Source organism: Pseudorca crassidens, chromosome 5, assembly GCF_039906515.1.
Source record: "Pseudorca crassidens isolate mPseCra1 chromosome 5, mPseCra1.hap1, whole genome shotgun sequence".
NCBI lineage: Eukaryota > Metazoa > Chordata > Mammalia > Artiodactyla > Delphinidae > Pseudorca > Pseudorca crassidens.
In genome coordinates, this window is record NC_090300.1 from 147,310,036 (window position 1) to 147,556,195 (window position 246,160).

At 53.3% G+C, this 246,160-nt stretch overlaps 5 protein-coding genes and 1 long non-coding RNA gene across 16 annotated transcripts; 3 read left to right on the forward strand and 3 right to left on the reverse strand.

Annotated features, from left to right (window-relative positions):
* Nucleotides 1-11,381: 11,381 nt before the first annotated feature.
* On the reverse strand, nt 11,382-16,206 carry LOC137225516 (uncharacterized). The gene is made up of 3 exons (XR_010943885.1): nt 16,192-16,206; nt 11,782-15,150; nt 11,382-11,396 (listed from the first exon to the last, which is right to left on the reverse strand). It is a non-coding gene; the product is annotated as an uncharacterized lncRNA (long non-coding RNA).
* Nucleotides 16,207-17,270: 1,064 nt separating this feature from the next.
* On the forward strand, nt 17,271-108,819 carry TRAPPC10 (trafficking protein particle complex subunit 10). 3 transcript variants are annotated; one of them, XM_067739619.1, is made up of 24 exons: nt 17,271-17,483; nt 45,692-45,773; nt 49,405-49,540; nt 58,303-58,499; nt 62,671-62,866; nt 65,039-65,150; nt 67,597-67,844; nt 75,622-75,636; nt 75,724-75,870; nt 76,475-76,589; nt 77,557-77,633; nt 78,412-78,503; nt 80,808-80,948; nt 81,242-81,354; nt 84,283-84,797; nt 85,614-85,755; nt 87,855-88,013; nt 88,827-89,056; nt 96,312-96,412; nt 97,512-97,638; nt 98,694-98,864; nt 102,418-102,595; nt 105,033-105,227; nt 105,542-108,819. In XM_067739619.1, the coding sequence occupies exons 1-24, from the start codon at nt 17,417-17,419 to the stop codon at nt 105,778-105,780; spliced, it is 3,795 nt and encodes a 1,264-aa protein (XP_067595720.1). In that variant the 5' UTR covers nt 17,271-17,416; the 3' UTR covers nt 105,781-108,819. The 3 variants fall into 3 exon arrangements, with proteins under 3 accessions (XP_067595720.1, XP_067595722.1, XP_067595721.1); XM_067739621.1 differs by having other exon boundaries at nt 88,950-89,056; XM_067739620.1 differs by lacking the exon at nt 75,622-75,636.
* A 585-nt stretch (nt 108,820-109,404) lies between these two features.
* Nucleotides 109,405-124,837, forward strand: PWP2 (PWP2 small subunit processome component). Of its 2 annotated transcripts, XR_010943886.1 has the most exons (22): nt 109,405-109,506; nt 111,039-111,151; nt 112,264-112,358; nt 112,629-112,728; nt 113,536-113,679; nt 114,558-114,693; nt 114,870-115,075; nt 115,385-115,528; nt 116,122-116,192; nt 116,523-116,659; nt 117,010-117,158; nt 117,318-117,465; nt 117,712-117,862; nt 118,497-118,677; nt 119,684-119,831; nt 120,411-120,519; nt 121,061-121,126; nt 121,592-121,810; nt 121,963-122,113; nt 122,263-122,337; nt 122,499-122,902; nt 124,036-124,837. XR_010943886.1 is itself a non-coding variant. In XM_067739627.1 (21 exons), the coding sequence occupies exons 1-21, from the start codon at nt 109,489-109,491 to the stop codon at nt 122,674-122,676; spliced, it is 2,739 nt and encodes a 912-aa protein (XP_067595728.1). In that variant the 5' UTR covers nt 109,405-109,488; the 3' UTR covers nt 122,677-123,629. The 2 variants fall into 2 exon arrangements, 1 of the variants encoding a protein (XP_067595728.1); XM_067739627.1 differs by lacking the exon at nt 124,036-124,837 and having other exon boundaries at nt 122,499-123,629.
* A 1,768-nt stretch (nt 124,838-126,605) lies between these two features.
* On the forward strand, nt 126,606-136,420 carry GATD3 (glutamine amidotransferase class 1 domain containing 3). Of its 2 annotated transcripts, XM_067739628.1 has the most exons (7): nt 126,608-126,814; nt 127,006-127,058; nt 128,439-128,552; nt 129,462-129,581; nt 131,912-132,004; nt 134,584-134,739; nt 135,900-136,420. In XM_067739628.1, exons 1-7 carry the CDS (start codon nt 126,656-126,658, stop codon nt 136,027-136,029), a joined length of 825 nt encoding a protein of 274 aa, XP_067595729.1. In that variant the 5' UTR covers nt 126,608-126,655; the 3' UTR covers nt 136,030-136,420. The 2 variants fall into 2 exon arrangements, with proteins under 2 accessions (XP_067595730.1, XP_067595729.1); XM_067739629.1 differs by lacking the exon at nt 131,912-132,004 and having other exon boundaries at nt 126,606-126,814.
* A 60,432-nt stretch (nt 136,421-196,852) lies between these two features.
* ICOSLG (inducible T cell costimulator ligand) lies at nt 196,853-207,230 on the reverse strand. Of its 7 annotated transcripts, XM_067739631.1 has the most exons (7): nt 206,987-207,123; nt 205,560-205,600; nt 204,293-204,658; nt 203,318-203,599; nt 200,786-200,956; nt 199,803-199,838; nt 196,853-198,906 (listed from the first exon to the last, which is right to left on the reverse strand). In XM_067739631.1, the coding sequence occupies exons 1-7, from the start codon at nt 206,998-207,000 to the stop codon at nt 198,896-198,898; spliced, it is 921 nt and encodes a 306-aa protein (XP_067595732.1). In that variant the 5' UTR covers nt 207,001-207,123; the 3' UTR covers nt 196,853-198,895. The 7 variants fall into 7 exon arrangements, 5 of the variants coding, with proteins under 5 accessions (XP_067595732.1, XP_067595733.1, XP_067595731.1 ...); XM_067739632.1 differs by lacking the exon at nt 199,803-199,838; XM_067739630.1 differs by having other exon boundaries at nt 196,853-199,838.
* A 5,722-nt stretch (nt 207,231-212,952) lies between these two features.
* DNMT3L (DNA methyltransferase 3 like) lies at nt 212,953-227,479 on the reverse strand. The gene is given in 13 exon segments (XM_067737189.1): nt 212,953-213,059; nt 213,062-213,117; nt 214,993-215,078; nt 218,095-218,234; nt 218,673-218,748; nt 221,016-221,104; nt 222,208-222,295; nt 224,528-224,699; nt 225,489-225,601; nt 225,677-225,756; nt 226,451-226,495; nt 226,826-226,912; nt 227,371-227,479. Coding segments are annotated over 13 exon segments (1,248 nt in total).
* Between the last annotated feature and the right edge of the window lie 18,681 nt (nt 227,480-246,160).

Genomic DNA, 246,160 nt, shown 5'->3' on the forward strand with positions numbered 1-246,160 from the left:
CCCAAGGGGCAAGGTGTGGCTGAGAGGGAGGTGTCAGGGTGACAGAGGTGACACGAGGGGCGGGACCACGGTCTGTGTAACTTCTTCGTGCTCAGGCTTGATACCAAACATCCCATTTCCATCTTGGGACAGACGCTGCTGCCCCTGCCTGTCCTATGACCCAGTTGTTTGAGAGCACCTAGCTTGGGAAGGACAGTTCCGGTCACACCTGACATCCCATGCTGAGGCCATCAGGATGTACCAGGACCCAAGACCCGCTTTGCAAACAGCGTTTAGTTCCCTGATGCAGAAGGCATGGCATCACTGCAGAATCCTAGGGTCCTGGGCTGCGACCTTCCTGTGGGGCTGTTCCCGCTGCCACCAGGGAGCTGAGTTTGGTGGAAGCATCCTCGACCACCATACTGGCCGTGGAGGGCGGCCACCTGAGCTTCTCCACGACGGCAGTGCCCCACGCTACTGCATCTCCTCTGCCTTAGTGGAGTGGGGGGGACCTCTGACCTTCCTCAGAACACTAGTCAGATGGCGGGTTCTCCAACCACACGTGTGAATCTGCTAGAACTCTTCACCTCTTGAGCCTCCAGGCCCCTCCTCCACGCCCTGCCCAGGCAGTGCTGGCATCTCCATGTGCTACAGGGCGTCACCGTGGCCATGTCCCTGGGCAGCCCGTCCACAGCATGTCAAGAGCACCCCAGACACCCCACCCAGCACGCTGGTGATCCCGAGCTCTGGGACAGAGTGCCCAGCTCCGCAGCCTCTTCCCTCCCCGGCCTTACGCTCTGCACCCCTGCCCCTACTGTCCAGTCCCCAAGGACCACTCCCACGCGGGAGCCAGACGGTGCACCGAAGCGAGCAGAGCCCGCGTTCCCCTGCTCAGGCCGGGCTCAGGCTGGGTTCAGGCTGGGCTCAGGCTACGCTCAGGCTGGGCTCCGGCTGGGCTCCGGCTGGGCTCAGGCTGGGCTCGGGCCGGGCTCGGGCTGGGCTAGGCTCAGGCTAGGCTCAGGCCGGGCTCCGGCCGGGCTCCGGCTGGGCTCAGGCTGGGCTCGGGCTGGGCTCCAGCTGGGCTCCGGCTGGGCTCAGGCCTGGCCCTCGTGGCTGTTCTGGAATCAAGGACTGGTGGCAGCTGGGGGACGCCTGACTCAGGGAAGGCCTCTGCGGGCCTCCAGGGAAGGGTGGGTGCTCTCTCTCATACGGGAGAGGGAGGCTGCTTTGCCGGCCCAGAGCTCGGGGCAGCTTGGAGTTCACGACTTGCGGGCAGGTCTGGTGCGCTTTTCCCTCCTAAGTCTCGGGGTCCCATTCCCACCCCACGCCTTGTCGTCAGCACAGGAGACCCGTCGGAGTCGCGTGGCTAGATCGCCTTGAGGCGGTGCCTCTCTCGTGATTCAGGGACCAACCGTCCCAGTGTTCCTGAGACTGTCCTTGTTCTAGCCCTGAAAGTCCCACATCCTCGGAAACAAACGCCTCGGTCATGGGCAGTTAGTCACCTGGGCCCGATTTTCAGGACAGGCCAATTACAAGTGGGGTGACTGACTGTCCAGGGACAGAACCCGAGAACCCTGCTGAGGGCCCGGGCCAGTGCGCTGCCTGAAACCAGAACTGGCCGGAACCATCATCATTTAAATCAGGGAAGCACCTCATCACTAACACTATGTTCAAACAAGGGGAACCTGAGGACCCCAAGAGTAATTAAGAATTAACAAACGTACAGGGAGTGAGACTGGTTAGTTCAGGAACCGAGGTTAGATGCACCTGGGGAACTCGACTGTGTCCCAGGCCCAGCGTTCCTGTCACTCGTAACCTGATTTGCCAGCAAAGGTTGAGAAGTCATGTGGGGACGTGGACAGAGCGAGGATAAACACAGTGGCCTGTTTCTGGAGGGGTGAAACCACATCCTGCAGCCATGCAGGGCCCTCCTGGCGCGCAGCTGGCGCGTCCGCGGCCACACAACCCGCTTAGGGGGTGGCCCAGGCTAATGGCCACTTAAAAACGCATGACCTCGGCTCCGGCCAGGTGCTGGGTGGTGTTGGGAGGATCGATCCCTGAGGTCTCTCCCGAGGGCCCTGGAATCAGCATGTACTCCGCCTCCTGCCACCTTCCCTTCGCTGCCCGCCCCCCCGGGGCAAATGCTGCCGCCCTGAGCTTTGTCACCGGCTTCTCTCATCTTAGGGGTGTCTGCCGAGCGAGCGGGTTTGAGGGTCTGCACGGGTGCACGGCACCAGGACGGACCCCGGGCTGCCAGGGCGGAGGCTGCCGTTCGGCCCATTTCCCACCCAAGTGCACCAAGCGCGTCAAACATCCCGTTTCCCATCCCGCCCCCAGCGGCTCCCGGCGAGTCCCAGCCTCAGGTTAGGCTGCAGGACCTGGCTCTGGCAATCCTGCAAGGCGCCAGGGTATGGGCCACCGTGTGGATTGGGGTTGCAGCTCCCAGGCCGGGGACGGAGGCTCCTCTCAGGTAGGAGCTGTCTCTGTGCACCTCTGCGTTCAGGGCGGCCCCTCTGGTCTGAGTCCAGCCTTCTCCTGCAGGACTTTGCCGTGACCAGCACAGCCCAGAGCACCCTGCCGTCACCTCGGGGCCCCAGCCAGCCATGCCCTGCACCCAAGCCCGGCAGGTGGTGCCTTGTCTGAGTACTTAGTCATCACAGAGCAGAGCCCACTCTCATGGCGTTAGCTGCCAGTGATGGGAACCCTAACAGCGGCCTAAACAAGGAGGGAGTCATTTGCCCACAGTGAGAACAGAGCCAGGTCCGTGCTGACCTGCTCTGCAGCTTGACAAGGTCAGGGCCAGCGCGTCGTCTGTGCAGCCAGCGCAGGCTGGAGGGTAGCTGGACACGTGCACACTTGGCCTGGCAGCGTCCACGGCAGAGGCCGTGACAGGCTGTGGGGTGTCAGCCGACCATCTCCCCAACGTGCACGGCCTCCCAGCACCTGTGTTCTCAGGAGGGCTGCCTGGAGGGAGTCTGAAGAGCCCAAAGGCCCCTAGGCTGAACCTCCGCTGGTGGAAGTGAGTCCTGAGCAAACTGGCTGGCGAGGAATTTGGGAAGTGAGGGGCCCGTGGGCCCAGGACCCTCCAGTGAGTGACAGCAGGAAGTGACAGCTGCCTGAGAAGGGCCGGCTGCAGCAGTTGCCGTGGTTACCATACATCCTCTGCCAGGGACACAGGGGCCACGCCGCTGAGGAAGGGGCCTGCCTGCTTTTCTCCCGCCGTGGAGCACAGGCTCCGGATGCGCAGGCCCAGCGGCCACGGCTCACGGGCCCAGCCGCTCCGCGGAACACGGGATCCTCCTGGAGCGGGGCACGAACCCGTGTCCCCAGCATCGGCAGGCAGACTCTCAACCACCGCGCCACCAGGGAAGCCGTGGGCCTGCCTGCTTTTAAAGACAGTCCTTAAGACATCGCTTTATTATAAAGAACCCCAAACCCACCCAGTTTTATTGAGTGGGATGTCTGTCTGCGTGTAAAGTTCAGATGAGAAAAATCCCTCCATTTCCAGGAGGGTTCTTAAATGAGAGGAAAGGTTAAATACAGTCAATCCAGTTTTTCTGAGTACTTAATGCACTCGCCCAATAACCCAGCACGCATGGAGAGGTCCCAGTCTCCCAGGGCCTGTCTACTCGTGTCTCCTTCCCCTACTCCCCATGGACAGGCAGGCCCGGCGGCCACACCCCTCCTCTGAGCAGCTGGCGGTCTGAACCGATGGTGCTGAAGGCCCTGTCATTTTGATGGACACTGCGAGTCCACACCCACGGAAGTGGCTGCATTGCATGGGAGGCCACCAGCATTGCACGGGAGGCCAGTTTCCCACCCTGTCACCCATTCAGTGTGTTTTCAGACTGGATTTTTGCCAGTTTGATGGGTGTGAGATAACAGAAAATTTATATTGGGCTCTGTCCTGGGTTCATGGAACAGAGCTCCTGAAACCCTTGTAAATTCCCAAGTGACAAGAGCAACAGGAGCATCTTTTGTCCCAGTGAGGTGACTCTGGTTGGCTCCTGGGTCGGGGCAGGTCATCAGAAAGACCAGTCCAGGATGAGAACCTTGGAGTTTTCAGCCCTGCCTCCCATCCTCTTAAGGAAGGAGGGGGCTGGAAATGGAGTTAATAATCGGTCACGCTGATGGAAGGAAGGCTCCTAAAATCCCACTAGTGTGGGTTTGGAGAGCTTCCAGTTTGGTGGACACATCCACATAATTGGAGAGTAATGCACCCCAACTCCCCAGGGACAGAAGCCCCTGTACTCAGGGCCCTCCCAGACCTCGCCCTGTGTATCCCTTCATCTGCGTTTTCATCTGTGTCCTTTATCATATCCTTTAATAAACTGGTAAATGAAAAGAAGTGTTTCCCTGAGTTCTGTGAGCCACTCTAGCAAATTATTTGGAACCAGGAGGGGGTCACGGAAACTTTCAATTGGTGGCCAAGTTGGGCAAAAGCTATGGGTAACCTGAGGACCTACTTCTTACAAACTGGTGTGGGAGTGGTTCACGTCTTCACCTCTTTTTATTGGGTTTTTCTTTTTCTTCTTGGTTTGTAGGAGCTCTTTATATATTGTATATTAGGAAGATTAGCCCTTTATGATATATGTTACCATTTTTTTTCCAGCTTGTCTTTTATCTTTTGACTTTGCTTATGATATCTTTTCCCAGGCATGTGTTTTTATTTTTACCCAAATTCATCAACCTTTTATTTTTTGGTCTCTGGATTTTGACACATATTAGAAAGGCCTTCTTCACTCCAGGGTCATAAAGAAATTTGTTGTGTTTTCTTCTAATGATTTCGTGGTTTCACTTTCTATGTGTACATTTTTAAAAATTCATTCATTCATTTTTGGCTGCATTGGATCTTTGTTGCTGCGCGCGGGCTTTCTCTAGTTGCGGCGAGCAGGGGCTCCTCTTTGTTGTGGTGCGTGGGCTTCTCATTGCAGTGGCTTCTCTTGCTGCGGAGCACGGGCTCTAGGCAGGCAGGCAGGCTGCAGTAGTTGTGGCACACGGGCTCAGTAGTTGTGGCTCACGGGCTCTAGAGCACAGGCTCAGTAGTTGTGGCACTCAGGCTTAGTTGCTCCACGGCATGTGGGATCTTCCCGGACCAGGGATCAAACGGAATCCCTGGCGGATTCTTAACCATTGCACCACCAGGGAAGTCCCTTCTACGTGTAAATTTTTGATCTCCCTGAGGCGAGGATTTAATCTGATCTTTTTCTACTTGGGTACTTAGTTGTCCCAACATAGTTTATTAAATGTCTGTCTATTTGATGACTCTTTTTCAAATATCTGATAAGCCTCCCAGAAGCTCTATAATTGGTATTGATTCTATTTGATAAATAGATCCAAAATGATACAATGGAGATAAGAGCTATTTTGTCAGTGGCTGGGATTCAATTAGCTACATGTATGTGAATCCCTTAGCACACAGTAACTGCTAATAGATGGTATTTTTAAAAATCACTGCACTCAATGAGAATCCGTCTGAGACACAGAATCACAGAATCAGCCCGGGTGGTGTGGCGGCCACAGGGCAGCAGGCAGATAAATGAACAGGAAAGCCTTCTTGCTCGTGTTGTTGCACTAATTCGGCCCCATTGCTGCAAATAGTTATAAAAAGAACAGAAGTACAATCTGTATTTCTTTATTCAGTGCCTCTCAGTCTCTCCTCACACTTCCAAACGATTTTCATTTAAGTCCATTTTTTTACCTTTTGATTTGAAATTCCAACTTTATCACATACTAAATCCCCATACGTATTTGGGTCTATTTCTGATTTTCTAAATTTGTTCCACTGTTCTGTGGGTAGCACGTAGTCCCTTGGGCTCGTTTTAATTATTAAGGCTTCGTGGAACGCTTTACAAGGGTGCTTTAGGGTTTGCTCGTTACTCTTCTTTACGGGGTTTTCCTGCTCTCCTCTTTTGTTTAGTTTTCATATCATTTTTTTGAAATCAGCTTTTCTAGAAGCAGAGAAACAAGCTTGTTGGTACTTTTCATGATAAGGCTTGCATTAAATTTAGAAGTCAATTTAGGGAGAATTGGCGTACCCACGATGTTGAGTTGTCCCAGCCAAGAGCATGCAAATCAACTTTGGGGTCTTTGAAGGTCTTTCTCATACGTATTTCGCACATTCCTTGTTACAGGTATTCACAGATACTTTATCTTTTTTGTTGTTGCTATTGTGAGGTTCTCTCTCCCATATCTTCTACACGGTACACACACACACACAATCTGCCGATCACTATAGACATATATGAAGTCTACTGTATATTAACACAATATTGATTAATTTTAATATATTATTAATTTTAATATATTTTAATTTATTTGGGGGGGCTTTTTTTTAAACTTGCTCCAGTTTATTTTATTTTACTCTTTCGTCTGCATTGGGTCTTCGTTGCTGTGTGTGGGCTCTAGGTGCTCGGGCTTCAGTAGTTGTGGCACGTGGGCTCAGTAGTTGTGGCTCGCAGGCTGTAGAGTGCAGGTTCAGTAGTTGTGGCGCACAGGCTTAGCCATTCTGCGGCATGTGGGATCTTCCCAGACTCAGGCTCGAACTCATGTCCCCTGCATCGGCAGGTGGACTCTTAACCACTGCACCACCAGGGAAGTCCTTATTTTAATTTTAAAAGAGATCTGCTAAACTCTCTTATTATTTGTGCTCATTTAAAATGGATTCTTTATTGAATCTGATTTCCAACATAGTGATCGTCTTTATGCCTCTAATTTCTTTCTCTTGCCTGATGGCGCTGATGATGGGTATCTAGTTCAGTGTTACACAGGGGTAATGGTATTGGGGAGTCCTGTCTTGTTTCTGACTTTAATGGGGGTAAGTCCAGAGTCTCCTCATTACGTACAGGGGTGAGTTTGGGGATGGTATTTTATGAGTATAATGTTATACTGTCGCTAAGTTAAGGAAGAATCCGTCAATTCCTATCTTATGAAGCATTTCTTTTTAACTTCAAGAATGACTGATGAATTTGGGAAATGCTTTTTCTGAATGAATAGAGATAATCATAAGGGTTTTATCCTTAAATCTATTAACATTATGGGTTATATGAATAGATTTTCTAATATTAACTTGTTTTTTCACTTTTGCTTCGAACTCTACTTGGTAATAGATTATTCTTTAAGAGTTGATGGATCGGACTTCCCTGGTGGCAGAGTGGTTACGAGTCTGCCTGCCAATGCAGGGGACACGGGTTCGAACCCTGGTCGGGGAGGATCCCACGTGCCGCGGAGCCACTAAGCCTGTGCACCACAACTACTGAGCCTGCGCTCTAGAGCCCGCGAACCACAACTACTGGGCCCGTGCGCCACAACTACTGAAGCCTGCGCACCTAGAGCCTGTGCTCCGCAACAAGAGAAGCCACCACAATGAGAAGCCCATGGACTGCAACGAAGAGTAGCCTCCGCTCGCCACAACTAGAGAAAGCCCGTGAACAGCAACGAAGACCCATCGCAGCCAAAAATAAATTAATTTAAAAAAAGAGAGTTGATGGATCCTATTTGCTAATATTTTATTTAAGGGTTTAGCATTGATATTTGTAAGTTACACTGAGTTCTCTTTGTGTGCAGTCTTCATCAGGTTTTGGCATCAATAGTACACTTCTTCAGTTAAAAAAAATCTGTAAGTTTTCCTCTTTGTCTATGCTATGGAGTAGTTTTAAAGATGGGTAGACTTTCCCTGGGAAACTGTCTGATTGGGTGGGATTCGGGGGGGTCTTAAACTACTTTTTCTATTTCTTATTTGGAAATTATCTGTTTGGTCTTCCTATGTTTATGAGTCAATTTTTTCCTAGAAAATTAAATTTCATCATGGTTTAAATTTTATTTTAAACAAATAGTTGCTTAAATTAATTAGTACAAATTAGTCATTTAAAGACATTTTTTTGTCTCTGTGGTTTTTTCTCACCTTGTCATTTTTTATTTTGTGTATTTGTACTTTCTCTCCCCTTTTCCTTCACCCAATTAGCTAGTCACTTACTTATTTTTTCCAAAGTGCCAGATTATTTCTTTCTACAGCTTTCTATTTTCTCACTTCTTTTGTCTTTATTAACTCCTTCCTTTTTTTTTTTAAACATCTTTATTGGAGTATAATTGCTTTACAATGGTGTTAGTTTCTGCTGTATAACAAAGTGAATCAGCTATATGTATACATATATCCCCATACTCCCTCCCTCTTGCGTCTCCCTCCCACCCTCCTTATCCCACCCCTCTAGGTGGTCACAAAGCACCGAGCTGATCTCCCCGTGCGATGCAGCTGCTTCCCACTAGCTATCTATTTTACATTTGGTAGTGTATATATGTCAATGCTACTCATCCCAGCTTACCCTTCCCCCTCCCCGTGTCCTCAAGTCCATTCTCTACGTCTGCGTCTTTATTCCTGTCCTGCCCCTGGGTTCATCAGGACCATTTTTTTTAGATTCCATATATATGTGTTAGCATACGGTATTTGTCTCTTTCTGACTTACTTCACTCTGTATGACAGACTCTGGGTCCATCCACCTCACTACAAATAACTCAATTTCGTTTCTTTTATGGCTGAGTAATATTCCATTGTATATATGTGCCACATCTTCTTTACCCCATTCATCTGTTGATGGACACTTAGGTTGCTTCCATCTCCAGGCTATTGTAAATAGAGCTGCAGTGAACATTGTGGTCCATGTCTCTTTTTGAATTACGGTTTTCTCAGGGTATATGCCCAGTAGTGGGATTGCTGGGTCGTATGGTAGTTCTATTTTTAGTGTTTTAAGGAACCTCCATACTGTTCTCCATAGTGGCTGCACCAATTCACATTCCCACCAGCAGTGCAAGAGGGTTCCCTTTTCTCCACACCCTCTCCAGCATTTATTGTTTGCAGATTTTTTTGATGATGGCCATTCTGGCCCATGTGAGGTGATACCTCATTGTGGTTTTGATTTGCATTTCTCTAATGATTAGTGATGTTGAGCATCCTTTCATCTGTTTGTTGGCACTCTGTATACCTTCTTTGGTAACTCCTTCCTTCTCTCCTATCAGTTATTTTTGTTTTTCATTTACTAATCTTTTAATTCAGTGATGAATTCATTTGTTTTCATTCTTCCTCTTTTAAAAATTGATATATTTGAATTTAAGGCGATGTGTTTTCCATGAAGCACTGCTCACAGGTCCTAATATGTAGTGCTTTCATTATCTTTGATTTTTAGGAATTGTGCAGTTGACTTTATATTTGCCCTTTGACCCAAATTGTTTAGGAAAAAATTTGTAGATTTCCAAGTAGGATGCCTTTTCTGTTTCCTTATTTTGTTATCAATTTCTGGTGTTATTGCATTATGATCAGAAAATCTTGTATTTTCCTACAGTTTGGAAAGTTACTGAGGTTTTATCTGTGGGTAAGTGTACGGTCGGCATTTGTGAATGTTCCAGGGCCAAGTGGAGAGGTGGTGCCTGTCCCTGTAGCTATGCTGGAAATGCCTCCCTCACGTCCGCCTTACTGATCATCTTGTTGGGCTGTGAATATGGTTGCTTTTGCACTGGTTCTGCCATGGACTAAGAGGCAGAGTCAACGCCCCTCTTACCAACAGAGCCAGCCTTTCTCTGTGTCTCCCGACATGAGGATGTATCTTCTGGCGGGTATTTTTTGGCCATGCCGCGGCATGTGGGATCTTAGTTCCCTGACCAGGGATGGAACCCGTGCCCCCTGGAGTGGAAGCGTGGAGTCTTAACCACTGGACCTCCAGGGAAGTCCCTGAGGCTGTATCTTAAACAACCGTCTACTCCTTTCCTCCATGCAGTAGCCTTGAAGAAAGAACATGCCCTGTCTGAGGTTTCTGGGAGGACAGCATATCTTCCTTCGCCCTCGCCATCTTATCTGGCTGCCTGGGTCTGTAGAAATCTCTGCAAAGGAAGGGCAGGGGCAAGGAGGAGCCAGGGGTCAGAGGTGGCCGCTGGGCCTGGGGAAGCAGCCCTGGGGCCCAGACGGCAGCAAGGACCCCAGAGACAACAGCGAGCCCCTCATTCAGAAAACCTACCCGAGGCCTCTGTGCCAGCTGCGGCAAGAGCAGGGCAGACAGACACTGGCAAGCTCACCACCGACACTGTGTGGGCCCAGCTCTGTCGCCTTCTGTCACCTTTGTTCTGGAGCTCCTGGCCTGTCCGGTCAGGGACAGCTGGCAGAGACATGAGGGCGGCCAGGCCATGCCAACTGCCAGGCCTCCTTCAGGGCCATGGTCCTCAAATATTGCTTCCACATTCATTAAAGGATTCAAGGGGAAAAAGCGTTTTCTATTTATTAAGTACTCTTGATGTTCAAAACAAAGCATTTGGGGGCTCCCCTGGCGGTCCCGTGGTTGGGACTCCGCGCTTCCTCTGCTGCGGGCATGGGTTCAATTCCCCTGGTCGGGGAATTGAGATCCCCCAAGCTGCAAGGCCAAAAAAAATTTTTTTTGAAATAAAAAAACAAAGCATTCATTACGCGTGATTTTTCTGAGCCAGCCAAGTTCCTGGTCAGCACACTAAACATGTAACATTTAGGTAATCAACGAATCACTGCTTTTCAGTGACCAGGCCACGGATGCGTCTATCTCAGACTTTAGGGCAGCACGCCTCCTTCATGACACGGATCAGGCTGCGTCTTAGGTCAGGTCGGGCGTGAGCCAGACTTGGTGCAGGTGGGTTTTCTTTGTCGGTGGCCCCAGAAAGAGGAGGAAGAGCGTGGGGGAGGGGGGCAAGGACCAGGTGCGCGACAGTGACTGTCATTGAGCTCACTATCTCCGTGGGCTCGACTCGCCACCGGGCCCGCTTGGGAGCCGTGCACCCCACACTGTGAGGTTTGCACATTGATCCCCCAACTCATTGAGGGAGGGCCTGATGGTGTCGGTTTCCCACCACTTCCTGCTCAGGCTGTACTGGAGGCCCCAGCAGGTCCTGGAGGCGGCACCCTACCCATGCCAGGGCCACCCAGCTGCAGGTGAATCAGAGCGAGCTGCGGGCATGGGGCCTGGGGCACTCTACGTGGCTGCTGGAGTCTGAGTCACCACGCAGGCCACTGTGAGCGGAGGATTATGGGGGAAGAGACACACCCGGAGAGCTGGGTTAGCTGACCCCGCCCTTCCTGCTTACCCATGGAGCTTGGTGTCGTTGGAGGCTGGCATTCTGGGCGGCTCAGCCTTCCCGCCCACCACTCTCTGCTGCCCCCGGCCCCTGGTATTAGGTGTGCCAGTAGCTGGCACGAGAGCTGACTTCTGCCACCGGGGAAGAGGGCGGCCCCCTGGTGGAGCAGGTGAAGGGAGGCCGTGTGGGGACCTCCTGCAGGGCGGTCATTCCTGCCCCTGCCTTCTGTCCGCATCCGGCAGGGACCCAGGTGAGGGACCCAGGGAGGTTCGGGCACGGAAAGGCCTCTTGGGGGATAACCTCAGCTTGAAAGGAGAGGGCGAGAATCCAGCCTGTCAGAAAGCCAAGAAAGAAGCAACTGAGCTAAAAATAGGCGCATTGAACAGAATGTCTGGAAATGCCATCCACAGTGCCAGGTTTGATTTCATTGTTGCTAATTATTTAAGTCACATTATGCAGAATAAAACCTGGGAAGAGGATACTGTGTCTAGACAAACAAATGTGGAAAGTGACGCACAAAGCCAGTAACAGTGAACAGTGACCTGAGCCCATTATTGAGACTACGAGGAGGGCAGGTGGGCTGGGGCTTCCGCCCGGTTTGTCCCCCAGCTCTGCCCTTTAACCCGCTGTGCCTCGGGGTCCTCCCGGATAAAATGGGATGAGGTGAGGCGCCACCTCCCGGCGCTGTGGCTTCCGGGAGCTCCCGAGCGCACTCACCGTGTTCCTGGAGAGGCCGAGCACCAGGGGCTGTTCTCTGAGCTGCCACGGGGTGAGCACTTCCTCTGTCTGTTCCTCTACTTCCCCATCTGTGAAATGGAGATAGGAATACCTGTCTCAAGGGTTCTGCGGGAATTAATTGCGTAGCACACATGTTTTGGAGGGGAAAATTCTATCACGATCCCTGCTTTCAGCTGAGAAAATTGAGGCTCAGGAAAAGGGAAGAAAACCAAGTATCCTGCTCAGAATCAGCTACCTAGCCAGCGGCGCAGTGCGGCTCTGTTCTTTTTTGTATACAGTCGGGCTCCTTACAGACAAGTGGAAATGCAGATAAGGTAGAAAAAGGGCGAAGTCACCGCCAGGGCAAGACAGTTGGATGCATTTCCATCCAATCTCTTTTGAAATAGTTTTTCTTTCTTTTTTTTTTTTTTTTTTTTACTTTTATGTAGTGGTGATCATATCACACCTTCATGTTTGTTAAAGACTTTTTTTTTTTTAGTTTTTTAAAAGCCAATGTTTATTCCTTTTAAAAGGCTCCAGAGACTTTAAAAAGGTCCAAAGGCCTTAAAGATATCCAGGTTTCAGATGATAACAGGCAGGCACTGACTGTCGGTTTCTCTGTTGCTAAAGCCTCAGTTTCAACCTGTTTATTTCTATCCCTCCAAGATTCTTCCAGCTGGGGAGTGGCGGATTCCTCCCGACTTTCAGCATACTTCATCAAAGGTACCACGCCAATAAGGAGGGGAAAAACAGTGCTAGTAGCAATCATCATCATGGCGAGGAAGAAAGTTTTATGATCCAGGAATCCACTTTAACAACCAACATTAGGGCTTCCCTGGTGGTGCAGTGGTTGAGAGTCCGCCTGCCGATGCAGGGGACACGGGTTCATGCCCCAGTCCGGGAGGATCCCACATGCTGCGGAGCGGGGGGGGGCCCGTGAGCCATGGCCGCTGAGCCTGCGGGAGAGGCCACAACAGTGAGAGGCCCACGTACCGCAAAAAACAAAAACAATCAACATTATACGATTTTCCAGACTATCATAAACACCTTCTAAACACTATTTTGATGGTGACATAATTGTTCATCAAATAAACACAACATAATTTATATAACATAGTCATTATTATTTATTTTCACTGTTTTCAATTTTTGGCTACTGCCAACAACGCTGCCACGTGTGTTGTTATCCATAAAGCTTTGGGAGAGACTGTTTCCTTAAAGAGATCTAGAAATGGAATTGTTGGGTCAGAGGATGAAAGGGTGCTACTGCTGTTTAAAAAGGTGGCATCTCAGAGAATCCACCGAGGCAGAGAAGCCACTGTCCAGGTGTGCTGGGCTGCTTGCTTTCCCACACCCTCACCTTCCTCAGCCTCCCCCCACCCCCAACCAAGTTTTTATTAATTTAGTAGAAAAAAATTTATATGGCATTTCCTCTATGACTCATGAGGGAGATTAGTTCTCCACATAATCATTACTACTCCTATTTCCCTTTTGTGGACTATTTGCTCCCCTGAGGCTACCATTTAGGGAAGGCTTGCTTAAATGTAATGAAACACCTGCCCCAGAGGCTCAGGACCACTCTGCCTTGCCCTGCCGAGCGCTGCCCGAGGCGATGTTCCTGAACATCTGGTGAGCGAAGGAGGTGCAGTTAGAGGAGCTGGCATGCTGTGGAACGGTAAAAGCAATACACAGTGTACCTGGTGGATTCTTTGGAAACTCGTGTGTTACATCTTGAAAGTCAGTTGAGTTTATCAAACTTCTATTTTGAGACCGTGTAGATTCATACGCAGTTGTATGTAGAGCTCCCATGCACCCTTTATGTAATAGGGAAAAACAAATCTGACTTCATACTGGATCTTTCTTTTACTTTAATCTTTATGTTCTATTGCTTTTGCCACAAGTTAATCAGTAAAAGGATGTTGCCTATAACTTAAGGTAAACATAATGGCCCATCTCTGGGAACCCTGCCTCCCATGCATGAGCTTAAGCTAAAATACCTTTTCTTCAGTTCACCAGAAACACCCTGACCAGGCCCACCTGTAAATGGCTGCAGGAAAGCAGAAATTGACACATCCCCTCCGGGGGTCTGGCTGGAACCAGGAAATATTTGCAACAACTTAGGGCCTTTATAACTTTACCTCCTCACCTCCCCCTCTTTGCTCTATAAAAGAAACTAGCATCCAAACCTGGGCAAGACGGTTCTTTGGGACACTAGTCCACCCTCTCCTCTGTCTGCTGGCTTTCCCAATAAAGTCGCTATTCCTGCCCCAACACCTCATCCCTCAATTTATTGGCCTGTGTGCGGCAAGCAGTACAAGCTTGGACCTGGTAACATTTACCCAGGTTCCCCCAGTGGCAGTGTCTGGTAAAACTCTAGCTCAATATCACATCCGGATGCCGACACTGGTGCCGTCCAGACTCACAACATTCCATGCACACAGGTCCCTCCTGCTGCCCTTTTACAGACACATCCACTCCCTCGTTATCCCCACACGCCCCTTACCCCTTGGCAACCAATAAACTCTTCTCCACATCTATAATTTTGTCATTTCAAGACTGTTCTATAAATGGAATCATATAATACATAACCTTTGGGGGTTAGAGTTTTTTCTTTTTTCTTCTTTTAAAAAAAATATTGGCTGCGTTGGGTCTTCATTGCTGCACGTGGGCTTTCTCTAGTTGCGGTGAGCGGGGGCTCCTCTTCGTTGCGGTGCACGGGTTTCTCATTGCAGTGGCTTCTCTTGTTGCAGAGCACGGGCTCTAGGTGCGCGGGCTTCGTAGCTGCAGCACGCAGGCTCAGTAGTTGCGGCATGCGGGTAAGTAGTTGTGGCTCGCGGGCTTAGTTGCTCCGCAGCATGTGGGATCTTCCCAGACCAGGAATCGAACCCATGTCCCCTGCATTGGCAGGCGGATTCTTAACCACTGTGCCACTAGGGAAGTCCTAGAGTTTTTTCATTCAGCATAATTCTGTCAAGATCCATCCAGGTGGTTGTGTGTATCAGTAGTTCAGTCTTTTTCGTTGCCGCGTGGTCTTTCACAGTACCGATTGACCACACATCGTTTAACCAGTCACCCGTCAAAGGACACCTGGGTGGTTTCCAGTTTCAGCTACCAGTAATAAACCTGCTGTGAACATGTGCTGGCCCACCTTCGGTTTTAGCACAGCCCTCTGTGGAGAGGGCCTGAGCAGTGGGGCAGAGCAAGCCCAGGGCGGTGTTCCCTTAGACAAAGCATCTGCAATATTCCAATACATAATTGAACAGGCTCTCTGCAGCCTGAAGACAATGTAATGGGCTACCAGGAAAGAGCATTTGGGCTCAAGTTCCAGCAACCTTTAAAAAAACAAATGCTGTCTCAGCAGAAAAGGATCTGAAAGAAAGAAGAATGGACATTGATTAATAGAAATAGCATCATTTTCACCAATATTGAAAGGAATTGCTAAGCCAGTATGTATGCTGAATTCAAGCATTTTCTAAATTCCCATGTGAAAAAAATAAATCTCTGATAGGTCTGCTTGGGGGAAAAATAGCCCAGGAGCCCCCTTACTGCCCTTGAGCCAGAGTGTTGCCTGGGATAGAGCGCAAGATCTTCGATCTCCCCTTCCCTCCATCCAGAAAGAAAATTCTTCCAAACAAGAGTTGGCCAGTGGGGCCAGGCCACAGCATTGCCGTGAAGGAAGAATTGTTAGTGTCTGTCTTCTCAGAGTCTCTCTGGACTTAGTTCTCTGTTAGAATAGACTAAAGACGTGGAGACCTGGCCTTGGAGTCTACATTTGGTACCTTCTGTTTCGTATTTTATTTTTGCTATTTGAGAAGATGTAAAGCGATATGTCGTCGTCACTTTAATTTGCATTTCCCAGATACCTGACGGATGCTGAGCATCTTTTCATGTGATAACTGGCCATTCGTGGTTGTCCTCTCTCTCTTTTACCTTTCATTATTTTTGTACGTTGGCCTCACCGCGTGGCACGCGGGATCTAGTTCCCTCAGCAGGGATTGAACCTCTGCCCCCTGCATTGGGAGCGTGAAGTCTTAACCACTGGACAGCCAGGGAAGTCCCTCTTTGTAGGTATTCTACTGAGGTTTTCCTGAGTCTCTCGATCTGCAAGTCCAGAATTCAATGCTTTCCTCAAACTTGTGGATTTCTGCCCTCTGCTCACTGTCTTCCTGGTAAGCCCTGTGGCACCTCATCCAGTGAGTGCTGAGCACAGCTGAGGCCGAGCCTTCCACTGAGCCCCACGCAGACTTCTGGCTCTCATCCGTACCTCCTGCTCTGCTGCCCTGCCTCACAGGCTCCAGCTGTCCTAGACCCTGACCTCTGCCTGCTCACCCAGCCTCCAAGCACAGCGCTGCCCTGTGCACACGCATTTAGCAGCTGTGTTCACACTCAAACTGTTTCACATACATTTACCTTATTTCATTTGCAAAAGTTTCCCCAAACCTACTTTCCTTGCGTAAGAAATGTACATGCAGTTAAAGTAAGGTTTTATTTTGTGGCATTCCCAGAAGGTGCCTACTCCGTGGAAGGCCCTGTGTGGCTGGGTATTGGGGGTGGGGACACGAGTAAAAGGCAGCCCCTAGTTCAAGAATTTTACAGCGTCACGGAGACAGGAAACTAGTGTTGTGGCAATGCAGAGAAAGGTGGTTGCTTCCAACCGCGGGGCAGAGTTTGTGGGAGTCGGCCTCCCAGGTGCGCCTTGAGGAGGACAGTGGTGCTGGAGAGTCTAGGCTGTATTGAGAAGGTATATAATCTTGTTCTACTTCATGGCAGCAATATTACTTCATAAAACCAATGTAACGACAAACACAAGACCAAGAGTGTTGCAAGGGGTAACTGCCATTCGCTCAGTGGTGGGAATTAACCCGGTGTCCTAATGATTCCCCCGAGGCATCAGGCCTCTGGTAGAAATAACAATGCTAGGCTACGGGCGGCAACCCACACAGGTGAGAAATGGACACGCTCGTGTCCACCTGTTGATATCGGTGACTCCCGGGGTCCATGTGTCGGTGTCAGCGACCCCCAGGTGGTCCCCCTGTCCGGATGTCTGAGACCCCCGGGTGGTCCCCGTGTCCGCACGCGGCTGTCAGCGACCCCCGGGTGGTTCCACGGGCTCCGGGTCAGCGACCCCCGGGGCCGTCCTCGACGTCGGGCACTCCTGCGGGCGATGCTTGTGGGCGTCCCGGCTGCCCTCCCCACGCCAGCCCTGTCCGTCCGAGGGCGCCGGCCTGGGGGGCGGTTCCCGGCCGTCCAGTCCCTACGGTAAGGGACCCACAGCGACCCACGTCCGGCCCGCGCGGATTTCGGCCCCGAGACGCGGAGGATACCTCCGCCGACACTCGCGCAGCCGGGATCGCCTTTCCGTCGGAGGACCGAGTCCGCTCGGCGGAAAGGCCTCCCCTTTAAGGCGCGCGCCCCGGAAGCGGTACCACCGCGCGCCGGCACCGGAAGCGGGTGCGGCCGGCGGGCGGCGACGGCGGGCGGCCGGCGACTGCGGGCGGCCGGCTAGGGAGCTACCTCGAGCGGCCGGGCGGGCGTCGCTGTCGCGGTTGCGGCGCCGCTTAGGCTCGGGCTGGCCCGGCGCGGCCTCGGGCTGCCCATGGGGCGCAGGAGGCCGGGCCGGTGACGCCGGACGCCCATGGACGCCCCTGAGGAGCCGGTGCCGCCGGTGATCTACACCATGGAGAACAAGCCCATCGTCACCTGTGAGTGCCCGGCGGCGCGGGAGGGGGCGGCAGCCGCGGCGTGCAGCCCAGCCCAGGTCGCCGGCCCCTCGGCCCCCGCGGGCCGGCCCCCGCGCTCCCGGCCGGGCCGCTTCCTGGAATGGAGGTGTGGCCGGGGCGGCGTCTGCGGCGGGGCCCTGACCCCGCGGGCGACCTCCGACCTCCCCGGGGCCGACCTCGTATCTCTCTCTCCAGGAGGCGATCTCTGACCTCCTCAGGGACGCTCTTCTGGTTGTCCGGCTGCAGTTGGACAGCGCCTGGGGCGCGCCCCGAGGGGGCGCCGCTGTGCGCCCCGTCCGGCTGCAGGCTCGGCAGCTTGCCCCGCTCGGGCCGGTCCTTCCCGGCGGGGACGGTCTCCTCCAGGCGCACTGTTTCCTCCGGTCCCGCAGAGGGTCTCCCGGCTCTGCGAGCGTGGACGAAGTTTGCGTGCGGTTGTCGTGTTTGTTAGGAGACGGGGGTTTGTACTCAGTAACGTGTTAAGTAGTGGAAGACTCAGGAGCCCCGTCGGCCGTGCCCAGCTGCACTTGCCTGGGCACAGCGGCTCTGCCGGGCCGGGACCGCGAACCAGGGCTCTTCCCCGCAGGCCGCTCAGGCACTTCCGAGACGCTGGCACAGAGCAGAAACCCATTTCACAGATGAGGCTGCGAAGGTTCGATGAGCTCACCCACGCTCTGGACCACTGGACTGGTGCCTCTTCATTTTGAGTGTCGGGTTTTTTTTTTTGGCGCCACATTTACTCATCCACAAAGGAATTGTTTTTCTGTTACAGAAAAATTTCCTCTAACTTTTACAACCATAACTTCGGAATTAAATACTTTCAAAAACACTGAGCTTACGGAAAGTGTTGAAACGTTGGCTGACATTTTGATGACTTGCAGACAGGTGTTTCAGACTATTAGGATTTTTGACCTCTGACAGTGTTCTTACCTTCAGTTAATTTTTTCAGATGGTGTTCCACACTTTGAAAGGAAGCACTCTTTCTACAGCAACATCCAGGCAGGCACTTAGCCCTTAGTAGATGGTTCTGTAGGTCTTGAGCTTTCTCTTGTTTCTTTCTCTCTCTTTCTTTTACTCTCCTTGTATGCTTTCTCTTGTCAGATCCCTGAGAAATTGTATATTTAAAGTTGAAGTCTGTTGCTTTATCTTTAGCTGATACACTTTCTCAGGGAAAGGGACAGTGTCACATCTAAATTTGGACACTTGCATAGTTCGAAGCTGTTTTCTCTTTTCACCAGGACAGCTGCAGGTCTTGCTCAAGACTGCACTTTAGTCGAGGGAACAGGTGTGTGTAGAGCTGATCTGGAGGCCCTGCGGTTAATTCCCAGGTGCCTTCTGTACCCTCAGGGAAGAGGAGCCAGGCTGGAGTGGTCTTCCTGTTAGGTTTCAGTGTCTTCCAGACGCTGGAGACTCCTCCCTATGTGCCCTGCACACTGTGAGTGCTGGATCAGTGTTGCCTGTAGAAACATTAACAAGTCTAATTATATCTCATACATACCCCTTAGCTTACATCTCATAGCAGTGTTTCTATGGGCGTTATGTAAATACATATCTGAAGAGAAAGTTCAGCCTTGGGTTGGGTTCAACCTTGACTAAACAGGTAAATCGTTAGCCTAGTAGTGTTTGAGATGTGGGTCTAGTGTTTAGTTTCATACGCGCATGCATGACAGACAGCTAAAGGATAGTTTCCTTTCCTACAGATTTATTGTAAAAGCTATGTTGGTGGAGGTTTTTCCGGTGTTTAAAACTGTTGTCTGTACTGATGGTATCTCTGTTTTAAAAGGCACAACCATTCATTCATTGGAGTCTCAGAAAAGAAAGTGGCTTCAGTAAACTTTCAGAGAAAGTTACCTTAAAAATTTAAAAAGATCCCTTTAAAAGTTAAAGACTTTTTAAGTTTTAGGAAGGCTGACTTCATTTTGGTGTGTCTGGGACTGAAGCTGCGGTAAAGCGCTTGCTGTCCTGGTTTCATGTTATACTTTCTTTATTTTGTTCCATTCTTTCAGCTGCACATGTGTTGAAGGGAGCCGCTAGTGTAAGCAATGTAGACAAAGGTAGTAGGAAAATTGCTTTAAAAAAATCCATCTGGAGGCTCTGCTGTTGTGTACATAGCTCCTTTAGTATGCAGCATTTTAGTTTTCAAAAGTCTGTTTAATACTTTTCCAGCCATTGCACCCTGAGGAGGTCTGTGTTTGTTCATTGTAAAATGAGAGCAGAGTTTGTGCTTGTTTTCAATTTTTTTCATAGGATTTAGAACGTTTTACTTTGAGTGAAAGTGAATTGTGCATCAGGCTTTCTGAGAAGAATGTAGAATGTTACCAGTTCAGGTAAATTTAGGAACTGTTCATTTGTGGCCATGAGAAGAGTGGAAGGTCCCCAGAGGTTAGGGGTAAACAGAATACATCATTCCTTGAAAACCTTGCTAAATTATTTTAATAATATTCTGAAGATACCTAAGAGTTTTAATGGCCTTTAGTCCGTAATTAAAATTTCCCGAAGCTGCTGCCTGACTGCCTCTGGTGCAGAGTGACTACCTCTGTGGAGGATCTGCTTAGACTCCAGGCCTGGTGAAGCTTCTGAATACTGGAGGATGTGTCTGAAATGCACAGGGGTGTCCACCGTGCAGTCTGCGGTGCTAGTGGTGTGATGACATTGGGCGATGAATCACCTGGTCATAGCAATGTGAATACCTGTAGTATAACTGACTAATCATGAAAGATACACAGTGAAACAAACAAATCCGGCAGATCCATTTGATCTAAATTTAAGTTAGAGCTTAGATTTTTTTTTTTCAACCACTGGATCAGTTCTCTGCTTTGGAATAAAGACCGAGGTTTCTGACCCAAGGGTATGTTAGGAAAGAGATGTTCCTTTCCCAGCTATCTCATTAGCAGACAAAGCTATTATAATTCCACTGATTTGTGGCTTTTCTTTATTGGCTGTTGGCATCCTACCTAAGATAGCACATAACTATCTACGTGGAATTGTGTAGTATCTGAAAAACAACAGTGTTCATTCGAATGATCTGTTCTCACCCAGTCACATCGGATGGTGCTGCTTTAATTTTTCTCAATCTCTATATTTAGGGTTCCGGATCTGACATCATGAATTTTCAAAGGGGGGGAAAGGCAACAAAACTGAGCAGATCCGTAATGCTTTTTACCTGGTTGGGTTTTGGTTTTTTCCCCCCTGTAGGTTAAAGTTTTTAAATTTGTACATTGCAATTTTCTATCAAGCGTGAAAGTATGGTGCTTGTGATTTAACCACTTTCAATTTCATTGCCAGAAAAGTAACTTAAAATGCCCTCTTTTTAAACTGATACACATAAATGCGGGTCTTGGTCCATATTGAATCCTTAAGCCAGTAGGGAATCAGCTATTGAGAAGCGGCAGAAGCATTTCTCCTTAGGAAACCGCAGTTCCATGGGGTGTATTTGGAGGGCAGGGACTAAGGCATTAGTATCTGTACTGCCTTTGATTTAGAAATCACTTCAGACTTCCCTCGTGGTCCAGTGGTTAAGAATCCGTCTGCCAGTTCAGGGGACACAGGTTCGATCTCTGGTCTGGGAAGATCCCACGTGGTGCAGAGCAACTAAGTCCGTGCGCCACAACTACTGAGCCTGTGCTCTAGAGTCCAGGAGCCACAACTACTGAGCCCATGCACTTAGAGCCCATGCTCCACAACAAGAGAAGCCACCACAGTGAGAAGCCCGTGCACCGCAACGAAGAGTAGCCCCCGTTCACTGCAACTAGAGAAAGCCCGCGTGCAGCAATGAAGACCCAACACAGCCAAAAATAAAAATAAATAAATAAATATTTAAAAAAAGAAGAAGAAGAAGAAGAAATCGCTTCTACCTGTGCGTGGTTAGAAACAGGCAGGACTTACTGTGTGACTACTTCCTCGTCTGTGAAATAGGGACAGGGATGGTACCAGTCCCAGAGGGCTGACGTGGGGATTGAATGAGTATGTGTAAAGCACTTGGAAGAGTGATGGCTGTGCAGAAAGAATGTCAGCTACTCAGGAGAGACTTCTCAGTTTTCTCTGTTCACGGTGGTCTTAGTGTCTTCAGTAATTTTTTCATGGCACCTCTAGGCTGAAAAGAATATTTAATAATTCCATTTATTAAGTAGTTAGGTTCAAATAATTTTATTAAGTATTATGTCCTAACAGTAGTTATTTGAAAAAAAATACACATAAATTGGAGGAAAATTTTTGTTTCATTCTCAGGTATAACCACAATAACGTATTAGGGGCGGCCACACCTGTTGGGCGCTGCGCAGCTTCTCTAGCCTGGGAATCCGGTTGGACGCCGCTGCTTTGTTTATTTGACTGTGGAGGGGGTGATTCTTGGCCTTTTATTACAGCAGTTACCCTGTTTTGTGATGATAATGATGGCATTGAAAGAACTGTAGCACGAGGTAGTATTGAAACTGATGAACTCAGCTGGGGCCTGGGACATCTTCAGTATTGCTGTTTCCCCTCAAAAATTTGGAACACCCCTTGGGCCCTCTCTGGGTTCGCTGCGGTACCCTGGGCACCTGGGCACACATTTGGGAACCCACGTTACTAGTATGTTAGCCCAGCTCTAGGGTGGTTCAATTGAACCAGTAATTCAGAAGTGAAAAGCTTCCCTTTCCACTTGAACGTCAGCTCGTGTGCCTGATTTACAAGATGTGTTTCTGAAGAGTTTCTAGTAAAGTTTGGTTTATGCAATGAGACTCAGGGGTCTGATTTTTTTTTTTTTTATTTAAGCACTGATGAATCTCTGAAGTAATCAAGCATGGCAGACATAACACATGAGCCGGTCTTTCCCTAGAAAGGAACTGACAGCATGGTGGTTGGTCCACACAACAGGAGGTAGGAAAGGCCACCTTGGTTACCTTTTATTGAAAAGGCCAGTGACTTACGGAAGAATTTTTTGTCTAAAAAAACTTTTTTGCCAGTACGGAGTGGAGTCTCTTTTGCACAACTTGGTGCGTGGTCTCCCAGGGGCTCCCTGTTGATCTCGGGGCCCTCTGCTCTGGCCTGGGGGCTTCGGATCTAGATGACAGACCACGGGAGGGGGACTGCGCAGCCTCAGATTCTCCTGATCACCCCTCTCTCTCACAGTCTCCCTGCTGGCGTTTGCCCACAGTCTTCTGGGCTTTCTCTCCTCCCTTTATATCACCTTTCCTTCTGTCCTTTCCTCCCTTCTGCCCCTGCCTTCAGTCAAATCGTTCCTTTGGAACTGCCCTTAACATGAATTTTAAATGTATTCACAGTATTTTGCACTTAGAGAATATTTGGTTTTTAAATTTAAAATTGATGACCTTGTAGTCATTCCCAACTTCTTTTTTTCTGTCACAACCAACATTCAGTCTACCAGCAAATAGCATTCTGTCTTTGAATTGATCTAGAATTCAGCCCCTTTTCCCCACCTTCACTGCTGCTCCCCCAAACCCCAGCCCCCTTCATCTCTCCCTGGGACCCCAGCAGCCTCCCAGCTGGCCACGCCATTTCCAGCCTGGCCCTTGAAGCTCGTTCTCTCTGGGGTTGAAGGCAGTCTCTCTAAGAAAGAAGTACAGCATGTAATTCCTCTGCTCAGGACCCTCCAGGGGCCACCCACCTTCTCAGCGTAATATTCCCAGACCTTCCCATGGGCTCTGAGACCCTCTGCAGCCTACCGCCCCCTGGCCCCAACACTGGCCTCCTGGCTGTGCCTTTAACCACTTGGTCCCTACAGCCCCTGTTCCCGTGGTGCCCTCATTGCTTTCCTGACCTGCTGGGTGCTTCCCTCCTGCTCCCTGGGCTGCTCATGTGCCACTTCCCAGGCCTGCTTAGGGTTTGGCATCGCGTCGACTTTATTCAGTCTTATTGGCTCAGCACCTGCATGATAGAACATTTGTTTTTTCATGGTTGATTGTTTCTCTTCACCCCTAACCCAGGCTGCCCTCACACTGGAATGTGAGGTTCAGAATTGCGGGAACTTTATCTGTCATGATCACTGCTGTGTTTCTGGCACCTGGACAGTGCTGAGCACGTAGTTAGTGCTCAGTACATATTTGTTGAAGAAATCAAATCAATAAATGAGTAAACACTACTGTAAAGGGAAGACTGTGTTATATGTCATTGAATGCTTCCATAAGGTAGGCGCTTTTGATGGTGTAAAGTTATTTTCTTTCATCAAGATCATTTTGTTAGAATTTGAATCCTGATTACTCAGACTTGTTTTTAGGTAAACTGCTATGCACTTAGTTGTTTTTTTTTTTTCTTTTTGATACTGGGACATTCTCTGTTTGGAGTTTTTGAATTGAGGAAATACATGTTAATCCAGTAAAAGCAAAGCTCAGTGGTATGGTAGGGACCATAATCTTTGACGTGGTCCTTCGGAGTTGTGTTCAGATATGTTTTCTTTACTATAAGTCAATAGAAATTTAGCTATGACCAAAACAAAGCATTCTCAGGTCGATGACTCAGCTTCTGCTGTGGAACATTTAGGATTGAGGGACTGTCAACCTGACATTTGGATGAAGCCTTGAAAGAAGATATAGCTGTAACTCTTTGAAGAGAAACTTTAACCTTAAATGTGTATAAATAAAAGCAGGAATACATTTTCATTATAGAGAATGGAATCTAGAAGTGTAATTGCTGGGCCAGAGGGGGGGCAGTTTACATTTTGAAACCTGCCCCTGAATCACCCTGTGAAAAAGCTGTCCTCTGAGATACACTCTGCCCCACTGGATGGGAGTCATCTTTTTAATCTTTGCCAGTCTGATGGATGACTTTTTCTGCACAGCTTTATTAAGAGCTCTAATCTACATACTATAAAATTAATATCCATTGTACATGTATAGTCCTCTGACTGTTAGTAAATATTCAGAGTGGTGCAGCTATCACCGTAATTCAGTTCTAGAACATTTCCATCACCCCAGGAACTTGTTAGCAGTCAATCTCTGCTCCTATCCCCAGGCCTAGGCAGCCACTAATTTGCTTTCTGTCCCTATAAATTTGCGTTTTATAGACATTTCAAAGAAGTGAATCACGTAATATGCTGTCTTCTGTCCGGCTTCTCTCACTCTGCAGTTTCTGAGGTTCATCCGTGTTGCACCAACTATAATTTGCTCCTTTTTTATTGCTGACTAGTATTCCACCGTGTGGATGGACCACGTCTGGTTTATCCATTCGCCAGTTGATGGACATTTGGATCGTTTCCAGCTTTCTGTCATGAGTAATGCTGCTCTGTACATTTGCATGAGTTGTAAGGTTTCACTGTATTTTCTTGATATATGTCCTTTATCAGATAGATGATTTGCAAATGTTTGGTCCTGATCTTTGGTTGTCTTTCAGTTAATGTATCTTGAAGTACAAACATTTTAAATTTCGATGAAATCCAGTTACCAGTTTTTTTTTTTTCCTATGGATTGTACTTTCAATATCATACCTAAGAACTCTTTGCCCAGCCCAAGGCCATCAGAGTTGTTTTGGTGTTATATACCTGACAATTAGTGAGGTTCTTTTTATGTGTTTACTCGTGCTTGGACCTCTTCTGAATTGCCTGTTCATCTGGGTTCACTTTGACATATGAGAAGTGTGGCCAAAAACATACCTAAAAGATGAATTGGTATAGCACTAGGAAAGATGTACATTCTATTTTTGTATTTTATACCATATGTATTAGTTTTCTAGGGCTGCTGTAACAAATTACCAGAAACTGGATGGCTTGAAACAACAGAAATTTATTCTCTCACCGTTCTGGAGACCAGAAGTTGAAAATCAGAGTATCAGCAAGGCTGTACTCCCTCCCAAGGCTTTTGGGGGGTGGGCGGGGTGGGAATCCTTTCTTGCCTCTTTCCAGCTCCCAGAAATCCTTGGCATTCCTTGGCTTGTAGCCACATCACTCCAGTCTCTTCCTTGTCTTCACACGGCTTTCTCTCTCCCTGGGTTTTCCCTTCTGTCTCTTGTCTGACCTGACAAGTGACCTCTTGTCATTGGACTTAGGTCCCATCCATATATGATTTGGAATGATCTTATTTGAGAGCCTGAGCTTAATCACATCTGTAAAGACGCCTTTTCCAAATAAGGTTCATTCTCAGGTTCTGGGGTGTCAAGACGTGGACAGATCTTTTGGGCGCCCTGTTCAGCTCCTTCATTACAGTGTCTGCACTGGCATTCAGGTGCACGTCGGCCGGCATCCATCGTGTGTCTTTGGTTTTATATCACTTCTTCTGTCCTTGGAGGCTTGTCCTCATTGTGCTCCTGACCAAGGAGCAGTTCCCTGGTATCTGGAATTTTGGGCTTGAGATGTTGATACAAGGTGGGATGATCTCTTAGGAAAAGATGAACGTTTTCTGCAATCTCTCTTTCCCTCTTTTTTCCCCTAGGGAAATAAATGCTTTTGTATTCCTGCACAAGTGTTACGTGATGTTTCATTCCTCAATATTATTTTAGGCCTTTGTTTGCAAAATTTTTAAAAAAGTGAGCAGAGAAATTATGAAGAAACTGACAGTAGCCTTAGAGGTTGGTTTCACCACGGAGTGGGATATGTTTGGAAGTTTTCTTATTTTTAACAGATCTGTTTAGTGTTTGGAAGGTGCTGCATAAGTTTCAGAGCTGAAATTTTAGGTAGAGCCTTGGAACTAACAATAACACCTGTGGTAACAATTTTTACTACATCCGTAGCTCACCGTTTGTAGGCACTCCTAGTCTGGCTGGGTCAGCCCAAAAGTTTCTAGGCATTGAGGTGCACAGTGGGAAGGGCCGTCGGGTCTTTTTGAGGTTGAAGACCCGAGGGCCAATTTCGCTGTGCCTGACCAGGACCCCTCAGTGTCTGGGAGCGTGGCGAGGACCTGCAGCAAGGAGGCGCCTCCTCCGCCCCCACCACCTTACCTAGTGGTCGGGGCGTCAGACGCTGCCCACCCACACGGAAGGGGGGATTGTCCCTGAAATCACCCCTGAGAGAAAGCCTTTGCCAGAGAGTTAAGTAAGATAAAAATATCTCTTCCTTCAGTTCAGCAGTCGAAGAACTGAGTAGGGCAGCCGTACTGGAAAATTTTAGCGTAATCTTACTCATTCTAAAATTAAATTTATACTCTGAGAACTTGACAGCCAGCACCGTCATTGCATCTGCTATAGGATATCCTGTCCTTTGGGGGCCCTGAATTGTCTAGTGTAGAACATGAGGGAGTTGGGCTAGATTTGCTGTCAGCGAAGGTGTACTCAGCATCTCTTCTGTGCCAGGCGCTGTTGCAGGTGCTTGGGTTACACCTGTGAGCAAAGACCCCAGCCCTCTTAGAGCTTACATTCCAGCAAGAGGAGATAGACAGTGTACATACATAGTATATTATGTAATGTAATAGGTGATACGTGCTAGGCCAAAAAGGAGAAAGAGAAAAGGGTAAGAGAAATGGCAGAAGTGTTAACATTTCAAACTTTTTATTACAAAAACTTGCAAATATGTAAAAAGAAATAGAATTGTGTGAAGAAACCTTACAAACCTATCGCTCAACTTCAACAATTGAATGAATGTCAATCTTGCTTCTTTATACCCCCCATTCCTTCCAATCCTATGTTATTTTGAAGCAAATCTTAGGCATCACACATTTATCGGTAAATGTATGTGTTACGGACTGAATATTTGTGCCCGCCCAAATTCATATAGTGATGCCCAAGCCCCTAATGTGGTGGTATTTCTGGGAGGTCATCAGGGTTGGCTTGGGTCATGAGGGTGGGTACCTTATGGTGGGGTCACTGACCTCATAAGAAGAGGAGAGATTGGGGGGCACTTGCGCGCTGCAAGTCAGGAAGGAGAGCCCTCCCTGGGAACACAGTCAGGCACCTTGCACTCCAGCCTCCAGACACGGAGGAAAACAATTGTGTTGTTTAAGCCACTCCATCTGGGTGTTTTGTCATGGCAGCCTGAGCTAAGACAGTATGAGCTCTAAAAGACAAGGACTTCTAAAAAACATAACTGCAAAACTTCTGTGGCATCTACATGAAACAATTCCTTAGCATCAAATATTCAGCGTTTACATCTCCAGCATGTCTGAAGTGTCCTTTTAAAAATTCTTTGAGTTATTTAGTATCCAAATAAGGTTTTGAGATAAATGTCTTGTCTCTCCTGCAATCTTGATTTCCCCCCATCCCTCTTTTGTTCCTTGCAGCTTCTTGAAGAGCCCAGGGGCTGTGTCTTGTGGTCCCCTGCCTGGACTGTGCCAGCTGTGTCCTGTGGTGTCCTTGAACCATCCTCTGTCCTCTGTTTCCTGTAGGGTGTCAGAGCCCGAGTCTGGGTCAGAATGCAGTTTGGATTTTTCTGGCAAGACTTGCACAGGTGGTGGTGTGTTCTTCTGTCAGCAGGCGCAGTAATGTCTGGTGGTCTCTCTTTTTGTGATGTTAGCAGATATTTATTCTCACATCATTAATTCCCTAAGGGTTGCAAAACTGTGCTATTTATTCTAATTTTACCATTTCTTCATTTATTATCTGAAAAGAGTGTGTATTTGTACACACACACGCACACGCACACACGTTTGTTTATGTTATTCGGTTACCCAGTGGTATAGTTTGTATAGGAAAGGCAGACCAAATGCTTGATTCTTCTTTACATAACTTCTCAAAATGAGTTAGTTCACTAGTATTCTTCATTGGTGATCAATTAGCTTTTACTTATTTTTATTTTATTTTTGTAGTATCATTATGAACTTAAGGATTTAAACACACTTGGTTGGTTTCAGTCCATCGCACTTGTTATCCTTACTGATGGGCAGGCTCCCTCTTTGCCAGTGGGCTTGTGAGTGTAGGAATCTTTGTTAGTTTCCTTGCTCTCTGGTATGAGGCAATGTTCCAGACTCATTTTGTGCATTTCCTGTCCTGGACCTGGAGTAGCCATTCTCCAGGGAGCCCTGATTCCTTCTTGTGGGAGATGGTATTCGGAGACCCCAGTCTGTGTGCTTGGGCTTCTGGTTGCTGCTGGGCTTTTTCAGGGGGCAGAGCTAGGAATTTAAAGGCGGAAGCACATCCTGAGTTCACTTTGATCTTTTCAATTCAAATTCAGCACTGCAGGGTTTTATTTAACCGCTCTTTCCTCTATATTTGCTTTCTTCCTGCTCTTTTATATTTTCTTTCTTCCAGTTTTCAGGGATGCTTGGGGATGATAGTGTTAGAGCGAAGTCCTCAGACTGGATCAGAATCCAGTGGAGCGCTCGCTGGAACCTGAGACAAGACCCCACCGCAGAGTTTCTGACTGAGCAGGTATGGGGTGGGGCCTGGGAACCAGCACTTGGAACAAACACCCAGACGATGCTGGCGCTGCAGCTCCAGGGAACTGCTTACTCCACCTTCCACAGCCTCTGAATAACACTTTAACTCTGCCGTCAACGATGTGACTCGTGAAGATAGACCTAAAACTTTTTTAGTAGTTCTTTGTGGCATTTGGATATGTTACCCCACTAGGAATGAATAGTCAAATTTCTACTAACTGCACATATATTTAATAACCTCATTTGTTTTATTTTTTCCTGATATTTTTAGGGAAAGCTTTTTAAAAATTTAATTTGTTTTATAATTATATAAAATACTTACATGCTTCCAAAGGCAAATCTACCAATACGATACATTTAAAACAATCTAGCGTATACCCCTGTCCTCTCTACCGTATCCCTGCCCTTACCTAAATAGTCTCCTTCTATAGGAGACATTCATACATATTTGTATTTCCCTTTCTTAGGTAAGAGATTACAAACTACACACACATTTTTCCCGCTTCGCTTTTTTTCCCTCAGCGTTTCCTGGTGGACATAGCATGTGGAGATCTTTCCCATTGCTTTTTTTTTTTTTTTTTTTTCCGGTACGCGGGCCTCTCACTGATGTGGCCTCTCCCGTTGCAGAGCACAGGCTCAGTGGCCACGGCTCAAGGGCCCAGCCGCTCCGGGGCATGTGGGATCTTCCCGGACCGGGGCACGAACCCGTGTCCCCTGCATCGGCAGGCGGACTCTCAACCACTGAGCCACCAGGGAAGCCCTCCCATTGCTTTTTATAGTCCCCTAGAACTCTGTCATGTCCATGTGCCGTGGTTTATTCCACCGGTCTCCCATCAGTGGAATTTGAATGGTTTCATCTCTTGCTGTTTGACATAGTCTTGCATTGAATAGCCTCGCGTGTGTGTCTGTCTTCTCATTTTCCCTGTGTACCTGTCGGGGTAGAGCGCTGCAAGGATTGCTGGGACTGTGGTAAACACTTAGTCTTGCTAGATGTTTTCAAACCCCTTTCATAATGGCGCGCCTTTTGAAAACTGCAGTTAGACCACATTGAGAAAGAGAGTGGTCTTTGCACAGACCTCAGGGAGATGAAGGGGAAATGCAGGCAGAGAGCGGTTTGGGAACCCTCCTATCCAAAGCCTCAGGTCAGGGGCGTGCCTGGAGCGAGCAAAAGACCTCTTCCTGAACTTGCAAATGCTGTGATTCAAACTGCTACAGTCTTACTGTATTTCCTTCATTTTAACAATGTGTAAACCTTCAAAGGCTGATTCTTCAGTCGTCTCGTATTTTGATGCATTCATCCGATCTTTCTTTTTCTGTTGGAACTCTTCAGTTTTAAGTCTAGTGTGGTGTCCGAGTGCTAGAGAAGCTGACTGCTGTCCCCCTGCTTAGAAGTGTGTACTCAGACCTCCTTAACACTTGGCATGTGTGTTAACTTGTCTTTCAGACTTCGGGACTTTCTATCTTGTGAGTGGTCTCTATGTATTGGTTGTAGTTCCTTTTCTGCAAACTCCCACAGTATGAAACTTGATTAACACTCACACATTGTACTTTGTCCCTTCGGTCACACCTGCGGGGTGGTGACTGTTGCGTAGACTGGGTTCCAGGAGTGAGGGACACAGGGTGGGGCAGGGGAGCAGGTGTGTCTGTCACAGTCAGGCTCGGGGGAAAGCTGGATGGAGCAGCCTAACATGAAAGCTAGTGATGACACGGCAGGGTGTGCTGAGTTGTGATTTAAAATCACCGTTATTTTGGAAGGCCTGACGCAGGGGATCTGTGACAACTGACGACCAAGCGTAGGCGATTCCCATCATGTCGACTGGAGGAATTACTTTTCTTTAAACTTGGCCTCTGCGACTCGGAGCTGTGGGAGGGTTCATTTGCTTTTCTTCTCAGTATCCACCTTGCAGTAAAGGGAGCGCAGTGTTTATGTGTAGAAATGGGCCATCAGTTGCCTGGTCATTTTCGGGCACAGGCCAAACCTTAATTTCTATTAATCCTTGCAGAATCTGGATACCATCTGGGTCTTTTTTGTTCTTTCTTGTTAGCCTTCACTCCGTGCCCCCACCCCCAAATGTGAAAGCCTTTCACGTACAGATACTCTAGGAAGACCCCTGGGGAGGGCTTCCGTATTCCAGGAGTACACATTTGATAATAGTTTTCCCCATGAAAGAGCTACCAATTTGAGGCATTAATTCACTTTTATTACCACATTGACACTACACATAAATTATGGCAAGTACGTTTTACATATTATTGAATAGGCTGCAATGACTTCCCAGTTTGTGACTTTGGACTTTTTTTTTGTCCATTTGAAGGTCTGTTGTACTAGAAGCTGTTGAGGAGAAATTAAGGAACGTACGGTCTGAGAGTGAGCGCACGTGTGCTTAGGGTTAAAGACAGTGCCCTCCTTAACACTTCTTGTTTTCAAATAGGAGTCAGCTGGCTAACAGTGAAGTGTAGCTTTATTTTGTTAACAGCGTACTTAAAGAATGGCTGTTTTTTTTTTTTTTTTTTTTTCTTTTGCGGTATGCGGACCTCTCACTGCTGTGGCCTCTCCCGTTGCAGAGCACAGGCTCCGGACGCGCAGGCTCAGCGGCCATGGCTCACGGGCCCAGCCGCTCCGCGGCATGTGGGATCTTCCCGGACCGGGGCACGAACCCGCGTCCCCTGCATCCGCAGGCGGACTCTCAACCACTGCGCCACCAGGGAAGCCCCTGATCCTTTCATACGTTTGTGTTAGGACCGTCACAGTTTGTATGTTTAAGTATTGGTAACAGTCGAATGCCAGTGACAGAAAGGTGCACTCTTGTTGGTGGAAGGTCTTCTGGAACCTGTGTTTTCAGCCAAGCTGTGTCAACACAGCCACTTCAGATTCCTTGGGAAACAGTAAAATGAGGAAACAGAGAAGCACCTCATAGCGGCAGCCAGGAATGCTGAGTTCAGAGCGGGCTGCCCGGTGCGGCTTGGCCCAGCTCTGGTGCTTGGGAGCCGCTTGACTCAGCTGGGTGGGCCGGTGCTGGGGGCCTGGGCCTCCACGTGTGGGGTGGCCCTCGGTCCCGGGGTTGCTGTGAGGGCTCAGGGCACCTGTGCAGAGTGCTGTCCGAGAATGCACGGTAAACAGATGGGCCCTCTTTTAACTTTTGTTAGCTAGTTCTCTCTCTATAGTTTAGCACATCCTCCCGGATCATCAGATCAGATTACATAGGTTTTTTTGGGGGGGGGGCGGGGGGCAGCAGCGCAAATCAAATGCTTTTATTTTTCCCTTTTAAGTCTGTCATGGACCTTCCATAGTTGTGTCAGTTTTTTGCGGCTGCTGTAACAAATTACGTAGATTTTGTGCCTTAAAGTAACATAGAGATATTCTCTCAGAGCTCTGGAGACCAGAAGGCTGACGTGGGTCTCCTTAGGTTAAAATCAAACTGTGGGCAGGGCTGATCCTTCCCGAGGCTCCAGGGGAGAATCCGTTTCCTGCCTTTTCTGGCTTCTAGAGGTGCCCACGTCCTTGGCTGTCTGGGCCCTTCCGCCTTCAAAGCCAGTGACACCAGTTCAGTCTTTCTCGTGATGCCATCTCTTTGGTTGTGGCTCTTCCGCCTCCCTCTTCCCTTGTGAGTACAATGGGCCTGTCCAGTAATCCAGGATCATCTCTTTAAGGTCAGCTGACTAGCAGCCTTAATCCACCTGCAGCCTTAATTCTCCTTCGCCATGTAATGTAACATGTTCCCAGGCCCCAGGGAGTAGGCCAGTTACATAGATTTCCAACTGCCCGTAACATGTGTCTGGGAGAGAAGCATTGGAAGTAATGATTCTATAAGTATGGAAACCCTGTGTCTTTCCCAAATGAGAGGTGGCTTTTTTCAGTTTCCCCTGAGGCATAATTGGTAGCTCTGGAGCATTCAAACCACATTTGGTAACTTACGCTACTTTTTCTGCAGACTGTTTAGTGCCAAATTCAATCTTATGTCATAACCAAGTGCTAAAATCTTTTAAAAATTATTACATAAACATTATAGGAACATTAGCAACAACGAATGTATGACTTTTTGAACGTAGATACATTTTTCTTCTAGATTAAGAGATTATGTGCCTTTATTTTAGTCTAGTTTAGACATCGCACATTCCTGAGATGCAGACTGTGAGCCCCTCTGTAATCTCCTCCCGCTAATGGAACCACTTTGCACGGTTTGGTTTGGATGTAGATTTTCAGGAGGATGAAGCATTCACTGCTTGTTTATCTGCGGGAGGCATTTTCACACAGAGCAGGACTGTGGACTCAGTTCTCTGCTCTTTAAGTATCAACGTAAGACTGATTCTGTTCTGTTTGCAATTGACTGTTAAGAATTGAAAATCTGAATTTTAGAAATGCTTTGACACTAAGTAACTTTGTGGATTTGCAGTTCTAGTGGACCCTAAAATAAAAGTTTTGTGCATAAAATGATTGAAAGTTTTCATTGCTCTTTAGGATGGTGAAGGGTGCAACAGATGATGTGTGACTGACAGTTTGTGACTGGCCCTGGCCACGGCCGGCCGAGGTGGGTCTGACGCATCCTCACGGGTCTGTCTGGGCCTGTTACTCAGCTTTGCTTAGACTCGCATCTTAGTGATAGCATCTTGGGTCTGAAAGACTGTCTAGCCTACACGTTTCTATTTTTAGTTATAATCGACTTCTTTGAAAATTAGAGTTGTTTCAAAAATAACCAGCTTTTTACTGTTTTGGTGTTGGTCATCTGGCATCCAAATGAGGGAATTCCCTGGCGGTCCAGTGGTGAGGACTCGGCGCTTTCACTGCTGTGGCCCGGGTTCAATCCCTGGTCGGGGAGCTAAGACCCCACAAGCCGCACAGCGTGGCCAAAAATAAACAAATAAATAAAATCTGAATGATATATCTTTATCTGTAGTTATTTATGTTTCTTTGGACACGTGTTAGTGTCTTTTTACGCTGGTAAAAGTTTACTACTTTATAATTGTCCTTCTGTTTTAAAAATTTTAAGAAAATATTAAGCTGAGTTTGTTGAAATATGATCCATTTATGCTTAAGTCACTGAAATCTTTCTGAATTCTTCCCCCCGCCCCGTGTTTAATTAGTTCTTATCTGCTTTTAAGAAAGAAAGTTTAAAATTACATGATTAATACATGAATATATGCTTCTAAAAATCTCAGAGCATGCAGTCATAATTCAGGAAATAGCGAAGGTCTGCATCAGTCATCTGACTGCATGGAACAGCAAATCTAATCACAACTGGCGTAAGTAAGAAAACAGGTTCAGATAATCAGAAACCCGGGGCTCTGCCCCCCTTTCTTGGGGAGCGTCTGAGCTGGGCTCTCCTCAGCCTTTGGGCTTAGGCCCAGCCTGGGGTCGGGTGCCAGCAAGCCTGGGCACCATCCAGACGGAGTGCCTGCGTCCCTCTGCAGAGCAAGGCCACTGTCCCCTGATGTTTCCCTTTACGTTTGAGTGGCCCCTCTGCCTGTCATCAGCCATTGCTCCTGCCTGGGTGCTGCCACGCGCCGGTGCTGATGGTCCGCAGACGCCCCTGGAGCCGCCTGTGGGTGCCCTGACTTGCCCCATCCTCATATCCACGTGTCCCCAAGTGAGTGACGAGACGCACACACACACACAGGGAGAGAGATTTATATTGGGTTGGCTGAAAGGTTCGTTCCGTTTTTTCCCATAAGATGGCTCTGGTAGCGCCTAGTTGTCTTTAACTTCATTTGAAACAATTTGGTAAGATTGTATTGACAGCTGTCATATCGGCATGCATTTAAAAAAAAAACTTACCAAAATTGGTGAATTTTTGTGTAGCCATTTTAATATCGAAGGTGGAAGAAAAAGAGCACTTTCGGCATATTATGCTAGATTATTTCAAGAAAGGTAAAAACGCAACTGAAAACACAAAAAAAGATTTGTGCAGCGTATGGAGAAGGTGCCGTGACTGATCGAAATGCCAAAAGTGGTTTGCGAGGTTTCGCGCTGGAGATTTCTCACTGGACGCTGCTCCACGGTCGGGTAGACCAGTTGAAGTTGATAGTGACCAAATCGAAACAATAATTGAGAAACAATCAACGTTATACCGTGCAGGAGATAGCCGACATACTCAAAATATCCAAATCAAGCATTGAAAATCATTTGCACCAGCTTGGTTATGTGAATCGCTTTGGTGTTTGGGTTCCACATAGGCGAAAAAATCCTCGACCATATTTCTGCATGCGATTCTCTACCGAAACATAACGAAAACGTTCCGTTTTTAAAACAAGTTGTGATGGGCTATGAAAAGTAGACACAGTACAATAATGTGGAACGGAAGAGATCATGGGACAAGCGAAATGAACCACCACCAACCACACCAAAGGCCGGTCTTCATTCAAAGAAGGTGATGTTGTGTATATGGTGGGGTTGGAAAGGAGTCCTCTATTAAGAGCTCCTTCCGGAAAACCAAACAATTAAGTCCAACAAGTACTGCTCCCAGTTAGACCAGCTGAAAGCAGCACCCGACGAAAAGCGTCCAGAATTAGTCAACAGAAAATCACATAATCTTCCATCAGGATAACACAAAACCACATGTTTCTTTGATGACCAGGCAAAAACGGTTACAGCTTGGCTGGGAAGTTCTGATTCATCTGTCATATTCACCAGACATTGCACCTTCAGATTTCCATTTATTTCAGTCTTTACAAAATTCTCTTAATGGAAAAAATTTCCATTCCCTGGAAGACTGTAAAAGGCACCTGGAACAGTTCTTTGCTCAAAAAGATAAAAAGTTTTGGGGCTTCCCTGGTGGCGCAGTGGTTGAGAGTCCGCCTGCGGATGCAGGGGACGCGGGTTCGTGCCCCGGTCCGGGAAGACCCCACATGCCGCGGAGCGGCTGGGCCCATGAGCCATGGCCGCTGAGCCTGTGCGCCCAGAGCCTGTGCTCCGCAACGGGAGAGGCCACAACAGTGAGAGGCCCGCGTACCACAAAAAAAAAAAAAAAAAAAAAGATCTTTGGAAAGATGGAATTATGAAGTTGCCTGAAAAATCGCAGAGGTAATGGGACAAAACAGTGAATACATTGTTCAGTAAGTTCTTGGTGAAAATGAAAAATGTCTTTTATTTTTACTTAAAAACTGAAGGAACTTTTTGGCCAGCCCAATATTAATGGGATTGTGCTTTGAATTACCTTTACAAATTATTTTGATGTCTCCCCTCTCTCACCAAAAAAAAAAGAAAGAAATCTTAGTTGTTGAAATAAATAGTCTGAGTTGACTCTTTTAATAGGCCTCTTGAGTAAGAAAAATAAACACAGCAATTTTCTGAACAGGGTTCTCTGAACACATCAATCTTAAGCCTCAATTTTGCTTCTAGTAGCTGTTTTTTAACAACTGAATCCTTATTGGGTTTTCTCATGCCCCTGTTGCCCATGGGATCAAAACAAAGTGGCTCTTACAATTCAGACCTCAGAACTCGAATGGCTTTTCTGCTAAGTGGTTGGGCTATTTTGGGGAGCTACAAAGTATACACTGTTAATTTAATTACCTATCACATAAGCCTAGATTTAATTCTTTCGGGGTTTTACACCTAAGCTCTTTCCTGTCCCTCTCTTTTAGAGCTCTGGCTCTCTATAGCTCATTTTCAAAGACATCTCTATTTTTCATAATACTCAATATAAAGACTTAGGAGTATTATCATTAATAATAGCTATATATTCTGAGAAAATCATGGAGGCTTTTCTTCATGTTCAATCAATGTAGAATTTCAATGGGTGAGAAGAATTTGACCTTCAAATGTAAATCAGGGCTGCTGTATCAGTTGGCTAGGGCTGCCATAACAAAGTACCACAGACTAGGTGGCTTAAACAACAGAAACTTGTTTTCTCACAGTTCTGGTGGCTGGAAGTCCAGATCAAAGTGTCGACAGGGTTGGCTTCTGAGGCCTCCCTCCTTGGCTTGGAGGTGGCCAGCCTTCTTCTTGCTGTGTCCTCATGCGGTCTTTTCCCACCCCAGAGTCTGTGTATCCACATTTTCTCTTATAAGGATTTCAATCAGATTGGATCAGGGCCCATTCTAAACCCCTCATTCTAACGTAATCATCTTTTCAAGACCTTATCTGCAAATACAGGCACATTCAGAGGTACTGGGGGTTAGGATTTCAACATATGTATTTTACAGGGACATGGTTTAGCTCCTAATAGGCGCTGAGATCGAATGGTCACTTGTTAAGTCCCCAGTTATTGTCAGATGACGTCTTTGCCCTTGACAGATGTGCTAATTGACCTATAATCTTTTAAAATTAAATTTAGGACACAGATTAAAGATTTATTTTATGATAGAATATGAGAAAAATTTTTACTTTATAGTCTCCACTTAGGCAAGTTTTATAAGTTTTATATCGTATAACAGGATTTCCTGTGGGGAACACTTGGGAGGGGGTGTGTAAGAGGCACTTCATTTGTTTACTCTGTACATAGGTTTTTCTTTTCTTTTCTTTTCTTTTTGCCCTTAACATCTTTATCCGAGTATAATTGCTTTACAACCTTGTGTTAGTTTCTGCTGTATAACAAAGTGAATCAGCTATATGTATACGTATACCCCCATATCCCCTCCCTCTTGCATCTCCCTCCCACCCTCCCTGTCCCACCCCTCTAGGTGATCACAGAGCACCGAGCTGAGCTGCTTCCCACTAGCTATCTGTTTTACATTTGGTAGTGTATATATGTCAATGCTACTGTCTCACTTTGTCCCAGCTTACCCTTCCCCCTCCCCATATCCTCAAGTCCATTCTCTACGTCTGCGTCTTTATTCCTGTCCTGCCCCTAGGTTCATCAGGACCATTTTTTTTTTTTTTTAGATTCCATATATATGTGTTAGCATATGGTATTTGTTTTTCTCTTTCTGCCTTACTTCACTCTGTATGACAGACTCTAGGTCCATCCACCTCACTACAAATAACTCATTTTCATTCTTTTCTATGGCTAATATTCCATTGTATATATGTGCCACATCTTCTTTATCCATTTATCTGTTGATGGACACTTAGGTTGCTTCCACGTCTTGGCTATTGTAAATTAGAGCTGCAATGAACATTGTGGTGCGTGACTTTTTGAATTATGGTTTTCTCAGGGTATATGCCCAGTAGTGGGATTGCTGGGTCGTATGGTAGTTCTATTTTTAGTTTTTTTAAGGAACCTCCATACTGTTCTCCATAGTGGCTGTATCAATTTACATTCCCACCAACAGTGCAAGAGGGTTCCCTTTTCTCCACACCCTCTCCAGCATTTATTGTTTGTAGATTTTTTGATGATGGCCATTCTGACCGGTGTGAGGTGATACCTCATTGTAGTTTTGATTTGCATTTCTCTAATGATCAGTGATGTTGAGCATCCTTTCATGTGTTTGTTGGCAATCTGTATATCTTCTTTGGAGAAATGTCTATTTAGGTCTTCTGCCCATTTTTGAATTGGGTTGTTTGATTTTTGGATGTTGAGCTGCATGAGCTGCTTGTATATTTTGGAGATTAATCCTTTGTCAGTTGCTTCGTTTGCAAATATTTTCTCCCATTCGGAGGGTTGTCTTTTCGTCTCGTTTATGGTTTCCTTTGCTGTGCAAAAGCTTTTAAGTTTCATTAGGTCCCATTTGTTTAGTTTTGTTTTGATTTCTATTTCTCTAGGAGGTGGGTCAAAAGGATCTTGCTGTGATTTATGTCATAGAGTGTTCTGCCTATGTTTTCTTCTAAGAGTTTGATAGTGTCTGGGCTTACATTTAGGTCTTTAATCCATTTTGAGTTTATTTTTGTGTATGGTGTTTGGAAGTGTTCTAATTTCATTCTTTTACATGTAGCTGTCTGTTTTCCCAGCACCACTTTATTGAAGAGGCTGTCTTTTCTCCATTGTATGTTCTTGCCTCCTTTGTCATAAATTAGGTGTCCATATGTGTGTGGGTTTATCTCTGGGCTGTCTGTCCTTTTCCGTTGATCTATATTTCTGTTTTTGTGCCAGTACCATACTGTCTTGATTACTGTAGCTTTGTAGTATAGTCTGAAGTCCGGGAGCCTGATTCCTCCAACTCCGTTTTTCTTTCTCGAGATTGCTTTGGCTATTCGGGGTCTTTTGTGTTTCCATACAAGTTGTGAAATTTTTTTGTTCTAGTTCTGTGAAAAATGCCATTGGTAGTTTGATAGGGATTGCATTGAATCTGTAGATTGCTTTGGGTAGTAGAGCCATTTTCACAATGTTGATTCTTCCAATTCAAGAACATGGTATACCTCTTCATCTGTTTGTATCATCTTTAATTTCTTTCATCAGTGTCTTATCGTTTCCTGCATACAGGTATTTTGTCTCCTTAGGTAGGTTTATTCCTAGGCATTTTATTCTTTTTTGTTGCGGTGGTAAATGGGAGTGTTTCCTTAATTTCTCTTTCAGATTTTTCATCATTAGTGTATAGGAATGCAAGAGATTTCTGTGCGTTAATGTCGTATCCTGCTACTTTACCAAATTCATTGATTAGTTGTAGTAGTTTTCTGGTAGCATCTTTAGGATTCTCTGTGTGTAGTATCACATCATCGGCAAACAGTGACAGCTTTACTTTTTCTTTTCCAATTTGGATTCCCTTTATTTCTTTTTCTTCTCTGATTGCTGTGGCTAAAACTTCCAAAACTATGTTGAATAATAGTGGTGAGACTGGACAACCGTGTCTTGTTCCTGATATTAGAGGAAATGGTTTCAGTTTTTCACCATTGAGAACGATATTGGCTGTGGGTTTGTCATATATGGCCTTTATTATGTTGAGGTAAGTTCCCTCTATGCCTACTTTCTGGAGAGTTTTTATCATAAATGGGTGTTGAATTTTGTCAGAAGCTTTTTCTGTATCTATTGAGATTTTCATATGATTTTTTATCCTTCAATTTGTTAATATGGTGTATCACATGGATTGGTTTGTGTATATTGAAGAATCCTTGCATTCCTGGGATAAACCCCACTTGATCATGGTGTATGATCCTTTTACTGTGCTGTTGGATTCTGTTTGCTAGTATCTTGTTGAGGATTTTTGCATCTGTGTTCATCAGAGATACCTTTTTTTGTGACATCTTTGTCTGCTTTTGGTATCAGAGTGATTGTGGCCTCATAGAATGAGTTTGGGAGTGTTCCTCCCTGTGCTGTATTTTGGAAGAGCTTGAGAAGGATAGGTGTTAGCTCTTTTGTAAATGTTTGATAGAATTCGCCTGTGAAGCCATCTGGTCCTGGGCTTTTGTTTCTTGGAAGATTTTTAATCACAGATTCAATTTCAGTGCTTGTGATTGGTCTGTTTATATTTTCTATTTCTTCCTGGTTCAGTCTAGGAAGGTTGTGCTTTTCTAAGAATTTGTCCATTTCTCCCAGGTTATCCATTTTATTGGCATATAGTTGTTTGTAGTAATCTCTCATGATCCTTTGTATTTCTGCAGTGTCAATTGTTACTTCTTTTTCATTTCTAATTCTGTTGATTTGAGTCTTCTCCCTTTGTTTTCTTGATGCGTCTGGCTAATGGTTTATCAATTTTGTTTATCTTCTCAAAGAACCAGCTTTTAGTTTTATTGATCTTTGCTATTGTTTCCTTTATTTCTTTTTCATTTATTTCTGATCTAATCTTTATGATTTCTTTCCTTCTTTCCTTCTTTCTTTTCTTTCCTTCTTCCCTCCTTGGGGTTTTCTTTTGTTCTCTGTCTAATTGCTTTAGATATAAGGTTAGATTGCTTATTTGAGATTTTTCTTGTTTCTTGAGGTAGGATTGTATTGCTATAAACTTCCCTCTTAGAACTGCTTTGGCTGCATCCCATAGGTTTTGGGTCATTGTGTTTTTTTACTGTCATTTGTTTCTACGTATTTTTTGATTTCTTCAGTGATCTCTTGGTTATTTAGTAACGTATTGTTTAGCCTCCATGTGTTTGTATTTTTTACATTTTTTTCCCTGTAATTGGTATCTAGTCTCATAGCGTTGTGGTCGGAAAAGATACTTGATACGATTTCAATTTTCTTAAATTTACCAGGGCTTGATTTGTACCCAAGATATGATCTATCCTGGAGAATGTTCCATGAGCACTTGAGAAGAAAGTGTATTCTGTTGTTTTTGGATGAAATGTCCTATAAATATCAATTAAGTCCATCTTGTTTAATGTGTCGTTTAAAGTTTGTGTTTCCTTATTTATTTTCATTTTGCATGATCTGTCCATTGGTGAAAGTGGGGTGTTAAAGTCCCCTACTATTATTGTGTTACTGTCGACTTCCCCTTTTATGGCTGTTAGCGTTTGCCTTATGTATTGAGGTGCTCTTGTGTTGGGTGCATAAATATTTAAAATTGTTATATCTTCTTCTTGGATTGATCCCTTGATCATTATGTAGTGTCCTTCTTTGTCTCTTGTAATAGTCTTTATTTTAAAGTCTATTTTATCTGATATGAATATTGCTACTCCAGCTTTCTTTTGGTTTCCATTTGCATGGAATATGTTTTTCCATCTCCTCACTTTCAGTCTGTTTGTGTCCCTGGGTCTGAAGTGGGTCTCTTGTAGACAGCATATATATTCAGGTCTTGTTTTTGTATTCATTCAGCCAGTCTATGTCTTTTTGTTGGAGCATTTAATCCATTTACATTTAAGGTAATTATCAATATGTATGTTTCTGTTACCATTTTCTTAGTTGTTTTGGGTTTGTTTTTGTGGGTCTTTTCCTTCTCTTGTGTTTCCTGCCTAGAGAAGTTCCTTTAGCATTTGTTGTAAAGCTGGTTTGGTGGTGCTGAATTCCCTTATCTTTTGCTTGTCTCTAAAGGTTTTAATTTCTACATCGAATCTGAATGAGATCGTTGCTGGGTAGAGTAATCTTGGTTGTAGGTTTTTCCCTTTTATCACTTTAGTTAAGTATGTCCTGCCACTCCCTTCTGGCTTGCAGAGTTTCTGCTGAAAGATCAGCTGTTAACCTTATAGGGATTCCCTTGTATGTTATTTGTTGCTTTTCCCTTGCTGCTTTTAGTATTTTTTCTTTGTATTTAATTTTTGATAGTTTGATTGGTATGTGTCTTGGTGTGTTTCTCTTTGGGTTTATCCTGTATGGGACTCTCTGTGCTTCCTGGACTTGATTGACTATTTCCTTTCCCACGTTAGGGAAGTTTTCAACTATAATCTCTTCAAATATTTTCTCAGACCCTTTATTTTTCTCTTTTTCTTCTGGGACCCCTATGATTCGAATGCTGGTGCATTTAATGTTGTCCCGAGGTCTCTGAGACTGTCCTCAATTCTTTTCATTCTTTTTTCTTTATTCTGCTCCCTGGCAGTTATTTCCACCATTTTGCCTTCCAGCTCACTTATCTGTTCTTCTGCCTCAGTTATTCTGCTATTGATTCCTTCTAGAGTATTTTTAATTTCAGTAATTGTGTTGTTCATTACTGTTTGTTTGCTCTAGTTCTTCTAGGTCCTTGTTAAATGTGTCTTGTATTTTCTCCATTCTATTTCCAAAATTTTGGATTATCTTTACTATCATTATTTTGAATTCATTTTTTAGGTAGCTTGCCTGTTTCATCTTCATTTACTTGGTCTTGTAGGTTTTTACCTTGCTCCTTCATCTGTAACTTTTTTTTTTGTCGTTTTTTTTTTTTTTTGATGGGTGGTGCTGTATTCCTGTCTTACTGGTTGTTTGGACTGAGATGTCAAGCACTGGAATTTGTAGGCAGTTGGATAGATCTGGGTCTTAGTGCTGAGATGAGGACCTCCGGGAGTCCTCACTCCAATTAATATCCCAGGGGTCTGAGTTTCTCTGTTAGTCCAGTGGTTTGGACTTGGAGCTCCCACCACAGGAGCTCGGGCCTGACCTCTGGCCTGGGAACCAAGATCTCACAAGCTTTGTGGCACGGTAAGAAAAAAAAAAGGAAGAAAGAAAAAAAGGTGCAGTACAATATCAAAGAATAAAAAAATAAAATTGGAAATATACAAGATATATTAGGAAAAATAAAACTATAATTGAAACAACTGCAACAAAGTAAAATAAAACCACAACAGAAAAAAGAAAAAAAAAAAGAAAAGGGGGGACGAACGAGACAAAAGGATAGATCACTAACAAAGTATAAAGAATAAAATAAAATTAGAAAAATAAAAGATTTATTAGGAAAAATAAAAGAATCAACAACAATGAATCAACAAGGTGAAACAGAACCCCCATCTAAAAGAGGAAAAATCAACAATAAGAAAAAGAAGCCTTGGCTCTGAGGGCGGAGTTCAGGTAGGGGTGGAATTTAGGCAGGGGCGGGGTTTAGGGTGGGGCGGGACCTAGGCGGGTTGGGGGGTGACGTTTGAGCATGGGGTGGGGCCTCTGCTTAGGGCGGAAGGGGAGAGGCAGCATGTGGAAAGGAGGGCCTCTGGAGTGTGGAGCTCCGGAGTCTGGAGGTAGGGCCCTGAGTGGGGTTGTGTGGGTGGGGCTTGGTCCCAGCACCTTGGAGGGAGTCTCAGAGGGGGTCTCCGAGTGTAGGGGCGGGGCTTGGGCTCTGCACAGCAGGAGGGGGGCTGGGAGGGCAGAGGATTAGGCCCGGGAGCCCAACAGGCTCCCTGGTGCCTAAGTGGACAGGGAAAGTGCTGGCCCCGTTCCCTTCCGTTCCTTCACACCCCTCCCCGCCATCTCCCCCGGGATCTCCCCTGTTGCTGCTGGACCCCTAACCGTGCATGGGTGGGTCCCGCCGGGTGTAGGAACTCCTCCTCTCCCCCAGCTGCCCCTCAGGGGTGCTGGTCCTGGAGGTCTGGCCTTTACTTTTGCTCCCCCTTCCCTCCCTCCCATTCCCTCGGGACCCTCGCAGCTGAAGGAGGCCTCGGTGGGCACAGGATCAGGCCCGGGTCTCATCAGGCTCCTGGGCAGGGGAAACCTGGCTACTCTCCCTTTTGATTCTCTGCCCTCCCAGTGGTCCCCAATTTCCCCCTTCAGGTGTGGGATCCCTTCCCCTTCCCCAGCCGCCCCTCAGGGGCGCCAGTCCCCTCCTGCCTCCACTTCTCCTCCCTCTTCACTCCCCCCCATGCCCCATGTCCTACCCAGTTGTTTGGGGTTCGTCCTGTCCCCTTAGGTGTCTGTGGTCCCCCACTGGTGCCTGGTAGGTGCCCTAGTTGTTCAGAGACACGAATTCCACGTCCTCCTAGTACACCATCTTGACTCCGCCCCCTGTACCTTTGTGTGAGACTTTACTGCAAGGACCGTATATATATATATATATATATATATATATATATATATATATATATATATATATATATATATAAAAAACTAAGTGGAAAAGGAGAAAGCTTCTATGTGTTTGCCCTAATTACTGTTTAGCAAAGTGTAGTGATTTTTATATGTTAATCTTAGAACCTTTAAAAGAGACAGCAGGAGTTGGCACTCAAAGATAAGGAATCTGAAGCTAACTGAAGGTTTTCTTATTTTGATTTCTAAGACAACTACCAAATAAATGAACATGATGAAAAATGATGAGTTAAAACATAAAAAGTTGTTTATATGTCAACAATAAATTATTAATAGTAACCCTTATTAAGGATTTACTTTGTGTCAGGCCTTGTTCAGAGTTATTTGTGTTGACTCACTCAGTCTCACCACAGCCCTGTTGGGAGCTATTCTTATTTTCCCATTTCACAGATGGTCCCCGAGGCACAGAAAGGCTCGGTGGTCTCCCCATGCGTACTCGCCTGGTAGCTGGTGGAGCTTAGGTGGGAACCAGGCCATCAGCCTTTCAGCATCTGTGTCCAGTCACTGTGCCCCACGGCCTCTCTGATAAGCAGCTCAGCTGCCCAGAAACAGCGTTCCCAGAAACACCGTTCCTCTCAGCAGTCACTTGACAGTGTTACGTCGTTTGGGGAAGGTTTTGTTTTGTTTTGTTTTTTGCGGTATGCGGGCCTCTCACTGCTGTGGCCTCTCCTGTTGCGGAGCACAGGCCCCGGACACGCAGGCCCAGCGGCCGTGGCCCACGGGCCCAGCTGCTACGCGGCATGCGGGACCCTCCCAGACCAGGGCACGAACCCGTGTCCCCTGCATCGGCAGGCAGACTCTCAACCACTGCGCCACCAGGGAAGCCCCTGTTTTGGTTTTTTGGGGGGGCTCATGATAGCAAAATAAGCAAATGTGTTAATGGCCTACATCAATCCCCAATGATTTCTTTAAGATCAATAGAAAAGCAAATGGAAAATGGTTTTGCTTAAAGTTAGAGGATCCTCTGAGTATAAGAATTTGAGTCATCTACTGAAAGGTTCTTTTTAAGCCTAAGTGCGATATGGTTATGCTATCATTTGATGAGAGCTAAGTGGATTTTTCAGTTCCGTCAAAGCTAGGATGAAAGAGCTGAATTAACAGCTTAGCATGTGAATTCAGACACTCCTGGGTTCCTCACTGGTCTCCGCAGCCAGCCAGCTTGTGCTCCCCCTTCTTGGCCGTGAGGTCGGGTCTGCCTCCAGGACTTCCCGTGTGGACTCGACGAGAGCAGGCGTGTCCGGTGTCCTGGGTGGCACGGGCACAGAGAGCGTACTGTACGGCTCGGCTCCTAGTGGCATTTGGATGCGTATCGAGCTTATTTTGGTGAAGAAACTCATGTTCATTTGTCCGGGTTTCCTATTCTGCCTGGAGTTTCATGGCTGTTTTGTCCAAGTTGAAGAGAGCAGCAGCGGTATGAGCTGACGCAGGGGTGAGGCTGGCTGGAGCTGGGCCCGCTCCGCCTCCTTAGCTGTCAGACCCTGGCAGGTAACTCCACTTTCCTGACCCTCCCCCTCCTCCTCGTGGGGAGAATCATACCCACCTCAGAGAGGCCGGGCGAGGGTTAATTAGGTCACATGTCGAGTGCTGGCTTTTCTTGAGACCACTTATTTAAAGATATGAAAAAATCTTGTTTTGTGATGTCATTCTGCTAAATTATTAAGTTACGTAAAAATACCAATTAATAAATTTTAGAGTCCATTTTTCCTATATTTACCTTAAAATGCCATTTTTATTCCTGTTGTAGGTGCTGGAGATCAGAATTTATTTACCTCTATTTATCCGACGCTCTCCCAGCAGCTTCCAAGAGAACCGATGGAATGGAGAAGGTATGGTGCCTCTGGTTTTCGCTGCATCTCCCTCCTCGTTTTGTAGGCATTTGTGTGAGCAAGTGAAGTAGTAAGAGTTAAAGGCTAAGTTCTCAGGAAACTGAGTGGAGCCACGTAATTGTGGACCTTCTTCTCTAAGGAATGTGTTGATTTTCTTGACAAGACATAGGATGGTAGAAATGGGACACTTCTTCTGAGCTGAAGGCCCACTTTTGTAGGAATGGCTTCTGATTCCTCATGGCATTTTGGAAAGGAGACGCACACTCCGATTCCACATTAGAGCATGTGCCTCTGTCTGCTGTCTTATGAGACCTTCTCTCTGTCCTGAGCTCCTGGCTCTTCTCTTAAGGGTGAGAAAGTGCACAGAAAGATGTTACTTAAAAATTATGAAGGAGGGGCTTCCTTGGTGGCACAGTGGTTAAGAATCTGCCTGCCAATGTAGGGGACACGGGCTCGAGCCCTGGCCCGGGAAGATCCCACATGCCAAGGAGCAACTAAGCCCGTGCGCCACAACTACTGAGCCTGCGCTCTAGAGCTCGCGTGCCACAACTACTGAGCCTGCGTGCCACAACTATTGAAGTCCACACGCCTAGTGCCCATGCTCTGCAACAAGAGAAGCCACTGCAGTGAGAAGCCCGCACACTGCAATGAAGAGTAGTCCCTGCTCGCCGCAGCTAGAGAAAGCCCGCGCACAGCAATGAAGACCCAATACAGCCAAAAATAAAAATTAAAAATAAATAAATTTATTAAAAAAATTAGGAGGGAAACCAGATCAATCCTCCCGTTTGCCCTGTTGTTTGTAATTGTTCCTCTAATGACTTGTCCTGAGGAAATAATTGACTTTGAATTATCTTACTGGAAGACTAATTTCTGGTAAGATTAGATATTATTTGTAGAAAATGTTTGGATTGTGACTTGTTAATACTGGTAATCTGATTTTAACCAAGGTGTATGAAGAATTTCCTGTTGTTACTCATGTTCATGTAATTCTGATTCTTGCTATGTTATTTCCTTTCTGATCACCAATTTGTAATCTACTAACTTGAAGAGTTAACATTCTAGATGACTTACCTGGGCTCTCTATTGAATCTAGTCTAATTTTTGTGCCCGATTATAGTGTTACAAGGAATGTATTTAATTACCTACATGTAATATGAAGAGTGTACAGAATGTGGGAGAATTCTCTTACAGAAAAATTATTCAACGTCTCAAGAGGCCCAGTGCTGTGAATGAGAAAATAGTCCAGCAAACGGAAGAGTTTAATACCTGAAGAAATGGAGTAATCTGTAAAGGGTTTCCAATAGTATACGTTATTTAAACATTCAGAAAGATAGAAGAAACAGGAAAGGGGGTTATGAGGAAAAAAATGAAATAGAGACACTGCATAGATTTAACACGTATTTTCATCTCTTCACCTTCTTGAAAACTAAATGAGAAAAGAGAATGAGAAATGTTCAAGGACAGAGGAGGGCAGAAGTGGCAGCAGCAGAGATGTGGACGCCTCTCTGGGAGAAGGAGGATGGACAGAGGAATAGGAGGGAAAGCTGAGCCCTTGTGTCTGCAGAGGTGGCTCCCTGAGAAGCAGGCGAGTCCCTGACAGGTGATAGGGCCCCGGGGCCGAGGACCTTGGTAGGCGAGGGGTAGAAAGGGCCTGGGCAGGGTTCCCTCTGCCGTGGGATGTGTGTGTGTGTGTGTGTGTGTGTGTGTGTGTGTGTGTGTGTGTGTGTGTGTGTAAAGCTCTTTAGTACTACTTGACATGTTAAAGTGTATATATATTTACTTTGATAAAATTTTAAATTAATTGATTAGATCTTGGGGGGAAAAGATTGAAGCAGAAACTTTACTTGATGCAGTGAACTGCTGTGTAGCTGAAAAGCAAAGTAGTGAGTTGGGAGATTGCGCTTGGAAACTCGAGTTGAATGCTGAGAGCTGGAGTTGGAGGCGTGAAAGGAAAGCTGAGCCGTGAAGGCCAAGTCCAGAAGTTTCAATGTCCCTGTAGAAGATGTTTCAGAAGGAGAGTATAGAGAGGGCGGAGGACAGGCGATACTTGGAGAACTGGCGTCAAAATTCTCCCAGCAGTGAGTTCGGGGATTGCAGGGGCCGCTGAATGTCAAGCAGAATGAAAACAAAACAAAGCAAACAAAAAGCCACACCAAGCAACCGGGAGAAAAGAAAAACCGCATTTGCAGTCTCTAACAGCATTTAAAGTGTAGCATAAAATACAGCATTTAAGCAGGGCCTTGAGGGCAAGTACCTCTGAATCTAGAGTTCTGTATTGTTCATACTCATACAAGCGGGAAGACTGCCTCAGCCTCCCCCGGGCCTTGGGAGAGACAGGATACCAGCTGGGCCCAGGATGGCCGGGGGCCCTGAACTGCCACTCTGGCCGCGTGGCGCCACACGTGTTCTCTCCAGGGTGCTGTTCACGTCGTATATTTGCTGCTTGCCACCGGATGGAGATCGTTGGGAAACATTTTCAGACATGTATGATCAGAAACTGTGCTACTCTCTGTGAAATAATTAAGGAATGTATCTCAAGAAAAAGGAAAATGAACCATGAATTCACAGGATAAAGGAAGCAGCGGCCAGCAAGCAAGTCATAAGTGCTGTGCTACACTGTGGTGTCAGTGCTTCTACGAATCAAACGATCTAAAATGTCAGATTGTGGAGGGAAGCAGAGAGCAGACAGTGCACTAGCTTTGTCTTGTTCAAGGAGAGGCAGACATTTACTGCAGTCTTTGAGAGGGAAATGTAAGTTTATGCATGTTAAAAATTAAAACGTAACCAACAGCAGAAAAGAAATAGATGGTTAAGCTTTCAAACTAACAGAGAAAAAGGAAACTTGATTAATCTCTCAAAGGATAGAAAAAAATAGCCTGAAATAGAAAATCCACAAGTTCAAGCATAATCACATTAAATTTGGTTGGTTTCAGCTTATTAATCACCGACACTCCTTAGATTGGATAAAAAGTACAAAATCCAGCTATAGATATTTAAAAGAGATACAACTACTAGAGGTGAAGAATAGAGGTATGGAAAAAAGATGTATGTAGCATAATTTATTTCTACAAGTACAATAAAAACAGCACCCATGCCCTCTGATAGCCGTAGATTAGATGAGTGCAGCTTGTGGGATTGCTCTGTGTGTCCTTTGTTCTTGGGTTGAGAAAACATGGAGGAGGGTGGTTACCACTATTTTATTTATGCTACGTGAATGAAACCTGTTCTTTTTCACCAGACAGTTCTCTTTTTTGGATAATACGGGTTGTCACAAAAGTATTAGAGCAGTTTAAAGCTTTGACAGCTTCACACAGCACTTTTGACAATTGGGAGACTCTTTTCTTCTTTTATAGTGCCTGTAGGTTAACATCCATTTTTCCCAGAAGTCGGTGTTGCAAGCAAAGTAAAGCCGACAGTTTTATGGGGAGCCTTGACATGTCCATGTGGGCTGTGTTTAAACTAAGTTACAGCGTCTTTTCGGATAGCATATGTAATCGCTACAGTTCAGGCTTAGTGCCCTATCTGTACTTCTGAACTCATAGATGTGATTAAATTGTTGTTGTCGTTTTCTCCTTTTCTTTCTGCTAAACATTCTCATTTTTCTCAGTGACTTGTTAAAAATTGTTTATAGGTCCTATGGCCGAGCTCCAAAGATGATTCACCTGGAATCTAACTTTGTTCAATTCAAAGAGGAGCTGCTGCCCAAAGAAGGAAACAAGGCTCTGCTCACATTCCCCTTTCTTCATATTTACTGGACGGAATGCTGTGTAAGTATTCATTTAAAGGGAAAAGTTACAAGAACGTGTCTTGGAATGGGGTTAAGATTCAGAGGTCTGGGTTTTGCTAAGACAGCTATACTTTTTGAAATTTACTTTTTAATTTTAATTTTTTGGTAGTCTTCTCTTTTCTCCATCCTTCAGCCAAGCATGTGGCTTTGCCGTGGCCTGTTTTCTGCTCTGGCCCAGCGCGGGGCACTCGTGGTGATCACCAAATATAGTCTTACTTGTGTTTCCAGTTCTTGTGAGCCATCTCACTGTAGCCTAGTGGGCACTAGGTCTTTTTAATATTTACTTTCAGCTTTGTTTTCATAACACCCTGTACTCAGCTTTGTTTTCATAACACCCTGTACTCACCATCACGACAGTTACTGTACTTACAAATCCTTGTTTGTCTCTGGTTCTGGTTTGCGGGCTCTCTGGGGGCAGGGGACTGTGTCTCCTAACTCACGATCCGTGTCTGGTGCAGGAGGCGCTCTGGGACGCCCATCGAGTGAGGGACGCTGCAGCTGCGGGCACTGTGGCCTTCACTCGTACTTGGCAGTTCTGTGTTTGTGAACCCATTCTTGATGGAATTATTGTTTCATGAACGAATAGAAAATTCTGTGGGTCATTTCTTCCTGTCTGTTTGACTCTAATAAAACAAGCATTTAGCAATATACAAAATATGTAAATCGTTACATGCTGTGACATTTTAACTTGAAACTGAGGATGCAGAAGTAGTTTTTCTAGTTTTAATGAGAACGGACTCAAAGCTCACGCCTGTTCTCCCCTTCACCCCGTGCACCTTTTGCCTTTGCTGACTTTGCTTTGTAGCCTTTCCCAGTGGAGTCACGTGGGATGTGCTTCCTCCCGAGAACAAGTGTGATAGCACATGTGAGATGCTGTCCACCAGGGGAGCTCGTTGGAGACTTAGCGCCCAGGGTTTTTACTGGACCAGGCACATAGGCAGCCTCCGCCTGACACACAGCAAAACTCCAGGGGTGGCTAGACTCCTGGGGGAATGCAGATGTTCCGCATAAGCCATGTTGTTTGCACAGTTTATGCCCAGGGAGGCACCCCTATCACACAGTCACGGGAACCCCTCCAAAATCCAGACCAGATTTAGCCCCCAGTGATGATTCTTCCTGCACCAGTCATTACCAAGGCTTGCACATACCACTTCCCCCCAATTTATCAGTCAGCGCTCTACTCTAGGGAAGAGCCTGTGTGGGCTTCTGTTTTATTTAGTGCTTTATAGTCAATTATCCTTACTTATTTTGGTGTTCAAGTTGTCCCGGATTTGGCCAGCGAGAGTCACTTCAAGCTGGCTCCTATGCCTTTTGAGCACTTCCTAGCTTTCTGGTACAGCAAGGTGTTCTGGGTTCTTGTCCCTTTGCTACCCTTGTGCTGGAATCAGCCATTTTTTCACAGAGCCCTGGTTCCCCTGGCACTGTGGGAGGGTCCCCGCTTCTATGCCTTTTGACTACACAGGGCTAGGGAAGCACGTGTCTTAGAAATCATGAGTTGATACTGATGCCTCTGATTTTAGCCTCTAACCCCACAGGGCTCTTTCTCGCCTTACCCTGTTCCGTGTTTATATCTACCCTGGCTCTGACGCATCAACACATTCCCTCACCTGCTCAGTCCTGCAATATGCATAGCATAGTTTCAGAATTGCTACACCTGTACTACAGCCAGAAACAAACCTGCTATGAAGAGTGCAGACTTTGTTTGCCGTTCGTGCTTTCCCTAGACTGACAGTCCACATTCGTACCTGGTCGGGCTGGTCCTCTCCCAGGGGTCATTCTCTTCAGTGTTTGCCTAGTTGTTCTGGCATGTTTATTTTTCCACATGGATTTTAGTATCAAATTACTTTTCTAAGTATTTTACTTTTTAGTTGCTATTGTCAACGGGGTTTTCTCTCCCATTATATCTTCTAGTTGGTTATTTTTTTTGTATATGAAGACGTTGATTTTTTTCATGTTAACCTTACTGGATTCTTTTATTGTTTGAGTTAGTTTTATCATTGGTTCTCTAGGCCCCAAAGTCTAGGGTTTTCCAGATACCCTATCCTGTCACCTGCAGAGTCTTGTTTCTTCCTTTTCAATTCTTATGCCTCAAATTGCTTTTCCTGTTGTAAGACATTGTCTAGTAGCAGTGGAGACAGTGGGTATCTTTTCCTTGTTCCTGACTTCAGTGGGAATGCCTGTGGTGTCTCCCCACAGTAGGGCGCTGGCTATGGGAATAAGGTAAATTTGAGTGAGTGTGTGAAGGAACTTCCATCCGTTCCTATTTTCTCGAGGGTTTTTATTAGGAATACACTGTTGAATCCTGTTAAAGCCTTTCTCATACCTGGTGGAGATAATCATGATTTTTCCCACTTATATCTACTAATTTGTTGAATTACATTAATGGGTTTCTAATTATTGAACCATACTTGCATTCCTGGTATATTCCACTTGGTCAGAGTATTATTTTCTTAATGTGGTATTGGCGTCTGTTCACATTATTTAGGATTTTTTGCATGTATCAATATATTCACAAGTGATTGGTCTATAACTTTTTTTTCTGCTGTGTTTATCAGGTTTAGGTATCAATGTTGTACTTGATTCATAAAAATAACTTGGAAGTTTTTGTTTTCTCTATCTGAAACAATTTACGTAGCACTAGTACTATCTGGTCTCTAGGGTTTGCTAGAGTTCTCCTGAGAAACCATCTGGACCTGGTACTTTCTTGTGGAATAGTTCCTTGATCACTTTCTGTGTCCCTTCCATGGAAATTGATCTGTTTCAGCCATTTGTCAATTTTGATAAACTATATTTTTCTTAGAAATTATACATTTCAGTTTAAAAATTTTTTTTCATTGAGGTGTATGAAGTGGTCTTTTTTCAACTTTTAAAATATGCTCTGGGGCTTCCCTGGTGGCACAGTGGTTGGGAGTCCGCCTGCCGATGCAGGGCACACGGGTTCGTGCCCCGGTCCGGGAAGATCCCACATGCCGCGGAGCGGCTGGGCCTGTGAGCCATGGCCGCTGAGCCTGTGCGTCCGGAGCCTGTGCTCCGCAGCGGGAGAGGCCACAACAGTGAGAGGCCCGCGTACCGCAAAAAAAAAAAAAAAAAAAAAATGCTCTGTGTCAATAGTTATTTCCCCATCATTATTTCTTATTTTGTATATTTGTGTTTTCTTCCTTTCTTCCTTGATTAAATTAGTTGTTTCTCCCCCCCCCCCAGAGAAACAGGAGTTTTATTTATTAATCTGATATACTATTAGCATGTTTTCTATCTCATTAATTTCTGCTTCCATTTTTATTATTTCCTTCCTTTTGTTTTCTTATAGTTTACTTTGTTCTTTTCCTAGTTTTTTTAAGTTGGGAATGCATTTATTTTCATTCTAAACTTTTTTAGTGATATAGGTCTTTAAAGATGTAAATTTAAATATATTCCCGTGTTCTGTTACTATTTTTCAGAAATTCTCTATTTTCTGTTTGTATCGCCCCTTACGCTCAATAGTTTAACAGAAAGTTTTTTAATCTCCAGAAGGAAGTTTAAAAATTTTTTCACGTTAACATTTCTAATTTTATTGCATTGTGATTAGAGTGGTGTTTTCAATATTTTCTGCTATTAGGAAAATTTTTTTTCTTTGTGACCTAATAAAGTCTTTCTGGATGTTCCATGTGTGCTTGAGAATGTATTTTCTTTGTTTTTAGATTGTAATATTAAATATGTACCCATAAGAGCTTGTACTGATTATGTTGTTGAGGTCATTTATATTTTGTTTTGTCCACTTGATCTATCTTTAACTGACAGTGTGTATGTTAAAGTCTTCTATTATTAGAATGTTTCTATTTCTCTTGCATCTTCTGTAGTTCTGTTTTATATAGGTAGTTGATGTATTATTTAGTGCATGAATATTAATAACTATTATAATCTTTATGGAGTGAAATATGTCATCAAAAACATGGTTTCTGAGTAGTGTTTCATGTTTAGGAAGGCCTTGTCTATCTGAAGATAGTAACTGATTTTCTCCTATGTTTTCTTTTAATATTTTTATAATTGTGTTTTATATTTGGATCTGTATAGCTTCAAGTTATTTTTGTATATGATAGGAGCAGTGTGGGTTCAGTGTCTAATTTGTTGTCTAAATGGGGAGCAACTTGACCTAATATCATTTCATAATAGTCTACCTTTTCCCCACTTACTGAAAATGTCAACTTTAATTAATTAATTTTTATTTATTTATTTATATTTTTTGGCTGCATTGGGTCTTCGTTGCTGCACGCAGGCTTTCTCTACTTGTGGCGAGCAGGGGCTGCTCTTCATTGGGTTGCACTGGCTTCTCATTGTGGTGGCTTCTCTTGTGTGGAGCACGGGCTCTAGGCACGCTGGCTCAGTAGTTGTGGCACACGGGCTTAATTGCTCCGCTGATGTGAGATCTTCCCAGACCAGGGATCAAACCCATGTCCCCTGCATTGGCAGGCAGATTCTTTTTTTTTTTTTTTGGCAGTACGCGGGCCTCTCACTGCCGCGGCCTCCCCTGTTGCGGAGCACAGGCTCCAGACTCTCAGGCTCAGCGGCCATGGCTCACGGGCCCAGCCGCTCCGCGGCATGTGGGATCTTCCTGGACCGGGGCACGAACCCGTGTCCCTGCATCGGCAGGTGGACTCTCAACCACTGCGCCACCAGGGAAGCCCCTGGCAGGCAGATTCTTAACCACTGCACCACCAGGGAAGTCCCATCACCTTTATTTTAAAGCAGTATCCTTTATGCACAATATTCTGGACACATCAGTTCTATTGATCATTGTCTGTTCTATGCCTGGACCAGACTTTTAATTACATTTAATTACATTTTTATAATATGTATTGATATCTGTCCTTTTAAAATAAATCTCTTGGCTAGCATGCATTTTCTCTTTCATATGAATTTTAGAATCCGATGGTTAGGTGTACAGATTTTATTTTCCAAAAATGTCTGTACCAGTATCTCCCATCCCACGTGTTCTTCTCTGCACGGCAGTGACACTCCTGCCATGAGAGCCTGGGTCTGTGTTTCCTCCAATTGAATCTGGGTGGGTCTGACTGGCAGAAGAGAAGCTATGACTCTTGAGACTGTCCTAAAAGGGAATATATCTTTTGCTGCGTCCTCTTGGGATGCTTGCTGTCAGATCCCAGCCACCATTCTCAGAGGAAGTCAGTGCCCCTGTGGGAAGGCCATTTGGAGGTGTGCACTCCCAGCCCCAGCAGATGCTGTCAACAAGCTAGTGTCCATCAGCAGACATGTCATTGCCTTCTCTCTCCTAGCCTTCCAGTGCCACAGCTGACACCACGTGGGGCAGACGAGCTGTCCACCAAATCTCCAGGGTGCAGGTCTGTGAGCAAATCTCTGGGCCACTGCGTATTGTAGTGGTTCGTTACAAAGCCATAGGTAACTGGAACAGTGACTGAAAAGAAAAACACAAGAGACTGAGGTGTTTTGATTGGGATTGTCTTGGAAAAGTTACACGTTCATCTGAGAAGAATTTTAATGATCATGAATCTTCTCCTCCGGGAACCTGGTTTGTTTCTCCATTCTTTATGGCTTTTTTATGTTTTCGTAACGTGTCATAATGTTTTTCATAAAAGTCTTGCATTTTTTTGCTAGGTGTAGTTTTTGTGGGCATTATGGATGATGGTGTTTTGTTTTCCTTAAACTTGTTTTCTAATAGGGAGCCTGTGGGGTTTTTTTGTTTTGTTTTAGTTTTTTTGTTTTGTTTTGTTTTTGTTTGTTTTGGTTTTGGTTTTGGTTTTGGTTTTTTGTGGTACGCGGGCCTCTCACTGCTGTGGCCTCTCCCGTTGCGGAGCACAGGCTCCGGACGCACAGGCTCAGTGGCCGTGGCTCACAGGCCCAGCCGCTCTGCGGCATGTGGGATCCTCCCGGACCGGGGCACGAACCTGTGTGCCCTGCATCGGCAGGCGGACTCTCAACCACTGCGCCACCAGGTAAGCCCTTTTGTTTTGTTTTATTGATAGTTTTTTAAAATTTTAATTTTAATTACTTAATTAATTAATCTTTTTGGCCGGGTTGGGTATTTGTTTCTGTGCGCAAACTTTCTCTACTTGCGGGAGCAGGGGCTACACTTCGTTGCGGTGCGTGGGCTTCAGTAGTTGTGGCACACAGGCTCAGTAGTTGTGGCACATGGGCTTAGTTGCTCCGTGGCATGTGGGATCTTCCCGGACCAGGGCTCAAACGTGTGTCCCGTGCATTGGCAGGCAGATTCTTAACCACTGCGCCACCTGGGAAGTTCCTATTGATAGTTTTGATTACCATCTGTTAAGAAAATTTTTTGGAGCAAGTTGACAATGTTTAGGAGTTTAGATTTAAAAGTAAAACTCTTTGTTATGTTATTCCACTAGTTGCTTTATGGTTTATAGCAGCGGTCCCCAACCTTTTTGGCACCAGGGACCGGTTTTGTTGAAGACAGTTTTTCCAAGGACCGGGGGTGGGGTGGGGGGATAGTTCAGGTGGTGATGCGAGTGATGGGGAGCGGCAGACAAAGCTTCGCCCGTCGCTCACCTCCTGCTGTGTGGCCCGGTTCTTAATAGGCGCGGACCGGTACCAGTCCTTGGCCCGGGGGGTTGGGCAACTCTGGTTTATAGTATACACTGTAAGTTACACCTCTTTCCTTCAAATCATATTATACTACTTGGGACATAGTTCCTTCCCTTTCCATACTTGTAACTCCCTTCTCCGGCTTGGAGAAGCCAGGCACTCATTATCCTCCATATGTTTGCTTATTGGAATCATCGCTGCCTGTGAACCTTCTCCTGTCACTGCTGTCCTGCTGCCCTGTGGCGTGGGTGCCCCCCGCTCTGGGGCTGATGCTCTGCTGGATCACCCCCTCCCCACCTCACGTGACCCATGACCTGCCTCGGAGGCCCTGCCTGCCCTGCTTGTCCTGGGACACCCCAAGCCAGCCCCCAGTCCTTCGTCATCTGCGCTGTGATGCCCTCCTCACCTGGCTTGACTCTGGTGCCGAGGCGGCTGCTCCCCACTAGGACCCCCTCGTCCCCCTTCCTTCCCTGTGATGGCATCTTCCTCTCTTGGCTGTGGTTTCCTGAGAGACCCCTTAACCTCAGTGGCTCAGCTTGGGTTCCTCTTCTGCAAAGTCAGTGAGTCTTTTTAGGAATGTTTGCTGTTTGCTCACTGTCGTGAGTGATGGACTGGGTTCTGTCCTCCCGATTCCACCAGAACTTTGGGGGACTCTGTCCAGCCGGCCGCTCAGCGAGGCCTCTTCCCGAGAGTCCCCGCAAGCTGCCCCAGAATGTCCCCAGGAGAGGGGCTGGTGTCCCCTGGGGTGCGGCCACCTCTCCTCAGTGTGGATTCTGGTGAAGGGTGCCCTGAACTGGCCCCGGGACGGCCTTGGAGCTTGTCGGGACTCCTCACCGCCCCTTGTCCGCCCTGCGATTTGTGTCTGCGCCTTGATTTTAAAGCTGCCGGGCTCTGTGGCTGCAGCCCCCTGGCCTTTTGGTTTCACCTTCCAGGCGTCATGCATCTGGGTTTCGACAGACACCAGCATTGTAAAATCAAGGCTTCCAGTCCTAAGCACTGCCACTGCATGGAAAGCACGCAGTGTATGTGTATGTTATTGTTGGATATTAATTCACAGAAATGAGATTTTTGCAGGATGGTTTTCCTTTTAATTTTTAACCCAGAGATCTTTTTCAGAGTGTACTTATTTCAAATTTAAACTGAGGACATAGCAGTTTAAAAAATTTTTAAGTACTGCCTTTTGGAACTTTTCACTTATTAATTAAACGAAAGGAGGGACTTGATACAGAATTTGAGATTTAACTCATTCATGGATCAATCACGAGTGTTACTCGAGAGAGACTAAAAAATCCAGAGAAAATATAAGCAGGATAGTAAGGAATCTTTCTGTTAAAAGAGGGGAAAGCATGTATTTAGACAGTAGCTGCTAAGTATAGTTTCCAGAGGTTTTTAAGTGCCTGATATTGAAATGAGTTAAGCATCTTGGTTTTTTCACTCTGAATCTGCTTAGTGGATTTATGGAGCGTAACGTCAGTTGTAAATAGAGTTACAAAGCAAGGAACACTTCTGTTTCCCTGCTTCTCCCTGGGAGAGAACCGAGGCTCGCCTCGTTGGCGTTCGCGCAGGCGGGGTGCGCTCTTTAGCAGGCTGGTGTGTGGTGCTCTGAGTCAGGAGCAGCTTTGAGTGTTAGGCCCAGGCCGGCTCCCCTATCGCTCCATGTGAATGAGAACAACTTTCGAAAGCCCTAGAGTGTCCTCTTTACTCGGGTTCGCCTCTGAAGCTGCCTTGCCCCTGACGTGGCCTGCACGTGGCACTGAGGTTAGAGTGGTTCTGAGGGCTCCACAGCCACTCGCCTCTCCCATCAAGGCGGGGCTGTGACCGTGTTGGGACCCTGTTGTGCTTGGGCCCATGGCCTCTGGCCCTGCAGACCTGGGTTTTAAAGTCCCAGCTTAGTTAGCAGACTGTGTTGCTGTGGGCAGCTTGCTCGGCCCTTGCCTCTCCACCTCTTCCTCTGTAACGCTGGAAGACCTCCCCTCGGCGTCCCTGGTCTTGGGGACAGCGCACACCTGGGGTGTGGTGTGAGCCTGCCCAGAGTGCCAGCAGCCGGGACCAGCGCCGGGCTTTCCGTGCAGCGTCCCCATCCCGGAGCAGGAAAGCGCGCTGTCTTCTGTTATTGGACACATTTGCCATATACACTAAAGGATATTAATTAACCTGCTTTCACAGTGAATTCTTTATTTTCAGGATACTGAAGTGTATAAAGCTACAGTAAAAGACGACCTCACCAAGTGGCAGAATGTTCTCAAAGCTCATAGCTCTGTGGACTGGTTAATAGTGGTAGTTGAAAACGACGCCAAGAAAAGAAACAAAACCAACATCCTGCCCCGGACCTCTATTGTGGACAAAATAAGAAACGATTTCTGTAATAAACAGAGTGACAGGTAAGTGTATGCTTCATTTTACCTCTTTGGGCTGATGTCTGGATGATACAGTTTACTGGCTTCCGGGTGGTGGTAAATATTTGCTGTGTGAGCACCTGTCCGATGCCTGACGCTTGAGCATGTGATGGGTGCTGAGGAGAAGACTAGGTCCCTCTCCTCGTGGAGTTCCTGGCCGGCTGGCAAGAAGCTCTGAACAGTCATCTGCAACGCGTTACCTGGCCGGGGGGCCCCGAGGCCTGGTGACCGTGGGAGAGACCACGGTGGGCCCCCTTGGAAGGCCGGTGATGGGTGTTAGCACAGGAAGGGCTCTGGGAGGTCTGCAGCCTGTGTACAGCAGCGCTCCTTGGGCGTTTCTTGGTGCTGGGACCCTGTGTTTTGTTTACCTTAACACCTAGTGAGAGTCCCTTAAGACAGAAGTAGTTATAAACTGCTGGCTTAGTCTCCCTCGGAAACTCTGAAAGGGAACCTGAGACTTTGGTGGCTACTTCAGCGCCTGGGCTCACTTTCCCCTCTTGCTCAGCCGTGTCTGCGCCCTGCTCTCTCCTGCTGGTAGCTCACTTCCTGTCTCTTCAGGAAGCGAAGAGTCCGCGCCTAGCTGTGCCGGCCAGTGCATCTCAGCACCTGGCCAGTTTAGTCTGTATCTGGCAGTTTAGCACTTGAGATGCTGGGGATGCGGTGGTGAGCCTCGCCCCTGCTCTGATACTGCGTGGTCTAGCGGCAGAGGCGGGCATTACTTCCCACCCAAGTCATCACACTTGTGGTCACCGCAGTGGCAAATGCTCAGACAGAAGGTTCCAGAGTGCGGCAAGAGCTGGGAGTAGGGGAGCTGGCCTGCTCTGGGGGCTAAGAAATGACGGACGTGCGGGGAGTTAAGGGAAGAGATCCTGGGTGTGTGCGGCCAGCAGTCCCAACCAGACCCTGCCACGTGGCTGCCACTTGACCGCATCCTGTGTCAGGTCCACCTGATGAGCTGACAGTTCTTCGGGGAGGGAGCCACGTGTGGACTTCCTTTCTGTGTTCCACACAATGCTGGGTACACAGTACTGTTCAGACTTGCTGTATTTAAAGTTTGAGTTCGATGGTTGAGCTTACACTTTATCTTAGGGAAATCTCACTCAATCTGGACTTCTGGGGATTTTTTTCTGTGGTTTGTTATTCATACATTAGTTATCTCAAAGGAATCAGTTTAACATTCTGCTAGGTGCTCCATTACTGAGTGTCCTTTTCCTCTCTGTGGTTAGGTGTACTAACATTTTTGTTCTGAAAGAAGAGTGGACGGCAGTAAGGCCTGTAGGGAAGAGAGCAGCTTTACCATCTGAGGGGAAGTGGGCCGCAGGGAATGCTGAGACGGGGGGAGCCCAAAGTCAAACCCGAATGGCCTCTGAGTGGTGTTTTTTTGTTTTGTTTTGTTTTGTTTTTTAATTAATTAACTTATTTATTTTTTGGCTGCATTGGGTCTTCGTAGCTGCACGCGGGCTTTCTCTAGTTGTGGCGAGCAGGGGCTACGCTTTGTTGCGGTGTGCGGGCTTCTCATTGCGGTGGCTTCTCTTGTTGCGGAGCACGGGCTTCTAGGTGTGTGGGCTCAGTAGTTGTGGCGCAGGGGCTTAGTTGCTCCGCGGCATGTGGGATCTTCCCAGACCATGGCTCGAACCCATGTCCCCCGCATTGGCAGGAAGATTCTTAACCACTGCACCACCAGGGAAGTCCTTGAGTGGTTTTTAATATAACAAAAGAAATCATATTTGTTTGGGATTTTGTTAAGTAAATAAATTGGTACTAATGGGGTGTGTTAGTCTAAGCTTACGAAAAGTTCAAATTGTGTAGTAATTTTTTTGAAGTGCTTATTGATTGTTTTTGTCTACGTTATAATTTTATCTAATTTCCAAAAGTATGTTTCTGCTAGGCCCATTTAAAACTAACTTGCTTTTAATGATTATTCTTTATACGAAAAATTTAACTTACTAAAATTTTTAACATTTCATCTTCAATATTTAGAGATGCCTTCTAACGTTTTGATTTTCATGAATTTGCAAAGCCACCTTTGACAAGTCTGTACTTAAAAGTATAGATTTCACTTAATACAGAATGTTTTCTTTGAACAGTAAATGTATTTCTACACTATTATTGTTAGTTAGTGTATAGTAGTCCATAGTATTAATGCACTATAAGTTATTTATACAGTCCTCCGCTGGACTTATAAGTTATTGCTTACTTACTATTATAAAATTATAAACATCATTCTAGCTCAGATGTTATCTACATCCTTAATTATTTCCTTAGGATAACTCTCTAAAAGGAAAATTGCTTGGTGAAAGTTCTTGTGCATTTTCAGGCTTTTGCTAAGTGTTGCTGAAGCAGAGGGTCGTGTGTTAATTGTCTGTGCCAGCAGCGTCCCCGTGACTGGTGGAGACCCCGGCCTGGAGCTCCTTGCCATGCAGCCGCGTGCCATGTGGACGCTGCTCTACTCCAGCTCAGACTCCACCACGCCTGACCTGAGGAGCTGTTTGGGGTTCTCCCTTTCTCAGTTAACTGCGCTCGATGTGAATTTCTGAAGCATAGTTTGTTGTATTAATTAATAAGAGAAGAAGAAGATGTAGTAGAAACAGTAAATGTTGAAGGGCATAATAAGGGATAGAGAGTGTAATGAATATATTGTCTGATTGATGGGCACCAGGTCACTGAAGGAAAACATCGTTTTGGTGATTGGTGTTTGTGTCAGTTTCCTTTTTCATCTGCCCCTTGTAGGTATAGAGAACTCTGTGTCTGGTCAGGAATAAACAGGGATTATAATCCTTGAGAACGCCTTAAGGAGAAACTACTGAGCTGATAGACCCTCGCAGCTCATATAGTGAATAAGTACATGTGAGTCCTTTGAGGGAGGGGGCTTAGGAGTGAGCTGACTGGACCCCTTTATCTTTCAGGGGAAGAAACAGAATCTAGTGGGGATGGAATGACTGGATTAAAGCCGGCCACCGACTTAAAAATTTTCTTCTTGGTACTGATTACTCACCTGGTGGACCACCTAGACTATGGCTGTTTCGCCCTTTGTCCACTGACTTATAATCCGTAGCCTTAGTCCTCCCTCCAAGAGGCATGATGGAGCTCAGAGAAAATGAAACTTAGAGTCTGTGCATTTGCTACTTGCTGGTAGTTCAGGTAAAATATTTACAGAGGAGGAATGTTGAAACTCATAGCATCAATATTTAAAAGTTATTTCTGAGTTCAGATTTATTCATCTTTCTGAATTATTGTTATCAAGGATAAAGAAAGTTACCTTTTCCAATCTCTCGGATGAATGTGCTGCCTTTTCCAAATCCATTGGAAACACTTGTAATTTTATGCCTTTGATATTTTTACACCATGCATACAAAGTCTTTTTGTAGTGAAATTGTACTATACCCACAAGTTAAGCAATATCTTTCTAAGCCTTTATTTATCAAGTATTTATTAACGCTGCTCTCGAGGCGCTCACAGTCTGGTGGGAGAAACAGACCAGCAAAGAGAGGAGGCGTTTCCAGGGCGCACTGACTGCTGTGGTCGTGGAATCGCAGTGGGTCCAAGCGCAGAGCAGCAGGGGCGAGGCTGGGGGAGAGGTTCAGTGAGGGTGTGTCAGCTGAGCAAGGCTGTGCGGGGAAGGTGCTGGGTAAAAAGACGGGAGAGCATGAGAAGCTGAGTGGGCTTGAGCTGGAGATAGTAGGAACCAAAGCTGGACAGCTGGGTTGGTCCGTGTTGTCATGGGCCTCGTGTGCCATGTGAAAACATCTAAATTTTAGTCTGTCAGTTGCAAGGAACCAAAAGGTTTTTGGAGGGGGCAGGGCAAATGGGGTTTGGGAACTGAGTGAGATACGATCAGCTTATTTTCCAGAGAGCCCTGGGGACAGGATCTAAGACTCAAGACTCATCGTAAATCCCTCTCCCCCTTTCCAGTCCATTCTACAGCAGCACTCTTGGGAACAGCATTGACTGCTCATGTGGCATTAGATCAGTTCACGATGAAGCCTTTTCCCGATCTGATTTCTCACCACCTGCCTAATGTTTTCTACCCATTAAAGAAGGAAGGAAGGAAGGGGAGGGAGGATGCCAACCTGCGCCCCAGGAAAGTGGTAGCCGGGGGGGGGCAGCGGTTCTGTGCTTGCGGTGGTTTCTCCACAGTCCGTTCATCTCTCCACAGGTGTGTCGTGCTCTCCGACCCCTTGAAGGACTCCTCCCGAACTCAGGAATCCTGGAATGCTTTCCTGACCAAACTCAGGACATTGCTTCTTATGTCTTTTACCAAAAACCTAGGCAAGTTTGAGGATGACATGAGAACCTTGAGGGAGAAGAGGACTGAGCCAGGCTGGAGCTTCTGTGACTATTTCATGGTGCAGGTACTTGGCTGATTATATAGAACTAGGCTGTTTCCTTCTTCTCTCGTTCCCTTTCATTCTTTATGAATAAGGCAGCTCTCTTGGTAATTCATATTGACATAGTTTTTAAAACCAAAAGACAGTACGGTAGGTAACAAATGATGCTTCATCCTCTTGGCTTCTTAAGCAGAGGATCAGAGAGGTCTGCTGAGTAATCATTCTGTCAGCTGCGCTGCTGCTTCAGAGCTTGGCGCCTAGCCTTTTATGAAATGGCCTTGTTCCCAGAGTCCTTCTGGTTTTGTTAGCGTCTCGGGCCTCCTGGGGTGTCTCCCGTGGACATGGCTTAGGCAGAGGAGTCCCAGCAGTCGTGATGATCCTGATGATAAAGGCGTCCACTCCGTGCCTGGCGCTGTGATTAAATTATGACTTCCCAAGAACGTTTCCTCTGTAGTTTTGTTTTATAACCTTGGGTTCCAATAAAAGATTGTCTTAAGCTGGTTTCTTTACTCTAGTTTACAAAAGTATGGTCTGTAATCAACTCTTTCTCTCTTTTTAAAAAAAAATTATTTATTTTTTATTATTATTATTTTTGGCTGCATTGGGTGTTTGTTGCTGTGGGTGGGCTTTCTCTAGTTGTGTCGAGCAGGGGCTGTTCTTAGTTGCGGTGCACGGGCTTCTCATTGTGGTGGCTTCTCTTGTTGTGGAGCATGGGCCCTAGGTGCGCGGGCTTCAGTAGTTGTGGCTCGTGGGCTCAGTAGTTGTGGCTCGCGCGCTCTAGAGCACAGGCTCAGTAGTTGTGGCTCACAGGCTTAGTTGCTCCACGTCATGTGGGATCTTCCCAGACCAGGGATCGAACCCATGTCCCCTGCATTGGCAGGTGGATTCTTAAACACTGTGCCACCAGGGAAGCCCCAACTCTTTCTCTTTTAAGAAGAAAAGCCTTAAGAGAACACAGTGATGTGTAATAGAGTAGCTTGGGGGAGGGGACCTTCCCAACACTGCGGAGTGATAAGAACGTTGCTCTTGGGTTCCTTGTTCTCGTTCACCATGTTTTGACTGAAAAAGTGTAATTTTCATATTTAAACATCACTTGTATATTAATCACTGAAGAAATAATGCATTTTGAATAAATAAAAGACCAATTCTCATTAGAAATTTTGAAGTTTATCTCTTATTCTGATGCTTCTGTCTTAGTGGTATTTGGATGATTTTGGTCACTTAAGGGAATTTGAATGTGTTCATAATTCCCTGTATGATTGACCAATGACAGATCTTTCAGATTTCCCTGTCTCTTTACCCTTCAAGCTTATTAAACTTATTTTTTAAGAGTAACAAACCAGGAAAGAGGGAGTCTAAATGAACCCAGTGGTGCTGGTTTAGAATCAGTGTGAACCCATGGTTGGATGGCTGCTGGCTAGATAGATTCACAAATACAGAGGTATGTGTAGGTGAGGGTTAATACATACACATATATTTCCTTGCTGTCTCCTCTGATGGGGCCTAGAAAAAAATGACACCTCAGTAGCAATGAACACACTCAGTGCCAAGATCTTGGTTTCTAAACTGCATTCTCCAATAAAAGGTGCCAGGGCTCCTGTGGGAGTGGTTGATTCCAGGGCTGGTGTAGGGAAAATACAGTATCGTGTAGAACCAGAAAGTTAAGAGGTGCACAAGGAAGGTGGAGGTCTGTCAGCAGAAGGTATGCACCACCTCCAGGAGCCCCCTCAGTGGCCAAAGTGGGAGCAGTTTGTGCAGCAGAATAAGTACTAACAGACTTGGGTTTCAACCTGTGGGGTAAAATTCATGTCCATGAGTCTATATCGATATAAATAAATAGGTAATTGGAGGGAAGATTCTGCTCCTCCGTACAGCAGAATTCTGCTGAAAACGTGTGTGTCTGGGGGCAAGGGAAGTACCGAGGACGAGAGGCTGAACAGTCAGGCCCAGTCTGCGGGTGGGTCACGCAGAGACTCCGGGGATCATGTTGGTCGTTCCCTGCTTCTTTCTGGTCTTCTCTTTGTGTGTGCATAAATGTTGACATGTGTGGTCATTAAATTGATCTTTTCTTGGTATAGCACAAGCGTTATTCATTATGCTGCATGCTTTTCTCTGTTGTAATCTTTCATAGCTACTTGTTTCAAAACACTGATTTATATTTTTGCTTTTGTTTTTTAACTTTTTTTGGGTAAATAGGAGGAACTTGCCTTTGTTTTTGAGATGCTACAGCAGTTTGAAGATGCCCTGGTGCAGTACGATGAACTGGACGCTCTGTTTTCCCAGTATGTTGTCAACTTTGGTGCTGGGGGTGAGTAATGAAGTTTTAGAAACAAATTCTTTTCTCAACATAGCTTTCCCCACTTTTGAATAGTATGGAAGCTGCTGTTTATTTACCTAATGATTAAATCATCTTTTGTTGTTGTTTTTTAAAAAACATTGTATACAGTATATTCCCATGGTTCCTATAGGAAATGAAATGAGAATTAAGAATTAGTCACTTACACTTGTAGAAGAATCTTGAGGAATGAAAGTGTCTAAGAAGTTGTTTTTTAGATATGAAGTGTCATTTCTACAACCTACAGCTGGCTAGTGATGCTTCTGATTCTGTGCCTCCTTGCTAGCATAAGAGTGGGAATCTTTTTCTTCTGTTGAGAGGTTGTCTTTGTAATATGTGAGAGTTCATTACAGTGAGTCCTACATGACACCATTGTAAAGGGTGTTCATCTTCCTTTTAAACTTTTAAATGATGTCTTAAAGTCTTCTAAAAATACAAAACTAGCACAGTGACCCATATACCAAGAAAAAGTTTATAATTGTGCTCACTGTTCTTTGCTTGATATTTATTTTGAAGGAAATGGCATCATATTATCATGACCTTTGTCTGTAGCTTGTTGTTCTTCCTAACAGTCCATCACAGGCATCTCTTCAAGCTAACAGATCAGGTTCTAAGTTGTTTCTGATAAGAGCTGCAGAGTGCTTCATGGTGTGGATTCGTTAGACTTTATTCAGCCCACTGGTGTTGGACATTTGGGTTGTTTCCGCTCTTGCTACCACAAGCAGTGCTGTGATAGACATCTTTGTTGGGGCTTCTTTTGAGAACCCTTGTCACAGTGTCTGAAGAAAGGCATGATTCCAAGGAGCGACCGTAGTGTCTGCTAGGAGACCTGTAGGAAGTGAGGTGCTGGGACAGTCAGCGTGGGCTGTGGGCACCGCCCTTGTTCTGGGAGTGATGAAATGTCACCCACTGAGTCCCACTCCAAAACAGTTTTTATGCAGTTCAGGTTTGGATCTCCTTACTTTGCTGAGACACAAACATAAGCATATAACCAAAGCAAAGTATTCACCAATTAAGTTTTAAAAATTTAGAAGAGGTAAAATTCCATTTCTTATATCTTACATATCCATATTATACATATATATCTCAGATAGCTCACATGTTTCTTACATCATGTGTTACATAATTTCTTTGTTCTCTCAGTTTTAAAATAAACCTGGGGCAATTTAAAACCAAAAGTAAGCCTGGACCAACTTTAGCAGCTAAATAATATTGTTCATTTTTGTTCATTCATACAACAGATACTTCCTGAGAGCCCACTCTGCGCCAGGCCCTGTTCTAAATACAGTAGGGAACAAAACAAAATTCCTTCTTTTATGGAGTTTACATGAAGGGGAAACAGAAACAGAAAAGCGGAAGTGTGACTTGAAGTCAGGTAGTGAGACTAGTAAGTGTGGCCTGCAGAAGAGCACAGGGGTGCAGGGGTAGGGTGACGTAGGTGCTGTTTAGTGTCAGACAGATGGCCTGGGAGGCTCTCCGAGGAGAGGCCTGACTGAAATGTGGGGGGAGCCAGGAGAGTGCTGGGGATGGGGGCCCCGGCAGAGGGACCTGCTGGGGAGGGGACACCTCGCTTAGTGGGCCCTGAATCAGCTGAGTCTAAGTTCAGATCAGTAAAGGATGCTCTGCTGTGTTTGGCACTTCAGCCATATGGTAACGTAAGTGTGCCAGTGTGAGTCACTTCCTGAAGAGAACGTAGAATTAGGTGGCTGTGACACCTCTCTTTTGGAGGGAGATGGGTAGATTAAAAGAATTTTCATAAAGATTGAGTGACTTGTTATTGTAGATTCTTATATTTATTTTAAGATCACATTTGAGTCTTAGGGCTGTAAGTTAAAATCGAGGAGTCTTATTGGAAATTTTTGACAGTTAAAGAATTTTTCTCCTCTGCTTCCTGCCACTACGTCTTCCTTGTGCCTGCCGTCCCTTCCTGTAGGAGCATGACTCAGGTATTGACATGGTTGAGTTGAGACAGGCGTGAGGCTTAGATAAGTCAGGAAAAGTGCGGAAATGAAGGAAGATGAGCCGCACAGCACACTCAGCATGCTCCCGCCCGGGCCTCGCCCCTCCTCCTGGGGCCGGCTGACCGCAGAGCCTGAGGTGTCCCTGACCCTCAGCCTGGCCGCCTCTGATTGCATCCTGACCTGCTCAGGACCTTCTGGGCCTGGTACGGCCTTGTGCCCCGTGGCCGACATCCTGTCCCCCAGTGCCCATCACTCGGTGCCAGGTACCCAGTGGGTGTCCTTGCGGTCACCACCCTGTCCCGCATCCCTAGACAGGGTCCCCGCAGACAGAGGGGTGGGCCGGCGCTTCGGGCCTATCCAGTAGCTGAGCCGCCTGTCGGTCCACTAGGGCTCACGGTCCCGCGCAGTGAGGTGGAGGAATCTGCAGTCAGCGCCTTTCACGATGTGTGTTTGTTTAGATGGTGCCAACTGGCTGACTTTTTTCTGCCAGCCGGTGAAGAGCTGGAATGGATTGATCCTCCGAAAGCCCATAGATATGGAGAAGCGCGGATTGATACAGAGGCAAGAAGCCACCCTGTTAGATCTGCGCAGTTACCTGTTCTCTCGCCAGTGCACCCTGCTCCTCTTCCTGCAGAGGCCGTGGGAGGTGGCTCAGCGCGCCCTAGAGCTGCTGCACAGCTGTGTGCAGGAGCTGAAGCTCTTGGAAGTGAGTGGTCTCTTTTCCCCATTTACCCGCTTCCTGACTGTTGGCGTAGAAAACGCGGAACCTTCCATCCCAGGCATTGAACTGTATGTGCTTAGGAAAGAGTTTTCTTTTTGTGAATGTCCTTAATTTTTACTATATTATTCGCATACTTACTCTTTACACTGATTAATTAATTGCTCGAAAATGTAATTTCTGCTCTCAACACGGTGGAGCTCACTCACGTTGGCCCAAAGCGAGCCTCTTAGATCACTTTCTTTTTAAGGTAACTTTGGCTTATTCTGTGGGAGCTGGTCTTCACCGATAAAGATTAATACGTGTACCTGGTGGACACACAGAATTAGGTTTTGTAGGTAGACGTTTGTTTTATTTCAGAACTGTCTTTTCAGATAAATGATTTTGCACATGAACATGCCGGTAACAATGTGAGTGACACACAGCAAGCTGTGCCGTGTTAATTAGTAGCACGAAGCTTAATGGAGGTACGTTATGAACACGTGTGTGCGTGTGTGTATGAAAGAGACAGTCAGCGGCGCTTTAAGTTGTTTATTCACAGTGAAATATTGTCTTTATGGACTAATATCCCCCAGGGCTCCTGAACTCTTTTCTTGCCTTAGCATCATAAACATTTTAGTGAGGTAAGGGAACGTTAACGGCTGTCCAGCCTGAGGGTTCTCACCTTTTTTGTTTCAGTGACCTCTTTACACGGAAAAATGCACATATGCACATACAAAATGTTACATATAATTTCAGAGGATTCATAGACACCCCCATTCCCTGGTAAAGAACTAAGTGGATGGTCTAATTCCATTTTATAAATGAGGAAAGTGGGTCTGGAAGTGGTTAGATGACTTATAAGTAACATAGCTAGGCACAGAATCAAATCCTCCAAGCCAGGCTACTGTCCTTTCTGTCGTGCTCCACACCAGGGCTCGCAGGGGCACAGTTACGGAAGACCCAGGGTAACCGGCGCTAGGGATGGTTTTCATATTATAGTAATTTCTGTTTTGTGTTCCCTAGAAAACTAAATAACAGGCTCAACACTTAGTGTGAAATGGCCTTAAGGGATCTACACATTTTTTTTTAAAACCCAAATGAAGAGAAACTGTTTTAGTTAATTTTTAAAGAAGAGATGCCTAGCCTAGCTGAGTCACAAACTTGAGAATTTAAGACTTTTTATCGAATTATTTTTTTTCCTTGGACATATAATCAAGTGTATGAGGAAAAATAACATTTTCAACCTTGAGATGATATTCTTGTGGCTGCCTGTCACTGAGTAGATTTCGATAATCTGCTTTGGCTACTCCTGTGTAGCTGTACAGACTGGGGTGGGCGGGGGCTTTGCTTCATCAGTGGGGCAGGGCCGCCTGTGTTCATGGGTGCCTAGAGAGTTTACTGACTTAGAGATTTTGTTTTGTTACTGGATTGGGGAAAAACATGGGATGTGTATTAGAGTCCAAGCAGTTCAGCCGTGGCGCTTTCAAATTGGGGTCACCCCAGGAGGGACTTTTAGGACGTGCACAGATGGGGGGCAGGTGTGGGAAACCACAGACAGTGGTCGGAGCCAGCCTCTTCAGTGCTGGGCCCAGCCAGTCACAAACTCTTTTTCAAATTCTTTTTCTTGCCTTAGACGGTTGACTAGTCAGTCAACTGCCAGGCTGCAGAGAGATGAGGGAGCACCGGGGGGCCTCTGGCTCTGCAGCAAGGAGCAGGGTGCCGCCCACACTTCTTTCTCTTCCCCTCCAGGCCTTAAGGAAGCTGGAAGGCAGGGCGCCCGGGGATGGGGTACACTCAGTTCCCAGGCAGGCGGCCGAGACAGCCAGTGTGGAGCGGATGCTACTAGCATCTTTGCCTGCCGCGTGTGGGGACAGTGTCCTACTCACTTGCCGTGCAATGGGTCCCCTGGCTTGGCCTGTGTCCCGAGTTCTGTAGAAGTCGCTGGAATGGGTCAGTTTTCACCCTCTTGGCTGGAAAGAGAACCGAGTGAGTGGTGGCGGGCGGTGTGAGCGGGGCGGGGGCAGCGGCCGGGACGCCTGTCGTCCAGGACGGCTGCTGCCGTCCCGGGTGCTCCCTGCAGATCCCGTCCCGGCTGGCGCTCTTCCCTTTCCTCGCTCCCTGCGTGAAGGCGCTTCCCCTCCCTTGGTGCTTGTCTGCTTCTGCTGCAGGGCGAGCAGGGTGCTGAAGTTGGGGAGGGAGCCACACTGTGGTCCCCGAGGACACGACTTCCCGTTCCCTGTCCCCCTTGTGCTGTGTGACCGTGCCCCGCTTGGTGTCCCCTGGTGTCAGGGCAGCAGACGGGGCAGCCGGGCCCGTTGAGGTGCCTCCTCAGCCACCGTCGCTGGTCCCGGCGGGCGCCTGGCATGCCCTGGGCGTGGCGCTCCTGTGGGGCCGCCTGTCCTGTCTGCTGTGCTTCAGAGGTGCCTTCCGCTCTCGCCCCAAGCTTGGCTCCCGTCCCGAGTCAGGCACCCTTTGTGAGGGGCAAGCTGCAGGGCGACAGTGCAGCTCGGAGGCCAGCAGCTTGGGCCCCAAGCAGCCCGCTTGCACGGGATGCCCCCCGCCTTCCCGCTCGGCCCTGCGGATGGGCGCCCAGCAGTGGCTGCCTGTGGGTTGGGGACCCACGAGGTGACGCGAGTTCAGGGCGGTCAGCCTGTTGTCATCCTTCAGGCAAGTGAGGACACTCCTTACTGGCGGCATCTTGGCTCTTTCTTTCAAAAGATGACACTGCAGAGGGCACGCAGAGCTTCACACACAGAATTCTTCTCTCAACTTTCTCAGCTGAGATTCTTTGTCTAGGTAGTGTGGGGGCGGGGGGTTGCTACATCTTAAGCTTTGCAGTTGGCAGTTAACCCGAAAAGTTTATTCTTAGAGTTTCTTCAAATTTTTACGGAAACAATGAAAATTCAAGACTCAGAATTGTTTACTTTTCCTGTACATTTGATTGTACCCTCAAAACTAGACTCGTTTCCTATGTCTGGCTAGCTTTCTGGTGATTATTGTTCACAGTCACGTCCACGGCCAGAGGCCGGCGTGGAGCCTTGGGTTCTGCTGCACAGGGCCGGGCAGAGCCGCGCGGCACATAGGCCAGGGCGTCAGGCAACGCACAGGCTGAGCCGGTACATGGTTCTTCTAGGGTTAGGCTACGGTTGTTCATCCTTTTAAAGCCAAAAGCCTAAGTATTGCAGCCGTCTTGCGTGTTTCTCATTGTAACATTTCTTCTGCAGAAAATGCTGTGTGTGTTTGCTCTTGCGGCTTGTAAAGCGTGCCCTGGTGGCTTCCTGGCTGGCTTATCGGTTGATTTAAAGTATCTTCTCTGAGTAGGAGGCACTGTGGTGGCCAGATGCCAGCTCTGGGGTGGGGCCTGGAGTCACACCCCAGGGGTGCCACCTAAGGCCTGGGACCAGCTCCCCGATTGCAAATGTGTGAGCATGGAAATTGTACCTACCCCGTACAGCTGCTGGGGTCAAGGAGTAACACCTGGAAAGTTATGTCAGTTCTGCGTGAGCTCCAGTGACTCCATTACAGAGTATTTCTTTTGTCTGCAACATTTAAAAGATTTCCCCCCGCTTTACCAAAAGTTGAGTATATTCTCTGTATAAATTTGGAAAATACAGACAGATATACAGAAGAAAATGTCATTGCTTATTCTAAAGCAGGAGGTTCCCTTTTTGGTCTGTGACGTTTCTGTCTGGAGAAGAGCTGCTGTTTATTTAATTGGTCCTGTTTCGGACATTTGGATTGTTCAGTAGTGTCTGCAGTTGCAGGAGTGTGTATCCTTGTATGGCATCTTTATGCAGTGCATTCATACAAGTAGAACGGCCAGTTCAAGGATGCATGTGTCTTTAACGCTTCTAGTGTACATCGCCAAATTGCCTTCCAGAAAGATCTTCCCATTTTTAGTCACACTAGCAGTGCTGTTTTCCTGCATCTATGGTAAGAAAGAAAGTAATTTGTGTGTATATTTTAATCTTTACCAGATTGGTAAACGAGAACAATATAAGGAAGATACTTTCTAGAAGGCCGTTTTATTTTTTTTACAATGACTGCCCAGAGGATTTCTGTTTTGATGTGTTCGCCTCAGTACTGACTTATTTTTTATGAGCTTAGGTTCTCATTATGTTCACAGACAGGGCAGGCCAAGGGGGATCGGGACTCTTCAGGACCTAGAGACACAGGCCAGTGCCGGGCATGAGAGGCCACTGGCCCAGCTGGCATTGCTGTTCCAAGGTTCAGGCCCCGCAGAGGACAAAAGGAGAGGTGTAGCCGAGGGGTGGGCCTCGGGGTCGTCGAGTACTTGCTGTGTACCAGACACTCTGCCGGGCTCCTCCCCACATGGATAGGTGGGGTCCTCGTGGGACCTGGAGCCCTGAGAACCTGAACCGGGAGAGCAGCGGGAGCCAACAGGAGGAGGTAGCGGCCCAAGGTGTCAGCACCGGTGAGAGCCAGTGGTTCGCAGGAACGGGGAAAGCATTTGAGGAGGAACTGCCCAGTTCCATTCAAGAAACAGTTGCTAACCTGCTGGGCACTGTGGTAAACACAGTGGTGGGGGGAGGGCCCGCAAATGCGGAAGAAATGGGTCCCACCCACCCTCAAGAAACCCACAGCGGGGCGCGTGGGGCCAGCAGGTGAGCAGGCCGTCAGAGCCCGGGGCTGCCAGGCAGTGAGAGCGGAATGTTCGGAGGTGGCGGGGTGTCAAGCAGGGAGGGGCAGCTTGCGTGAGCGTGTCGGCAGCGCCTAACGTGTGCCAGGGAAGGTCTGCAGAGGTGGTCTCGTGTGCGCTAGGTTTTAAAAGATACATGCGTCCAGCAGTTATCCGCTGGGCACCTGTTTTGTGCCAAGCAAGCATTTATTCTAGGCACCGTGTTTTTAGCAGAGAGCGAGACAGACCAACCCCTGCCCTATGGAGGGCTGAGTCGGGATCCACCAGGTGGACGTGGCTTGGGTGGCAGGTGCAGAGAGAGTAGAGTGCGTTTCAGGCGGAGAAAATTCACTGTTACTTAAAGAACTCTGAAGGAGCTTAGTCTTGCTAGAACTTAACGGGTGAGCCAGGGCTTGGAGGGGAGGCTCCAGAGGTGCTGGAGGCCAGGTTTCGAAAGTGCGCGTCATCTGGAGGGTTGGATTTTATTCTGTAGCTATCGGGAAGCCGTTGCTGCGTTTGAAGCCGGGGCGCGTGCAAGGCGTTAGGACCTGGAGGTGGAGGCGGAGAGAAGCGAAGGGCTAGGAGGAGGCGCGGAGAAGAGTCCGAGGGGAAGCCGAGGCCTGAGCCCAGGCGCTGGGGTAGAGCCTGGGTATATGAGGTGAAACTCAGTGAATACACGGTTCCGGGTCAGCCGAGTCTCACGCCAGCCACGAGTGAGTATTATTCTATGAAAGATAAAACAACAAAGCTTCTGCAAGATAATATGGGAGAGCACCTTTACATGCTTCAGGTTACCAGGTGTTTCTGAAACAGGACAGAAAGGCACTGGCCAGAAAGGAAGTGCATGGAAATCAGAGCTTCTCTTCATCAGTCAGCACCGCAGAGGGGGTGACGGGGCCGCAAGCTGTGCGGTCAGGAAGGGCTCTCGCCCAGGATATGGGAAGAGCTCCTGCAGATCAGCTTAAAAGACTGACGCATAGAAAATAGGCAAATGAAGCTATCCAGATGGCCAGTAGGCATATGAAAGGTGCCCCATCGCATTAATTATAGGGAAATGCAAACTTCCACCACAGTGAAGCCCCCCCAGTGGCTGAAGTGGAAAGACCTGACAAGTGTTAGTGACGGGGGAGAAGCTGGAACTCCCTCCTTGACGAGGAGACTGGGAGTTGGCGCCACGACTTTGGAAAACGGTTCGGCGGTGTCTGCTGGAGCCAGACCTGTGCGTGCCCTGTGAGCCGGCAGTCTCCCCCCAGGTCTGCACGGAGGGTGTTCACAGGTGTCCAGGAGACAGTGCCGGGATGCTCGTGGTGGCATCGTTCGTGACTGCTAGAACCGGAAATAACCCAAATGTCCATCACGTACGAGGGAAACGGTGACTGCCGTCTGTTCAGACAGCAGACTGGCGTCTGGCAGTGGGAACAAATGAACCCGGAGTCTCATGAACGTAAAGTTTAGCTGGAGCAGTCAGACACCGAAGAATACCCACCTGTTGATTTCGTGTACAGGTGCAAGAGGAAGCACAGATGTTGTGTCGGGAAGCGTGTGGTGGCCGCGGCCCTCCAACGGGGCGGCCCCTCCGTGTTCACGTTAGGACGCTGGGTTTTTCGGTATTTGGGTTATATTTAAAAAGGTAGTTTTAGCAAAAGAGAATGAAAAGAATGCCTTTAATTGTATGCTTGGAAAATGGTAAAGCGGCTCTTGCCGTGACCAGTAACACTGATAGCAGAAGAAGAGAGGGGCTCGGAGAAAACTAAACGGTGCATGATAAGGAATCAGTTTTGAAATGTCTGTTGTTCACGAAGGAAATTGTCCAGAGGGACCCGGAGCCCATGGAAAGGCGCCCGCGCCCTTCCTGTTAGGGTGTGCGAGCTGTGAGACGCCCAGCGCGCCGCACGGTTCCGGCCGGGGCTTGGCCCTCACGCGGGGGCGGGGCTTGCTCTTTGCCAGGTGCAGGCAGCGTGGGTGCTGGGGTGGGCGGCCTTCCCAGGGACACGGGCTGCTGCTGTCTGTAGATGTGTGGCTCCTGGGTGAGAACCCTGTGGGCTGTTGGCACCCCTCGTGTGTTTGTTGGAGTGCGTGCGCCCACCTCGGCTGCGCGCCCTGCGGAGCTCGCCCAGTTTGATCGCGGGGAGGCACGTGCTCTGTCCAGGGTCCCCGAGCTGCATCCTACCACCAGCTGTCTGTGCCTCCCTTTGAGGGTGCTCCACTCTGGGCAAGAGAGTCAGTTGTACCACTTGATGAAAGTTGCTTCTGGTCATGTAATTTTTTTTCTATACTGATTTTTTTCAAAGGATCTAAGCAGTTTGTCTCATTTTTCAAAGACAGGGCAATTTAGCATTTATAGGAACATTTAATAGCACTCCCTGTTCTCTCCAGTTGGTGCCACGTCCTTTTGTTTGTGCTCAGGGTGTGTGGAAGGAGCCCTTCTTACATAAGTCAGTCTCATCAGCTTATGCGGCTCTTCCCTTGTCACCTGATGTAGCAGCACCTCTTACTTTCCCACTTTGAATAGGACTAATGAGCATGTCTCACCAAAGCTAGGACACCAGTTGTAAGATACCTCATGATATTAGTGCCACCAAGAAGACAGTCTACTCTGCCGAGTGTGAGTGTTAAGATGCCCTTGACTGTGAGGCATCCCTATGTCAAAAACACTGAAACGTAGAAAAGAAGTCCATTTTAGAATCAGTCACATACAGTAGATGCTTTTGAATTTCTGATAACATTTTATTGTATCTCTAAGCAACAGGTGCTCTTTTTTACAAACATAATTATACTTAAAAAATTAATAGCAATTCCTAAATATCATCTAATATTTACTTAATATTTAGATTTCTAGCGTTGAACATGATCTTCTGAAATGTGATCAAGTGGTCATCTGAGGTCTTAGCTTCCCACCTTCACCTTATATGCTCTTTAAACTGAGAGGTGACCAGTGTTCAAACGTAGACTAAGTGATGACAGTCGCCTTTTTGTAGGCTTCTTTTGTTAATAAGCTGTTAAAGTACATGATTGCAAGTTACATCCCTGCCAGGTCACTCAGTATCATCAGAAATATGACACCAAATAGTGTATTTGGACACAGATCGCTCCTTTCCTCCCGTAGGTGGCCTGCTCTACAGGTCCCGTTTCTCTTTCCTGTAGTTTTGCAGAGACTGGGTAGCTGCTTGGAGGGGCAAAGGAGGGCAAGCGGGCGCAAGTGCTTCCCCCAGCGCTCTCCTCACACGCCCGCGCCTGTGCCCCCAGGTCTCCGTGCCGCCCGGTGCCCTGGATTGCTGGGTGTTCCTGAGCTGCTTGGAGGTGCTGCAGAGGATAGAAGGGTGTTGCGACCGGGCACAGATAGACTCAAACATCGCCCACACCGTGGGTCTGTGGAGCTACGCCACAGAGAAGGTAACTGCCCCAGCGCCCATGTGAGCCTCGGCCAGGGCTCTGCCTGCGGGGCTGGGGGACGGAGTTAGCTGTTTGGAGAAGTGCTGCTCACCTGGTCCCTGCACAGGCAGCTCTGGCTACTTCAGGGTGCGTCTAGGAGCAGCGTGGATGCAGTCGTTCCCTGCCAGTATCGCTGTATCTGGCAGACATCAGGCGCTCGCTGCGCTCGTGCTAAAGGCAGGCTTCTGCTCCAGGAATGGGTGGGGGGACAAGGCAGGGTGAGCGTGCAGCCGTGTGCAGAAGTGCAGAAAATGACAGTAGTCCCGAGCGCGCAGCAGGAAGGCCTGCCGGGGGAGGGGTTGAGGTGGGGCAAGCTTGGGAGAGCGTGGGCGAACAGCACAGGCTGGGGGTGACCAACGTCAGCCGCTCTGAGGATTATTACGTAGAAGGTTTGAGTTTGAAATGATCCCAGTAAGATATATTTTCATATCCAGATGAGAATCATTTGGATAGGAAAGCTAAATTTCTTCTAGTATTTAGATGGTTTTAACTTCATATTTAAATTTGTAAATTCTCTGCTGACTCTTACGGCAAATTAATTGAAATTTGGGGTTTATCTCAACAGCTAAAGTCCTTGGGCTATCTGTGTGGACTTGTGTCAGAACAGGGACCTAACTCAGAAGACCTCAACAGGACGGTTGATCTTTTGGCGGGCTTGGGAGCTGAACGGCCTGAAACAGGTACTTTTTGAGATGTCCCCGTACACGTGGTGGAAAGCAATGAGAATGTCGGCTGTAACTGGCACATATAATTTGGGTTCCGTGATATAGTTACTCACCATTTGGGAAATTACACTCATTATTAGCTGACCAGATTAATACATAGGATATTTTAGCTTTTAATAGCATAAAAAAATGTCAGAAATAGTTTAAGAAATTGTGGGACTTGCCTGGTGGTCTGGTGGCTAGGACTTCGCGCTTCCACTGCAGGGGGCGTGGGTTCCATCCGTGGTCAGGGAACTGAGATCCCGCATGCCGGTGCGGTGTGGCCAAAGAAAAAAAAAAGAAAGAAATTGTAGCGATTCTTAAAAATGTGTCTGAGTTTCTTGTAGGCGTAAATGAGCTGATCATGCCTTTTTACAGACCACAGTGAAGTTTAAATGCACCAGGCTTCCTCTGAATTACAGATGATTATTTTTCTAATGATATGGCCAGACAAATCCTTTTATTGAGTAAATTACCCCCTAGGTAATAAAGCACTTTGAAAGGAACGTTACTAATTCTTTTGGGTAGGAACACCGTGATGAGTATGATTTAGCAAAACTGTTGCTGAAGTAGAGCATACCTAACGGCCTGAGAGGCCTCTTGCTGGATTGAATCAGTTTGTCAGGGAAAATGCGCTATGTGTGTATTACACTGTTTCCACCTGAGACCACATCAAATCATTTTGGAAGTAATTTAATTCATTGTAGGATTTGTAACACGTACTTAAAAAATTCTAGTCTCAATTAAAGATAAAAGTATTACTTGAAGGGTTTAGACTATTTCATGAGTATATTAATTAGACAAGAATGTAAGTAATAACGTAGTTCCAGTTGGAATGGGTTGTCTGTGATTTCCATAAACATCAGACATTCCAGGCGCAATGTAAGCTCGTATGACTGGACATAATGAAGATGAATAAGGGCTCTTATTTCTTCTGTTTAAGCCAACACTGCTCAGAGTCCGTATAAGAAACTCAAAGAAGCGTTATCATCAGTAGAAGCTTTTGAAAAACACTACTTAGTAAGTATTACAAATCTTCCCTGCCTGCCCATGGCAGAAAGCCCCCCTCTACTAGACTTTGCTACTTGGTGACCTTTTGAGTTGGGAATGAGCTGGTATTTGGAACCTCCTTCTTGTTGGCCTTTGAAGTTTCTTTGGTACCCTAGGGAGTTGTGCATGAAAGCTGGAATAGTTGGTTTATTAGTATCCATGGCGCCATAAATAGGCATAAAAGCATCTTTGGATATTTATAATTTTGTTCACAATGGTATTGCTCATTCAGTAGAACAGAAATTGTAAGAAAGGATAGTGAATGGTTTTCTGTGTACAGAGGAACAATTTGAACCTGAACAGAGCTATTGTACTTCATTTTAAAGGACTTAAATTTGGACAGTCTTAGAAAGCAGTGCAGTAGACCGTCGGTGGACCGTCTGCCTTCCCGAGTCTTGGTTAATTCAACAGCATTTGACAGTAGTCTATAATACTGTCTCTGTCATCCAGAATGTGAGAAAAATATTAAAAATGTTACCCACAGATGGAAAATACTTTGAAAAAAATTATTCTGTGCCTGCTGAGTTCACGTTTCTTTTATTATTATGATTTATAGTTTATGTACAAGTTAATGACTTTGTATAAATCACTATTACATAAAAATCAAATAACACAAAAAGAGATACAAAGTAAAAAATTATGTTATATTAATAAGGAAGTCTTTTGCTTCAGCCTTGGGTAAATAAATGTAGGATTTGTCTAGCGTTAAATTTAAAGTAGAATTATTTGGTTCTTTGCTTTTCCGCAGGACTTGTCCCATGCCACCATTGAAATGTATACGAGTATTGGGAGAATTCGATCTGCTAAGTTCGTTGGAAAGGATCTGGCGGAGTTTTACATGTAATTGATTTTGAACTTTTCTTTGAATTTCAGACATCTCACGTGTAGTAAGAGGTTTGTTATGTAGGAGCTAATGTGAAGTGTACCTAACCTTGTAGAACAAAAAATGTGAACTGTTAACCAGTCATCACTTCTTAAGAAAATTTCTTTGAAAACCAGAGTGAGTTCAGCTTATTACCCTTAATAATTGTTACTGATCTTTTTCTTTCATTTAATTAATTTAATGAACTTATATGTAAATATTATATACATATAGATAATATATGTACCGTTATATGTGATACATAGTTTGTGTTCTATAGCATTTTCTCCAGTTGCTGTTAAATGCCTCCTCAGAGGATTGAAAGCCTCGAGGTCAGTGACGTGAAGCACGTGCTGTGTCAGGTCCATGAGGGAGGGCTGAGCCTTGAGTGCTTGTGAGCTGGGGTGTGCAGACACTGAGCATTTCTAGTCTGGCTCCAGCTTTGGAGTGGATTCCAGAGAAAAGACTAAAAGTGTGGCATGTTTCTCACGTGTTTGATAAAGAACCCCTGCTGGCAGTGTAACTGCTAGTTCAAGGCACTGGGAAGAGATACAGATTATGAGGGAAAAGACGTTTACATTTTCTCAAAAGAAATGTGTGTTTGAAATGGTATCTTGAAATCTGTAGTCAGTCATTTCATTAGATGAAACAAGGAAGAATAATTTACTTTAACTGATTGCAGGGCTCCGAAGGGATTTGTAGATCATCTAAGTGAACTTCCTAGTGTTTCAGGTGTGATTGGAGCAGGGAGTCAGTTGCACAGCTGAGTAATGCTGGGGCTGGAGGTCGGCTCTCCTTAGTCTCCAGCTAGTGTATCTGATGACTAAATCAGTAGCCATGTCCTCAGGTGCTGTGAGCTGAGGCTTGGAGCTGCAGTGGGGTGATGCTGGTCTGCTAACTGGAGACTTGGGTCCTGGTTCTAGCTTGACCATGGACTAGCCAGGTGACCCTCGGCCTGGGTCTACGGCGACTGGATGACAAATGCCCTCCCTTCCAGCTCTACAGTGTAAGAATCTTTGGCTGGAGATGGTAACTGAAGAAGTATATAGAGGGTTCTGACCCCTTTAAAAAATGGGGGAGGACTTCCCTGGTGGCGCAGTGGTTAAGAATCCGTCTGCCAATGCAGGGGACACGGGTTCGAGCCCTGGTCTGGGAAGATCCCACATGCCGCGGAGCAACTAAGCCCGTGCGCCACAACTACTGAGCCTGCGCTCTAGAGCCCGTGAGCCACAACTACTGAAGCCTGTGCACCTAGAGCCCGTGCTCCACAACAAGAGAAGCCATCTCAATGAGAAGCCCGTGCACCGCAACGAAGAACAGCTCCTGCTCGCCGCAACTAGAGAAAGCCCACATGCAGCAACGAAGACCCAACGCAGCCAAAAATAAATAAATTTATTTTTTTAATTAAATAAACAAAATAAAATAATGGGGGAGAGGACCATAAAAGTCTATAGAAACCGACACATGTAACTGATAGGTTTAAAATTTATTTGAGAATTTGGAAACTCTCATTGCTTCAGAAGTAAGCCTGGGATGTTGTCCCAGCATGCTTAGAGGGCGACTGCTTGTTTGGTGTTGGCCTTCGTCCCGTGAAGTCAGTAGCCCCAAACCTCTGGGAAAGGCCGGGGCATCCACGTTGTCACTGAAGCTTTGGCAAGCTCTCATTAATTGGGTTTTAAACTTTGTTATATTCTGAACGTCTTGAGGGTTTAAATTTGGGTGATAGGTGTTGATATTTAAGTTCCTCGTAGTTCTCTGTAAATCTTTGAAACCTGCTCAGCGCTTTTGCCTGAGTTTCCAACTTGAGTCAGGCTCCCCTGTCGGCTGGCCTGTGTAGGCCACTCTGTGTTGGCCTGTCCTCAGCAGTTGGTGTGGCCCCGAGCCCAGGTTTCGAAGCTTCCTCCATAACTGGTTGTGTGCCTGTGGACAAAGCCGTCCGCTTTCTTCACGCTTGGTGTTCTGAGGCCAGCTTGAAATCGTGAATGGTGCCCTCACGTTCTTATCTGGAGATTCAGCTCTGAAGGCTCTCTGGCCGTGTAGGACGCTGGGCAAACAGCGTGTGTGGGGTTCTCAGCCTGAGCGCAGTTCTCAGGTCCAGTTAGGTGTTCCTCATTTCTTGTTCTTTCTTATATGGAGGGGTGGCCAGAGAAGGACTGTCTGCAGGTGGCGCCAGCTTCATGGTGTGGGGCTGTCAAGGGTGGAGAGCAGGCCGTGGAAGGTCATGTCTGAGTTTGTTGATTATCACGCCCCATAATGAAAGCTTCTGTTTGTTTATCTGCAAGGAGGAAGAAGTCTCCCCAGAAGGCAGAAATCTATCTTCAGGGAGCCTTGAAGAATTACCTGGCTGAGGGCTGGGCACTGCCTATCACACACACAAGGAAGCAGCTAGCTGAATGTCAGAAACACCTTGGGCAAATTGAAAAGTATCCTTTACGTTGAATATGTTCATGAAGTAGGAGGATTGCTTTCTCTCTGTATGGCCCACCATTGAGGGTTTAAGGAGCACCTGATAACTAGGAGAGAAAAGCCTGCCTCAACACGCGTACTGTGTTGGATAGACGCTGGTGCCTAGTCAGCGTATCTGACCTCTGCTTGAGTTCCTAACACCCTAGAAAAAGGGGAACACCCGTCGGGATGCACCCTCTGGGGACTGGAGGGGCTGTGTGCGCAGTGCCCCAGCGCGTGGTCCTCTCAGGCCCCTTGACCCTGCACCCAGCTACCTTCAGACCAGCAGCCTCCTGGCCAGCGACCGGCACCTGACTGGGAACGAGCGGGAGTACTTCTGCAGAGAGATTCTCAGCTTCGCCAGCCAGCAGGCAGACAGCCCAGGTAAGGCTTGTTTTCAAACATTGCTATGAAAAATTTCAGATGTCGTAGAAAAGCAAACACGATAATACAGCGTGTGTACTCTATACTGACCACCTAGATTCAGCAGTTGTTAACATTTTGCTGTGTAGCAAATGTGTGTCTATATCTTTCTTTTTTCTTTTTGCTGAACTTCAGAGCAGCTCCAGACCCTGGAACAGTGTAGCATCTTCTGAAAACAAAGGTGATCCCCTAACCACCCTGCCCACAGACGGACAAGGTTCTAAGTCGGGCTACCAAGTTAGCCCCTTTTCAGATCTACCCCATTGTCTTGAAAAGTGTTTTTACAACTTATTTTATATTCAAAATAATTGGACCCTACTTGTCCAGTCAGGGGTCACACACTGCATTTGATTGTTGTATCTCAGTTCTCCTTTAACTTAGAACAGTCTTTCCATCTTGTTTTCTTCCTCTTTTCCAGACACTGACCTTTTAAAATACAACAGCTTTATTGAGATAGGGTTCACAGCGTGCAGTATACGACTCTGTGGCTTTTGGTGTCGTCACAGACATGTGTACCTGTCCCACAGTCAGTGTTAGAGCATTTTTATCACCCGAAAGAAACCCCACACTTATTTCCTCCCAACCTCCTCCTACCACCCCCCATCCCCCCAAGTCCCCGGGAACCACTGATCCACTTTCTATCCCGAGTCCCCGGGAACCACTGATCCACTTCCTGTCCCAAGTCCCCGGGAACCACTGATCCACTTCCTATCCCGAGTCCCCGGGAACCACTGATCCACTTCCTATCCCGAGTCACCGGGAACCACTGATCCACTTCCTATCCCGAGTCCCCGGGAACCACTGATCCACTTTCTATCCCGAGTCCCCGGGAACCACTGATCCTCTTCCTGTCCCGAGTCCCCGGGAACCACTGATCCACTTTCTACCCCGAGTCCCCGGGAACCACTGATCCACTTTCTACCCCGAGTCCCCGGGAACCACTAATCCACTTCCTATCCCGAGTCCCCGGGAACCACTGATCCTCTTCCTGTCCCGAGTCCCCGGGAACCACTGATCCACTTCCTACCCCGAGTCCCCGGGAACCACTGACCCACTTCCTGTCTCTGAAGATGTGTGCTCTGGGTGTTTCACGTAAATGGAATCATACAACATGTGTTTGTTGTGACCGGCTTATTTCACTCAGCACAGTGTTTTCAGAACTCAACTGTGTTGTAGCGTGTCAGCATTTCATTCCTTTTTGTGACTGAATAATATTCCGTGGTATGGATGGACCACACTGTGTTCATCCCTTCAGCGGTTGTTTGACAACAGGGTTGTAAGGCACTGACTTTTTAAAGACATCGAGCCGCTTGTCTCATAGACTGTCTCACCGTCTGAAGTTTCTTGAGTATTTCCTTATGGGAATGTCCAACAGCAAGGTAGATCTCAAAGCCTTAGGTTCAGGCTAAATGTTTTGGCAAATATACTTTAAGAATTGCCGCGTAGTAAGATTAACTTTATTGTAATATTTAGCTTCTCGTGTTCAGTTTATCAAGAAGAGTATTTATTTAAAATAGTCACTGTCTTAGTCAGCTCGAGCAGCCATAACAAAATGCCGCAGACTGGACGCTTCAACAGCGGGTGTTTATTTTCTCACAGTTCTGGAGGCTGACATCTGAGGTCAGGATGCCAGCAGGGTGGGTTTCTGATGAGGCCCCTCTTCCTGGCTTGTCCCTTCAAGGCAAGGGGTGGGGGTGGCGTGGAAGGGAGGTGGAGAGAGAGACTCAGAGAGAGGGAGGGAGCAGGAAGGGAGGTGCGGGGAGAGATGGGGGAGAAATGGAGAGACTCAGAGAGAGGGAGGGAGGAAGTGGGGGGAAGGGAGGTGGGGGGAGAGGCTGAGAGGGCTGTCTGGTGCATCCTCCTACAAGGGCATGCATCCCTCATGACCTCATCAAACCCTAACTCTCTCCCAGAGGGCCCGCTGGGGGATAGAGCTTCCACTTAAGAATTTTGGCGGGACCGCATTCAGTCCATAGCGGTTGCTAACTGCTTGAAAGCCAGTGTTTCCAGAGGTTTTGGCTTCGGGTTGCTGTGGTCGTTGCCTGCTGGGGTGCGCGTCACACACATCAGGCCATCTGCATGGGTTTCTCAGGGGCAGCGTGGTACTGATTTGTGTTTTAGAGCCTTTAATGTGCCCAGACTGGTCATTGTAGAGCTGTGTGCCGAATCTGCTGTGTGTGGCACACACGTGAGACTGTGCGGTTACGCTTTTCCTGCCAGCTTTCCATGGCGTCTCCGTGAAGAAAATACTCCATGATTGTCCCTGTTTTCTTATGATTTTATGGCATCAGTCTCGGCACCGTCTCCCTTACTGGTCAGTCCAGTGGCCTTGTGGATGTTCTAGACACACCAGTGCTTGTGGAAAGGAAGTTGGAGGATGCAGTGGGTTCTCCCCTGACGGTGCCTCTGGGGCTGGGGACCTGCTGCCCTCCTGGCTTCTCACTTCACTGGCTGGCCTCACAGGGTGGCACACACCTGGGTTCATTTCCAGATGTACAGGGGGGTTTGGGCATCTTTACTGGAGAATCTTTCTGTGCGTGGGAAGGTGGTGGAATCCCCTGAAACAGCTCTAGGAATTGGACTTTACAAATCTTGTTTTGAAATTGAGGAGTTAGTTGACCTGTATTTCTCTTGGGTTTGCCAAAACAGGAGTTAGAAACCTTAATTTCTTCAGGTCTTATGATTTCCAGGAGTTACCTAGGCATGTGTTTCCGTTCTCTTTTTGACAAAATAACTCTGGTGTGTGAAGGTGGCACAAGGTTGGGAGGGTCTGAGCCATCTCTTTGGCACGTATTGCTTCCCGCGGGCCCGATGGTGCCCAGCCCTGCAGTCTCTATAGCACCTGGAAGTGTGACTTAGGAAGTAAAACATGGCACTGTGTGTTTACAGGTCACAAAATAGTGCTCCCTATGCATCCTTTCGCACAACTGAGAGACCTCCATTTTACCCCTTCCAATGCTGTGGTCCACGTGGGTGGTGTCTTGTCCGTGGAGATAACCGTGTGCAGTCAGATGCCCGTGCCTGTCCACGCGGAGCAGATTGCCATCAACGTCCACTTCAGCATCGAGAAAAACAACTACCGGAAGACTGCCGAGTGGCTCACCAAGCACAAGACGGCCAACGGGATTGTCAGCTTCCCGGCAGAGACCTCGCCTTTCCCCACATCCCAGAACAGCCTGCCCGCGCTGGAGCTCTGCGAGATGTTTGAGAGAAGTCCTTCCGACAATTCCTTGCACACGACAGGGATTATCTGCAAAAATGTCCACGTGCTCCTAAGGAAGCAGGAGAGTGGCGCGTCCCTGGAAGCGCCCTCAGGTGCCGCCCTGGAGTCTGGGGCCCACGTGCTGAAGTGCACCGCCGTGACCCTGGAGCCGGGGCCCAACGCAATCACGTTCAGGACGCAGGTGTGTGTTGGGCGGGGAGTTTTCTTCAAGGGGGGCCGGAGCGGGTGGCACGTGCAGGAACCCTCTGAAGAAGCTGGGAATCCAGTAGACGTCTCTGTCCTGTTAACCTGGCTTTGATTTTTATCCTTAAAGAAAAACAGACTGATGTTTTGAAAAAACCTTTTGTACTTATATAATTGTAAGGCAGGTGATAAATTTTGAATGAAGTTCTTGACATGGGTAATTATTTGTGTTCTCACTGGATTTAGTTAGACTTTTCCCTTTGTATTAGAAAACACCCTCATTTGCTAAAATGAGGAAGTTTCAGAGAAGGTGGCGCTTTCATGTTCAACTCTCTTCTCCTTTTGTGGCTGCACGGATGGATGTCAAAACAGTTGTTTCTGGCCCGTTCTGATACAGATCTTCCTCCAGTGCAGCGGCTTCTGTTAGTTCCACTGACCCAAGAGGCCAGTGGAAAGTGCAGCTATTTGCCATGTGTGTTTTTAGTCTAGTCTTAGAGCAGGTTTTAAATTTCATGCTCCCTGCCTCCATTAAATACCTTTTGCAGAAGAGAAAGCCACAGATAAAGCTTATTAAATTGGGAATGCATTATTAAGCATAAAGTCAAACTTAAGCATCAGTTACTCAGAAAGTCCTCAATTGAGAGATGCTGAGGGATCTTTTGAACAGCCCGCGTGTAGACGTGTTAGCACAGAGCAGCAGGATAAAGAGGGTGAGAAAAGCGGTCACTTCAGAGATTATGGCTCAGCTTCCCCTTGAGGAACTCGTCCCTGCAGGAACGGGGACGGCTGTGCAAATGCTCGGTTTTGCCCCCAGGCCAAGGAGCCGGGAACCTACACGCTGCGGCAGCTGTGCGCCTCGGTGGGCCCGGTGCGGTTCGTCCTTCCTCACATCTACCCGCTGGTGCAGTATGACGTGTATTCGCAGGAGCCGCAGCTGCACGTGGAGCCGCTGGCCGGTGAGTGGGCCGCGGGGGCTCTGCGGGGGTTCTGCGCTGCACTTGGCTCCTTTAAGGGAGCACGTGGAAGGAGGGCTCTCTGCAGCGTCACGCTTGCGGCCCTCTGTAGCTGTGTCCCTCTGTAAGAGACAGTTTGGGGAGCATCCTGGCGATTTTGCCTGGGAACTGACTCTGGCTCTTTTGTTCATCTGAATATTTGCTTTTCTGTAATTGCTACTTTCATGTTTACTAAGCATTAGCTGAGAAAGAGGGGCTAAATCTCAGCTGATGTCTACTGCAGAGAATTTCCTGCTTAGAGTTCCATTTCAGAGGCCGGATGCCACATTAGTTAGGGTCTGTGCTCGGATCAAAAGGCTTTTCTTTTGAAAGCGTTGATTAACCTTGACCCCCAGGCTTGGCATTTGGGAAATTCAGTGCTGCTGTCCTTTCTGTTAAGTCCTACAATTAGGAGGAGTTGGTGTAAACAGATTATTGAAGACCACGTGGCACTTCAGTAAAACACTAAGGAGCGAGTGGCGCCGTGGTTTAGGCTAGAAACAATGGATTTATTCGCTTGCTGCTTCCATTTGAGGAAAAAACATCAAGAAAGCGCTTTCTCTATCTAATCTCTCTAAACTACCTATTTCTATGCTTTTAAGCGTCTCCCCTGGCTACCTGGAAAGGCCCTCAGGTGCGGAACACAGCAGTATCTCAGTGGTTCTTCCCTCAGAGAACCTTTTTTTTTTTTAACATCTTTATTGGGGTATAATTGCTTTACAATGGTGTGTTATTTTCTGCTTTATAACAAAGTGAATCAGTTATACATTTACATATGTTCCCATATCTCTGTCTCCCTCCCTCCCACCCTCCCTATCCCACCCCTCCAGGTGGTCACAAAGCACCGAGCCAATATCCCTGTGCTATGCGGCTGCTTCCCACTAGCTATCTACCTTACGTTTGGTAGTGTATATATGTCCGTGCCTCTCTCTCGCTTTGTCACAGCTTACCCTTCCCCCTCCCCATATCCTCAAGTCCATTCTCTAGTAGGTCTATGTCTTTATTCCCGTCTTACCCCTAGGTTCTTCATGACATTTTTTCCCCTTAAATTCCATATATATGTGTCAGCATACGGTATTTGTCTTTCTCTTTCTGACTTACTTCACTCTGTATGACAGACTCTAGGTCTATCCACCTCATTACAAATAACTCAATTTCGTTTCTTTTTATGGCTGAGTAATATTCCATTGTATACATGTGCCACATCTTCTTTATCCATTCATCCGATGATGGGCACTTAGATTATTTCCATCTCCTGGCTATTGTAAGTAGAGCTGCAATGAACATTGTGGTACATGACTCTTTTTGAATTACGGTTTTCTCAGGGTATATGCCCAGTAGTGGGATTGCTGGGTTATATGGTAGTTCTATTTGTAGTTTTTTACCTTTTGTGAGAAAAGCTGAGCCCTGCAGCTGGGAGAGCCTGGGAGGTGCTGGCTCACGCCCCCGCCCTGCCCCAGCCCGCACTCCCTTTCTCACCTCCCGCCTCTCCTCCCTCTCTCTCTCTTCTCTGTTATTCCTCCACCTTGTGTCTTGTCTTTTGCCTTCTTCCTTCTGCCTTCCCTGGAGCCGATTCTTAGAAAGCCTCAGCCCATTGCCGCCCCCCATTTCCATCCAGGAGGAAGTGTACCGTATCTTCAGTCGAGCTGCTGTGAACCAGAGATCTGGAAAGGCCAGAGGGAAATCTGAATAGCAGCAGCACATGCGGTTTCATTAGGCTTTTCTTTAGTGTCGTTATCTGAGTTTCTCTCAATAACTGGCTAGCGGGTAGGTTTTGAGACCCTCATAGACACGATTGCCACCACAATCGCTAACTCTCTAAACTGAAGTGGTGATAAGGTCCCTGAGGCTCTCAGATCCTTTTGTGCCTAGCGAGGACCCCTCAACGCTGCAGACCGCGTAACTGAGGTGAGCGCTGAGGGTGGACGCTGGGCGACCTTATGGAGTGTGTGCAGTGAACAGGTCGCCTCTAGCAGCAGAAGCAGCGCTCTTTAACTCACGGTAGGCCTTCCACTGGCGCTCTTGGTTGGCAGTGATGCTTATTGCTGTCTTCTTCCCTTTAGATAGCCTTTTGGCTGGTATTCCTCAGAAGGTCAAGTTCACTGTCAGTACTGGCCATTATACAGTAAAAAACGGGGACAGCCTTCAGCTCAGCAATGTAGAAGCCATGCTTATCCTGGGTCATGAAGAGAGCAGAGCAGTGATCTACTCCAACATGAGAGGTAAGGCAGCAGCCACCTGGCGAAGGTGGATTCTTGGCGTTGTCATGCACCGTGAGGATATAAGGAGCCTGTCATCCCTGCCTTCCTCGGGTGGCATCTGAGGCCCGCTTCTCCTTGCAGCTCTTTCATGGCCGTGTTCCACCTGTAGGTGGATTGTAACCCTTCCCCTAGGTGGGGCGTTACCTTGGAGGGGGATAGACTTAGAGCTGTGCACGCGCTCAGTGGCTGGCGGTGCTGACCTCGCTGTGGTCTCGTGATGCAGCGTTACTGCCTGGGCTCACGCTCCATGGCGATGCCCTGCTGGCCTCCGGCCTCCTTCCACCCTCCTCGACTTTCCTCAGCAGAAAGAAAAAGCAAATGAGCCTTTTAAGACACTGGTTGGAAGCCCTAAAACAGTCCCATCTCCCACAGTCCCCAGCCACGAGGTCTGGAGAGGGGAGGATGCAGCTCTCTTTCTCAGTGGGAGTTGGTCTGGTGGTGGGTTGGAGTGGGAGCATGTCCTGTGGGGACACCTGTGGTCTCGGGCGGGCTGTGCGAAGTGTCTCCTTTCTGCCTTCAGACTGAGCACGGTGACGGTTCTCTGAGCCGAGCTCAGCTGCACAGCCTTTGTGCAGTGCTTCTCTGTCTTCGGGGGTTTGCTCCTGAGTTTCCTGTCTCCCTCCCTCTGCGATCCTTCCCAGTTACACTCTTCCGTGTGTGTATGAGTAGCAGGAGCTGGGCTGGAACTTCACCGCTGGGCCCATCGCCTGCTGGAGGGGAGGGAGCCAAGACACAGGGGACTGTGTCACAGGTGGTTTTTCCTGTCTTCCCTAGAAAAGGCTTCTGACGCTGCGCTCCGGGTTCAGTCGTCTGACAAGGTCACGAGCATCAGCCTGCCGGCTGCGCCTGCATACCACATGATCGAATTTGAACTGGAAGTTCTCTCTTTACCTTCAGCTCCAGCAACTGGAGGGGAGAGCACCATGCTGGGGATGACAGAGCCCCATGGGAAGCATAAGGACACACAAAAAGCTGGCCACTGCATGGCTACCATGGACCACAAAGTAAGGAGGGGCTGGGACGGTGCAGCGCTGTGGGCAGCCTCTGCGTGTCCCACTTGCTTTGAAAGACAGTACATACAAGATGACTTCTGTTGGGGTGGCAGGTTTCCAGTCCCTGTACCACAAGCTCGGGTTGGGTTTAGCATTTATGGCTGTGAATCACCCCTTCTTAGATGAGGGGTGCATCTTGGAAAGACAAAGACAGGCTCTTAACTTCTCTGTCCCAACTCGAGGAAGGACGGTTTATTGTAGAGACACAGTTTTTGCTTAGAGGGCAGTGACCTTGCCTCTGTGGCCCATTTGTCCTGGTGATTAGGCTGGAGGGGGTTCTGTGTCTCGGTGTGCTTTTACTTTCTGTTCCCTGAAACATCACATCATACTCAGCAAGGAGGAAGTGCTGAGATTTTATGCTTTGGTGCTGGTATTTATTGACAGTTATTTGAGAGACCCATGACTTTGATCCTAAATCCACAGTCCGTCAGCTCACAGAACCAGTCACTAGCATCATGCTTTTTCTGAGTTTGTCCATGTCTTACAATACAGATATCAGTTCCGAGGGCTTTTGAACAACCCAAGGGTAGAAGTGTGTGCTGTGGTCCCATGGGACTGTATTTTTTGCATACTGTTAAAAGCTGCTGCCTGAGGGTCTGGCTTCCAAACAGCCTGAAGGTAGTTGCTGAGACCCTCCCCTTTGGGACACTGACAGGTCTTGGCACACCCTCAACTCCTGGGAGCCACTAGAAATACAATAGGCTGCTTGGACAAGCACAAAGGTTTGAGAGACAGCCAAGAGCTGGGGCAGAGTTGAACAACAAGGTTTATCTCCTACACGAGGCCACTCCTTCAAGACTGGGAGAGGTGGTCGTTTTATCTACTGTACAGAAAGTGACACAGACCAGCAAAATGAAGAAACAGAGGAGTATGTTCCAAAATGAAAGAACAAGATAAAACCTTAGGAAATAACCTTAATGAAACAGAGATAAGTAATTTACCTGGTAAAGAATTCAAAGTAATGTTCATAAAGATGCTCATCGAACTGGGGAGAAGAATGGAGGAAAACAGTGAGAACTTCAACAAAGAGAGAGAAGCGTATAAGAAAGTACCAAATAGAAGTCTCAGAGCTGAAGAGCACAGTAGCCGAACTGAAAGATACACTAGAGGGGTTCAGCAGCAGACTAGATGGAGCAAAGAAAGAACCAGTCAACTCGAAGACAAAGCAGGGGGATTTGTCCAATCAGAGCGGAGAAAAGGTTGGAAACAATGGAAGATGGCCTAAGGGACTTATGGGACAACATCAAACAGACAGACATTCACATCATAGGGGTCCCAGAAGGAGAAGAGAGCGAGCGAAAGGGGCAGAAATTTTATTTGAGGAAATAATGGCTAAAAACTTCCCTACCCTGGGGAAGGAAAGAGACATTCAGATCCAGGAAGCTCAGAGAGTTTCAAACAAGATGAACCCAAAGAGACTCACACAAAGACACATTATAGGTAAAATGTCAAAAGTTAAAGACAAGGAAAGAATCTGTTATGTGCAAGAGAACCCCATAAAACTATCAGCAGATTTTCAGCAGAAACTCTGCAGGCCAGAAGGGAGTGGCACAATATATTAAACTTGCTGGGGGAGGGGGTGGGGGACAAACAACTTCCAACCAAGAGTACTCTGTGTGGCAAAGTTATCCTTCAGAATTGAAGGAAAGAGAAAGAGTTTTCCAGACAAGTAAAAACTAAAGTTTATCACCACTAAGCCAGCCCTACAAGAAATGTTAGAGACTTATTTAAGATGAAAAGAAACTGTGCTAATTAGTAACAGAAACACATGAAAGAATAAATCTCATTGGAAAGGTAACTATTTGATAAATGTAGTGGATTAATCACTTATAAAGCTGGTATGAAGGTGAAAAAAAAAAGCAGTAAAAATAGCTATGATTACAGTAATTAGTTAAGGGATACACACGATAAAAAGATGTAAAATGTGACATCTCAAAAACAAAATGTTGGAGGGGGGAGTTACAATGTGGAGTTTTAGAATGGGATCAAACTTAAGTTGTTATTAACTAAAATAGGCTGTTATAGATGTAAGTTACTACATATAAACCTCATGGTAACCACAAAGCAAAACCTATAGTAAATACACAAAAGATAAAGGAATATAAACATACCACTAAAGAAAGTCATCAAAGCGCAAGGAAGAGAGCAAGAGAAGGAGATAGGAACAGAGGGGAACTTCAAGAACAGCCAGAAAACAATTAAGAAAATGACAGTAAGCACACACCTATCAATAATTACTTTAAATGTAAATGGCTAAATTTTCCACTCAAAAGACAAAGTGACTGAATGGATTAAAAAATCAAGACCCATCTATAAGCTGCCTACAAGAGACTCACTTTAGATGTAAGGACACACAAACCGAAAGTAAAGGGATGTAAAAAGGTATTCCATGCAAATAGAAATGGAAAAAAGCTGGAGTAGCTACACTTATATCAGACAAAATAGACTTTAAATCAGAGACTGTAGTAAGAGACAAAGATGGGTGTTATGTAATGATAAAGGGGTCAATCCAATAAGAAAATACAATGTTCATAAGTATTTATGCACCCAACATAGGAGCACCTAAAATACAAAGCAAATAGTAACATATCTAAAGGGAGAATAGCAGTGTAATAATAGTACGGGCTTCAATACTCCACTTACATAAATGGATAGAACCTCCAGACAGAAAATGAATAAGGACACATAGGCCTTAAATATGTTAAACTAGAGGATTTAACAGACATTTACAGGATATACCATCCAAAAACAACAATACAGATTCTTCTCAAGTACACATGGAATATTTTTCAAGATAGATCACGTTAGGCTGCAAAACAAGTCTTAATAAACTTAAGAGGATTGAAATCACATCAAGCATCTTTTCCAACCACAAAGGTATGAAACTGGAAATTAATTACATGAAGAAAACTGCAAACTGCACAAATATGTGGGGATTAAACAACATGTTGTTGAAGAACCAATGGGTCAAAGAAGAAACCAAAAGAGAAATAAAAATCTACCTTGAAACAAATGAACATGGAAATGTAACATATCAAAATTTATGGGATGCAGTGAAAGCAGTTCTCAGAGGGAAGTTCATAGCAATAAATGCCCTCCTCAAGAAACAAGAAATGTCTCAAATAAACAACCTAATTTTATACCTCAAGGAACTAGAAAAAGAACAAAGCTCAAAGTTAGTGGAAGGAAGGAAATACCATGATCACTGGAGAAACAAATGAAATAGAGACTAAAAAGATAGTAGAAAAGATCAGTGAAACTAAGAGCTGGTTCTTTGAAAAGGTAAAATTGACAAACCTTTAGCTAGACTCACCAAGAAAAAAAGAGGACGCAAAATCAGAAATGAAAGAGATGTTACAAGTGACACCACAGAAATACAAAGTGTCATAAGAGACTAGTACTATGAACAATTACATGCCAATAAATTGGATGACCTAGAAGAAATGGATAAATTCCTAGAACATACAACCTACCGAGGCTGAGTCATGATGAAATAGAAAATCTGAACAGACTGATTACTAGTAAGGACATTGAATCAGTTTTCAAAAAACCTCCCAACTAACAAAAGTCCAGGACAGATGGCTTCGCTGGTGATTCTACCAAACATTCAGAGAGTTAATACCAGTCCTTCTCAACCTCTTCCAAAAAATAGAAGAGGAAGGAACTCTCCCAAACTTGTTTTACAGGCCTGCATTACCCAGATACCAAAACGAGACAAGGATACCACAAGAAAAGAAAATTACAGGCCAGTGTCTCTGATAAACATAGGTACAAAAATCCTCAACAAAATATTAGCAAACCAAATTCAACAAAACATGAAAAGGATTATACACCACGATCAAGTGGGATTTACTCCAGGATTGCAAGGATGGTTCAACATCCACAAAATAATGTGATACACTACGTTAACAGGATGAAGGGTTAAAAATCATGTGATCTTGTCAATAGGTGCAGACAGAGCATTTGACAGAATCCAACATCCATTTATGATAGAAACAGAGGGAACGTTCCTCAACATAATAAAGGCCATATATGGCAAGCCCACAGCCAACATCGTCCTCAGTGGTGAGAAGCTGAAAGCTTTTCTTCTGAGATCAGGAAGAAGACAAGGATGCCCACCACTTTTATTTAACATAGTATTGGAAGTCTTAGAGCAATTAGGCAATAAAAATAAATAAAAGTCATCCAAATTGGAAAGGAAGAAGTAAAACTGTCACTATTTGAAGATGATATGATATTATATAGAGAAAAATCTAAAGACTCCGACACAGAAAACTGTTAGGACTAGTGAGCAAATTCAGTAAAGTTACAGGATGCAAAACCAGTACACACAAATCGGTTGCATTTCTTTACACTAACAGTGAACTGCCAGAAAGAGAAATTAGGAAAACAGTCCCATTTTCAATTGCATCAAAAAATAAAATACCTAGGAATAAATTTAACCCTGAAGGTAAAAGACTTGTTTATTGAAACTCAGAAGACATTAACGAAAGAAATAGAAGACATAAATAAATGGAAAGGTAGTCTGTGCTCATGGGTGGGAAGCATTAATATTGTAAAATGTCCACACTACCCAAGGCAGTCTGCAGATTCAGTGCAATCCCTATCAAAATGCCAATGGGATTTTTCACAATAGAAATAGAAGCAATAGAAGAAACAATCCTGAAGTTTGTGTGGAACCACAGAAGACCCCAAGTAGCCAGAGCAATCTTTTTTTTTTTTTTTTTGACTGCATTGGGTCTTTGTTGCTGCCCGCGGGCTTTCTCTAGTTGTGGTGAGTGGGGGCTACTCTTTGTTGCAGTGAACGGGCTTCTCATTGCGGTGGCTTCTCTTGTTGTGGAGCACAGGCTCAGTCGTTGCGGCACACAGGCCCTAGAGCGCGTGGGCCTCAGTAGTGGTGGCACGCAGGCTCTAGGGCATGCGGGCTTCAGTAGTTGTGGCGTGCGGGCTCTAGAGCACAGGCTTAGTAGTTGTGGCACACAGGCTTAGTTGCTCCGCAATATGTGGGATCTTCCCAGACCAGGGATTGAACCTGTGTCCCCTGCATTGGCACGTGGATTCTTAACCACTACACCACCAGGGAAGTCCCCAAAGCAATCTTGACAAAGAAGTACAAAGCTGGAGGTATTATGCTCCCTGATTTCAAACTATTAATATATTATAAACCTATAGTAATTAAAACAGAGTGGTACTGGCATGAAAACAGACACACAGATCGATGGACCAGAATAGAGAGCCCAGAAATAAATCTACACATATATGGTCAATTAGTTTATGATGAAGGATCCAAGAATGTGTAATGAGGAAAGGACATTCAGTAAAGGTGTTGGGAAAACTGGAGAGTCACATAGAAAGGAGTGAAACTGGACTTTACACTGTACCCATAAATGTACTAAAAATGGATTAAAGACTTGAAAGTAAGACCTGAAACCATAAAACTCCTAGAAGAAAACACAGGTAGTAAGTTCTTGACATGGGCCTTGATGTTGATTTTTTCAATTTGACACCAAAAGCAAAAGCAATAAAAGCAAAAATAAACAGCTGGGACTCCATCAAACTAAAAAGCTTCTACACAGCAAAGAAACTATTGACAAAATGAAAAGGCAGCCTACTGAATGGAAGAAATATTTCCAAATCATATGTCTGATAAGTGGCTAATAAACAAAACGTATAAAGAACTCATACAACTCAATAGCAAAAAAAACCAAGCAGTCCAATTTAAAAATGTGCAGAAAATCTGAACAGACATTTTTCCAAGGAAGATATACAGAAGGCCAACAGGTACATGAAAAGATGCTCAACATCACTTAATCATCAGGGAAATGTAATCAAAACTACAATGAGATAATCATCTCACACCTGTCAGAATGGCTATTATCAAAAAGACAACAAATAATAAGTGTCGGCAGAAAGGAAACCCTCATGTATTATTGGTGGGGATGTAAAGTGGTGCAGCCACTGTAGAAAACAGTGTGGAAGTTCCTCAAAAAATTAAAAATAGATCTGTCATACAATTTAGCAATTCTACTTCCGGGTATTTTTCTGAAGAAAACAAAAACACTAACTCAAAAAGATACATGCACCCTCTTGTTCATTGCAGCATTATGTATAATAGCCAAGATATAGAAGCAACCTACACATCCACCAGGGATGAATGAATAAAGATGAGCGCGCGCGCACACACACACACACACGGAGAGAGAGAGGAATATTATTCAGCCCTAAAGAAGAATAAGTCTTGTCATTTGCGACAGCGTGGATGGATCTAGAGGGCATTATGCTAAGTGAAAGAAGACAAAGACAGATACCATGTGATCTAACTTATATGTGGAATCTAAAAAAGTAAAAATAAAGACCAAGCTCATAGATAAGGACATATTGGTGGCTGCCCGAGGCGTGGAGTAGGGGTTGAGAGAAATGGATGAATTGTTTTTTTGTTATTTTGTTTTTTAGTTTAAATAAATTGAACAATTTTAAAAAAAGAAGTGAATGCACAAAAGCAGTAGGATAAAAGGCTAATCGAAGCAGTCATTTCAAAGGGATTATGGCATAGAATACCAGGCAAGGCAGGATCTCAAAAAGAATGTCTTAATTTTCAGTCCTTGAAATTTCTTCCTTCCTTATCTGATACAGAGTTCAGGAGGCAAAGATGCTACTTACAACAATAAGCGCACGTTCTGTACTCGGTATATTCCTTTGTGGGGGGAAATAAAATACAAGCTTGGGAACTGGTTTCTGCCCTTAAGGAAGTTAATAGCTTATTGGTCCACACGACAGCCCCAAATTGGTTTGCAGTTATGTATTCAGTGTCTTGTGGATTAAGAGTTTGGGTAATTCCCTTGATTTGTAATAGTTAATGATTGATTAGTATAATCTGCACATGAGTGACTAAAAGCACTTTGTCATAACCTCCTGCACATTAAAAACACATTTGGCGTTATGGCCACACGCCCATGAGAATAACGGGGTAGGGTCTGCGCTGCGGGCTGCGGCGTCTGCTCGGAGCCGTTGATACCGTGCCGATGGCTCATTTCTCTCTCCTTTGTTTGTGTATATGTTTAATGGGGTTTATCTCTCTGGATAAGAAATGGTAAAGACGTCAAATGTCTAGGAAATGGGCAGCCACCACAGATCTGGATGGATGGTGGTGGCGGTGCCTGTCCCGTGTGATGAGGGGTCTGAACGCCTGTCCCCCGTCTCTCCTCAGGTGTCCATCGATTGCCCGTGGTCCATCTACTCCACCGTCATCTCGCTGACGTTCAGCATGCCCTTCAGGACCACGCACTCCCTGCTGTCATCCGGGACACGGTAAAGGACCTCAGGCCCCTTTCCCAGGCTCCCCTACCTGCAGGCCCTACTGTTCAGAGCTTGGCTTTGGTGACGCTGAGCATGTTTTCTCATGGCCATGATGCCACTGTCCACCTGTTAAAATTCACAGTAATTCCCTGGGTCCTATAGCGCCCAGCCCATACTCAGATTTGGTTTGTAGGATGTGGGATTCAAACACAGTCCCCTCTGTTTCTGAGATCCCTTCTCATCCCTCCTCCCCCTGTTTTCAAGCCATTGGCCCGTTGCCAGACTTGGGTCAGTTGCCATTCTGGCTCCCCCTGGTCACGTCCTCGTGGGTTTGTGTAAGTAGCTCCCTGTCAGCTGCTGTCTGTCACCTCTAGAGGGGGGCTTGCGGTCTCCGCACTGCCGACGCTCGGCCAGGTCCCTGTGTTGTGGCTGTTTGGCAGCACCCCTGGCCCCCGCTTTCTGCCAGGGGCACTCCTCGCCCTCCGTACCCTTAGTGTGGGCCACAGATGGCCCCAGACATTGTCGCCGGTTGAGAGCTGCTGCTTTAGAGGCTTGACTAGGTTCAGATTCAGTTTTTGGACAAGGAAGTCTGCAGGTGTCATCCTGTGCTTCACCTGTCCCCGCCTCAGGAGACTCAGTGTGTGGTGGTTAAAAACACCAACAGCTCTACAGAGAATCTGGGTTGCTTTATTTGAGCCTGGCTTTTCAAAACTCCTCTTTACGTGTAACAGAAATTCAAGTGAATTCTGTACTGACCTTGTTTGTCAGTGAGTAATCGTTACTTCTATAGATGAAGAGTAATCGTTACTCTTTCTTCCATGACTCATTGCAAGCTATTGTATGTTTAGGAAAATCATTTACAGTCGTGTAATAAGGTATCCAAAACAGAATATTCTTAGACCCATTTTTCCTAAGAGATAGCTTGCATAGAAAGATTTGGGTTTTTCTGACACTTTTACACGTGAAATTAAAAGTAGAAATACATGTTAACAACTGGTTCTTATTTTCCTGTGTCACTTTTTTGATTCCTTACAGAACATCTTCTTAATACAGCCAAACTGTATTTAATAAAGTTCTTAAATGGCAAAATCTTATTGTTTTTCTCCTTTAGGAAGTATGTTCAAGTGTGTGTCCAGAATTTGTCAGAACTCGACTTTCAGCTGTCAGATAGTCATCTCGTGGATACTGGTGATAGTACCGACCTGCGACTAGTACCGCTGAACACGGAATCCGAACAGGTAACCGTTTCCTAGAACCGAGCACAAACCTCTCAGCAGAACACAGAGGAGAACAAGAGTGTAGTGATGTTGATGGAAGTGACCGTGTGCTTCAGCTGAGCCCTTCCCTGTAGGGAACGACCTTGCTGGTGGTCAGTGGGAAGCACGCACTGACATGCAGCTGTGTTGCTGCGATGTGCATGTTTGCGGTTCGCTGTGGGCCGAGTGGCACAGCACATGGAGTAAGAAATAGGTTGATATTTGTATTTTTAGAAAAATTAAATCTTACATTTGTCAGACTCCACACACAGATTTATTCCAAGCTTGTCCTGATCAGTCTCATGCTGATTGCGTGGACGCCATCACCGCCAGAAACAGTGGCTGCCGCGTACATGACTGCCTTGCCCAGCGACGGGCTCTCAGGTGTCGGGGTAGCTTTGTGAAGGAGTCACGTTCACGTTCACACTGTCTGGCTGAATCCTGGCCCTGTTTTTTCTGTTCATTGGTTGCGTGTGTTTTTAGACAGTCAGTGCTGAGTGTTTAGAAGATCAAAGGTTTTCTTAACGGATGTCTGATCTTTAGCATTTTCAAAGGGTTTTTCCCAGCATTTGACCCATTTCAAATGCTTCCCAGGTCTGTCACCGTGCTTACAGGTATGGACTGTTGCCTGAGGTGGCGCCAGCTCCCTTCCTCACTTCACTTAGTGGCAAATACACAGTAGTTGGCGTGGGTGTAAGGATGTCCCTTTAACTGTTTGATGACATTTCCCACTTTGGGAATGTATGGGATACTGAATACTAGTAACCGCTCTTTATGCTTTTTAAAATAATCCCCTGTGCTGTAGAGCTTATGGAATCACAAAGGCTGAGACCCTTTTGACCAGTTCGAGGCAGTCTTCCTCGAGGGCAGCTGAGGGCAGTGCTGGGGAGGCGGGCGGGGCAGTGCAGGCGGCGTGTGGGGAAGCGGGCCCTGGGGGACCGCCTCCCCCGACCCTCTCGCCCCCCCTGGCGGGAGGCGCCCCCGGGACTGAGCGCCTGTGTCGCGTGCGCGGGCAGTGACGGCCGACTCCCTTGCAGCGCATCCACAGCAGGCAGGCGGTGTTCTTTGTCTGGGAGCTGAAGTGGACGCAGGAGCCTCCCCCCTCCCTGCACTGCCGGTTCTCCGTTGGATTCTCCCCAGCTTCTGAGGAGCGGCTGTCTGTCTCCTTAAAGCCCTATACTTATGAATTTCAAGTGGACAATTTTTTGGTATGTATTGCCTTATTTTCTGGTGGGCTTGTGTGGTGGCGAGATGGAAGAAGGCATCATATTCTTTACCTTCTGTAAATCAGACAAAAGCTTTCAGTATAATGAAGCAACCAGTCGCAGAAAAGACCCAGCACTTGGGGCCTGGAGGCCCTGACTGGCTAGTTAGAGCCCGAGGTCCGGTCCGGTGGCGGGTCTGACACTCGTGCCCTCCTGCGCGGCTCCCGCTGGGCGCGGTCGTCTCCAGAGACAGGACCCCACCTCTCCTCCCTTTTCTCTGCCTTAGCGCTGACTTAGTTGTGTCCTGCACCCGTTTCTTAGAGTCCTTTTATCTTGAGCATTAGCCGCTGTGTCTCTAGTTTTTTAGAAGAAAAACAAAGTATTATGGAAACTTACTTAAAGCAGATTTTCTTTAACCCGCACATTAGGTGTGGAGCTAAAAGCAGCCTAGACCTAGGTGAGTAAAGGCAGTAGTTGTGTTTTGTTTCTGTACTGAGATGATTGGGTTTGGTGTTAGGTAAATCAGAATGTGGATACACAACTTTTGGGGTGTTCCCTTTTCTTCTCTTTACGACTGAGATCGTCAAACACTTTATTCGAGAAGGTGTTTGTATAGCTCTTGACGTTAGCAATTTTTTCAACACCTCCTTCCAACCAGAAGACTATTTGTTTCCACCCTCCTGCTTCCTTGAGCTCTCCTTATTAGCCTTAGAGTTAAACGTAATCACTAGCATAGTTCCTCTTTTTGTTGGACAAACAGGTGCCTTTTTGCTGTGTTGTTAATAGCAGCTGAACATTAAGTTATTCGTATGGTAAAGAGTCTGCATAAATTTAATCTGGGTTCCTTACTGCAGATGATGATTAACACTAGTTAGCAGTTTCCACTATTTTCTGTCTTTCTTGCTTCCTTTTCACATTGAGCATAGGAAAAATTTTCCTTTCGAACTGAACAAGCTTAGTTAAAGGCCAGAGAAAAATACCTGGTGGATTGCTCTCTTCAAAACCGGTATTCTGAGGATAAGAAATACAGATACCACCTTTCTTTTTTGGCTGCGTTGGGTGTTCGTTGCTGCACGTGCGCTTTCTCTAGTTGCGGCGAGCGGGGGCTACTCTTCGTTGCCGCTCACGGGCTTCTCATTGCGGTGGCTTCTCTTGCTGCGGAGCGCGGGCTCTAGGCGCGTGGGCTCGGCAGTTGTGGCTCGCGGGCTCTAGAGCGCAGGCTCAGTAGTTGGGGTGCATGAGCTTATTTGCTCCCCGGCATGTGGGATCTTCCCGGACCAGGGCTCGAACCCGTGTCCCTTGTTTTGGCAGGCAGATTCGGAACCACTGCGCCACCAGGGAAGTCCCCAGATACCACGTTTTTTAAAAAGCTTCATTGAGATTTGATTTCTATACCATGAAGTTCACCCATTTGGAGTGTGCACGTCAGGGAAGTTAGCGTGTTGACAGAGCTGTGCTACCGGCACCATGATCGTGTTTTAGCACACTTTTCATCCTCCCAAGAAGAAGCCTGGCCCCATTCACACTCACCCCCCCTCCTTCCTCTGCTCACCCTGGGCCACCGCTGACCCAGAGGCAAGTGTGCCTGGGCTCTGCCTGTTGAGGTGCAGTCGTGTTATGTGCGATCCTCTCAAGACTGGCTGCTTTCACGTGACGGGATGTTTCCAGAGCTCACTCATTTTGCAGCATGTTCAGGACTCCATTCTTTGTTGTGGGTGAATGATACTCCATTGTGTGGGTGGGCCACATTTTGTTCTCCATTTGCCTGTGGCTGGACATCTGGGTTGTTTCCACCTTGGGACTGTTATGAATAATAATGCTGTGAGAATCCTTGTGGAAGCTTTTATGTGTATGTATGTGTTCCATGCTCTTAGGTAGATTCCTCGGTGGAGTTGCTGGGTCATATGGTAGCTCGGGGTTTAACTTTTTGAGCAGCTGTTAAACTGTTTTTTAAAGAAACATCACTTTATATTCTCTCGGGCAACCTGTGAGGGTTCCAGTTTCCACACTCACACCAACACTTGTTCTTGCTGCCCCTTGATCACAGGCATCCCATTGGGCGTGAGCTGGTCTCTCATGATGGCCCATGGTGTTCAGTATCTTTCCTGTGCTTTTTGGCCATTTGTGTGTCGTCTTGGAGAGATGTCTGTTCATATCCTTTTCCCATTTTTCAGTAGGGTTGTCTTTTTATTGAGTTGTAAGTGTTTCTTTGTATGTTCAGTCCCTTATCATGCATACGATCTGCAGATATTTTCTCCCATTCTGTGGTTGTATTTTCACTTTCTTGATGGTTTCCTCTGAAGCACAAAAGTTTTTAATTTTGGTGAAGTCCAACCTTAGTCTCTTATTTCTTGTACTTTGGTGTAGGATCTAAGAAATCATTGTTTATCCCAAGTTCAAAAAGATTTCCTCCCATGTTTTCTTCTAAGAGTTTTATAGTTTTAGCTTTTACATTTCAGTCTACGATCTACTTTGAGGTAACTTTATGTATGGTGACAGGTGGCGGTCCAGATTCATTCTCTCCATGTGGTGCCCCTATGCCGCTCGTTGAAAAGACCCTTCTTTCCCCGTTGGATGGTCCTGGCACCCTTGTTGAAAATCTGCCGAGTTGATTTCTGGGGAGCTCACTTCTAGGCACTGTACCCGCAGCCTCCGCGGCTGCTGTCAGCAGACCCCTTGCTGCTGACGTCGGCTCAGCCGCCCCTCCTTCCCGAGAGCAGCCAGGGAGCCGTGTGCGAGGACACGCACTTAGGAGCGCAGCCGCCTCGTCGCTCTGTCACTTGGAGCTGCCTCTCCAGCTCTCAGCACAGTCGCGCTCGTCTGGCTGCCCTCGCAGCCCTTGCGGACCGTGTGGGCTCTGGCCGTGAGCTGCTCGGGCCAGGGCCTCTTCCATCGGCCCCTTTGGTGTTGCTGTTCTCTTCTTCAGAAGGGGGGCAGCCACGTGTGGGGGTCCTGGGCTGAGATCCCTTGTGCGGGCTTGAGGCCTTTGTCCCGGGTGGTGGGCAAGTGTGAACACGTGCGACTACCAGACAGGTCACGGAGAAAGAAGCATTATAGAGAAGGTTCATTATGGACCTTTCCAAGGAACTCCTGTTAATTTTGCTAGTTGTGATAATGGCATTGTGTTTTGTTAAGAAAACGTCCGTACTGTTTAGTAACACATCCTGAAGTATATACGGGTGAAGTGACAGGTCTGGAATCTGCTTTAAAGCAGCCTGGGCAGATAAATCAGTGTGGATCGATGGATGGCGGAGGCTCCTGAAGCAGGATCTGACCCTGACTGTGGGTGACAGGCCCATGCAGGGTCACGGGCCGTCCTTCCTCCTCCTGAGATGCCTGCACGCGTTCTCGTTAGGAAGAGAGCTTAAGGCTCTTGAGGTGGGGCTTCCTGAGGGCATCATCTCTACAGGGAGTCAGCGGTCAGGGGCAGCGAACGCACAGCTCCTCCTCTGATCCGTTCTCTCTCGAGTCTGCGGGCGGCACCGTGGTGGCCCCAAACAACATTTCTTCAGATGGCTTATGTCTCCTGTGCCCTTCTCTCTCCTTTCTCGCCCAGACCTTGTACAGTGTGAGAGCGGAGATATCGCCCCCTCCAGGGACAGAGCTCTGTAAGACAGGCTCGCTCTGCTCCTTGGAGGTGTCCATCACGCGGCTCTCGGACCTCTCGGACGCGGACAAGGATGAGGCGCTGACGGAACGTGAGGACTATTTTTCAACGAAGCTTATGTACGAAGGTGGGTCTAGAGGCTGCTTTCCACTGGCTATTGTGCTCATCCCTGCCATCCACAAAGTGTAGTGTTCCTCGTCTGAAGACAGAACGTTCTAGAATTGAAAGAGCACGTTTGAATATTCCAGTGTATGATATGGTCCTGGGCCCACGGGATGTTGAGCCTGGTTACTGTGGAGTCGTTCTCCTAACAGCCATTCGAACAGCCTTGGGGCTCAGGGCTGAGCACACAGCGGTGCCTAGAGCTGCCCTGTCCTGTCTACCCGTGAGTCAGGCCCATCCCCCCGGAGCAGAGCCCAGACCCGGTCGCTGAGCAGGCCAGGCGTCCTGTAGTCATGCTCCTGCCCTTTCCCTCCAGCCTCCTTTCACTCCCTTTCCCCTCACCCGCCACCTGCACCGCGACCCTGACATGCCCGGGCCCTCCACCCTCCCCAGTCTCTGCCAGACACCCCTTTGCAGCCCCCCTCCTCCTGGGCCTGGGCTTCTTCAGTAGTGGTTCTCAGGTATTGGCGTCAGGACATTAATGCTCTAAAAGTAATTAAGGAGGCAAATATTTATTTACTTATTTTAAAATAATAGGGAAGCCATTACCTGATTCCAGAACAGTAAATAGAGCGAGAAGAATGGCGTTTTGCAGCCTTTCGAATCTCTTTAATGTCTGGCTCATGGCAGGTACTGAATTTTCCTGTCTGCTGCATTCAATCTGGTGATGTCCCGTACTGGTTAAGGTAGATGAAGAAACCCCAGTCTCGCACAGATTCGTAATTGGTAAAGGCAGCCCTCTCTGAACAGCCTTCAGATAACTGTGGATGTTCTCTGATACTCCACCAAAGCTCAGCAAGCGGTAGTTTTTGACAGCCTGGTTACAACGTGGAATCTGAAATCACATGAGGGAGCGCTTCGTGCTGTCTCGTTCAGTCCTTTCATCTGCCTCGCATTTTGGAAGGATCTTTTCCCCGGGCACATTTCGTAGCCCCGCGCCTCCGTCATTTGCGAAACACGGTTCCTGAATTGTGCAGCCCCTTTCGTTGTTCAGGGCCACAAACTTGTGCTGGTCTCAGGCTCACGCTGGGCCCATCACGAGAGTCTTGGAGTGCCGGGACCCTGCCAAGCTCACAGTGGCAAAGGCAGGTTTTCCAAAATGCTAACTTTTGATCAGCGTTTTGAACTGTATCATGGGCAACTTCTTAGAAGTGCCCGGCTCATGCCATTCATTTATAAGCAGGCGTCTGCCGGATGCCTGAGGCTGACGAGCTCGCTGGTGAGGCCCCAGGGAGCTCAGTGGCCTGGCGGCCTGTGCTGTGCCCAGGCCCGCTTCCCATGTTACAGGAAGCAGGGTGACGGGTGCACGGACCTCTCTCTACTATTCTGCAAGTTCTTGTGAGTCTCTAATCATCTCAAAATTAAAGTTAGAAAAAGAGATGTGTACGAAAGGGTTGAATTAATAAAATTAAATTGATCTTGACTGCTTCGTGAGGGCATCCTTAACTAAAACTGGCGGTCTTTTCCTGCAAGTCTGTGGTGGCGAAGAACACAATGCCTGGACTCTGAGTGCACGTGGGGCCCCAGCTCACACTCAGGCCCTCGCGTTTCCCACCAGAGGGCGTGTCAACACTGAGGAAGGCAGGAACGTGCCCTCACGGGTGCCCTGAGGACCAGCTCGGAGAACCACTGCTCCGGTGTGCCCCTCCGCGATGCTGCTTTGGCTTCTGCCCGTCCTCCAAGGCCCCCCGGCCCCACCTGTGGGAAGTTCGCCCTCTGCCACCCCTTCTTTGCTCGTGGAGCGTCTGGTCATGGGCTTCTGGGCTCTTGCTTTGTGTCCCATGGCAGGGATGCTCTGACCTCTGTGCAAGGTCACCTGCTGCTCGAGGACAAGCAACAGCTGTCCTCCTTAACTTCTGAATGACTGCTCAGTTAGGTGTTCGAGTCGCACTGAATTACATCCCAGCTGTGGTTTAAGTTAGTGTTCGTAATAGCGCCTGCCATATAGTAAGCCTCTCCGAGGTGCGCGTAGAGGAGCTAAGTGCTTACCTGCATCTTTTCTTCCCATCCCCTCACAGCTGCCTTTGGCAGGGTTGGGGTCAGACCCACCCCCAGAGGAGCCAGCGTCCCTGCCCCGCCCCCATTCTGCAGCCGGAGCGACCGCGCTCTTGAAGCATCACCCGGCGCGTTCAGGGGGATTTGAATGCAGAATGGAATCGCTGCTCACTTATTAACTTGAGGGGGAAAAAGTGACTTTTCCCTGTGCACCCAACGTGTATCTTCCTTATTAAATCAGATGTGTTTTACCTTGAGGTGCAGTTACAAGGCATCGAGACACAGAGTATACGCTCCGGTTCTGGACTTCTCATCGTGGAGTGTGAGCCTGTTGATGTTCCTTATTTGGTGTGAGCACTGAAGGTCCTTTTTTGGGGTGAAAACGGTGCTTCCCCTCTCTGTTTCAGTTGTCGACAACAGCAGCAATTGGGCGGTGTGCGGGAAGAGTTCCGGGGTCATCTCCATGCCTGTGGCTGCTCGGGCCACTCACAGAGTCCGCATGGAGGTGATGCCCCTCTTTGCGGGTTACCTGCCCCTCCCCGACGTCAGGCTGTTTAAATACCTGCCCCATCACTCTGCGCACTCGTCACAACTGGATGCTGGTAAGGACTGTGCGGTGAGGGCACCGCCCGTGTGGGAGGGGCAGCTCCGTGCGGAGCGGCCGCAGACGAGCATGGGGACAGCCTTGCTGCTTAACAGCCCGTGTCCAGGGCCAAACGCTAGTCAGGGCTACACGTCCTGAGCCCTGGTCTGGAGAGCAGTCCGCCCAGGGCCCAGGCGCTGGATTCTCTTCAAAGGCGAGGCCGCCTTCGACATCCTTGTGCCCTGAAGGGCGACTCGGGAGGCTGGCGGCTCCCCGGGGTGGGGAGAGGTCGGCGTGGGGCGGCCTCCATCTCACTTCCTGTGCACTTTCCAGATAGCTGGATAGAAAACGACAGCCTCTCGGTGGACAAGCACGTGGACGACCAGCTGGACAGCGGCAGCGTCCAGAGCAGGGGCAGCACGCGCTCGGTGGCCAGCAGCGAGCACAAGGGCTTGCCCATGCCCCGGCTCCGGGCGCTGCCCCCCGGTCAGGCCTTCAACGCCAGCGCGGGCACGCAGGTCCTGGTCATTCCCAGCCAAGACGACCATGTTCTCGAAGTCAGCGTCACGTGACCACGCCCAGGGCTCAGTCCCCAGACCGGCCGCGCGCGCGTGCACGCCGAAGGGATCCTGACTCGATTGTAACTGTCTCGCTCTAACCAGACTTTTGGTGATTCTGCCTGGCCGTGGACGCATCAGAGAATTGCAGTGTACAGCTGGTCAGCTGGGTTGCATCGTTACTTGTGTGCTGTCTGGGGTGTAAGATGCCTTGTTATTTTCTCATCGCCCCGTGCCTGTGCTGCTGTCCTCCCGTGTTTGCCCAGAGCCCCGCCTTTTCCCTCACCCTCTGCTCAGGAAAGAGCTTCTAGCGCTCTCCCCTGAGCAGCCTGTCATCTGCTGGTTCTCTGTGGAAGCCCAGGGCTCTTTCAGGTAGGCGCGCAGCAGGCCTTGCAGGCCTGTTAGTGACACGTGTGTGCCTTTCTGGTCACACGGCTGCCCGATCTCTGGACCAGGTGGATTTGTATGTCTCCTAAGGGGTAAAACACAGTCCTTTACCCCAGATCCTCTAGTTGTGCTTTTCTAGAATAACACCCTTTCTGGGCAGGGGGATGGCGCTGGGGCGGGGGGGCGGGGAAAGAACAAAACCCCTTCTGTGCCTTGGGATGTCAGACTGGGCGGACCTGGAGCATTCATCCGCTGGAGCCATGTTAAAGGTACTTTGAGACTAGACCAGGGCACGAGAAAGAACTCGGTGTTGAAATAATTTGGAAGTAAGTGTTTCTGGAACCCTTTCTCCCTCCTCCCCCGATGTGGATTAGGTATTATATGCACATGGAATTAAGTATATATTTATTTTAATTGTCATAGTGTCTGTGGGGGTTACTACGTTGTTTTTCTCTCACCTTTAAACTTAGTCTTTACATGTAACTGTATGATGAATATTTTTCTTTTGCACCTTAAGTCTCAGAAATTAAGAGGTTCCATTTAAATGATGATTAGAGGGGTCTTCTCAGTGTATTTCTAGTCTGGGTGTAGGAAGGACGAAAGTCTTGGACTGTTATTCTCTGCTGTCCACTACATTGCAGTCATACCATGCAAAAGGATTACTTTGCTCTAGGTTGTACATTTAATTGTACATATGGTCGATTTATTATTTTTAAAAGTACAAACTAACTGATGTAATGTTTAAGTTGCACCAAAAATCAAGGACAAAATAAACATGTGTTTGTTTTTATTGGTGTGAAAGTCACAGCTTGTAAATAAGTGTTGTATGTATTAAACCTTTTCCAGCTCTCCAAAGCGATGTATTTTTGTACATAAGAAATAGAGAACTCTTAATTCACTGGGAAGGTGTGGTTGGAATTGAACTTGACCAGATTAATGCGAATGTAGCCGGTCCAGCTGAGGGTGGGTCCTCATGAATAACCTCAGACGTGTGAGCGGTAGGGAAGAAGGAGCCTTCTGCAGCAGCTGCCACTGTCCTGGCATATATGCCACTTGCTGGAGGTGTGGGGCAGGAAGGCGCAGGGCAAAGTGAACATAGAGCAGAGCAGCTGCTTTCTGTGCGCGGTCCTTAGCTCGCTTAACAGATGAAGGTGGTGATCCCCGCCGCCCCCCACCGTGGTTTTCATTTGTAGAAATTGGAGAAGTGTACAAAGAAGATAAATGCTTGTATGTTTAATTAAACTTTTCAGAAATTTACCTTCCTTATGTACAGTTTAAAACTAATAAACTAGGCAAATTAGAAGTTCAGAATCTAATGATAGTTTAGGGTTTCTTACGTAAGTTTGTTTTATTGTAAAAATTGATGATTGCCCTACAGATCCGCCAAGCCTTGTGAATGAAGAGATCTTTGATACTTGATTCTGTCAGAAAAGCCTCTCACCCACGTGGTGAGCCTCGGAGCCCGGGGAAGGCGCCCTTGCTCCGTGTGTGATGTAGCGTTCCCTCTCACCTTCTGGAGGGGGAATGTGAGTCAGTGCTTCCCGGATTTTTGGTTGACTTTTGTGCTGGGTTCTGATCCCAGGATGAAATTCTCTAACTACTTACATATTTAGAGGAGAAAAAAATGGAGGGGAAATCCAAAATGTTTATGGTAGTTTCTTATGTCTGGAAATTGAATGAAGTCAAATTTATCGCAGGTTTATTTTTTACCCCCTAATTACCCAAAAGATCTTTTGCAATCTAAGTTACGTGAGTGCCTCTGTTGTTTTTAACAGAAATGAAGAATGTCACCTAAAACTTCGTCTTTTTTTTTTTTAACTAAAAGGCGGTAATTGGATTTTTGTTTTGCTTAAAATAAGGCTTATGTGTTTGAGACAAGCGAAGCTGGTTTCGTTGGTAAAGGTGTACCAGCTGCTAAGCAATTGTGAAGCCAGGTACCGAGTGTGCATCTGAGAAGCAGAACATGCAGCCATTTTACACGTATCTGTGGAAGAGGTAAACAGTAGCAAGTGAAAAAGAAAATAGGTTATGATTTTGGTGAATTTCGTAGGGTCTCCTATGATTGGAAAAATTGTAACTCTTCTGATGGTAATGTGGAAATTGTATTTAATCTGAAAATGACTTCTACCTACAGTTCCATTGTCAGCCCAGCCTGTAGTGGGTCGGGTTCCCATATTCGTCTTAGCTGGTGGGGCTGGGTATCCCATAAAGGGTTAGTGGAGAAAAGACACACAGGCTTCTAGTCCATTTTTCTTTAGTGTTTAAAATAAAGTTGAGTTATAAAATGAAAACTTATACAACTTTTTATAAAAGAACAAACTAGGCTGATCAAAGTGTTTTATTGTCAACTGTGATCTTTAAAAGAAATCTCCTGTGTGATTTTAAAATTTGATTTTTCATGAAAATGCCCCTTTCTCTAAATGTATTCATCCTGTGCGTCAGGCTGTAAGACCCAAAAGCATTGTTGATGGTTTGCTGGGATTCTGTGGCTGGAAAAGGTGACAAGTTGGTGACTTTGATACTGCAGGTATTACTCCATTTTCATGGTTTACTATGAAAGTCATTTTTCACATTATTCTGTAATATATTGTTAGACTAAAGCCATTGTATTAAGACTGTTTAAAATGTAAGCATTATAATTCTGAAAATACACATTTTAAGAAGAAACTTGCTGCTGTGAACTTGATTCTTTTGCTGTGGAGTGTGAAAATTGAGTGTCTAAAGAACTTTCTTGTTTTCTCTCCATAATCCTTGTTCTAGACTCGTAAGCATAGATTATTTACTTTTGGGGGAGCATTAGGGATATTTTCACAACTTACTACCCAGTAGCTTACTAGAAGTAAGACATTTCAGTGTTCAGAGTTCTCGAGTTTTTTGTGGACCTATTTGCCAGCCTGAAGTTTGACAAGGTAAAACTGCCTCTGTCATGTTTGGTAGCATCGCTAATACAATTTCTTTTCTTCGGAAAAGGTTTTCAGTTTATTCGGTCTCGTTGTTTTGGTCCCCACTTCATAATCGAGGCAAACGGATAAGCGTGGGGTTGGACCTTCTCACCCTCCTTGGTGCCTGAATGGCTCGTCAAGGCCCGGCCCAAGCCCGTGAAGATCCAAGCCTGGACTGCGGTGGGCGGTGCGGGCGGGCAGGAACCCACGCCTCCGGGGCGGGGCCGGCGGGCTGGGGCTCCGCCTCGGGGGCGGGCCCGGCGGGCTGGGGCCCAGCCTCCGGCGGCGCAGCTCTTCCGGGCCCCGTGGGGCCGCTCTCCTGCCCCGGAAGTGCTTACTGCGGGCCGGGAGGCGGGGCGCAGAGGCTGCAAGCAACACACGTGTGGCGGCCGCAATGAAGTTCGCGTACCGGGTGAGTGCGGGCCGGGGGTGGTGCGGGGTCCTTAGCCCGGGGTCCCGGCGGGGTTGCTGCTCGAGACTGCTCCTTCGGGGCCAGGGAGCCGGGCCTGGGCGGGCTGGGTCCGGCAGCACCGGTTGGTCCCTCACCGTGCAGCCTGAGACAGGCCGGGCGAGGGGCCGCAGCGCCCTGGACTGGGACCGAGCGGCGGGCGTGGGCGGGAGGAGCAGGAACGCTGCGGGAGGGTCCGGCTGAGCTCCGGGAGGGCAGCGGAAACCATCCCGGACGGAAGTCCTGGTTCCCGGAGCCCGCAGCGCACGACGTCGGGAGGACGCGGGGACAGAGGGAGGGGGGACAGGCGCCGAGCCCCCTGGAGCGCTTCTGCATCTTCCCCACGTCTCGGGACCCTTGGCACAGCGGGCCACCCGCGGGTTTGGAGCTCTGGGCGTTTGCGCGGCCCCGCCCGCTGCTGCCACTCTCCTGAAGACTGTTCCTCCGCAGGGCCGCCGCCTCCGGCCTTTCCCCCTCCGTCGGGTCCCAGCTCCTTACAGGCTTGGTCTGGCCCTGGCCACAGCGCGGGCCTCCAGCAGCTCCACCCCACACCCACGCTGCCCCCACCCAACCTGGTCTTCCCGCTCGGACTGCTTCCCCACTGTGACCCAAACCTCCTGCTGACCGGCTCCTCTCGGGCCCAATTTCTTCCACGCTCTCCATTCCTTGGGTCATCTCCCCAGTTCCGACACCATTGCCTTCTGTGTGGAATCGCACCAAAGGCTCACCGACTCCCTGCATCTCCTGTGGCTCCCAGGGTCGCGTGACCTTCGAAAAAGGGGATCGATCGTGGTTCACCTCTGCTTAAAACATTGGCTGACCGGGCTCTCCTTGTGGCCTCCTTGGGGTTCCCAGGGCCCTGCCTGCCTGCAGCTGCAGATGCTCCTTGTCATCTGGGTTCCAGCTCAGATGGCCCCTCTGAGGGTCCTTCCCTGACCACCCTCTGAAGTTCCTCTCCCTCTCCTGCCTGGACTGCGGGGTTGGCTGTCTGGGCAGCACGGCACCCTTGCAATCACAGCTCTGTCTCCATCGCCCGCCTGCCCGACGTGGAACCTGAGGGGGGTTGATGGTTGAATGAATGAATGGATGGGCTGCAGCAGGTTACCCTGTTCAGGAAGCCTTGAACCCAGGATGCACTTGGGACGCTGTTCCGTTGTCACAGCTGTTCTCTTCCTGCAACGTGGGTCCTGTCCTGTCCTCCACCCGGCAGACACCCTGTCTGGACGCTTCCCCGCGCTCACCATGCCCCTTACCCACCCCAGCGGGAACTCAGGGCCCCTGGGGACTGGGCTCACTTCCTCCTCTCTCTTGCTCAGGGCCTGGCCTTGCAGGTGCCCAGGAAGTGTCCCAGGGGGTGGGAGGTGGCTAGCGGGACCCCAGGAATGATCAGGGAGCCTGCGGGGGTCTGTGCGCCATCTCTTTGGCTGGAGGCCTCGCTTAGCCCTTTCCCGGAGTTGTATTTCCTTTGTGTTAAGACAGCTTTGTTTTCTTTTCAGTTTTCAAATTTGCTGGGGACAGTCTATCGATGTGGAAACTTAAATTTTACGTGTGATGGAAATTCAGTTATCAGTCCCGTGGGAAACAGAGTCACTGTGTTCGACCTAAAAAAGTAAGTTCACTGAAATGACATTAACAGCTGTGATCATTGTAGTTGGCAGGTAAAAACACAGTGTTTTCCTCCCCTCTCTTTTTAATAGCGCACCTGTTGCTATTAAGCAGGCGACGGAGACAGAGCCCCGATAGGGGGCTATGGGATTTACATAGTGCCGACGGGTCAGCAGTGGGGCTGGCAGTAGGGATCCTGGTTTCTTCCTTCTCGTCTGTCAGCTGAACCCCATGTAATGAGGTTGTTGCTGTTCCCTTCGGGGTAGTAGCTGCGTGTCGCTTGGCTGAAACGTTTGGGAGGGGGTGCCTGGGGCGTGGGAGCCGCCCTGAACTACGGGCCGGCCGGCGTCCTTGCTGGGACCGGCTCTGTGTGCTCAGGTTCACTCTGTCTCCTGCTGAGCAAGTACGTGGCTCCATTTCTGTCTTCTGGGGGGAGGCTGTCACCCCTTTGCAGACATGTGTGGCCTGGGCGAGACCCTCCTGTTGCAGAGGCTGCCTGGGTCTCTGCAGGCCTCCGTTTCCGAGTCTGTAAGATGGGGCCGTAGTCCTTGCTTTCGAGTTGTTTCCTGAAGTGCAGGGCCAGCTGCTGGCGGGGTCGTCACCGGCGTGGGTAGTGACGGTGCTATCTAGAGGAATGACCACGTGGGGTCACTCTATAATAAAGAACAAAATTAGAATGTAATCCGGCGGTTGTTTACTTTTACTTAGCTCTCCATTTTTCTGTGTTTTTGCATTTCTGCAAAAAGCTTTACCCGCAGGGCATGCTGTCCCTGAGTTTATCCTCCCGTTGGACAGCTGGCTTGTTTCTGGTTTCCTGACTCTATGTTCCCAGGGTCCTCTCAGGATGAGGTCCTGGAAGCAAAATTGACACGTCCGAAACCCACTTTTAAGGTTTTTACTTGCTTAGCGAAATTTTCTCCAGGACGTTGTCTTACTTCTCCTCCCTCTCGAGGGGGGGGCGGTTGAGGAGTCTGGGGCTCTGGCAGGCCTGGAGGGGCGGGGGGACGGGTGCAGGGGGGCGCTGCTGGTCCGGGCTGGCCCGGCCCCCCACCCCCGCCTGACGGCACAAGAGCAGCAGCTCAGCTCTGGTTTTTTCTCTGGTTTCTTGTTTCCCAGCAACAAGTCCGACACTCTGCCCCTGGCCACTCGGTACAACATCAAGTGTGTGGGGCTCTCCCCGGACGGCCGCCTTGCCATCATTGTCGATGAAGGTAACCGCCCTTGGCCAACAGGTGGCGACGGCATGGGGTGGTGGCTGCGGGCCGGGTGTCCAGCTGACCCGAGGCCGACACTAAGACCCCTGGGGGTCCAGGCCCGCATGGTCCCCTCGGCTGCTTCCGTGTCTGGGGCCCCGGTGGGCCTCGGGCGGGCATGCGGGGTGTCCTCCCTGGCCGTGTGCCGCCGGCACCGCGGGGCTGGGCCTCCAGACCTGATGCCTGCGTGTGACATGCGGGGCCTCCCTCTGCTCTCCCTTCCCGCAGGGGGCAACGCGCTGCTCGCCAGCCTGGTCTGCAGGGCCGTGCTGCACCACTTCCACTTCAAGGGCGCTGTGCACAGCGTCTCCTTCTCCCCCGATGGCAGGTACGCACCTGCGGGCGGGGCGGGAGCTGTCGAGCTGCAGGCTCCCTCGCGCCTGGTGGGCTCGGACATCACTGCGGCGGCCACAGACAGTCCCTGAGCCCGTGCCCCTCTGGGTCCCCCTCTGGATCCGGGCTGCACAGGCCCCTCCTCTCCTCCCCCGGGGCTGGTGCTCACACCTCGAGTGGCAGGTTCTGTAGGTTCTCGTCCAGAACCGTCTCCAGGGAAGCTGTGCCCCCAGACACCGGGTCATGGAGGAGCCCTGGCGCTGAGCGGCACTAACCCGCGGCCTTGACCCCGCTGGGAGGAGCACGTGGGGAGTCCCGGGCCTGCCCTGGGCTCCAGGGCTGTGGGGAGGGGGACTGTTCCCGGCTGCTGAGGCCCAGGCTGGCCGGCTGTGCCGTGGAGGGGGCGGCTACCCCATGTACACCCTCAGCGACCCCGGAGAAGGTGTCCTGGGCAGGGGCCGCGCCCGGGTCCTGTCACAGGGCCTGTCTGTGTCTTGCGTTCGGTTCCACCCGGGGCTGTCTGAGCTTGGTCTGGCCTTGGTGACCACCCCCTGGGCCGGCGGGAGAACCTGAGGGGCCTCTGCTCCGGGACAGAGGTGTGGCAGGGCCCGGGGTCTGTCCACTGCTTCCTTGACTCTGTCCGCCCGGAGAAGCGGGGACTCGGGGCCCGCGAGAGGCAGGGTTAGGGCTTGCCGCCTGTAGGGCTGGCCTCGGAGCAGGAGAGCGGCCCTGTCTGGAGCTCTGGGCTGGGCTCGGGGCCCTCACTGGCGTTGGATGTTGACGCCACCCGCTTCTGCGGCAGGAAATTTGTCGTCACCAAAGGCAACCTTGCTCAGATGTACCACGCCCCTGGGAGGAAGCGGGAATTCAACGCCTTTGTTCTGGACAAAACCTACTTCGGGCCGTACGACGAGACCACGTGCATTGACTGGACAGACGACTCCCGGTGAGGCCTGGTCGGGGTGGGGCTGGGCATAGGAGGGGCCCGAGGGGAACATGTAAACAGCACCTTGTTGGGGAACTCGGGGTGACTTGTCGCATCCCCGTCTTGTTTTCAAATGGTCTCTCACGAGCCTCGTGTGGCACGGGGCACAGGCCTGGCTCCTGGGTCTGAGGTCTGTCTGGCCCTTGTCACCGGAAACCAGAGCAGAGCGCGGCCCTGGATGAGGACCGCGATAAGCCAGCATGCGGTGGCCCAGCTTTCGGGGCAGCTGTGGGCAGGAGGAGAGCTGGCGGGCATCGCCCAGCCTGGCTGCCGGGCCAGACTGGCCCAGCTGTCCCTGAGAGGGGCTGGCTGTGTCTCCGCTGCCCTGGGTTCTGGGCGCCGGGAGTGGGAGGGGAGGCTGGTGGTGGCTGCCACTTCATACACCAGGAGGGCTGTTCTCACGTGGTTGGCCATGGTGCGGGGCACGCAGCCCCCAGGCGCGCAGGGCATCCACAGGAGACGCGGGTGGGCTCCTTGGGGGTGGGTCTGCGGGGAGGACTGGGCGCCCCATAGCCAAGCCTTCCTGCCCTTCCGCGGGTCCTGGGATCAAGGGCGGGTCAGGGAGGCATGAGGAACAGGGTCCCCAGGCAGCCCCCCACGGGCTCAGTGGTCGGTTCTCAGGCTCCCCTGGGCTGCCCCGCGCCGGGAGACTGCTTTGTTCGGAGGGACAGTGACACACGTGCAGTGAGGCTCCTGGTCCCGGGAGAAGCACAGGTGGACGCAGCAGACCAGAGCTGTCCCCGCCTGGAGCCTTGGGCGTCTCCCCTGTGCCCGGCGACCCCACGGGGAGGCTGACACCTGCAAGCCCGAGGCTGAGCTGCGACTCCCCTGTCCCCCAGGTGCTTTGCGGTCGGGAGCAAAGACATGTCCACGTGGGTGTTTGGGGCCGAGCGGTGGGACAACCTCATCTACTATGCGCTGGGGGGACACAAGGACGCCATCGTGGGCTGCTTCTTCGAGTCCAGCAGCCTGGACGTACGTCCCCGGTCACAGCCTCGAGTGGGCGCTGGGCCCTCCCCTGAGGCTGCTCCCGGTTCCCTGGGGAGGCTGGGGCCGCGGTAGCCGGGGCAGGCTTGGGAGGTGTCTGTGCGGCCTGGGCCGCCGTGGGCTGGGGGTCAGGGTGACCCAGGGTCTCGCGTCTCCCTCCGCAGCTGTACACACTCAGCCAGGACGGCGCCCTGTGCGTGTGGCAGTGTGACACCCCCCCTGAGGGCCTGAGGCTGAAAGCCCCCGCGGGCTGGAAGGCGGACCTGCTGCAGAGGGAGGACGGGGCGGAGAGGGAGACCACCGTCCACGGGAAGGCCGCGCCGACTGCCGAGGAACAGCAGGGGAAAGTGAAGTACTCGCGGGCGGCCAAGTAGGTCTCCCCCTGCACGGGATGGGCCTTGCGCCCTCTGGGGCCGCGTTGTGATTCCTGCCCCGGGGCCCCAGGCGGAGGTGGGCGGGTGAGGAGTCGGGGGTACCTGGGGAAGTGCGGTCCCAGGCAGAGCAAGGGTCAGGAGCTGGGAGCGCAGAGCTGCGAGTGTGAGGACGCAGTAGGTCATCCTCAGGACGAGGGCATTGCCGTCAGGCTGCCCTCTGCACGCCCTGAGGGTCGGGGTGGGGCTGTGAGACCAGCCGGGCTCTCTGGTCCTCTTCCCACAGTTCTCGTGTCCCTGCCTGCTAGGTACTTCTTCAATAAAGAAGGAGATTTCAACCATCTGACAGCTGCAGCATATCACAAGAAGGTCCACCTCTTGGTCACTGGTTTTGCTTCCGGAATCTTCCACCTTCACGAGCTCCCCGAGTTCAACCTCATCCACTCCCTGAGGTCTGCGATTCTGCTCTGTGTGGTCACGTGTGTGCATGCGTGTGTGTGTCTGTGTGTGTGCACGCACTCTCAGTCCACCGGCAGGCAGTGGGGGAAGGTGGAAGCCGTGCTGTGCCCGTCTGGATCGAGGGCCGTGGAGTGGCTGCCAGCCACACGGGTGGCTTCCCAGGACACCTGCGCCTTCCTCTCTCCTGGATTAGAGAGATTGGGGGTGCTGCTGCCCTGCCCCCATCTCAGACGTGCAGTCCCCTCGGCCCCATCCACCCCCCAGAGGGAGCTTTGGTTCCATGTGTAGATCACATTGTGTTTATTTCCTGTTCTCATTTTTCTTCTCCTGCATCTTTGGAACGTTGAGAAAACTAAAAGCACTGGTTTCCCAAAGTCACGCAGCTTCGAGCTTTTGAACGTGGGGCGAGAAAACTCTGGGTTTTCTGATGCGCTCAGTGAAGTGAATCGTCTGTGTCTAGTAAACGGGTGGGGAGGAAGTGGGTGCTGCTAGCGGGGAGGCCTGGCCCTGTCCTCACTCGCACGGCCACCCCGGGGAAGGGGTGGGGACCCTTGCTGTGCTGACCGAGCCCCGCGTTTCTCCGCAGTGTCTCGGATCAGAGGGTCTCATCCATCGCCATCAACGGCTCTGGGGACTGGATTGCCTTCGGGTGCTCAGGTTGGTACCAGGGTTTGTGAGGATAGGAGCGGGACTCTTCCTCCGGGAAGCCTGCCGGCCATCCCGCCTCCCCACAAGGCGCCGCGCCAGGCCAGCAGCCAGGTGGCTCCCTACGGAGGAGCAGCCGCTGAAGCTTCCTGCACAAGGGCTCCTCTGAGCCCTGAGTCCCGTTGCCGCCTGGATTCTGGCCTCCCTCGGCAGCGCCTGGCCTGTCGCCTGGGCCTCTGGCGTCTCCGTGCTGGGGCCCCTCGTTCACGCGGAGGCTGACGGCACCTGCCTCAGGCCGAGACGGGCGAGCGGTGTCACGAGCGGTCCCCGTGTGCCCCGCAGGCCTGGGCCAGCTGCTGGTGTGGGAGTGGCAGAGCGAGTCCTACGTGCTCAAGCAGCAGGGCCACTTCAACAGCATGGTGTCCCTGGCCTACTCCCCCGACGGGCAGTACATTGTGACCGGCGGGGACGACAGCAAGGTGGGCCGCGGGGGTGGCGAGGGCGAGCCCGCGGGGTCCTGTCCCCGTTCTGCTGGGCTGGCTGAGGCGGGGTGCAGCCCATGGCCAGGCCCTGACGTGGGGTTCAGCCTGGAGCTCCAGAGCCCACCCCGCCTCATCTGGCTTCCTGAGAAGCCGTTTGCAGACTTGCCCGGTCTGAGTGGAGAGGCTTGGGGTGTCCCTTTTTGGCTCTGTTTTCTGGGCACGTCTAAGGGGTCCATGGTGCCAGCGGCCGCTCTCAGATGCGGGAGGCTGCCCCCTGCAGCGCCCCAGTCCTCGCTCGCAGGGGCACCCCCGTGGGGTGTCCTGAGCCATGGCGCTACCCGCCACAGGTCAAGGTGTGGAACACCCTCAGCGGCTTCTGCTTCATCACTTTCACGGAGCACTCGAGTGGGGTCACCGGCGTGACCTTCACCTCCACTGGCTACGTCATTGTGACCTCTTCCATGGACGGGACCGTGCGCGCCTTTGACCTTCACAGGTGACCTTCCTGCAGGGAGGCCTGCCCTGCAGCCTCTCCCCATGTGCTGGGCTGTGAGAGCAAGGCTGAGGGTTCTGGGCTCGTCGGTCAGACACAGGGTGAGGCCCACGAGAGCTCGTGGGCCCCCGGGACCGTCCCGACCGGGCTCTCCTCCCGCAGGTACCGCAACTTCCGCACCTTCACGTCCCCGCGCCCCACCCAGTTCTCCTGTGTGGCCGTGAACTCAAGCGGGGACATCGTCTCTGCTGGGGCCCAGGACTCTTTTGAGATCCTCATCTGGTCCATGCAGACGGGCAGGCTCCTCGACGTAAGGGCCGCGAGTCCAGGAGCTGTGCTCTTGGCCGGGGGCTGGGGTGTGGGGAGGGGGCCTGGCTGACTTGAGGAGTGGGGGACAGAGTCACATTCCGGGCACGGGCAGCACCGTTTACACGCGTTTTCCTGGGCGGGCTCCCCTTCCTGGCCCACACCGCAGCCCAGCGGCCACGGCCTCTGCACCCTGGGGCGGCCCGCTGGGCGTCTCTCGTCCTCAGAGCTCTTTTCTGAATGGCCATAGGTTTTGTCCGGCCACGAGGGGCCCATCAGTGGTCTGTGTTTTAACCCAATGAAGTCAGTCTTGGCCAGCGCCTCCTGGGACAGGACGGTGCGTCTGTGGGACATGGCGGACAGCTGGAGGACCACAGAGACGCTGGCCCTCACGTCCGACGGTAAGCGGCTGCCAGGCACCGGGGGGAAGGCCCGGTCTCGGGCACGTGGTTGGAATAACCCAGGGCTCCGAGCGCCGTGGGCTGTTAGGGTTGGCGGCCTGGTTTGGTCACTTGGCATCGGGCTCCCCCAGGGGAGCAAGCTGGGGGCCCTGCTGTAGCAGCTTCCTGGGCCTGAGGCCCTGTCCTGGAGTCCCACCGCCTGCGCTTGGGGGCAAAGCGTCCTGGCGCGCAGCCGGCCGGGCTGCAGAGCTGATGGGTCACAGCGAAGGCTGCGCTGCCCGTGTCTGGCCCTCACGGAACCCGGTCGTTGGCCCCGCGGCTTGTGGTCTCTGGTGGTCTCTGCTTCCTGCCACCCGAGCTGGCTCTGATTCAGGCTTTTAGCCACTGGCCCCCTGCGTCTTCCGGGGGCCTCTGTACCACCCCCGCCTCCAGCTAGTCCGTCTCTGGCCCGCCCGTGACCTCCATGTGACGCCTCCCGCCCAGAGCCCTCCACTGGGCCGCCCCGGCTCGGTTATGCCTTGTGCGCGTCCTGTGGCCCCCAGGCCCTCAGGGTGCTGGGACGAGGGCAGCTCAGTGTGGCCCATCGGCCGGAGCCCAGGGTCTTCCTCGGCCCTAATTCCGCGCCTCTTCTCAGCTCTGGCCGTGACCTTTCGCCCTGACGGTGCCGAGCTGGCTGTGGCCACGCTGAACTCGCAGATCACCTTTTGGGATCCTGAAAACGCGGTGCAGACGGGCTCCATCGAGGGCAGGCACGACCTCAAGACGGGCAGGAAGGAGCTGGACAAGATCACTGCCAAGCACGCAGCCAAGGGGAAGTGAGTGCTCGGTGGGGCCGTCCTGGAGCCCAGGGCTCCGCAGCGGGGCCCCCCAGAGGGAGCAGGGTGTTGGCGGGGTCCGTGTGGAGGAACAGGCTTCTGCATCCTCCCACCCCGAGGACCAGAACCTGTGGCCCGTTTTCAGTTGTCTCAGGTGCATCCCTGCCAGTGTCATTGCCAGGCCCCCTAGTGACTCTGTTTCACTTTTTGAGGACGCCCCCACCCCGACTGTTTGCAAGGCGCTTGCACAGTTTACATCCCCTCAGGGCAGGGGCTTCCGCTGGGCCCACGTCATTGGCAATGCTCCTTCCTGCCTGTTCTTAAGAATCCCCGCTGTTCTGGCGGGTGTGAGCGGGTGCCTCCTAGTTCTGGTTTGCATCTCCCTGAGCAGTGATGATCTTGGCATCTTTTCACGTGCCGATGGACCATTTGTGTGTGGGCTCTGAGCCTCTGCCTGTTCTCATGGGCCGTCTGTGTCGCTGAGTTGTAAGAGCTCTTTGTGTACCTGAGACTCGAGATCCCTATGAGATGCACACTTCGCAAGTATCTTCTTCCTCCCGTGGCTCGTCTCCACTTTCTCGAAGGTGTTGTTTGAAGCATGTTTTTAATTGTGACAGAGGCCCACTCATATATTTTTTCCTGTGTCACTTGTGCTCTCGGTGTTGTATCTAAGAATCTTCTGCCTGACCCAAGGTCACCGTCTCAGGTCCTGTGAGCCAGCAGGGCAGTGAGCGCCAGGTTTCTGGTTCTGCAGGCCTGAGTAGACGCCCCTGTGAGCGCCGCCGTGAGCGGGGCAGGCGGGCCCCTCCCCGCGGCCCTTCTGGGAGCCGCCCTGCCTCTCGGAAGCTGCAGCGTTGCCCCTCCTCCAGGGCCGTGCTGCCCAGAAGGAGCCTGGTGACTGGGCCATGGTTCTGACCCTGCGGGGTTTAGGCCAGAGCCCTGGAGGATGCTGGGGAGGGTGCTGTTTGGCCCTCTGGGCGGCAGCTGAGGCCGCGTCCCTCTGCAGGGCCTTCACCACCCTGTGCTACTCTGCGGACGGCCAGAGCGTCCTGGCGGGAGGGATGTCCAAGTTTGTGTGCATCTATCACGTCAAGGAGCAGATTCTCAGGAAGAAGTTCGAGATCTCCTGCAACCTCTCTCTGGACGCCATGGAGGTGAGCGAGCGCCGCAAGGCCGCAGAGCAGGGCCCGGGGGCTGCACGGGACCCCTGTGTGGTCCCTGCTGCGAACGCCCCGGGCTGCCCGGCCTCGCCCGTGGCCCTGCTCACGCCCCGGCTCACGGGGACCTGGGGGGGGGGCCTCTGGACAGATGTGCCTGCCGGGGTTCACCTGCTCTGGCTCCCCTGCCGGGCGAGGGGCTTCTGCGTGCGGCTGTAAGCCCGCCCCCTCCTGGGTGTTCCGGGGTGGGCTGTCCTCGTCATGTCCAAGGGGACGTGCAGCAGGACGGGCTGTGGCAGGTGGCAGCAGACGGCACCCCACGTGCGGCTCCCTCGCAGGTTCACGCGCGCCCTTCGTTCGGCTGTCGGGTTAGAGAATCCGCCCACCACGGGGCTGGCTGCGGGAGCCCAGGGGAGGCGCCGCCCTGTCCTGTCTCGGGCTCCCTGTGCCCCGTGGGGTTCCAGGCAGGGCTGGCCGCCCCCCCCGCCTGTGTTGGTGGCACAGGAGGGAGCTGGGGCAGACGAGCACACCCTCCCTGCACCTCCCGCAGTGAGATGTCCGGGTTTCGCCCTTTAGGAATTTTTGAACCGAAGGAAAATGACAGAGTTTGGCAACCTGGCGCTCATCGACCAAGATGCCATGGAGGAGGGCGGGGTCCTGATACCGTTGCCGGGCGTAAAGAAGGGTGAGCAGAGGGTCCTACTGTGTCCCCCTGGCCAGGGCACGGCAGGCCGCCCTGCTCACCGCCTGCTTTTCCTGGGGGATAGCAGGCGGTGTTGCTCTCGTCGGGGCTGCAGCGATTGACGTCCAGGAACTCTGGCGCTGGTGGCCAGGGCGCAGGGTCCCCCCTGCGAGTGGCTGGGCATCTGGCCGGTGCCCAGCCCTGTGCCTTGCGCCTGTCCCCATGTGGACTTCAGGGCAAGCCCAGTGTCGGGCTGGCAGCCTCCCCGGCCTGAGGGCCTTGAGGGGCTGGAACCACCTACCTCACAGCCTTGGCTGGGCAGGGCTTTTCTCCGGAACGGACAAGCCGGCTGCTGGCTAGGCCGGAGCCCAGAGAGCGCCCGCCCTGACGGCTCGTCCGGGGAGGCCTGTAGCGCCCGTGAAGCAGCACCTGAGGCCCCGACACGGGGCTGCTGCCTCTGCTGGCTCTGCAGGGCGGGCCTCCCTTCGTGGGGCGAGTGGTGAGGGATGTGCTGCCCTGTGACCGGCGGTGCCTCTGTTCCCAGGTGACATGAGCTCTCGGCACTTCAAACCTGAGATCAGGGTGACTTCGCTCCGCTTCTCTCCCACCGGTGCGCCCCGGGTGTCAGGTCATTGATGTGGGAGGGGTGGGCTTGGTCCCTTCCGGGCCTGCGGTGTGCGCGGTGGGCCTGGCAGCCCCCTCCTGGGGCGAGGGCAGCACAGAGCCTCTGGCTGGCTCTGGGCACCGTCGACCCCCGGCGGGTAAAACGTGGCCATCTCTGTCCCCGCTGGCGGATGGCCGTGGGAGCTGTGGGGAGGTGGGCGCCTGCCCTGAGCGCCTGCCCGTGTGCCTGTGGGGCCGACCCAGGAGTGTCCGGTGTGGGGGGGAGCAGGACGGGGCTGCAGCGGCTGATCCTCACGGGGCGCTCCTTCCCCAGGGGCCGGCGTCCCCCAGGCTTCCTCCCCCTTGTTGTACTCAGGACCCCGGGGACGTACTCAATACCTGTTCTTCAAAAAATGGGGAAAAGCGAAATAAACATTCAGGAAGCCTCTGTTAAGTCTGCTTGATTTCCCAGGGCGCTGCTGGGCGGCCACCACCACCGAGGGGCTCCTCATCTACTCCCTGGACGCCCGGATGCTCTTCGACCCGTTCGAGCTGGACACCAGCGTCACGCCTGTGCAGATCCGGGCGGCGCTGTGCCAGCGGGACTTCACCAGGGCCATCCTCATGGCCTTCCGGCTCAACGAGAGGAAGCTGCTGCAGGAGGCCCTGGAGTCGGTGCCCTGGGACGAGAGTGAGCCCGGGCCAGGGCTGGGGGGGCCCGCGAGGCCGAGGGGGCCCTGCGGCCACACGCGGCGGCCAGGTGTCTGCACGTGCAGAGCTGTGGGCACGTCTCTCCAGACAGGTTCTTTGCGGGCTGAGTGGGACTTCCTCCTTCTCTTCCAGTTGAGGTCATCAGCTCCTCCCTGCCTGACTTGTACGTGGAGAAGGCGCTGGAATTCTTAGCTTCATCCTTCGAAGAGTCTCGCCATCTCGAATTCTACCTCATATGGACTCAGAAGCTGCTTATGGCCCACGGACAGAAGCTCAAGTGCAGGTACGGCCCGCCGCTCCCTTGGCCACCCGTCGCTGGGTCAGCTGTCTGTGTGGGTGCACAGGCCGGGGAGGCTCTACGAGCGTACAGCGTGGAGCAGGTCCGGGTGGCCTCGTGGTGGCCGCCCACGCTGAGGGACGTGTCCTTTGCAGAGTGGGGACACTGCTGCCGGCAGTTCAGTTCCTTCAGAAGAGCATCCAGCGCCACTGGGACGACGTCTCCAAACTGTACGTGTCTCGGGAGTGGCTGATGGGCAGGGTGGGGCGTCCACTGTCACCAGCAGGTTCCGGTTGGTTCCACGCCAGGGCCGCTCTCTGTGTTGTCTGATTTGGGGACAGAAGGCCCCAGCGTCGGTCTGACTAATGTGAGTCCCGTGTGCCCTCGGCAGCTGTGACTGGAACCGCTACAACCTACAGTACGCGCTGGCCGTCTCTAAGCAGCGGGGCCTGAAGCGGCCCTCTGAACCGCCGGGCAGCGAGCAGGAAGCAGATGCACCCGAGGGCGATGACGACAGCCTGCACCTGCTCAGGAGAGGACCTGGGGATGGAGACGGGCCGCTGGCCTAGAGCTGGCCGCCTGCAGCCCTGCTGGCTTCGGCTGGGACGTTGGGCGAGGTGGGACCTCCACCGCGGGGGGCAGCGGGGACGCAAGGGCACTGCTGCCGGGACTCGCTCTTCTGCAGGAACCAAACGCGGCCACGGGGTCAGTGCGTGAGCTGACGGGTCCCTGGCAGGCGCGGGCTTGGCACCCAGGGCCCAGGAGCGTCTGCTGTCGAAAGCACCTTGCGGAGAGGTGAATGGGCTCACGTGTATAGACTCAAACTTTGTATGAGTTTTTATGTTTTTAATATAAAGCTTTGATAACGTGTATCTCTACAACGTAGGTATTAAGTCTGACCTCTGAATTTGAAATGTTTGTAATGTATCCTGGTGTGATTGTCGTGCTGGGGGATCAGGGCCACCTGCCTGCTGGCACCTCTGTGCCGGGGAACAGGTGAGCAGGGCAGGTGGTTCGCCCTCACGGCCCAGCCTAGGCTGCCAGCCCCATCGTCCCCGCACAGGGTCTGGCAGGGAACATCTGCTTGACTCTGACCTTGGAGAGGGGCCTGGGGCTGGGGCTGGGCCTGGGCAGGCTTTCCAGGGAGACCCATCAAACCTGCTGGCCAGCTCTGAGAGGAAGACTCCACCCTGCGATGCCCCTCGGGAAGGGTCACTGTGAGGGCAGCCTAGGCCACAGCCAGGCCCCTGGTCCCTTGGTAGCTACAGCTTCCAGGGTCAGGACACAGGGCCCAGCCTGCAGGTCACCAGAGGTGCGGCCACGAGTCACTGGACCATTATTAGTATGGATGGCGGGCAGGTTCTTGCTAGTCTGGTGGGGCTGTGTGCTCTTCTATCTGCTTATGAAACTCATGTGCTATCTTGGGATGGAGTCATTTCCTTTGTAAACATAATGACGTCTATCAGAGCCTCTACTCTTCTTGGGTATCAAGGTAGAAAATAAATACATTGATAGTCGTGTATTTTCAGATGCAAATAACTCATCTGTAAACTATCCCCGTGGTCCTGAAAGGAACTGGGATGGACCCTGTTCTTCTCCTCCTCCCATCTTCCTGCCAGGGGTTGTCACACACCGAGCTTGGGACCCAAACACTCTGACTCACCTCTCAAAAGCCACTGCAGCAGGGGGTGAAAGGCAGTGTTGGGTCTGTCATCCTAACCCCCAGCTGGGGAAAGATACACTCAGCCCTGCCAGCCCTCTCCCAGGCTCCCCCACTAATGGTTAAAGGAGGACTACATAATATAACCTTGACCTTCCTCTAGACGCTACCCTAATACCCACTCCTGAAGCAAAGTTCTCGTGTAATTTGACCTCCCCTTGCACCCTCTACAGTTCACTTAACGACGTACTTAAATGCCTCCCTACAGAGCTCAGACCACCGTTCATCCACAAGCCAGGACACCCTAGCAAGTGGGAGCCACTGAAAACTATAACCTTCCAACTTGTAACTATTCTGTGGAGGAGTCCAAAATGAGTCAGCAGAGGAACTGACCCAAACCAAAGATGGTCTAGCCTTCCAAGGATACTCCCAACTTGCCTGGAGGGCCTTAGAACACATTGGCTACCAAGAGCCCATCAAATGGCAAAAATGGGTTCAAGCACACCAAAGTAAGAGTTGGTGTAATAGGCCCCCAACGAAGAGGCCTGCAGCCCACCAGACCCTGCGAGCTGGCCCCACTCTCACGTCACTCACGTGCCACTAACGCACCTTCGGCCCCAGCCCGTTGGCCTCTGCAGAAACACACGTGGATGACGATGTGGACACCAGGAGGATGTGTTCCTCTGTGGGGCCCAGAGAGCCACAACCTAAAGGAAGTGTCCCCAGCAAAGCCCAGTGGGGTCCCGGGAAAAATAAGATGGAATCCAGGGGATACGGTCCAACCTCTTCTGTATTTATTCTAGTTTTACTCGCCTGTAGGGGGCCGTGTGCAGAGGCTTCCCACCTAACATGTCGGATTAGCGTTCCCAGTGCAAAGCGGCTCTGCGTGACAGCCAGACTGGGTGAGCCGTGTGCAGAAGTGCTGCACCCGCCTGACCCTCCCTCTGCCAGAACCCTATAAAGCAGCACCCCCCCCGGGCCTTCCAGGGGAGACCCCGTGCTGTAGAGCAAGCACCCATCTCTCCATTCTTCGGTCAAAGGATAAAGCTTTCCTTTGCTTCTCAACTGAACTTGGTCTCTGTCTACTGGCGCGAGCGACACTGGGCAGAAGGACACTTACTGGTGCCCGACTCAAGAGGGTCGGTAACGTGTCCACCCCAGGAGAGCAGACAAAAGGAAGGCGGCCTCAGACTTGATAATCACGGGCACAGGCTTAGCACCAGGATGAGCAGCCCCACGGGGAAGGGGGTACCTATCACGAGGCCACCCTCCAAAATCTACCTGCCTCAGTGGAGGAACTGGCCAAAACGCCAGCCTCTAGTTAGACTGACCAAAGATCATGGTGAGTTCCATAGCCACTGTAGCAACGGATAACAGAACAGCCTTCGGTTACCCCCTGGCACAACAAGGCGGCGCCGCCTGTGTGGCTGCAACACCTGCTGGTGCATGTGGACAAATACCACATACCACCCAGTGTAAAGGAAATAACACCAACAGGCCAGCTGGTGACACAGCATTGGTAATGGCGCCCCGGAGGCATGGGGTTCTATACAGGGCTTTCTCCTCGGTAAGTCGGCCGTTTACTCCATCCACTGACACTTCCTTTAGTCACAGCGCTACTGGTTCTTCTGTTGGGCCTATAGTTCTTAACTTTCATGTCAAGTTTGTCTCTCAAAGACTGCAGGCCACCAGATTATTCCTCTGTCGTGTCAACCCTGAATTGGGGGCATACCAACACCTCCAACAGTCCAGTTTGAATACCCTAGAATGTGTACAGCTAGACGTCAAGCTGTTTCATTCCTCAAGCCCCTGCTGGGCCTTCGCCCTTAGCAGAAAGCGGCCAGAGCGGTAGTCACCCCTCATCCCTCAAGACTGAGCAATGATCCAAAGACAGGCATGGACTGAAATCACCACCTGTGAGTTACAAGGCTACAAGTATCTACAAGGTAGAAACAGAATGACATAGAGAACACCAAGCCCCTGCAGAGGACCAGGGAAACAATCTTGCTGACAGCCCCGCCGACCGAGCGTTGCGCAGGCACACTGAAGGGCTAGAACGAGGAGGGACTACAATAGTGACCTTTAGACGTCACGGGCCAAAACCCCACTGCATGTTACACCCCGCACCGCCAATTTGCACCTGCGACCGGTCAGAGGCGTAACTAGCAGCCCCAGCGCCTGCGCAGGAGAGCTCTTGATACTTACACTGAAACTTACACTAACTTTCCACCAATCATATCCGAGCCCCCCTCCCCTTCTTGCTCCCTACTTCCTGATAAATAGCCCCTCAGCGGCCCCCGGGGACACAAATCTGAGCTTCGCACCGCACCTCTACGCCCGTTCTTGCGTGGCCCTCCTGTGATAAACCTCTTTCTCTGCAAAGACCTGGCCTCATATCTGGCCTTCCCTCTGCACAACCAGATGGGTTACAAAAGGACCCACGTCAACAGAAAGGCGAAGAGCAGGAGGGGAGGGGCGCCGGGCCGCTGCAGCGGGAGGGCCTCACTCCGGCCTGGACTCAGCGGCCGGGAAAGGGGGGCGCAGATGAGAACTGGACACTTGGGCACCGGCCACTCGGTGTCGCGGAGTCACGTTGAGGCCTCATGACGACACAAGTTAACTCCAGAGACCGTATCTCAGCACAGCGCTTCTCGGCAACCGCGACCCTGCGCGCCTCCCGGCGACGCCGCCGCGGGGCGGGACGGGGGCGGTGCCCAAAGCCGCGTGGACCTGCTGCAGAACCAGGAGCCCTTGCCGGGTTGAGCGCGAGCCACGGGCGACTGCGCAGGCGCGGCCCCGCCCACCGGCGCGCTCGCGGGCGGGCGGCGGCAGTGCGCAGGCGCGGCTCCGCTCACCGTGACCCTGCGACCCCGGTGTCCTCGCGCAGGATGGCGGCCCTCCGGGCTCTGGTGGCGTCGAGGCTAGCGGTGACCGCCGCCTTCGCGCCGCGCCCCGGCCTGCGTGCGCTGCCGTTCGGCGGAGCGGCGCAGTCCCCGCGCGCGGCCTTCCACGCCTCCGCGCCGCGCCCCGTGGCCAGGGTCGCAGTGGTGAGCGGACGGGCGGGGCGCCGAGGTCGGCCTTCCCACCCTCCCCGTGCCCGCGGGCGGCCCCTCCGCCCCCCCACCGCCTCCCTCGCGCTGACCTCCCTCTCCTCCAGGTCGGCCCCTCCCCCTGCGGGAGGTGGTCGGCCCGCCCGGTGGACCGCGTGACCCCCGTGACCGGCCCTCCACCCCTGCAGGTGCTGTCCGGATGCGGGGTCTACGACGGGACAGAGCTCCACGAGGCCTCATCGTAAGCCCCTGGGCGGCTCGCCCTCGGGAGGGGCGGTCCCCCTTTTCCTGAACCGTTCGGAGAAGCCTTCCTGCTGGTTAGGAAGGCAGAGAGGACTGCTGGACCAGACTCAGGGCGGCGCGAAGGACAACGTTTAAACTCAATGCGTGTAACGTACAGGGAGATATAAAATGAGCTTTTTAGTATCACCTGTGATACTAAACGCAGTGCTAACCGCTTAACATTTGTTCTGCTGTTTTTCCACACCCACGTGTTGTAAACATCGGGATAAAACGGTCCTGCGTGTTGGAAATCAGAGCGCTCTTTTCCGTCTTTACAGCATGATTTTTAAGGGCTGTGCAGTGACCTCGCCGTAGACCGATGTCATTGGGGTAGCCTGTCAGCTGTTGCCGAGTAGTTTGTCCTTTGATCGATTTACTTAAAAAGTTCCTGTGAGCAGGACCGTAGGGGCTGTCAGGTTCAGAGTTAGTTGAAGGGGAGAGTTAGGTGGTGGTTGGGGAACACACCCCTCCCAATTGCGGGGCCTCGCTGGTCCCCGGAGGAGCCTGAGGCTGGTGTCTGGGGGTGGCCGGACAGAGAGTGAACTTTTGAGCGTTCTGGGCTGGTGGGTGGAGAGGGCCGGGAGTTTCCTGATGGGGGCTGAGCGGGGTGGGGCAGGAGAGAGGAGGCGGTGAGGAATAGCCAGCAACTTGAAACCTCCCGGGCAGAGCAAGGAGTTTTAGGTCGAGTGCCCGCGAGGTTCCGAGGAGCTGAACCCCAGTCCAGGGGTCCCAGCCCTACCAGGGGACAGCTGTGATCTGTCTTGGGGTCTCGTGTCTCCTCTTTCTCTGGAAGTGGGTAGTGACAGCACTGCCAGGGACAGGTTTCGTGCCAGTGTTTGGACTCGGACCTGCCGCAGAGCAACCCTTGGTAGATGCTGGCATCAGTAGCAGCCCCCAGGGTTGCGTGGGTGTCTCCCATCCCCATGAGGGGAAGGTTGGGGAGACCAGGAGCTGAACTCACTTTGGAGACTAAAAGCCCTCCCCAACCCCTCGAGGCCATTGTGGATTGGCCCATGGGAGGAAGAACACCCAGAAGGAGCCTGGGAATGCAGACATCCAGGCTGTGACAGTTGCCGGGTCACCCGTCCCTACGGCCTGGTTTGTAAAGGGAGCTTGGGGGCGGCTAGCTGGTCTCCACAGGCCAGTTCAGTGACAGCGAACTCAAATAGAGGGCATTGGGGTCGTTAGCAAGCCAGTCGTGACTTTTTGCAAAGCAAGGAGGTTGTTAACCTATGTGAGAAGTGTATACCTGTCAGTCACCTAAAACACCGTTTTTAAGCACCCGGTGGCAGGTAAAGCTGGGCCAGGCACATGTCTGGTCTGATTCCCTCCTGTGCAGGATACTGGTTCACCTGAGCCGTGCGGGGGCCGAGGTCCAGATCTTCGCTCCTGACACCCCTCAGATGCACGTGATTGACCACACCAAGGGGCAGCCTTCTGAGGGCGAAACCAGGTGCGGGCCCCTCCTCGTTGTCCTTGAGCGTGCACAGGTTGAAACTCCCCAAGAACGTGCGCGCGGCTGCTTCGTCTTAGCTGGGAGCCGAGTCCGCGTTTAAGGGGACCTGGCAGCAGCGGTCCTGACGCTGTGCCGGACCCCAGGACGTCCCTCGCCGTCCAGCCCTGCGGGAGCCGTGGAGGAAGGTTCCCCCTGAGTGAGCTCCTCGCGCCTCCGTTCTCGCCGAATGCCCGTGCGTTCATTTGGTCCCAACCCTCGTCCACCCGTTTGGACCCACGTATGTGTGAGCAGCTCCCGCCAGCATTTCTGTTCCCGAGGGGAGTGCGGCCCTGGCCTCACATCCGCTGAGACCCACCTCCCCGCTCCGGCCTGGCCCAGACTGCAGGGCGACGGCCCCTGGGGGCTGTGGTTCCCAGGTGCCCTCCAGCGGGTGCAGACAGTGAGAGACGCGGCGGTGGGAAGGAGCCGCGGTGCCGTCTCCTGGGGCTGCGGCCCAGTCAGGACCCGGGCCCTGGGCCGCGCAGCCGGGGCTGGGAGGAGCTCCCTCTGCGGCCGGTCCGGGGCTGCCTCACTCGTCCCTCAGAGTTGCTTCTTAACGCTGCCCCCGCGGTTCCATCACCGTCCGTTCCCAGCGCCAAAGGCTCCCTGGTGGCCCTGCCTGACACAGGGGTCCAGGTGACTAGGCGTGGTGGTTCGGAAGCGCCCATCTGAAAGGGCTCCAGGGGACGTTTCGAGCACAGACCGGCTGTGGTCACTGTCGCTGTGGCGCCTTTTCTGGGGAGCAACCCGCACCGCCTGTGAGCCGGGAGAACAGGTCCTCTTGTCTCGTGGAGGCTCCTTCCTGCCCCGTTCTCCCGTCTGTCCACACACTGAACCTGCTGGGGGCCTCTCTCTGCTCTTCCCCAGGAATGTTCTGACTGAGTCCGCGAGGATCGCCCGCGGCAAGATCACCGACCTGGCCAAACTCAGCGCTGCTGACCACGACGCGGCCGTCTTCCCCGGGGGTTTCGGAGCCGCCAAAAACCTGTACGTGTTTCGGCTCGGGGCTCTCCTGCTTTTCCCCTGGACTGTTAGACGGGGATGCGGTGGTGATGGGAGCAGCTCTTGGGGGGTCTGGCCCAGCGACGACGCAGCTGCCCCATGACAGGGAACCCTGGTGGGAGGAGGCTCCTGGGACCTGGCCATCCAGGTGTGGTGCTAGGGTCTCGTCACATCAGAACCCGTCCGTGTACGTGTTCCCTGCAGACACCTGCTCTCCTGTGGACCTTGCAGCGCGGAAAAGTGCCTTCTGGTTGGGCCGTTGGGAGGATGGTCCTGACCGGAGAAAGGGAGATCTTTTTTTTGCTGTTTGGGTTGTTGCCACGGTAACTGGACCTCAAGCCTAGGAGGCCGTCACACCGCAGCTGTGATGTACTTTGGGTTTCAGGTTCTCTTTTTGTTCTCTCGTTCCTTTCTTTTTTCTCCGCGTTTCATGGAAATTCTCTTGCGCTGGCCTTGCTGGCCCAGCATGTCCCTTCCGACGTGGCGCGGGGCTGCTGCTCCCGTGACGGAGGGGGCTCGAGGACTGCAGGAAAGCACCCAGCAGCTGCGCCCCGCGGCTTTGGGGCTTTAAACACGGGGCAGCATGCGTCACAGCCTGGACTACGTGCGTTTTGGTCAGTTGACCGCTTGGTCATTGAGGTTCCCGCAGCAGCGCGAGGGCCTCCCAGCTGGCGCTCTGTCTGTCCGGGCGCCGTGCACCCAGGAGCGGTGGCAGAGGCGGTTACGTTCCCTGAGGTCCACCTCTGCACTTGGTCCTTCCGCGTCCTGACATCTTGAGGCTCCTTTCTGCTTGCAGCCGTCACCAGAGCACCTCTTTTCTCCACGTTCCCACCGGTTTTCCCACAGTCCTTCCTCCCGCCTGGACCCCTGCCCTGCCTCGTGTCCACTCCCTCTCCCAGAGCCAGCCTGGGAGTGCTTTCCCTGCATCGCCATCCTCCTGAGCCCCCTGGTGGGAGATGGCGGATCACAGTCTGCGTCGGCTGGCCTTGTCCTTCTTACGGGACCAGGTTTCTTTCTCTGAAAGATGAGCTGGATTCACAGACCCTGTGCCTTCTCTCAGCCCTTAGACCTCGCCTGGTGTGAGGATAGCTTGAGGGTGCGTTGGGGTTATGTCCCTGGCGTGGCTGACACCCTGCCTCGGGTGACTTAGTGGTGGTGCGTCTCGGTGTACAAGGAAGCAGGGCCTTGGGTCAGCATCCGTGTCTGTGGCCTCCCAGACCCCTGGGGGAAGCTGGGATTTCTGGCCGCTGGTCCCAGTCTTTCTGACCTTTCCAGAGGAAAGGCTGGCTCATCAGCGGTCTGTGCGGCGCACAGGGGGCAGCAGGCGAGGTCTGTATGACACATTCACTGTGGAAGCCCAGTTCTTCCTGCTTGGGACCCCAGGATCACCTGTGGCAATGCTGCCAGCTTTTCATTTTCCGAGAGAGTCACGTATATGTCTGCGTTAAAAATCCAACCAGATGGTAGCCTCTCGTTCTGCACTTGGCGTCTTTCACTTAACGCTGAGGCTTGTCCCTTAAACGTCTGGCAGCCGCACACACAGATCCCGTTGTGTAGGCGACCCAGTGCTGACGGGACTCCCGGACTTCCCGTTCTCTCTTTTGTCTTACACCTTTTGGAGGTACGACTGACGTACGTGTGTTTAAAGTATGTAACCTGAGAAACCGCTTCAGGGTAGCCGGCATCCCTCACACGCACAGGTTGTCCCGTCGTGCGCACGACGCACGGGGTGCCCGGGGCAGAGGTGTCAACCCCGTGAACGAGGCGGAGGAAGCCCAGGATGGGGCTCCTGGCTGAGAGGCGTGGCCTTTGAAATTTGATGGGTCTGAGTTTGCCTTCCAAAGAGACAGTACTGGTGTGAGCCCGCCGACCGGGAGGGAGGCCGTTCCAGACCCCCCCGCGGTCCTGCTGTGGTGAAAGAGACGGCCTCTTGTTTGGTTTGGGTTTCTCTTCCTTGTTAGTGAAGGGCAGCATCTGTCTCTGGTTTGGGGCCAATGGCACGTCCTGCTGTTCCTGGGTGGGCCGAGCTCACGGCCCGAGTGCCTGCGTGTCAGCTTCCCCTTCACCTCTGCTGGCCTCCCTGCCTTTAACCTCCCACGCTGCTTTATGTTTCAAAAAATAGAAAAAAATACACATGTGTACATGTAATTACGTGAAAGGCCGTGCACACGTACTTGCACACACGTGTCACTTTCTGCAGTTGCTGAGAAGTTCGTGGAGCACGCAGGATCCCGGGGGGTGGGGAGTGGGGCTGGGGCTCCCCAGGCAGGCAGGTGTTGAGCCCTGCGGTCTAAGGAAGCCTATTCTCGTGGCAGGAGCACGTTCGCCGTAGACGGGGGCGACTGCAAGGTGAATAAAGACGTGGAACGCGTCCTGAAGGAGTTCCACCAGGCCGGGAAGCCCATCGGGTACGTGTGGCCCAGCGGGCCCGGCGGTGGTGGAGGGAGGGCGGTGGCCGAGGCCGTGGCTCACAGCCAGGAGCTGGCGCCTGGAGCTGTGTGGTCTTGGAGACCCTCAGCCCCTTTTCTTGTTATAACTGAGGGGGTTTCGTGTGATCTCACAGGTGCCTTCCTGCTCTGAAAATTCTGTGGTCGTGTGGTTTCGTTAATTTCTCCTGATGACTTAGGAGGGGAGGGGATGATCCTCTCAGGGTCTAGAAGGTTCCCAAGTCCTTCTGTGGCCCCCAGCCTTTGCCAGTCCTCTCCCCATGCCTGGCCTCCGCCTTCCCGTCCTGGCTTGGAGCACCCCTCAGCTAGCTGGCCCCTGTCCTTCCTCATGCCACGGCTGCCGTGAGCACCATTCCCGACCCCTGTCGCTCTCAGCTGCCCTTCCTTGGGGACCGGATCCTGCGGTGGCCACACACTGGGCCCACATTCACGGGCCCAGCCACTGCTCACAGCCTGGCCCGGGGTCCTCGGCCTGGCAGACGGGCAAGGCCAGTCGTAACCCACACCAGGAGGCGCTTGTGGACGAGTGGCGGCGACCCCACCGTCAGACCTGCTTGTCAGGCTGCCCGTCCCACGAGCGTCCTGGGGCGGGGGGGCCCTCGGTGCTGCTTTATCACGGGCGTCGGCGCACGGCGCTGGTGCTGGGGCGTGTGGGTCGCACGCTTTGGAGTCATCCCTGGCTGGGGAAGTCCTCCCAGGAGCACAGCGGTGCACAGATGCACTAAGAACAAAATCTGCCGGGCTTTCCATCACATGGCTGCTCGCTGCCTCCCGTTGGAAACTGGAGAAGAATGAGGGTGTTAGAGCATTGGGTCTGAACGGGGCACAGAGGCTGCAGAGGACAGTCCCCCAGGGGCAGCGTCCTTCCCAGACCTGTGGCCACTCCCTGGAGGCCCTGCCCACTCAGCGTTGCAGGCACCCCCACCAGCGGCCGTAGCCCAGGGGCATACCTGCCCTCGCAGCGCCCAGCCTATCACCTCCTGGGGACCCGCTGGGGCAGCACCGGTGTGTGGGGGCGAGCGCCCGGGGCGGGGACCCAGCTCCCTTTCTCTAAAAAGTCAGCACGACAAACGGGACAGAAGCCCAGCAGATTGGCCACCTCACGGCAGGCACCCTGTCCACTTGAGTGAACAGGCGCCTCTCAGCTGAGCTGGAGAAGAACCCAGGTCACCCTGGGGTGGAGGGTGCGGGACGGTGACACGGTCCTGTACCGGCTGCCGTGTCACTGGGCAGCTCCGTTCAGCCCCTCGTGCGGTAGGCTACGCGTCTGTCTCTAAAAGCAGCAGCGCTGTCTGGCCGCGTGCAGAACGCCCTTTCCGGGTCGGGGCACCTCGCGCCCCCCTTCCGGGCCGCCCGTCGCTCCTTGACCTCGTCAGAAGCACGGACAGAGCGAGGGGTCCAGCCGGCTCTGCTGCCGGGCCCGTGCTTCCCTCCGCGCAGTGCGGTAGCCCCCGGCCAAGGACGGGCAGGCAGCCCAGCCTTCGTCTCGGGCGTCGCCCGCAGAGTCAGGTGCCTGGGGACCTGCTGACGTGACAGATTCCCGAGATGGCCGTTGCGATGACGCTCACCTGCTCGGGGCTGAGGGGGTTTGTCTCGTGGTCCCTGAACAGGAGTTGTGGCAGTTGTCTCGGCACTGAACGAGCGTGTAGGTGTGTTCTCACCACGTTGTGTTGCGGTCAGCTCAGAGGACCAGTTGAGCAGACGGGGTGGTGGGCGCAGCCAGAGGGGTGTGGACCCCAGGGGAGGGGGACCGGCCCGGCTGGAGCAGCTGTGGCAGGCGTCACGCGTGTTCTCGCGGGGGGCAGGGCCCTGGTGACGCCCTGGCTGCTGGGGGCCTCCATGTTGGCTGATCCAGGGGCCCAGGAGTTGCCGGGTGGGGCCCCCGGTGAAGAGCAGGACCTCGGAGGAGCCCCGAGGGCAGGCGTCCGGCATGGACCTGCAGGGCTTGGACGCCTCCGGGCAGCCTGCTCACGGGGACCTGGGGAGGGTTTGGCACGCCGCCAGGACAGGGCCCCTGGCTCCGCACCGGCAGGTCAGGCGAGGCTGCTGCTTGGACCGTGTCCCCCAGCCCCCTGCGTCCCCACCAGAGAAGGGGATGGGTCTCAGCCGGTCAGTACAGCTGGGCTTCTCAGTTGCTGTGCGACAAACCACCCTAAAGCTTGGGCCGAAGACAGCGCCGCCGTCTGTGGCCTTCTCTCCGGGTGGACCTTTGCACCCTGGGCACCGTGTCAGGTGCCTGTGCGTGTCTGGCAGCCGGGGCTCAGCTGGCTGCCCTCCGCCGCTCTCCAGCCTGACGCCGGGTGCCTGGAGGCCGCCCCATGCTCCACTGGTCACAACTGCCACGGGCAGCCCAGGGGCAGGGGCAGGCTCCAGCCCGCGGAGCTGGCAGAGGCTCTGGCACTGGGTGTTCCGTCCCCATGGCATTGGTGTCTGTGCCCTTTTCTGAGGCTGACCGCATTCTCTAAGCATGACTTGCTGGGCCCCCGGCCTGGCGGCCACATTCACAGCCCTGAGCTGATCCTCCTTTCCTCGCCTTTCAGCTTGTGCTGCATCGCTCCCGTCCTCGCGGCCAAAGTGCTCAGAAGCGTCGAGGTCACCGTGGGCCACGAGCAGGAGGAAGGCGGCAGGTGGCCGCACGCTGGGACCGCGCAGGTCATCAAAGCCCTGGGTGCCAAGCACTGCGTGACAGGAGTGACCATATCCTTCCAGCAGCGGGGGCGACGTGGGAAACCGCCCTCTGGCCCCTCGGGGCCACCCTGGGGTGCTGCACAGCCGGGGCGACCAGGGCATGTGCGTGGAGGGGCGTAGCACCCGAGGCTGTGACCCCTCCGCCGTGCAGTGGTCACGTTCCCAAGTCCCCGCAGTGACGCTGGCTGAGCTCAGCACACCCCAGGCGGGGGGCTCGGTGGGTCAGGTGAGGAGACGGCCATGGCTCGCGGCGGGGGGGTAGGGCGCTGCCTGTGGCGGAGGGAGAGTGAGGACCCGGTGCCGGGCCAAAGGCCGGGGTGGAAGGCGCGAGGGCTGCTTGTCCTTATCTGGTGGCAGTCCCCTGGGTGGCCCAGACGGAGGGCCACCCCCGGCAGCCTTGTCGCCCCCATTCTTCCTGCAAGCGGGTCCTCTGTGTCTGAGGTCACCAGGGTGCGCTGCGGCTGTAGAGAGCCTCAGACCACAGGCTACCCGCCTTCCAGCTCTGCGCCTGGACCCGAGGGTCTCCATGGGGGCCGGAGTCAGCAGCAGAACGGCGCGGGGCCCCAGGAGGCGCAGGAGACCATCCCGTTACCCTCCGGCGTCTGTCCTGGCCGGGGCGCGCTCCTCGGTGTGTCTCTTCTTGCAGGCAGTTTTAGGCGTGAATGTCCCTCCCCTTCCAGCACAGAGCGGCCAGCCCCGGACCTGGGGCTTGGCGTTGGCTCAGGAAGCAGGTCTCAGGGAGGAGGTGAGGCGCCTCTGTGCTGAGGCTGGGGCCCGGGTCCAGTTGCCCCGTGCTCACAGCGGGCGTTCGGACAAGCCTCTAATGCAGTCTCTCGACGCGAAGGATGGCAGTGCTGCGCTGCCTTCAGGGTGGCCCCGGGGTCCCGGCTGGTGCTCGGGCGTCAGGCCCACGTCTGCAGCCATGGGTCCCGTGAGGCCCCCTGCTGGGACGTGTGTTAGGAAGCAGCCCGTGGGGTCAGGTTCCAGGGTTTTCAGTTCAAGTAGCGCAGGGGGTGCAGAAAACCCCTTCCAGGTGGCGCTGGGGTGGGGGTGGGGTGCGCGTCTGGGAGGGGGTGGGGGTGGGGCGCGCGTCTGGGAGGGTGGGCGGCGCCTGACGCCACGCGCCGTCTGCTCCAGCTGTGCAGTGTTCTTCCGTAACCTGTGTGCACGAGGCTCACGTGGACCGGAAGAACAAGGTGGTCACGACCCCGGCCTTCATGTGTGACACGGCCTTCCACCACATTCACGACGGGCTCGGGGCCATGGTGAGCAAGGTGCTGGAACTCGCCAGCAAGTGAGGCCCTCGGCGCGGGGCTGCTCGCCTGTCAGCTTGGAACCGCGCAGGAATTGATTTCTTCGCTTAAACCTGCAGGCATTTTCTTTGTAAGGAGGGCGCTCGCGATACGCTCGGGGTCAGGGGTAGACTCCCTCTCAAGGAATGAGGCCGGGGCGGCAGGGCCCACCTTCTGAGGGGCGCTGGCGCCTGGCCTCGTGTGCAGCTTCCAGCTTGAGGTCAAGTCTGCCTTTCTGCGCCAGCAGGAGGGCGAGAGAGGACGGCAGTCCTAGGCCGGGCTCGCGTCAGAGCACCTCACTCAGTGTTTGGAAGGAAACAATCTTTAAGTTTGTAAATCTAATAATCAGGAAACCAGAATACCACCTCATCGACAATTAAAGCTTCTCTAACCTGGAGTGGGCACGTATTAATTAGAACAGTCCGCAGCTTTTTAGAGCAGGCAGGCCCTTTGGGGAGAGGAAACTTCTTTCCGAAACAGACATGGGCAGTTCTGTTCCAGGCCCCCTGAGCCCAGCAGGTGAGGGTCACACACGAGGCTCCGTACCTTAGGCTCAGGTCTCCTTGTTTCAGGAAGGGAGGGTGCAGGAGCTCAGTCTGTGTGGACCTGCAGGTGGGCCCAGGCCCCGGGAGGGGGCGTGGGCCGTGCGGGAGGAGCGATGAAGCGTGAGCCGGCAGGCTGGCTGGCGCCTTTCTGTGGGCGTGTGGCTTCTGTCCTGGGACGGCTCGCGGGGGGCTTCGCCCGTCACAGCGCAGCCCCGCTGGCCTGTCCTCCGTGACCCAGGGTGGCGCCCCGGGTGCTCGGAGCCGCCACGTCATCTGGTCCTGAGAAAGCTGCCGGGGCCGACGCAGCGGGCTGTTCAGTTGGGTCCAGTCCACGCTGAGCTGTGTCCTGGTGGCCTGGGGGTGGAGTGCAGTCACAGGTCGCCCACGCTGCCCCTCACCCTGCCCCACCGACGGACACGCCTCTAGCAGTTTTACAGGGTCTGAGGGAGCTCGGGGAGGGCCGGGCCTGTGGAAGGAGCCGTAGAGCCTGAGACCACGCCCACCTGATCCGCTTAGCTCCCTGGGTATCTCACGTCTGCCAGTCTTCCCTGCACTGCACGGCAACTCTGTTCTCTGGTGGCCTGTCCTCCTCCCACGACGCTGGGTCCCATGGGACACAAGCCCCTGAGGCACACCTGCAGGCACCAGCCACACTGGCCAGCATCGTCCTTGCTCAAGAGAGCCTTGCAGGGCCCATCAGAGGTGAGGTTAACAGCTCATCCTAAGAAGTCTGTTCACTGAAACATTTTGTACAGATTTGTGTGTGTGTGTGTGTGTGTGTGTGTACATGCACGTGCACGTAGAAGAATGCAAAATCACAGGTGTGCACCTCGGTGAGCTCTCATGGAATGACCTGCCACCTGGATCCAAAGACCACAGCATCACCAGCCCAGGTCCGCTCGGCACCAGGGGGATGCCCAGGCGATGGTGTGTGTCCTGGCTGCGTGACTTTCTTTTACAGCAACGTTGCTGGAGGGTTCTCCCCTGGCCGTCCGTGTCCCGTGAGCGTAGCCCCTGGGCTCCGGGGGTGGCCCCTGGGCTCCGGGGGTGGTGTGGTGTGTTCAGCTCCCGTGTGCCTCGCCCAGGGTACGGGCATCTGGCCCTGGGGTCTGTTGGACCTTCTGTTTTCATTCCTGCCACCTCGGTGGCTGTGGAAGGTGTTCCCGTGGTTTTCTCCGGCTTCTCCCTCGTGTCCGCTGAGGCCCCATCTCCTCTCTGTTTATTTCCTGGCCCTTTGGGGACCCTCTTTGGCAAAGCGTCTGTTGGAGTTTCGGGCCGTTCGCTCTCGGTTGTCTGTCCGTGTTTGGTGATTGGAGCTGCTTTGTGCTCTGGTTGTAGGTCCTTCGTCAGTTCAGTGGGTCGCACGTGTTTTCTCCCACTTTGTCTTTTCGTTCCGAGTGGTCTTGATGAGCAGATCCTCCTGATTTAATGTTGGCCTGTTGATCACCCTTCACCGTTTGTGTTTTTCTGTCTTTCTGTGGAAGAAAACTCCTTCCTGCAGGAATGAGGGCATTTTCCTGTGTCATCCTCGTGTTAACGGTCGTTTCGCCTCTGTGTTTAGATCAGCGGTTCGTCTAGAATTGGTGTTGATGAGTCATTCTGCTCTGCATTTGATTCATCGCTTCTGGAAATGCCAGGGAATGTGCCCACAGAGCAGAGTGGGCTTCAGTGGCCCGAGAGGTGTCACTGCGAGGCCACCTGGAGCCCCGCTTGCTTGAGTTTATCTCACAGGCGCGGGGCGGGGGCGGTCTCGGGCAGTGGGGCATCAGTGCCCGAGGGGTGGAGACCCACAGGGAGCAGGCTGCCTGGATTCCACCTCCTCTGCTGCCACCTGCCGGGACCCGGCCAGAGGGCAGGCGGCTGGAGAGGGAAGGGCAGACTCACGAGGAAGTCCCCAGAGAATGTGTAGTCACTCGGTGTCAGCTCGCAGTTCCCTGTTGTCCACCCTGGACTTTGCCACACGAAACGCCTGGTCGCCCGGTCCAGGAGGGCCGCCGCGGGGTGAAGTCCGGTGGCAGCCAACACGCCGTCCTGTCGGCATAGCATCTGCCCGCTTAACCCCGGCGCCAGTCCTGGGTGGGGGTCCCCGAAGGGGGGGCCTGCGTCAGGCAGAAGGACCGGCAGAGAACCTGGCTCTGGAAATGTCTGAAACGTTCCAAAGCCCGAGAGGGGCCCCAGCAGCCCAGAGCCAGAGGGAGTCCAGGCACGAATTCACTTGACGAGGATTGAGCGCCTGCTTCTTGCCAGCAGCGTCGCAGAGCTGGGGGTGGGGGGGAGGGGACGGGGACACGACCCTGCACTCCCGGGGCCCGGGCTGGGGGATGGCGGGTCCGCGAGCAGGTGAGCCAGGGGCCTGAGGGTATCGGGGGACCCGCCGGGCAGGAGGGTGGTCAGGGAAGGGACAGGCACCATCTCAGCAAGGACCAGAGGCAGAGTGAGCAGGTGGCAGAGTGAGCAGCAGGCCCGACGGGGATGGGCCTGGGGAGCTCAAGGACAGCCGGGGCGTGTGGGTACCTGGAGGCTCCTTGGTGGGGACCAGGCTGCCGGGGGCGCTGCAGAGCCATCCTTGGGTCTGGTGCAGGCTCCCAGGGTTGACCAGGCCTGGCTGGGTGGCCTCCTCCTGCGGGCACCACGGGCACCGCGGGGACAGGGCTGGTCATCTGCCTGTGGCCCTCCTGGACCCCACCGTCCCTGCCCTTTCCCCTGTCTGATTGGGCCCCTTCGTGGGCACCTCTTCACTGCCCCTGCAGGCCCTTCCACCTGGAAAGCCTGGCCCCCCGTCTGTATCGCCAGCCCCCTCGGCCCTCAGCTCCCTGCCCCAGGGCCCCTCTGCAGAGGACTTGCCAGAGCTCACGGTCTGTGGCCTGTGTGTGCGCACGCCCACGTGTGCATGCGTGTGAGGCTCGCTGACCCGCGTGGGGTTTACTCGGAGGCCCCGTGCCGCCCTCACCTCAGCTGCAGGCCGTCCAGCGGAGCTGGACGACACTTGCCCTTCCACAGCTTCCTATTCCTGCAAGACTTCCTTGATAACACGTTTTTGGGTTTGTTTTAGATAAACTTTACTCTTTAGAGCAGCCTTAGGTTCAAAGAAGAGTTGACTGGAAAGTACAGAGAGTTCCCATACCTTCCCCCACCTCGCCCCACACACAGCCTCACCCGTTGTCAGCATCCCCACCAAATGGCGCGTCTGTTACAGTCGATGGGCCTGCACGGATGCGTCGCCATCACCCTGAGTCCACAGGTTACGTGGGGCTCACTCTTGGTGTGTGCGTCCCACGGGTTTAGACAGACGTGAGATGACGCTTACTCACCACTGTAGTATCGTGCAGACTAGTTTGCTCCAGAAATCTGGGCCCCACCTGTGCATCCCTCCCGTCTTCCCACCCCTGGCAGCCACTGATCTTTTTACTGTCTCCGTAGTTGTGCCTTTTCCAGGGTGTCCTATGGTTGGAATCATATAGTGTGAAGCCTTTCAGGTTGGCTTCTTTCACTTAGTCTATGCATTTAAGTTTCCTGCGTGGCTTTTCTTGACTCGATAGCTCATTTCTTTCTAACGTTGTAATGATACACCATTGTCTGAATGGACCACAGTTTATCCATGTGCCTACTGAGTGACGTGTTGGTTGCTTCCAAGTTTTGGCAATTATGAAAAATCTGATGTAAACACGTGTGTGCAGGTTTTTGTGTGGACGTAAGTTTTTAGCTCCTTTGGGTGAATACCCAGGAGCACAGCTGCTGAATTGCATGGTGAGAGTGTGTTTAGTTTGCAAGAGACCACCAGTCAGCCTTCCCCAGTGGCTGCACCATTTTGCATTCCCACCAGCAATGAACGAGGCCTTCACGTCCTCCCCAGCATTGGGTGTTGTCAGGGTGTGGGATTTTGGCCACACTAATAGGTGCTGGGTGGTAGCTTATTTGATTTTCCCTCTCCTAATGATGTTATGACGTGGAGCATCTTTTCATATACTTGTTTGCCATCTGTATATCTTCTTTGATGAAGTGTCTTTCCAGATCTTTTGATCTGTTTGAAAATCTGTTCATTTTCTTTTTGTTACGTTTTGAGAATTGTTTGTATGTTTTGGGTAACAGCCTTTTCTCGGATATCTCTTCTGCAATTGTTTTTCTCAGCCTGTGGCTTGTCTTCTCATTCTCTTGACTGTGTCTTTGTAGAGCAGAAGTGTTTGAGGTTTTTTTTTCTTTTGGCCGCACCGTGTGGCATGCGGGATCTTAGTTCCCCGACCAGGAATTGAACCTGGGCCCTCGGCAGTGAAAGCGCAGAGTCCTAACCACTGGGCCGCCAGGGAATTCCCGGAAATGTTCAGTTTTAATGAAGTCCAGCTTATCAGGTCTTTCTTCCATGGATCATGCCTTTGGTGTTACATCTAAAAAGGCATCACCATATCCAGGCTCACCTAGGGTTTCGCTAATGTTCTAGAAGTTTTACGGTTTTGCATTTTATGTTTATGCCTGTGATCCATTTTGAGTTAGTTTCTGTGAGGAGGGTAAAGTCTCTGTCCAGATGCATTGTTTCGCATGTGGCACCCAGTTGTTCCAACACCTCTCGTTATCTTTGCTCCATTGCGTTGCCTTTGCTGTTTTGTCAAAGATCAGTTGATTTATGTGGGTCTGTTTACGTGGGTCTATTTCTGCCCTCTATTCTGTTGCATTGATCTAGTTCTCTGTTCTGTTACCCATCCTACACTGTCTTAATTACTGTAGCTTTGTAGTAAGTCTTGAAGTCAAGTTGTTCTCCTTCTGTATTGTGTTGTACATTAACCTTGTGTCCTGCAACCTTGCTGTAATTGCTTCTTTGTTCCCAGGAGGCTTTTTGTTGATTCTTGTCATCTGTGAATAAAGACACTTTTATGTCTTCCTTCTTCATCTGAATAACTTTTATTTCTTTTTTTTTTTGGCGGTATGCTGGCCTCTCACTGTTGTGGCCTCTCCCGTTGCGGAGCACAGGCTCCGGATGCGCAGGCTCAGCGGCCATGGCTCATGGGCCCAGCTGCTCCGTGGCATGCGGGATCTTCCTAGACTGGGGCACGAACCCGTGTCCCCTGCATCGGCAGGCGGACTCTCAACCACTGCGCCACCAGGGAAGCCCTCTTTGTCTGGTGTTGATATTAGAGTGACGCTGGGCCTCATAGAATGAGTTAGCAAGTATTCCTTCTGCTTCTGTCTTCTGGAAGAGATTGTAGAGAATTGGTATAATTTTTTCTCTAAATGTTTGGTAGAATTCACCACTGAACCTATCTGGGATTGGTACTTTCTGTTTTGGAAGATTATTTAGTAATTGATTCAATTCCTTTAATAGATAAAGGTCTATTCAGATCGTCTGTTTCTTTTTACGTAGTTTTGGCGGATGTGTCTTTCAAGGAATTGGTCAGTTTTATCAAGGTTAATTTGTGAGTGTAGATTGTTCATAGTATTCCTTTATTATCTTTTTAATGTTTATGGGATCTGTAGTGATGTTTCCTCTTTCATTTCTCATATTAGTAATTTGCATCTTTTTTGTTTTCTTTTTCGTTAGCTTGGCTAGAGGCTTATCAATATTACTGATTTTTCCAAAGAAGAACCAGCTTTTGGTCTCATTGGTTTTTCTCTGTTAACTGTTCTCAATTTCACTGGTTTCTGCTCTGATTTTTATTATTTCTTTGCTCCTGCTTGCTTTGGATTTATAATTTGCTTTTCTTTCTCTAGCTCCCTAAGGTAGAAGCTCAGATGGTTAATTTTAGGTCTTTCTTCTTTTCTAGTACGTGTGCTCAGTGCTATAAATTGCCCTCTGGGTGCTGCTTTAGCTACAGCCCACAAATCTCAAGTTGCATTCTCATTTTCACTTAGTGCAAAATGTTTTTAAGTTTCTCTTGAGATTTCTTCTTTGATCCATGTATTATTTAGAAGTGTGTTGTTTAATCTCCAAGTATTTGGGGCTTTTCCAGCTGTCTTTGCAGTTTAATTTCACTGTGGTCTAAGAGTATGATTTTTATTCTTTTAAATGTGTTGAGATGCGTCTTTCGGCCCAGAATGTGGTCTGTCTTTGTGAAGGTTCCATGTGAGCTTGAGAAGAATGTGTGTCCTGCTGTTGTTGATGGAAGTCGTCTATAAACGACAGTTATATCCTGATGACTGATGGCGGTGGTTAGCTCCACTGTGCCCTTACTGGTCCTGCCTGCTGGATATGACCATTTCTGAGACAGGGGTGTCAGAGTCTTCAACTGTCTATTTCTCCTTGCAGTTTTATCACTTTTTGCCTTATGTTGTCTGATGCTCTGTTGTAAGGTGCATACACGTTCAGGATCGTTAAGTCCTCCTGGAGAGCTGACCCTTTATCGTTGTGCAGTGCCCCTCACTGTCCCTGATCCCTCTCCTTGCTTTGAAGTCTGCTCTGTCTGAAATTAATACAGCTAACTAAACCTGCTTTCTTTGGATTAGTATTCACGTGGTAAATCTTTCTCCATCCGTTAATTTTAATCTGTACGTGTCTTTATGTTTAAAGTGGGTTTTTGTAGGCTACATGTAGTTGGGTCTGACCGTCTCTGTGTTTTAATGGCTGTATTTTGGCCTTCGGTCTTTGTTCCTGTTCAGTCTTCTGCTCTTTTTCCGCCTGGTATGGGTCTCACTGAGCATTTTACATGATTCCGGTTTCCCTCTTTCCACAGCGTATATCAGTTTTACTTCTTTTTTACTTCTTTCGGTAACTGCTGTAGAGTTTGCAGTCGGTTTGCACCTCTTCCGCGTCTACTTTCAGAGAGCCCTGTGCCATCTCGTGGGTGGAGCATCCCCACTCCCGCCCCCGCCCTTGGTCCAGGGCTGCCCTCCACTTCGCTCGTCCGTGAGCCACAATCACTGGTCACATTGCTGCTGTTATTCTTTTGAACGAACTGCCATCTGTTAGCTCTGCCGAGAAAAAGGAAAATAAAATTTCAGTTCCGCAGGGTGTAGGGTTCTAGGTGGGCTTTTCTCCCAGTGTCTCACTCGACTCTGTCCTTGCTTCCGTGGTCTCTGAGGAGACGTCACATGGAATTCTTGTCTTTGCTCCTCTGCAGGTGGGTGAGGCTGGCTGCTTCCGGGATTTTTCCTTTATCTTGCTTTTCTGCACTTTGACTGTGATGTGCCTGGTTCTAGGTTCTTGGCATGATGTCACCTTTAACCTGTGCTGCGACAGGGGTGAGATTTAGCCCCTGGGCCCCGCACCCACGTCAGGCGGACGGTTCTGGAATTGGCCCTGGCCTTGGGCCAGCGCTGCTGCATGCTGGGTACCTCTGCAGGAGGCGGGGTGCGGTGTTGGAAGCTCTGTCTGTTCTGTTGTGTTTTTTTAAATATGTATTTATTCACTTATTTATTTGGTTGCGCCGGGTCTTAGTTGCGGCAGACAGGCTCCTTAGTTGCGGCACGTGGGCTCTTTAGTTGTGGCACAGGAACTCTTAGTTGCAGCGTGCATGTGGGATGACCAGGGATTGAACCCGGGCCCCTGCATTGGGAGCGCAGTGCCACCAGGGAAGTCCCGCTCTGTCTGTCCCTGACAGACCTGGAAACACTCCTGTGAGAAAGGAGTGGGTGGGTGCTGGGGGAGGGGCACGCTGGCTTTGGAGAGCTGCCACGGCTGCCTTGGTGAGGGGCGGGTGGCAGGCGGGTACCGTGTGTGCCCAGTCCTTTAGCCCCGCCCGGGCCCAGAGCCGGGCCTCGGAGATGCGGAGCATGACGCCTGAGGTTCCGTGCTCGGTGGTGGGCTGCGGCGTCTGCACTGCACGCCTTTGTAACTGCAAGTCTGGCAGCTGCACGGACAGTGACTGTAGGCGTGAGCGGCCCTGGGGGAGACCAGCCCGCATTGCCCGCTTGCAGAGCCATGATCGGTGAAAGGATGGTTGTCTTAAGCCACTAGGTTTCTGTGGCGGTTTGTCACACAGCAGGAGGTAACTGGTACACACATCCCGTAGGCTGGGCTAGAGGCCCGTCCAGCAGGCTGCCCACGCTCAGCTCCCCTGACGTGAGGTCTGTCCCCTGGCCCGTCTCCCCACAGATGGGGCTGTTGCTCACACGGAGTCTGAGCCCCCGGCACAGGGCCTGGGTCAGGAATGCGCTGAGCCAGGGTCTGCGGCGTGAGCGAGTGGCGTGAATACCCCACGGCTCCCACAGCTGCCCCACAGGCGCCTTCCCCAACCTGACGAGGCAGCAGGGGTGGGATCTGGAATGGTCTGTGCCAAATGTCAGCAGGTCCCCAGACACCTGTACATCGGGTGGGTGGTCAAAGGGAAGGCCGGGGCACGGCCCGTCTGTGGCTGGGGTGCAGCAGAGGCCGCGCACCTCTGTGGTCCACGAAGGGACAGATCGTCTGTGACTTTGGTGAGCACCACACCTGCCCAGGTGGGGCTCGGGCCTATCCTGCCTGCGTGGTTGACCCTACTCACCAGAGTCTGCCCCTGCCGCCGCTGTGCCATATGCGTGCCCTCCAGGCGGGGCTCTGAGGGTCAGGAGGAGGGGCCTCACCTGCAGCCAGGTTGCTGGGCGAGTCCCAGTGAAGCGAGTGGTGAGGGACTTCGGAGGGTCACAGATGTGGTGAAAATGCAAAGCCACCGTCCATCCAAGAGACAAGTAGAGTGGCTTCACTCCAGAAGGAAGAAATACCTGAGGTGGCGTGTGTGCTCGGGGCTCATCCGTGTGTGGACAGGAGCTGCCAGGGGTGGGCGCCAGGTGTTTCTAGAACAGGTGTCCCCAGCGAGGCAGGCCCAGCTCCCCGGATGCCCATGCAGGTGGCCACAGGCTCTGCAGTCAGGTCCGGCGGCCGCATGCGAGTCCTCTGGGGACTGAGGTCAGGTGTTTGGATATCCAGGAGGGAGACGGGTTTCCCAGGTAGACGTTTGGCACAAGCTTGAGCGGTGGAGGACGTCGGGCGCTCTGTGATCCGCTGGTGCCGCCGGAGGAAGACTGGCGCCGTGAGCGCACGAGCCCCGTGGCCACCAGCAGCATCACCCCGGCGCCCAGGGCGCCGCTGGGCAAAGCCTGGACCCTGATGCCTCCTCCCGCGTGACCTCAGGCAGGTCGCATGACTGCTGAGGCCGCGGAGAGATGGAGGTGACACTGCCTGCTCACGGGGGCTTGAGAGGACTTGGTGTGTGTGTGTGTGTGTGTGTGTGGAGGGGGGTGTGTGTAGGTGTGGGAGTGTAGTTGGTATGTAGGTGTACGTGTGTTGGAGTGTGTGTATGTGCATGTGTGTATAGGTGCGTATGTCCGTGTGGGGGCACGTATGTGTAGGTGTGTGTGGATGTTGGCACATGTATGCGTGTAGGTGTGTGTGCACACGTGTTGTGCGTGGGCACGAATGTGTGCACATATGTCAGCGTCTAGGGCAAAGTCAGGGAGATGCCAGCCTGTAGGCATTGCAGAAACGGTAGTTACTTTTTATCTCGCAGCATGAGTTACCTTCTTAGGAAACCACTACAGCCACAAGAAAAACAATCACCATTCAGTCATTCGAGCCCCTGGTCCTGGCGGCCAAGTGCAGCAGAACCTTGTGTGGGGAGCAGGGTGGGGGAGGGGTGTCACTTCTGACCTCAGGACCCAGCTTTCCCTGTTGCTGTGACAGCAGCAGTCCAGAGCCCCACCCCCGCCTCTCCGCTGCTCAGCAGGGCTTTCGCGGCTCCTGGGGACCCTGGCTAGGCTGGTCCCCACCTCTCTGCCTGGAGGGGAGGGGGACTCGGGGGGCTGGCTGTGCTGAAACCACAAGCGTCCTGACCCCCCAAGGGGTGGAGGTGATCTACTCCTCCGTGATGGGCCCTGGCCCAGCCCCCAGGGGCCCTTGAAGGCGCGGGCCCAGCCTCCTGCCTCCAGACTGTGGGCCATGGGGCCTCGAGGTACCCGGTTTGGAGCTCTGGCTCTGGACTCGGGGGGCTGGCTGTGCTGAAACCACAAGCGTCCTGACCCCCCAAGGGGTGGAGGTGATCTACTCCTCCGTGATGGGCCCTGGCCCAGCCCCCAGGGGCCCTTGAAGGCGCGGGCCCAGCCTCCTGCCTCCAGACTGTGGGCCATGGGGCCTCGAGGTACCCGGTTTGGAGCTCTGGCTCTGATCCCTGCCCATCGTTTCCCACACGGGGACAGCGGTCCGCCCTGGCCTTTCTGGTCTGCGCTCCAGCCACTTGGATCTCGTGTCTCCGCTGCCTGCCCCTCCCACAATGTGCAGCCTTATTACTTCTGGCTCCAGAGGGTGTTCCCGCTGGGCGCCGAGGCCCAGGGACACGGTGGGGGACTTGGGAAGAATTTATGGAATTCAAATATCATAACCTGTGGCTTCTTTTAAAAACTGTTCTCTTCAATATTTTCTGTCTCATTTTCATGCTTCCCTGCACTTCCTGGTTTGGGCTGAGGTCAGATAGCAGAAGTACTAAAATACACCAAGTGTCTCTTGGTGCTCGGATCCGGCCCCGAACAGGAAGTTCCGTGAGACTTCTCGCCGGAAGGCTCCGCGTCCACTGTGGGCTCTGTGCGCGTGACCTGGGGTCCTACAGGGACACTGGGCTCTCAGCCCAAGGGGCCCATCCCTGGCTTGGGGACGACACCAGTACCTTAGAGGAATCAAAGGGGAAGTTTGGAAGCCGCTCATCTCTGGCCGTCGTAACAGACATCACGGATGGGGCGGCTTACACAACAGAAGTTCACGCTCACAGCTGAGGCTGGAGGTCTGAGATCAGGTCGTCAACAGGGTCCCTCTGTGGCCTCCCTCCTGGGCATGCTGTGGCCGTCCCCTCCCTGTGTCCCCATGCGGTCATCCCTCTGTGCGTCTGTGTCCCGACCTTCCCTTTTCATAAGGACACCAGTCAGGTGGAATTGCACCCACCCCAGTGACCTCATTGTAACTTAGTCACCTCTTTAAAGGCGTAAGCTCCAGAAGCTGTCACATTCTGAGGTGCTGGGGGCCAGGCTCCAACAGGTGGATTTAGGGCACACACGTCAGCCCATGAGACCGTCTTTATTTGCTTGTTTATTTGTTTATTTATTTTTGGCTGCGTTGGGTCTTCGTTGCTGCATGCGGGCTGTCTCTAGTTGCGGCGAGCGGGGGCTACTCTTCGTTGCGGTGTGCGGGCTTCTCATTGCGGTGGCTTCTCTTGTTGTGGAGCACGGTCTCTAGGCGCGCGGGCTTCAGTAGTTGTGGTACGTGGGTTCAGTAGTTGTGGAGCGCGGGCTCTAGAGCGCGGTCTTAGTAGTTGTCACGCACGGACGTCGTTGCTCTGCGGCGTGTGGGATCTTCCCAGACCAGGGATTGAACCCTGGTCCCCTGCATTGGCAGGCGGATTCTTAACCACTGTGCCACCAGGGAAGCCCCCAGACCGTCTTTTTTAAAAAGTCAATCCAGGGCTGAAGGTGCGGCCGTTGAGCGCCTCGGGTCAGGCAGTGCCCCTCTAACAGCAGAGCTCGTTCTGGATCGGTCTCTGAATGAGGCTGCCATCTGGGACCCTCCTGACAGGCTCGTGGGGCCCCTGCCTGAAGCCGGCCCGGGCATAGCCCAGGACGCAGGGCACAAAGGCTCCAGCTCCCCGGCCCCCGGGCTTTCGTGGGGAGAAATCCCTTTACAGGGATTGTTGTTGCTTATAATTGTTACCACTTGAGCTGTTTTGAAGCGTACGGTTCAGTGGTGACAAGGACAGTCCCAGTGCCGTGCGGCCCCCAGAGTCAGTTCCGGGCCCCCAGACGCCACCCGGCAGCCGCCTGCCTGCCTGCCTGCCTGCCTACCCGCCTGCCTGGAGGACTCGTCCACTCCGGGGGGACGTGGGTTTTGGATCCTGGAACACCCTCCTGAGCAGGTTCTCAGAGAAGAAATTAAGAAAGAGGCTGCCTGGGTGCCGGGTCCCACCTCTGCCCGACCGGTGGGTGGGGCCTCGGCCTCCGGAGCGCGTTCTGCCCCTCCCCCCTGGTCCGAGCGCACGGCAGCGGGGCCCCGGCTCAGAGCGGTGCTGCCTGATGCCCGTTTTGTCCCCAGAGCCCACTCTCTCGTGGCCGCCCCCCCACCCCAGGGCTGGGACATGACCCCGCGGTGCCCACAGGGGTTTCCTCTTCTCAGCCGGGACTCCCACTGGCTGCCCTAGGCCACCTCCAGAAGCCACCTGAGACATGGTGGCCGAGGGATTTCTGGAGGAGGGGCGCACAGGTGGGCAGACAGATGGGGAGGCCATCATGGCAGGTCTGAGGTCATCACTGGCCCCCCGGGCCCTGGAGGGGCCTCGAGCCCCAGCTGACAAGGTGGGCGGGGCTTCCTTACCCCAGCCCCGTCCAACAGGGACACGGGTTCCCAGATGCCTCCGCCCAGACGGGAGCCCAGGTGGGTGGGTGTCTGGGGGCACGAAAGGACGGAGGAGCCGGGAGGGGGTCTGGGAGAGCGCCACCCCTCCAGCAGCCCTGGGCCCGTGCTGTCCCTGGGTGGGAGCTACCTGGTCCTCTCACCCGCTGGCCCCTCCTGCAGGGCGGGGCCGGCACTGAGTCTGGAGCTGTGGCGGTTGACAGCCAGCGTCATGGCCCGGCTTGGTCTGGAGGAGGAAGTTGGTCTCCGGAGCCGGTTGGGGATTTTGAAGGGGGATTTCCATCCAGGCGCCAGCTTTTATGGAGGTGCTAGATGGCTCTGGACGGTCAGCCCCTTTCTATTTTTTATTTTTTTATTTAGCTGTGCCTGCTCTTAGTTGCAGCACGTGGGATCTTCGCTGCCACGTGTAGGATCCTTGGTTGCAGCCTGCGGCATCTACTTCCCTGACCAGGGCTCAAACCCAGGCTCCCCGCGTTGGGGGCGTGGAATCTTAGCCGCTAGACCGCCAGGGAAGTCCCCAGGTCAGTCCCTTATCAAGTGAGTCACCTTAGAGCTTAGAGTCACGGCTGCAGCATCTCAGGTCCCGTGCTGTGCCTGGCGCGGGGGGGCTCATCCAGGCTCCTGAAGGAGGACAGAAGGCAAGGCCTCCCCGGCCCAGCTCCCCAGCCCCTCCAGCAGGCTGATGCCCGTCTGTTGTTCATTTTATATGTCAGCTACACCTTGGGGCGCCCAGATTAAACAGGGTTTCTGGGCACGTCGGAGGGGGCGTTCGCCCTCTTCCGCAGCGGTCACAGCCAAGCCAGACAGCAGGAAGCCAAAGCAGACACGAGGACCCCGTGGAGCCTCCAGCCTGGGCTCGGCAGCCCCTCGCCGGCCACGTCTCGGGACGCCGGGGCTCGCGGCACCGTCCCGATGAAGGGCTCGCCCGACGCCCCACGGCCACAGTGGGCGGCTGCTGTCCCCCTCGGGCCTCCCGGGAGGCTGAGCCGGGTGAAAGGGGGTCTTCGAGCTGTGAGGGCGGGCGGTGGGAGGCACTGCCCCTCGCCGAGGTGGGTGCCTGTCCGGAGGTGGTGGCTGTGCCGCCCTTTGCCCAGATGGACACGGAGGCGGTCCTCACTGTGGACGGGCCCTTAATTAACCTGGTCGCGATAGGGAAGAGCCCAGTCACGACGCCAGCGTGGGAAGCCGAGGGAGGGCCGTCCAGGGGCTCTCCCGACAGCTGAGCTGCCCACACCGTCTGGTTCAACCATGTTGTTACCGTCGGGGGTGCCCGAAGCAGCCTCGTTGTGTTCAGTGTCTTTCGTGCGCGTAGACTTGAGTGCCCGACGCAGCCTGGTTGACAAGCCCTGTGCTCTCGTGGCCTTTCTGACATTCCTGCCGGGACGTGGGGACTTTTGGATGGCCCCGTGGTGCTTTTTCAAGGGGCGTTGACATAAAACTCCCTCCCCCGCCCCATTATAACTGACATTGGGGTGGTTTAGAATTTTCCTGATTAAAATAATGTTGGGAAGGACGTTTGGTCTCTAAGGCTTTTTCCTCAGGGTGTTTTCTCGGAACCGGGGTTGCGGGATCGTGGGTGTGAACGTTTCACAGGCAAGCTGCAGGGTGGGGAGGTTCCCACGTGAGGGCTGCTCGTCGGAGGACGTTTCCAACGTGATGGGCCTGCCGGGGTCCTGGGGGGCTGGGCATCCTCAGACTGGGCAGCAAGCCCTCCAGGCCTTCCGTGGGGCTTCTGCAGAGGTGCCCTTCTCCTGGGAGCCCCCGCACCAGGCCGCTGTGTCGTGGCCATGGCCAGTGGCTTGCGCCGGGAGTCCCCGTGGCACGTTTCCTGTCCAGCCCCACGGCCTGGGTGGGTGGTGCACGGGGGTCGCTGCCTCTCAGGTGGGGCCCCTTTCTTCGTACTGGTCTAAGAGGGGCCAGGTTATGAGCACGCCAACTCGACATTGTCTGCACGTGTGGGTGGGTGGCGGGCCAGTAAGTGAAGGCGACACTTCCAGGCAGGAGCAGAGGGCAGGCGGGGGCGCTCGGGACCCGGGCCAGGTCCCGCCTCCTGGGCCTCCAGCCCCGTCACCGCGTTTGTTGTGGCCCACCATCGCCCCCAGCTTCAGGCAGGCCAGAGTAGGCTTGGGGCTCTGCGCCCTGGGGGCCCTGGGTGGCTGCCCCAGGCCCCGGCCCTCAGGGTCCCCTCCTCCCATGAGCCTTTCTCTTGGAAGCTTCGGCCAATCGTGGTGCCTCCCCACTGCCCATCCCCCTTCACTGTGTCTCCCAGCCCCACCCGCTCTCCTCTTCTGGGTGCCCTTGCCTCGTGCCCACCCCCATCCAGCCTCAGCCTCTGTCCAGGGACAGATATGTTCCTTCCTTTTCACACTGTGACCAAGAGCCTGGAGCTGGACAAACCAGCCAGGCTCCTCTGTGCCCCCCACTGGGACCCCCCGCCACCTTGCGCTTCCGAGTCCGTTCCTGCCCAGTCCAGTCATAGCAGGAACCCTGCAGGGTCCGTTTGGCATCTGGGGAGAACCCCGCCCTCTGTAGGTGGCGCATCTCCCCTCCCCCGCCATCCCCCAAGGTGTCCTGTCCACTCGGGGGTCTCTGAGCAGCAAACCCCCCCTGTCTCCGCGGTGCTCGGGCTGAGCCGTGGTCCTGAGTGACTTCCTTCCCATGTTAACAAGCGTTGGAAGGCTTTCTCCCTCTGGGTCATAAATCACAACTGGCCCCCGACCCCGAGTCCTTTTCCAGGCGTCCGTCCCGAGCCCAGCAGCTGGCACTGAGCTGGTTTGGTTCCCATGTCACATCCGAGCACTTCCTGGAGCCCCAGGGTTGGGGTGAGGACGAGGGATGGCCTGGCTGGAGGGCACACAGTGAGGGGAAGCCCCGGGATGCTGGGCCAGCCCGGGACGGCCAGGTCCACAGCACACCCCCTTTGGGGGCGTGGGTGTGGTGTCCAGCACGCATCCTAGCAGGCGGCCCTTCCTGTGCAGGAAAACGCAGGTTAAACGGAGCTGAACAGGCGTCTTTATTGGAGAACGTCTCAGGCCCTACGCGTGGCCCTACGCTTGCTTCCCAGGGACGTGCCTCGCAGGGTCGTGGGCCCCGCTGACCCCGCGGACCCTCTTCTTTGCCCATATCTTGCTCCAGTCGTGTTCATGGAGACCTGGCCCGGGGAACTCTGTCCTGGGAACTGAACTAAAAGTGTTGGCATCCCGAACGGCCGGCCCCCCCACCCCTCGGCTGTGGGCTCGCTGGGGGGCGCTCTCCGACCCTCAGTCCCCCGAAGGTGCTGGGCCAGCAGACACGTCTGCCCCACAGCTGGGCACAGTCCAGGCGCGGCTGCTTTTCTGTGGAAGGAGTATATTCATCCCAGATCCTGTAGAGGGTTGAATTGTGGCCCCCCTCCAAAAGATACGTCCACCTGGACCCCATTTTGGAAGTAGGGTCTTTGCAAAGGTGATTAAATTAAGGACCTTGTGATGAGATGGTCCTGATTACTGGGGTCAGCCCTGAATCCAGTGACAGGTGTCCCTATAAGAAGTGCATGGGGAGAGGAGGAGGCTGTGTAACGACAGAGGCTGGACAGGAGTGATGTGGCCACAAGCCAAGGACGCCTGGGGCCACCGGGAGCCGGAGGAGGGGCTGGAGCAGCTTCTCCCTGAGTCTCCAGAGGGAACCAACCCTGCAGACACCTTGGTTTTGGACTTCCGGCCTCCTGAATGTGAGGGGATGAATTTCTGTGGCCTGAAGCCACCAAGGGTGTGGTAATTGGTTACAGCACCTCTAGGGAACCGATAGGACACTGAATGGAGACCCAAACCCCCAGGCCCGCTCAGGTGAGACGTGGCCACTTCTTCACTAAGCAGCGGATCCCAGATGCTGTTGAGCACAGAGTCCCTGGAATCTTCCTGAAAAGCAGACTGACTCAGTGACCGGGTGGCCGAGACTGGGTTTCCCACTGGTTCCGGTGTCTCCGTGCTGGTGGGCTCTGGGCCACGAGTGGCCGGGAAGGAAACCATTTGTTACAGAACCTCTGACACAACTGGGAGCTTCCCAGAGTGCCCTGGGGGAGCCGCCCTCACGGCCCTGCCTGGATTGGCCGGGGCCTGGGCTGGGCAGCAGGGTGTTCAAAGCTCCCCGGGGCCCCCTGTGTACAGCCAGGCTGGGAACCCCGTGCGCGGCAGCCCCAGTCCTGACGCTGAGGATGGCGGGTGCCCACCTGCACCTGGAGGCCAGTGTCCCCGCAGGAGCTGCCTGCATTCAAGGGGGGGCGGGGGGGTCCTGACACATTCTAGAACCAGCCAAAGGAATGTGACTCAGCGCAACACAGCCAGGTCACAGGAAGGTCAGGGCCTGACCCTGAAGACAGAGACGCACGTCAGGGAGGGAGCTGGGTGCCCGCGGGCAGCTCCCTGGTCGGCTCCGTCTCCCAGAGTCCACAGGGTCCACCAGGTCCTGGGACAGGCAAGGCCCGAGGCAGGGGTGGGGCCGCTGCATGGGGACCTGTCGCCATCAGTCGGGGTTTGCAGTGGGATCGTTGCCGAGTGCGGGGACGGGCGGACGAACTCTTGTCCAGCCCGGGGCCTCAGCCTCATGTGTGCAGTCGCCCAGGGAGTGAGCCACTCCCCTACCAGAAGGTTCCTCTCAGTGACGTCAGCACAAGACTTCCCGTCCGCCGCGGCTGTTGAACTTGGACCGCAGGCCGTCTTCTGTTGCGAAACAAAGGCCTTCATTGCTGCCTGACCAGGTGCCCTCAACCCTCCAGGACCAACCCCGCAGGGAGCCTGGCTCCCGAGAGGAGCGACCTGAGGGCCACTCCCTCCCTGACCTGACCCTGACCCTCGGTGCCTCCACCAGGGAACTTCAAGTGTGGATTCCGAATGTCTGCATCCGCGAAGTCACCACCACGGAGGGATGGGAGGGGTGGGAGGGATGGGAGGGGTGGGATGCTCTGTGCCGAGAGGCTGCACTGAACCCCTGCTGTCCCCCCACCCCAGGGCTCAGAGCCAGTGGCCTCGGCGCCCGGCGCCAGCAGAGGGTGGCCGCTGCCTCCGTCTCTCCACTTGCCCGCAGTGGCCTGAGGCAGGGGCACAGGAAATGCCTCCCATTCTGAAGGGTTTCGGACGCTGGGGACCACACCAAGGCCATCCTTGGGGTGTGACCAGTGTGACCGAGGACAGCCTGTCCTCAACGCCGTGCAGTGACTCACTAGGAAGCACCGGGCTTGGGGCCGCCCCCTGCCGGGACCCCTGCCCTCCCCACAGTGGGGTCCACCTGGCTCAGAGTGGCGTCCCCACGAGCCTGGGGAGGGGACCCCCAGTTCCTGGGTCCAGTGCTCCGTCAGCCTCTTCCAACACCTCTCTCTCCCACACCCTGCTGCCCTGAGTCCCCATGCGTCCAGGCCCCCCTCAGCCCTGGGTCCCCATGCGTCTGGGTGCCCCTCTGAGCCCCGACCCCTCGTTGCCAGCCAGCACCAGCTCAGCCACGGCCTGACTGTGCTCAGTCCACCTCCACCCCCGGGAGAGGCGAGCTGCCGGTCACCTCCAGAGGGCAGAGGACGTCCCTCCAGAGAGGGGATGAGGCCCGCGGGGGTGAGGCTACAGGGGCAGGCGGGTGGAGTGGTGGGGAACCCTCGGCGGGCTGCTTCACGGAACCCCTTCTCCTCGTCCTCAGAAGGGCCCCCGCCCTTCCAGGAGAGCAGCCCTGTGGGAGGCCTGGCTGGAGGCTAGGCGGCCGTGATGCTGAGCGGGGCGCCCGCCCTGCAGACCTCCGCACCGCCCCCAGGTGCCCGGGGGTAACTGCAGCCGCAAGCCAGGCCCTGGCCCCGTGACGGCCACCTGCCCGGCCCCACGGGCCCCTCCAGCTTTGGATGAGCGAGGAATGGAGAGCACGGGCCGCAGGACTCGGGGTGGACGAGGCAGTTGCCCCTGGAGGGAAGTGGAGAGAAACCCCGGGGCTCTGAGCCGCGGGCGGCTGGCTGTGCGTGTTCCGGACACAGGGCCTGCCGCCCTCAGAGCTGGGCATCGGGCCATGGTCTCGGAATACTGGGGACGTGCTGGGAGGCTGCTGGGCGCTGGGGCCCAAGCTGCAGGACCCCTGAGTGGGCAGCTTTCAGACTCAGGAGGGCAGAGGGGAAGTCCCCCCGGCCCTGCGGTGGCCCCAGCTCCGTTCCCCTTCCCCCTGAGCCCCGCTGGCTGCCGTGTGAGCAGGGCTGACGTGCCTGGGACTTCTCTCCAGAAAGGGCCCTGGAGCCAGAGAGGAGTCAGCTGAAAGTTTTCTCCAGTGCTTTGTTGTGAAAACTTTTTTTGGAACCAATATTTCCTTTTTTAAAATTGTGGGAAAATATAATAATGTGAAACTTACCGTCTTCACCATTTTACAGTGCACAGCTCAGTGGTGTTCAGTCCATTCACACTGTTGGGGAGCCATCACCACTGTCCATCCACAGAGCTTTCCATCTTCCCAAACTGAAACTCCGCCCCCATGAAACACTCCCTCCCGTCCCCTCCCCGGGCCCCGGCCCCCAGCGTCCTGCTGTCTGTCCCTACGAATCTGGCTCCTCCCGGGACCTCGTGTAAGTGGATCAGAGAGCATTTGTCTTTCTGTGTCTGGCTTATGTCATTAGCATAATGTCCTCAAGGTTCATCCATGTCGTGGCAGGTATCAGAACGTCCTTCCTTTTTCAGGCTGAATACTATTCCACTGTGTGGATGGACCACATTTCCTTTATCCATCCATCTGCCCGTGGACACTTGAGTTGTTTCCACCCCTTGGCTATTGTGGGTGATGCTGCTATGAACACAGGTGTACAAATACCTCTTTGAGACCCTGCTTTCAGTTCTTTTGGGTCTGTGCCTAGAAGTGGGATATGGAAATTCTGTCTTTAATTCTTTGAGGAACCACCATCCTGTTTTCTACGGCGGCTGCACCATTTTACAGTCTGACCAACAATTCGAATTTTTCCACATCCTCACCAACACTTGTGTTTCTGTTTCTGTCTTTGTTTTTATGTCATAACCTTCCTAACGGGGATGTGTTGTGAAAACTGCCAAGTGTCTAGAAAGTTTGAAGACCGGGAGACTGAGTGCCCACATCCTTTATCCCAAGAAAACAGTTACCAAGTTCACTTTACCTCTTTCGATATCAACATGCATGTTGTTTTTGGATGTACCATGTCAAAAGCAAGCTGTAGACATTTGGACAGCAGATCCCTCCGCAGACTCCTGGGATAAGGAGAACGATACCATAGCGACCTCGACGCCCTCAGGACACCCGTGGCAGCAGCCGCCCTCCACCCCCACGACGCCCGCCAGCCCGCACACGGGGGGCACAGCCAGCCTCGGGCTATGCTGTCTTCCTGACGACACTCCCTTAGCTGTGCACAGTGTCCGCGCTCTGGATCTGTCTCACTGCTCCCCTGCAGCTTCCAGCTTGCCTGCTCTCTCCTGCCTGGTTCCCGTAACCTGGAGGTTGGCTCTAGAGTGGCCGTTCTTCATCTTCACTTTGCCCCCAGGAGATATTTGCCAACACTCAGGAGACGTTTGTGGCCATCGCTCCAGAGGGCAGCTGTTCAACGCCCTGCAACGTGTAGGGCAGCCCCACAAAGGTCAGCAGCGCCGCGGGTGAGAACCCCTGGTCTGGAGGCTGCCGAGCTCCAGGTCAGACGCCTCGGCCAGGTCTTTGCAGCCAGTGCAGGAGGGCAGCCAGGTCTTTGCAGCCAGTGCAGGAGGGCAGCCGAGAAGGAGCGCCTGTGACCCCTCCCCTGGGGCATGCGCTCCGCCCCTGCTGACTCCTAAGTCACCTGGGGCCCTGCTTCAGCCCCGAGAGATACCTGGTCCCTAGGAACCCTTCACCTGGTGGCTTCCGCCGCAGCCTCCGTCCGAGGAGGGGTGGGTGTGGTCGCACTGGGGCCGCAGGTAGCGATGCTGTCACTTCATCAGCGCCTCTGCGTTTATTGGCTGACGTTCCTCTACAGGAGAGCCTCCTTTGTCTCCCTTCCTCCAGTCTCTCTGGCTTTTTGTGTTGAGATTTAGCCGTAGAGTTTTTAAAATATCTCCCTGGATTTATGGAGTTTCATTCATTCGAAGTGTCACAGTGAATCACCGCCATTCTTCTGTTTGATGCTCAGAGCACACAGTGTGGCCGCTGGGCTCGCCCCCCACGGTCCCAGGGGGCGAGCACCTTCCTCCCCGCCACACCTTTGCTCCCCGCTCAGGCTCGGGTCCACACCTGCCTGCTTCCTTTCAGGAGGGAAAGGATTTTGAAATCGAGGCCCAGGCAAGATCAGATGCCTCTGGTGTCACTGTTTCTCAACCGTTCCACCGAACTAGCCTAGAATATAGAGCACAGAGTAAACACGCACGGGTGAGCACGTGCACGGCGGCCTTGTCACATAAGCGTAACGTCAGGAGGACTCGACTGCGTTGGCTGCCTGGTGGCCGTGTTACCTTTTTCTTGCACTGAGACTCTCGGTTTCTAAGAGCTTCACGATATTACTCAGTTGCTTCAGCTCACAGGCCTGGGTTCCACGATAGCCTCAGTCTCCGGCGTGGAGGCAGGGCTGGACTTCCTCATGGTTCCTTGTGCGCAGCGCGGGCCCCACTGACGAGCGGCGGCCGGAAGCATATGCTCAGAGCTGCCTGCAGGGGCTCTTCCCCAGGCTGGGGTGTCAGCATTCTGAAGAATGTTTGACGTTCAGCCATGTTTCCTCAAAATACCACAAGCAACGCTTTGCACACAGACGTCTTTCCGCTCTTGAAAATGTTTTGACATCTGAAGTGTCCTAGGATGTCGTGAAGAGCTGGCCGGTGCTGGCCTTTCTCCTGCCAAGCTGCACGCTTCCCTCGGGGGGGCGTTTCCCACTGGTCGCCTGGTCAGGGCCCACAGTACTGAGGTGGGGGCCGGGCAGGGGCCCCTCTCTCTGAACGAGCTCCATTTTCCGTGCTGTGTGGCCTGGGGCAAGCCGCCCACCTCCCTGGGCCTCGACTTCCTCACCTGTGAAACGGGGAAAGTAAGGAAGCTGCTTCCTGAGGCGCTTGGGGGTTGGGGGGAATCAGGTCGCTGCTGCAGGCGAGGGGCACGGGGGCCTCCAGCCGTGAGCTCTGGCACGTGAGGATTGGCCGGGCCACCAGGGAGTGGACTCCGTGGGACGGGTCAGGGTCTGCTCACGTCCAAACGTGGCAGGTATCTACCGCCACTGCCTGCAGGAGGACGCCAGCCCCGTGCCAAGGATGCGCCCGCCGGGGTGCAGACGGAACTAAGGGCACAGGCTGGAGGGACGACGGCGGGGCGAGCCACGTGGGGCGGGGGGTGGGGGGGCTGCGTTCAGGCGGCAGCGTCCGAAGGTCACCCTGGAGTCAGGGAGGGACGGCGGGAAGTGGCATCTAGAGGGTCGCCCAGCTGCCGTGCGGGGGGCCTGGGGAGGCCAAGCGGGGCGTGGAGAGGGGACCAGCGGTGGTCAGCAGGGCCGAGAAGACCAGCAGCAGGGCTGGTTCTGGGGTGATGGGGGCCGGGTTCTCACCCCAGGTGACATCAGGGTGGAGGGAGCCCCACAGCCCATCCACAGGTTGGACGCGGGTTTGGAGATTTCCCTGGGGGAGGAGCGGCAGGAGGGGGCTGGCTGCCACAGGGGAGCGGCCGGTCCCCCGCAGGCGGTGGCCCCGGGGCAGGGCTCGGACGGGACCCCAACTGTGCCGGGGCCCAGGAGGAGCGGCTGTTGAGACTGCGGTGGTGGAGCGAGGTCCATCGCTGAGCAGACGCTGGTTAGTGGGGTCACGTAGGGAGAACCCGAGCGCGTTCCACGTGGGCCCCACACTCTGAGGGGACCCTGGTCCCAAGGGCAGGGACAGAGCGGGAGGGGTGAGGACGGAGCTAGGATGGGCGCCGGCCAGCGGGCAGTGCGGGGGCACACGCTGACCACGGCCTCTAGGGGCAGTGGTGAGGCCTGGGCTTTCTCCCTTGGTGAAGGGGCGTCCCCTCCTCCCTTCCTTCAGGACTGTGGCCTCCACGCACCGCCCCGGTCCACAGGAACCCCACGGGCGAGTGCGTGGGGACTCCGGAGCTCCAGCCATGCCGGCTGCCCTGTGCTCTCCGGAGCTGGCGGGCAGCCCGGGCCCAGGACACCGGCCATGCCTCGGCATTGGGGCGTGGCCCCGCTGTGCCCCTTTATCGCAGCCCTGCACCCCGCCTCGCAGCCTGGCTTGTGGTCCGTGCACTGACCTCCAGCCTCTGGGGCTGCACCGGGTGGGGCAGGGCCTCCCGGGGTGAGAGCACCTGCCGCTTGTCACTCTGCCAGGCGCGCCCGCTGGCCCCTCCTCGTCATCCCCCTCCAGGTGCCCCAGGTCCCCCTCCAGCACGCCACCCGCTGAGCTCGGAGCCCTCCTTCCGCAGCCGCCCAGCCCCCGTGCCTTTGAGCCCCGCCTCGGCCACCTGAGGTTGGGGACGTGCTCCGCGCCTCTGCTCTCGGCCGCCCCGCACTCCCCAGCGTTGGGCTCACCCCCCAGAGGGCGACCAACTCTCGGGCCCTCAGGTCCGTGGGCCACGCCCACGTCTGGACTGAGGGCAGCGCGGAGGCCGGGAGGCCAGCGCCAGGCGCAGGGGTGAGGCCCGGCGGAGGCCGCCTCCTGGGCCCTCTGGTGTCACGAGGGCTGGCGGCCGCGCGGTCCCTCGCCCTCTGCCCTCGGAGGAGCTGTGGCCCTGCACTCAGGAGCCCTGCAGGGCTCTGCTGGCCTGGCTTGCCCAACCTGGCCTGGAGCCCACTTTCCCTCGTTGACTGTGGTCTGGGACTTTCCTGGTCAGGCTCCTTTACCACAGAGACACTCCTGGGGAAACCCCGTGTGAAAGTGGGGTCACCAGGTCAGCCGGCGGCACGGGAGAGTGCTGGCCTGCCGGCGTCCTGGGGTACCCGCCTGGGTCAGGGCCCCCAGAGCGCCTGTCTCGGGGGTGTGATGCAAGCTGTTCAGGGGAAACATGTTGTGCTCGAGCATTTAGTGCCCCCAGTCCTGGGGGTGCGCTGGGCGCTGGCGTGGGGTGTCCTGCCCCCCAGTCCTGGGGCGCGCTGGGTGCTGGCCTGGGGGGTGGCCCCTCTCCTCCTCTGCGGGTGCAGCCTCGTCGGCCCCCCTCTGGAAGCTCCGGGCTCTGTGGCTGCAGCAGGATCTGGTGGCAGGCAGCAGGGCGAGGGGAGGACACGTGACGGGCACGGCGCTGCCCCCCAGACTCCTCAGACACGTGGGGAAGAAATCCCCGTTCCCACCTGGGCTGAAATAAGCCCTTGAAAATGTCGGCGGGAGCGGGACTTTGTGGGGACTTTCCTGGGAAGCGGCCTGGGACTTGCCCTGACTTTTTGTTCCTCCACGTGGGAGCCCCTGACACGGGCGGCAGAGGAATCGAGCTGCTCTTGCTGAGCCCCTGGCCGGCCCGGCACCGGGCAGGATGGACGCTGTGGCCGAGTGTGTGCCCGCGCGCCGCCCACCTCTGCTCCCGGTGGCCAGGGGCGCGTGTGCTGAGTGCCACGTCCCTGCAGAGGCGGGCCCTGAACTGTTGGTCAGTGAGGTTGGCGGCGGTCGTCACAGGGGCACATGCTCAGAGCCAGACCAGCAGCCTGGGCTTCAGCCCTCCTGGCCGTGGGAGCAGGCAGGTCCCCGCCGGGCCTCCCCCCGGCCGGGCCTCAGTTTCCTCCAGTAGAACCTGCAGCTTCTGGTCGCTGTGGTGGGGACGGGTTCCGGTGTGCAGCAGGCCCCCGGGACTCCATCCACTCTGGCCCAGGGCCCCCAGCACTTGCCTGCGGCTCCCCGCCCAGCCAGCAGCAGAGCGCCCAGCGTACACGCGGCATCCTGGCACCTGGGGAGGGGGAGGGCAGGTAGGTTGGGTGCTCCGGCCGCGGGAGAGTGGGTATCGCATCCCTGGCCGTGGGCAGCCAGACATAGTGCCCTACTGGCCTCGAGCCTCAGGCGAGGGAGGGGTGGGTCCAGGGGGCAGCAGGCGTGACTTCTCGGGGACCAGCAGCCTCCTCCCAGGCAGCGTTCCTCGGGGCCAGCATCTGCCTGATTTCTCTAAAGGAACCGACTCGCATTAGAATTTGGACAGACGACAGTCCTTTAAACCTGGGGCGATCTGGGAGACCCCCGTGTGCCCCGAGGGTGGCTCAGACAAGCCTGCTGGAGGCCGGGTCCTCGCCTGGGTCCCCTGCCCAGCCCTGGACCCCGCAGCGCCTCGGGCCCGTCTCTTTTCAGGTGGTTCGCCGCGCACCTGTATTGATTTATACGTATTACGCATCATTGAGAAACGTCGGGTACAGCATTGCCCTTCCTCCGCAGAGTCCGTGGACTCAGGACGGGTCTTTCATTTGCAGACGACAGGACACAGTCCACCTGCAGTGGTTCTGCAGGTGGGAGTCCCCACCGCACTACTGGCTGCCCCGTGAGCCAGAGCTGGTGCCAAGGGTCCGTGCCCGGCGTGGTCCACGGGCTGCTCTCTGGGCCCAAAGACCGCCGCCCCGCTTTCTGCCGAGCAGGGCGCCCGGGCCACCCGCAGCATCGCCTTCAGCACTTGGAGACGGAACTCAGTCAGACACAATGAAACCCGGACAGGTGACTTCTCAGTGTGACATTCGTGACCAGGGACGGTGTGCTGGCCCTGCAGCTGTGACAGGAAGTTAGATGTCACCCGCGTTTTAGTGCAGGTTCGCTCCCAGACCAAGCACTTTGCAGTGCGTTGAAAATGTTATCCCTGGGCTTCCCTGGTGGCGCAGTGGTTAAAAATCCGCCTACCAATGCAGGGGACACGGGTTCGAGCCCTGGTCCGGGAAGATCCCACATGCCGCAGAGCAACTAAGCCCGTGCGCCACAACTACTGAGCCTGTGCTCTAGAGTCCGTGAGCCACAACTACTGAGCCCACGTGCCACAACTAATGAAGCCCGCGTGCCTAGAGCCCGTGCTCCCCAACAAGAGAAGCCACCGCAATGAGAGGCCTGCGCACTGCAAGGAAGAGCAGCCCCTGCTCGCCGCAATTAGAAAAAGAAAGCCTGCGTGCAGCAACAAAGACCCAACGCAGCCAAAAATAACTAACTAAATAAATAAATTTTAAAAAAATGTTATCCCTTACAAAAGTACCAGTTCTTACAGAAGTGACATAAGCGACGTATGTCACTCGTTGAGTGGAGGCTGACATTGGCCTTTTTATATTTAGATTATTCTTTATTAAATAAAGCTGTCGTGACATGCCGATAGGAAATTAACTTTTTTTTTTTAGCCTAAATTCATGTCTTTATTGAAAACGGCAACATGGTAACGGGGTTTGTGAGCCAGAAAGGCAGGGGGACAGAGCTGGGTGCCGGGGCTCCTGGGGCTGCTGGTGGGGCCTGGCGTGTGAGGGCGGCGTGAGGGCAAGCGCAGCCCTGGGGTCACAGTCTGGCGGAGACGGCTGCTGGCTGCAGGCTGGGGAGGCCGAGGGGTCTGACTGGGGGCCGAGCTCCTTTCCCGCGCTCTCCATCCTGAAGGCTTCCTCGTCCCTGCCCCAGGGGCCAGCCAGGGAGGGGACGTGCCCCTAGGGGACTGGTGAGCTGTCCACCCGAGGGTCCTGAAGGTCCGTCCTGGGGTCTGGGAAACTGCTCCTGGGGCAGCAGAACCCCAGAGTGAGGACGGGAGAGATGGGGAACCTCCACGTAGACCAGGCAGCTGAACTGCCAGCTGCCACCCCCAGCCTGTCCCCACCTTCAGCCAGGGACACAGCCGCAGACAGAGCCATGGAACCGCCAGCCACTACCCCTCACCTGTCGCCGCCCCCCGGGACCCTCGGCCTGCCCTGCTCGTCAGTCAGGGACCTCCAGCCCTGCCTGCTCTGTCCCCGGCTTGCGCTGCGGCCGTAGGGCGGGGGGCGGGAATGAGCGCTGATTCCCTGTCGTATTTAACAGGCTTCCTGTCCTCACTGGCACAGTGAGCATCTCTGTTACGTCGTTTAATGTGACCGACCCTGGGTTAATTGAAACATCTCTGGAGTCCGGGCAGCAGCAGTAACAGCTGGCGCTGGCTGGCCACAAAGTGGGTGATTTGGGGTTCTTCTCCGTGCTCTTGTAGACTTTCCAAATTCCCCACAAAGTGCATCAGAAAGAATATCATGTATCCCAACAGCCGTGGAAAGGCGTGTCTTGAAGCCGCACACGTCCGCGTTTGTGGCGTGACCTCACAGGAGCAGGCGCGTCTCTGAACACAGGCCGGGTTCCCGTGCCCAACGCTCACGTCCAGTGCGTCGTGCCACGCCGGGAACGCGGGCCCCTCCGCAGGTGTGCGGCGGCAGGCGGTTTCCCGAGCCCGGGCGGAATGGCCGGGTGTCCGTCCGCCCGCAGAATCCTCTCTAGACCCTCCCAGAGCTGGTGCCACTGCAGCCCATGCAGAGCCAGGAGCCCACACTCAACCAGGCCCGTCCCGCCTTCACGCGGGCTTCCTGCAAAAAGGAAAACTTCTAGATGAGAAAGCTGAGGCTGGGGGACTGGAAGGGGGAGTCGATCACATTTCCAGTTACTCCGATGGGCAGGAAGGAGACTCCAGGACAAGTGGCTCCCTGTGGTCGACAGAGGAGCTGAAACGCCCCCTCCCGTCCCCCGCCCGTCTGGTCCTGGGGAGGGAGGCAGCACCCCCGAGGTGTGGCGGCCGCGGTCTCCCGGCCCTAGACTTCTGAGGCCCGCGTGCATTTACGTGCGGGTGCGTGTGCCCTTGTGTCCGTGCGTGCGTGCGTGCGTGCGTGTGGATTCACATCTACTCAGAAACTCTGCTCCAGGAGGGAGGCATCTTTATTTGGAGGCTGTCATGGGCCCAGCAGACCAGAGGTAACCGAGGTATAACAAACAGGTGCTGGGGAAGCTTGGAGAACAGCAGCCTTCCCACAGGTTTCTTGCCCTGAACCAGCAGTGCTTGCCCAGAGGGGCTGCCTGGGGGACCCTCAGCAGCGCCCCCCGCCACTGCCAAGACAGGCCAAGTGCAAATCAGCCCCCTCCTGCCACTGCCCTGGAGAAAGCCTGGGGCTGCAGGCGCCAGCCAGGGTGCCAGGAAGGCCTGGGGAAGGAGGCCCGCTGGCCCTGGCACCCAAGGTCGAGAGTGGGCAGACGCCTTCCTCTTTCCCAGCAAGCAGGTAGCGCCTGCTTGGGGGCCTCCAGGGCTGGAGGAGGCTCGCGCACTTCCTCGCTGAGCCCGTGCTCACGGGGGGGGGGGGGGGGGGGGGGGATGTTCTGGAAGCTAGTCTCCATGTGCTGCGTGTGGAGTTTCCCAGGAGGCAGGCTCAGAGAAAGTAAACACAGCGGGGCTTGCCCGGAGGAAACAAGCTGCCCCAGTGGCCTGGCCGGGGTTTCCCGTGCTCCTGTGACTCCTGGCCAAGACCCACACTTTCTCCAAGCGCTTCCTCAAACACCTGAGTTTGGGGTCCGTCCACGCAGCACGTCGGGGAGACGGCAGCTCTGGGACAGAGGCGACGGCTGCACAGGTCTGTGGGTTCTTGGTGCCCCTGAGTAAACAGTTAAAATGGTGAATTCACGTGGTGTGTGTTTTACCACAATAAAAGTGAATGAGTAAATGGGAGAAGCCGCAGGCACTTACCGGCTCGCCCTGTAGGTGGCAAGTCCGGCCCGGCATGGCTGGGTCCTGCACGAGGTCGCCGGCGAGGCCTGTGCTGGCCGGGCTGCGACCTCGGCTGGAGCTCGGGGCCCCTCCCACGCTCACTGCCGTCACTGGCGGAACTCAGGTCCTTGCGGTCGCAGGACCGAGAGCCCCATTTTCCTGCTAGCTGCTGGGCAGGAGCTGCTCTCTGACCTGGACGTCGTCCTGGGTCCTTTCCTGGTGGCCCTCCGTCCCGCAGCCAGCAGCAGCCCGTCTACTCCCGCGGGGAGAACTCTCTGCTCTCGAAGGGCTTGTGTCCCGAGGCCCCCCGAGCCTCTCCCTAATGAAGGTCCGCGGGGTTGTAACGTAATCACAGGCTCGGGTCTCTGCCAAGTGTCCAGACCAGTGGGGAGCGTGGGCCTGAGACCCCCCGTCCCCTCGCTGACGGGGCGCTGGGGTCAGCTTGCTGTCCCTCCAGCCTGAGTCCTTCCAGACCTTCTCAGGACGGACTGCGCCTGAGTCACGGGAGCCCGTGAGACGCAGGTGCAGCTCGGGGGTCCGGGGTTACCCTCCCACGGTGCCCAGGCTGCCAGCCACATCCCTGAGCAGTGCGTCCAGAGCTCGCACCTGTGTCAGCCCCTCCCCACGGGCACTATCCGACCCCACCCCCGACCCGGGGCCCACGAGCGCCCCCTGCCCTCTCGGGTTGAGCTTAATGCGGCCCTGGTCGGAATATGGCTCCGCCCACCAGCTGCCGTGCTCAGGAGGCTGTGTCTGTGTGCGTGTCTGTGAGTGTGTGTGATGTCTGCTTGTATCTATGTGTCTGTGTTGTGTGTGCATCTGTGTGTGTGTCTGCTTGTATCTGTGTGTGTCTGTGTGTGTGTGTGGGCTTGTATCTGTGAGTGTCTGTGCCTGCTTGTTCTGTGTCTGTGTGTGTGTCTGCTTGTATCTGTGAGTGTCTGTGTGTGTGTCTGCTTGTTCTCTGTGTGTCTGCTTGTATCTGTGTCTGTGTGTGTCTGCTTGTATCTGTGTCTGTGTTGTGTGTGCATCTGTGTGTGTGTCTGCTTGTATCTGTGTGTGTCTGTGTGTGTGTCTGCTTATATCTGTGTGTGTCTGTGTGTGTGTGTCTGCTTGTATCTGTGAGTGTGTGTGTGTGTGTCTGCTTGTTCTCTGTGTGTCTGCTTGTATCTGTGTCTGTGTTGTGTGTGCATCTGTGTGTGTGTCTGTGTCTGCTTGTATCTGTGAGTGTGTGCATGCATACGGGTGTGTGCGGCTGCAGCCCGTGCAGACCCCGGGGTGGCAGAATTGTGCTGGTGGCATGTTCCGGCCCCGACGACACCGCTAGGCAGGGCAGAGCAGGAATTAGCTGGTAATCAGCCCACATGGACCCCACGATCCCCGAGATCTGCCCCCTGCCCTTTGGGGAGAGCAGGACCTGAGCGGCTCCCAGGAGCCTGGGCTGCACGCAGGGTGGACCCGTGCAGGCCTGCAGGCCGAGGCCCATGGGTGGGGTGGTCCCAGGGGAGCGGGAGGCCCCCAGCTTCCGCTGTGTCGCTGCTCCTGGCTCGGACCCTCTGTGCCACCGCCCCTCTGCAGCAGAGCCTGGTTGCGTGAGCGTCTTTCTGACGCTTTTTAACCGTATCTGCTGTACCACTCAGGGTTCACTTCCCCCGCTATTTTATTGAGGAGCAGTTGACACCCGTCAGGGCTCCCGCTGCAGGCAGTGGAGGCTCACTCGGCCTCACAGGGCTCTGGGGCCAGCGGGGAGGCAGGAGGGGCCCGGGCTTGGGCCGCCCACCAAGCGCTGCCCAGATGGCCTGCTTCTGGAGCACATGCCCCAGACCCCCGGTTGGGCACAGGGATGTCCAGTGGCCAAACTCAGGCCCCAGGCGGGGCGCACTGGGCCTTTCCGCGGCCTCGAGCCTGCGTCTGCAGGATGCTAGCAGCTTAGCTGTGGGCAGCAGCCTGTCCGTCTGCACAACCGCACGTCCCAGTTACATGGTGCGGTTGGCGTGGCCCATGCGACGTGGACAGAAAGACTAAGGACCTCGGGTCCCTGATGGCCCCGTGGACTCTGTGCCAGCTGTGGTGCCCGCCCCACTTCCTGGTGCAGGAGAAGAAGTAACCACCCCCACCCCCCCGCCCCAGTCTGAGCAGCCCTGGTCTTACCTTGGTGCCTCCTGGGCGAACCCTGCAGCTTGTGCCCCATCGCCACGGGTTTGAGCTTAGCCTGCAGGGGATTCCAGCCCTAGCCCTGCTCAGAGTCACCCACTGATGCCCACGGAGAAGGGGCAGTCTGGCCACGTGGAGCCCTGCCATGTTCCACCCCCCACGCTGAACAAACAGATGCCATTGTGGCAGCCGCTGGGTTTTGGGGTGTCTGTTGCAGAGCAGCGGATAAGCAGAGCACAGCCAACAATCACATTTGTGAAGAAGGGAGGCTGCCTTCAGGGGCCGTGTGCTGACATCTCCTTGGATCTGGTCTCTGCTTTCATCCTGCCAGGTCTTCTGGGGCCCCGGCCCCCCACACGCTGGCCAGACCTGACCCTCGCCCCGCCCCTGCCCACTGGAGTGTTTACACCGTGGAAAGAGGCAGATGCTAAAGATCAAGGCTTTCCTCCCAGGAGAGGCAGTGTGGTCCCTGAGCAGCAGAGCCTGGCGGTCCTCGCCGGCCCCCCCTCCAGGGACACGTGTGGCTTTCTGTCCACCTCTCCCCTAGCCTGGTGCTTGCGGACGTGCTGTGCTGGCCTCAGGGGCCGAGTTTGGAGCTGCTGCTCTGTGACCCAGGGAGGGACGGGTGCAGTCGTGTGGAGGGAGCCGTTTGGGGAAAGCGAGGGGCGTGAGCCACGCTTGGAGAAACCGTGTGTTGGTGGCGAGTCCGCCGTCCCTGCTCGGTCGTTTCCGAAACATGATTCAATGAAGGAAGCTTCTGTTGGGCCCACACCACCTCGGGGTGTGGGAGTGGGGGACCCGTGAGGTGCTGGGGGCCTCAGTGGAGTTCATCAGCTAAAGTGGCCCCTGGCCAGGGTCCCACCCCGTCCGGCCATCGCGCTGCTCACCCGCGCGGGGACTGAGGCCCAGCGGCCGCAGAGCCATGCAGGAGTCAGGCCAGCCACTTCGGAGCTGCAAGGCCACAACGACGGAGCCGGCGACAGGGAGGGTGGCGGCACGGCCCCCAGCTTCACGCACACCTGCCCTGCCGGTGTGCTGCTGCTCCGTGGACTCTTCACCAGTGGCCGCGAGTGGTCTTTGGACAGGCGGCTGGCAGGCCAGGGGCTGTCACTGTCGCGTGCGGTGAGCTGGCATCACTGGCTGAAGCTCGAGCCTGAAGTCGGCCTTCACCCCACAAGGTGACGACTGGATTTCGTGTCTCTAACTGTGGTACAAGTCCACAGATACCAGCTACGGGGCCCTCTTGCCAAAACTATTTAACTTGAGTCTAACAGGCCTTCAGAGCGAACTTCCAGCTGCAGGAATGACAAGGGACAGGACAACCAGCGACCAGGCAAACCCAGGCACGGGGCTTTTCCCGGACACTGGCGCTCGCTCCGCACATCAGTGTCATGGAAATGGCATGTGGTCTGGGAACACCATGCCCGGGGCTGTCACGATCCGTGTGCGGTCTGGATCAAGTCCTCTTCGAGAGACACCAGCTGTGGAAGACATTCTTGGGCAGTTTGGGAAATCAGGACATGAACTGGGGATTAGACATTATGAAAGAATTTGTCCTGATTTTGTTAAGGTGATGATATTCTTTGTTTATGGGAGAAATATTTGTATTATTTTAGAGATGCAAACGGAAGTGCTTCAGGGAGGAATGGCATGATGTCTGTGGTGTGCTGTCAAATTCCTCAGCATTAATTAAGTAGAAAGAAGATATGCCAGTATTTAGGGTGAGATTAATGCCTTTGGGGGTCCCCTTACCCCTGCTCCAACTATGTAATTCAGAATGAAACTTTGTTTTTTTGAAATGTAATAATAAACATACACACAAATGGTAGAAATAACTCACGTTATGTGAGGTAAGATTAGGTGATTCACTCTTCAGAAAAGAAGATATTTGTCTCTCCTTATAATTTCTTCAACCACGTAATTTTTAAAGGATTGATAAGGCATGATGTTTAATTTTATGTGTCAGTTTGACTGGGCCACGGTACTCAGATAGTTGGCCAAACACATCTGGATCTTGCCATGAAGATTTTTTTTAGATGAGATTAACGTTAAGTCAGTGCTTTGCGTGGAGCAGATTGCCCTCCAAAATGTGGGTGGGCCTCATCTCATCAGTTGAAGGCCGGAAGAGAAAACACACGGAGGTCCCCTGAGGAGGAAGGAGCTCTGCCTCCAGATGGCCTTCAGACTCGAGCTGTAGCACCGACTCTTCCTGGGGCTCTGGCCACCCTGCAGATTTTGGACTTGCCAGCCTCCACAAGCACATGAGCCGACTCCTTAAAATAAATCCCTCTCTTCCTCTTTCTGCATAGCTATATAGCAATATAGTTATAGGTATGGATAGGGACCTGGCCATGGACATATCCCCTATTGGCTCTGTTTCTCTGCAGAACCCTGTCTCATACACAAGAGAAATGGGTAGACTGAATGTTACAAGAAGCTGAAATCCGCCAGAAAGTATGGAGGGACCTGGCAGGAGGGAGGCGGCTGAGCTAAGGGTGCAGGTCACGGGAGTGGGATGGGGACCGGCGTTCCTTCTTATATGACCTGTGTCAAAGGACACTGGGGTGGGCAGGGGACCCTGAGACTCTGGTGCTAGCTGTGACCATGACAGCATCCCCACCACTCCCAGGTTCTACCTACCAGATTATGCCCGTCTGCTAGGAAGTGAGACCCCCGAGAGCCATCGTTCCTTGAAAGGTGAAGGTTTTAGCTTTTAGTTCTTTTGTAATCTTTGGATTTTGTTCACAAATTCTACTTGAACTTCACTCGAGCTTCAGTCACCTCGACTCCCCCCGTTCACCATTTCCTGCTTTTGCTCTTACCTGTTCGTGGGTCTTTATTTTGAGTCACCTCTTGTTTGCCTGGGTAATTTTTTGAGTTGGTTTTTCAGGAAGGGAATGTTCTTAGCACAATTTCTGAGCCCCTGGTGCCTGAGAACCGTTTTTTCTGTTGCCTGCACACGTGCAGAAGGTCACCCCACAGTGACCTGGCTGGGTACAGAAGTTGGGGCTTGCAGCCGTGGCGCCGTGGCCATCCTCTGTTGTCTCCTGCTGCTTGTGCAGAACTCTCTTGGGCCGCTCTGAGTTCCTTTGTGTGTGCTTGCCTGATGTTGTACACTTGAGATTCGCACCAGACTGTCACTCATTTTTCTTGGTACCCAGGGAGACTGTTTGTTAAATGGGTTGAGATTGGTCTTCATTTCAAGAAAGTTTCTTCTACTGTATCTTTGATTTTACTGTCTCTGCTCTTTTTGTTCATGTTTCTTCCTCTGGAAAAGCAATTCTGTACCTGGCGAGTGTCTAGCTTTTGTCTTCAAATGTCCTTTCAACTCACGACTTTGTCTTCATTCCACACTGTTTCCCTAGTTCATCTGCTCTCCTCTCAATGGACATCTGTCTGTCCACCAACTTGCGCTCAATTTCAGTCGATTTCATCTGCATCTCAGCCCTTATTTCCTACATTAAAGGATTTCTTAAATTTTATTGACTGAAAATAATAGCTGGATGTATTATTCCTCCTTCAGGATTTTTTTCACGCGTAGGTGCTGTGTTTTCCTGGGTTTATGAAACAGAATAATGAGCGGCTCCGTGCTGGTTTTATTTTTCTTTATGCTCCGCCCCCTGGACAGCCAGAACTCGCCGAGGCTGGTGCCCCCGACTCGGGGCAGGTCTTCCTGGCTCTCCCCCATTTGCAGTTGGTGGCTACGTCCCTGGCTCCTGCTGTCGCTTTGTGGCCAGTGTTTGCAGCTGCTCCGGGGACGGGGTGGAGGAGGGGCACCGGGAAATTCCATGGTTCTCTGTCCTGTGGACTGAAGCCCAGTGTGGGCCGGGTCCACTGCAGGCTGGGTCCACCCTCTGCCCTCCACTTGGGCCAGAAACTCCTCTGTACCGCCTGAGCCCTGCTCCATCAGGGAGCTTGTGCCCAGACTTCCAGCCCAACAGGCACAGACCCGGCTCCGACAGGCGCTGTCACTGGTGGGTCGGGGAAGCACTTTGCTGCTCGGCCCTGCCGTGAGCTTCCTGCTCAGCCACGTGTACCCGAGGTGCTGAGGTCCCCTGCCTGGGCCCTGGCTGCCCTCATAGCTCAGCCTCCACGCCAGGGGCTCTGGGGTCCCAGACGCCTCTCCCTCAGGTACTGTCATCTTCCTTTGAAACAGTCAGCTGGCACCAGCGTCCAGGAGCCCCTGGGTGAGGCCTCCGCCCACAGGCCCACCACGCCTGGGCTTCAGTCAATGGTGTGCCCGGGGTGCCCTGGCTCCACAGGCTGTGTGGTCTGTCTGCACTTTGGGGAGCTTTCCACCCAAGCAGGTGAGCCTGGGTGGGACAGGAGCAGGGCCCTTGTTGCTGTCAGTGGTCCCCCAGGTGTCCCTAAATTACTGGCACAAGTTTGCTCCCGTGTACAGCCACTTGTCCCAGAACTTTGGGACCTAGAGACTTAGGAGGGGGAGGGCAGCCTGTAGACACAAGCCCTTGCACACCCAGCTCCGGGACCCGTGCCCCATGGGCCCAGGAGAGCCCGGCTCACACAGTTGCACAGGTGAAGGTGTGTCAGTGAGCCTGGACCCAGGGCTGGGGGTGCTTCTCCTCAAATGCACTGTGCTGTCCTTACCCGTCACACTTAAGCAGGCAGGTGAGAGGTCAGGAGCCCAAAGGGGAGCCTGGTCACCTGGGTGGCTAGGTGTCCGGCCGTGGGCGAGCTCTCTAACCATTCGCTGCCTTGATTTCCCCACGTGTAACTTAGAGGCAGTCATCCTGCCCCTCCAGCAGGTGAGCGGGAAGGGTAAAGCTATTTTGCTCACTTTTACTATTATCGTGAGCAAATAAAGACGCCAACCACTCCGTGTCCTCCGCGGCCCCAGCGTGACCTCGGCTGGTGGGCTCTTAGCCCAGCCAGCCTGGCGTGCCGTTTGCTGGCCTCCTCGGAGGGGCCGGGAGGGGATGCGGCTACGGGGGACAGAGGTGGTCTCTGACCTGCCCGTCCTCTGCCTAAACTCCCGTCCATGGACAGCCTGGCCCTGACCTCTGACCAGGGTGGGCACAGGGCCCAGAGGCCCATCAGACCCCTTCCTCAGGAACGTGGAGCTGCGGCTATAGCCGCCCGCCCACGATGCCTGGACTGAGGGTGAAACGTTCTCAGATTGGGGGTGGCCCAAGTTCTCACCCTGCGGACTAGAGCAGGAGAGGGCGATGGGAGGGTGTGTCCTGCCCCAGAGAGGAGCAGAGAGAAGGGCTGAGACCAGAGTCCACGTGTTGGGCATGCCTGCTATCTGCTGCTTCCGGCCAGGGCTGGGACACCCCAATCACCCTTCTCATGTATCCCCTGCCTGCATCTGCAAGACTGAGCTGTGTGCCATGACCTGCAGCCAAACTGTCACAACCAAGAGTGAACCCTTCTCCTATCCTTTGGTCCCTCCAATGACACGATGTTCTCCATCTCCCAGAAGTTTCCCAGCCCATCTGGACACAGGACTGCTTTTTCACCTCGCCCTGCCTTCACTGAGCCCCCTGGTAAGGCCCTTGGTGGAGGTCCTGTGCTCCTGTCACTCACCCACACCTGGCTCAGGCCACAGACACTCTCTGTATTCCCTCAGGCCTCCCAGGGGGCTTTTGTTCTCTGATGCTTAGCCTGGGCTCTCTGCATCTTCTTCCGTCGCTAACTTTTCTTCTTAATGAGGACGGTTCTCCTGCTCCTGAACCATCCTTGCACTGCTAACAGAAACGCTTTGGTGATCGTGTCTGATGATTGGCTACTTCGGCACAATGCTCGATACATTGGTAGAGTCTTTTGACAACTATTTGATCTAGAGTGTTGCATCGTAGACATAAGTGAAATAGCATCGTCTTCACGTCTATCTTTATGAAAGTTATGTTTTCACAAATTAAAGGAGGCTTTCCATCTTTTTTCTGTGGCCTAGAAAAGTTTACACAAGTTTGAAATATCTATTTAAAAAGTAAATAAAATTTAGTTGAATTTGAAATTCAGGACTGGAATTTTTCCAGAGATAGATCTTTAGTCACCTTTCTAATGTCTTCTGTGGAAGTTGGACTTTATACATGTCCCAGTTCTTCTGGGATTGATTTTGGTAATTTCCGTTTTGCTAGGAGAGCAACCATTTCCTCCATATTTTCATGGGGATGGGCTTGACTCCCTCTTCTGCCCAGCCCCGCTTCCCTGCCCACCTCTCTACCACAACTCTGGGCAGGGGCCGTGGGTCCAGCTTGGGTCCGAGGTCTCCCTTTGGATTATGTCAGATTGTCACGTGGCTGTGCTTACTGATAGGATACTCTCACTTTGGAAGAAAACAGTGGGGTGTGTTTTCAGGGCAGGACAATAACAGACGTTTTTAGGGCCAGGTGAGAAGGGCTGCCGTTCCTACCCCACCACTTTGGAATAGTCTCCACCAGATATTATCTTATTTGAAAACTGGTTAATCAAGTTCAGGGCCAGCAAGCTTGGGTAATTTCCAGCCTCTTCCTAATGTGCAGTTCATGTCTTTTAAACACTGATTGTTATTCATCAGCTTTTTATTAAGGTTAAATTCCCTTTAATGTCTTAAGTTCTATTATAATTTAATATATTCTTTTTTCTTTTGAAGCATTTCAAATACCTGACAAGAAGCATTTACACCACAAGCACACCAAACCTCTCAAACACTTAAATTACTCTTATTTATGTCACAAATTAAGCTTATAACAAATCAGGTTCACATGCACATTCTAATACTGTTTTACACACTTAAATCATTTCACATCTCTCAGCTTAAAATCACACCTCTAATAGAAATAATAGGTCATTCCTAAACTGAATTTTAAAGAGAACTAATGCAAGAACATTGACACAGGGCATTATTTCTATTAAATGTTTTTGTTGCTTCGCTCCATTATAGCTTAATGCTAACTGTGATGCGTCTATAAAGAACTTGCTCCGTAAAGCTTAACATTCTATTATAAAATATATATGTAGTTGCGTTTAGCCTCTTTATTTTTTTAAATTGTGGTAGAATGTATACAACATGAAATTTACCATTTTAACTCTTTTGAATGTACAGTTCAGTGGCATTAGGTACGTTCGCTTTGTTGTGTAGCCATCATTGCTGTCCATCTCCAGGACTTCTTCCTGTTGCAAAACTGAAACTCTACACCTGTTGCGCAATTCCCAGCCCCTGGCAACCACTGTTCTGGCTCCGTGAGTCTGGCTCCTCCAGGGACCTCAGGGAAGTGGATCATACACGACTGGTCCTTCTGTGTCTGGCTTATGTCACTGAGCATGATGTCCTCAAGGTTCACCCATGTTGTAGCCGGTGTCAGAGTGTCCTTCCCTTTTAAGGCTGAATAATATTCCACTGTGTGGAAGGACCACATTTTGTTTATCCGTCATCACTGATGGGTGTGTTTACATTCCATCTTTTGCTTTTGTGAATACGCCGCTATGAACACAGGTGTGCAAATATCTATTCAAGTCTCTGCTTTCATTCCTTTGGAGTACACACCCAGAGTGGAACTGCTGGATGATACGGTAATTCTGTGTTTAATGTTTTGAGGAATCACGACACTGTTTTCCACGGCAGCTGCACCATTTGACATTCTCACCGGTAGTGCACAAGGGTTCCACTTTCTTCACATCTTTGCCTACACTTTGCTTTTGTTTTGTTTGTTGTTGTTGTTGTTTTAATAATAGCCATGCTGTTGGATACGAAGTGATAGTCCTCGTGTGGTTTTGATTTGCATTTCCCCAGTGATCTGTGACACTGAGCATCTTTTCATGTGCTTAGTGTCCATTTTTATATCTTCTTTGGAGAAATTCCTATTCAAGTCCTTTGCCCATTTTTAAATCAGCGTTCATTGTTTTTTGTTGTTGTTTTAGAAGTTCTTTGTCTATTTTGTATCTTAGCCCCTTATCAGATACACGATTTGTAAATATGTCCCTCATTCTGTGGTTTGCCTTTTCACTCTGTTGGTCTTGTCCTTTGACGCACAGTAGTTTTTAATTTTGATGTGATCTAATTTCTCTAGTTTTTTTCTTTTGTTGGTTTGTGCTTCTGGTGTCAGATCCCAGAAACCATTGCCCAATCCAGTGTCATGAAGCCTTTCCTCTGTTTTCATGTGAGAGTTTTACAGTTTCAATCCTACGTTTAGGTCTTTGGTCTGGTTTGAGAAAAGTTTTGTATGTTCCACGCGTGAGGTGAGGGCCCAGTTTCATTCTTTTGCTCGTGAATACGCTGGTGGGCTTCTTCAGGAAGAGGTAACTGTGCTTTTTCACTGGAGACTTTCCTGCGTTCTAGCTTTGCTTGCCTCCAGCTGTGCTTCCGGCACGGTGTGGGCCTGGGACAGAGTCAATGTTTGCTTAAGACCATTTGTTTAATCTTGACTTGGATTTGCAAGTAAACACAGAGACAGTCCTAGACATCCTAAACCACTAGATGAGTCTCAGCTAAAAGCAATGCAAATCCACATGTGGGTGGAAACCTGACGACGTCCTGCCGCTGCACCGGTTCCTTGCTTGCTTCCTGGCAGTGGGAAGGATGGATGAGGCGTGGGTTCTGGTCGTTCACACTGTGGTACCCCCGGTCCCCACTATCCTGAGGCCGCCCTGCGGCCCCCTCCTGCCCGGCCTCCTCCCAAGCCAGCAGCAGACAGGCAAGGGAAATGGGACGCTGAGAAAGGCTGAGAGCGGCGCGCAGCTCACTGGCCGGGTACGATGGCCGAGTCTGATGACAGAGAGCCCAACAGTGGCTTCTGAATGACGTTTCTCGTTCCTCTTCCTCTGCAAGGACTTGGGTTCCCTTCACCACAAGACACACCAGCCAGTCCCCTGGGCCTGCCGGCCCGCCCCTCCTCGCTTGGCCATAGGCCTGGGCTGGTCCCTGCTGGGCTGCGCAGTCTGGTCACTGAACTTGCCCTTGACGGCAGGTCATTCTTTGTCTCGTCTGTCACCCGGAACGGCTGCACGATGCACGGTTCGCATCTCTGGGCCTGTGTGCTCTGGGCCCGGGCGCTGTCTGGGGTCTCTGGGGAGGTGGCGCCTTCTGGGGTCTGGGGACCGGGGAGGGGCCAGGGAGGGAGCCTGTGTGGAGGGAGAAGCCCCTCCCTCCCTGGACACAGGGCTGAAAAGGCATCTCCCTCATCCATTGCTATGATATCACATGAATGGTTGCAGAGCAGGGGCCCCGGGCACCAGGCTGCTGTGAGTGGGCCTGGGAGGGGGACCCCGGGTCATCCGGGTGGGTGGCTGCAGTGGGGCACCGACCCTGGCTGGCTGTGCTTTGACCCTGTGTGCATGGCACCATGGTGACAGCACACTGAGCCCCCGGGGCACCTGTCGTAAGCTCATTTTTTAGAGGAAGAGCATAGAAACAGAGAGGGAAGTGGCAGGGCCTCTGCATCCTCACCCTCACCCTTACCAGGCCCGTCTCACACCAGCCTCATGGCCAAGAGACCAGGGCACCCTCTCTGGTCTCCTGCGTATGCAGGTGTCCCAGCTCTGGTTCCACAGCTCAAGGGTTCCAACCAAGATGGGTGCCCTCTTGGGGGTCAGGCCTGGGGACTGGACTTCCCTGGGGCAAGGGGTCCCCCTCCTCCCCCATGGGAGGGGCTTGTGTCCCTCCTCTGTGTCCCAGGGGCCTGGCAACACAGCTGGGCAGGTGGCCTGCTCCACGCGGGGGTGGGGGGGGGGGGCGTGTGGACTCACTTCTCGGGCCTCGGGGCAGGCCCAGGTGTACATCCGCAGCCGGATCCTTCCAGGCGTGGTCCTCCTCCACCCCTGTTCAGGTCAATCCCACGGCACGGGGTGGTGACCAGATGTAGGGCCACACCCAGGAAGGCGACAGGTGCTTTCTCACAGCCTCAGAAAACCCAGGTTCTGTTCCCGCGGCCTGGATGGGGCTGCCTGGCGCCCGCCCTCCGCCCACCCAGCCTCCGTCTCGGAACCGTCCGGCAGCTGCAGGCGTGGATGTGGCTCCCACAGGTCTCCCCAGATGCACAAGCCAGTGCCCAGGGGTTGCCAGGCTCGGTGTCCAGAAAGGCATTCTGCTGAGAGTTCCCGAAGTTCTGTCCCCGCAGAGTCCCAGGAAACCCAAGAGGAAGGGCGCCGCCCCAGATGGACCTGCGAGCAGCCCCGGACTGGTTCTCGGCCTCCCTCCCTCCCCCAGGCCCCCAGCGCCCGGGATTGATGTCTTAGGGGGACCCTTTGGCCTGCAGGAGGACGTCCCACCCCAGGCACATCCGGATCTGAGGACCTGACCGCCTTGGGAGGCAGCTCTTCTCAGGGTCCCTCCGGGAGAGACTGACCAGGTCGGTGACGACAGAGGCTGTTGGCTGTCCTGGCTCAGGGCCTCGCCTCCCACCCCGCCCCTTCCTGCTCCGTCCTGCTCCCTGACCCGTTTCCACGCATCCCATTTATGCTTTTCTGCTGGGGAGCAGGCAGGGGGGAGTGACCAACGCCCTAGTCCACCCCCCGCTGTGGGATACACGGATGTGGCTTGAGGGAAGATGGACAGGGGAGTGTGGCCAGTGCACTGCTCGCCCACAGTGGTCGGTGTCTCCCTGACCCCACAGGCATTGAGCTTGACCACACGACTTGCTTTGGCCAGTGGATGTAGGCATGTCTGAGCCAAAAGAGTCCACGTGTTCGGTTCTTCTCCTCTTGCTCTCTCTCCCACGGTGACAACAGAGGTCCCAGGAGGTCCTGGAGCAAGCAGTCACTTGGAGCCAGCCAAGCCCTCTGCTACAGTGGCCTCAGTCCTCACATAGCGTAATGTAAGCCTCTGAGCTGCTGGGGCTGTTTGTTACTGCAGCAAACGCTGACTGCTACAACAGCCCAAAGGAAAGACTAGCTAACAGTAGAATTTAAGATGCCAAATTTATTTTGAGAGAGGATACCAATGTGTCACATGACAGAGGCCATGAAATAAATGAGGAGGACACAGTACTTAGTGGCATGGCAGGGGGTGGTGAGCAGGGAGGACCCAGAATCCAAACTCAAGTGACCAGTGAAAACACACGAGAGGTGGTTCTGGGGATGACATGTCATCTGATCCTGGCCAGGGCTGGAGACGGAGAAATGTCCTCTGTGTCGCCGTGACCCTGATGGCCTTCATGGGTACGAGGCCGCTCCTCCTCCTTCTGGGAACAGGACTGATCCATGCCCCAGCCTCCCTCACGGGCAGCAGAAGTGACATGTCACCCCCAGGCCTGGCCCTAAAGCCCTCCCCAGCCTGAGCCCCCAACTGCTCCTAGGCAGGTCTGGGTGGGAGGAGGGCGGAGCCATGAGAGGGGAGGAGCCTGGGACCCCCAGGGGCTGCGTGGAGCAGACGTCCTGGACTGGACTCTGACCAGGTAAGATGCAAACTTGCCTTGAGTTAAACCGCAGGCACCCGCTTCCCCGGGGAAGGGAGACCTGCCTTGGCCGTAGGGTGAGCCTGGGGGGTGGGGCAGAGTGAGGCGCAACCCCCCACCCCGCCCCAGCAGGTGGCCGCCTCCTGTGTCTGCAGGTCCACTTGGGCCCCACCTGCAGCTAGCACGCACCCACCTCTCACCTTCTGTGAGCCCCTCAGCCCTCGATGGCCCATGGGATGACATTTGGGTGCTGAGGCTGACCTGGCTGTCCACGGGGCTGCCCCCCCCATGCCCCCACCGACGTGGTCTCAGGCGGCCCCCAGACCCCTCCCCAGCCAGCACTGTCCCTCCCCCCCTTCCCAGACCAGTGTCCCTCACAGGCCCCTAAAGGAGTCTTGAGAAATCCTGTGGCCCCCAGTGCATTTTTAAGTTAACAACTGAGGAAACAGACAAAGACCAACCAAATCGAAGGCCCTTTATTCAGTGTGCCGGGCAGGGCCTCGCGGGCAGGCAGTGCAGGGGGCGGCCTGCTGCCGGGAAGGGGAGTCGCGGAGCCCGGGGAGGCCGAGGGCGTGGGGGGCAGGGCGCGTCCAGGAGCTGCGTGGCTGTCGTGCAGCACAGCCGTCTCCCTCCCGCTGGTCCTGAGCTGGAAGCAGGGAGAGAGATGAGGGCAGCTGGCGGTCACAGGCCGAGTCTTATCTGTTCTCAGCTGAGTTCTGCTGGTCGTGGTCTGGCTTCCTGAGCTCGCAGACGACCGCGGTCTGGCCTTGAGCCGCTGTGACCCACAGGCCCGTCCCAGCTGGTCCTGGAGACGGCGGTTTGGCCCCCCGGGCAGGGGGCTGCAGGCTGTGGGTCAGAGTTTCATCTTTTATGTTGTCTGGCCACGGTCCCTGGGTACATTCAGCCTCTAACAACTAAAATTTCTCCTCCTAAGTTTAAGCGGTAGCGTCTGACATATTGTAGAAACCAACACTGAGACGGTAACTCCGAGGTCATTCTCTTAACGTGTGCCGGCATGTGTTGTATGGGCCAAGATGAGGGTCACTCGGAATAAACTTCCTCAACGAATCGCGAACACGGAGAGTCAACGTGCTTTGTCCTGTCACCGTGTTTCAGCAGCGCAATGTCACGCGTGGCTAAAGGTGGGCTCTTTGTGAAGCGGGGGGCTGCCCCAGGCATGGTGCCACTGGTGAGGGGGATGTGTGTGTGAGAGCCCGCGTGTGAGCCCGTGAACGAGCGTGCGTGTGCGTGCACGTGTGTGTGTGCTGGGGGTGAACTGGACTCCGTGCTCATCAGTTATCAAACAAGAATCCGGTGTGAATCAGGTAGCATGACTGACCCCATCCGCCCGGAGGTCAGCTTTCCCATGTTCGCAGCAGACGAGGGCGCAGGTGCCACATCCTGTGGGTGGGGACCCGGCTGGGAAGCAGTTTGCCTCTTCCGGGCAAGGAAACGCCACTTCTGCCCAGGGCGGTGTGGAGACGCGGCCGTGCAGGAAGCTGTCCCACCCGCTCACGGGGCAGAGCCTTGCCTGAACCGTCGGTGTCTGGGTGCTTTTCCTCCCCCCGTGTCACACCCTTGGAGGGGTGCTGGGATTAGCCGAGAAGGTGGGCACCCCTGAGCTTGGAGAGCCAGTGTTGGGGTCCCCCAGGGGCTGGCTCTCTGACCACAGTTGGGGGGCCCAGAGCATCACCTCCCCTCCTGCTCCCTCACTCGGGGTCGCTCCAGAACCCCTGGGGACGTGTGCAGGCCACCAGGGATGCCGGGGAAGGGCCCCTCTGAGCTGACTCCAGCAGGGAACACAGGGATGTTGAAGCTCCGGCACCTGGTCCCCTCCTTGTGTCCCCGGGAAAGAGGGAGGCACTTCTGTGCTCCCAGCTTGAAGGCCACCAGCCTAGAGAGCCCCCTCTGTCCTGGCCCCTCGTCCCCCGGGGCTCACCTGGCCCTGGGTACCAGCTCCTCCACTGCACAGTCACGTGTATCTCAGTGCTTCACGTGTAGGCGCATCTCCCCCGACTGCCAGCGTCCTGGGAAAAGGGGGACATAGCATTTTTTTTTTTTTTTTTTTTTGCGGTACGCGGCCTCTCACTGCTGTGGCCTCTCTCGTTGCGGAGCACAGGCTCCGGACGCACAGGCTCAGCGGCCATGGCTCACGGGCCCAGCCGCTCCGCGGCATGTGGGATCTTCCCGGACCCGGGCACGAACCCACGTCCCCTGCATCGGCAGGTGGACTCTCAACCACTGCGCCACCAGGGAGGCCCCAGCATTCATTTTTTTGTGTGTAAATGAAGAAATATTATTTTATAATAACTGCACTTAGTAAAACAAACAAACAAATCTGGAATGTACAAGACACTCTCTGTTCCCACCCCTCCCCCCCGGGGCTGGTCCACTGAGATGACCACGTCTAACTCTTCTCTGAAGGTCATCTCTGCTGTTCTTTGTATTTTTTTCACTGTCAAATACTTTCCTATTTAACTGGAAAGCTTTGCTGCAAACTTGCACAAAATCTAGTTGAGGTGCCCTGAATCGTGGTCCCCCAGAGGGGTTCACATCTTAATCTCCAGAACCTGTGACTATGTCACCTAGCAGGGTAAAAGGGGCTTCACAGATGGGATTAAATTAAGGTTCTTGAGATGGGAGATTATCCTTATGAGGAGGCGGAAAGGTCAGAGAGAGAAGTGATGACGGAAACAGACCAGAGAGGGCAGAAAACGTGATGCTGCGTCTTTCAAGATGGAGAAGGAAGCCACAAGCCGAGGATAGGCAGGCGCGTCCGGGAGCTGGAAAAGGCAGGAAATGACCCTACCCTGTGGCCTCCCCGCCTCCCCCGAAGTAATGCAGCCTCCACACATCGATCCAGCCCACTGAGGTTGGCTCCTGACCTCTGTATCTGCAAGATAGTCATTCGTGTTGTCTTAAGCCACTCAGTGGTGGTAATTTATGAGGAAACTAATACACTCTGGTTATCAAAATACCCATAAAACATCCTTAAGCAGCATGATTGAAGACATTTGTGTAGTGGTTACAGAAACTGGCCCAACAAGACTGCATTTAAGAAAAGCCAGATTAAAAATGAGACATAATCGTTTAGTAATAATAAACAGGGGCAAGTACATCTTAACAGATGGAGTGGCCTCGGTCCAGAGCCTTGATGCTGATGTTTATTTTGCCACTTTAAAGAGTCCGATGGCTTTCATCTTAGTTGCACTATTAGGGAAGTTTCAGTTGCGTTCTTGCTGGCGGCCGCAGCACAACACCTCTATCCAGACCCTGGCGCTGGCTTCCAAGCGTCCAAGGAAGACAGGCTCCAGCTGGCTTCTGCTGTGGAAGCCTGGTCTCTCCAGGAACAAACTGAGGCCCAGTGGGGGTGGGAGAGTTGGAAGGGGGACCAGCCCCACTTTCCCTCCCATCTGCCCCCACGCCACTTTGCACTCTGCCTCTGAACCACTGGGGTCGACCCCTTGAAGAGGCACCCAGATCTGCCACATTGTCGTTCTCTCTAAACTTCGCAGGACCCCCATCACTGAGGGGCTCCTCGGGACGGGCCAGCATCCCGCTCACAGCTGGGGGTGATCTGCTCAGCACCAAGGGCTGGGGCTGCTTATGAGATGGAACAAAGTAAACAAAAGTTTGTTGGGTTTTTTTTTTTTTTGGAATGTGACATTCCTTTGGAATGCTGTTCTTTGTGGTAAGACTGGGTTTAATTGTTACCATTCCTGCTGCTTCTTACAAGAAAATAAAATTAATCTATGTGAGTTTCTAAAACAAATATTAAAATCCCACATAGACTGTTAGAAAGAAGATGTTCCCAGACCAGGCCTGCGGAGGGTGTTATTTTGTGTGATGCCCTTTGGATCCCTTCTAGGGAGAGACTGGCACTCCTGACACAATGCTTGGGCATGTTCCCGAGTGATTTTGATGGGCTGGAGACCCGTCTCTGAGAAGTGAGATTTGCTCCACCCGAATCATTGGTCTGCCCGGGAACCGGAGGACCCTGAGCTTTGTGGAATGCTCTTACGTATATATTTATTTAAAACTTAGTCTAACAGCCATCATCCAACCATCTTTTTTCTTTTCTCTAACATATCTCTGTCAAGAAGGATCCATGTACCAGCTTTTATGGAACTGGTTCTCTTCCTGGCCACATAGAAATAGAACCTTGCCCCATGCTCCTGACCAATTCACTGGAGAAGTAGTGTAAACGCCTTACCTGTGGCCTGAGATGGTCAATGTCATCTTTTCTCATGGTATGACTCTGACTATAGGGACCCCAGAGGGTCAGCCGTGGCATAGCCCACTCTGCCAGTCAGTAGGATGGGGAGGGGAGGGCAGTGGGGAAGGGGTTGTCACAGCAGAGAGGGAAGCCCAGGTCCATCCTGCTACTTCTTGGCTTCCAATATTTAGACTGATTTGTTGGCTTCTTGCTGTGAACGATCATATTTTAGCCCTTCTGCACCCTAATTTCTCCTCCTTATCCTCTCAATGTCATGATTTTTAATCAATAAATCGTGTTTATGTTATTTTGATTGAAAATAGTGCTTATAGCAGAGGCCAGTGGTATACTATGATGACACTTCTTTTCTGATACGGCTGTATGTTTTTCCTGGCCTTTCTACATGCCTTTGTTTTTTTCCTTACCCTGTTTTAATCATATCCTCATTTGTTTTCAGCTCCCCATCATGTCAGGTGTGTTAGTTTCCTGTGGCTGCTGAAACAAAGTACACACACTGGTTGCCTTAACACAACAGAAATGTATTCTTTCACAGTTAAGGAGGCCAGAGGTCCAAAGTCAAGGGGTCGGCCGGGCCGTGCTCTCTCTGCGAAGCCTCGGGGGGAGGAGCCTTCCTTGTCTCTTGCAGCTTCTGACAGTTGCTGACAATCCTTGGAGTTCCTTGGCTTGAAGCCATGTCACCTCGATCTCTGCCTTAGTGGTCACGTGGCATTCTCTCTGTGTCAGTCTCTCCTCTTCTTATAAGGACCCCAGGCATACTGGGTTAGGGCCCTCTCTGACCCTGTGTCGCCTCACCTTAATTTGATTATATCTGCAAAGACCCTAACTTCCAAATAAAGTCACAGTCACAGATACCAGGGATTAGGACTTACACATCTCTTTCTGGGGGACACAACTCAACCCATAACCTCACGTGTCCTGTCACACCTCCCCGGGATTTCCCTCCAGAGCCCCCATCGTCCTGCACCACCCTGGACGGGCTGCTCTCCAGACCTGCTGAAAGGATTTTCTTGGCTTTCCCGACACTGTCCCCGTGAGTTGGAGAGACTGTTTTAGGGACCCATGTCTTTTCCTTTCTTGGTTTATCTCCTCATTTTGCTGAAGTGTGTCCTCAAGGAGTGTCCTACGAAAGGGTGTGTGGGCAGTACATTTTCTGGGTGTTCACGTGCCTAAAAACAGCCTTATCCACGCTCATGCTTGATGGAGAGTTTGGTCAGTGAATGAATTCTCAGCAAAAATAACTCCTGCCAGCATCCAGAGGAACTGCCCCGCTGCCTTCCAGCCCCTCGAGCTGCAGGCAGTCCATCCTCGCTCTCTGTGGGTGACGTGTACTCTGTTTCTCAGAAATCTTTGAGGATCTCCTTTTCCCCCTTGGTATTCTGAAATTCCCGATGGTGCATCTGATGGGGGCTTTCTTGTTATTATCATTCATTTTTTTGGACACTCAAGTGGACCCTTGCAGCCTGACAGCTCACGTCCCTTCAGCTGGAGAAACTCTCTTCTGTTAGGTCTCTGGCAGCCTCCTCAGCCTCCTTGCAGCCTGACAGCTCACGTCCCTTCAGCTGGAGAAACTCTCCTCTGTTATGTCTCTGGCAGCCTCCTCAGCCCCGTTTGCTCTGGTCTCTCTTTTGCCAGAATTCTGGGTCATTATGCAACTGGCCTCTTCTGTGGATCCTCACGGTCTCCTGTCCTTTCTTTCTTATTTCCTGTCTTCCTTTTCTGCTTTCAGAGAGACTTCATCTTTATCTCCAACCACTTGAATTTTCAGTAGTGCTTTTATTTTCATTCTGAGAAGCTTTTCCTTGTACTCAGTCCTGGTTTACGGAGGCAGCGTCTTCTCTGAGGACGTTAGCAGCAGGGCGCTCGATTGTGGTAAGTTCTCCTTCCTTGACGCACCTGTTTCCCTCGGCATCTTTATTTTCCTCTGTGTCTTGGTCTCTCTTTTATGTCACCAGATGACCCTTGGTTGTCTGCTGTCTCCAAGAACGAGACGATAAGGATCCAGGGGGATGTACTGACCTCGTGCTGGGGGCCCCCTAATTTCCTGAACGCAGGCAGACTGTGTCAGGGATTCATTTTGCTCCTGAGACAGCCACCCAGGCCAGGACTGTTGCCCCCTGCCACCCCTGCCCAGCCCACCTTGGGAGCCTGGCAAAGCAGGGGTCTGGGAGTGAAAATCCCTGTTGGGGGCGGGGGTGTCATGCCGGCATCCACCGAGCATCTCCTGTCCCTTGGGGCTGTGCCCTGGGTCCCCTTAACACTTTGGTCAAACCTTCTCCCCACGGCACAGGAGGCCAAAACCACTGAGGATTTTCAAAACTCTAGGATATCAAGGAAGAAGAAAGAGCAGATGCTTTGGAGATGTGTCCACAGCTGAGGAACGCCCAAGCAGGCCCCTCTCCCCGGGGAGCCAGGCAGGCTGCCCATAAGTACACACTGAGCAGGGTGAGGAAGGGTGGCCCCCTCGGCTGGCGCTGCCCTGCACGGAGCCTGGCTGACCCTCCTCTCCACCTCTAAGTGTGGGCGGGTCCTCTCTCACCTCCTCCTCTACCTGCGCTGGCCTCACCCCTTGGGCTGGAAATACACCTGCTGCCCCCGCCAGCCAGGGGCTGCGTCCTGTGTGTCCCTGCTGGGCTGTCCATCCCCTCTCCCTCCCAACCTCTCCACTCTCCACCCAGGCCCCGGGAGGGCTGGGACTTCGTCCTGTCTGCTTCCTGGTCCCCAGGCCAGCGGGGAGCAGCCTCAGAGATGCTGCAGAGGGACGGCAGGGTAGTCGTCTGCTCACCAGGGTGAGTGGGCTGGCCCCGACGGGGCCTGAGGCCGGGGCGGGTCTGCAACTCAGATGACCCGGGAGGGGGGAGGGGGAGGCGAGGAGGGAGCCACTTCCCCTCTCCCAGGCCCAGAGCGAGGGTGGCCCCTCATCCTTTGACAGGTGTTGACGGTGACGGCTACGGGACAGGCACTGTCCTAGGCTCTGGGGACACGGGGTGGAGAGGCCAGGGTCCCGGAGCTCGGGCCTGAGGCAGGTGCAGAGCAGAGTGGCCATGAGTGCGGTGCAGGGGGAGAGTGGGTCTCTCTGAGCAGAAACAACTGAAGTGAGCGGGGTGTGCCTGCTGACCCCTTAGGAGCGGAAGCAGCAGGTGCAAAGGCCCTGAGGCAGGCGTGCCCTCGGCCAGCTGAAGGAACTGCAGGAAGGGGAGGAGGAGCGGGCAGAAGGCCGGGGTTGCGTGGTGGTGGTTTGGGTTTTCAAGGTGGGTCCCTCGGACCCTCAGACCCCCCGTTCACAGCACAGCCTACCAGGTCCCCCAGGTCCCGTGCCTGAGGCCCCTGATGACCAAAGGGCATAAAAATCACGTCTGTCATTCTGGGAGCCTGGAAACGATTTCTGAGGGCCAAGTGTGAGGAAATTTGGAAAAGCAACGGAGATTCAGAGGCGGGGGCAATGACCCCTTCTGGGGTTTCTGAGTCTAGTCTCTTATTGCCTCTGTAAACATTAGATAACTGATAGCAATACAGGCAGGTCTTATTTGTAGACAGCGGGCTGCACGGTGCCCCCAAAGAGATGTACTCACACCCTAAGCCCTGGTACCCACGCATGTAACCTGATTTGAGAATAGTCTTTGCAGATGTAATCAGGTAAGGATCTTGGCGTCAGGTCAGCCTGGTTTAGGGCGGACCCTAAACGCCGTGACTGTGGTCTTCGCAAGAGAAAGGAAAAGGAGATTGGAGTGTCGGGCGTCGGGTGCCAGCTTGGCGGGACCGGCCGGCTTCCTAACGAGGCGGCCTGGCGGGTGAGGTTGGCGTTGAGGCTCCTCGGGCGGCACCAGGCCCCCCGGCCCAGGGCCACGCTGAGGGCCGAGGGCAGGTCTGCGTCCCCGACAGAACCTGTAGGCTCTGTGTCCCCGGGGCCGCTCGGTGGCAGTGCGGGGACGTCGCAGCTGGGGCGCCGGGCCGCGAACCGCAGGCCGCTGCCCCGGCTCCGCGCAGGCCGTCTCCAGCCACTTCCACCTGCACAGCGCCCCACAGCCCTGCTGCCTCCCCTCCCCTCCTTCCACGTCCCCCCACCCGAATGCCGGCTCCCCAGCCCAGGCTGTTGAAATCAAGAAAGGCACAGATGACGACGAAGGCAGTAGTAGTAACCCTAGCGGGCGTTGGTGGAGGCTGGGCTCAGGATGGCTCTGTGGGCGACGGGGACACTGTGGTGGCTTCTGCCCTCTCCCGAGGCTGGCTCTGTCCTGGGCCCACCCCGCTCACTCCCCAGCTGCTGGCGCAGAGACTCAGCAGCCCAGCAAGGCACGCTGGGCGCGAGGGGACCAGCTGGGCTCTGAGCCCTCCATCTGTGCAGAGGGGTCCTCGCGGCTCGCTGCAGGCGGCCGCCCAAGCGCTGACGCGTCACCCTGGTCTCTGGTTCCTCCCGAGCATGAACGCACACCTGCTCTTGCCCTCAGCTTTTCTGGAGGGGTTTTCCAAGGTGGGACGGTGACCTCACCTCCGGGGCAGGGAGGCCAGGGCTGGGTGACATAGCATCTCCTCTGCTCTCTCTTCCATTCTTCTTTCACTGGTTCGTTCACCGGCGTGTTTGTCCCCAGTGCTGGCTTGGGGTCAGGGAGGCGGGCGCGTCTGCTGTGCGCAGCGCGCAGCCAGCGTCACCCCCACCAGCGGCCACACCACTCACTCAGACCCCGGGGGCGGGTGGCTCAGACACGGCCGTGGTCTGGGGACGCGGCTCGGTGGACACCAGAGTTCTCACCTGGCCTGACTGGGACCTGCAACGTCTGGAGACATTTGGGGTTGTCGCTGCCGGGCAGTGGGTGGTGGCAGGGCCCTGCTCAGCAGCTGCAGGGCCCGGGACAGAGTGACGTGACCCCGAACGTCCAGGGCGCAGAGTGGGGGCCCTGCTCTGGCCTAGAGATGCGCTGACTTCCTCATGCTGGGTTTGTCTTGCGTCCGCTGCCCAGTGTGTGAGGTGGTTGCGCCCCGTCCGTGACCGGCCCCTGCAGCACACCCGCAAGCCCACTTTTCTCTCTTTCCAGCCCTGAACCCTGGGCCCGCCGTCTGCGTCCGCCTCCTTCTCCCTCCCTTGGAGATGTTGCTCCCGGGCCCTCTGGGGGGCGTCCCGCCCTCCTTCCTGGGGTGCACGGCCTCCGAGTGGACCACAGAGGGCGAAGGTGTCAGCCTGGCGCATCAGAGCCCCGTGGGGTGCCAGGTCTGGGGGCCCACGGGGCCCACATGGCCTTTCTGCCTCCTGTTGAGGAGCTGGGCTCCTGTCACATCAGTCCCCACTGGAGCTGTGGGGAAGGCTCCACAGGGACATGGGGCCTCGGAGCTGCTGGGCACAGGAGGGGAGCAGAGGCCAGACAGGGGAGGGACGCTCTGGGGGGAAGCCCGTAGTGGGTGAGATCAGGGCCTCTTGGCGGCCAGGGACGGCCTGAGCCCCTGGAGGGGGCGTCAAGGGAGCAGGGGGCACAGAGCCCTGCAGGTCTGGGATGGGGGCCCCTAACACAGCTGCGTGGCTGGAAGGTGTGTGAAGCTGACCAGGGAGGAGGGGATGAAGGGCCCAGCCTCCGGAGGTTGACCTGGACGATGTCCTCATGCAGGTGTTGTCCCGCGTGTCCCTCCCATGCCTGTCTGCTCGCACAGGTGCAAGTCCCTCTGGGCCCACAGGCAGGGCTGTTCTTAAGGGGTTATTCTGGGCTCCTTATTCTAAATCTTGCTTTCTCACGTGCCTCCAGGTCCGAAGATAACTGTCTGGTTGGTTCCGTCACCGCAGAACAGGGCCCTGGGGGGTCAGGACCACAGAGATGGGCCCTGGGGGGTCAGGACCACAGAGATGGGCCCTGGGGGGTCAGGACCACAGAGATGGGCCCTGGGGGGTTTAGGACCACAGAGATGGGCCCTGGGGGGTCAGGACCACAGAGAAGGGCACTGGGGGGCTTAGGACCACAGAGATGGGCCCTGGGGGGTCAGGACCACAGAGAAGGGCACTGGGGGGCTTAGGACCACAGAACAGGGCCCTGGGGGGTCAGGACCACAGAGATGGGCCCTGGGGGTTTAGGACCACAGAGATGGGCCCTGGGGGGTCAGGACCACAGAGATGGGCCCTGGGGGGTCAGGACCACAGAGATGGGCCCTGGGGGGTCAGGACCACAGAGATGGGCCCTGGGGGTCAGAACCACAGAAGAGGACCCCAACACTTGCACGTGGACACCTGACGTGGCCACTGGGACCTCTGAAAGCCAAGGGCACTGACAGGTCATTTCCAGGCCTTTCTCCGCTGAAGCACAGGGGTGTCAGCTGTGTCAGAGCACACGATGAGTCATCACCTGGAAGCAGATTCTGGAAGAATGTCCCCCAAGCTCCTGACCAGCCTGGGAAATCCTCAGAGCTCCCTCCTCCCACCAGCCACAACTAGAGAAAGCCCGTGCGCAGCAATGAAGACCCAACGCAGCCAAAAATAAAAATAAATAAATAAATACAATTTTTTAAAAAAGAGACCCCTATAGAACTCTAAGACACAGCCCCTCACCCCCGTCTCCTCTTTTATTCCCTCTAGAGCTCTGATCCCTCCGTGTCGTCATGTTTACCTGACTTCTGTGCGGCTCACCTATGACCTGATGCCTGGAACGGTTCCTGCCCCCCACACGGCTCTCTGCGAGCACGTCCCCTCCTGGGGGTCGGGGTGGTGCTGAATGAGTGACCCTGGATGGATGAGTAAATGAACGGAACTGGCGCCTGCCCGGCACCCAGAGTGCTGCAGGGGACCAGCTGCACGAGAAGAGAAATCTCCGGGAGCGTGAACCTCACCAGACAAACGGGGGGCCTAGGCTGAGAAACCTCAGTGTTAAAAATAGAGGCCGTTAAAGAAGTGTTTTTAACCAACGGATGGAAATTCCCTTAATCGAAAGGAGCTGCTGCAAATCAAGCCACAGAAGTGATGTCCAGGCGCTGAGGACCGTTTCTTGAGCAAAGAATGCTGTCTCTGGGGACTTCCCAGGGGCGAGGCTGTGAGCAGAGGTCTGCCAGACGCCGACAACCTGCTCCTGGATTTGGCAGATAAATAACACCCCGTGCAGAGGGGTGTTATTTAGGGAAAGTGCCCTCGGCCAGTTTGTACTGGGGATTTTGGGAGACGGAACAGCACTTCACCGGGTAGGACGATAGGACAGGAAATGCAAGGACCCAGATGAATAATTTGGGGGAGGGTCCTGCGCTAAGAGCGGGCATCAGAGACCCGGGAGCCTGCGCTACCCCCGCATGTGGGGGCCTGGCTTCTCCCTGCAGTTATTTGCAAGCTACCAGCCCTGTCACAACCGGCTGCAAACTGACTGCATGTGTAAGGCTGTTTCCCACCGCCTGCGGTCTGTGGTGCCCAGAGAGCCCAGCTGCAGAAGGGAGGCGCACGCACGTTCAAGTGCGCACCCTCGGGTCCGTGGGTGAGCCCACCTTGGACCTTTTGTGCCCCGGGTGTCTTGCTTGTCTTGGCCGGGGGTGGCCCTGTTCTCAGGCCAGCTCAGTCACTGGCTTGCTCGCAAGCCCCCTGGGCCTTGTCTTCTTTCTGTAAAATTAGGAGGCGGGAGCCATGCTTAGCAGCATTGCCCGATCCCCGGAGCCAGGTTTCCTGGGGCAGCGGCAGCAGCGATCCTTAGCCTGCGGCCCAGCCCAGGCCTTCTGCTGTAATTGGCCTGGTTTGCAACTTTGCTGAAAGCTCCCAGGCAGCCTTAACGGGACCTGGGGTGTGTACCCGAAATCTGACCCTCTGGGGGACACCCAGCAGCCCAGATGGTGCAGCAGGGGCGTCTGGGCACAGCAGGAAGAGGCTAGACTACGGCATCGGAAGATTCCGCCTCCAGCACTGTGATGGGCGGTGGGTCTCGCTCGGCCTCCCCCCGGGAAGCAGCAATCACGCGTGTCCCACTTGCCTGACAATGTCATTAGGAAGCTGTGACTCCTGTCTAGTCACGGTGCGGCTTTAGGAAGACGCAGGCTGGGGGTCATGCACACAGGCGGCAGAGCGTGACGGGCTCTGCCCTCTGGGCGAGCACCTGCAGAGTGGCCACCGCCCTGATGGAGGCCTGGACCAGGGCACAGCCTGACCCCTTGCGGGGGAGCTGGGGGAGATGCCCTTCCTTCTGCCCCCACTCCCACTGGCTGAACCCAAAGGGGAGGGAAGAGCCAGGCATGGTCCTGTGGTCCGAGGTCCCCCCAGGTGTTCTTGTCTGAACAAAGGAGCCTGATCTCTTCTTTACGGGGTGAAACCAGGTCAGCCCGAGAGTCTAGTGGAGTCCGACTAGTCTGGAATTGTTTCAGAAAAAAGTTGCGGGCGTTTTGGAATTTGATACAGCTTAAAACTAGTTTGTGTATGTGTGTGGCCACGCCTTCCCATCCACCGTGGCTTCCCATCTACACCTTGCGCTCCGTGTCTGCTTAATCCTGCAGTTTGCTCCCTCACCTGCCTAGGGATGCACAGCTGCAGGTAATCGGTGGCGCGCACCTGCTGACACGCCCAGGGCTCCAGGGACCCTGTGGCCTGAGGGGTGCACCCTGGAGCGTCCAGGCTGCACATCCTGACGGACTATCCTTGGGCCAGACCCACTTCCTCTGAAGGACTCCGACGGAGGTCTGGGAGGGACGAGCCGCCCTTCGCCCAACCTCATGGCCCACCTTCTCATCGACACCTTGCAGCCTCCCTGGGAAGCCCCTGGAGCAAGGCCAAGGGGGAGCCGGACGGCTTAGAGCTGGACCTGGCAGATCTGGGCACGGGATTCGGGCAGCGCTGAGCTGCATGTGTGGAGTTGAGCCCACCTGGCAGAAAGGCTGCCCCAGCTCTGACCAGAGGGTCTGCCGCGGTGGCCGGGCCTGGTGGTCCCTCCCCCAGGGTGGAGCTGTCACAGCCCAGCCTGAGGACAGCTGGACACTGGGGCAGACAGGCTCCCGCTCTCCCCATCCCCCCAGTATCTGACGTGCTGCCCCCCCATAGACTGCAGCCCCCACCCCGTCTCCCTGGAGGAGGAGGACCGTATAACCGTAAACGCAGACTTAACTAACATCGTAACAGCATCCTGTCGCTTTCCTGAGCATCACAAGCGCTTTCTCATTGGTCCTCACAGAGCCCTGGGTGGGCGGGTGGTCAGAGTGCAGCACTGCCCCCAGTGGAGGGGCCCTGCTGGTCCACCCCAGACCCAGGCCCCTCGCTGTGGCTGCAGAGCCGCCCTCACACCTTCTGGGAACCAGGGACTGCCCGCCGTTCTCCCGGTTCTGGAAGGAGTGCCAGCTAGCTTTGGGAGCGCTGCACACGTAAGAGGGTCCTTTCTGACTTGGCTTCTTGACTACGAAGTGTCACTTCCTTTTTTAGGTGCTAAAGGCAGACAGGACGTTTGGGAAGTAATTTCAACCGAGTCTGCTGCTTTGCCTCTACCTGGGCTGAGCTCTATTGCGATTCTCCCAGCCTGCGGGCCGGCGATTGTCAGGGACGCCTCGGGCCCAGGCAGGTGTGCACAATGGTTACAGCCGGGTGTGGACCCGCTCCCGTGACCCCCCACCCGTCAACCCCGAAGCCCAGACCCCGCCTGGAGCAGACGCCCACATGGTACCCACTCGCCCCACGGACAGGGCCACTGCCCCCGAGGACGGCACCAAACCCACTGCCAGGGCCAGGACGCCAGCCAGCCGTCCCCTCCACAAGGTCCTTCCAGGAACTTCTCGCTAAAGTCAGTCATTAAGTCTGATTCTGCATCGTGACTCCTCCCAGTGAAGAAGAATGCAGGGTCATTCCTTCTTCAGTACACGGCAGGTCCCCCTCTGGCTGTGGCTCTCCTGATGCGGGGTCTCCCTCTGAGAATGAGGTTTCCCTCTGGCCGTGGGATGCCCCACCCTGAACTGTGGGCCTCTCATCTACAGCCAGTAGCCTTTCCCAGACCTGGAACCTTGTAATTTACAGCTTTGTCAGTGCCCTTTGTCACAATACGTTACCACTACTTTTTTTTTTTTTTAAATATATGTATTTATTTATTTTTGGCTGTGCTGGGTCTTCGCTGCTGCGCGTGGCCTTTCTCTAGTTGCGGCCAGCGGAGGTCACTCTTGGTAGCGGTGCGTGGGCTTCTCATCGTGGTGGCCTCTCTTACTGCGGAGCACAGGCTCTAGGCAGGCGGGCCTCAGTAGTTGTGACACGCGGGCTCAGTAGCTGTGGCTTGTGGGCTCTAGAGCACAGGCTCAGTAGTTGTGGCACACGGGCTTATTTGCTCCACGGCACGTGGGATCCTCCCAGACCAGGGCATGAACCTGCGTCCCCTGCATCGGCAGGCGGACTCTCAACCACTGCGCCACCAGGGAAGCCCTGTTACCACGACTTTCTGCTTGACGCTTTATTTTATTATAGAGGGTGAGGGATTCCCGGGTTTATCCCATCATTAAGTAATGGTTTATAAATAACGCCTCCCAAGCTGGGGAGATTTTGAGGCCCTCCAGATCACAACGTGCAGCTTCTCCCATCAACAGCCCCTGACCCTGGCCAGCTCTTCCCCCTCCCCCCTTCCCCTACCCCTTCCCACCTGGCCCCCCACAAAGGACACACTAAATCCACACGGTGACGTGAACGCTTTTCCTTCCCAAAGGGGTCTGCTTAGACACCCAGGAAGTGAGCTTCTTTTTCAGATTTGGAGGTTTCATTGGAAGATGATCAGAGACCCCAATCGGTTAACAAAAGTAGAAGGTTCCAAGGTTACGATCGCAGACGTGGGTATAAACGGAAGATGTCTCAGGTGCTACACGCTTCTGTGCACACAGACCCGACGTGTCCAGCGGTTGGGGGCAGAGGTGGAAAGTCCCCGGCAGCTCAGGTGCGAGGCTCCCGGGCGGGCTGAGACGTCAGGGACCCGTGCCTTCCTATGCTCTGGCTACAGCCGCCCCCCATCTTGTGTGTCACGCTGCCTGACCCAGTCCCCACAGGAGCGGCCCTCAAGCTGTGGCCGAGGCCGGGGGTCCCTCCCGCAGACAGCGCCACTCTCAGGGCAGGAACTGCTGCGTCTTCCAGGTCCGGACACACCAGACCCGAGTGTGCCCTGCACGGCGGGGTCTGCTCCCTGGGATGGGGGCCGGGCTGCCCTCTCCTCCCGTGCAGTGCTTCACTCACGATTAAGTGAAAACCTGGTTGGAGTCCAGGCTCTGCAATTCATACCCCACGCCTGTTTTTTAGGAAGTGGTTTGGTTTCTGTTTTTTAAGTAACTTTTTCCCCTAAAAAACTGAAGAGTGGCTCCGAAGCCTCTTGATTTTGGAGTCTGGGGTGGAATCCCGATGGTGACATTTCTGTCTGGTTGGGGTAGAGGCTGGCCTCCACCGGCACCAGGCCTTGTAGGGCAGGGGGTCTGCAGCGACCCTGGCCCTGGCCGAGGTGGGAGGACACAGTGCCTGGCATTTGGGGTTAAAGAGAATTTGCTGGACCGAGGTCCTCCTGAGCCCGAGCCCCGTCACTCTCACGGTCCCTCGCCAGCTGCCGTGGCCACGGCTGCATCTCCCCTGTCACTCCTCCAAGGTCAGCCACTTGTCTTTCGAAGGACCCCCCGCCCTGCCTGTTCTCACCCTCAGCTTCCTCCAGCCTCAGCCTGGTCCCTGCAGCCTCCTGAGATCAAAGACTCCGTTTCCCAGCATCCTTTGCAGCGGGGCCACGTCCAAGTGCACGTCCTGGGGGGCTGCCCACCCACCTGAAGGGCTCCGACCCAGCGGGCCGGGGGCACAGGTCCCAGGGAAGGCCCAGAGCAAGGTGCAGGCCTGCCCCTCCCTAGGCTGTGCCAGCCTCCTTAGCCACCCTTGCGGGCTCCGTGCCGACTGCAGGAGACTGGCCAGGAGTGGGGATCACGGTGAGGACGACCTGGGGTGCCAGGGCCAGTGCCCGTGCAAAGGGAATCGTGGTCCCCGATGTGATGCCCCACGAGGACGCTCCTGCAGGGGCAGGGGCAGGACCCGACCCGCCCAGGGGCGAGGGCTGGGGTTCGCCCACCGGGCCCAGCTCGTGGTGGGCACCCCTTGCAGTGGAGGCATGAAGAGGGCTGTAACCACGCGCGGCTGTCACATGGGACAAAGGAGCGGCGGCCGCTGGGCCACGCCTTTGGGTCTGGACCTCAGCCCGGCTGCAGGCTGGTGCCCAGGTCCCCACCCTCCCTCTCGCCCCCCTGCCCACCATCTCTGCTGTTTCCTAACCCTCCTCGTGTCCCTTCCCCATCTCTCCATCCTTCTCTCTCCTCCTCTTGGGAGCTGTAGTGAGTTGCACAGGGTCCCCCAAACTCACGTCCCAGAACCTCACTTGGAAACAGGGTCTCTGCCGATGTCACTAGTGAAGATGGGGTCACCCTGGGTCGGGTGGCCCTCAATGCAGTGACTGGTGTCCTTGTAAGGGAAGCAGAGCGCCAGAGACTGAGGGCTGTGGGCTGCACCAGGGGCCACCTACAGCCACCAGAAGCTGGAAGAGACACGGAAAGGTCAGGGAAGCAGCCCTGCCGACGACTTCATCTTGGACTCTGGCCCTCCAGACGGAGGAGTGGGGTTCTGTTGTTTAAGCCGCCCAGCCCCTCCCAGGAGCACACAGCCTCAAGCCTGGGTGAGTCCCGCCGCCACCCCCCATGGCAGGCAGACCCCGCACAGAGGCCCTGCCTGTCGGGGTCCCTGGCTCTGGGCCCAGCAGCCCCCCCAGGCTGCATTTTAGCCAAATCGCAGTGTCCTTTTCTGGGCTCAGGTGAGGTGGGCCGGCCCTGGCTCTGCTGAGAGCCCATGGGGCAGTGCATTTGGGACATGTTGAATCACAGGTGCACAGCTGTGTTCTCTGAGAAACGCTCCTTCCTCTAGGCCAGCAGCTTCCTGAGTCCCCCCTCCAGCTGCCTCTCAGAGCACAGTCCGTGCCTTTGTGGGGCCTACCCCTCCCCCCTTCCCGGTCCCGGCCCAGGAAACCCCACTCTGGTGTGACAGGTGCCCCCCTCCCTGGTCAGCCCCCTCCCAGCAGCCTCGGGCACCTGCGACCTTGGGGTCAGGAGGCCCACAGAGCAGGGATGAGCGATGAGTCACTCTCTGGTTCTGGGGCCAGGGGGTGGGGAGGGCCGGGCTCAGGCCACAGGACAGTGTAAGCAGGCAGAGAAGGACGAGCAAGGGGAGGAGGGAGGGCAGCGGGGGAGGGCGGGAGGACCCTGGCCAGTTCCTGGCCTGCACACTCCTTGGTCACTCTCCCAACACCCAGATCGGGGTCTTTGGAGCGTTGCATCCTGGTGTGGCCCTGCGTCTGGCCCTGACACAGGCTGGCTGACCAGGGGCCTGTGCAGCTCCTGGGCCCTGCAGCTTGTCAATGTCGGTCATGCGGGGCCCATCCCCCGCCCCAGGAAACGTGCACTGTACCCTCCCAACAGGGGTGTGCCGGAAGCCCCTCCCCAGAGCTCAGGGTGGGCCGCACCTCTGGTCACTGGGACAAGCCCCTGAATTCCTGACACTGAAGACCCCAGCCTCTTGCTTCTCCCTGATGACGGCAGGACCAACACGGATTCAAGGAAACCGCGCCATGTTTACTAGTAACTACAGAGGCTCTCCTCTTGGGACTCCAGAGTCTGGAAGGGGCCACGGGAAGCTGGGGATCCAGGGGGCGGGGCTGCGTCAGGGCTGGAGAACGGACACGTTGGGGCAGGCAGGGGCTGTGGGCCCCTAGGGGGGCAAGACTGCCCCCTTCAGCCCCAGATGCTCTTTGGGCTGTGGGGCGGGGCGTCTGTCACCAAGGACAGAATCACCCCAGATCACGTAAGCTGCCTTCTCGGTGGAAGCGTCCTCTTTCTGAAAAGTCGGGCCTGGAGGGAGATGCGCACAGGATGTGCCTGTCCGGCACTGGCACTGCCCGGAGCCGCCGGCGGGCCCCGCCGCTGACCAGCGGCCAGCGTCACAGCACTGGGGCCGCGCCGGGCAGTAACAGAGCAGGGTGGCCTTCTCCTGAGGTTCTCCAAAGCCTCGGCTGCCCTCCCCAGGGTGAGGGCTGCGGTCACGGGGCGGGTCCGAGCTGCAGGCAGAAGCTGGCTCCGGCCTTCTCACCTGGCGGGAGGGTGAGGCGCTCGCGTCACGCAGCTGCTACTTCCCTCTGTCCCCTGCCCTCGAGACGAGCCTCCATCTGCCGGCCTGGCTCCGCCTCCCCATGGGTGTCCACTGTGCAGCTACTGTGAGCAGGGCTCTGGGGGCAGGGGCCACGGGGCCACAAAGACCAGGACTCCGGCTGCTGGGACGGCCAGGTGGCCTCTGCCCCCACGGCAGTGCCAGCACCTCGGACTCTTGCTCCCGGCCGGCCCCTGACCTGGAACGTTCCCTGGGCCTGACCCTGAACCATGAGTCGCCTCTCCTGTGCCCCGTGCAAGGGGGACCGGGACAGCGGCTCGCTGCCCTGCCCTCCCCGGGAAGGTGACACGGGATCCTCACCCTCAGGTCACTGACCTCTGGGTCCCCATCCATGGTGGGACGTCGAGCAGTGTCCCGCTCACCACCCGTTAGAAGCCAGTAGGAACCCCCGAGAGTGACAACCAAAATGCCTCCACGCTAACCAACGTCCCCTGGGGGACGGGGCCACCCAGGTGAGGACGGACGGGGCAGGGGCAGGGTCCCCGACGGCAATCAGGACGGGCTGAGTGCACCGAGCCCGCGCGCACACTGACCAAAGCTGCCAGACACAGCCACGCCGACTGCCTGTATTCTCCAAAACCAGCCTTCCAGAAACGTCAAAATGTGGCCGCACACTGTCCACGACACAGCGTGAGGCGCAAGCCACGGCCCCCAGGGTGGACAGGCCCAGGGTGACCTGTGCGAGCGGGGCAGAGCGCACCGTGGCCCCGGGGGCCAGAGGGAGCGGTGAGGGGCCGTTGGGGCCCAGCGGGGAGATGATGACTCAGGGTCTGGAGCCTGCAGGGCGTGGCCTCGACCGCCCGGGAGCCCAGGGCCCAGGCAGAGCCCGCAAGCACACGCGGGGAGAGCCCCGGGCGGCCGCGTCACGGGGCCTGAGCGGGAGGCCGGCCTAGCCGCTTCCCCAAGAAGGAAATCCCTTCTAGGAAAGCTGGAAGGACACTCAGTCTCCCTGCGGCTGCCCTGTCCTGCCGGGCGGAGAACGCCGCCCCGACCAGCTCCAGGGGCCTCTCAGGGTCTGCAGGCTGGACCCCGGGCAGGACGGCGGAGAGGGCCCTAGGTGCACCCGTCCTGGTGTCACATCACAGTCACTGGGGACAGGCCTGCGACCACCTGACGCACCCCACCTGCTGCACTCAGGGCCCCTCGGGCTTCTTGCTCGAGGCGCCGTGAGTCACCTGCTGTCGTTCTTTGAGGAACCACACTTGTCTTCTAATGCTTTCATGCTCAAGTCTGTGTGGACCCCTCACACCTATTTAAAAGCCACGTGAGGGCTCTTGGGTACAAAGACAGACACACACAACAGAACGCTGTTGGCTGAGGTCCTGCGCTGAGCCGGCCTTGCTGAGTTTGCTGTAAGTCTGGGTCTGGGGAGCACAGGCCTCACGTGCCCGTCGGTGCTGAATGACCACAGGGCCAGGGGCAACAGACCCGTTTCCTGGGGGCGTGCCCACCAGGGTTACCTGGCAGCCACCTTTGCAGAACCTTCTGGAAACAGTGAACTGCTAGATGCAATGCAGGAATCAACATGGAAACCGCCTGGGCAGGGTCAGGGCGTCGGGCTGCCGCCTCCGTGGACTTGGCCACTGCCCCACTCCAGTCACCCGGGGGCCCAGCGGGCTCTGAGGAACCCGGCACGTGAGGTGAAGTCTCCGTCACGACCGTGCAGGTCCCCAGGGGAGGCCCGCGAGGGCCTGCAGGGGCTGCCCAGCAGGATTCGAGGGAACTGCTTCTGCGTTTGAAGAAAGGCGGCCACGCGGCCGGAAGGCCGCCCACCGTCCACTCACGGCCCCAGTTTGAAGGACTGTGACGGTCACCTGTCCATGCTGGTGTCTTCTGGAGATGTGTGTCCCAGCCCTGCCTGCCTGTCCCCCGCAGCGGAACCCCGGGCCACCACGCCCAGCTGCACCGCCCAGCACAGACCTTCTCCCAAAATTCCACTGTTTTTGTTTTTTCATTGTGTTTTTGAGGAGGGAAACCTAGCTTTTGACCAACAAATGAGGTCGGGTTTTCCTCCCAGGGAGTGTTCTGGAGGGACATGAGTTCCAGGGGTTTGTCTGGTGCCGCCCGCTCAGTGCTTCAGGACGCGTCTGCACAGACGCCGGGTCCTCAGGGCGGAGGTGGGGCAGGAGACTGACCGGCAGAGCCAGCACGTGGCCCCTGAACCTGGAGCGAACACGGCCTAGCGCAGGTCATCCTGGAAGAGAGTGGCCTCAGGAGCCCGTCCGGTCCAGGATGCTGAGAAGCGCCGCAGGCTCTCGGGGGCTGGTGGCGGAAAGGAGCCGTCACAACCCTTTTCTTGTTCTGTGTTTGGCAGCGAAGGTGGGCAGCCCACCTACTTGGGGGCACACGTAACCCCGAGGAGTTGCCGACCTTTTGAAAGGGCTGCCAGGATCAGGTCAGTGCCCGCCACGTGCTCCCTGGGGTCAGCGTGGCCCTTCCAGGGGGCGCCTGCGTGTCCCCACAAGGCCAGGTGGCCCAGTGTCCGTGCAGCCCCCAATACGGGCGCAGATGGTGTCCTCTGTCCAGCCTGCCCGGGTCAATTCTCAAGCTGCCACCCGACGTCCCCACTGGTGGCACGTCCTGGGGGAGCTCTCATCACACGTGCTCTTGGAAGGAAAGAGGAGAGGGGCATGAGCACAGAGCCGGCTCATTCTCTCTGCAAGCAGAGACTCATCTTCTCAGGAACCAGGACGGTGAAAACAGGGTTGAAAACGCCTGCAGACGGGCGCTGCATCGGACTCTCGGGTCAGCAGGCCCGGATTCTTTAGCAAGCCGTGTCCCGCATGGTCTGTAGGCAGCCTCGGGAGGGAATCTGCTGCAGCCCCAGGCAGCCGCGTGCCCCGGAATCACCTGGGTGAACAGGTGGGCGGCCACTGCCGTGTGGGTCGTGCTCACCTCGGGCCCACCCTCCTCTGACGACCCTTCTCACAGGTGGAGAAACGGGGCTCAGGGCATGGTCGTTGGCCTCAGGCGTGGAGCCCGCTGGCCTGACCACCAAGGCCTGGCAGCCCGAGGCACCTGCCAGTAGGAAACCGAAACTGAAGGCCCTGCGTGTGGCTACTTTCCCAAACTGGGGCGGGAATCACTCTGACCTTTGCTCTGGGACCGTGAGGTGCCGAACAAAGGGTCTGGACCCGCTGGAGAGGCCCCGCCCCCGAGGGGTGGGGCTGAGACGAGGGAGAGCAGGAGGACGAGCCGGGCAGCTGGGGAGGGGCAGCGGGGCTGTGGTCCCAGGCTCTCTGCGGACATGTGCGCGTGGCTGTACGTTTGGAAAATCCCAGCACAGTGTCAGCGAGAGGACGGGCTTACACGCCAAGGAAGGCCAGGGGGACAGGCCTTCGCTTGGGATTTCACCGTCTCTGAAACTGGAAACGCCTATTTCCTGGTCATCGAGTAGCACCCGTGCTGAAAGGCGGGCACAGAGAGAGTGGAGCGCCCAGCTCGCCCGAGCCCGTGGACCCACGCTTCCTCCACGGGTCTCCTTCCCTCCTGGCAAACTGACCCGTGAGCTCCAGCTCCGGCCTCGCAGCCTGGGCGCCTGTTGGGACAAACCAGAAACACTCAGGGCGGGCCATGAGGGGGCCTCTCTGAAGACCCCAGGGGCCCCGCACTCAGCAGCGCCCCACTCCACGCTCCTCTGGCTTCCTGCTCGGGCGAGGGCTCCCCAGGCCGCCCTCATTTCCAGGACGAGACTTTGTAAGAGGTCAGGGTGGGAAACGCTTCAAGGTGCTCAAGGGCCTTCAGCAGCCTGGCTGGGTCGGCAGTGGGGCCGTGGGCAGTATTTCTGGGCAGACGGCATTGGCAACCAAGTGGCAGCTCCAGGCGGCACGTAGCAACCCCTCCCGTCGGGCAGAGCTCCCACTGTGCGCAGGCTCCGCAGTCCAGCCGCGCTCGCTTCCACACCCTCCCAGGAGTCCAGGAGGAGCCCCACCTGGTTAATAAGACCTTTGGGGATGCCCGCTGACCTCCACCACCAGACCAACCTGGGGAGACTGTGCTGGCCCCTACCCGAGGGGTTCCCCCGAGGCCCCAGCCCTCAGGCCCTCTTGTGACACCTGGGTGGTCCCAGGGTCCACATTCTAGGCTCTTCTGCTCCCCACTGTGAGTTCTGCTTCTTCGTTTTACTTAGTCAAAACCCATACTTTCTGGATCTGTCTTCGAGCTTGGCCAGAACTGGTCAGACGGCCTTGAGGGACTGAAGGCAACTCGACTTCCACAGACACACCACGTCCACACTCGGAGTCCGCCGTCCCCCCCCAGACCCAGAGACCGGACTTCCCTTCTGGGGCGGAGCTGTGTCAGGATCTCGGAGGTGGAGGTCACACCAGGGGCACTGGGGCTGCTATCCTCACACACGTGAGCACTATTAAAGCATGCTTCCCGTGAGAGCGGCACCACGCAGGGCTTGGAAACATCCTGGGAAAGGCCAGCCCTCACCCCAACAAAGTAAGCGTGCGCTGTCTGCAGCGCGGGCTTCTCTGATACCTGCGTAGCTTCTGTAGGGACATCTCCGCCTGCACAGCCAGCCCGTGGCCACGGCCACGGCCACGGCCACGACTAGCACAGCAAGGACGCTGAGAACCGGCGGGTTCACCGCATCTTGGGTGTCGTCCACTGGGTCCTCTGTGATGCTGTCCTTGGTTCCCATGAACATTTCTGCAGGAAAGGAAAGTAACCCAGGACTTACAGGGTCAGGGGGAAAAGGGGGTTTCTTCATCCTGAAGGAGAGAGTGCTAAGGGAAGTATCGATCCACCAGACTTTCCCAGAGGTGTTTTGTGATTTCTAAGCTATAAAGCTGATGGAGAGAAGGCTTTCCCCCTTCAGGTGAAACTTTCTCTTTCTGGGCTGTCATTCCCCCTCACCCTACCTGTGTGACCTGTAATCCCAGCCCTTCCTAAAGGTCCACACCTGGGAATGGGCGTGGTGGGAAGCACAGTCTTCCTGGCTTTTCTTTTTTGGGGGGGGTGGGGTGGTACACGGGCCTCTCCCTGTTGTGTCCTCTCCCGTTGCGGAGCACAGGCCCCGGACGCGCAGGCCCAGCGGCCATGGCTCACGGGCCCAGCTGCTCCGCGGCATGTGGGATCCTCCCGGACCGGGGCACAAACCCGCGTCCCCTGCATCGGCAGGCAGACTCTCAACCACTGCGCCACCAGGGAAGCCCTTCCTGGCTTTTTAAAGTAAACTTAATTTAATTAATTCTTTCTAGCTTAATTGCTGGCTTTAAAAAAAATAATGGTGAAATTCACATAACATAAAATTAACCATTTTAAAAGGAACAATTCAGTGGCATCTAGTACGTTCACAAGGTCACGCAGCCAAAACCATTATCTAATTCCAGAACTTTCCACCACCACAAAAGGAAACCCCCTTCCCATCAGTGGTCACTTCCCATCCTCTCTCCCAGCCCCTGGTAAACTCTAATCTACTTTCTGTCTGTTTGGATTTGCCTATACGGGCCATTTCATACAAATGGAATCGTACACTATGTGGCCTTCTGTGTCTGGCTTCCCTCACTGAGCATCACCTGCACGGTTCCTCCACATTGCAGCATGGTCAGTGCCTCATTCCTTTTCGCGGCTGAGTAATGCTCCACTGTGTGGATGGACGCATCCCTTCGTCCATCCGTGGACACTTGGGTTGCTCCCACCTTTTGGCTATTGTGAATGAGCTGCTGTGAACACTTATGTACAAGTATTTGTTTGATTCTCGTTTCCAGCGCTCGGGGCGCACACCTAGGGGTGGAATTGCTGGGTCACAGGCTAAGTTTTTTTTTTTTTAGGCTACGGACATGCAGGCTCAGTGGCCATGGCTCACGGGCCCAGCCACTCCGCAACATGTGGGATCCTCCCGGACCGGGGCACGAACCCGTGTCCCCTGATCGGCAGGCGGACTCTCAACCACTGTGCCACCAGGGAAGCCCCACAGGCTAAGTTTTAAGGAACTAGCAGATTGCTCTTCACGGCGGCTGCACCGTTTCCCGTCCCACTGGCAGTGCATGAGGGGGCCAATCCTCCTGTCCCAGTGTCCAACCATCGTGCCCCTCCCTGGGCAGCTTGTTACAAGTGTCCCGTGTTTGCCGAAACCCGAAGGAGCCATGAGCCAGACAGTGGCTAGGCCTCCCACGCACCTTAGAACCATCTGGAAGCTTTTCAACATGTCCTGTTGCCTGGACAGCCCAGAGGTGCTGATTCAGAGGGTCTGGGCACAGGGCGGGGTGATGGGGGTTGACAGGCTTCCCAGTTGTCCCCCAGAGCAGCTGGGCCGAGACTACGACCCCAGGAGACCCTCCCATTCCCCTTCCCCTGCACCCGGCTGCCCTGCTGGGATGCAGAGGCCAGCAGAGGCCTCTGGTGCAGCCAGAAGACCATGACCGCTGAGTCCCAGGGCTGCGCCTGCATTCCAGGAAGGCGAGTGCCCGGGCGCGGGGGCTCCCGGCAGCTGGGCGGCAGGCAGGCCCCCGACACCCCCATCCTCCAGCTCTCCTGCCCCTCCTTCCCTGGCGTCTCAACGCTGCTGACAGGGACACACAGGCTGAGAGAGCCTGTGGCTTCTACGAAGGAGTCACCCGCCTGCACCCTTCCACAGGGGGCCTGGGACGGCAGCCAGGCCCAGCCGGACCCCCTGGTGGAGGAGGGGTTCTGGTTTCCCAGGGGGCACACGTCCGAAGAGCTGGGGTGGTGGCTGTGCAGGAGGCGCTTCAATCCTGATGCTGCCGCCGCCTCAGCTGCAGCTTCTGAAGCGTTACGTGACCTTTCGGAGCCTCAGTCCCTCATCTGTGAAATGGGTCCCCAAAACTGACGCCCCCCCCAGGTGCATGAGGATTAAGCGCCCCGAGCACCTGGCCGGCCCCTGCCCTCCGCCGCACGGTGATGTCTGTCCCCCCTCGCCCTGCCACCACCTCTGAAGCCGCTGCTGAGTCACCTCATAGGGGCTTGTCTCCCACCTGAGAGGATCCCCCAAGTCGCCCCTGGCCCCAGCCTTGGGTCGGGGTCAGTGCGCAGACCCCGGGACCTTACCCGTCTGGCCGCTGGTCAGGTTCTGGTGAAGAAGCACGTTCTCAATGCAGCAGCCCACGTCGACGGCGGGGCTCCGCCCGATCCGCAGGACGCTGACCACGTTGTACAGGCCCCGCGCGTTTAGGGACACGGTGCTGTTCTGCAGGGCGTCGTCCAGCAGGCTGTTGTCCGTCTTGTTGATCCAGTACACTTTGGGCCACGGGTAGCCATTCGTGGACGTGCACGTGAAGACCAGCTCCTCGTCCTGGGATGGGCCGCTGACCACCGGCATGCTGTAGTTTGCTGCAGGGGAGGGAAACGGGCTGAGGGCTGCCAGGTTCCGAAGGTCACAGAAGGGGGGGGACACAGTGCCAAGGGCCAGGGAAGCAGGGAGGCAGCCGTCGTGCCCCAGACGCCGGAGCAGGGCCGGGACCAAGGCTGTGGTCTGGGCAGCAGCACAGGCCCTGTTCTACCAGTCACGCCCCCCAACTCACCAGTAGGGGCGCTGTGAGCCGGGCAGGCAGTGACCGGCACCCACGTCCCACCCCAAGGAGGTTGGCCTCCTTTGAGTCTAGTGACACGGTCAGCTGACAAGTCACCCGTCTCTCCACCGAACAGTGCCCCGAGCAACTTGCTGGAGGCGCTTTAATTTTCTTCCTAAACTCTGATCTCATTTAGTGCCTTATACCGCTCCCTCCTAATTTCATGAAAACATCTTGTTTGGGTTGAATTGGAGAGTTTCGAGGCAAGGACAGCAAGCTTAGGAGCTCCTGTGAGGAGGGAGGCACCTCGGCTCCTGGAAAACTTTCTTACGAGCCGAACGATATTTCCACCACCTAAGCCGCACACCTGGTTTAAACAGAACCCCGCTAGAGGGATCTGGATTTCCTCTAAGGGAAGACACGGGTGAATGAGCCGCAGAAAACAGGTCTCACTGACACTTCTTCCGGGCCGTAAGGCTGGGCTGGAATCAACTCGGCAGCTCCGCCGTCTTACCTGCCACGTTTAGCGTGACCGTGACTTCCAAAATCTTTTCTAATTCTAAGGATTTCCGAAACACCAGGCAGTTGAACTTCTGCTCGTCCTGGGGAGTGACATTGTGCAGGTGCAGAGAGAAGTCGCCCTGCTTCATGCCGTCCAGGGACAGCCGGGCCCGGTCTTTGTAGTGGTTGTTAACGTGGCCCGCAGAGCTGTTTCCCGAGAGGTAGTAAGTCACCACAGAGTTGGTGTTCTGTTTGCCCGGCACACTGATTTGCCAGTAAACATAAAGGTCATTTAAATCGAAGGTGTTTCCTTCGGGGTAAGTGCAGCTGAGCCAGACATCACTGCCCACCATCGCTCTGATTGCTTCTTCTTGAATCTCTGCAAACATCCAAAGAGAACAGAATTCATCTTCCGCGCTCGACGCGTAACTCTGAACTCACCCTTTGGAGGGACGGGGGAGCTTCTGGGTTGCAAGACTCAAACCCCAATTCTGACTCATTTCAGTAGGAAAGGAATGTATTAGTAATAATACAATAAACAATAATACAGTAAACAATAGTTTAAAAATTCGGACACGGGCGGTAAGCTGCTCTGATACATCACCAGGGTCGGTTTCCAGTCATCATGCCGGGAGCCAGCCAGGACTCCTCCCTGTTTTTACTACTTCTTGGGAGTTTACAATGAATTCAGAATAAGAAGATGTTTTTTAAAAACTCAGACATTTGAAAAGAAAACATCAGCTTCTCAACAACATCATTATAGTAGTGTTTGCAACTCCATCAGAGAAGGCCCGGCGAGGTTCTGTGGTCTGTTACAACGGCTCAAATGCCAGCAGGGAAAGTGGCCGTGTGCCCTGACCCGCCGCCCTGTGGGCTGGAAGGCCAGGCAAGGCCTCAGTCTCCGCTGCGCTGCCATATCCCCGTTCTGCACTCTTCTGGAAGCTGGTGGCTTTGGGGAGCAAAGGGGTCACGGGAAACAGGAAGCCCAGCTCCCAGCTCCTCTGGAAAGCGGAGGTTCTGAAACACTTGGGGGGAACTGCGCTCTGCCTGTCCCAAACACAACACGAAAGGAGAACCACGGGGTCTGGCCGAGCCCTCCCCTTTGTGGCTCTCAATGCCACACACTACCCTGGGCTTGGGGGCCCCGTTTTCTCACAAGGGCCCCTGGAAAAGCAAGCAGGGCTGTGGGGAGGACCCCACTGACACCTGTACTCCGCGGTCCTCACTGCTCAGAGCTGAAGGGCTTGGAAGGCTCCAGCAAGAGCACCGTCTGCACTTACCAGCTCGCAGGCCACAGAGTAGCAGCAGCAGTAGTCCAGGGCTGGGAAAAAACAACCAGAAAAGGGTGAGTCCCGCTCTCCCCAGTGGGGTCAGGAGCCGGTCACACCCACCATCCCAGTGGGAATACACCCCAGCCAGGCCAGCAGCCCAGGCCACCCGGGCAGCCAGGGATTCAAGGAGCGGACGCAGCACCAACTCCTCCCTGCCCAGCAGGCAAGCCCCAAGGGGCTGGCAGCCCCTGCACGGGACCAGCTCCCACGTTAATAAAACGCCCCTCAAAGCAATTATGAGGGTGTGATAAAGGGTATCGAGAGGAATCATCAGCCCCCTGGTGGCCTGGTTTTGCACGGATGGAGTCTAAGAAATTGTATAAAATTGGATAAAAACCCACTTTCGGGGTATTTGAAGTTTGAGAGACAGAGAAGATGTAAGATGCCCCTCCCCCTGCCAGGGTCGGGTGAGCCCCAGGACGACCTTCTGAAGGAACGTGATCAATCTGAAACCAGATCTGCTGGCTCCACTGGAGCTGGTGCACAGCTCAGCCCTGGGGGCCGGCACACCCCTCTCATGACTCCCAGGCTCCTGGCGCGTTCAGCCTGGGAGCCTCTGTACCCCGCATGCCTCAGCGGTGGCCCCTGCCTCACCTGTCACCACTCTGCCCGCGCCCCAGCCCACTCCTCGTTGGGTCAGAAAGCACAGACGGGGCCCCCCGTTCAGGGGTGTGGGTGGCTGGTGGCTGTGACATGGAAATATTTTTACTTTCCGTTCTTGAGGGAATAGTCTTTCCCTGTATTTCCAACTGGGGAGACTGGGTGGTGGGTCCCTGGGGTGGGTGGGTTTCTGGGCTGTGCGTGTGGGACACCTGGGGATGGGGTACCTCACCAGCTCATCAAGGGAAACACAGGCTGCCGATGCTAAGACTGCCCTGAAGGGGGTATTTTGGCAGAAAGTTGTTGCCTCCCCCTCAGCTGGCAAGAGACCAGGAGTGACCAGCTGGCCGGCACCTTCCCCAGTTTGCCTTTGCTGATGCAGGAGGGGGAAAACCCAGGCGTGCGGGGGGCACGTCACCAGTTGGTGGGCACCAGACGGCATTCGAGGTAAATAAGAGCGACCTTGGCACAGCAAACTCACACCCTTCTTTCCTCTGGGCCACCGCCGGGGGCGGGGAGGGGAGGGGGGGGAAGTGAGAGTGGGTCGCTATGTCTTCTCTCCCAGCTTTTCCTCTTTCCCTCCCTCGGCAGGGACCCCGCCCCGGGTACACCCGCGTACTGCCAGCGTCCCGCGCCGCCGGGAGGACAACGCCGGCAGGTAACCACGCCTCCCGCGGCCCCGCGCGGTGCCGCCCCGCTCCCGGAGCCCGAGGCCTCCGCTGTGCCGCCAGGCTCGGTTCCCCGCGCCCAGAGGGCGCGTCCGCGCACACGCTCACCTCCTCTGCCGCATGGTGGGGGCGGAGACCCCGGGCCACGGGGGAACTCGGACGGCGGGAGATCTCGGAGTACTAGAGACCTCGGGCCGCGGAAGCCGTCGGGCCGCGGGAGAGCTCCGAGCACGAGCACAAGCGACCTCGGGTCGCGGGAGCCCTCGGAGCGCCCAGCACTCGCTGCGCTCCCGCCGCGCCTCGGAGGCTCTGGGCGCTGAGCTGGTCGCCGGCTCAGCGCCCTCCCGATCCGGCCCCGCCCCTGGTCCCACCCCCGGCCCGGTCCCTCCCACGGCCTTGGCCACGGGCAGGCGCGAGGGAACGGAAGCTTGGACAGTCACTCCCGAAAGTTCAGCCCTTCCCAGGAGAGGGCGTAAGTCGGGCCCCGCGGGTTGTAGGATGGGGCTCCAGGTCCACCGGGCCTTGAGCCTGGGCGCAGTAGGTATCCCGGCAAGTCGGCGGCAGGGAAGGTCCGGTGGAGGAGGGCGGCCGAGCGCGCTGCTGGAGGGCTTGCCCAGCTGGAGGGGCCGTGGGAGGCTCAGTGCTGCCCTGGAGTCGCGCAGAACGTCCGCGCCCCCAAGCGCCCCGGCTCCGCCTGCGCTTGTCCCCCGCCCCAGCGGCCTGAGAGCCGGCGGGGCGCGGCGGGCTGAGAGTCAGGCTCCCGCCCTCCCTCCCGCTCTTGGGACGCAGCCAGGACCTCCAGCGCTTGGTGAAGTCAGAGCCCCAGGACCGTTTAGGGATGAATGAATAAGTGGCAGGAAGGAGGGAGGGAAGGCAGGCCGGCAGGCTCCATCTTCCAGTCCAGCCCTAGTCTCCCCCGAGCCCGCGTTGCTGCCGCGTCCTTTGTCAGTCCTGGGCCACCTGCCGCGGCATATTTGCCTATTAAAGGCTCTGAAAAGCCCACCGCGTGGAAACCAGTTCGTCTTTGCTCCTCCAAGCGTGTGGGACTTCTCACTCTTTTTTTTTTTTTTTTCTGGTCTGGGAAAGGCGGCGCGGAGCCCCGGAGCTGGGGGCAAACGCCGCGTTTCCTTCTTGCCCAGCCCACCCAGTCCACAAGGCCTCCTCTCTTTAGGCCCAGCTGCGTCCTCCTCCCGCACCAGCCAGGTGGGTGCCGGCCAGGCGAGTGGGTGGAGCCGTGAGGCAAGAGACCGTCCAGCCCCCGGAAGGGCCTGGGCCCCCAGGCACCCACCTCAGGCCTGGAGGCGCCTGTTGGGTGGAGGCATGAGGGGTGTGTCCTGCGGCCCACGCTGATGGGGGTGCTGAGACCAGCCTTTGGGGCGCAGGACAGGCAGGGTGTAAAGTGAGGGCAGAGCCCACGGGGCTCCTCTGGCCCCAGCCACCTGCATGCTGTCATTCTTATAACAAAGATTTAGTGCCCACCTACCACACGCGGCCTATGTGAGTGCTAAAGAGAAAAGCTTAAAATAAGAGAATCTGCGCCTGGTGGAAGTTAACATTCCTGTGGCGACAAGAGCAAACAAGACAAGGAAGCAGGGCTTCCCTGGTGGCGCAGTGGTTGCGAGTCTGCCTGCCGATGCAGGGGACACGGGTTCGTGCCCCGGTCCGGGAAGATCCCACATGCCGCGGAGCGGCTGGGCCCGTGAGCCATGGCCGCTGAGCCTGCGCGTCCGGAGCCTGTGCTCCGCAACGGGAGAGGCCACAGCAGTGAGAGGCCCGCGTACCGCAAAAAAAAAAAAAGAGACAAGGAAGCAAAAGAGCTGGGCTGGGAGATGGGGATGCTGCCAAGGAGGGGGATGGGGGCTGCAGGTGGCCAGGGAGGGAGGTGGGCCTGCGGTCCTAAAGCGCAGGGGCTTCACCTGACCTCCCAGGTCAGGCTGCAGGTTGGGGCGGGGGATTTACAGAGGCCAGGCAGGGTCTATCCTCCCTTTGGGGGCAGGGGGAGGAGAAGGGACAGGGGTCCCGGCCAGGACTCCCGTTCAAGTGTCCAGTGAGGGCACAGACAGCCTGAACTTGGGTGGGGGGGCATCAGGAAGGGGTTGAAAGATGGAGGCCAGGAGGAAAAGTAAGATCTGGCCAGGAGAACCGGGCGTGGGTATAAATCAGATCAGAGATGGGGTCTCAGGACGCTGCCCATCCCCAGAGCCAGAAAACCAATGCCGTGTCTAGAGCAGATGCAGCGGGGACCTTGGTGGGGGGGCGGTCACCGTGTCAGGCCCAGCAGGGCCGGAGGGGGCACGATATCGGTGGCCTTAGATCCCCTCCCGCGGGGTTGGCAGCAGCTGGCAGAGGAGGGCCGACCCAGCATCACCCGCGGGTGAGGAGAAAGGGACAAGGGACCGGCTGGGTCCGACACCTCCCGCCTTCCTGGGTCCAGTCCCGCCCCCACCAAGACCCCCCCACAACTCGCAGTGCTGCGGAGTGGAAGGGGTGGACCCCACACACAACCTCGGGTCCTGGGGGACGGAGAGGCCCCCTCGGTTAAAACCTCCCTCGCAGTGTCGGCTCACGTGGAGCGGGGAAGGAAAGGTGCGCAGTCGGCGTCCCGGGCCGCAGCCCTACCGTGCAGCGGGGGCACAGCCCCAGGGCAGCGGGGCAGGGAGCGCGGTGGGCTTCCGGAGGCGAACGCCGCGGCGCGGCCGGCTGCTGTGGGGAAGGGGTCAGGCTTGGCTTCCGGGGCAGCCCTCCTCCCCGGACCCCGGAGGGCCAAGTGCTGCTGCCAGGCCCACCCAAGAGTGGGCACCCTGGGCCCAAGGAGCGCGCTGCCTGTTGAGCGGGCAGGCAAGCGGTAGGGAGTGCAGTGGGGCTGGAAGGGGACGTCCGAGCAGGACGGGGCGGGAGCGGGGGAGGGACACCCCGGGAGCGGGCAGAAGACCAGCCCCAGGCCCCTGAGACCGTAACCCCTCTGTGCCTGTGTTTCCGCATTTGCGAAGTGGCGGTAGCGACAACGTCTTCCTCGTAACGCAGCTAAGTAGGTTCGTGGTTCCTGTGAGTGAGCACACGTAAGGCGTCCGCACCGATGCTGGCACGTGGCTTATAGACAGAGGATTTCAAGACGAACGAGCACAGAGGACGGCCCTCGGGAGACTTCCTGCGGGTGAGCTGAGGTTTTCCTCTCTTGCCTTCACCCGTGACCGTTTCTCAGGCAGCGAGGCGGGTGTGTGTGTTGGGGGTGCCGGAGAGAGAAGCCCACCCGGAAGGCTATCTGGGCCAACCTGGGAACCAAGCCGGAGTTGCTGCTGTGCTGAAGGTTCAAGGCTCTGGGTGCAGACACAGAAGCAAGACCCCACTACCTCAAACTCGGGGCTCAGAACAACAGAAATGCACCGTCTCAAGTTCTGGAGGCGGGATGCCTGAACCAGCGCTTCTCCGGGGGGCTGGAGGTGAGGGTCCTTCCCGACTCTTCCGCCCCGGGTGCCCCAGGCGCCCGCTGTCTTGCAGCTGCGTCTCTGCCCCCACGGCAATGGCCTTCTCTATATGGGGTCAGGTCTCCTCTGCCACCCCTGGCGAGGGCCTTGGGGCTCCCACGTGATCCAGCACAGTCTCCCCATTTCCATCTCATCACAGCAGCCAAGCCCGCTTTTGCCCATAAGGTGACATTCACAGGTTCTGGGGTTTAGGACAGGAACATCTTTCTGGGGTCGTTATTCAGATGACCACAGGGGGTCACAAGGGGCCTCTGTGGGTGGGATTAAATACTTAGAGGCAGAATCTCAAGGTGTTATAAGGCTGCTTGGAGGGGCTCTGGGCCCCGCCTGGGAGCAGGCTGGCACGGAGCTGACGCCAGCAGACCGGGCCCCCCGGCGCCGGCTGCCTCGGGTGGAAGCAGCTGTTCCCAGCCCTGTCCCGTCAACCGCCGACACGAGTGCCCGTCTCTGTGGTCGGTTTGGGCCCAGGGCTTGGCCTCCCTGGAGGGTCTCATCTGTGCTCAGATGCTCCTGTCCCCACTGGCCCTCCGTGTTTTCTGGGGCTGCCATGACCTTGGTTTCATTACAGACCTTTAGCCCTTGGACAGGAGACCCGTGACATCACAGCCCAGTATCGTCCCCCTGCTAGCCTGGAGGGAAGGTCTTCATGAAGATGAAGATGTTTCTATCGGCCAGGGCTCTGTGTGTGTGTGTGTGTGTGTGTGTGTGTGGGTGTGTGTGTGAGAGAGAGAGGGAGAGAGGGAGAGAGAGAGAGACAGGAAGAGAGACAGTTTGTTCAAGGAACTGGCTCACGTAATTATGGAGGCCTGATAAACCCAAAACCTTCGGGGTGAGCTGGCCGGCTGGAGGCCCGGGAAGAGCCGTGCTCAGAGAGAATTCCTTCTCGCTCAGGGCAGATTAGGCCTTTGAAGGCTCGGGACTGTCTCAGTCCGACGCGGCCACTATAATGAAATTCCACACACTAGGCAGCTTGTAAACAACAGAAACGTCCTGCTCGAAGTTCTGGAGGCTGGAAGTGGCAGGTCAGGTACTGGCAGGGTCGGGTGAGGGCCCCTTGCACGGTCACACGCTTCTCGTGTGTCCACACGTGGGCAGGGGTGAGGGAGCTCGCTGGGGCCTCTTTTGTAAGGGCACTAATCCCAGTTTGGAGTCACCTCTCAAAGGCCCAACCTCCTAATACGATCACCTTGGAGCTTAGCTTAGGTTAGCATCAACCGATGAGTTCAGACACAGCACCCACCCGCCCTGTGGAGGGTAACCTGCTTTACTCAAAGCCCACTGATTTAAGTATCAATGTAATCCAAAACGCCCTTCACAGAAACCTCCAGGATAATGTTTGAACAAAGGTCTGGCCACCGTGGCTCAGCCAAGTCAACACATAAAATTAACCATCACAGCTTCGCTTCTATTTCAAGATACTTTTAAAACACCCTTCAGGGCTTCCCTGGTGGCGCAGTGGTTGGGAGTCCGCCTGCCGATGCAGGGGACAAGGGTTCGTGCCCCGGTCCGGGAAGATCCCACATGCTGCGGAGCGGCTGGGCCCGTGAGCCATGGCCGCTGAGCCTGCGCGTCCGGAGCCTGTGCTCCAGAACGGGAGAAGCCACAGCAGTGAGAGGCCCGCGTACCGCAAAAGAAAAAAAAAAAAAAAAAAAAAAACACCCTTCAGAAAGTCCAATTGTAGCCCCACCTTTCTTCCACAAACCACTGTCGGCACTAGCAGTGGTCCCAAGCTTCCCCAGGTCACAGTGTAACGCCCAGGACAAGCAGAATCTATGTGCCTGTCTGAGTCTGGGTCCCTTTGGGGAGTTTTCTGGTTAACCTGGAAAGGCCCCTTTGGGATTCATCACATGTGATTTGAAGCCGGCTCTGTCAATGCTCCAATGGTCCTGTCCTCACCAGAGCCCGGGGCAAACTGGGACCCCGCCTTCTGCAAGCAAGTCCGTCTGGGTTAAGGAGGACCAAAGGTTGCTTCACGAGTGGACCTGGCCTTGGCCTCCATGCCCTCCGTTCAGCCTGTCCTACTTGGCTGACTGAGTGGATATCTACACTTTGCAAAGTTTGGGATGTTTCCTGTGGCTCTAATCAGGGTGGGTGATTTTAACCATCAAGGTGCATGGCAGCCGTGATGGCATCGGCTACGGGTACAAATGGCACAGGTGCAGCGCGCAGCTATAACCCTGTGTCCTGCTCGTCTTTCTACATACTTTCCTGTGTCCTACAGAATAAAATAAAGGCGGTGCTGATACACAGAAACACCAAAAGATGACCCACAACGATCATAATAAATATATTTTAACTTCCCAACTGGCACAAAGCAACATTTCCAGCAGCCCAACGTGCACGGTAACGTCAGGGTCTCGTCCACCGTGAGACCCGAGGCTTCGCCCCCTCCCACCAAAGGTCATGGTGGGGGCGGGGCCCTGTCTCTCCAGACCCAAAGGGATGATGGGCCTGTAGCGATCTCGGGAAATCCAAAGGTAAGCAAATAGAATAATAATTTGAAAAGGAACAAAGAAACAACGTAAGGAAAGTCGTCTTTGTTCTAGGAAAAGTCTCTCTTTTTTTTTCACGGTATAATGACTGACTCATTTACAAAGAGGAAGTGAGCTCTGTTGAGAAATACTTGAAATATTCTCTCAGGGGCAGAAAACAGTTCTTCACCAGCGTGGCTGGGCCCTGGGTGGGGGCTTTGCTCTCTGCCTGTCCCGAGCCAGCAGGGATAATCCCTCCTGGGGATCCAGAGCTGGATGCCTGCTGAGAAGGAGAGCGGGGGCTTGGTACCCACCCAAGGGCTCCTGGGAGAGAGCTGGGGGGTGCCCGTCTCGCTAGATTACCCGAGGTCTCTGAGAGAAAGACCCCACCTGCCCTCTGTGAGGTTTTCACCGCGTGGTGGGATGACAAGCATGTCGTGGGCAGTAGGGGACGATGGCTCCCACACCCCTCCTGGGGAGGGGCCTGGCACCCGAGACGGGTGCACAGAGGGTCCCCAAGGGCAGCCCACTGGCCCAGCTCAGCAGGTCTCACTTTCAGGGTGGAGAGGCCACCGCGGAGCAGACCCACAGAGAAGGGAGGGCGGGACTCGTGGGCAAGGCTGGTCAAGCGGTGTTCCCTGGCCCTTCCAAGGGTTCTGCTGCACCCGAGCTGAGCACGGCTGCCTGTGGGCCCCGGGCTGCCTGAGCCGGAGGGCCACGCAGCAGGGACCCCGCTCGTCACGTGATGCAACCCTGGGGACTCAAGTCTCGCGGACGTGGCGCCTGGCACCTCGCTGGACTCGGGGGACATTTCTCGGCTCAGTTTTTGTCGGGGGTGAAGGCCACGGACAAGGTGCCAGAAACACACCGTGCCCCTCTTGGTGCTCTCCCTGCCCACCTCCTTGGGGCAGCTCCACTGTCCAAGGGAGGCCGGTGCTGTCTGAAGGCAGCTGCCCATCATCCCAGCAAAACGGTCCCTACTTCCAGTGAGGGGGTCTCCCTCACGACTGAGACAGTGTGAGCTGAAGGGAAGCACCTCCTGCGTTCCTGGGGCCCAGGCCCCGTCACCCACCTCCAGGGGAGAGAAGTGGGGAGACGCTGTGGAGGAGGTGGGGTGACCCTCAGGTCTTCCGAAGAGATAATGTTTCGGAACCTGCTCCACCTGGCTCCCCACGTCCCCGCCACAGTCCTGGCTGGGGGCCGGGTGGGCGCCACAGCGTGAGCGGGGCGAAAGCTGGCACTGGGAGGTGGTGAAAAGAAGTTTCCAGGCACTGCCGGGGGAGGACCCATGACTTACTGTCCTGGAAGGTGCAGGCAACGTTGGTCCAACACAAGGACGAAGGCCAGATGCACGGGGCTTGGGGGAGGAGACGGCCTTCTCCTCAGGGCTCGGGGGGCCGTGTGTGGCGGGGACAGTGGAGGAGGGCAGGGTCCTGGCAGCAGAAAGGCTGCCTGGAGTGGCGGGGTGGCCGGACCAGGGCTGTGGGTGTGCAGGGCTGGCGAGGGGACGTGCGTGAGAATCGCCAGTCCTGAGAATGTTTCAGGAGCACCGAAGGCCGTGTGTGCGTGTGTGTGCCCGTCTGTGTGTGCATGAATGCGTGTGTGTGCACTTGTGTGTGTGCACGTGTGTGTGTGCGTGTATGTGTGTGTGTGAAAGCCCAAGGCAGGCCTGTTTGAGGGGCTGAAAGAAGCTCAGTGTGGCCCAAACGCACACAGTGGGGCGCCCGTGAGGATGTGAGCTTGTGTAAGTGTGTGCTCTGTGTGTGACGAGTGCGAGCCTGTGAGACAGCAGGTGTGTGCTTGTGAGCGTGGGGCTGTGCAGGGTGAGGCACGTGCCTGGAGCCTGGGGAGTGGGGACCAGGACCGGGGCACATGTGCCGCGTGGCTCCCGTCCGGGGGTTCGTCCGGAGGTGAGACGCTCAGAGGCACCAGTGCAGAAGCGGGGAGAAGGTCCCCGAAGTGGAAAGGGGGCACCGCTGACCTTGAGCTTGTCCAGAACTTGTGGGGCGGCCCCTGACCTGGGCACAGAGGCTGCCCCGGGCACGGCTCTGTGTAGAAAACCCTCTGCTCTCTTGCACTCTCAGACTTGTTTCCCTGGTGAACCCGAAGCAGCCTGTGTCCCTCCAAGTTTCCAGGGACACAAACGCACAGGAAATACCTCTTCACGGCGGGGACGTTGCTCCACACGTGCACGGCGTTCCGGATGGTGCAGCCACGGACGTCCTGGATGGTCACCGGCTCAGTCTGAGGGGTAAAAACGTCAACTAGGAACTGGGAGACCCACAGTGGGCATGACACCTGAGCCCAGAACAGTGTCCCGGGCCTCCTAGACCGATTATGTCTCCCAGTCGACATTGCTTACATGTCACATCTTTTTCCTTATAAATCACCTTATAAGGAAAAAAGCCGAGATATTATTTTAGACCTTTTAACTGGTAGGTTATTTTCACTCCCACAGGTCACCTGGCCCAGGGACTCCCCGCCTGCTGCGTGGCAGAGGTGGATTCCCGTGAAGGTCAAAGAAGTCCTTGCTCTTTGAGCCACGAGATATGTCATGTCAGGCAGATAAGAGGCTCTGCGGGCAGACAGCAGTGTTTCCTCAAGGGCCGATGCTTCACGATGCCCACAGGAGCCAAGGGCGTGGCCGGATCCTGGGGCCGCAGTCTCCGTAGAAAGCACCGGAAGGTCAGGGAAGGAGGGGCTGGGGGGGAGTCGTGGCAGGAGGGAGGTCATCCGGTCCCCGACACCCAACCAGGTGGCCTGAACTTTACCTCTCCGGACTTGGAGTGGTGGGGCGTGCAGAAAGGCCCACGTGGACCGTTCCCAAGTCTGACCATCCCTGGACACATCAGTCTCCTCCCGTGTCCAGACACCTGGCCGGGAGGAGAGCTCACACGTGGATGTACCATCGGGCGCAGGGCAGAAAGAGACGGTCCTGCATTGGGCACGTCTAGCTACTGCCTGCCATCGGCAGGCATGTGGTTCCACAGCAAGATGGGAGCAGTGACAGGACACGTGGGAAGGTCTCTTTTTTGCCTACTTCTGATCTGGGACCAATTCCGATCTACCAAATGTGCTCACAAAACGACCAAGAGTCAGCATCCTTGCTGTCCTCCGAGTCTGCGGACGGCTGGCTCCCAGGTTGGGAGCCTGTGCTTTTGGTCTGGACTCGCGGTTACTGTTCATAGATTTTTCAGTAAACAGGTCACCTTGCAAGCCTCGTGACCGCTGATATGGGGTGACATGTCAGTATTTAAAAATTCCGGGCTTCCCAAAAAGGAGGAATAACCACGGATGCAGAAGAAAGTAGGAGAATCGTGAGGCCACTTTGCTCGACCCTATGAAAGTGATGTTTAAACTTTAATTAAATGGGTGACATTCCGGGAAAACATAACTTACCAAATTGATCTCAGAAAAGATTGAAAATCTTAACAGATGAGTTCCCACAGAAGAGTTGCTCCCATTTTAAAACAACGGCAACAACAACCAGTCCCGGCAATTGCACAGGAAAAGTCTGTCGAATTTTAAAATACTTTATGACGCAAACTTAACACGGACATCCCAACCCAATAAAAATAGCACAAAACAAGACAGCCTCACACACCCGCCTGTCTCGTGCTTGTCAAAGCAGCAAATCCTACGGGAAATGCAGTTCACTGGATTTCAGCAATCTGTCAGAACAGCCACACCCCGCGACCAAGTGGGTATTTTCCAGGAATGCAAAGACGGATCGCTATTATGAAATCTATTAGTATATTATATCCTATTAATAGATCTAAAGAAGGAACTTAATTCTCTCCATAGACGTAAAAAAGAACATTTGACAGAATCCAACACTTATTCTTGATAGAATGGCTCAAAAAATAGAAATCAAGGGAAACTTCTGGAAATTTCCTTCACATAGTGAAATGTATCAACCTCAACCTCAAAGCCAGCATCAGCTTAGTAGAGAAACACTGGACACATGTACGTGCAACTCAGGACCCAGGCAGGCATGTCCCGTCACTACTGTGGTTCAACGTGAGACAAGAGGTACAAAATTAGAAAGAAAAAACTATCATGACCTGCAGGTAATCTGCTCAGATACCCAGAGAGTCTAAGTGAACCAACTATAAACCACTTTCATCCACAAAGTCATCCAAGAAGGCAGCAGAAGCTAAATTAATGGAGAGACGAGATCAATAGTTTCTTGAATCAAACCAGTAAGAAAGATACAAAACCAGTAAGATACAAAATGGAAAATCCCAACTGCATAGGAGGGAAGAAGACAGGACATTTGGGAGCCAAGGCGAGGGAACGCAGAGAGCTGGGGACACCCCGTGGGCAGGTGAGGGGAGCGGCAGCTCGGCCGCCGGGGGGGTGGGGGTCTGCGCGGACACCCTCCCGGGGCAGTGGCAGCATCCCTGAAAACGGCACATGGACCCCGCGGTCTCGCTTCCGGAATCCACCCCGCAGATGTCCCCACTCATGCCCCCTCCTCATAGCATTGTTTGTAAGAGCAAGAGATTGGAAACAGCCCAACTCTCTGTTCCCGGGAACGGGTTAAAGGCATTTTTCACATCCATACAAAGTAAAACTGCAGAAAACAAAACACGTACGTCGAAACAAAGAGTGAGAAAGGTACTTTTCCAACAGAACGATTTCCAAGGTCACGGTTAAGTGAAAAAACCCCGACGCAGGGCAGCGGGGCGGGCAGACGTGTAGGTTTGTGAAGACGTCCTGGAGGTGGCCAAGGACCCGGAGACAAGTGCAGTGGGGACAGCAGGGGTGGGGAAGCCAGGAGACTTTCACTGCGGGGACCCTGGGCCTGGCCTGGGGCTGCCCTGTGTGTGGGTCTGCTGGGAGGGACGGGCCAGGTCAGCCCTGGACAAACTGGTCACTGAGTCCAAAAGTGACGGCTCTAATGGTCAGGACTTGGGCCTGAGGACAGAAACAGCCAGGCTGTCGGTGCCCCAGGATGGGTGTGAGTGTGTGTGTGTGTAACTGACCAGAGCACTGCGTATTGCGGCGTGCGACTGCGATGCGTGTGCACGTGTGAGTGTGCGTGCGCCCAGGTGGGGTGGCGGGGAGGAGAAGGACGTGACCCGAGGTGGCGGGATCCTAAATCCAGGGCAGTGCAAAGGCGCTGTTGGGACCTCAGTGGTGAGACGGCCCTCGTGGGCCCTGTGAACTCTGAAAACCCAGGCCTCGGGACCGGGACCTAAGCGGTGCCCCCCAGGGGCCCCAAGTGTCCCTCAGGGAGGCCGCGGCCCGCACCCACCTCCAGAAAGCGAGTGGCCACGACGCGGTCGTCCTGGGTCAGCACCAGGTTGTCCACGAACATCCAGAAGAAGGGCTGGGGGCTGCCTGGCCGCGGCCTCGCGTACCGCAGGATGCGGTGGAACTGGAACAGGTACCACGCTGGGGTGGGGAGCAATCGGGTGGGTCTGGGCTCTGCCTGGAGGGACCCGGGACGCAAGGGCGGGGCTCTGGTGGGGCGGGCCGCCTGCTCCCGCAGCTGCAGCCTCCAGGGCACAGGTGCGGGAGGCTGGGCGACACCCCACAGGGACACACAGCCCTGCGGACAGGGTGGGAGGGGCGCCAGGCCGCCCTGGGGTGACGGACCCACTCGCTCTCTTGGTTGTGGTGATGGCTCACAGGGTACCCACTTCAAAACCCACCACGCTGTACTCACTGAATACGGACAATTGACCTATGTCTCTGATACCCCAGTAAAGCTGACTGTTTAAGAATGCAGACGGTTTGCAATTCCTGCCCTCCCTGAGGAGAGCTGGGGTGCGTAGGAGGGCGTGGCAGACAAGAGGCTCTGGAGTCTGAGCAGATGGCCAGGCCTCTTACCTGGGGGCTGGCTGCAGGCGTGGCCCAGCGGGGGCGTAGAGCCGTAGGCGAGGTCGAAGGGGCCCCATGCTTCCACCTGCAGGAGAGCGCGCGGCTCAGGAGGGCAGGGAGCTCCCCCGGGGCCGGGCACCTTTCCTCTCTGACCGTGTGGTTCAGGCTGACCCTCATGGAAGGGGTCGGTGGGCGGTGAAACCCACCGGGTCAGACCCGCCCCTTGGTTCCGGGGGTGCAAGGAGCCCTGCTTTCTCTATCGTCTCAGGGACGCCGGCCCTCAGCAGAGCCCTGGGAACCCCAGCGCGGTGATTCCTTTGTGCCGGGCGTGGCCCTTACAGACCCTCCAGGGAGAGTGACACGGGGCCCCCAAGGACTCATGCGGATTCTGTGTGTTGCTGGGAAATACAGGTGGAAGCCCTGATGGGTCACTGGGCAGCAGGTAGCCTTCCCTGGCGAGCGTAAGCCGCCCCTGCTGCACCTCCCCCGCCCCCCAGCCCCGTCCAGGCCCCTACAATCCCCCCTGAGCTGAGACGCTGAGGATTCCCTTCCCCCATCAGGGGCCCAGGTGACGGAGGGACCCAGTTAGAGACTCTAGCCCGTGTCACTCTTCTTGAAAAACAATTGAAAGACCCAAATACTGGATCTCTGGCTGTCTGACAGCAGCCCGTCCAGAGCAGACGCGGCTTCCCAGGACCCTCCTCAAGTCACTTAACAGAAGCCGACACCCGACGTTAGCCTCCGGCCTCACGTGCCCCCGGCCTCACGTGCCCCCGGCCTCACGTGCCCCCGGCCTCACGTGCCTTGTTGCAGTCAGCTCTGACCCTGACCCAGGCGCGCTCCTGGTGGCTTCAGCTCCAGGGAAGCCTGCTGACCAGCGCAAGTACAGCAGGGGGTCTGGACAGGGAAGGGGCAAGGGGGCTAGAGGAGGTGAGCGTGGGCTGGGGGCCCGGGACCCGCATCCCAACACTCTACACAAAGGTGGCTGCTGAAATGACCCCAGGAAAGGTTGTGAAGGAAGCAAGGTCTTAGAGGGAACACCCCGCTGTCCCCGGGAACCCGCCAGTGTGCACGTGAAATCCCCCGAAACCCGCGGCCAGGTGTGGCTGTGCAGACGTGGAAGCCGGACACGCCCACCTCTAGGGTGGGCTGCACGGTGGGAAAGTCCGTTTTACAGGCCTCGTGAAAAAGGAGTGAAGCCAGGGCTGGTCGTTGGGGAACCGGGTGATGACGGCACACGTGAGCCACTGTCACCCCTGAGACGCGAAAGCTCATTGCGGGAGGGGGTGTCTAGACCCTTGGCCGCGCAGCGAGAGCCCCCCCATGTCTGATCTGTTCCTGCAGCTCTGCTACTTGGGGAGGGCTCGTGTCACTCTCCAGTCCCGCCTTGACCGTCCTGCCCTGGCAGGGAGGACCCCGCCCTGGGGGGCCTGGGACGAGTGTGTGGGTGGGCGCAGGCTCCAGAAATGCTTCCTGGTGGGACGTCCGAAGGGGCCGGAGGGGCAAGAAGAGAGCTGTCCTGGGCTTCGGGGCAGGGCAGACCCCAGGGGGATGGAGGAGGGGGGCGTCTCCAGTCTCAGCCAGGGAGGAGGGCTGGCCCCTGGGACACGGCCCCCCGGCCAGACGGGGAGCAGAGCTGAGAGACCCTGCCGGCACCCGGGGGGTGAACTGGGTCCCCCCACATTGGCTGCTTCCTTGTTGCCACCTTCTGTGGCCAGTGTTCCGGCCCCTCTGACCCCGTGCCCGTGGTTGTTGGGCTCTGGGGATGACGGGCTTTAATTCTCCTGTGAGAGGCTGTGTGGGCGAGCGGGTGACGGACCAGATCTTCCTTCCCTGAGGCCACAGAGGTGGCGTCCCAGCCCTTTCCCATCCGCGGCGGCTCGCGGCCCAGCTGCTGAGTCATTTTTAGGCCCTTCCTCCAAGGCCGCCGTCCAGGACAGCAGGAAATAGCCTTCGAGGGAGCCAGACGTTTCATGACAGCGCTCGGAGAGTGTTTTCGAACAATCCGTGGTGGTTGTGTTCAAGACTCAGCACTTTATTTTAGGAGGGGGGGATCCCCTCCCTAGGCGGCACCGTCACAGGTGGTGGGATAGGCCCCTTGGGTTTCAACAAACCGGGCGGGAGCTTTGGCCAACGGTTCTCCTCTGGGCGGTGGGCAGCGGGGGGCTACGGACATGCCTTTCTCAGCTCTCCCGCCGTGGGGGGCCGACACCCCCCCAGTGGGCCCTGCTGGGGACAGAGCATCCGGGCTGCACCTCCCCCACCCCGTCCAGTCCCCCTCCCCCGACCCACCCCCTCCCACCCCGGTCTGCTCTCACCCCTTGGTGCCTGGAGGAGCACAGCAGTACTTACGTCCCTCCTCACTACGTTGGTGACATCATCCAAATGCTTCAGTTTCCCCGGCTCAGAACCATGTTCCAAAAAGCCCAAACTCATCAGCTCTGGGTGGGGAGCAAAGGGGACACACAGGGCCGACGCTGGTTTTTGACCCCATGTGGAACTAAAGGGCTGCCGTTAGCAAGCAGACTTTATCTTTTCAACCGCATGACGGGGGGAGCCAGCAAACTCCACTGAGAACTGATTTCAGAAAGTCAAGCAATTTGTTGCAAAGCCAGGCCCCCCTGGCTGCAGCGCCACTCTCTGGGTTAGGAATCCACTGGGTGGTGGCCGTCCACGCTGATGTCACCTGGTCAGGCTGTGTGACACGGCTGGGTTGCAGGGGGAGTCTGCAGCCTGGGCATGGGACAGCTAGCCCAGAAAGAATCTTAACAAATTGAACTAAGGATGCATCGTCCGGGCAGGGACTTGAAGGCTGGGTGGCCACGGGCTTCCTTCAGGGGAAACCTGTGCCCACTCTGTGCGTCTCAGCCCCCGGGTCCCTGACACGGGTGTGCATGAGGCCGCTGTGACCGCACTACACAAGACACGGGGCGTAGCGCCAGAAGTGGGATGGACGCCCCCCCCCCCATTCCATTTGGCCAGAGACAGGGAGTATTTTCACGGATTCTTCTTACAACTGCCGGGCCCAGGAGAACCCATAGGATTTCCAAAGGCACCAGCAGGTGGGGTCTGCTCAGGGTACAGAGGGGCAGGACACCCAGGAAGGCTGCAATGCAGCACGTGACCAGCCTGCGCAACCTGGGAGATTCGGGTAGAGAGGGAGGGTGCAGGGAGCCCTGCGAGGGGTGGGGCGGCCCTATACGGCGGCCAGGTGTGTGGAGGTGTCTGAGGTTTGGTGGCCGTGGGCAGGGCTGTCCTAGGCAGAGAGCCTGGGCCCCATGGCCCTCACTACAGCGTTTCACACCCACCGTCTTGCTACGTGAACTTTCTTTCCAAGGCGTCCCTGCTGAAGGAAGGAGCCCCAGGTGCTCCTCAACCCTCCCCTCCTGAAAATGACCCTCAGGTCCCCAGCCTCAAACATGTAGCAAGTGCATCATAGGGGACATTTCGACCCCGCCCACCGCCCACTCCCCCGGTCCCCCGTGGGTCTCGCTCCAGGCAGACCCATCTTCCATTGTCAGTCCTCAGACATCACTGCACCCACCTTTCTTGATGTCCCCAAAAAGGGACAGCACCCGGATGGGCTCTCTCTTCCACACGGGCACAGTTTTGTACATCTCAAGGGGACTCTCCTATTTATTTTTTTTAAAAAAAAGGATGTTCTGATGACTGCTTGGTTGTACAGCCCATGAGTGACAAGAAAAATTCTTTCTGGCTCTGCAGAGGCTTTTCCCCTGATGAATGAGGACACACCGGCCGAGGCGGCTGGCCCCACCCTGACTGCACTGACCCCCAGGCCTCCGTGAGACCCCACCCATCGCCCAGGACGAGGGCTTCTGTCCTCCACACCAAGCCCCCAGCCTGGGCCATCTCTAGCAAAGGAAAGGCAGGTGCGAGGGCATTTTCCTGACAGTGAAGGAAGATAATTCTATCCCGAGAGAAACCACTTCCCTTGTATTTCTTGGGAAGAGTCTCAGACCTGGGGGATTCTGAATACCCACGGCCATGGGATTCACCCAACCCCTCTCCGTCCCCTCTGTGGGCTCTGAACGTGGGCCTCAAGCCACACAGCACCCCTGAAGGCTACCAGTGTCAGGCATCTCCCAGGCCAGGCCTGAACCAGCCCCTGAGTCCTGCCATGAAGGAGCCAGGAAGGCCTAGGGTAACACCCGCCCACCCCGCAGGGCACCCGGCAGCAGAGACCCGATGGATCTATTCATGAAACAAGCACCCCAGCGCCACCTGACCCCCAGGAGGTTGCACTTGGGAGTGCCTGGCCTCCCACGAACTGTGGCTGGGATTCCAGGCCTAGGCAGGGGCACTGCCTGGGGGAGGGGGGTCCCAGGAGACCCTGAGCCCCAGGGGGAAGGGTCTGCCCAGGGCTGGAGCAGGTGGGCACCCAACGCAGGCAGCGAGTGAAGCGGCGGGTGAGTGTAAGGGAGGGCAGGCTGCCCGGAGGAGGAGGCGTGGGGAGGTGAGAAGGGCGGGGCGGAGGGACACTTGCGGACACACGTCCTGGTCCCCCGCGGCAGCCGCAGGAGCAGTGCCTCCTTCCCGCTGTGCTCCGGCTCTAGTGGCAGTAATACCAGCTGTGGGCATCAACCCCTTCTCCCTTCAATGAGAAACTCGTCCTGCAGTCTGCCAGCAAGGGGCCTTTCTGCACCGAGAGGGAGCGTTTCTGCCGCTCACCGGACCGCGAGAAGGCTCTGCGGGGAGTGCAGCCACCTTGCTCCGAAAAGCACCATAAAGGTACCTGCTCCCATCTGGTTTCAGGGAGCGCTGGGTGGTGGGGCTACCATGTGCCCCCGTGGTGGCCCAGCAATGCCGTGTGTGGCGACTCCCCAGAACCAGCCTGGCCATGCGCCACAGGGGAGAGAGCCCGAGACCCCAGGCCGCCACGGTGAGCACCCAGCCCTCCCCATCACGTGGCCACCCTCCCTCTGTGCGTCTCTGTCTCCTTCCTTCCTGTTAGATGACACCAATCATTGCATTTCATGTCACCCTCATCCAGGATGACCTTACCTTAAGATTCTTAACTAAATTACGTCTGCAGAGACCCCATTTCCAAAATAGGCCATGTTCACAGGTAACAGGGGTTAGGACGTGGATGTGTCTTTGGGGGACAGAGCTCAACCCACCATGATGAGCCCAAACTCCTGCCTAGCTCCCGGATCCCGACCTTGATCCTGGAGAGGACCCACGTCTGTGCCAGCTGTCCGGGCTGGACCAGGAGAGCCTGCCCGGGCGTTTGCTCCCACTTGCTGGACCTAGAGGCACACCTCTGCTGGGCCCCTCTCCTACGTCCTACAAATGCCTCATTCCCAGGCTTGGAAGAAACAAAACTGCCATGCGAAAGTGATTTGTAGAGGGACTTCCCTGGTGGCACAGTGGTTAGGAATCTGCCCGCCAATGCAGGGAGCACGGGTTCGAGCCCCGGTCTGGGAAGATCCCACGTGCTGCGGAGCAAATAAGCCCGTGCGCCACAACTACTGAGCCTGCGCTCTAGAGCCCGCGAGCCACAACTACTGAACCCCATGTGCCACAACTACTGAAGCCTGTGCGCCTAGAGCCTGTGCTCCGCAACAAGAGAAGCCACCACAATGAGAAGCCCACGCACCGCAACGAAGACCCAACGCAGCCAAAAATCAATTAATTAATTTAAAAAAAAGAAAAAAGTTTTAAAAAATAAAGTGACTTGTAGAAGACAGAGCATCTAGCAGACAAAGAGGGGATTAGAAAAGCGCATTTGCTTAAAAGCCCTTAACATCGTTGTGTAAGAGGGAGCGGACGGGCGTTTTGCAGCCCATCACCAGAGGAAAGGAGCCAAGTCCGAGCACCCGCTCCCGCTCCCGCTGTGTCCTCACCGCCTCCCGGTCGCAGAAGGCCTTCAGCCACCCCCGCCACTTCTTCCTCCTCTGCAGCAGCCCGCTGCGGGGGAAGGGCAGGCACAGGAAGCAGACCCAGTTGCTCATGCCCTGCACTTTCCCCGAGGTCCCAGGGCCCACCAGGCTGTCGATGCACTCGAAACAGTAGCACCTGGAGTCAAACAGAGAACCACAGCGACAGGCCTGCCACTGCCTTGGCCGCCAGGTGAAACCCCGGTGGTCCCGCAGGCAGAGGCGAGCCTGCTCCTTGCTCCGGAGTGAGGGGTGGAGGCCACACGCGGGCTCAAGGGAGAAGATGGAGCTGGCAGGGGCTGCAGCCCGGGGAAGGGGGACAGGTCCCTCTTGGGGACCCAGAGCGCCGGGAACCCAGCCATCTGCAGAGGACAGCAGGGGGTCTGTGGGTAGTGACAGATTTCACAGACTCCCCTAAGCCAGCTGGCTCCCTCCTCCAAACTCCAGATCCTGAGAAACCAGGCAAGATCTCTGCAGGAGCGCCCACTGCGGGGGCGGGGCGGGGCTGCAGACTTGGGACGACGCAGCAGTAAATACCGGGACGCCCGGAACGACTGAGGGGAGGGGACCACGGGTAACGCTCGGGCTGTTAGGTAGCAGGGAATGACTACGCCTCGCCTGACACCAGCTGCGTGGGTTTCCTTTCGCTGCCCTACTTAACCACGGAGGGAGCAGCTATGTCTTGGCGATAAAAACAGAAAGAAAAATCACAAGCACAGATCTTCCGACACACCCTTCCCCTAGGTCACAGCTATTCACCAAATGAAACGTTTGAGCTGGAAATGGAAAGCTTTGGAGAAAGTCATACTTTTGGGAGGTGAACCCCTTTGGACTCTGGGATGCGGAGCTGAGAAGAATGGGAGTTTCCCAGGCTTGTGGGCAGTGGTCCTTCAGCCCTTGCCCGGACCCCCAGGGCCCCTGGCCTCACCGCGTGCAGTCGGGGCTCTCGCAGATGAGCAGCGTCTCTCCCGCACAGCAAATGGAGCAGTAGGACAGGTACCCGTCCTCGTCGTACAAGAAGAGGCACTCCAGGAACTTGTCCTTGGCGAGGGCAAAGCCAGGCTGCCTCCTCTGTTCCAAGGCCTCCACAAAGCCGCCCCATGGCTCCCTGCTTACCTTGCACGGAGTGCACATCCCTCCCTCAAACAGAGGGTGCTGCGTGTGCACCCGGAAACTTCCGCAGCAGATACACATGTCTGAGGCGAAAACCCACAGGGCAACGTGTCACAATGCCGTCAGGCACAGCAACAGACTCAGGAACGAGTTTAACAATAACAAAAAAAAGGCAAGACCTGTACACTGAAAACCACAAACTAGTCCTCAAAGAAATTAATGATCAAACAGATGGGAGGGCATCCCATGTTCATAGATCAGAAGACTAAACAGTGTTAATATGGAGAGCTTCCCCAAATCTGGTTTTGAGAAACCAGATCCTTCTCAAAATCCCAGCTGGCCTTTTCCTTTCTTTCTTTCCTTTTTTTAGAAATTGCTAAGATGATCCTAAAATTCATATGTAAATGCAGGGGATCCAGAATGGGCAAACCCAAAGAGAAAGAAAGTAGATTTGTGGTTGCCTAGGGTTGAAAGAGGGGAGGCAGAGGGATGAGGAATGAGGACGGACTGTTGATGGGTACCAGTTTCTTTTGCGGATGACGAAAATGCCCTAAAATTAGACTGTAGTGATGGGTACACATATCTGTGATTACGCTAAAAGACACTGAAGTGTACGCTTCAAATGAAGTGTCAGGGTCCTTGGGGCAGGTGGAGGGGATACGAGCTGGGCACCAGCGGCATACACTGCCCTCTTCCACGGACGGACAATGAGTGAGGCTGCAAGTCTTTCCTCAGCTGGCTGACGTCCCTTCACCTGGGCAGGTGTGCGATGCTCACCTTCTATATCTCGCTGGTTAACCTTGACTTCATATGCAATAAGATCTGGAAAAGAAAATAAGTAGCCCCTTCCTCTGCCTGTCTCCTAATTTAGACACCTCAAGAGATGAGCCTCACAAGTCCTTGGTGAAGGACTGCTGACGTCACAGGAACCAGAGGATCAGCCCCCCCCCCCCGCCCTGTCCCCTCTGCCTTTCATGGCGACATGTTAAACATCTGAGCTGGTGGGGTGGGGTGGGGTGGGGGAGGCTTTGAGTGGGGCCCTTCTGCTCCTGAGTGACGTGGGAGCATTCCAGAAGCCGGGAACCCTAGACTCTGCCCAGGCCTGGGGTCAGCACCCCAAGTGATGGAGGCAGTACCTGCATGAGCCCTCACCTCTGCGGAGCCTGGGTGACGGTGGGGATGACTGCTCGCTGGAGCGCGGGATGATGTCCGTGCTGTGCTCTGCTTCCCGGTCCAGGACTGCAGCAGTGGCCGTGGGGACACCAAACAAGGAGACAGGACGCACACCAGACAGGGAGAAAGTGTCCCATCAGCCTCCGTCTTGGAGCCCCAGACCCCCAGCACGGGGACTGAGCAGACCACCCAGCCCGGCCCCTACCCACCTCCCACCATGACACTCACCCCTCTCGACCCCCAGGGTCAAGGGGCAGGAAGACCAGTGGGGAGCGCCAACCTCGAGAGGGGGCTCGGTGGGCGCAGCAGGTGGGCCGCTTCTCCCCACAAATGGGAGGGCAGGGGGCCTCGAAGGGCCCAGGGTCCACCACGGCCCCTCCCTCCTTCTGTGTCCTCCCTAGCTGTGCACCCCTCAGCCACCCCCATGCTCCTGCCGCCCCACTGTCCCCCAGACCCCAGCCTGTAGTCTCTCCCACCCGACCCTCAAAGGCAAGGGGTCTATGGAGAAGGCGAAAGGGCCTCACTGATTGCACAGGGCTGGGGACACGGCTCCCCTTCCAGCAGCGGGGCTGGGTCAGGGTCCGAGCCATCCAGGGTTTCCAGGCTCAGGGTTCCCGGGGAGGAGAGGGCCATGGAACCTGGGAAGGGGCCTTCCAGAAACCAGCAGGAACCGGGGGTGCTGGGCCCGCTGGGCGAAGGGGGTGCGAAGGTGACGTGACGTGCGGGGACGGGGGAGTGGGGAGGGGCGGGGGAGCCCTCAGTGCCACTGGGTGTTGGCTGGAAGGGTGGGGGGGCTCGCCCCTGTTGGGTGGGGTTAGGGAGTCTGGGGAGGGGGGGAGGGTGAGGGGGGGCTCAGTAATGGAGCGCTGAGTGTGGGGTGGGGGGGTGGGGGGCTTAGGGGCAGGGCTGTGGTCTTGAGGGAGGGGCAGGAGGGCAGGTGTGGGCAGAGGGAGGTCAGTGGGCTTAGGGAGATCAAGGGTGGGGGTGAAGGTGCTGGGTGAGGGTTGGGGGGAGTTTACTGCGGTGGGAGGGGCCAAGGGGCAGTGCGGGGGAGGGGCTCAGCTGGGGCCTGGAGGGGGCATAACTCCCCCACCTCTGCTGGGGTGTGGGCTGGGCATCCTGACTTTCCTGGAAAAAGCTCAGCGCGAGGCGGGGGGGGTCACTTTGCAGTGAGAAACCTGACAAACACAGCTCTGCCAGGTGGTCAAGGTCGACGTCAAGAGTGGAGTGGACAGTACTGCCCTGGAGGCACTGAGATGAGGATGGCCTGTCACCTCTGTGGGCTCCCTCCCCACGCATGACCCTGCCTCCACCCTTGAGAAAAATACCAGAAAATTCCAGGGGAGGAACAGCGAACAAAATACCTGCACAGGACTCTTCAAAACTGTCATGCTCATCAAAAGCAGAGAAAATCTGAAAAACCGTCACAGCCAAGAAGAGCGTAAGGAGACATGATGACTAAATGGGACAGGAAAAGGACATTAGGGGAAAACCAAGGGCATCTAGTAGACTACAGCTTATCAGTGTAGTGAATGTTGTATCAGCATTGGTTCATTAATTGTAACAACTGTATCACACTAATGCAAGATGTTAATAATAGGGGAGACTGGGTGGGGTTTGGGGGAATTCTGTCCTAGCTTCACAAGTGTTCTGTAGATACAAACTATTCTAAAATAGTTTCTGTTTTTAACGACACAGTATTATTGACTATAGTCACCATGCCGGTATATTACATCCCTATCTATGGGAATTTATTTATAACTGGAAATTTGTATCTTTTGACCCTCTTCACCCATTCGCCCATCCCTCAGTCCTCACCTCTGGCAACCACCTTCTCTGTTTCTATGATTTTTAAAAAATATTTATTTATTTATTTATTTGGCTGCACCGGGTCTTAGTTGTGGCATGTGGGATCTTTAGTTGTGGCATGTGGGATCTTTAGTTGTGGCATGTGGGATCTTTAGTTGCAGCGGGATCTAGTTCCCTGACCAGGAATCGAACCTGGGCCCCCTGCATTGGGAGCGCAGAGTTGTAACCACTGGACCACTAGGGAAGTCCCAGGTGTTTTTTTTTTTAATTCCACATGTAAGTGAGATCATATGGTATTTGTCTTTCTCTGTCTGACTTGTTTCACTTAGCATAATGCCCTCAAGGTCAATCCATGTTGTCACAAATGGCAAAATTTCATTCTTTTTTACGGCTGAGTAATATTCCATTGTATACATACACCATATTTTCTTTATCCATTCATCCATTCATGGGCACTTAGGGTGTTTCCATGTCTTGAATACTGTAAATAATGCTGAACGTGGGGGTGCAGATATCTTCTCAAATTAGTGTTTCCTTGTTTTTGGATGAATACCCAGAAATGGAATTGCTGGATCGTATGGTCGTTCTATTTTTTCTTTTTTGAGGAAGCTCCATACTGTTTCCTGTGGTGGCTGCACCAGTTTACATTCTCACAACTGTGCACGAGGGTCCCCTTTTCTCCACACCCTCCCCAGCACTTGTTATTTCTTGTCATTTTGATACTAGCCACTCTGACAGGTGTGAGGTGGTAACTCACTGTGGTCCTGATTTGCAGTTCCCTAATGATTAACGATGTTGAGCACATTTTCATGTGCCTGTTGGCCATCTGTATGTCTTCTTTGGAAAAACATCTCTCCAGATTCCTTCCCTAGATTTTATATCAAATTTTTTGTTGTTTTGCTATTGAGCTATATGAATTCTTTATATATTTTGAATATTAACCCCTTATTAGATATATGATTTTCAAATATTTTCTCCCATTCAGTACATTGCATTTTCATTTTGTTGATGGTTTCCTTTGTAGTGCAGAAGATTTTTTAGTATGATTATAGTCTCATTTGTTTATTTTTGCTTTTGTTGCCTTCGCTTTTGGTGTCAAATCCAAAAAACCATTGCCAAGACTGATGTCAAGGAGTTTACCACCTATGTTCTCTTCTAGGAGTTTGTGGTTTCAGGTCTTATGTTCAAGTCTTAAATCCATTTTGAGTTAATTTTTGTGTGTGGTGTAAGATAGTGGTCCAGTTTCATTCTTTGGCATGTAGCTGTCCAGTGTTCCCCAACACCATTAATTGAAGAGACTGTTCTTTCCCCATTGTATATTGGCTCCTTTGTCATAAATTAATTTTCCATATATACGTGGGTTTACTTCTGTGCTTTCTATTCTGTTCCATTGATCTATGTGTCTGTTTTTGTGCCAGTACCATACTGTTTTCATTACAGTAGCTCTGTAACATAGTTTGAAATCAGGGTGTGTGACACCTCTAGCTTTGTTCTTCTTTCTCAAGATTGCTTTGGCAATTCATGGTCTTTGTGGTTCCACATAAACTTTTGGATTGTTTTTTCTATTCCTGTGAAACCTGCCATTGGAATTTTGATAGGGGTTTCATCAAATCTGTAGATTGCCTTGGCTAATATGGTTATTTTAACAATATTAATTCTTTCAATCCATGAGCATATCTTTCTAAATATTTTAGAATATTTATTTACAAGAGTTTATTAAAACTTTTTTTAGTGGAGGGAAGACAATACTGATGACGACAATGAAATCGTTTTCCCCATGTTTGAGTACGTTGTCTTGATTGCCTTCTCCTCCTTTTACTTAGTTTAGCTTTGTTTTTTAACTAGGACACCAGATTAAAAATTATTATAAGGACCAGGAGTGACTGGGGTGCAGGCCTCTCTGTCACCTGACCACACCACCCAACTCCCATGTCACACCCCTGCTCCCCACTCTGCCCTGTCCATGTTGTTCCTGTAACGGAAGGGGAATGTGGGGATTCCAGGGGCCCATTCCAGCTCCACGGAAGGGACTGTCTTCTCGTTTTTGGACCTGAACAGCAGGGAAGGCGTCCTGGGGGCAAGATCACCTGACCTGGTGACGTGGAGCAGAGGCTCCTGGAAGGTTCCACCTAGGGTACATGGACAAGTACGGGAGTGGGGGGAACCCAGGACACTCCCGGGCAGGTGCCTTCCTGTCAGGGTCTCGGGTCACCGTATGCCCTGCTGCAGCTGGGCAGACACCAGCACTGTCTGGGGGGGTGGGGGGACCCTAGTGGTTTGGAAACAGGCCTCAGAGGAGCTGGCCTCTTGGTGACCAGCTCAGTCTCTGAGGCCACCACCAGCATCAGACCCTGACATGTCAGGACCCTGTGCCGGCCAAGGGTACCTCTGTCCTCACTCATGGACACCCCAGGAAACCCGAAAATCACATGCGTGGGAGCAAAGGGCGGGACACAAAGCAGGCCTCCATCTCCATGGGGACCACCCTCCAGCTCCACCTCCCCCTATGGCCCCGCACCCAGCAGTGGCCACGCTCTGCGAGGGGCAGTTCTGAAGCTTCCTGGGTGAACCCCAGTCCCTCCCAGCCCAGCCCAGTCTGCCTGACAGCCCTGCCTTCCCTGGCCCGGACTTCTGCAGGGCTGGCGCGGGCCCAGCGAGGACCTGCTGACACCCCGGCGTGAGCCTCGGTGGGCCTGTGGTTAGGTCCCGTCTGGCCTGGCGGTCACCCTCTGGGTGCTGGCCTGACAGGGTGACCCACAGCTTGATCTCAGCTCGGTTCAGAGGCTTTTGGGCCCAAAGGCATCCTGAGCGGCACCTGACTCCTGTCGGGCTCGGCCCCTCCCCCGAGGCTGTGTACGGCCTAGGAGGAGCCTGTCCTGGTGCCGGGGCACCGACCACCGACCACTCCCCTCCTCCACTGCTCGGTCCTCATGCTGTACTTCTGCATTCCTGCACAGCCCCAGAGTAGCAGGGGGTCTCGCAGGCACCTGGAGAGGATTTGGGGGCACAGGAAGCAGAGGGGGGCTGGCAGCGGGCGGAGCCGTGCCTCTGTGAGAGCGTACACTGGTGGGGGGGACGATGGGACCACTGTCCAGAAGCTGCATGAGGGAAGCCACAGGAGCACGAGGGCCATCAGGGACTGGGGTTCAGATCTTTTCCTTTGCCTGCAGGTGTCAGGCCTCGGCTCCTGGCTGCTTGTAGGTCATTCAGGCGGAGGCGCTGCAGAGACCCCCCATCTCCCGGGCTGTGGGCCAGGGCGTGGGATGAAGTGGGGGGTGCAAAGCCCAGCGCCCCCACTAAGCGGGCTCGCGACTCCAGGCCTTCACGCTTTCACTGCATGGTAAGCTCCCAGGGAGACAGGCTCCTGGGGAGACCGGCTGGGCTCAGTCATCCTGCGTGTCTGGAGCTGATTCCCACACTGGTGCTGCAGGCATACAGCTCCACATGCAGTGTCTATAAATGTTCCACGAAGGGAAGAGTCTCTGTTGAAATAGGGTTGGGGGAAGTGGAATGTTAAGTGGGTACATTTCCTGCGGGACTTATCAGAGCCTTTATGATGGAAGGCTCAGGGATGGAAGTTGTGAACCTCCAAGCAGGGGATGGTATACAGCCTGGCCCCGACCGATCTGACCAGGGCATCCTGTTCCCAAGGCTGCCCATGACTGTGCTTCTGGAGGGTGGGAGAAGCTGCTGGCTGTCGACCCAAGGCTGGGCACATTGGCAGGTGGGCTGGTTAGGCCTCAGCACTGATGACTCAGGGCCCAGGGCTGCAGCAGCAGAGGCTGGTGTCCTGTCCCCTCGTCCTGACCCTCATGGTTCCGGCCCCTGTGGGGCAGACTGATGGCCAGTGCCCTTTTCTATCTGGAATGTGCAGCCAGGGCAGGGGAAGGGAACACAGGGACCCGCCCACGTTTCAGTTACCAAAGCAGGTCACATGACCCACCTCACGCTGGTGGGAGGCGAGTGGTGGTGTGTTGTGATGCTCTTGGGGGAATGGATGGGTGGATGAGCGAACATTCATTCTTCTCCCCGAGACAAAGTGCTGTGGGAGTAAAAGAGGAATTCGCCTTTGTGTTGGCCTGACCACAAGGTGACCCACTGGTCCTCAGGCTCTGGTCTGATCCTCCGCCCAGCCTGCCACTGTCTTGACCAGTAATGATGCTTTACATATGCAGAGAGAGAGGAAGCCGCCACTGACAGCTCAGAAGGGCCTGGCCTCACAGCCAGGTGTCCGGGTGGTCCCGGTGGATGCCAGCGACCTCACAGGGCACAGCCTCAGACAGGCCACTCTGTTCAGTGATGAGGGGAGTGGAAAAGACAAGACCCCTTCCCAGTCTGTCTGAGCACAAAAGCCAGGGCCTCCGCCACCCACAAAAGTGACCAGACATCCCCCTCTCCTGGCTAAGACGGTGACTGCACATCTTCCCAACTGCCAGCCGAGAGGCCTCAGGGCGCCAGGTCCCTGCCCCTCCCCTTCCCAACAGCACCCCATCCAGAGCTGCCATGGGGGAGCCTGGGTGCAGGGCTGCAGTCTGGGACCCCCGTTCATGGTGACGTCATTGCACGGATGTCCCTGAGAACATGGCGATGACCCACCAGCTCACTGGATTTAACCTGCCCTTCCTCCAAGCCCACTTACGCCAAGGGAGTCCCCTTACAGTACATTTATAAGCACTCAGTGGAAAACACCATTTTTATTATCTGTGCACAGGCTGTACGTATTTATAGACTGATACTCGAAAAGTCCCAAAGGAGATGGTGAAATGATGCTGGATTCCAGCCCCTGTCGCTGTTGGGCTGTGGAATAAAACTGAGGAAAATCAAGTCTCTCTTCTCTGTTTCTTTTTCTTTTTAAGCTCTTGAGTGGTTGTCTTTTTCTTATTGATTTGAGAATTCTCTGTATTAAAGATATTACCTAATCCTCATATACGAGTCACAAATATTTTCTTCAGCTTGTTTTATCGATTTTAATTTTTTAATATTTTTATACACAAGTATCTTGCATTTGTCTTTTCTGTCATGGTTTTTGCTTCTCCTATCATACTTAAAAATTTCCTCTCCACCACAAAATGGTACCAGCATTCATCTTTATTTTAGCATTTTATTTCATTTTGTAAACGTATCTTTATTCTAGTCAGGACCTTTTTTGGTGTTTGGCATGCTTTTTGCACTGATTAGTTTGTCTGAAGATGATTCGTCAACGGGTCCATCTACTCCCCCTCCAACATATTCCATGCAAGGTATTTATCACCTAACAATCCACAGTTGTGTTTGGATATCGGGCGAAGTTTTGCATTTCACACCAGCAATCTGTGTCTCTCTGCACCAGTCCCCCTGCCCTCCTCACTGTAGCTTTTTTTTTTTTTTTTTTTTTTTTTTTTGGTACGCGGGCCTCTCACTGTTGTGGCCTCTCCCGCTGCGGAGCACAGGCTCCGGACGCGCAGACTCAGCGGCCATGGCTCACGGGCGCAGCCGCTCCGCGGCATGTGGGATCTTCCCGGACCAGGGCACGAACCCGCGTTGTCCGCATCGGCAGGCGGACTCTCAACCACTGCGCCACCAGGGAAGCCTCTCACTGTGGCTTTTTAATACTTTATCTGGGGCAGCTTTGATCCTCTTCGAAGGTGTCCTGTCTCTTGCTCATTCATCTTCCAAAAGAACATGAGACTCAACTTCTAAACCCCCTTTAGTAATTCAATTGGAATTACATTAGCTTTAGAGAATAATTAAGGAAGAACTGGCTTTTAAAAAAAATTTTATTGAAGTATAGGTGATTTACAATGTTGCATTAATTTCTGCTGTACAGCAAAGTGATTTGTTATACATATATATATTCTTTTTCATATTGTTTTCCATTATGGTTTATCGGAGAATACCGAATAGAGTTCCCTGTGCTCTACGGTAGGCCCTTGCTGTTTATCCATTCTATATACACTCGTTTGCATCTGCTGACCCCAAACTCCCACTCCATCCTTCCCCCACCCCCCAGCTCCGTTGGCAACCACAAGTCTGTTCTCTATGTCTGTGGGTCTGTTTCTGTTCCGTAGATATGAAGAACTGCCTTTTAAAATGCAATTAAGAAATGAAATCCAGAAGCATGGTGTATCTTTCTGTTTCTTCTTTTTAAAAAATTGTGTATGTTAATTATACCTTAATAAAAAGAGATACCAGCAAAAAAATAAATAAATAATAAAAATACATAAAACGTAAAATGTGGGTGCAGCAGATCTCTTCCTAGCTTTATATTTTACTGGGCGCTATGAATAGTTTCCATTATACTTTATTTCCTACTTTTCATGTAAAAACTAATCTGTGCATGTTATTAAATTCAAACCATATTTAAGTGTACAGATGAACTAGTGAAGCCCCATCTCACCATCTCCCACCTGCCCCAGGGCTCACACCCGTTTTGTCTCCTTCCAGACTGAGAGGTTTTCTTTTTCCTTCTCTTGTTTTCATCACAATAATCGAGTCACCCTGTATGCACCGCACTGCAATTTGCAGCACACAGTAAACACCGCGCAGGGCCCCGCAGCCGCCCCGCCTTCCCCCTGGCTCGGCCACTGTCTGGAGGCGTGGCCTCGATGCTAACTTGTCTCCGCTGAGGGACATTTTGGGGGTTTCCCTTCCTTCACCCTCACACGTAATCTGCAGGGGACTCCCCTTTGACCCCGGAGCAGGTCACCTTTCTGCTTCATTCCCTGCACACTCAGCGGGACGGGAGCTGGGGGGGACCTGCTGGAAGGGATGTCCCCAGAGAACGCTGGTGTCAGTGTGCATTTCCACGGCCCACCGTGGCCCAGGTCCCAGCCTGCCAGCCTCCCAGTGGGGCCAGTGGGTGACCAGCATCTGCACGGGGGATTCAGGGCCACAGGCGGAGGCTGAAGACACTGCTGTGGTTATGCCAGCCGGAGGCTCTCTGACCTGGAAACTCCCTCCACGCCTTCTGCTCCTGTACGGTGTTGGCTGGGTCCCCGTCCTGTCACTCCAAGGTCATGCTCTTCCCAGCGCCGGGCCATCGGTACTTCCCAGGCTGGCTCCCCAGCTGGGCGAGGGCTCATCCTCTTGTCCACTTAACATGTCCTGATCCTGCAGAGGACGGGCCTGGCAGGGGCTGGGCAGGGCTGCAGGCTGTGGCCAGGAGATACCGAAACCTAAGAAGATGAAATGGCAACTCCCAGACTCAGAGAAAATACTCAAAACATTTTCACGATATCTGACAAAAATCTGTGTCTAGAATATGTAAAGAACTCTGACAAATCAATGATACAAACAAGGCTTTTTTAAAACAGGCAAAAGACTTGAACAGACATTTTGCACAGGAGGATACACCAGTGGCCGATAGCACAAGAACATTAGTCATCAGGGCAATGCAAATCAAAGCCACAGTGAGACACCACCACATACCCAGCAGAACAGCCATAATCAGACGTCACCAGGAGTTGGGAAGATGTGGAGCAACTGGAACCCTCACGTGGTGCTGGTGGGAACGCAAAACGGCACAGTTGTTTTGGAAAACTCTGCGCTCCCTAAATTCATATCTACCCTATGGCCCAGGAATTCCACCCCTAGCTATCTACTTACCCAAGAGAAATAAAACCCTTGGTCCAACAAGGACTTGGACAAGAAGGTTCACATTAGTTTTGTCCACAACAGCCCAGATGTCCTCAACAGGTGAGCGGATGAACAAGCTTGGGAGGTCCGGACAGTGGAAGGAATGAAGAACCAGTGCTCACAGCCACATGGAAGAACCCAGACGTACTCAGAGTGAAAGAAGTCAAATGGCTAAAGTTTCATACCAGACTGTTCCCTTTATAGAAATTTCCAGAACAGGCAAAAGGAATCCACGGTGACCCAAAGTAGATCAGAGGTCCCTTCCAGGAGGTGGCGCCCAGGAACTTTCTGGAGAGATGGAAATGCTCTGTATGGGGATAGGGGTGTGAGTTACACGGGTGGGCCCATGTGCCAGACGCAGACGGGCACTCAGATCTGTGCACTGCACGGCAGGGAAACCAAAGCTCAGTAAAGGCAAATCGGGGACTCAGCAAGGGGAGGAGCTTGCAGCTTCATCTTGTCATGGCTGTAGTGCTCTAGAACTTCTACCGAAAATAAAGGTCGATTTTATAGAACCAGTGGTCAAAGAGCAGAACAAGAGACTCCCAGCCTTGCCCCACCCCACCCCACAGGCCTTGTGGAAACACAGGTTGCTGGACCCGCCCCAGAGCATCCGACTCTGCAGACCTGGGACTCTGCATTCCCAGCTCCCAGGCACTGTGGAGCCCGAGCCCGACAGAGGGGCGGGCCGTGAACTGGCCGCGCTCCCGGCCACACGTTCCGGGGGCCACGCGAGACCATAGGTGGCTGCAGGCCTCCCTCCCACCTGCACCACGTGATCCCCGCCTGGGCTGGGTCCCTCCCCAGGTGCACACGCGCTGGGCTTCCCCCTACGCCGCTGCCCTTCGCAGGGGGTGTGCGCCTCGCAGCCCTGCCCCCCACCTGCTCCCCTCTCCTGGGCTGCACCCCACTCCTCAAATGGCTCTGGGGTCGGCAAGCTCATTGGTGACCTGTGACTGGCTCAGTCCACAGGCCAGCCCTCAGTCCCACGTCACGTGGTCCGCCTGCCAGCCTGACCCTCCCAAGGCTTTCCCATCTCAGCTGACGACGACCCCATCCCTCCCGTTACCAGGGCTCCTCCCTGCTTCTCACACCCACAGCCACCCTTTTCTTTTCCACTCTCTCTTAGTATTTTATTTTATTTTTTAAATTTTTTGTTGGAGTCTAGTTATCTACAGTGTTGTGTTAGTTTCTGCTGTACAGCAAAGTGAATCAGTTACACAGATACATCTATCCACCCTTTCTTAGGTTCTTTTCCCATCTAGGCCATTACAGAGTATTGAGCAGGGTTCCCTGTGCTCTACAGCAGGTCCTTATTAGTTATCTGTTTTATATATAGTAGTGTGTATATGTCAATCTCAACCTCCCAGTTTATCCCTTCCCCCTCTCCCTCCTTGGTCACCATAAGATTTTTCTAAATTAAGCCATAAGGTTATGGTCCCCATAATGTTTTCTGCATTAAGCAAATCCCTCCTCAGACACACCCAGGGTGGGACTGTGCCCCACCCTCCCACCTGGTCCAGGCCACCATCAGCTCTCTGGTCACTGGGGTGGATTCCTGTTGAGTCTCCCTGTCTGGTTTCACTCTGAGAAGGGTCAGACTGCCAGGATGCAGCTCTTATCACCTGCCTGCTCCCCGCTGCTCCCCCCTGCCCACACTGCTGCTCAGGACACACTGGCCTCCTTGCCAGGCAGATGTCTCCACAGGGCCTTTGCACCTGCTGCCGCACCCCCACCCCCACCCCTGGAACACCTGCTCCCCAGAGAGCACATCTTCAAGGGCTTGGTTCAGAGTCCTCCTCTCAGGCTGCCTCCCCTCCCGCAGCTGACGCCACACCTCACACCCACCTCCCCTCCTCCCCACTGCCCTGTTTCCTCACCTGCATTTATGCCTCTAGTACGTATGGGCCTCTTACCTGTTCTGTGCACTGTCAACCCCTCCCACTAGAGTAGGAGCTTCTTGGGCAGGGAGCTTGGTCTGTTTTGTTCTCCTGGAACACTGGCGGGCATGCAGTAGGTGCCAAGTAAATGCTTCCTGTGGGTCATGGAGTCACACATCCACACATCACTTACCAGCCTCCTTCCTACTCTCGCTGCCACGGGCTATGGGCTGAGCTTGGTGGGGCTCCTCGGCCCTTGTCCACACCTGGCACACCTGGCACAGCTGGGATCCAGAGAAGGGAGCATGCCCGCTGTCCTCTCGCTGACACCTTTTACTCAAAGGAGGAAGTGAAGAAACCCTAGATCCTTCTGTCATGGCAAAACCACCTGAGCAGCTGTGCCCAGGCTGGACACGCGTACGTTTAACTCATGCCCGAAGGCAGCAGCGTTAGTCTGGGAAAATGATAGATGTGGCTTTCTCTATTCCTCCTGCTAAGTCTAACTCAAACCCCTGGACATTATATACAAAACTAATAAGAAAACTCTGAAAGGCAGAGAGAGGAGGCAGACCAGCCAGGGCCCTCAGAAAAACTTGGTGATGAGTCCCCTGTTTTGTTCTGTTTGTAATTTTTGCCTTTCATACCCCAGACCTGCTATTGGAGATGCCAGCAACGCAGAAACACCAACAGGCACAGCCCAAAAGAGCCATCCGATCTGTCGAAGGCCCGAATAGAATAAAAAGGCTGACCCTCCCACAGGCGAGGGGAAGTCCCCCTGCCTGACTGCCTTGAGCTGGGACGTCTTTTCTGGCCTTTGGATTTGAGCTGAAACCTTGTCTCCTCTGGGGTCTCCAGCTCGCTGACTGCAAATCTTGGAACTTCTCAGCCTCCATAACCATTGAGCCAATTCCTTATAACAAATACATACTATTTATATAATCTCCTATTGGTTCTGTGTCTTTAGGGAACTCTGACTAATGAAGCCTTATTTAAAGTGTTCCAGTGAGCAATTAAAACACATTAGAAACAAACGGAAAGTTAGCAACTCTCAGTTAAGAAAGTCTCTGGGGGACTTCCCTGATGGTCCAGCAGTTAAGAGACTGTGCTTCCACTGCAGGGGGCACGGGTTTGATCCCTGGTCGGGGAACTAAGATCCCACATGCCACAGGGCCAAAAAAAAAGAAAGTCTCAGCAAAAGAAAAAAATATATATATGAATATATATACATATACGTGATATAAAGAAGGGCCAAATGAACATAACTAAATAACTAAAATTTTTAAACCACCATGGAGCGATCAGATGAAAGGATAAGTGGACTGGAAGGTAGGACAATAGAAATTACCCAATTCAAACAACACTGAGAAAACAGACTGAAAAAAGTGAACAGAGCCCAAGGGACCTGTAGGGCTACGCAAAAGATTTCTGTCCTTAGAGTCCCAGAAGAAGAGGAGAAAGAAGATGGGGCTACACACTACTTGAAGAAACAATGACTGAAAAGTTCCCAAAGTTTGGCAAAAGTCATAAACCCCTATACATTCAGGAAGCTGAACATATAGGATAGAACCAAAGAAATACACACCCAGACGTATCATAGCAAAGATTCTAAAAACTGAAAATATGGAAAACTCTTGAAAGCAATGAGAGAGATCTGACATCGTGCCTATAATAGAAAAAAAACAATTTGATAAAAAGTAATAAAGATTTATTTTAAAAAAATCTGAATGGTACCAATTTCAGAAATTACGGAGGCCAGGGACTTCCCTGGTGGCGCAGTGGTTAAGAATCTGCCTGCCAATGCAGGGGACACAGGTTCAAGCCCTGGTCCAGGAAGATCCCACGTGTCACAGAGCAACTAAACCCATGCGCCACAACTACTGAGCCTGCGCTCTAGAGCCCGCGAGCCACAACAACTGAGCCCATGTGCCACAACTACTGAAGCCCCCGTGCCCAGAGCCCATGCTCTGCAAAAAGAGAAGCCACTGCAATTAGAAGCCCACACACCACAACGAAGAGTAGCCCCCACTCGCCACAACTAAAGAAAGCCCATGTGCAGCCACAAAGACCCAACACAGCCAAAAATAATAATAATAAGTAAATAAACAAATTTATTTTTTTAAAAAAAGAAAGAAATTATGGAGGCCAGAAACAAGGGCACAATATTTCTCAAGAGCTGAAAGAAGAGCCCTCCCAACCAGGATTCTACATCCAGTGAAAACCTTCTTCAGGGATGAAGAGAAATCAGGTCATTCTCAGATAAAGGAAACTGAAAAAATTTGGCACCAGCAGACCAACCCTAAAAGGGTGGCTAAAGAGTGTTCTCTAAACAGAAAGAAAATGATAAAGCAGGAATTCTGGAACATCAGAAAGGAAGAAAGGACAATGAGAAGACTAAAAATATGAGTAAAAACATTTTCTTTCTTCTCTTGAGTTTTATACATTTATATTTGACAGTGGAAGCAAAAATTATAACACTGATATAGTTCTAAAAGTATTTAGAATAAATATTTAAGAAAATTATATTATAAATGAGGAAGCTAAAAGGATGTAAAGAAAGGTAAGCTTTCTACACTTTACTGAAACTGGTAAAATCTTGACCAGTAGACAGTGATAAGTTATGAATGGATAGTGTAATACCTAAAGCAACTACTAAAAATTTATGCAAAGAATATAAAATAGATAAACAACAAGGTCCTACTGTATAGCACAGGGAACTATACTCAAAATCTTGTAATAAACTATCATGGAAAAGACTATGAAAAATAATATATATATATATACATATACATATATATATGTATATATATATACATATACATATATATATGTATATATATATAAAGCTGAACCACTTTGTTGTACAGCAGAGGCTAACACAACATTGTAAATTAACCACACTTCAAAATAAATAAATAAGTAAGTTCTGCAAAGAGATACACTCAAAGACACTACAGATAAATCAAAATAGAATTCTGTAAGATGTTCAGGTAACCCACAGGGCAGGAAAAAATAATCAGAGAAAACAAACAGAAAACAAAAGTAAAATGGCAGATTTAAGCCCAACATATCGATAATTACATTAAACATAAATGTTATAAACACACAAACTAAAAGAATTTGGCAGAGTAGTTTTAAAAAAATGACCCAACTATATGCTGTGCACAAGAAATTCACTTCATACATAACCATAAAAGTAGATCAGAGGGCTTCCCTGGTGGCACAGTGGTTGAGAGTCCGCCTGCCAATGCAGGGGACACGGGTTCGTGCCCCAGTCCGGGAAGAGCCCACATGCCATGGAGCGGCTGGGCCCGTGACCCGTGGTCGCTGAGCCTGCACGTCCGGAGCCTGTGCTCCACAACGGGAGAGGCCACAGCAGTGAGAGGCCTACGTACTGCAAAAAAAAAAAGTAGATCAGAAATAACAGGATGGACAAAAACAGGTATATCATGCAAGCACTGATCAAAAGAACGCAGGCATGACTCCATTAATACCAGATAAAGTAGACTTTAAAGCAAAGAAAATGACCAGAACAATGAAAATTGACCCTTTATCATCATGTGATGAAACAGTCAATCTACCAAAAAGACATGCAAGCCTAAATGTGTGTGCAACAAACAACAGAGCAGAAAATACATGAAGCAAAACTAATATAACCTAAAGAAGAAATAGACAAATCCAGTGTAATCGGAGACTCCAAATCCTTCTCTGAGCAATTGATGGAAGCATGAGACAAAAAAACAGAGAAGCTCAACATCACCATTGGCCAGCAGGATCTAATCAACATTTATAGAACATGCCCCCCAAATTACAGAATACACATTCTCTTCAAGTGTCCACAGACATAAACCAAGATAGATCATCTCTTAGGACCTAAAACAAACCTCAACACACTTAGAAGAATTGGAACCACACAGTGTGTGCTCTCTGATCACAGTTTGTGTTCTCTTGGAATCAAACTAGAAATTAGTAGCAGAAAGAGAACAGAAAAGTCTCCAGACACTTGGAAACTAAACATCACGCTTCTAAATAATCCATGGATGAAAGAGAAAGTCTCAAAAAATACACTGAATGAAAAATGAAACCACTACATATCATAGGTTGTGGGATGTGGCTCAATCGGTACTGAGAGAGAGAAGTTTATAGCACTACATGCAGACTTTAGAAGAGAGGGTTATAATTATGCACTCACTTTAAGAACCTACAAGAATAAGAGCAAAATAAACCCAAAGCAAGCAGAAGGAAAGGAATAGTAAAGAGCAGAAATCAATAACATTAAAAATAGAAAAACAACAGGGAAAATCATTGAAACAAAGAGCTGGTTCTTTGAGAAACATTTTTAAAAAATCAACAAACATCCAGAAAGACTGACCAAAAACAAAACAAAACCAAAACCAAAAAAAAAAAAAAAAGAGGCATGGGCTTCCCTGATGGCGCAGTGGTTGAGAGTCCGCCTGCCGATGCAGGGGACACGGGTTCATGCCCCGGTCTGGGAAGATTCCACATGCCATGGAGCGGCTGGGCCCGTGAGCCACGGCCACTGAGCCTGCGCATCCGGAGCCTGTGCTCTGCAATGGGAGAGGCCACAACAGTGAGAGGCCTGTGTACTGCAAAAAAAAAAAAAAAGAGGCAGAGAAAACACAAATTTCCAATTTTAAAACTGATACAGGCGGTGTCACTGTGGACCCTAAGGACATCAAAAGGAAAATGAGAGGAGATTATGAACAACTCTACACTCATAAATTTGACAACTTGCATGAAATGAACCAATTCTTTAAAAACCACAAACTGCCACAACTAACCTGATATACAATAATTAGAAAATAGCCCGTAACTATTAAGGAAATTAAATTCCTAATTTAACTCCCCCCCCCAAAAAAATCTCCAGACCCAGATGGTTTCACTGGGGTTTCTACCAAACATTTAAAAAAGAATTAACACTAATTCTACACAATCTCTTCCAGAAAATAAAAGAGGATGAATATGGCCTGATTCATTGTATGAAGCTAATATCACTCTAATGCCAAAACCAAACAGACAGTCACAAAAAAAAACTATAAGTCAAAATACCTTGTGAATGTAAATGCAAAAGTCCTTAACAAAATATTAGAAAATCAGATTCAACAAGATATACTGTGACCAAGTGAAGTTTATTCCAGGGATGCAAGTTTGGTTCAATATTCAAAAAAATCAATCCATGTAATTTGCCATATTAACAGCCTAATGAAGAAAAATGATATGATCATATCAATCAATGCCAAAAAAATCATATAACAAAATTTAATACCCATTCATCATAAAAACTCTCATAAACATAGGAATAGAAGGGACTTCGTAAACTTGATAAAGGCCATCCACAAAAAACCTACAGCTTTTCCTCCAGGATCAGGAACAAGGCAAGGACGTCCACTCTCATCGCTTTTATTCAACATAGTGCTGGGAGCTCTAACCTGTGCAATAAGGCAAGAAAGGGGAATAAAAGGCATACAGATTGGGAGGGAAGAAATCAAACGGTTCCTATTTACAGATGATAAAATTGTCTTTGTAGAAAATCTCAGAACAAAATAAAAACCTCCTAGAACAAATAAAATGAATTCAGCAAGGTTGTAGGATGTAAGATGAACACGTGAAAAATCATTTGTATTCCTAAATGCTAACAATGAATAGACACACAAAAATGAAAATTAAAAGCACAAAGCTACTTACGCTTGCTCAAATATTTAAATCTTAAGTGTAAGTATAACAAAACAGGTATAGAACTTGTGTGCTGAAAACTACAAAACATTGATAAAAGAAATCAATTAAGTTCTAAATAATGGAGAAACATACACACATGGATTAGAAGACTTAAGGTAATAAAGATGCCAATTTTCCCCGAATTGTAACTTCTATCAACATCCTAACAATAATTTTGTAGATAGAGACAAGATTATTCTAAAATTTATATGGAAAATCAAAGAAACAACAGTAGCTAAAACAATTTTGAAAAAAAATAAAATGGGAGGAATTGGTCTACTGGGCTTCAAGATTTATCATATAATTGCAGTAGTCAAATATTTGTGGTATGGATGGACGGACATACACAGAGATTAATGGAACAGAATGGAGAACCCAGAAATACATCCACACAAATATGCCCAATTGATTTTTTAAAAATTAATTAATTTTGGACCTCCCTGGTGGCGCAGTGGTTGAGAGTCCACCTGCCGATGCAGGGGACGCGGGTTCGTGCCCCGGTCCGGGAAGATCCCGCACGCCGCGGAGCGGCTGGGCCCGTGAGCCATGGCCGCTGAGCCTGCGCGTCCGGAGCCTGTGCTCTGCAATGGTAGAGGCCACAACAGTGAGAGGCCCGTGTACCGCAAAAAAAAAAAAAAAAAAAAAAAAATTAATTAATTTTTATTGTGGTAAAATATACATAACATAAAAGTTACCATTTTAACCATTTGGAAGTTTAAAATTCAGGAGCAATTAGTACATCAAAATGTTGTATTAATCATCACCACTGTCTATTCCCAGAACTTTTTCATCATCCCGAACGGGAACCCCGTACTTATTAAGCAGTGACTCCTTCCCCCGCCCCCACCTCCTGGAAGTCTGCTTTTTTCGATTTGCCTATTCTGGGTATTTCACATACATGAAGTCACACAATAGGTGGCGTCTTTTTTTTTTTTTTTTTTTTTTGCGGTACGCGGGCCTCCCACCGCTGTGGCCCCTCCCGCCGCGGAGCACAGGCTCCGGACGCACAGGCCCAGCAGCCATGGCTCACGGGCCCAGCCGCTCCGCGGCACGTGGGATCCTCCCGGACCGGGGCACGAACCCGTGTGCCCTGCATCGGCAGGCGGACTCTCAACCACTGCGTCACCAGGGAAGCCCTTTTTCTTTTTTTTTTTTTTTTGCGGTACACGGGCCTCTCACTGTTGTGGCCTCTCCCGTTGAGGAGAACAGGCTCCGGACGCGCAGACTCAGCGGCCATGGCTCACGGGCCCAGCCGCTCCGCGGCATGTGGGATCCTCCCGGACCGGGGCACGAACCCGCGTCCCCTGCATCGGCAGGCGGACTCCCAAGCACGGCGCCACCAGGGAGGCCCAATAGGTGGGGTCTTATGTCTGACTTACTGCACTCAGTCTAGCATTTCTGAGGTTTATGCGTGTTGTAACTGAGTGATACTTTATCGTAGGACGGACCACACTTTATCCATTCTTCTGTAGATGGACAGCTGGGTTGTTTCCATCCTTTGGCTGTTGTGAGTAATGCTGCTATAAACATTTGTGTGCAAGCTTTTGTTGGAGTATCTGTTTCCGACTCTTTTGGGTGTACACTAGGAGTGGAATTGCTGGGTCCTACGGTAATGTTATGTTTAACTCATTGAGGAGACACCAGACATTCTTCCAGAAAGGCTGCACCATTTTACATTCCCACCATCAACGTGTGAGGGTTCCGATTTCTCTGCATCTTCTCTAACACTTGTTATTGTCTGTTTTTTGATAATAGCCATCCTAGGGGGCGTGAGGTGGTATCTCATTTGGTTTTAATTTGCATTTTCGTAGCGAGTAATGGCGTTGAGCATCTTTTCTTGGGGAAACAGGTGCAGAGAGGGTCACACAGCTAGCTGGAGGACAAGAGGGTGCTAAAGTCCTGGCAGAGAGTCACCAGGAGACCGAGCCTCCCCTGGTGCCCACCAGCCAGGAAGTCCTCGGGGGCAGGCCAAGGGCCTCTCCTGCTCTGCTCCTCCAGCTGAGGCCTGGGCTGGCATTCTGAGGACCCCGAGGGCATTCTAACTCAGGATTTCTGAGCCCTGGGACCCCAGCCCTTTTTGGGGAGCCACAGAGACTGAAGCCCCCATCTGGGGCAAAAGGAGACTGTAGTGTCCAGGCTTCCTTGAGGGGCCAAGGCCAGCAGCCGAGGGACAGGACCCCCTCCTGTTCCCACCCTGCCACTGGGGCCTCCTCCTCCCCGACATCTGGGCATATCTCTCAGGGAGCATTTCCTCCTCCTCGCAAGCTGGGAGTGCCTG

Excerpts from the sequence above, each read along its gene's own strand:
- TRAPPC10 (XM_067739619.1), top strand. The coding sequence starts at position 17,417 with ATGGACGCCCCTGAGGAGCCGGTGCCGCCGGTGATCTACACCATGGAG. Across the intron at positions 49,541-58,302 it reads TTTACTGGACGGAATGCTGT|GATACTGAAGTGTATAAAGC; the intron begins GTAAGTATTCAT and ends CTTTATTTTCAG. Across the intron at positions 98,865-102,417 it reads TTCAAGTGGACAATTTTTTG|ACCTTGTACAGTGTGAGAGC; the intron begins GTATGTATTGCC and ends TTTCTCGCCCAG.
- PWP2 (XM_067739627.1), top strand. Across the intron at positions 119,832-120,410 it reads TCTCTCTGGACGCCATGGAG|GAATTTTTGAACCGAAGGAA; the intron begins GTGAGCGAGCGC and ends TTCGCCCTTTAG. Across the intron at positions 121,127-121,591 it reads GCTCCGCTTCTCTCCCACCG|GGCGCTGCTGGGCGGCCACC; the intron begins GTGCGCCCCGGG and ends TTGATTTCCCAG.
- GATD3 (XM_067739628.1), top strand. The coding sequence starts at position 126,656 with ATGGCGGCCCTCCGGGCTCTGGTGGCGTCGAGGCTAGCGGTGACCGCC. Across the intron at positions 132,005-134,583 it reads CAGGCCGGGAAGCCCATCGG|CTTGTGCTGCATCGCTCCCG; the intron begins GTACGTGTGGCC and ends CTCGCCTTTCAG. Across the intron at positions 134,740-135,899 it reads CACTGCGTGACAGGAGTGAC|CGAGGCTCACGTGGACCGGA; the intron begins CATATCCTTCCA and ends AACCTGTGTGCA.
- ICOSLG (XM_067739630.1), bottom strand. Across the intron at positions 204,659-205,559 it reads ACTCTGTGGCCTGCGAGCTG|AGATTCAAGAAGAAGCAATC; the intron begins GTAAGTGCAGAC and ends GGATGTTTGCAG. Across the intron at positions 200,957-203,317 it reads CCTGACCAGCGGCCAGACGG|AAATGTTCATGGGAACCAAG; the intron begins GTAAGGTCCCGG and ends CCTTTCCTGCAG.